This window comes from Caloenas nicobarica, chromosome 2 (genome assembly GCF_036013445.1).
Source record: "Caloenas nicobarica isolate bCalNic1 chromosome 2, bCalNic1.hap1, whole genome shotgun sequence".
In the NCBI taxonomy this organism is placed as follows: Eukaryota; Metazoa; Chordata; class Aves; order Columbiformes; family Columbidae; genus Caloenas; species Caloenas nicobarica.
Genome location: NC_088246.1, coordinates 119,527,671 through 119,785,108, shown reverse-complemented (window position 1 = coordinate 119,785,108; position 257,438 = coordinate 119,527,671). Strand labels below are relative to the sequence as shown.

The 257,438-nt window shown below is 41.6% G+C and overlaps 4 protein-coding genes across 9 annotated transcripts; 2 read left to right on the top strand and 2 right to left on the bottom strand.

Annotated features, from left to right (window-relative positions):
* The first annotated feature begins 31,157 nt into the window (after nt 1-31,157).
* Nucleotides 31,158-67,195, top strand: LOC135984751 (ras-related protein Rab-10-like). The gene is made up of 6 exons (XM_065627243.1): nt 31,158-31,370; nt 37,819-37,879; nt 38,967-39,105; nt 50,806-50,895; nt 56,534-56,635; nt 66,879-67,195. The coding sequence occupies exons 1-6, from the start codon at nt 31,211-31,213 to the stop codon at nt 66,951-66,953; spliced, it is 627 nt and encodes a 208-aa protein (XP_065483315.1). The 5' UTR covers nt 31,158-31,210; the 3' UTR covers nt 66,954-67,195.
* A 7,508-nt stretch (nt 67,196-74,703) lies between these two features.
* Nucleotides 74,704-179,226, top strand: GAREM1 (GRB2 associated regulator of MAPK1 subtype 1). Its single transcript, XM_065627241.1, has 6 exons — nt 74,704-75,178; nt 98,075-98,215; nt 151,887-152,017; nt 163,168-164,346; nt 169,428-169,594; nt 172,868-179,226. The coding sequence occupies exons 1-6, from the start codon at nt 75,058-75,060 to the stop codon at nt 173,778-173,780; spliced, it is 2,652 nt and encodes an 883-aa protein (XP_065483313.1). The 5' UTR covers nt 74,704-75,057; the 3' UTR covers nt 173,781-179,226.
* A 20,394-nt stretch (nt 179,227-199,620) lies between these two features.
* On the bottom strand, nt 199,621-223,063 carry MEP1B (meprin A subunit beta). Of its 2 annotated transcripts, XM_065627258.1 has the most exons (15): nt 223,017-223,063; nt 222,892-222,910; nt 222,656-222,706; nt 222,513-222,556; nt 221,441-221,519; nt 220,232-220,349; nt 215,801-215,979; nt 213,547-213,765; nt 210,297-210,449; nt 209,320-209,535; nt 206,316-206,783; nt 204,410-204,592; nt 203,688-203,952; nt 201,034-201,232; nt 199,621-200,019 (listed from the first exon to the last, which is right to left on the bottom strand). In XM_065627258.1, the coding sequence occupies exons 3-15, from the start codon at nt 222,684-222,686 to the stop codon at nt 200,002-200,004; spliced, it is 2,172 nt and encodes a 723-aa protein (XP_065483330.1). In that variant the 5' UTR covers nt 222,687-222,706; nt 222,892-222,910; nt 223,017-223,063; the 3' UTR covers nt 199,621-200,001. The 2 variants fall into 2 exon arrangements, with proteins under 2 accessions (XP_065483330.1, XP_065483331.1); XM_065627259.1 differs by lacking the exon at nt 209,320-209,535 and having other exon boundaries at nt 222,892-223,061.
* Nucleotides 223,064-235,921: 12,858 nt separating this feature from the next.
* Nucleotides 235,922-247,702, bottom strand: RNF138 (ring finger protein 138). Of its 5 annotated transcripts, none has more exons than XM_065630113.1 (7): nt 247,349-247,702; nt 246,223-246,388; nt 244,590-244,705; nt 241,698-241,766; nt 241,068-241,173; nt 240,119-240,226; nt 235,922-238,735 (listed from the first exon to the last, which is right to left on the bottom strand). In XM_065630113.1, exons 1-7 carry the CDS (start codon nt 247,471-247,473, stop codon nt 238,667-238,669), a joined length of 759 nt encoding a protein of 252 aa, XP_065486185.1. In that variant the 5' UTR covers nt 247,474-247,702; the 3' UTR covers nt 235,922-238,666. The 5 variants fall into 5 exon arrangements, with proteins under 5 accessions (XP_065486185.1, XP_065486187.1, XP_065486186.1 ...); XM_065630115.1 differs by having other exon boundaries at nt 241,068-241,170; XM_065630114.1 differs by having other exon boundaries at nt 241,698-241,763.
* Nucleotides 247,703-257,438: the final 9,736 nt, after the last annotated feature.

Genomic DNA, 257,438 nt, shown 5'->3' with positions numbered 1-257,438 from the left:
GGCTAAATTTTCAAATACAGCCTGAAGAGACAAGATCAGTATTGTGCATTGTATCTACCTGCATGTGATCTGTGTTGAAGTCATGGGGATGTCGTTTTCATGAATGCTTCAGAATTCAGATAGTGAAAAGCTCGCACTGCATTGCAGAATTATCTCCTCCTCTGTAATCCTAACCTACAGCTACTTCACATGCTCTGCAAGCAACACAGCATCAGAAGATTATAAAAGGTAAAGAAATATCATTCAGGTTTTGCACAGCTTGGCATCTAAAATGCTCTGCCTTCAAAGTCCCCATGTGTAAGTGCAGCAGAAAGCAGACTACAATGAACGCCATGCTTTACAGAGCACTTCTTGTAATAGCAGCTTAGGGATTAGGATCAAATTCTTCTAATCAGACTTGTGTAAAGTCAGAGTAATTTCACTGAAATCACATGGAATGACTGTTTTTACATCGGTATAACAGAAATTTGGTCCTACACCTGAAATTCTGGGTTCATAGAGTAAGTTATTGCTATGGCCACTTAAAAAAGCACAGGAACCCTTACTTATTTTTCACTAACCTGGTAGATAGGAGCATCCGTGCTAGTTGCTTCCAAAGACAAGAAGACTGCATTTAACTTTAATGTATTACTTTGGACTCTGAAATGATTATGCACAATTTTGGAGAGACGCTGGTAAGTCGTTAAAATAGTCCTGTGTGGTTCATCTTCAAAGGTACTCTGAAAGACTTTTACTATCCAAAGTAATATGAGGCTAGACTTTCCACTGCCTTATGACCTATGTAGTTATTTACACATTGCAAAGCAAGTTCAGAATGCTACCACATGGGACCAGTAGCATTTAGGACTCGCTTCATATGAGCTCATGGTTGCTTGCACAGATCAGGCTGTCCATGCTTTAAGCTTATGTCTTTCTGTCCTGGCTTTGCAAAAGCAGTAACAAAATCTGAGCCTGATTCTTCACCACCTTGCAGCTAACACAATCATCTACGCCTCAGCAAAGTATATGCATAATTCTTCCATTGCGGTTTACTGGTGCTGCATCCATTACTCTCAGGAGCATCTTCTTCTCTGGTATAAACTGACATTGCTCGGTTGAAGCCAATGGATGTACTTTTGTTTATGTCCGCTAAGAACCTGGCCTTTAATTTGCCCAGTTGTAACTGGCTGCACCAGATAAAAGGCAAAGCAGACTCAGATCCTGCATTTTCAAGCCTCAGCATTTCTTTCACGACTTAATGCTAGTGCATTAAGCAAGGAGCAGGCAACTACTGGAGGCTGGTTTCTGCTGCAGAGGCAATAGATGGGAGGAAGAATTCATTATTTGCTTTGCAAAATAGAAAGAGGGTGAGTGTACACAGAAATTACACTATATATTGATGCTTGAGAGCAATATAAATAATGGAGAGCAAATACCATGGGACTGTTTCTCTCTGGCATCAGTCCAGTTTTATTGCAGTGCAACTCCCTTGCTTGCAGCAGAATTACACAGTTGTAAAGCTGGAGTAATGCAGTAAAGACTGATATCATACAAATGCAATAACCCAGTGGATGAGGTAGCTGCACGCCTGGAAAAAAATTGTTTAAACAAAGTAATTATCTGAAGATGCTAATATTTGAATGTGCTGTCGGGGAGTTTTCCATTGAGCATCACTAAGGAACTCAAAAAAGTGGAGTGTATATCCTGAAATCTCAATCCATTTCTACTATATAGTGCAATCTTAGTTGGTTTTCTATTTATTTATACTGTTCAGATCCAAGGGATCCCTTGTAAAATATATTTGGTGCAATCATGACTTTTTTTTTCCTTTTCTGTTGAAAGTATATAAATATAAATATATATAAAAAGGAAACTGTTAAGATACTAAATGAGGAAACCTTGAATGACATTTAAGATCAGGATAAGGTCTGCCATTAAACACTGACTGTCACCTGTCACTACTAAAATGTACCATTTTTAAAGGATATTTGTTGTCCTTTTAAGTGGTCCTTTTTTTACCAAGATAATTTAAAGATTTATGAGGACTGTATGTAAATCTTTCTATCTTTCAGGAAGGCATGACCAAGGAAAGTGCTAACTGAATAAGTCATACAAAGAATGTAAATTTTGTACAGTACTAGACTGTGTAAATGAAGCTTGCTTGTAGGGGGAAACTTTAAATAAAACTTTATGTACTAATTCAACTGTCTGCCATATTCCTACTTACAAAGTGTATGTATAAATAATATCTACATTAAATTCTTTGGAACTTTTTTATCATGTAGATGTGTAAACTTCTTTTATTTTGTGGCCGCACATAACAGCCTCATTGTTCTCAGTGCTTGTAACCACAGCGACACAGTAAAATGTAGTGACTCAGGGTCTTCTCCTGAGCGCACATGCCTGGCCTGTGCTTCCAGCAGGGAAAGCCCCACCTGTGTGCTGGTGGGCAGGGCTGGACCTCAGAAGGTCACCGATGCCATCACACGCCTGTGAAATGCCTCTGCCTTGAGCTGCCCGTTCCTCCGCCCCATGGTAAGATAAGTGAAAAGGATGCCACCCACTTAAATGCCATCTTGCCTTGGGGAATTTAATGCTGGTTGTGGCGATTTCTTCCCTCTTCAAAATGTCCCTCCTGTGGTGATTGACTCTTCTAATGATGGGTATTTCTGTTCTTGGAGGGGAAGCGCTGGCACAGGTGAGCAGGAGAGGAGTTTGGGACAAGAGCTATTGCCAGGCTGAGAAGACAAGGTCAAGGCAGAGGTTTTACCAGGAAGCAGAATCATTGTCAATACCAGTTACTATACTACATGTATGATTTATTCGTGCCTACCAACCTTTGCATGGACCAGAACCTTCCTATGCAAACCACCAGCGGGTGCACTGAGCAAACAAAAAGCCAGGCCCTGATCCCCACGCCTATAGCAAGTGTGGGCTGTGCTGCGGGTGGCCAAGAGCGCAGTGGAAGAGTCTGGTCTAACAAGAGGGGATTGGTCCTCTTCGTATCTTTTATGAGAAAAGGGAAGGCAAGCCAGCAGCAACTATGGCAAGACAGCACAACGTATAGGACTGTTTGATTAATGAGTTTATTTGAGAAAGGGAGATTTATGTATATTTTTTAAAGTAATGCAGAAGAAAGAAGAGGAGAAGCTGGAAGCAGTATGCACAGATACGATTTGGAAAGGAAGGGGATGAAGCAAGAAAGAGGTAAGAATGAAAGGGAAAAAATAGAAAATGACAGCAAGAGGAGAAAGTGGGAAGCTCTTGTGGATCAAGGGCACAGAGAGAGTAAGGGCTGGAGTTATGAGGAAGGCAGAAGTGGTTTCTGAGAAGCACACATCAGAGCAAGCCTGGGAAGAAATGACCGGTGAGGCAATACAAAACGCAGAAGAGAAACACGAGAAAATGCAATAAAAGAGAACAGGAAATAAACATGAAACTAAATAAGCACTTGGTGATGGTACTGCTCCTGTTTTCTTCAGCTAATCATTTTTAGTGGTTTAGCTGTCAAGAAGGAGCAAGTCAGCAGAAAACTTAGGTGTTGCAGCATTCAAGCTTTCAATGCACAGACTTCAGTGCAACAGAAATCAGGACACAGGTGCCCAGTGGCGCATCTCTGGGGTGCCTGGGCTGCGGGAAGCACCCAGCTACAGTTGGCACTGGTGGTAAGGGAGGAAGAGCTGCCACCAGCGGTGAGAAGCAGAGGAGGAGCAGATGTGTCACAAGCCCAGGTGCCCACTGGGCTGGAGGGAAGCATCTTCTCCATTTCCAGTTCGCAGACTAGAGTCATCTGTGGGAGTCAGACATCCGGACTGTTCCTCTGTTCTTCTTCTCTGCTGTCCTTCTTGCCAGCATCATAGAATACCAGGTTGGAAGGGACAACAAGGATCACCTGGTCGAACCTTTCTTGGCAAAATCAAGGTCTAGACAAGATGCCACAGCACCCTGTCCAGCTGAATCTTAAAAGCATCTAATGTTGGGGAATCCACCACTTTCTTGGGGGTATTATCCCAATGGCTGACTGTTCTCATCATGAAAAATTGTCCTCTGACGTCTCATCAGAATCTCCCCAGCAGTAACTTGTACCCGTTACCCTTCATCTTTTCCGTGTGACTCCTGGTAAAAAGGGGGTCTCCATCTTTGTAGCCACCCTTTAAATACTGGAACATGGTGATAAGATCTCCCCTAAGCTATCTTCTCCTCTTTGTCCTCAGTGTGACAAACTTGCCGAGGTACCTTGTGGAGCTGGGCCTGGAAAACAACAGACTGGTGAATGGAGCTGTTTCCCTGTCCCTGAGCTGTGGTCCCATCCTCTGCCCACGAAATATGAGAAGGATGGCTTGCTGCTGACTTGCAGCCCATATGCGTGCCCTTAAGGAGGGCAAAGGTGGTGTTTCAGAAGTATGCTTTTCATTAATTATAGCACTGCCTTCAAAGGTACTGCGCACCCACCTCCCAAAAGCTGGCATTGCTTTCCTTTACAGGTTTGTCTCCCTTCCACTTTTAATACAATAATTTACTCAGCTAGCTACATCTGTGAGCCAATTTCTGAGAAGAATCCATGCCAAACCTCATTATACATACCAGTTTGTATTGTATTATAATTGCTCACCAATACAGTACTCTAGTTTTCTTGCTTTTAAGGGACAGACTGTGTTTTAATTTAAATGGAACTCTCAGGTCCAGACCAAGGAAACAGCGTTGGCAGCACTGGAGGTCAGAGTGGTCAGCGGGAAGGGAAAGTACACTAATGAATTCTGGAGGACTTGTAATGCCATAAAAGATTCAGTTAATCTGCAGCATAGATGTTGATCAGCGAAACTGAACGTAACTCTCTGGACCTTGTCAGATGTATTCTGTGCATGTCAGTGTTCCACACCAATTACAGATTTTAGAAGATGCTGTCATGCAAAACTATGTGCCCTAATATATAAGCCAGCTCAGATGTAACTAAAATTAAAATCTGACTGTGGCAAATCTCTGTGATCCTGATATATGAAAATCCAAATAAATGATTTGTTCCCAGAAATGAAAAATAACTTCAGCAGGAAATTTCAAAATTACTTATGCAGGATTAATCCAGTTCAATGAATGCATCTTGCGTTGATTAATAAAGCATTCCTGAATTGCAAAGTAAAATGAGAGGAGACTTCTGGTGCTGATACATTTGTGTATTTCTGAAGCTAGAGAGAAATGTGCACTTGCAAGAGATGTGGTCAACCAGTGTAAACAGAGATTGAATACAAATAGTGATTTTCTAATTGTCTGTTTTCTCCCTGCAGCAGAAAACTACCTTTGTGTCATTGATCCTTCCTTGAAGAACACAGGTACTATGTTACCTGCCACAATATTGAATGAGAACAGGGCATCTAACATGATTGTACAATGACTCCGGTTAGCATCCAGATGACATCTGCAGTCTCATCTAGCAAAGAAAAGCAAAACTTGAGCTACTTGCTGCTGATTTTCTTGCCACACACAGTAGAGATTTTGGTCAAGTAACATTAGCTTTTGTGATCTACCGCCCTTGAATTTAATTGGGCTTCGAGGTGAACAGGGAAACTATTTAGAAAGCAGAAATAAGGGAAGGAGATTTAAACAAATGCATCATTTTCCCAAATTTTTCTTCAGCATCCACACACACAAAGAAAAACAATTGAATTTATTTAAAGTGGTCACATTTGTTAATCTAAAAACCTATTCCTCAGTTTGGAGAACTACCTTCAATCATTGCAGTGTTTTCCAAAGCAATATTTATAAATGGTGGAGGTATTTTGCAAAATACCTTTAACATCCTTATGGTTTTATCCTCAAGAAACGGTTCTTCAAATCACCCTTGAACACCTCCCAGAAAACCACACTGGAAAGATCATATTTGTAAAGCTTGCTTAGGATCTTGGTATTTTGTGTGGTATTCAGTTCCTGATTCTTTGCAAACTTGTTTCCATTTTTGTTTGCATTTGTGCAAAACAGTTCAGTTTTCAAAAAACTTTGGCCGATCAAGAATAATTCATATGAATGGAGTAAGTGAACTTTAAACATACTTCACTGTGAATGGTGAATACCAAGACTGATGATCCATTGCATGAGCAGTAACAGAAAAATTGTTGCTTCCTGTGTATTTAAGGGTTTTGAGAAAGGTGTATGAATATACGTGTACATATTTGCACCCCAAAAATGTCAAGTTCAAAGGCCATAGCAAAGTCTGCCGTGCCAATGTTTTTGCTAAAACTGTAAACTTGGTAACAGCACTGCAACTTGGATCTTTTTCTTTAAAAACCACCTCTTTAACTGCGAAGATGCCATTAGTCACAGCGGGGAGCGTAACCAGAAGGAGGATGTCTGTAACTATAGCAAGAGAGCACATTAAACTGTAGGTCAAAATCACGACTGACTGATTACCTTCAGGGTGAAAGTAAATCTTCAGACTTGCCGGAGTGACAGGAAACAGGACTGACGGTGGCTCGCCGAGGTCATCCCCTGCCTCCTCCACGCCACGGTAGGGCTGGCGATGCCCAGCGCACTCCCAGCAGACGTTTGCTGACTCGCCTGACCTCTGTAGCGAAGTGTGACGGGATGTAGTCATCGTCATCGTTAGAAAATGCTTCCTAATATCTAGCGTAAACGTCTCATTAGTCTAAAGAGATGATTCCAGGAAGAACCTAAAAGAGAAAACAAATATTTTCCCAAAAATTAAGTCTGCAATTAAATAATCTGAAACTCTCACAAATGACACAACCTTCAGAACTGCTTTTCCTTCTGCTCTCAGTGGATGAGAAGTGCATAGTCCCACTCTTTTTGCAGCAGCGTTTTTTTTTTGCGAACCTGAAGACTACCAGTCTTCACTTTTCTTTAGCCCCGTGATTCAATCTCTTCTTTCTGACTATGAATCTTACATGTATCAGCAGTCTGATTTTTCCCTTTTTAGATGATCTCCAGCTGGCCCACCTCTTCAGCTGTGCATTGACCAGTGCAGAGAAGACCAGAAGGTTCCTAACATGCGGGAATGCAGTCCAGGGTTGCAAAGGACTGAAGCTGTGCAATGAGGTCTTTCCTTCATCAATAAGCCTCCTCCAGGCCAGAGCTGATCAGGCTGATATTTGAGAAATACTCAAGACAAAGCAGCCCCTTCTTAACAGCATTTCCACTGAAGATGACAATGAAAGTTATAATCTGGCTGTGCAGGATTCAGATATAGAGTCCAACATGCTAACTTTTAGTGAACGGTATTTACATACAGGACTGCGTAAAGATTAATTAACCTCCTGTAGGAAAGTGTGGCACTTTTACCAGTGGCTGGACACTCATTAAAAAATACCATTGCCTTTTAAGCTCTTGCTTCTTTTAGTGGAACAAAATGAAAGACATTTGTGAAGAATTCTGTCTGGTACATCACCACCTCTTGTTACTTATTCGCCAAGCATTCACTTTTGCCATGATACATTCCACCACTTTCAAGAGCTACTGAGCACTGCCAGTACCTGAAATGAAAAGATATGACATTTATCCAACAGTTATTTATTTTGACTAGCACAAGGGTGTCATTCTCTGCATTCCCTCCTCTGGTTTATAGATGGTGGCTTGAGGCAGAACAATTTTTGTGCCATGTTCACACTTCTGATCACAAAAACACCACCTCTCCTGTTTGTCCTGTGAAAAACATAACTGGACATCAATTTCGAGTGATCCCAGCACAGTTACTTATTTTGAGGTCGTTTACCATCTCTGTGTCCATCCTAGATTCATCTCATGAAATGTGAAATATTACCATTTGAAGGAAAGAGTGCCTGGTGTAAACAGAGCCTCCAGCACAGTCCCTGACGTTTTGTGTTGTTCTCCCTTTCCTTCCCAAGGTCCGGCACAGAAAGGCTGCCTGCCCCTGTCTGCACCCTGTCTTCTCCAGAGACACATGTGGCCGGGCTCTGTAGGGTGGGCTGGACCCACTTCACATCAAACCAGCTCCAGCTCAGCCCTGACTTCTCCCAGTCAACTACAGGCTGCAATACAAGCTGGGGCAGACCCACTGGTAGCTGCTGAGTTACTGTACTACCGAAAAATAGTTGCGTCTAACCAAAATGCTGAATCACACTTTTAATTGTATCTCATTCTGACTGAGGTTTTTTTGCCCATTTTCCCTCTCTTTTCCTCCTTTTTTTTAACACGGGTGAACCTCTCAGCCTGGAAGTAGCAAGATGAGATACCTCTGGCTAGTTGCATGTCTCATGTTGGCAAATGCCGTGCACTGCCGCTGTAGTTCAGAGTTTAATCAGAAAACCTTTTGTTGCAGTCCTTAGCAGTACTAGATGCTGTTACTGAGCCTTTGCCTGCAGTGTTGCAGTAACACCGCGTTCATCTTACAGTGGGAAAAAAATAAATGGTCGTAGACTTGGCCTGCAGGAGTAAATTATATATTAGACTCCAGGTCTAGTTCAGCCCAAAATGTTGGTGAGTGCAGCCTCAGACTGGCCTACACCCCAGTCACTGTAAACCTTGCATTTCTGTGCTAGCCCATCAGGCAGGCCACTGGCTGTGTGACTTCACTACCTCCTCTCTCCTCCATTCCCTGGAAATATGCAACAGCTCATCCAAACGCCCCCAGGTGATTCCCGCCCCCCCGCCCCGCAGCACAAGTCATTCCCAGCCCTTGCCTTCCCAAGGGCCCGTCACCCACAGCCGGGATGGTCACTGTGCCCTGGCACTGGCCTGTTTCAGATGAAGCAATGAAACTATGCTGTTTTAGGGAGTTAACCATGTAAACATTTTAGGACCCAACTGCAGAACAGAATCAGCACTCACATGCTTCACCAGAGGACACATTGATAGCTATGGAGAGGACTCACAAAATCATGTTTTAGACCTGCAACAACACTTAATAGATGAGAAAAAAGAATCTTCACTCTGTAGTCATTGGTTCCAATTAGAGGATGCACTGTCCTCTATTTTCCAAAGCATGTTTAATTTTGAATGGGTTTCTCATGGACTGTGGGCTACCATAGGCAAATCTCATTTTGACAAGTACTAATTATGGACAACGCAGTGGCAGACTGTAATCTCTGTCATGAGAGCTATCAACAGGGTTGCAGTGAAGGCTTTAACAGTGGGTGGCAGTACTCCGGGTCAAATTAATCACCACTGTAATGACAATGAAATCAGTAGAGCTTTGGGATGTTAAGGTTGATAAAAGAAGCCATTCTGTTCTCTGTCTGGCTATTTACATCGCAGCCTGGCCTCTGCCCGAGCTAATCCTTTGTCATGGTCTTCAGGGCTGGCTTTTTTTGGCACGGAGGAAAGAGAACAAAGAGCAGCCCCCCTTGCAGAAGCAATGTTTTCATGTCCAGATCTGAGCTGCTGCAAGTGGATTACCTAAGTGTGAAGGAAACAGCCCCAGATTTGCACAGGCTGCTGTTCTGAGGCACATGAAAGGATTCAAACTGTAAGTGGAATTTCTGGGGGATGCAACCTCGGAAGTGCTGATGTGCGTAAAGTCAGCTCTGTTTGGCCTTGGCTTTTGTCAAAGAGGTTCAGAAAGGCCTGTTCTGCCTCCTTTGCCACCTTTTGCCATGGCTACAGGGCTTGAGGTCTGAATGAATACCTGTTTGGAGTGTGATACAGGCAATGACCAGGCACGAAGAGATATGCAGTGACTGCAGATGCAGCTAAAAAAAAAAATACGTTTCTACGAATAACCAGGTGAGCAGATCCTGCATGTAATGATGCTACACTAAACTGTGTCAAATTTTAGCCCAAGCCAGCCTTGCCCTACAGCTATGGACTTGCTCACCGAGAGTGCTTCATACTGCTTTATTCTGCTTTAGACACACGTTTCATGCTCTGCTGCTAATGGCTGTTTCTGTAACACTGAGCTTTGGAACATTTCTCAGCACCTGTATCCATGTGTGCGCTCCCTCTGGGCCCCCAGAAAGGATTCGTGCAGGGGCCGGACAGGAGCTGCCACCCTCCCTCACAGCTCTTTGGGCTGTTATGGGGGTAGCAGGGCCCAGCGCATCATCCCACACATCCCAACACGTCCGTGTGGACACAGACACAGCGAAAGGCTTTGCAGCTTGTGTACTGCTGTGGCCTAAACATGAAGCACCTCCTCGTTTTGCCACGCAAGTCTCCTCCATCCACTCCCCCGCCCCACTCGGGGTTATCTCCCCACGTCCTCTGACAAATTATCAAATGCTGCTTCAATGAGGGTGATGTAATCAAGCTTTTTGTCTGGGGCTACAATGGCGAATTTTCATTCCTGCATCTACACTCCCATATAATAGGAAGAATCAAATGTAAAACAATGTCTTTCCATTCACCTGTTTAGTACCAGACTGGTCACAAAAATATATAACTACCCTAAAATCCAAATAAACTGCCAACCATCTGTTTTGGATCCATTTCGTAACAATGCAGAATAATCTGTTCTTTTGTTAGAGCGGTTAAAGGAGATTTAGAGGGAGGAAAGAGCATGGTGACTTCCAAGGGAAGAGTGAGTGATTCAGTGCAAAAAGGGTAAATTTCATCTGCACATTCTTAACTGCGAGGACATTCTGCACATCTCAGGAGTGCACTAAGTGGTGCAGTAAACCAGTAAATTAGAAGAATGTAAATTCTTTAGTAGGAATTGCACGCAAGGGAAAAATGCTTCCTCATGCTCATATTTGTTTTCATGAAAATAATGTACACTCTTCCTAAAATCATACTGGTACAGAGCTGAGTAAGACATCAAAACCAGTAATAGATATTACACTGGACTAAGAAATGGCAATGACACGATTATCTTCTGTGTTTCTGATCATCACTGTGATAAAACGAGGAGGTGGCATATTTAGAGCCTTGCACCGAGCAGGGAGTCTTGTAGTTCCCTTCCCCTCTCATTCTGTCTGTCTTATTTATCTCTCATTAAACTAAATTGTATTCTTGTTGGCTGACTGACCTCTGATATTGTTATTAATTGATTTATATAGTGCCTTCTGCAAGCCTCAAGGCACCTCAGAGAATTGCAAATACATATAGGGATCACTTCACCAACCACCTAAGCGTAGCCACCTTTGGGGTCGAAACTGGTGGCCATTGCAGTGGCACTGGAAATAGTTTGGGTTAGAAAAGAAGGCAGATAAATGGAGTCCAGTAGTCCTACTGCCCAGGAGCTGCCTTGAAATCAGACGGGAGGGTCAAAAAGCTTTAAGAAGAATGACCAGATCCGGTAAATGATGAGTCAACAGAGCATGTTCAAAAAGAAGTGTGAGGCAGAATATTTTTGTGGTGAATTCAGTCATGGTAAGGGCATTTATACAGGATTTCAGACCAGAGACTGGTGCCACCCACCTCTCTGAGCCATCTTTAGCTCAGGACCCAAAGTATCACAGTTTGCAATGCCAGCTTAGCACTATTTTTGTGTTTCCCTGATGCTTACACCGGCATGAACCATGAAGACAAAAAGGTTACAATAAGCTAACACAAAAATAGTCAGTGGCCACCAAGAAAGGAAGGGGTCGCACACACTGAAAAATGGCACAGGTCTTCTCCGCAGAAGGGCACACCGTCCTCCCTTCCTTACCCTCAGCAGTGACCCCCAGCACCACAGCAGGACCACATCTGTGGTCCCTGTGAGCATCAATGCCTCAAATGTGAGGAGACTGTAGTTTTTCAGTGTAAGAGGTTGAGCACTCACAATAAACATTTTTAATACTTTCCCATCAATTATAGATGAGAGGGCTTTGTGTTTTTTCAGAATATTATAGTTTTGTCTTCATTTGAAACATCTGAATGCCTCTAATTAAAAAAAAAAAAAAGTCTTTCCAAAGGTGCAAATGTAGCAGGGAATATCAGAAATATCTTTGTTATGTTGGGTCATTAAAGCTGCTTAAACCTGAGTGAAATGCATCGTATAGATCTGAAGGTTTTGAACCTTTCCCCATTAAAATGAACCCTGAATATGAAAAAGTGCACCCCTTTCCAAAGCAGAATTAATTTCACTGCCTCCATTAACAAGCAGGACTGCTCTCATCTTATCTTTCAAGAATTCTATGCCTGATTGCATTTATGTTCTCATTTAGCATCTCAAAATGGGCACTTTCTTTCAAGAAGGGTTAGTGCATGACTCACCCGCTTAGTTAATCTGACTAATTAGCATACTGTCACCCATTAACAGCATTAGAACAACAACTGTAGCTCTCACTACCTTGGTGTGTGGAAAACAGACCTCTTCTAGTTTGCAAGGACATTGGTTGCTCTCCATCTTTTGGTAACCATGGGGTTATTTATCACACCAGCACAGGATTTGCAGATAGCTCTGGAAGGGGCGATATAATTCTTAATATCCTGCAAAAACCCTCAGCCCATAATCTTGCCTGGTGACTTATTAGAAATTATTCTAAAATTAAGTCTTTAACTCTGCAAAAAACCTCTCTGGCATCCGAGCTGCTCTCGTGCACTTCTTCCAACTTCATTCAAAGAAACTGGTGGTGGAAATTAAAGAAATTTTTCTTACGTATGATAAGTCACAATAAGTGTATCGATATTAAAATCTTTCATACTTTAACCAGCCATGGTGGCCTTGGACTTATTTCCCACAGCTATTCTAGGTGTATCAAGCCGCGCTCAAGCAGAACTAAGGTCTGTGGGTCCTTAGAAGAGTAATTTTCCGGGAAGCACGCCTTGCAAACCAGGAATGTTTTTATTCATGGAGGTGATGCTGGGAACAGCAGGTTAAAAGACAGAACTAGGGAGGCCAAGCCAGCGACTGCCACAGCTCCTCAGGCAGCTGCAGAGTGCCCAAGGTGCTCAAAGAGATTTACACACCTAGTTTCAGCCTGCCCCAAATAGGCTGAAAAGCTGTAAGGCCCAGATAGAGGTGAATTTCCATTCTTTATCTCAAAGGACTGTTCATGGGAAGCCTAATTATGGCCACTTAAGTTCCAGGACAGTTAATCATTTCGCTGCTGCTCACCATATCAGAAACGCCTATATCTAACAGGCTTCCTCTGTGCTGGTGCCACACACACCTTCACAGCACACTCCCCGGGAAAAAATCTGCAGCCTGCAGAGGCCGGTGCTGCCTGCATGGCCCTCGGGCTCTCCTCAAAGTGTGCTGGGGTGTATTTCACCTCCCTTGCTCTTAGCACAGAGCTGTTGGACGCTGGTGTTTGGCTGGGTTATTCAAGCGATTCTGGCTGCCTTGGGTGCCTCAGAGCCCTTCAGGGTGTGCCCAGAGGTTTTGTAAGTAGGGCTCCTCAGCCAGCAGTGAGAATCAGCAGGCATAATAGTTGAAAACACGGGTTTTCAACATAATATTGCAAGCTTTAGAAATCTGAAATGTTTCGTGGCCCTGCAGGTTTTACCTGATGGGAATGTTACTGTTTGACGACAGCAAGTCCATTGGCTAGGGAGGCTCATGTTGGACGTTGCCAGAGCTCATGCTAAGTGGTTTCTGTCTGCTTGGGGTGAAAGCTGAGCAGCAGATCCCCTGGCCAAAAATCCCTCGCAGAGCGCAGGAGGTGAGGCTGCTCACACCCCTCTCCCGCTGCACAGTGTCGTGACCGCCACCCGTGCTGACCGTCCCCGCTGCAGCCGAGGCTGAAAAGCGAGAGATCCTAGCACCGATGGAACAAGACCAACACGTCTCGGGAATCTGAGTCTTGGTTTCAAAGTGCCCCTGGTGGTACTGAAAATGATTTTGTCCAACCAACTCATATTAGCAGCTAAACTAGTTTCAGGACCAGTGGAGGGCAATATTGCTTTGGCTTCCTGAATAAGAGGACCCAGGCACCAGCAAGGGTGCTGAGGCTGTGTGTGCAAGGCAAAGCCATTTCTCTGGGCACAGGATGACTCCTTTTGCTCCACAAAATCAGTCCCCAGGGTGTCCAGCTGCTGGAGCGCCAGCACCACCTTGTGAATTGCCTCACTCCCCAGACACCAGTTTGCTGGAGAAATCGATGGTTCCGTACAGGCACCGTGACCCCAGACCAGCACACAGGGAAAGACAGAGGTGGAAGCAGCTACAGGGTGAAACAGAGTCTCTGTATCCACCAGCTGCATTGTCGCCCATACAGCCACACCACAAAAGAGCAGTTCTACATCCTCTTTAACATTTACCCCCAGCCTTTACCATAAGTGGTTTTATTGCAAAGGAACTACAGAAAGGACTCTTCCTCTTGCAACTTCTGTTATTTTCCCCATTACAAGCTTGACTCAGCATTTAAAAATCTTGCAGCTCTACATTTAGCAAGTCCAAATAAATGTATAAAGGAGGTCAAAAAAGGGGGTACTAAGTCCATATTTTGAGGAAATACAATCTAGTTAATGCAGAACCTGAAGCACTTCTGGACTTGAGCAAACTGTTCAGAAGGTGACGTCACCAAGCCTGCAAAAGTAGCAGGTGATTTAAAACCTTTGTCCTTTTTAAAAATAGTCCCTAGACTCCTTTTGTAATATTTAATCCCTTATTTTAACATGAAGAAGGAATGTCCATGTTTTGTGTTGCCTCTCTTAGCGCTTTTGAACTGACCTTGCAGTGACATGATTTATTCTGCTATAATTTCTTTCTCCTGTTTGAGACTTTGATTCATTAAGCATTTCCCTGGAAAGAAGAGCTCTGAACTTGTGCTCAGTGAGGAGCTGTGGCGTTTCTCCTTTTTCATCTTTGGCATCTGTGGCAAATGATGGCTGTGGAGCAGGTGGCTGCTGGCCGGGCTTGCCAGGAAGATGGAAGAAGAGCAGTGGGACTGGTCAGATGGAGATGCTGCCCGAAATAGAGGCAAAGCTAGGGTGTCTAAGGGCTGAAATTAACACATGATGGAGGTTGCAGGGTAAAGGTGGGCTTTTGGGGGGCAAACGGTGAGGTTTTTCCCTTCCTTGCCCCGTTCACCTCTTGCTGCCGCATCCCTGTCTTGTCCCCCTTCCACCGTGTCTGGGGGGACCGCAGTCCCCACGGAGGCTCCCAGAGCAGCAACGGCACAGCCCTGGCACACACCACCAGCAAGCACTGATGAGTTCTGCCATCCAGGCTGCAGTGGGGCAAATCTGTCAGGAGGCAGGATATCTTTGGTTAGACCCACTGATTTAGCTGTGAAAACACAAACAAGCTTTCTAGCTGTTTCTATCTGAAGAGAAGTTTGTGCCTGAAAGCTTGTCTATTTTTCCAGCTATACTAGTTCCTCCAAGAAAAAAAAAAGGTATCATTTCTTCCTGCAGTCTGTGTGTCTGCAATAACTGTAGACCACCACAGCTACAACATGATTAGGAATTTAGAGCATGCCATTCAGCGTGAGCTGCAGATCTTTGCCTGCTGAAATGCTGTCCAAGAGCCAGAAGTGTGCACCTCAGACCATTTTTGAATTGTGACCCGTATGTTTTCAACCTTGCCTTTATAGTGAGCAGAATTTATTTACACATGAGAGAAAGTGGCAGAAGATTGGAACTGAAGCCTGGAGAGCCTTAACATGCTATTGGGGTTCCTTTTTTCATGAGAGAAGCATCTATATTATTCATATATAATTATTAATGATAGACTAGCAGCAAAAATAAGTGACTCAGTGGAAGCTAAGCAATTTCTCAAAAGCCATGGATTGACGTAAAATATCTCCACTTCATCTTTAACATGTGACTACAAAGAACAGGTTGGCAATGCAAAAATCAATCCTTTTATTGATCCATTTTACATCCATCTTTCTGAGAGAGTTTTGATGTTAGAAATATTATTGAAAGCTTTAGTGAAGACCTGAAATCCTTAATCACCAAATAGGTCCTTCAAAAACCTGAAATGAATTTGGGTTTTGAACCTTTTGCCTTTTGATTCTACCAGGGGTCTAGTGGAACCACGAAGGTTCAGCTGCTTTTTTATCCTTTGCTGTGATACTTCTGTCCCAAGGAGTCCAATATTACTGCATTACATGTACCACGTTCCTGGCTCCAAAAGACAGGAGGGAAATCTGTTGAAAAACCTCCACTTTTAATGACAAGAGGTGCTGAATGCTCAGGGATCCTAGACTTCAGGAAAGAAGTTTCCAGTACTTAACAAAGACTTGCACCTCTGCATGTCCGCAGCTCTGATCCGAATGGGGGAATGCAAAGAGTCTATATGGCTATATGACTGTTGGCACATCACATGGCACAAGAATGTGTTGGTTTTACTGTACTGATACCAGCTAGTGCCTCTTGTAAATCCATGCCTTCTGCTTAAATTCATATGCTTGCCAACAGCCCTGCTCAAGTCAGGCTCAGCATGCAGGCAGGAGTTTGCAGGGTTAGTCTAACTCAGCTGGGAAAAGCTGAGAAAGAAGACATTCTCTTCTATTACATTTAGTGTTACGTTACCAAAAATATTGAATTAGAACTTTATTTAGATAGAATTATCAATTGTCACACGGGTCTTTAGCTCATTATATCAGTGCATCCAATGCACACTCCTTGTTGCTTGTTGGCAGATTATTGTTGTCCTCTTTGAGGTTATTCCTGCCTTCTTTGTCATTTATGTTTTTCAAGATGGTTAATCTGACTGCTTTAGTTTCTCTCTTCCTTATTTCCTTTAATCTTGCCAAAGAGTTTAGAGGAAAATAAACAAAATGGCTGTATACGCCTTCTTCACCTGCATCTTTCTTTAAGTGCTCAAAGTGTTCAAAACTGGACACAGTTCTCCAGCTGAACACCACACCTGCACTGAGCAGAGGAAGAAAACTTCATACATGTTGTAGACAAAGTGCCTATTTATACAGCCCAGTACAATGTTTACCTTGTTGCCATATCATTAACTCATATTCATTATAACTTCCAGATCTTTTCCATTACTTTTATGCTGTTTCAGCTATTCCCAGTTTTGTGGGATTTGGTGTGCAGATTTTCCTTGCTGAATGGAGGGTTTTTCCTTATGAATTTGCACAATATTTTTTTCTCATCGCCTTCTCCAACATACAGGGTATAGTCTGGATCCTAATTCTGCCTTTCAAAGTGTTTGCCACAGTCCCAGCTTGGTGTCTTCTGCAAATGTAACAAATACACTCTTTGTTTCCTCAGCAATGTTGTTACTGAAATTGACTCTGAATGAATATTCAACACTCAGTATTACCAGGTCTGTGACAGACCTCTGGGACATTCCCCCTCGCAGCATGCTCCAGTGTGACAGCAATCTACTAATTATTCCCTTTATTTTTCAAAATGGTTTTGGACTGACTTACTCAGACTGTATTTGCCTTACTTGCTCATGGGGATTCCACAGGCAACCATGACAAAAAAATTCCCTGAATTCATGATTTATGGACTCTATTCCTTCTTCCCTAAGCCATAAGGCCTGCTATCCTGTCACAGAAGGAAATTAGGCTGGTTTAGTACGATTTGTACTTCACGAATCCAATTTGTCCTTGCAGCTCATTTGATTATTTGTTCCATAAGTCTTCAGCTCTTCCTTTCCCTGCTTTCTCAAGATAAGCATTAGGTTTATCATTTTCCAGGCTTGTCCCATGTACCTTATCTGCCACACATTTCATTACTTCTTTTGATCTCTAGCTTTTTCTGAAGGTGAGATTGGGTCAACTTCACCAGGCATCAAGCAGCACTCTTTTAAGCTGACACACTCTTACGTGCTTTGCAGTGTGCATGATCAATAGCTCCAGAAGAGCTTTGGCGCACTCCCTCAGTGCTAACTATCCTTGTGCTAACTATCCTTATTTCAGAGAAACTATCGATGCTCACGCTTGTGGATAAACTACAGCCACCGTTGCCTCAGTCTCCACAACCACAGCACCGCTGTCAACTTGTCAGCCCCGCTTTGGTTAGCCAAAGCCTGCAGTGATTCTGTTCCTCAATCTCAACAACCACAAACTCCAAATTTCAAACAAAGCCATCTCTGAGTCAAGTCACTTCTTGGATTTTGATTTAATTTAAGAAAAGTCATGCGCCCAGTATAGCACAAATGTTTGTAGTCTGTAAAGGACAGAAGAGTCGAGTTTCAGAGTCTGCTTCAATTTTCTCTCTAACAACTCACCAGCCCCTGTGTCCCCCATCCTGGCTTCTCTCACCTCTTTGGTCCTCCCAATACACCAGCTCCTACCTGCACCTCATGAAGCACAATGCTGGAGAGATATGCAAGGTGGAAACCCCAGAAAGGGTGTGGGAGATGATGGATGTGGCTGCCGTGAAAACACGGTCAGTAGAGTTGTACAGAGCAGCACGCAGGGAAAAGAGGAGCTGTGTGTGTGCCCGGGCAGCCCATCAGCTCCCTCAGCCATACTCCTTTAAAAAGTCCTAGCAGTGACTCCAAAATTTCTGGTGTACAAATAACCAGAGCAGGTTAACAAAAATAACATTGAGCAGAATGATGTTCCCTGAGAAAGCGCCAGTTTCATACCGTTGGATTATTCTGTGGCAATATTAAAAGTTTCCAGGCAAAATATGAATAGACACATTTAGATATGTGAAATTGATTGTTTGCTTTCTGTTGGAAGGAGAAGTGAGTTTGTCACGCAGGTGTACAACCCGTCTGTCCTACTGCAGGAGTCTATTTTGCTAAACAAGGCACGTGGCCCTTTCTCAACATTTTTTCACCGTCTCTCCAAATGCCATTCAATTGCTTGATCAATATTTGAAATGATGTGCCAACTCGCTCTTTCACCTCCATGTATGTGTCTGGACATGGATGGAAGTTTGATTTGTTTTAACTGTAAATCACAGAAAATGTTCCTGATTTAAAACAGAACTTTTGCTTAAGGGACGCATGACTTCAAGAGCATTTGGTTGAGTTAGAACTGAACATTGTTTGTTTCGTATCTTTGTGGCACAACTGAATCTTCTCTTACGTGTCTCTTCAAGAGGTACTAAACATTCATATTCATATCACTTCCTTCCTCTCCACACCTCCCCCAGGACTTTTTAATTTTTTTTTTTTTTAGAGGGCAAGAAACCATCCATGTTGCTTAGGAATCTGTAGACTATTTATTTATTCTTGCTTGTTCTACAGTTGCTGTTCTAATAGCTCATCAGAGGGTGTGAGCTACTTAATTACATTTCACCTTCACAAACTGTTTTATTTCAAAGCACAGTGTGAGAATATTAATCCTCAAAGTAAGGCCAACTAGCTTGTGAATCAATGATGTCACCAAGAAAACAAAACATGGGATAAACCATTTAATATTCTCAGGTATCTTCCACCTTTGAATATTCTTAGGTATCTTCCACCCTAAAGGCACATTTCAGGCACATTTCAGGCACTCTCACTCCAGATTCCCAAGGAGCGGTAACCAAACTGATGTCAAGTATAAGATGCTTGGTGTCAATGGGCTGGCTGCTAGCACCGATGGCCAGGGCTCGGCTGTGCTCCCCCCTCCAGCATCCAGACCACTCACACAAGCTCCTCTAGCTCACGCTAAACATCTTAACCTGTATCCAAATTATCGTGGAAAAATGATCAAAAAGAAAATGGTTTTTTGTGGACGCACATGTGCAAAATTATTTTCTTTCACCAGGGCAATGTGGAAGCCGTTTACCACCATCTAACCTAAAACTGTACAAGTGGCAGCAAGCAGAAAAGGTGCCGTGGCCACATCAACCCTCTCAGCCCTTACTGGAACACCTTACGGGCTCAGCAGCCTATGACTGGATTCGGCCCCCAAGGCCTTTGATCCTGACAGAAATTCCAAAAGCAAGGAAACCTTTGACACTTGTGTTGCTCACCTGAGGCAATACATCCCTGTCCAAGATAGAGAGAGTTACATTAAATTTTTTTAAACTCTCGGCATATCTAAATCACTTTTAAAAACTTGTAACATCAATCTATTTCATAAATTAAAAAAGAAAAAAAATCTAAGGTCATACCTTAACATTTTGAAATCATTATTAAACATTTTATGATTTTGAAAACCTTGAATACTGTGATGTAGTGAATAGTTTTATTTGCTTTCAAAGGTTGCCTTAAATAAAAGCTACATAAGAACTGAATAATAATTTCAAAATCAATAACGCCTCCCTGACAAAACTTATGCCTCAAAGTTGTTTCAGTGGAAATATTATCATAGAAGAAATAAATAGGTTGCATTTGCTCATACTAACAAGACATTTTCTCAGAAATACTAGTTGTCGAAGTGATGCAGGCAGTGATAATAGGAAAAAGAGGACATCCAACAGTCAGCCTAAGCCAAGGGAAACTAGGAAGGGAGACAATAGTGAAATAGAGAAAGAGATGAGGAATGGAACGTATCCCACAAAGTCAGTGTTTCAAGGGCGGAGGTTCTCACATCTAGAATATCTGCTTCAGACCAGTGAGGAACAACTGAAGGATATAACAAGGTGGTTTCCAGAAGAGTTCATTTCTGTCTTCCTAGCAGATTATAATTTCATTTTTACAGAACTGTCAGGTTCTTCAGCTTCTTCTGTGTTGACAAAATATATTTCTGTTCAGCTGAATCATGCAGTACAATCCCAATATGTCTTCCTTCCTTAGGGCTGCCTTCTGCAGCCAGTGCTTTTATGGGACTTAGATGAGTTTTTGGTGATTCATAGTACTTAAACTACTCAAGAGCACTTTTTCAATTGGAAAATTCACTTGAAGTAAATGCATCATCAGCATGATTGTCCATGCATGAAAGAACTACAAGCAAAACAATGAGGACCATTTTTTAAAACCTACACTTAAGCCAAGAAAAACAGTTATCATAAACTATTAAAAGACATTATTTTTCAGTTTCCATGAATCTCTCATGGAAAACATGGGTTATTCTTGTCTCTGCATCTCTTATTCTGAGAATCACAAATTGCAAATGAAAACAATATAATGTGCACATTGTTTTAGAGTCGTTAAAGTGATACATAGCAACATAAATTATATTATCTACAAGAGATTAAGCTACTACTGATTTGGCCTTATTCTTGTAGCAGCCTTTTCTAGGAAGAAGCCTATAAGATCTAGTCATTGAGTACTCTTATTATTCTCTTTTGTGTGTTCAGAATGCTAAATATAAATAAAATGCTATTTAAATCTTTTAAGGATTAATGGAAGATGCTCTGATATCTGCCAAGCACACTGTGGATTTGAAGAATATGTCAGGTACTTAAATGAAAATGGATGTCTGCTTTTTTGAAATTTATCTGAAGGAAAAAAATCTTTCTCTGGGTTACGTGTGTGCATGTGCCTATATGACATTTTCACAGATGATTTGATTGTGGGACTTCCAAAATATTTCTACTCGTAATAGCATCAATGCAATCTTTCACTCTTGCTCCATTGTGGTGCTATTTATTTATTTATCCACTTAAATAGATTTATATGATACATAAAAAAGGTCTATCCACAACTCTGCATTCTTTTGATATATAGGAAAATACAGTCAGACTGGTGAAAACAAATATAAAACCAGCAACCTCCATTAAATCAGAAAACAGTCACTCAAAAATAAATTAAAACTATTCCCTGCTCTGGACAGTCATTCAGATAACCTGTACTAACCAAGACCATGAGGGCAATTTGAGAAGGTGACTTTAAATTGTAGGAGTCTTTGTAACAGCGGACCCACCAAGCCCCTAGCTCTGAGTGTACCCAGCCCTGTCCCAGCTCTTCACGCTGTGGCCGATGGGGACTGGAGATGGGTCCAGCAGATCCGAAGGCCAGAGGAACCAAGAGATTTCACAGTAGAGCAGGACAGTCCGAATGTGAAGGCTCTTCAATGGGACCTCCATGCCAGCTGCACTTGTTCCTGATGAAAAACAAGAGGATGGGTGCTCATGTAGCACTTTGGGTTGGGTTTGGGGGCAGCTGGGTGCTCTTTAGTGTGGAAGAAGTTCCATGCCCTGGAAAGCTGACCTTTCTGCGGAGCTGCCGTACAGTTTGCTGATTGAGGGTGAAATGCCACCACCACCACACACCAGCATCTCTCCAAAAATGATGTTCCACTGCAGGCAGCATGGCTGTGGCCTCAACTCTGCCCGTGATGGGTTGATAACCACCTGGGGACTGGAGATGCAAGTCCAGCTGAGGAAGAGGAGCATCCAGCATGGGAGCTAGTGGGACTGGCTGCATCAGGACACATGGAGATGGGAGCAAGCTGGTGAGTTTGGTTTCACTCCTGCCAAAATCCAAGTTAGCAGAGGTGAGCTAGTACCTACACCGTAGACGGAGCATCTTTGCTGGTTTACTCCTCCAGCAGCTTTGGTTGGTGAACTTGAACTGAAATATGGGCATTTCTGCTAAAGGCAATACATATGAAGTCTGTGTGTTCTCAGGCTTGTCTATAAGCATATTTCTTGTATGGTTTCTTCTTTTGTTTCCATTACTAGATAAAAAGTAGCGTGAACAGTACATAAAAGCTTCCCAATCAAAGCTCTCTGTCATGGCCACTTGGCCTTTGGTATGTGACTTCTCTAAGCCACACGCTCCATTTTGATCTTCTAAAAGTGCTGGAGGAAATCTTTCCCATAAACTGTGCCTACAGGCCCCTGCGAGGATTAATTCAGTCCTTCACCTCTTCATCTGCTCTAATTTTCTACTCCTTGTCCCCCTGATTTGGAGATCAATCAGGCCCCTCAGTCTACATGGCTCCTGACACTACAGGTGCTAAAGAAAATCAGAATAAGCACATGTACTTAGCATCCCTCTCATAGTTCTTATATCTAGATAATAACAATATACCTTTCCACCTTCTCTTCCTATTCCTGTGGTTCTTTTTGTGATTTTAAGATGTTTGCCTTTTTTTTTTTCAAATATCGCAGGTTACTGTGGCAAAGTCTCTTGCAGACCTGTATTCCACAAGAACAGAGTGGGCGATTAGATGATTGCTGTTTCCAGGTGCATAAGTAAGGGCACTCTCAGATTTTGCTTCCCATGGGACATGCCAGGACACTTGACATTTGGCTAAGAAAATGGGGAGCGGACCAGAAAATAGGCAGGGATGCTGTTTACCAGGATGCTTGCACTTCAGGAGATATGGGAGGCAAACATAGGAGGTAACTTGCAATGTGCAAAACAAAATAAAGCATAATTTTATGCCTAAATTATCTTTCATAATATACACACATCAGCATAAACTCTATCGGAAAATAAATTGAGTTCTGCCATAGCTGTCCGAGGGCTTCCCATGGCTACAGATGGCTCATCCTGTACCTTAAGCTAACTTTGCACTTTGAACTGTCCATGAAGCCCAACTAGAGCAATCTGAGGTTATAAAAACCTCACTACAGAGATGAACTTCTTGATGAGTATAACAAATATATAAACCTTGTCTTTTTTTTCCCATGTGTCTGCTGACCCTACAAATGTAATACCTTTTTAACTCCTTTTTAACTATGATGTAGTACCATTACCAGGGCAGAAGAATCCAAGGCAGGCAAAGAAGGAAAGCAGGAAAGAGGAGAGCGATGGAGGAATGAAGAAGATCAGGAAGCCACTGAAAAGGTGAGGTTGTGCAAACACTGAGTGCTTTTTGCTTCTGTACATTGTTCATATTATCCATATAACCTGAGAAATAAGCAAATGCTATGTCTTTCTCTGTAACATATCAGAATCAATCCTTCCCAATTGTCTTTCTAACTAAAATATTTCTCTGCCTCAATCATCTCTCACTCTGGTTACAGAAATCCTCTTATCTTTCACTTATTCATCTTGCTTTTCTTCAATAAGCTGAAATTACCTGTTACTGTGACCATCATGCTGCCTCTTTTGAACATACTGATAACTTGTTTTCCCTGGTTCATCAGCCTCGATTTCTGGACTTTGTCACAGCAGAACTGGCTGGAGTCTCTCACCTGCCTCATTCTCGCAACCCTTCCCTCTGCACTGCCAGCAGCACTTTCTGCATAAAATATTCTCCCTTCTCCAGCTGATTAAGCCCCTGACCTACCAAATCTCTCCTAAAATAAGCTTTCACTGTGGCCAAAGAGACGTGTTAATAGCACATGGATTTTTTAACGACACTCGCTGGTCTCCCTGCACTAACCCTGGGTAAACAGCCCTTGCTGCCTCCAGCTCCTCCAAACTCTCCTCTCCCCGCATCCTGGGAGATACTCCTACACACCATGGCCCCTTCCTTGTCTCTGGCTCTCAGTCCATCAACTACCTAAATCCCCAGAAGTGTTTATTTATTTTCTCTTGTCCAGCCGAGCATATTTTCAGCACAAAGGAAATAATACCAATGTGCACTTCATGCCTTTTGCAGAGCCAGCTTGAATTCTCTGCACTGGACTGTTTTATCTACTCAGATTCATTTGCCTTCGAAATAAATTCTGTTTCGTAAAGTTTTGCAGCAGTGCTAGGAATATAGTGCCTGACCTTTCCCGAGTTTTGAGCCAATATCATTTATTTAACCATCCAATAAAATCAGCATAATGGAATCAAGAATATGATACTCCCATTCGTGTTCTGTTGAAACCTTAATCCCTTTTTTATCAATTTATCATGGTGATGTAGTTTTATCAATGTTAATGAACTAATTGTCTTTCAGTTTTTTCTTATAGTAGTTTCCTTATTTGAATAATAATTTTCAAGACTAATATAATCTTGGAAATACACAAAAAACCCTGCATAAAAAGAAAACACTTTAGAATTTTCCTCTGAAAATACATTTTCTCCCACCAAACTAACACCCATGTAATTTTTAAGGTCTGGTTGTTTCAGATAAAGCCTATTCTTATTGCAAAGTGTTTCAACTTTTGTTGTAGAGTTGCAAAATTCTTATTCAGTAATTCATAACAGAACACTTAATTTTTACTAAATTTAGAGAAGAGGCTGCAGGCCATAGAAGGGACAAGCTGAAAAACTCTCTGGAAGCCTAGGAAAAGCAGAAGCTGCTAACTCACATCCCGCAGGTGGGCAAATCATAGAGCGAAAAAAAGGCTAAGAGTGAAAATGCAGAATTATAGACAAGTGGCCTGATATCAATGCCTAAAAAGACTGGCATAAATATTATTTTAGTAAACACAGAGAGGCGAAAATCCAGTCTTGATGACTCATATCAAACCTAATTTTTTTTTCTTCCAGAGTAACTGTCTGCTTAGACAGGAAGTATCTTAGACTAAGCTCTTGCCATTTGTTTTTTTTTACGTGCATTCTGATGGCTTCTGGGTGGCAAAAAATGCAAATATTATATAAACAAGAGGTACACGTAGTGCTTGAGACACCTGGGCTGCACAGCATCTGCTGCAGGAGTTCAGTCCTCGTGGTCAGCAACCGCCTGCCCAAAGACCTTATCTCGGTGCTCCCCTCTGCAGAGGTAACTATTGGCAACCTGGTACATAGAGTATTTCAAACATTTCTGTCTGATGAAAACACATTGGAGTAATCCTCATGAAATATCTGGAGGGTAAATGTATCTTTTAAAGAATTAGCTTCTAATATCTTATTTTCTAAAGCTGTACGTAGGCAACAAAATTAATTACAAAATTTCTGAAGGGTCTAGCAGTTTACATTTAGCATTCGTGCAGCTGGGTAACTTCTTAAGTTCCTGTATATTAATTTAGAAATGTAACACTGAATAATGATTTTGAAAATCTTGAGCAGATAATTAAGCAGTGACCCAAAGAAAGCACAGTTTCGAGTAACGGGGGAGTCAAAGCGACTCTGGGAGGAGTGTGTGTATTTAAAGCTTGTACTTCTCAGGCTGCTCAGTGAGCAAAGCTGACAGTGAGTGACTGACTGACAGTGGTAGATAACTCAGATACTAGAACTGGTCAAAAGTTTGTTTTTTCAGAAATTTCAGTTTTCATTTACAGTGCACTGGCATTTCAGTAATAGAGATGAGGCAGGCTCAAGCTAAGGGAAAAATAACATTTGTGACCCTGCCATAAACCTGCATTTTTCTAAGCAAACTACACGTATAATCAGGATTTTATTAACTATATGGATGGCAGTCAGTATGGTCTCTTAAAACAGCTATTCCTTCTGCTGCTCCAGATTCAGAAAAAAAAAATCATACTCTGCAAAAGAAGCTGCAGAAGAAATATCACTTTTACTGATATGGGAACTCCAATATGTTTGATTTATAAAAAAAGTGTTCTTAAAGTTGCTCAGTGGCAATTTTACTAGCAAATTACTAAATATTCATAGCTAAAAACTTCTGTAGGTCCAAGAGCAACGAAGTTGAGGAAGGGCTGAGGGCAACTCTTGCATGGTCTCCTTGTTGGTCTCAATTCTAAGTTTTTTGAAGGGGTCAGGACCCCTGATGTAAGGTTTGGATTACTTCAGATTGTTCTGCTAATATCTGTCTTCCTTATCATTAGGTCGGAAGTGTGACTTTGCATCTGGAGGTACCAAGGGATACTCCAATTGAAGATAATAAGTTAATCCAGTAAGTAATGATGACTTCTGTTACTAAGTAAAATAAAATTAAAAGCCCCTACAACTGTGAACCAGGCCATGAGCATCTACAAACAACACATACTTCATTGCAATCATTTTTCAACAGTTTTCATCAGTAACCCCACATTTGAGTCATTCTGACGTGAAGAGGTTCCCTGTTCTCTGGTGACATCTTAAAAATTATATTCTAGTTTAACAGTGAAACCTGTCTCTTAAATAGCTAAAATACTTTACAGTTGGCCAAGAAATTTAATTTAACGATTAGTGAACCCTGTTTTGCCTATCATAAGTAATTTACCTCACTTTTGTCCACTCAGACGTGGTTTTATCTTAATACTAATGAAAGCAAAGAGTTTCACTTTGGTCACTTTGCAGAATCTACTCAGTGAGTTATCTTGACACGAGCAGTGACTTAGTACTGAGGATTTAAAACCCAAATTAAACATTGCTCTTTCTTCTCATTACCATTTTTAGCTTATACCTGCCGCTCAGTAAAACTTGCATGAATATGCTGCTAACATTTGTAATTGCATTAATATTCTGATATTCATCAAAATAATTCAAATGGAAATACATTGAACCTCTTTGCAATATTTTGTAAGCTTTATTTCATTAAGGAGCCTGTGGCATCTGTAATGGTACAATTATGTTTCAGAAACAGGGCCGTACTTGAATGCTGCTGTTTCTTCATCCCTGGTTAGTAGTTACATTAGTCTCATTAGTAGTTTTGTTTGTTTGTTCATTTGGGGTTTGTTTTGGTGGTGGTGGTTGTTGTTGTTGTTTAAATAATGTTTGCTTGCAAGAATGTCCAAAGCAGGCTTAGTGACAAGATTATGCTGGATGTTTTGCACTAAATATGTTGCTGAAGAATCTAGCTGTTTCCTTCCTGCATTCTGAGTAATTTACAGCAGCTTCTGTAACTGCAGTGAAGAGTTAGCCTAACTTTTGCAGGGGTTTGGCTATATGAAAAATCAGCTGCTATAAAAATTCACTGACTCATCAGGAGAGACTGGAGTAATACACCACACTAAAGCAAACTTGGAGGTGAATCCCAAACTTGTGTGAGCATTCTCAGAATTAAAAAAATATGGCATTGCCTTCTTTGCCCAAAGTCCTCTGGTACTCTGAGAGTAAACTGAGCAGTTAGTCCTAAACTGAACATTTCTGATAAGAAGCAAAAATGTATCATATCTATAAAAGTAACACTAGACATTTACAAGCATTCAATGAAAATGAATGTGATGTTGTAATAACCAAACATTTTATAAAATTAAATTCTAATAGTTCTAGTCATTTTTCTGTCTGAAAATGAAAAGATCTCTCACTAAAATGCTATTAAAAATTATGTCATTATTATTACTATTTATCACATTTTTTAAAGATAGAGTCAAAGAAATGGAAGCGAGTAATCAAAAAAGCTGAATGAGAGGCAAAGACATTTTTTCCAGGGATATCTCAATGAACATCATGGAAACTTTGTTTTGTGCTTTGCACTAATTGTCTTGTATCTGCACAGTCATAATTTTAAAGTCATTAGCTTCGTCAAACTACTTATTATTAGCTCTATAAGGACAGTAACATCATACAGTTTACAGAGATCCAGAACATTTTCATTAAAGCGTGATACATGGATTTTAAAGAAAAATCGAATTTCATTCATTGAATGGTAGCTTTTCAAGGAGCTAAGTTTTAAATGGTTTTAGTCAGTGGTAAGAGATGGAAAGACTGTCCCCTTGTGGATAGGATTATGAGGAAAGTGATACTGTATGTAACTCACCGATAGCAGCGGGAGCCCTGGGCATTTTGAGTTTCATTAGGAGATTAGCTAGAATCCTGCCTTGTGCACTGTTCATAAATCAACACTCAAATGTACAAAATACTGTGGAGAGCCTTTTAATGTAATTTGGTTGGCCTGACAGACAACAGAAGGTAAAGACTGAGCTAATGTAGCGTCATCGCTAACACCATCAGTCCAGCCTGTCACCTAAATCTAACTGCTGTAGGCAGCTGCAGTGCTGCCCTCATTTGAAGAAAGCTATTTTGTGAAGAACAGCTTTGGAGTAGAGAATGGGAGCAGGCTCCACAATAAAGACAAAGTCTTATGGTATACCTATAAACTGATGTGCTGCCCACATGCATTCACCTGCCAAACCCATCCTAGAGCACCAATCTACAGGGTGGAGCACCAGCCTCGTCCTTGCTCCTGCAGCCACACTGACAGAGGGACTGGAGCAAGACTGAAGGACAGCTGGCTGGAGACACCCGTCCCTTGCTGCTAACATTAGATTATCCGTAAGGGTTACAGATTCCACGCACACATTGTCACCTCTGACCCATGAGAACTACCAGAAGAGGCTTGATCTATGAGAACTACCAGAAGCTGCTGGCACCCTGTTATCGCTCAGTTTTGGGGTAATCAATGGTGGCTTCAAACTTCTGCATGAGGAAGCAGAACTTCACGGGGCTGCTGAGATAGCAGGGGATGTTTCTCATAGGAAGTGTTCTGGTTTATGAAGTCCAGTTCTTCCCTACTGCAGGCGGCTACAGTCTCCCTAACAAATTCACCTTGTTCTGCCTTTATTAAGTTTTTTCTCCTGATTACCTCAATTGCGAGAATTTTCTGAAATATCATTAGAACCCTCACAATTTTTAGCTTGGCCATATTCGCTCTATTATCCCTTTCTTTAAGCAGCTTTTTTCACCTCCTTATTGTTTAATTCCTGCTAGACAGTCATCATATTTCATCCTAGCCATTGTTAAAATAAGCAAGCCACATGCATGCAGGTTTATTGTACAGGAAGGGCTCCCCAAATGCTTTCATAACATACTTGTGTCAACTGAAAGTGTCCTGTGGGGTCAACTTTTTCCACCAACCAGCATTCAGGAATGCGTTCAGTCTTATCAATACGCAGCATTTCTCTGTCTCCAGTGGAAACAGTTTGATGCCTTCTTTGGCAGTATTGGCTTTTTTACACAGTCACATCTCAGAGATCAGTCCTAAAAACTCTAAACAGTCTAACTCAGCAGTTGATTTTATCACCCATTTCTTACTGATTATTTCCCAACCAGTAGAAGAAATTCTCATTCTTCCAGCAATGAAGGAAACTGCACTGATCAACCAACAAGCTGCTGCCACCCTTCCACAATCTCCTACCACAAAGCCTGAGAGTGGCAAGTTGAGGTGCAGGTTGGTGTGTGGTTCAGAGTGAGGTGGTGGTGAACTAAGCCTGAAATAACACTTGGCCTTTGATAAGAGAACACCCCGAATTGTGCTGGGTGGAACTGAGTCACCAGTTGTCCTCCACAAAATGCGAGGATGTTACATCAGCTGCTCTGTGAGCAATCAATTGATCGAGGAATTGCTTGAGCTGTTGAAGTTGAAAATGTTAAAATCTGTGGGGAGTCATCACAGACCTAGATAGTCATAAATATTTGTAAATGTCTGTTAGCATTTTTAATTCAAAGTATATCCCATTCCTAAATTCCTTACACTGGGCAAGTTCAGTGTGCAGATCAGTAAATGGTCAAGGGCCTCATCATTTGGACAATAAGGGATTCTGGTAAAAACATCCACACATACATGCAGTAGGTTTACACTGTAGGTACACTTTTTTTTTTAATATTACAAGTCATTTTGACTGTCAGATGAGAACAAACCAAAAGTGAATAAGAGGAAATTCTTAAAACCTCTTTCCTCTGTCTCTTGTCTTTAACGTTAGGAAGTCATGAGAGACAAGACTGGCTATTTCTGTACTTCATGGGGGAAGTGTTACAGGGGTTATGAAAGTTCCCTCTTTCCTCCCCGTTGACAAAACTTCATGAAAAAAAAAAGGCACATATTTGCATAATTTCACAATCCCCAGTTCCGGGCAGTAGTGGAAGCTCAGCCTGTGGGGTCCCGCACAGGCCCTGTAAGAGGTGTGCACAGCGCAGCGTGGCGATGGGCTGCCATGTGCGGTGCCCGTCATCTTAACTGCAGTCGCAGAATCACAGAACGTCAGGGATTGGAAGGGACCTCGAAAGATCATCTAGTCCAATCCCCCCGCCGGAGCAGGAACACCCAGATGAGGTTACACAGGAAGGCGTCCAGGCGGGTTTGAATGTCTCCAGAGAAGGAGACTCCACAACCTCCCTGGGCAGCCTGTTCCAGTGTTCCGTCACCCTCACTGAGAAGAAGTTTCTTCTCAAATTTAAATGGAACCTCCTGTGTTCCAGTTTATACCCATTGCCCCTTGTCCTATCATTGGTTGTCACCGAGAAGAGCCTGGCTCCATCCTCCTGACACTCACCCTTTATATATTTATAAACATCGATGAGGTCACCCCTCAGTCTCTTCTCCGAGCTAAAGAGCCTCAGCTCCCTCAGCCTTTCCTCACAAGGGGGATGCTCCACTCCCTTCATCATCTTCGTGGCCCTGCGCTGGTCTCTCTCCAGCGGTCGCTCAACCTGGCCAGGCTGGGCCAGCACAGTGCGGGTGGTGACAGCTCTGGGGCTGCTGCAGGCCGCGGCAGCGCCTGACAGCCCGGCATCTCCTCGCATCAACCATTTTGGTCCCAGTTTTTATCTTTTTAGCAATCCTGGAATTAAATAATCTAGAGCTTGACCGGTTTCATATTTTCTAGAACGCACACAGATTTTTTTTCCTGGCGTGACGACCGCAACAGTCAGATTGCATAAAAAAAAAAAAAAAAGGCAGATAGACGCTTTACGCTTCAAAACCGGTTTGAAGAGCCGGGTTGCCATCCCGCACACCGCCTCACCCACGGCAGCATCCGGCCCCCCTGCGGCCCGACCCACCTGTCCGGGCGGGAGACGGCGGCCCCGGCCCAGCCGCCCCCCCACACACACACGGCGGGCGGGGCGGCGCCCGCTCCCTCGCAGCGTGACGGCCCGCGGCGCTGCGGCCCCCGCCCCGCCCCGGCCTGGCTGGGCCCGGCCCGGCCCGGCCGGCACTCGGCGCCCGCCATGGCGGGGCTGTGGCAGGGCGATGTGGAGAAGCCGCCGCTGCTGGTGAAAATCGTGATGGCCGGGGAGTCCTGCGTGGGGAAGACTTCCATCGTGCGGAGGTACACGGAGCCCGGCTCGCCGCCCGCCGGGGCTCCCACCTCCTACCTGGCCACGATCGGTGAGTGACCGCGGGCCCTCTCCCGCAGCCCCGGCCCGGCACCTGCCCCCGGCCTGCCGCCCCTCAGCGCCCCGCGGCCCTCGGTGCCCCTCAGCCCGCCTCACGGCCGCGGCGAGCCGCCGGCGCCCGCAGCCCGCCGCCAGGCTGGGCCCCGCCGGCGGGCAAGTCCGCGCCCGCCCCACTGCCCGAGGGACTGGCGGGTGTCCAGTGAACGGCGGAGTGCGGGCGGCCGCTTCCCTCCCGCTCCTCATCCTTTCCCTGCCCGGGAGCGCCTGACGGGCGCAGGCCGCGGGTGCGCGTTTCGAACACGACCTTCCCGGCGTGGCAGCTCGGCTGTTCCTGCCTCGGAGATCTCAGATCTCCCTCTCCTAAGCTGTTGCGTGTCTGCGGCCGCGTCTGGCAACGTAAACCTTTGCAGGGCTTTGGCAGGGTGTCAGGGAACGTGTCACCCTGGCTCCAAAAACTCCTTGTGCCGGCTGTTGTGCAGTGTCCTTGCTCTTTGTCTGGGGCATTCAGAACCTACTTTTTTCTTAAAAAAACCTTATGAACACAACTTGTTTCCTACTCTTTCTTATTTCCCACAACTCCAGACAGATGCCTGGTTGCTCTACACTGGTGTGGCCACAGAGGAAGCCGCATCTACCTCGAAGAGTTGTCAGGCATCAGTAAAATTCCCAGTGCCTTCGTCTTTCGTGCTACAAAGGGATTTAACTTTGTGCTAATACTTTTGATTGTATAAAGTCAAGGTGTCTTCTACTGTAGGTAGCCACGTGTTATTATTAAGGCAGAGCCACTGCTGTGGTGAAAGTAATTCTCCCTGCCAGACCACGGTGGTTTTGTGCTGCAATACCACGCTGCCTTCCCCGGCACCTCCGCAGATGGGGGGCTAAGGGGAGCTCCCCAGTGCCGTGGGACACCAGCCCCACGCTGCTACAGGGAACGGCAGGTTGACTGTCCACATGCTGAAAACGGGGTCATCAGCATGAAAACGTTGTCATGTGGGTGCAGTAGTTTGATTTGCTGTGGAGATTTTCCCAATTTCTGATTGGGAAATTTTAGGTTTTGAAAGTTTGCATGTGTGTAAGAATTTTTTTTATTTTTTTCATTTTCTGTGCCCTTGAAGAGGAAGTTAAAGTGCGCACAAGAAATTGCGTGTTCCTGCATTTGGAATATGCATGGCTCTTGTATATATTTTTCAGTGTGGAAGGAGTTGGCTTAACTGAATAAATAACAGGTGGTAGCTGTGGCAGCCGTTGGTCCAGAGAATATTTAATGTACAGGAGGTGAATTGACCTGCCCACATGAGAACAGCTGAACTTGAACCACTTTTTATTTTCTTGCCCACTCTTGCAAAGCAACATTTGAAACCAACACGAACAAAAAGGGAGGAAGGTAGCTAGCAGTAAAGTTGTGACACCGATCCTTATAACAGGCAACTTGTTACCAGGCTTAGCAAGGAGTCCCAAAGAATGGCTGTGAAAATAAACATCAGCTTTGTTAATGGGTTTTATATAGGAACATAGGTTCCTGACCGTGAGGCTATTATTTTGAGACAGAATTTCTTTTAATTCGTTCCACTGCAGAGTTAAGAACTCTTGTATGGTGATGATGTTAAGAATATATTTTCCAAGTGATGGGTTGTAGTCAAGGTAAAATAGTTTTGTCACTGCTATGGACTGAGATTAACATTATTAGTTTTATTACTGTTCCTGAAACCTATTCTTGAGACATTTAAAAACTTTTAAAACAAGTGTTTATCTGAAATGTAAATGAATCATCCAAATGTCGTATTTGTTACTTGAATGTGATTTTTAAAGCTCTTTCTGAAATACCATGTTCCATTTAATTCCATTTTAGGAGGAATTTTAGAGCTTAGACTTCTAGAACAAATGAGATTGTGAGTGATGGCTTCCAAAAGAGTAATGTTGGAAGCAGAAGTTTCTTTTTCATTAAGACAGCTACAACTGAGAGCATGGCCTATAGGTTGTGGCCCATAAGGGTGTAAAGGAAAAAGACACAAGGGTTTTTCTGTTTGTGATGTCTTCTCCCTCTTTGTTGGCACCATCAGAACAAATAACTGCTTTCATCCAGATGCCTGTTTCATATAAGCTCAAATGATTTCTGTCATGCAGCCTCTTGAATGCTCAGCTGTTAATTGATTTTTCACCCTACCTGTCCAGCTGAAATAGTGAACTGAGTAGAGGTAAGATTATCCAGGCTGTACAGTCTCTCAGCCATCCAAGTTCCCTGACAAAATCATGTGCCACCTCCTTCCCTAGTGGCAGAGGGTTGTAGGCACAGAAGTTAAAAGGTTGTTGAAAGTCTCATTTCTGTGTCATCATGAATCACAGCTCTGTGTTACTAGAAAAAATCCTAGTGTTTTTGCAGGGGAAAAACAAACAAACAAACAGAAAAACCCAAACATTTTGTACTAGGTTCTAGTGGTAGTCAACATCTCTAAAATTTTGTATTTTATGAAAAAAAAAAGCATCCACAGTAAATTTTCATTGACAGCTTCTTATGCAGCATTTAAACACTCAAGGCTGGGTACCCTTCCTCCTCTTCAATTACACAGTTCGAGTAAATTATAAGCAGTTATAGCTTTCTAATTAAACTTATATGCATCATAAGGCAGATGCACTGTATTATGAATAGACTATAAAGAAGAAATGTTTTTGTTTAAACAATGGCATTGCATATAAAGCCATAGAGAAAGTTTATGAACAAAAAACCCCCTTGTATACAAGTGAACAGGATTGTCATCTTGCACAATGTGAAGTTGTTATTTTGCTGTATTAATGGTGGCTATGGTCCTGCAGCACACGTGTTTTCTGTGAGAAACATTTCCGTAGAGGTGTGAGTCCTCCCAGATCAGTCATAGTTGAAAGTGGTGCAACTCTCACTTCAGGATTTAAAAAGAAAAAAAGATAATTTTATTTTGACTTTTCCTCAAAAGAAAAAATTTACTTTTTAATGCCTGTATTAAAAAAAAATTACTTATTAAGAGTGAAGTTGCAAATTCAAGTGATTTACACTTTTGTTTCTAATGTGCGGTGAATAAGAGAACCAGCTCTGAAGTCTCTGTAGATTTCCTGATGCTCACATCAGAAGAAAATAGAGTTAATCGGCAAAAATGAACTATATTGAAGGTAAACATGTCCTGTGCATCCACCACCCTCTGTCTGTGCTGTCAATATTGCATCCTGCTAAGCTGCTCACGCTTGCATTTTCACTGGATAGACTTTTTTTTTTTTGAGCGTTTTATATCAGGAACTTGCTGGCTGTATTGGGTTGAAAAGTGTGTTTTGATTTTCTAGAGCTCTTTGAAGAGGACTTTTGCAGATGGACTGACTATTTTATAGATATTGAAGGAGGAGATGGGCAATTCAAATTTGAATTCCCCTGTGGATGATGATTTCGTAGAATCATAGAATCATTGCAGTTGGAAGAGACCCTCAGGATCATTGAGTCCAAACATAACCTAACCTAACTCTAGCACTAAACCATGCCCCTAAGGACCTTGTCTAAACACCTTTTAAACCCCTCCAGGGATGGTGACTCCACCACTTCCCTGGGCAGCCTGTTCCAATGCCTGACAACCCTTTCCAGGAAGAATTTTTTCCTAATATCCAGTCTAAACCTCCCCTGGCACAACTTGAGGCCAATTCCTCTTGTTCTATCACTTGTTACCTGGGAGAAGAGACCAACCCCCTCCACGCTACAACCTCCTTTCAGGCAGTTGCAGACAGCGATCAGGTCTCCCCTCAGCCTCCTTTTCTCCAGGCTGAACAGTCCCAGTTCCCTCAGCCGCTCCTCATCACACTTGTGCTCCAGGCCCCGCACCAGCTTCGTTGCCCTCCTCTGCACTCTCTCTAGTACCTCAATGTTCTTCTTATGATGAGGGGCCCAAAACTGAACACGGGATTCAAGGTGCGGCCTCACCAGTGCTGAGTACAGTGGCACAATCACTTCTCTAGTCCTGCTGGCCACACTATTTCTGATACAAGCCGGGATCCTTTGGCCTTCCCGTCCACCTGGGCACACTGCTGGCTCATGTTCACTCGGCTGTCAATCAACACCCCCAGATCCTTTTCCATCAGGCAGATTTTGGTGCTTTTTAGACGTAATCGTCTTTAAGGGACTTCAATCCTAGTATGGGCATATTTATTATTTGGAATATAAAGAAAAGAAATTAATCTCATGACTATAGACCTTGAAAATAACAACTAGAATTTGAACTTGTAGCCAGCATACCCCTTCTTGGTTTTATTTGACAGCTAAAAAGAAGCAGGTACAAGCTGTTGCATTCAAATAACATTTATCTCAAGAGTGGTAATCAATGCTCTCTTTGTTATGTTGATCGTGTTGTATAATACATGGACCTAAAAGCATCTGAAATCTGTGAGCTGTCTTTGGCATTGTATTTCTCATTTTTCTTCTGTGTCTTTCCAATTTGCTAAGTTTGCTGGAAATTTCATATAAATACATGAACAATTCATGCATGCAGAACATATTGACTTCTGTTTTTCACTAACATTCATTGACCTTTTAGGTCAATACATTTTGAAGTTGACTTAAGAAGTCAATAAGCCTTATTTTAATTTAGATTAAGTTTTAGTCTGATTCAGCACTCTGCTTCCCCTTTTATAAATTAAGAAAAAAAAAAGCTTATAACAATTTATTATTAAAATGTATGTCAAATAAGAAATGTTTCCTATAGGTTTGGGAATCCCTGGCTGGATTATATGTTTTTGCTGTATTCCCAACGCACCATTTGTAAGTGACATTCCAGCCTCCTGCTGCGTACTCTGTCCTTCTCAACTGCTCTAACATCAGTTGTAGGAACTGATACAGATAATTAAACAAAACCATGTGAATTTCGGGAGCAAATGTTTTCCATCACATTGGAATTTCACCTTACATGAGCAAATTTGACTGAAATTACATTTCCAGCTGACATTATTAATTCCATCAAGGAAGCTTCGCGTAATATTAATTACAGATATGAATTATATTATTTCATCTTTCCATTGGAGCTTCAATAAAAAATTATCAAGTGAAGGACATGATTATCATAATAATTTTAAAAATCCTCCTGAACTCTTTTACCACATACACACAAAAATGTGAATAGCAATGGAATCATGCATGTGAGAGCGTACATGTCAAAGTTATGTGCACAATACCTCCATCAGTGAAAAGGAGTGGAGCATTTCCTATACTGTATTTTTGGTTTACTGCCATGGATGCTTTCCTTTGATAAAGCAATTGGCAGACAGGTTCTTACAGAAATCAGTGCAGTTGTATTAACTTAATTTTTTTTTTCTTTTTTGATCTGTTTAGTTCTTTCAGATGGCATTACTACTGGTGAAAAGCCACTCTGAAGTCATGTTGTTTAGCCGTATTTTGACCTTATGGAATTTTGACCATGCAGTATGGCCAGCTGTCGTAATGTCACCTTCACTTAATGTAATTGACAAAAATAGCCTTATTGTTTTTCAGTGGGGATAAAAAAATGAGCAGATAAATCAAGTGGTATTTCAAATTTCAGCAATAAAGTAATTGGGGAAAAAAATGGTTAACTGTGAGGAAATGTCTCACTCTAAGATAGCAGCTGATAGCCGGCAGACTCTGATATTAAAGATTTGAGCTTCAACAACCCATAAATCCAGGTATCATCTATCGCATTTGGAATACTCATTTGATAATATAATAAAGGAAAACACTATAATTTATAAGGAAAGTATCTTTGAGGAAAGATCTGTAGTGTATGTAGAGACAACGTTCTGCAGTGATTTCAAGTGCTAGTGCTTGATTTTAGCATTAGCACTCTGGATGTGAGATACACGGTGATTAAGGCTGCAGAGACAATTCTCTTCGTTTTGCATCAAATCCAGTGTATGTTTATCTTTGCTTTTAACTAGTACAGCTAATTCCTGTTCATGTAACTCTAGATATTTATTTTTTTTTTTAGGGATTTGGAAGTGAGGACAGAAAAATGGTGTTGCATGTGCAACAGCTTTGTAAGCATTTCTACCTGCCCGCTCATAACTGCGATGCTGTTGTGATGAAACTGGGAACAACTGAAATCAATTTATTTGCCAAGTATTACTGTGCACAGGCCATGAAACTGCTGTCATGTCACTTGCCAATTCGTGGAAATATCTACATGTAGTTTCAGAGTATCTACACCTTTGTTTTGACCTGCCCCTCCATTGCTTTGTATTGTAATTGTGTGATGTACTGGCACATACTTGTTTTCACCATTGAATAATTTCCTTTTACAACTTTCGTCTTGAATGTGTATGATTGGCTAGTTGCTCTTTGTTTGATATAGTTCCTTTTCACTTTCTGTTCAAAGTTGCACGATAACTAGAGCTCAGAAACAATCTTCAAAGGGAATCCATGTTATTATGAGAAATGTTACAGATTTTCTTCTTTCTTCTAGGCATTGATTTTAAAGTAAAGCCAGTAACATTTAATGGTACAAGAGTGAAACTTCAAATATGGTAAGTTTTAATTTATACCACAAATGAGAGCCAACCAAATTACGTTACAGCATGAAAAATCTCATCTGCTTTGAATTGTGTGTCTTCCTAAAGTGCAGTTGTTCCTAATAGGTCATTTTAAAATTTGAATTTGGCCTAGGGGGGCATATTTTTTGCAGCAACTAATGTAAGTCAAAAAGAGGGTTGTCTCTAGGTTGCTTTAACAATAAAACTTGCAGCATACAAACATTGCAGATCTATGATCTGTATCAAGTATATTTAATTGTATAGAAACATTGAGGGAAGTGACAAAGCAAGAAAATTTTACATTTCATTACCATCAAATGCATGGTCAAAAGGCTCACTGAGAGAAAGCTAGTAAGATGAATCTTCAGAAACCTATGCTCTATTTTTTGTTTTTGAAGTCTTTCTAAAAGGTGTATGGGGTTACTGACAGACATCTCTCCAGGTATCCAGTATGAAGGTTGTTCAAATTTACCAATATTTTACTTCTCAAGGAGTAACTCTGTACATGAATTATCTTACCAATATTAATTCTGCTGTTACTCCATCTCAGGTTTTAATACAGAAGTCTTAGAGGATTGTTGACAGCTTTCTTAAGGCATAATTATGTGTAGGAATCTCTGCATCCCTGTATTTTATGGCTTTTTCCCAAAGCCTAACTTTTGTCTACACCAGCTTACTATCTGTGTCACAGTTTACAAAGGGCTTGTCAGAATATGGGATGTCATCTGATTTCTGCAATGCTTGTACTCCAGATTTTATTAATCACCAGAGGTGTACTGATCTTAATGATTATGTATATGAAGAAGCAACAGTGGACTTGAAGTTACACTCGGACTTCAACCACTGATTTAGCTTCCCTGGTATGGCTGTATTGTTCAGAATAAATTTCCAGTGTATTTCTTTCACTGCTGTATCTGGCACCCTGATTTTTTCATCCTTATCTTGCCTTGTTCCTTTCATGCTAGGGTACACCACTGAAAATTTGGACAATGCTCCTTAAAGTGTTTTTTCTTGGGAGTTCTGCAGTTTGACATCTTTTTTTTTTGTTCGCGTGTGTGTGATTTCTTACAATTTCTTTCAGGGATACTGCTGGCCAGGAACGATTCCATACACTCAGTACTAGCTATTTTCGTGGCGCACAAGGCTTTGTTCTTGTATATGACATCACAAATCTGGACAGTTTTCAAAGTGTAACAAGCTGGATGAGAGACATACATGAGGTAAATATATCTAACAGTGATTGAGCTCTTAATGAAAGTAGTTAATGAGTTACTGCAGTTAATGTTTTAAATGACTGCATGTGATTTATTCTTGTTCCTTGAGCTTTATGTTTCTAAACAGAATTCCTTACGTTTAGCACAGACACAGTATGATAGCAGGGTTACTGTTATCTGAAACTGGAATACAGTGTAGATTATCCAGGACGAGCCCATGATGATGCAGAAGTGTTTTCTGAAGTACTTTTAAAACACAGCTTCCAGTCCGGTTTTGCGCATGCCTAGTTGTGGTGCTGTTGTCACTGGTGTGGCTGCGCACAAGCCAGTCTCCGTGAGCTCATCCCAGGATTTTAATTGGCTTCCATGTTGAAGTTGTGTGATTTCCCTTTCCTAATTGCATTACTTTAGTGTTGTTACCTCATCCCAAGAATCAAAAGAAACAAATCCAATTAAACATCCTCTTTGTCCTCGCTGGATATTCCCGTTGAGAGAGTGTTTTCAAGAGAGAGGAACTGGGACGGGAAAGGGAGAATCCCTTTGTGGTGGCAGAGAGTTGTTTGGTTCGCTCAGCTGCTTGTGGTACTGCAGCCAGAAGCATGTGCTGTCGTGCAACAGAAGAAGTGATTCAACAGCCCATGGCTGCCAGACGGGGAGTATTCCCACCTCCCTTCCTGCTCCTGAACGTTGGCTCCCACTGTACTGCTTCTGGAGCTTGTCAGGGCCCTCTGGGGTTCACTCTGACTTTCTGACGTGGTAGAAAACTAATACGGCAAAACCAGTTGGATGGTTTTCTGCTCCATCAGTGAGTTTAAGAGGTTCATGGGAAGGTCTGACAGTTACTGGGGTTGGAGCAAGGTAAACAGGTAGGAGTAGGAAGGAGAAGAACATGTGAGGACACTGTGAGGGAGGAATGAGGGAGGCAGCAGTGGGTGAGTCCTTAGACATCTGGTCTTTCAGCTGCTTGTAACCCTGTACCCCAAGTCTTTATTGCTAGGTCTCTCTTGATGTGTTCTCTGTTAGGTAGAGACAAGTCAGTTTTAGAACAGAACGGTTCAGCTAGAAGGGACCTACAATGATCATCTAGTCCAGCTGCCTCACCACTCCAGGGCTGACCAAAAGTTAAAGCGTGTTGTTAAGGGCTTTGTCCAAATGCCTCTTAAACACGGACAGGCTTGGGGCATTGACAACCTCTCTAGGAAGCCTGTTCCAGTGTTTGACCACCCTCTTGGTAAAGAAATGCTTCCTAATATCCAGTCTGAACCTCCCATAGTGCAGCTTTGAGCCATTCCCACGTGTTGTATCGCTGGGTACCAGGGAGAGGAGCTCAGCACCTCCCTCCCCACTTCCATCCTCAGGAAGCTGCAGAGAGCAGTGAGATTGCCCTAAGCAGCAGCATGGTGTGTAGTTAGCACACTTGTGTAAGTTAGTATGCTTGTGTAAGAATCCAAGCGATTTGGTGCTCTTTGTTGATTAAAATCAAGTAAACATACAGGCAGTTTTTGTAATACTCTGTGAATTGGTAGGAATATTATATGATGGATGGAAGAATTCATCTTGGGAAAGCAGACTTGAAATAAAACCATTGAATGCATCCTTTTCTCTCTTCACAGCTACTGCGTATGGATGAATTAATGAACTACACATGGTCATATATCCAATAATATATATATAAGATACCTTATACTCTTGGTAAAACATTACATTTACATTACTTCAGTATTAAGAACATTACTATGGTGACCTAGTATATAATTGTCCTTGATCTTAGAGCCATCTTAAAAGTTTTAGTGACAGCAGAGCCTAACTTCACTAATGTGTCACAAAGGAGATTTGATGATACAATATTCTTACTGGCTTGTCTGCACACACTTCTGACTAACACACGTGTTTTATTACTCCATTAACGAAAGTGTGTGCCCTTCTCCTGTTAGGCAAACCAACAGAAGTCACAGAATCACAGAAGCTCAGAATGGTTGGAGTTGGAAGGGACCTTTGGAGATCACCTAGTCCAACCCACCTGCTAAAGCAGGTTCACCCAGAGTAGATTGCACAGGAATGTGTCCAGGCGGGGTTTGAATGTCTCCAGAGAAGGAGACTCCACAGCCTCTCTGGGCAGCCTGTTCCAGTGCTCTGGCACCCTCAAAGTAAAGAAGTTTCTCCTCATATTCAGATGGAACCTCCTATGCTTCAGTCTTTGCCTGTTGTCCCGCATTCTATCTTTGGGCACCACTAAAAGGAGTCTGATCCCATCCTCTTGACACCCACCCTTGAGATATTTATAAACAGCCTTCTCAGCCGTCTCTTCTCCAGGCTGAACAGACCCAGCTCTCTCAGTCTCTCTTCATGAGAAAGGTGTCCTAGGCCCCTAATCATCTCTGTAGCCTGCTGCTGGACTCCCTCCAGTAATTCCTTATCCTTCGTAGACTGGGGAGCCCAGAATTGGATGCAAATGTGACCTCACCAGGGTAGTCACAGCTAGATACACCGCTGGTCGTACAGCTTCATGGTTAGCTGAGATTTAACTCAGCATACGATAGGACAGTAGGTTTACTGTTATCTGAAGCTGAAAATGTAGATTATCCATATATATGGATAGGAGATTATGATCGGTCAGGAGATTATGATCTGGTGGCAATTACAGAGACATGGTGGGACAGCTCACATGACTGGAATGTGGTCATGGATGGCTATGCCCTTTTCAGGAAAGACAGGCCAGCCAAGCGTGGTGGTGGAGTTGCTCTTTATGTGAGAGAGCAACTGCAATGTATAGAGTACTGTCCAGGTGCGGTTGAGGAGCGAGTTGAGAGTCTGTGGGTGAGAATTAAGGGGCAGGCTGGCAGGGGTGACACTGTTGTGGGAGTCTATTACAGGCCACCAGATCAGGGTGAGGAAGTTGATGAGGCCTTCTATGGGCAGCTGAGCGTGGCCTCACAGTCACAGGCTCTGGTTGTTATGGGGGATTTTAACTACCCTGATGTTTGCTGGAAGGACTACTCAGCCAGCCAGCCTCAGTCTAGGAGGTTCCTCCAGTGCATTGACGATAACTTTCTCATGCAAATGGTGGAGGAGCCGACTAGAAGAGGTGCGCTGCTGGATCTCGTCCTCGCTAACAAGGAGGGTCTGGTTGAATCAGTAAAGGTGGGGGGCTGCCTTGGTTGCAGTGACCATGAGATGGTGGAGTTCAGAATCTCCTGTGGTGGGAGCAGAATACCGAGCAGAATTGCAACCCTGGACTTCAGCAGGGCCGACTTTGGCCTTTTCAAACAGTTGCTGGAGGGAATCCCGTGGGCAAGGCTGCTTGAAGGTAAAGGCGCCCAAGATAGTTGGTTAACTTTCAGGGACTGCTTCTACCAAGCTCAAGATCAGTGCATCCCGACGCGCAGGAAGTCAAGGAAGGGAGCCAGGAGACCTGCGTGGTTAAACAGGGAACTGCTGGGCAAACTCAAGTGGAAGAGGAGGGTTTACAAATCATGGAAGGAGGGGCTGGCCACTTGGGAAGAATATAAGGCTGTTGTCAGAGGATGTAGGGAGGCAACTAGGAAAGCTAAGGCCTCCTTAGAGTTAAACCTGGCGAGAGGGGTCAAGGACAACAGGAAGAGGTTCTTCAAATACATGGCAGATAAAACTAACACCAGAGGCAATGTAGGCCCACTGATGAACGGGGTGGGTGCCCTGGTGACAGAAGATACAGAGAAGGCAGAATTACTGAATGCCTTCTTTGTCTCTGTCTACTCTGCCGGAGGCTGTCCTGAGGAGCCCCGTACCCCTGAGGCCCCAGAGGAAGGCAGGGCAATGGAGGAGTCTGCCTCAGTTGATGAGGACTGGGTTAGGGAGCAATTAAGCAATCTGGACATCCATAAATCCATGGGTCCAGATGGGATGCACCCGCGGGTGCTGAGGGAGCTGGCTGAAGTCATTGCTGGACCGCTCTCCATCATCTTTGCCAAGTCTTGGGAAACGGGAGAGGTGCCTGAGGACTGGAGGAAAGCAAATGTCACTCCGGTCTTCAAAAAGGGCAAGAAGGAGGACCCAGGCAACTATAGACCGGTCAGCCTCACCTCCATCCCTGGGAAAGTGATGGAACACCTTATCCTTGGTGCCATCTTAAGACATATCAAGGATAAGAGGGTCATCAGGGACAGTCAACATGGCTTCACCAAGGGGAAGTCGTGTTTGACCAACCTCATAGCCTTTTATGAAGACGTAACAAGGTGGATTGACGATGGCAGAGCAGTGGATGTGGTCTACCTTGACTTCAGCAAAGCATTTGACACCGTCTCCCACAGCATCCTCACGGCAAAACTGAGGAAGTGTGGACTGGACGATCGGGTAGTGAGGTGGACTGCAAACTGGCTGAAGGAGAGAAGCCAGAGAGTTGTGATCAATGGGGCGGAGTCTGGTTGGAGGCCTGTATCTAGTGGAGTGCCTCAAGGGTCAGTTCTGGGACCAATACTGTTCAATATATTCATCAATGACTTGGATGAGGGAATTGAGTGTACTATCAGCAAGTTTGCTGATGACACCAAGCTGGGAGGAGTGGCTGACACGCCAGAAGGCTGTGCTGCCATCCAGCGAGATCTGGACAGGCTAGAGAGTTGGGCGGGGAAAAATTTAATGAAATATAACAAGGGGAAATGTAGAGTCTTGCATCTGGGCAGGAACAACCCCAGGTTCCAGTACAGGTTGGGGAATGACCTATTAGAGAGCAGTGTAGGGGAAAGAGACCTGGGGGTCCTGGTGGACAGCAGGATGACCATGAGCCAGCACTGTGCCCTTGTGGCCAAGAAGGCCAATGGCATCCTGGGGTGTATTAGAAGGGGGGTGGTTAGTAGGTCCAGAGAGGTTCTCCTTCCCCTCTACTCTGCCCTGGTGAGACCTCATCTGGAATATTGTGTCCAGTTCTGGGCCCCTCAGTTCAAGAAGGACAGGGAACTGCTGGAGAGAGTCCAGCGCAGGGCCACAAAGATGATTAAGGGAGTGGAGCATCTCCCTTATGAGGAAAGGCTGAGGGAGCTGGGTCTCTTTAGCTTGCAAAAGAGGAGACTGAGGGGTGACCTCATTAATGTTTATAAATATATAAAGGGCGGGTGTCACGAGGATGGAGCTAGGCTCTTCTCAGTGACAACCAACAGTAAGACAAGGGGTAATGGGTTCAAGCTGGAACACAAGAGGTTCCACTTAAATGTGAGAAGAAACTTCTTCTCAGTGAGGGTGACAGAGCACTGGAACAGGCTGCCCAGGGAGGTTGTGGATTCTCCTTCTCTGGAGACATTCAAAACCCGCCTGGACGCCTTCCTGTGTAACCTCACCTAAGTTTTCCTGCTCTGGCAGGGGGATTGGACTAGATGATCTTTTGAGGTCCCTTCCAATCCCTAACATTCTGTGATTCTGTGATTCTGTGATATCCATTTGTATATATATATGCAGATAGCTATCTATCTGTGTGTATAGATTTATATATAAAATACGGATCTGTCTCCACACTGCTTCCAAAGGGGTCATTTTGTCCTGTCATCTTTAATTAGATCAACAGGATGGTTGATTCAGTGGGCTACAATGGAGAACCATAAACACAATGAAAGTATCAGGACCGTATGGCTAGGCGGAAGGGAGGGATGTGACCAGCTCTAACAGCCATCATGCAGGCTTAGATCTGCTCAAATCAATCAGGAAATTACACCTATGCAAGCCTGTTTTCTGTTTGTGACACTTCAAAGCTTTCGTGTAAACATACTCAAGCTGTTAATATTTAGGCTGTTTAATTTTAACCCCTGAAGGTATTTTGTCAGTTTGAAGTGTAAAAAATGGAAAAATACTCAATTTAAAAGAATTTCTGGGAATGTAAATTGCATGATTGATTGTACTAATCTCAAAACTAGCAATTAGTGAGTGTTGTAATAGAGCTAGATAATAATAAAAAATTTAATTTGATCCTAGTGGGATATCAATTTCTGAAGTGTCTTGGTGAAAATATATGGGGCCATTTATTGCAAAAGAATTGTTTTTAAGCAATAGCTGTTAAAACACAGGACATTTCATGAAAATTAATTACTTACTGGAGGTTGGTGACGTTCTCTGCATTTGCTTTGGTCTGTGAATGCAAACCAGTATTTAATTGCCCACCAATGCCCAGTATCAAAGTGGCTGTTGCCACAGCACCCTTTAAAATATGCAAGTGTAGAAAAATTAAATAAAATTAAAAAGAGAAACAGATACAGGTTTCATTAAACACCAGACTAATAGGTAACGTAGAGTTCGTGCCTGAACCAAACAGGATTTTTTGAGACAATTCAGTTATTAAATTATGCTCTTGTTTTTAATTCTTTGTACATAGAGATTTTAAACAGAAAGTTTTAAAAAAAATCTATTCAGTGTACTACACTATTTTTACAACAATTAAAATAACAATCTAAGCGATTTAGCATTCCTAAAAACTCCATTGATTTTTATAAAACCCGGCCAGTCAGTGCTATTACAATCAGATTACCAGTAATGTTCTCATTGTATTTCAATTACTTTAAGTGTGTAATACAGCAACTTTCCTATTAAAAATGAATTATTGTTCAAGCAAGTTCAAGACACAAATATGCTGCCATATCTGTATTGTTGTAAAATTTGTATTCAGAACTGGAGGATACTAAGTAACATGACTGTACTTAAAAAGCTTACTAGAAAAATATGCTTGCAGATTAATATCTCAGGATATTATTGGCAAATCCAGTACAGGTATATTGGATTTGTAATGCACTCATTAGGAGCATGATAATTGCAGGAAAATTACTTTAGAACCTGAAACCATTCTTTATTTGTAGGGCTGTGGTCATGTCTAATATATTAAGGTGTTGCTCCTGTCTGCTGACATGGCTTTTAGCTATTGTGTGCAGCTGTTCTGAAATGCTGACTTTGTTTGGCCTTTAAAAATTAAATGCAAGTAACTATGTACCAAATCCGTTTGCAGAAACTGTTCTTTCCAGGGTATTTTGAACAAGATTCCAACTAACATATTGGTAAAAAGTTCCTTACCGTAGAGAGGTCAGATGCTCAAAGAGGTGCCCAGAAAGGATCTGGAGATACTTAAAACTTGATTCAACAGGGCCTTGAGCAACAGGACCCGACTTTGAAGTTGGCACATCTTCAAGCAGGGGGTTAGACCAGATACTTCCAGAAGTCCTTGCCAACCTAAATCACTCAATGATTCACGCGTGGCATCTGGGTCTCCAAAAACTTTTGACAATGATGGTAGGTACTAGTTTTCTTTTAAATACATCAGACTGGTTTTCATTGTGCTAGTCGCCTGGTGTGGCCATGAACCATAGCCAGTTCCTAACAATTATCTCTGTGCTGGCAATTCCCTGCTAGCACAGAATTTTCTGCATGGAGAAGATAATTTCATTTTCTCATGCAATAGAAAGTCTTGGTGACATAATTTAGTGTTCTTGGTGTACATTAACTTTCTCTTTGTACTACCTGAAGAAGTGATCCCACAGCCAGGGTATGAAATGTATGTGGGTGTGTTGGGTTACTGCTGTTTTTGCAGTGTGCCTTTTTCCGATTCTGTTCATCTGATGCATCTGAGAGTTGGGATACTGGACTGTCTTTTGGTGGTTCTGCATCATACTTAAATAAAAGCAGCACAGCAAACTGCTTTACAAATATAAGTTAGTTTGATTTCACGCTCTTCTGAGCTTTTCTTCCTCAGATGGGAAAGCTGGATCTAATTGTTCCAGTTCATAGATGGGTTTGTTGTTATGGCTTTGATTAGAACTGAAAATTCTTGTTCTTGTCACTTTACTAAATTGGTTTATCTCTAATTCCAGATTGGTTTCAGGATAAATTGCTTTATATCTAGTCATGTCTAAGTTTGCTAATAGGCAAACAAATTCTATCATTCATTTATTTCCACTGAAATCCTGGAAACTAGGCACTTGTGGCTGAGGTCATAAGGTGACGCTTAAAATCTATCTGGAAAGAGTCATGTATGGGAATCATAATATGAACAGTGCCCATGCGATGCTGTCAGAGACTGAGGACAATGTATTCCCAACAAATTACTCTTCATTAATGTTATACAAAGGGTAAGTTTCTAGTGTCATTGCCTAGTGAGTAGGAAGAAGAAACTTCCCAGCATTATGGCCTTTCCCAGGTCTGCCTTCATCCTGCTGCATGACCATGTGTATCCTCTTCAGATCTGAAAAATTATGTTAATGCTACATTTCTTTGTCAAAAACTAACTAATTAAGTGTTACCATAGTGTATTTGTCAGGTGTGGGCTCTCAATTTCACTGTTTGGACCTCCAAACAAACTTCTGTTCCCTCTTCAAACCATAATCAATGAGCATCAAAATCATGCAGCCCTGCACAGCTGCACCCTGGAAATGTGGTGGAGGGACAAGTCGGTGATTCTGTAAGATCTCCCACTGGATAGATGGCTTTATGCAACAAGAAGTCTGGATGAGCTGGTCATCACAGTCAGTTTGCTGCAGGGGAGGCTGAGGACAGCCGTGCATGGTAGGGTCTGTGCTCACCGTTTAAAAAGTGAAGGGATAGTTTTTTCCAATAACCTGTAGGTACAAATGTGACGTTGTTCTCTTTTAATAAAGGTGTCCATGCTGCTTTTGATACTTGCATGAATTTACATCACTTCTGTGAAATAGTTTCCTGGCAAAATGAGAACACCTGCAGAAAAACAGACCTAACACTTAGAAGAAAAAAAAAATACATACAATAGAGATGAGCAAGATATTTTTCCTTTTTGCATTTTTGATTTCTGTATTGATAGCCACATAGTTAAGCAGTGAGGCGGGTGTTTATTTCCCTGGCTAGGTGCACAGGCTGGGTGAAAGCTGAGCAGCCGGGTAAGTAGTGAAGGGCAGGGATGGGCGGCTCCTGTCAGTGGGCTGCTGCAGCACACCGTGCTGCTGTGGTGGGACACGCCAGTGTTCTGCTCCTGTCAGTGGCATCGCTGCATTTGGGGCTCTGCGGCTGCCCCCTCCTGTGGCCTCTGGTCTCGGCAGCTGGGTTCCTGCCACTGCTGATCCAGCTGCTGGGGAATCCAGTGGAGGTAAAAAACCTTTTTGCTGAAACCTGGTGACTCCAAGCTCTGCCAAACGCTTCAAAAAACTTGGTCAGTCTCAATAAATCTCTCGACTCCAATTTTTTGAGAGAAATATAGTGTTGATATTTCCTTTTTGGATTTTTTTTTTAAAAATAGGCTAGGTTTTCTCCAAGTTCAGATTATTTTTATTTTAAGTTTTAGTAAAATGTGAACTTTGAAATGTTAAAACCAGAAGAAAAACTGAGGAGAGTGAACAAAAAATCCGGACATATTTTTGAGATACCAAAGCAAAACACTTTTTTTTTTTTACTTTGCAAAAAAATGTTTTTTGTTTTTCATTTTTTGCCTTGATGAAATTTGTAATAGTATTTTTCCATGACATAGGAAAAAAAAAAGTTTCCTGACTCTATTAGCTTAGTCAGTGCTAACTTGCATAATAGCATCTTAACAACTGTAAAATAACCATCCGCTTTTTAGCTATAGATTTTGCATTTGGAAAGCTTATTCCTGAGCTATAAATAAAAGAGGATGGAAATACACAGTGAGTTTTTGGAAGCACTGAAGAGCCGTATTTTTGGCCAATTGAAATCACTGTACCTCTGCAGTTTTTATGCCAGCTGAGCACATGGTCAAACTTCTGCCTAGTCATATTGACTTAGTTTTTTAAGACTTCATAATCAGTTTTCAGAATTTAAAACAGACATCATTTTGGTGTATAGTCTTTAGTTTTCTAATAGCAAGAAGCTCCAAGATATCTTTAAAAAGGAAGCACTTTCAGTGCTTTGGTAGAGGGTCCAGTCAAATTTCAAATACATTATTACATTATATGGATGCAGAAATAATAGTTATTTGCCAAAGTAAATATTAGTGATTGGTAATACTGATAAATGCTGAAAGACCTTGTACCTCTAGCCTTCTTTAAATTTTGTTGTTATTTGAAGCTGTTTAGAAAGAACTTTCCTATTGCAAAAATGGGTGCTGTTTGTACAGAAATGAAGTTACAGAATGAATGTCATGGTTTTGTACGTACAGTGTGCAAGTATTTCCCTTTGACCTTTTACTTCAGAGCAAAATCAAATGTCACTTGTAAAACCTTCAGCTGCATACAGTCTTCTTCCAAATAAAAAGCTGACTATGTGATGAGATTAAATAGTCTATTTACCCTATTTTAGAGGCTGATGTATGTGAGTTTATGTAGGAGAGCCATTGACCTTAATGAGTAAAGCCGCAACACGTTCTGAAACAGCCAACATTTTGGTCTATTAATCCAGATTAAATTGATTCATTTGTACTCTTATGTTGAGCTTACTTCATTTTAATACTACATTATCTTGAACATCAGCTGTGGGTATGAAATGAGATTAGCTGACTCTAAAATGAGAGTGGATTAAAAAAAATGAAATAGTGTTCCTTAATAATAAATTGTGCCTACTGCTGTACTATTCAATTGAGACAACTTAGTTGTAAAAGTGCAAATAAACTGAAAATAATTATTCTCTCATCCTTTAATGAATAGAGGTTTTTTCTTTGCATTTCTCTGAAAGGAGGGGTGTGTGTCCATGTGCATGTGTGTGAGCTCCAGGGAAGAGGATCGTGCTTGATTTTTGTCTATGATAAAGTTATAAAATTAAGACTTTGACAGAGCTCAGAGATTTCATCAGTGTCCCTGCAGAGAGAGCTGCAGCCTGAGACCAGGGTTTTTTTGAGTCATCAGAGAAGCTGTGTGAACATGTATAATACTTTCAGAATATAAGCCATGAGATAGATCATGTTAGCTTTAATTGTCTCTAGATTGACACCCTCAGGTTCCTCCATTTAATCATCAACAGTAGTTTTAAATATTGTTTTCACAACAAATGTCAGTTTTCAAATTCCACATGCTGTTACAGAACTGTTCCCTTTCCTTGTCATTATTCCAGACATGTATAGTTACAATGGTTTATCTTAAAATAACACTGATATAAAGCACCCAGTGAATTTCAGTCATCATGTACATAACTGGATTAGTGGAACGAAGGATGGAGACAAGGTCAAAAAGCTAGATTTTTCTTCCTTTTGAAATCAATGAGCTTTTAAAATTTTATTTCATTAAAAATCTATTGCCTTCTTCCAAGTGTCTTGGAATAATCGAACTTTTATGTTGAGTTTGAACACTTTGAATCTAATTTTACTGTCTGTGTGCAGAAGTGAAGCACAAAGAGGTGCTCTTTCAGGTGCAGCAAATTCCTTCCTTTTTGCTTGTGAGTGCTGGATGTAGACCAGACTAATATGCTAATCCACAAACCCATTACTTTAGGGAGGGCAGTGCCTGTGAATTTCGGGGCATTTCCAGTCACTTTAAAGCCTGAAGATGAAGCATTCATCAGAAGATGGTGCCCATGCACCATATACTTTATATCTTATGAAAGGGGTTGCAAATCATGCCCTGCACTCGTAGGCATCTTTTTTTTTCTACTCTTTGCAATCTTGCTGTTTTCCAATCCCAGCAACTGATGGAAAATACTTCCACAGATGAAAAGGTCGGGACAGAATTCAGCCTTTACTTTCAAGGAAATAGTGTTGAAGGTTAGTGTGAGCTGAAGGTGAAGGGCTTTTGTTATTTGCTTTTCTTCTTACTTGATACTTTATTAATGCTGGTTCTTTTTTAGAAAGCAGGCGATGAAGTGGACGTTATACTGTTGGGCAACAAGTGTGATAAGGAGCCAGAACGTGTAGTTCCAAAACAGAAAGGAGAAAAGGTATCATTGGTACTTTCTCTGGGTTCTCCTAAGTTCCTTGGTATGTGACTGTAAGAATTTAAAAAAATTCTATTAGGAATTGCTTCAGAAGAAAGGTAGTGGAGTTCTGGAGTGTAGTGGGGGTTTTTGTTTGGTTGGTTTGTTTTGGTGGTTTCTTTGTTTGTTTGGTTGTGGGTGGTTTTTTTTGTTTGTTTGTTTGGTTTGGTTTGTGTTTTGGGTTTTTTGGGGTGGTGGTGGTTGTTTTTTGGGTGTCTTTGTTTTGTGTTTTGGTTTTTGGTTTGTTTGTTTGTTTCATTTTTTTTTTTAACATGTGAGCAGAAATACATTAAGTAACTCCTAGCTGATCTCCTTAGAATACTGATTTTTATTTTAAAGGTTTAAATGTATTTTAAAAGTTTTAGGTGTTATGATAGAAATCTTATATTTTGAATTAAAACTAAAAATATTTTAGAATCTGTATTTTCAGAGTACTGTTTTATTGTGAAATACTACAATGTAATACATAATACATTCTGCCTAATTTTTCTGGTACCACCCATCAATGATTTTTTTGCAACAGCCTGACTATAAAGGACTGTTCTGGCAGCCTGTGCACAGTGATCTGTGTTGTCTGTGAACAGCCCTAAATAATACTGGACAGATACATTTAGGATACATCCAGCTCCCCTAGATCTAACTGTGTATGTGTCATGCAGCTGTTTTAAAGACTATGGCAAATTGCATTCGCTGGGAACCAATGAGGAAATCCAGGAGCCATCATGCTATGGCAGAAGAAATTGTGATAATGACTAAATGTCGCAGGAGAGCGTGTCCTATATACCAGTAAATTTTGCAGGTGGAAACTGTGTGCATCTGTTGTCTGGAACTTGAAATGAGCCCTTCTATTACGCTTTCGGGCATGGAGAGTCAGGCAGGATGTCTTGTGTTTTACGAAAAGAACACTGATAGTTTCTTGCTAATTATCTAACCTCAGATTAGGGAACTTTAAAAAATAACATCGCCTTTTCAACAGCATTACAAATGGAATCTTTTGAAAGTTCATTGTTCATATGCAAGACACTTTCAATGTTAATGTGCTATATCTGTGTACAAGGAATAAGGTGCTGAAAAATAGCGTATACTCTCACTCAAAGAATGCACTGTCAGAAATCTAGAGAGTCACTGGATGCATGTGCACAAGAGGGCAGTAGCAGGGTTTTGCATATGGTATTAACTGTGACATTTTCTGACTTCTATGTACTTACCCATGCAATCGAAATTTGTCTAAGGCAGTATTTTTTTTCAGAAACAAATCATTACATCCACACCAATGAGTCTGCTTTCTAGATTTCTCCTGTATTTTGAGGCAAGGCAACTCTTCAGTTATACTATTTATTTTTCTTAATGTGATTTACAAATGCTAAAGAATCTGATGGAACCAGCTGGAGAAAGATGCCATTATCAGAGAGCTAAGAGAGGAAAATAGTTTGATACTAACTCTGCCACATTGTAATTCATACTTACGTATTTCATATTAATTACCCTGTGAGTATGAGCTGTAAGTGGTGTTCTGTTCAGAGTCTTGCAGGAAAAGCCCCTAGACTCCCTGGGAATCTCATCATCTATGTTGGCATTTTTGTAACAGTCTGTCGTAAATAAGTGGCCATTTTATGCCACTTTATAGACTAATTTAGTGCTGGAAAAATTGGTTTGTAATTATATAATTTTGATCACTCAGAAATGGATATATTTAATTTTACTACTATGAAGTATTTTCTTGTATTAATAGTTTTTCATTCACTTTGAGAAAAGTTTGAACTCAACCTTCTTGAGCTCCTCCTTTCCCCTCCACCAAAAACATTATTTTTTTCTCTGAAAAATAAACTGTTGGAGATTATATGACTTGGTAGAATGTGGCCGTTTTTCTCCTATCAAATCTTTCTAAAAGAGAGGGCCAAGCAGAATATTTTTCCTTTTTTTTTGGTTGTGCTATCTTCGCTTGCCTGACTTCAAAGCTGATTTTACAGGTACAATACAAATGAAAAAAATGTTCTGCACAGTTGTAGGAATATTTCAGATACATCTATCTGATACAACACTAAGAAACTGTAGCAGCACATTGCTAGCAAGTAGTATATTTTGAGTCAAATGAATGATTGGAATTAAATTTCACCTTGGAAGAGGTGTGGCATTACTTATTTTGTTATTTTAAGTAAGATGTGAGCTTATTTCACATAAGATGTCCAAATTGTTCTCAAGGATAATATAAAACGTTTCCCAGTAGCATAATTCCCATAGATTTGTAAATGTATTTAGGTATTTTATTTATGGATCTATTCAAGATGCTCCCAAAGGCAAAAAAAAGTAATTATTTTAATGTGCCGTTCTAGTTTCTTTATGAAGGTAAGTAGCCGAAGCCATGTGCATACTTCTAATTGTGCTTTAACACTGGACTGTTGTGGGCTTTTTTTTTCCTCCATCTAGCTACATTTTTAGAGGACTTGCTTGTCACATTACTTACTAGTATGCAAGGTGAATTGGAATAATATATACATTAATCTTCTTTAACTAATATTGCGCACATACAGAGAAAATTGGGATGCATTGATAGGTGTAGTAGGCAATGTAGTAACATGATACAGAGAAGTCTGAAGGACTCAAGGTTTATTTTATTATTTTTATTTTATGTATTTATTTTATTGTTTTTATTTTTATTTTGCATTAATCTTCACAGATGGAGCTCACTCCCAGACCGCTGCATGTACTGGCATGGTCTGGGAAGGAGCAGGTCAGGCAGCAGTGGGAAAGCATTGGATTAGAAAGTGCTTAGGGAAGTTGGATGCATCCATAGACATGAGGAAGTTCACCCAAGTGTGTTGAAATAGCTGGGCACAGTGACTGGGGCCACTGTCAGTCAACTCTGAATAATCGTGGTGGTTGGGAGAGATCCTTGTTGACTAGAAGGTGCCAGCATGACACCTGTCCTTAACAAAGGCAGGGAAGAGGGTTTGAGGAGCTATAGTCAGTCACCCATGCTTCAGTCAGTGGAAGGATCATGGGGCATGTTGTCATGAAATCCATTTCCAAGGACGTAGAGGACACAAAGATAATCTGGAATAGTCAAGAGGGCAAATTGTGCTTCACCACCCTAGTTGCATTCTGCAATGCCAGGAAGTGACTCAAGGGAATAGTGATGTTTGTGATGTATCTTGATTTTAACAAGGCTTTTGTCACCCTCTCCTATGGCATCCTCACCTGGAAGCTAGGAAGTGTGGGCTGGACAAGTGGACCATTAGATGCACTGAAAATTGACTGGACTGCCAGAGGCAAAGGGTAGTGATTGAAGGCTGTGTGTCTGGTTTTTGGGTAGTAATGAGCAGAGGACATCATGGGTGTCAAGTGGGGCTCATGTTGTTCAACATCTTCATCAGTGATCTGGCTGATGATACAAGGAGACTAGCATGTGACATGAGGTGGAGGGATGTGACTGGCACACCAAATGGGAGAACACTGATTCTGTGGGACCTTGATAAACTTGAGGAGTGGGCCAACGGAAACACCGTGAAATTCAGTAAGAAGTGCAAAGATTTACACCTGGGATGGAGTTATCCCTGGCATGGGTCACTGTCCTGCTGCACAGGACCAGTGGATTACAATGGACACCAGCTTGAATACGAGTCAACGGTGTTCTCTCATTGCTTAAGAGCATGCTGGGCTGCATTAGAAGGATAATGGACTGTAGATGTGGGAGATTATTACCCCCCTACTTAGTGCTGGCAAATCCATATGGAATATTGTGTCCAGCTTTGGCTTTCCCATTGCAAGAAGGGTGTTGAGAAACTGCAGAGTGTCCAGCAGACAGCTGCAAAGATGACTGGGGTCTAGTACTGGTAATCCATGAGGAGAACTGGGGGAACTGAGTGGAGGGAAGGCTGAGGAGCAGTTATTGGTCTAGAGCAATTGAAGTGTCTCTTCTCTGTAGAGACAAATCATAAAGCAAGGGGCAGCAGACAAGTCCTGGCTTGGGAGGTTCAGCCATGACAGAGGATCCCATAAAGGTTATAGAATCTCCATCATTGGCGGGTTTCAAGACTCGGGTAGGCAAAGTCATGGCTGACCCCATATTGTCTGGACAGTAGTTCCATTTCAAGAGGGGTTATATTTCCAAATGTTTTCTGTGATTCCATGATTAAAACGATTTGTTTTCATCAGATTTTGTACATAGGTAGCCTCTAGGAATCTGTTACATGACACAAGGAAGAAAAAAGTATTTATTAGTAAATTCTGTGTACATTACAAGCTGCCAACCAGTCTTCTCCACTTTATTAGCCCAGTATTTTTTATTACCTGTATTTTTCTTTATGAACCATTATGCATCATTGTTTTGCACTGGCACTTGCCAATAGTCCAATGATCTTAACTTTCCATAACAAGTTGCTGCAGTACCGAAAACAGGTCATAGCAGTCAGCTGGAGTTTTAGAATCTCTTATGAAGGTGTCTGCTTTAAGAAACAGTCCAGATCTCATCTTGATTTTTGAAATTGCATTTTCTTTCAGCATTTTGGAAAAGAAACCATTGTGCTTACTTTCAATCTACCTTTAATATAATCTTTATTATATTTTGACCAAAACTTTGAAGTCCAGTTCTTGTACCTTCATGCCTGATTTTGGAATTTTGTTATTTCTAGAGCTCATTGAAAGCAAACATAACTGCCGACATTAGACTTTTTATCCTAATGGAGAGCCTTCCAAATAAGTCATTAAGTGGTCAGTAATTACAGGATTTTCTGTACAATATAAGCAGTATTTTCTTTGCCTGGGATTGTCTTCTCCAGATGTGTACTGAGAAGGAATCCATTGCAAAGGGAATAAATAGACTCTTCTGCTATGTTCTTCTGTCAGATACTATTCCCACGTTGGCCCCCTACCTTGGGAGGCAATGATGCAACTGGTTTTCTCCATATATTTTACTGTATAAATTAGAAAAAGTTTAGGGCCTTAAAAAGCTATGATTTTTTTTTCTCATGCCAATATATCTCCAAGCTGTCTGTAATAGAAATTCACTGGAAATAAGAGAACATGAATAAATAAAATAAAATCAACCAATGTAAAGTGTATGCTGCCCTTTTCTTCCAAGTATTTTCTCTCTTCTCCTGCTACCAAAATATGTTTTCACATATGTATCTGTTATTTGCTTGCCTATTATCATTGTGCTTCTCTCTCTCTGGTAAAAAGGAGCATCTCTTTTTTTTTATGTTTCATCACGCCTCTCTTTCTACAGTTTTTGTCATATTTTTATCTATTATTTTCTGCAGGCACTCCATTAGTTTTCTCTGAATAATTGCCTAGGAGACAGTTAATTTTCCAAATAAAACATTGAGAACAGACCCACTAGAGTTTATTCTTCTTATTTGCAAGTAAAGATAGATTAAAAAAGCCGTTTTGAAAATGCAAAAAATTAAGAAGAATGTTGTAAGAGTTACCTCAATTTTATAAACTGAGGATAAATATAGAGTACTTTACTGAGCTGACATTTACTAAATCAGTGTTTATATAGCATGTTAGAAGCTGTCCACCTTCATCTCTCTTGCTATTAGTATTAGGAAGTGGGTTTTTTTCCTGAAGACTGTTCATCCCATTGCCTACGTTTGTTTTTCAGCTTGCTTGGGAACATGGAATACCCTTTTTTGAAACCAGTGCTAGAGATAATGTGAACATTGAGGATGCATTCACAATCTTGACTAAGGAAATACTGGAAAAGGTAGGCTCCTTTTCTGAGTAGAAAGAAAATGAGAGATTTTTCTTGGCAGATTGGGTAGACGAGGTTGTAAATACAGAAGAGGTTTAGCAAAGCACAGGCAATGTTGGTTTTGCATCATGTAGTTAATGTTTTGAGGACATCCTGTAGCTGTAGACATAGAGGAGGAACGCGGGAGAGAAGAATTGTGGGAGAAGAGAACAACAGAATTGGGGAGCAGGTAAAATACAGTTCAGAGAGAAGGTGAAAATTCAGGAAAATTGCATTTGTGACTTTCCTTCCCATGCTTTTCTTCAAGGGACAGGTTAGCAACTCTAGAGGTGTTCCACTTCTGTGCCAGAAATTCCCTTTTACGTAGGTTTCTGCAGAGCATGCACACTGTGAAGATGCTACATGCTGGTGGAACGAGTGGACCTTTTATGTTCAGCAGTCAAATGCTTTATCCAAAGTTCATAGTTGTTTGTTTGGATGATTTACACTAGTACTTTTGAAGTTATTGGGACCTAAAAATTTGAGTTAATTAGTGGTAGAATCACTATTGTAGCTGTCAGAGCCAGTATCTCTAACTACCTCAAGTGTGTTGGCGTAAAGGTCCTTACTCCTCAGAGTTGCAATACTTTTGTAGGACTGAATTATTGTTAATTAGCTCTGAAAATGTTTTGCATCGCAATTTATTTTTGGACAGTAGAATATTATTTTAGACATTAATGGATGTTCTTCATGCACTGCATTATCATTGCCATTCATCACCGATATTAGTTATACAAAACTAACCTTCCATTCCGAATACTCTTGGAGTCATAATAAAGATAAATGAGCAAAATTACTGACAAAGTCACACGTTGCAGTGTTTTGTAAGTAGCCATAGGGGATGGTCAGAATAATTGCTCAGGGTTGGACTGCTTCTAAATCAAGGTCCTGTTGTATTATACAATAACGCAAGCTATAGTTGGCTATTTTGGGGCTGGGAGGGGGAAGCTTTTGATTCCTTTAGCATGAAAATGAAGCTCAGCAGCTCAACAGTCAAATGTCGTTTAGAACAGGAGGGTAGTGGCAGGTCCTTGAATAGCTGGCAGAAAGTCTCAAATAAGATAACTCTGATTTCTTGTAAATGAAAAAGACATTGTCTACTGCAAATAGAGAATGTATTTGTTAGTATGAAGCCTGAAAACTACAAAACAGTAACTATGATTATAACTGCTGCAAAGACAAATATGTGTGAAGTGTGCATTTCTGCACAGTGTGTTTGAGTAATATCCGAGAGAATCCTCTCCAGCGTGCAGAAATGATGTTTGGGTATTTCTCACATTAAGATTGCCTGCATTCATTTTACTGTAAGTAGAACTTCAGTATTCCTACTCATCTTCATGAAAATTCATGGGTTTCGTAGTGTGGACATGCAAACAAATTCAGACCGTGTTGAAAATATTACACTGCTGCATGGCTTGAACTAGAACTGCTTGAGAATGCAGTTGTACACTCTGTGTGCATGTATGTGTGTTTGAAAAGTATGTCCATGAGAATTTTTCAAGTTTGTCTGTAGTAACATTTCACCTTGTCTAGAAATGGTTACAGTCCATGATGGGGCATCAAGTACCATTACTTTGATGTATAATTTGCCATTTTTAGTGAAATGTATTTGTCGATTTAAACAAGGACTCCTTTAGCCAATTGGTTTTGCCAATAGCCTGATAAGAAAGAGCTCACAGTAAAAAAAATGAGTCTACAGTTTCATCATGGTTTTCAGGTTTGACAAAATAATTTGCTTGTTCACAAAACTGAAATCTGCATGTAGCACTTGAATTTAACTTCCTCTAACTGATGAAATTTTGGAGAAGGGAAGATGCAGTAGGACGTGTGACCGGTAGCTATGAAAAATGACATGATAGATGCCAGTCTCAGATTACTTCAGTCAAACATCCAATATGTAGTGGTAAAATATGCACTTGATGATTGGAAAAAGGAGATTCAGCTTTGCATAGTGTTTTGGCCTGAGACACCTGTGTCTGAGGTAGCAGGATATCAAGGACTCCCTTACTTCTGCAATAGGACCACCTGCCCCAGACTGATGAGATGCTTCAGTGGAAGCATGTCATTGCTTTGCCAGTCCCACATAGGAAACTCATTTAAAGCAACGCCCTGGAAAAGTGTATTATGGCCATGCTTTGGGGAAGTATGTGGAGGTCATTCAGAAGTAAGATAGCTAGGCAGGGGAGGCTGGCAGGCAGTAGACCATTTTCAGATGCATTAGTCTGAGGAAATTAGGATTTTTTTTGTACACGCTCTTGTTCGCCATCTGCTACGGGCATTTCTTTATTAACTAAATCTACCTAAAATACTACTGTAGATGGGGAAGATCAGTGTCCAGACTTACAGAGCTCGTACAGAAGTAATCAGCTTCTTGATTCTCTTGAAATTTGGAACAAGTCATGGTTCAGTGGAAGACTGGGAAAAAACACATTAAAATGTGTCAGACATAAAAACCAAAACTAAACAAACAACCCCAGTTTGCATTGTCATTATTTTGTACTGCATTTTCCTGTCTCTTGTGGTTTTACTTGTAGTGGGCCTAAGGGAGAGAGAAGACTTCTGTATCCCAGCGATTCAGATAACTAAAGCACTGCTTGACCTTTCAGATGTTATCTCGGCCGTTCTATGCTGGGTCTCAGTCCTACAGCTCTAATTTATGTGGATAGTCTCATTAAAACAGTCGGATTTTATTAGACAGTTTACGCTGGTAACAGCTAAGGAGGTTTGCTTAGACATGTTGACAAATAACAACAGTATTTTATTTATTCACAATTCTTGTGAATCTCAGATACGCTTAAACCTGTTCATTAATAGATGGCAGCTGTTCCTTAACAATGCTTTTGGTTGCCAGTGAACTATTTGTACTTCTGAGTCAGTCCTCAAAAAACAACCAAAACAAAAAAAAATACCACCCAGAATGCAGTTAGTATTTGCATTTTTGTGTTGTTTGGTTTCATGGCTGATGAGCAGTATTCTTCTCAACTAGCTTTATAAAAAAACGTGACAAGCCTTTATGTTTCTGTTTTTGTGGGTGTGGTGGTTGGTATTTTTCTAAACTAGGACCATAAGGAGGGAAACTCTATTCAACAAACACAAACAAACAAACAAACAAACCCAACAAGTTTTTGCCCTTCTCTGAATGCTGCTATAAAATTAACCGAAACTTATGTTCTGCCTACCTCTCAAGAGAGATTGACTACTAAGATAATTTTAATATAACATTAAATAAACATATATCTGCTGAGCAGAGAACAGCCAAAATCCATTTAAGAACTTTCCCTGTGCTGTTGAGAGTAACATTTAATGTTTAACAGCTGGATGTCATTTGAGATGAACATTCAGGCATCAATTCTGTCCTTCTTTGATCTCTTTACCTTCTCCTGTGGGAACAAGATTTTTGAGATTACACTGCGTGTCTAGTTCCTTTGCTCCTAAAGTACCTTTGGAACTCACTAGCTGATTTTAAACAAATTTGACAGGTCAAACTAAAAGATAACTAAGCTCCCGAGGAGTTCCTTGAAAATAAGGTGTTGAGTGGAGGAGAGGCAGAGCACTCTGCACAAGGAAAGTCTCCAGCCGTAGTTCATACAGCGTTAGACAGAGACAACTACACAGGCTGAAAAATGCTTCGACCAGCCACTCCAGCTGGAGCTTGCATCGTGGATATCCAATGTAATTCACTGCAAGACCCAAATCCATAGGAAATCGGATTTCATTATTGCCAGGGTTCATGGAATTATTAGTTTGTCCAAAAGATCCCTGTGTCTCCAGCAGTGCACATTCAGTGCTTATTATCCTCAGTCACACATGGAGCCCCAGGCTTTATTTGCCCTTTGTTTATCTTGTACTGACCACAGCATATTAATTTCTTTGTGAGGTTTTTCATTATGCTCATAATGCTGTATTTCAGATCTATTTTAGATTTTTATCTTCATAACATTCTTAGTAACATTAGGTAGCATATTCAGCATTGGACACATGGGAACCAAGGTACAGAGATTAAAGCAAAGAGGATAAATGGTACCGACTCACTTAGTGCTGGTGCAATGTAGGGCATAATTTTACTACACTATCTTGTTTAATTAAAAAAAAACGTCTCTCCGGACATCGCATGAGCCAGATGTTCTTCTGGAAGCAGTAGCATATAATTAGGTAATATAAATCAAAACTTAATCATAATGTTTGAATATAGAGGATGAGATTCATCTTAGCATACAATCTTACCCAGCTGAAATTTACATGACTGGGCTGGTGTGGTTGTCTGGAATCATCGCTATTCAGTGAAAAGAGATGTATCTTTTTAGGATAAAATTGTGTTCCGGAGGTGTCTTCCTCTTTCCATTGATTATAGAAGACTCCATATCTCAGCCTATATGGTTTCATATGATTAAAGTTAAATAAATTAAACTGTGGGAAACCAAAGCAATGTTACACGTGACTGACTTGGGGCATTTGCTGCTTCTGCAAGATCTTGACTTTGAAGCCGGATTGCTCTCTTAATTGGGGTTTTTGAGGTGCGACTATATTAATCCTTACATAGATGATCTGCTGGGTTGAGGAACCTTGGAGTAACAGCACAGTGGTCTTCTCAAGTTTGTGAAATAACTAATGACAGTACAACGTTGTTACAGTCTACCATGGTATTAACAGAAGAGGGAGATAGAGACCCGCACTCTGCCACCAGGTCAGATGTTGTAGTGTGGAACAGCAGGCTTTGGGAGCAAGGACTTCATCCCCACTTCTTGAGGAAGGTGTTCTGCAGCAATTAGATCCCGCTGTGCCTGACCGCCTGTCCTCTCCTGCTCCTGTCCCTGTCTCTATCTCCCCAGCGATCACTTTCTCTCCTAAGATATCGCTGACTCTTGCTTGATACTGCTTGTGCCCTGTCCTGCCCATTCCTGTTGCAAAAGGACTGTCTTGCATTGTGAACAAGTAATCTGAATTACAGAATAGAAGGAAAACACATCAAGAAAATGGCAGGACCGATCTTACTAACTGAGCGCTCTCTGCTGGCAGTTCAGGCACAGAAATCACATGGACTGGGTTGCATGAAGTTCTCTGCCATGCTTTGCCAGTCTTGCTCAACTATCACTGTTACATATAAACAAAATTATTGCGGTCATTAAGTATGTCCATTTTGTCATTAGAGAGGATAAAAATCCCTGGAATTTCAAGAAGTTGTAAATAATAGTAACTTCAGTTACAGTCCCTCCTGCTCATTTCTCTAAAGCCTGTGGTTTTCCAAAGGCACTCCAGGTCTGCCTTTCTTGAGGGCATTGGAATGTATAGAGTAAAATTCTTTCAAACCCATAATGAACTACCTCCAAATAACTGAACCAGTATCAAAATACCAAGAAATAGTACCAGAGTAGGTGAATCCAACTGGGTATGACACTGTTAATTTGAGCAGTTTTCCAGCAAGGAATGGGCAGCTGATCTTAACTAAGATTTCTAAATTTACTCCATTAGAAGCCATTCAAAGAGCTTCTCTTATTTTTTTGATGCTATTTCCCTTTGTATACTAGCTTAGCTTTCTTTCCCTCATTAAAAAAAAAAAAGGCAAAAAACATGTGGTGTCTCCGTCATTTCATCACAATTCCTGTGTCTAGAAGTTAGGTATCTATTGCACACCAGTGATACAAACCCTGCTTACAGCTGCGGAGGAGAGACAGCCGGCTGTAGAGAGCAGTTCATCCTATCTGATTTTCTGCACTGATTCAGCAGAGAGCTTAAAACCAGCTTAAACAGATACGTGCCTGTTAGGTGAGACATGTCTGCTGTGCTGTTTAGCAGGAAAAACTAGTATTTGGTGGCAGGAGGCTTCGGTGTCGTCTTCAGGGCTTCTTCTCCAAAAAAGGTGGCTCAATAGCCCACCTGATCACATCTACATGGACACATGCAGCATGGACAACAGGAGGAGCTGGAAGCCATTGTGCAGCAAAAAACTATGATAGACTTGCCATTATGGAAACATGGTGAGATGATTCACACAACCAGAGTGCTGCAATGAATTTCTGTTAAACTCTTCAGAAGGGATAGGCAAGGGAGGAGAGGTGGTGGGGTAGCCCTGTATGTTAGGGAGTGTTTTGGCTGGGCCCAAAGAGTCGTGGTGACTGGAGTTAAATCCAGTTGGCAGCTGGTCACAAGTGTGTTCCCCAGGGCTCAGTACTGGAGCCAGTTCTGTTACACTTCTTAAGCAGTGATCTGGATGAGAGGATTGAGTGCACCCTCAGTAAATTTGCAGATGACACCAAACTGGGTGGGAGTTGGTGATCTGCTGGAGGGTAGGACGGCTCTACAGAGGGATCTGGATCGATGGGCTGAGGCCAATTGTATGAGGTTCAACAAGGCCAAGTGTCGGGTCCTGCCCCTGGGTCACAACAACCCCAGGCAGCGCTACAGGCTCGGGGAAGAGTGGCTGGAAACTGCCTGGGGGAAAAGGGCCTGGGGGTGTTGATTGATAGCCGGCTGAACATGAGCCAGCAGTGTGTCCGGGTGGCTGAAAAGGCCAACAGCATCTTGGCTCGTATCAGGAATAGTAAACATTGTGGCCAGCAGAACTAGGGAAGTGGTTGTCCCGCTGTACTTGGCACTGCTGAGGCCCTACCTTGAATCCTGTGTTCAGTTTTGGGCCCCTCACTACAGCAGAGACATTGAGGAGCTGGAGAGAGTTCAGAGAAGGGCAACAAAGTTGGTGAGGGGTCTGGAGCACAAGTCTGATGAGGAGCGGCTGAGGGAGCTGGGGCTGTTCAGCCTGGAGAAAAGGAGGCTGAGGGGAGACCTGATCGCTGTCTGCAACTGCCTGAAAGGAGGTTGTAGCATGGAGGGGGTTGGTCTGTTCTCCCAGGTAACAAGTGATAGAACAAGAGGAAATGGCCTCAAGTTGTGCCAGAAGAGGTTTAGATTGGATATTAGGAAAAAATTCTTCACAGAAAGGGTTGTCAGGCATTGCAACAGGCTGCCCAGGGAAGTGGTGGAGTCACCATCCCTGGAGGTGTTTAAAGGACATGTAGATGTGGCTGTTAGGGACATGTTTTAGCAGTGGACTTGGCAATGCTAGGTTAATGGTTGGACTTGATGATCTTAAAGGTGTTGTCCAATCTAACCGAGTCTGTGATTCCAAAATCACTGCAGAGTAGAGCAGCATCTGTGTCTGTGGCAGTATTTTCAAAACTCCACTTTGCCCAAGGTGATAAAGTAGAGATCTGAGCTTCTTGCTACCATTTTGGTTCTTCTCACCTTTTCACAGCTGATTGTCGGCTGGCTTGTTGGGGAGTGCGTTAAAATAAGCTGTGCTGAAATGTGAGCTGGAAGTGTAAATGTTCAGGGAGGCCTGAAGAAGGAATGCTGCCCGCCTTGCTCTCACAGGTGGGAGAGATTTGCATGCCTGCCTGCTGTAATTTCAGGAGAGGAGGGTGCCCCACCTCTTCCAGGGCTGGACTGAAGTTGAGCACTATGTGGGATTGTCTACTTGTTGCTTCAGCACTTTATGCAGGACTCGTAGTATCTCTCCAGGTTATGAATGTGCACTTTTAAAATGTGTGTATAGCACTTTTGCTTAAATGAATCCCAGGCCCTTATTTGCTTGATGAAGGTCCTGTATGGAATAGTCCTATGAAATTGAAGTGATTCTCAACATTCAAATCAAACTATTACCTCCTCTTATTTGTGGAGAGATGGTTCTTGTCTTTCTGTTCTGACTAATTTGTTGATGAACTACTATCAAATAATGATTTTACAGCTTATATGAACCATTACATTGTCAAATAAGTTTCACCATTCTTAATTACCTACAGTACTAAGGATCCTTGCACTACTTACACATTAACAATTTACCACCGAAAAGTACTATTAAGTAGTAAAATATTCGCAAATAGGCATCTTCAGTGTTTAAGGAACATGCGTCTCCCCTTTAACTGAAAGCATTAAGTTAAATATAACCTGCAACACTGTAAAATTATCTGTTTCCTCTCAAGTTAAGTGAAACCTGAATTCTGAAGTTGTTCAAACAGGAATTTTTCTAGACCTCTTTTACTACTTCAACTGATTTTTTTTTCTTTTGAAGGAAAAGCAGAGGTGAAACAAAGTCTGCTTAATGTCCACAATAATCAATCCTCAGTGTTATTTCTTGGCCTCAATAGAGTGAATTTAAATTTCTTATTGTACCATTATTTGCCAAAGCTTTTTTGTTTTGTTTTTCTCCTCAGAATCTTATCTGTAAACCAGAGTGGTGTCTTGTTCCTCGAGATGACAAGGTCATGGTTGTGTACTTTTGATTCTGCCTTGCTCTCTCTTTTAAAAAGGTCTTCATACTTTACATTTAATTGTCTACACTTCAAAACTATCAGATACTGTCTCCACCTAGCACAAATCACAGTGGCTACTCAAGCACCTTACGCAACTCTGTAAAAAATTAAAACAAAACAGAAGTTACGAAGCTGCATGTTGGAATTTGTGTGAACCCTCAAGGGTAATAAAAATGTTATGTCTGTTGGTACTTGTCGCTCAAACAAAAAAACAAGTCCAAGTGCACATGCCGTATTCCTTCATACATGATTTATATGTGACTAATGACAAGTAATTCCTAAAATCAGTACGTCACAGTCTTCCAGTGCCCTAGAGTTGGAATATTGTGTTAATAATTTTATTGATGACACCTTGAGCATCCATCGTGAGGTTTAGCCACTACGATGCTTTTCCTGCCATCTGCTCCTGCCTCTCTCTGCCACTTCTGATCCCTTCCCAGGTGTTTCATTTTGTCCCCCAGCAGCTGCACTGCGGAAGCCCCCAGGGAGGAATGAGCTCAGCCCCCTCCTGGTGAGGATGGCCCTGGCAGGGGCAGCCAGAGGAGCTAAAACTATGGCTACAGCAGGAAAACGGAAACATATTTCATGCTTTTTCTCCAGAATTCTAGGAAGGGTTAAATATTCTCAGCAAAAGGGGCATAAGGCTTATTGTAACATGCAGGAACCTTTTATTTTCCCCTGCTTTTGATTCAGCTGAGTGATTTTAGGTGGACCTTTCCGGATGTAGTCAATATTCAGCTACCCTGTGACATCGCAGGTGTAAGTTCTCAGTTCTGAAGCATGGTTAGCATTGTACTACATGATGCCTTTTTTCCCCTCTTCTTTTTTCATGTGCTTTGAATTTGGTGGATTCCAGCTTAGGTAGCTGTCCTCTCTGGAAGCTTCTCTTTATTGTCAGAAATGGTGATTTATGGCTGTTGGGTTTGGGGTGAGAGAGGAATGTGGTGAATCCAGTGGTTGCACTTACTTCTCTGTGTATCATTATGTACTTGGCAAACCTGCCAAGAAATAAGCAGGAGAATGGCAAGTAGAGAAGTTAGGAGGCATGTGACAATATTCTCTATGTCTTTCTGCCTGAGTTCAGGGTTCAGTGTTTGTAGTTTTAGAGTACAAGATTGCAACATGTGCTTGTACTGTATTGCACAACTGAGTTTGATTGTTTCTGTGGTCAGCACTAATTATCTAGTTGAGTTTATTGCTGAAAGGAAGAGTCCTGGTTTTCTGATTTTTTTTTTTTTTAATCTGCTTTTACAGTCAGTACATAGATGTCTTACAAGGGTGGAGTGCTATTTTGATAGTTCATCTTGATAAAGATTGAGTTGTTTCCATTTGGGGCTATTCCTGGTAATTAAATAGAGGCAAGAAAATAGAGAATTTTAGTGAATTTCACAAAACAAGTTAACGTCCTTTATAACAATGAATAGCCTGTGCTTTTTTAAATGGGTACTGATGTTCTATATTTCCCTGTTCCTTTCAGCTGGATTTTTGCATGCCATGCTCAATACTTCAAAGATTAGTATGCTTAACTGTAGATCAGTGAAAATTGGTGTAGTCTGCAGAAGAAGCTGTACAACTAGAACAATTCCTGTGACTAAAGATTTACAGGATCGATTTGTATAGTTTGTAGTGTCTCCTCCAAAGACACTTTTTATCATCTGTCACCTTCAGAGTTAGGAGAGATGTTTGAGGCAGCTAAATAATGTAAAGATAGCAAGCCGAGACTTGTATGGGCATGAGTCTCTGTCTAATTTATTAGAAAATGGCAATCTTTTAATTATATATTCCAAGGAAAAATACATCTCGTGACCCCACCAAATCTTTTACATATTAAAATATGTGAAAATTCAAGCTTTTCAGCTGTTGAGTTCTAGTTGTCTTAAGTGTTTGCCTTTTTTTTTTTTTTTTTACAGAAAACCTGTGTATTATATGACTTAGATGTTGTGACTCTTGATGAAAGTAAGAAGAGAACCTGCTGTGCATTTTGAAATACTGTTTCTTATTCAATTTTCTCTTCACAAAATATTAACTATTGCAAAGGAACATACAAGATTTTAAAAGTGAGCCTGTAATTCCAAAACATGGTATTCAGGCATCCTTTGTATTACCCAAACTTTGTTGCCAAATGTTTTGATATGTTTATATTATATATTTTCATATTGTTAATGTGAAGTTAATTATCTGACTTTGGAATTATTAGATGCATCACAGGATGAATGCATTTGCATACAAATGTTTGCAGAAATTAAATCTAAGTGTACTAATTTTTTCTTATTAAAAAAAATTACCTCAACTTTTTTTCTTGTGTTGTTTATACTAGATTTGTAATGCAATGAACTTTGACATCATCACACAGGCAACCTTCTGATATAAGAAATCACTTATGGTATTCCCCAGATAACATCTCTTTAAGTAATTTTTTCTGGGAACTTTTGGCATTGTTTCTATTATATCCATTTCAGTAACATGTTACTTGAATAGCCTTGAACATGGAGGCTGCAAAGGTGAGAGCTGAGAGAAAAGAATAAGCCATATACAAGATCAGTATGTTGCCAAATGTTCCTTAGAAGGCAGAAGACATGGAACAACAGAATGCATCCAGTAATAAGTATCTTGTTAATATAAACTTTTATCATTCTATAAAGTAATTCAAGCAGGTGTTAGCAGCATACCTGCATTTTCAAATGTCCCTTTTGTTGTAAATGATCACAATATTAAAAGAGTATGCAGTGCTTCTTTGATATTGTGAGATATTTATATTATTTTCATAAGTATAAATATGTCAGGTATCTGATTCTGCTCATTTGGATCCGTTTTATACTGGTATGTAATATCTTTAATTTCAGTGGAGGATATCAGATTTTCTTTAAATTTAAATGAGGGCAGAATCAGGATGCCAGTTTCTTTTTCTTTAATCAAGGAAAACACAAACCTGCAGGACATGCACAAAGCAAACACGAGTTGGGAAATCTGAAGAATTGTTGCGATTATATTGTCTTTTTTTTTTTCCTGGGAGATGTGGTTCTTTCTGATCATTAAATTTAATTGTTTTATCACCATTTGTGAATGAATAATACTACTATGCAAAATTGTGTTGTGAGCTATCCCAGCACATGCAGAATAACAAACTCCACTGCCTTATTATTCTAGAATGTCACTACCCTTCTGAAATATGCCTGCTGCTTTTTTGAGGGCTGTTTGCAGATTGTCATAATATCAAATTATTAATTCAGTTTTATATTGAGACAGCAAGCTCAACTGGAAGGTGCTTTTCTGAAGCACGTGAGACCTCGTGTGGCTGAGCACCCTGCCAGGCTGCTCTGCCACTGGGCAATGTGCTGTGCTTGCAGGAGGGGTGCAAAAGGACGGGAAGGGGTATGTATTTACATCTGCTCCCCAGGCTACTCATCGTAGCCAGTCACTTCAGCTAGCTTTTAGAGCAAAATCCGAGAACAAGAAACAAAGGATAATTGCACTGCCAGCCAGGCGAGGGAGGTGATGGTCCCGCTCTGCTCTGCACTGGTGCGGCCTCACCTGGAGCACTGGGTGCAGTTCTGGGTGCCACAGCATAAAAATGATATAAAGCTACTGGAGAGTGTCCAGAAGGGGGCTACAAAGTTGGTGAAGGGTTTGGAGAGGAAGCCATACAAGGAGTGGCTAAAGTCACTTGGTTTGTTCATCCTGGAGAAGAGGAGACTAAGAGGAGACCTCATCCCGGCTGCAGCTTCCTCACAACGGGAGGAGGAGGGGCAGGCGCTGAGCTCTTCTCTTTAGCGACCAATGACAGAACCCGAGGGAATGGCAGGAAGATGTGCCAGGGGAGGTTTAGGTTGGACATTAGGAAAAGGTTCTTCCCCCAGAGGGTGGTGGAGCACTGGAACAGGCTCCCCTGGGAGGTGTCACGGCCCCAAGCCTGACAGTGTTCAAGAAGAGACTGGACAAGGCCCTCAGACACATGGTGTGAGCTGTGGGGTTGTCCTGTGCAGGGACAGGAGCTGGACTCGATCCTTTTGGGTCCCTTCCAACTCAGGACATTCTATGATTCTATGATCCCTGCCTTAGGTACAGCCATAGCAGAGGAAGAAAATGGTGTTGGAAGGAGTTTTGAGAGGCTGTCCTTTCCTTATCTCAGCCTCAGATCAGCTGTCCTTGCTTGCATTGCAGGAAGATGTTTGGAGACCCGCAGTGATGGGGATTTCTCAGTGTCTCCAAGTGATATACAGTCCTTACTTAACTGGTTTGGCAAGCAGGAGGTTTCCTGATACCTAACCTAACTGGTACACATGGAAAGCAGGTTCTCACTTAACCTGTGTCATTGAACATCTCTGCCTGCCCTCTGTCTTCTCTTTAGGCCAGAGAACTCCCATCCCTTCTACCTTTCCTTGTAGTTTGGGTTTTCTGAATTCCTTTGCCATTTTTGTCTCTCTCCTCTTTATATTTTTAGTTGATTCTCAACTATCCTGGAGCGTAGACCTGAAAACTAAGCAGACTATTCTAGTTTAAATAATAACGGATGGATAGATTAAAATGATTTTTTTTATCTTACTTATGATACTCCTATTTATGCATTCCAGCATCAGCATAATGCAAGACAGCCGAGCACTGCTCGTGATCCTTGATCTCTCTTTTCTGAAGAACTGCTTTTTTTATCCTGGTACATACTTGGGCAGTTGACTATTCCTTTGTATGTGCAGAATCTTCTGTTTCTCCTTACGCAGTGGCATTTCAGTTTCCCCAAGCTGCCAAGATCCTTCTGAACCATAATGCTGTGCTCCAGCGTAGCCGGAGCCTCTTCCTGTAGGTATGGTCTCCAAATATGAGTAAGTGTACTTCGTTTAGTCATCAAAATGTTGATGAAAGTACTGAATAGTTCTGAATCCAAGACAGATCTCGGTGAAATCCCGTTCAGTGTAGCCTTTCAGCTTGGGAGTACTAAAAGTTTCCAAATAATTTTGCACTCATTTTACATAGTTGTCTAGACAGTATTTTTTTTTAGTTAAGAGCATGTTATATGAAACCCTATGATCCTTACTCTTTCTACCCTGTCCATGAAGCCTTTCAGCATCTGACAGAAGTAGATGAGATTGATCTGGTATTATTTGTTACTGAAAAACCCATGCTGTTACTACTTATATCTTTACTTTCTAGATTCTTGCAAATGGTTGGATTACCTGTTTATTTTTTTTTTTTAGTAGAAATTCAGCTAACCAGTTTGTAGAATTCTTTTCTTCCATGCTTTGAGACAGATTCAATCATTTTTGAGTTTTCTGGAACTCAGTCATTCTCTGTTGATTCTTGGAGACAATCTTTAGCAGCTCTAACATTGCTTGAACCCTAAGGGAGTTTCGTCAGAACCAGTCTATCAAAAAATCTTTAACTTATCTAAATATTTTCCAGTCTATTTCTTCATTTTTCTAGTCTAAGCTCTTAGACTTTTGTCAGTGGTGCTAACAGTGAAATCACATCTGCCTTTTTAAATTGAAGACTGAGGTTAAAAAAGACATTAAGGATACTGGTGTCTCAGCATCACCAGTCATTAGATGATGATTAAATATATTTCCCCCTCTATGGAATAACAGACCGATTTTTTTTCTTGGTCTTCGCACTATTCATCTTTCCAACATCCTTGATATCTTTTAAATCAATTTTTCTAACATTTTGGGACCTTATCTTTCTGGTTTTGTCCATACATAGTCTATACATTTATTAATAATTTAGTAATTTGACCTACTTTCTGCTTTCTTTCAAGTCATTGAAGATCTTATGATTCAGCCAAATTAGTCTTTACTTCGCTTCCTCTCCTTCCTGTGTGTAGATCAAGTTCTGCAGTTTTGCCTTCAGCAGCAGATCTCAGATTAACTTAAGCTGTCCTGAACTTGCAGAAGTTTAGACACTAGTGCTCGGAGTTTAAGTCTCTTTTTAGTTCCTCCTCTTCTTCCTAACAGTGAAAATAGATAAAAGAGGGTCTGATTGATTCGCAGTTTTAATTTCTTCTCTGTATAGCTAATCAGAGTCTCAAATATAGGAATTTCTTCTATACATTTTTTCCTTTTCACAGTGTTTTCTACTACTTGTGGCTTAGGTATGATCCAGTCACTGGCCCACCTTAGGGAGATGCAAATATTTAGGTTCCCATGCAATGTTTGCAGGATGCCTCTCCCCTGCTAGCTGATGCAGCGTGCTTCACCTAACGCTCCAGGTAGTGTGAGCGCTGTCCTCTTTGCATCTGTTGCTCTCCTGGAGCAAAAAACCTGCCTTTTTCTAAGCATATGCATTGTGGGCTACATTGACAGCAGCGTGCTGCTGGGGAAGAAACACCACTCTCACTAGAAAGGACCAAAAAACCTCCCACCAAACTGGAACATTCTGTATTTGGAGGTGTTTTCCCAAGTTGAATAGAGGATGTAAGTTGAGAGCATTATCTTCATTTAGTTCTCTCCAAAACTCATTGGCTTATAGTGTTGCACAAATTCTCACAGATGGAATTTTTACAATAAATAAAGGTTAAATAAGGGATTTGACTGGAAAAAAGGACACCTGATAAATTGAAATGGAAGAGAAAACGTGAATGTTCACACCAGCCCTCAGATCTCTTTAGAATATCTTGCATGAGCAAACATTGTCTGGATTTTGCCAGTGAGACAGGAATAACGTTCTCTTTCAAAACACAAGATGCACAGACATCAAGGACACCAAATGCATTGTTCTCCTTCCCCTTCCCCCTTGCCTCAAAGAAAGGTAGGTATTTAGGATCTGATAATGAAATGATCACTGCATCTGTGGCTTCCCATTGGACTTGTAAATCTTTATTATGAAAATCAGGCCTTTGATATAAAGGCAAATCATGTAGGAAGAAGGAATGCAAATTCATGGTGGGTTTTAAAGAAATATTATGATGGCTTCACATGAAACTTACTGTATAAGGCTCAGAGTTTTATTTGGCATATGCATACTAACTACAGTGTAAAGCATGTTACCAGATTCATACAAAAATCAGTTTGTTATTAACAGCTCCACTTGAAATGTTAGTGTAGATAGGAACTGATGATGATCCAAAATATTTAAAAATCATTTTATTGGCAATAAATACATCCTAGGGATTTTTACAGCCTGCTGCATAAACATGTTGTGAAATCAACATGAAAGTCAGTCAATTCAAAATGCATTTAAGAATAATTTCAGGAATTATTCAGAGTCCCCCTGCCACTGCTTAATGGTTTTATGGTGACAATTGGCTCTTGATACATAAAGACTGTCTCTGAACGATGCCTGAAAGGCACATATGCAAAAACTAAAATGTTGTGTAACTGAGGCCCTGGTCCTGAGGCGGGTCTGCTCCCGGGGATTCCTCTTGAGGTCCGATGGCTTTGTTAGTGTTCTGCACCTGCAAGAGACTGTGATAAGACATCACCTAAGGGACTAAGGCATTGCTAGACATCAGAGAAATTATTATCTCTAAAGTATTAATTATACACAAGGTGCAGTTAAAAGAAGACATTATTGGAGATTCATATATGCTGGCAACTTGAATATTGTATATGTTATATTAGAATATATTACATATATTGTACATATTCAACAAGGAGGTTGAGCTATAGTACAGTTAGGACACATTAACAAAGTCACTCTGAGAGCTCCAGTGAGACATTTAAATACTAATAAGCTTTATGATGTCTCTTTGTGTGGAAATAACTGAATGAAATTTAGATAGTATCTACAAGGTATATATTTTTAAAAATGCATCCTGTTCTAGTAGGATGGGTAAGAGTGGGTTGGGTTTCCACTGGTTGGAGAGAACACAAACGTGGCTGTATGAAGACTGACTTACAGCACATCTAAAACTGTCTGAAGAATGAAAAAAATCTTTAAAGAAAAATTAGCAGTAACTATTTCTGTGTGAAAGATTAATTTCTTCTCAGACAGCAGAAGTGCATATCGTCTGAGAGAAGCATACGCTGCGAGACAGTATTTATCCTGGAATTAATGCTAAGTATGATTGTATTTAGAAGCAGTTCTTGACAGACAAGTGTCTCAAGTCCTGGTGAATCCCAGTCTGACCTGATCTGCTGTGCCTTATACACTGCACCCAATAACCTCATCAAACTCGAATGAGTTAAAGCCACACTTTTGCTTTCCATATTTCTACAATAATGCTCTTAGTGAGCATATTACTTTGCACTTCAATAGCTTAGTTCACTTAAGTTGTTCAAAGCATTTCGTGAAGTTTGTAAAAGGGAAGACACTTTTGAAAAAAAATGCAGTGTCTTATTTTTAAAGCTAATTATTCTGGTAGGAGGGATCTACCAGCGGCATGACTGAGTGTAGAGAACGAAGGTTTGCCATAGCGCTGGGAAATCCCAGTGCCAGACTGCATAGCCAAAGCAATGGACCCACCTCAGGACGAGGTTCAAACCAACCCAGATCCATTTGAAGCAAGACAACTTGGGTTTTCTGTAATCCTCTGCGCCGACCGGCTTTCCAGAGCCTTTGTTTCCTCTTGGAGAGCATGGCTGAAGTCCCAGTCTCTGTTTGCAGCGGAGCAGAACAAGAGCGCGTCTGTCTCGGCTGTCCCCGTCCTGGCGGTGCTGCTGGCACCAGCCGTTCCAAGTCACGCAGCGCAGAACGGCCCTTCACCAGGCGGGTGAGGAAGGGTGAGCGGGGCAGGAGAGCTCCTCGTACCCCGGCTCTGCCATCCCCAGCCGGCGCAAGGAGAGATACCGGGGAAGATGGCGCCTGGAGGGAGATGCTGGCTGTGGATGTTTTCAGTCGTTTCACAAATCACGGAAAGGCAATTTTATGTTTCTAGTCAACACTACAGCCTAAAATGCAGCCAAGTTTACTGCAATAAAATAAACGGTTTTGACGGAGAAGTGAACAAAATAAACTTGGGCACGGTACAATGCAACCACCCCGGAGTAGGATTTTCTGTTTTAATTTCCGGGAGTTTCTGCAATCTAGCAATCTGGAGATAAAAAAATGCATTAAAAATGATAACATCAATTAAAACGTCTTATAAAGATCATATGAGACTTCATCACTTTGAAAAGAGAACTAGTAGTTGATTATAAATTTTCCCATGGTCTGACGACCCTTGAATTGGCAATATATGTAGTACTTGCATGTGCAGTAAAAATGATACAAGTCAAAGATTTTCCTCTAACTTGTACACACTACTCTTCGTACTTTAAATACCCATTTGTAGTTCACCAGTGAAAACTAAACAATACGTAATCAAAGTTGCCACGTAATTGGATTTTTTTCTTACTGTAGGATAGTTTCTACAGTTTCCACTTTTTTCTTATTGTGGGGTAGTTATTGTAGCATAGTTTCTCTGCTAAATAAAAATAGTGAGAAAATGCAGTGCAACCCACTTGCTCAAAACTGCCTTGATAATGAAGCGAGCCATTTTTGTCTACCAACTCTAAGTGTAAACGCGCACGCAGACGGATCTCTGCCCCCTTTCGCACGCGAATCCCGGCGCTCCCAGAGACGCCAGAGCCGCCAACCTGCGCGCCGACCCGCGGGCCACCTCGCACCCGCCTCCCCGGCTGCGCTGCGGGGCTGTCCCCGCGCCGCCCCGGCCCCGGCCCCGGCCCCGGCGGAGCGGACACGCACACACCTGCGGGGCCGCCCCCGGCGGGCCCTGCGCGGCGGCGGGCAGGCTGCACGGCGGGCGAGCGGTCGGAGGGTGGAGTGAGAGGGACAGGCTCGGCGGCGGCGCTCCCCGCCGGGCGGGCGGGCGGGCAGCCCGGCACTTTCCTTTTCGGCGCGGGGAGGAGCGGCAGCTGCGCAGGCGTTGCTCGCACCCTGTTGATTAGTCAGTGCTGGGATGGCGCTTCCTGGGCCAGGCACGGCGGCGGGCGGCCCCAGCCGGTCCCGGGGGGCGGCGGGAGCAGCAGCAGCAGCCGCCCGGCGGGTCTCCCGTTCTGCCTAGCCCGGCATGTCCCGGGGCGGCCGGCGCTGAGTGAGGCGGGCTCCTTCCTTCTTTCCCTCCTTCCCTCCCTTCCTCCCTCCGTCCCCCTCCCCGCTGGCTGCAGCCCCGCCGGCGCTGCCTGTCTGGCTCCCCTGCCTCCCCCTCCCCGGGCCGGGAAGATGGACCCAGGCCCGCCGCTGGGCTGCAGCCTCAAGGACGTGAAGTGGAGCGCGGTGGCCGTTCCCCTGGACCTGCTCGTCAGCACCTACCGGCTCCCCCAGATCGCCCGGCTGGACAGCGGTGCGTGGGGCGGCGGGCGGCCGGCTCTGCCCGGCGGCTGGCGGGGAGCGGGGCCGGGCGGGCTGCGGGCCGGGCGGGGAGCGGCGGGGCCGCTCCTGGGGCGGGTTGTCAGACCCCCGGGTGCAGCCGCTTTCCTCCCGCGGCTGGAGGGAGCCGGAGAGCTCCGCGGCTCCCCGCGGTACTTTCCGTGCGGTCCCTACGCCGGCATCTGCCGTTACCGGGTGTCGGTGCGGGGCTTGGACTCGACGCGGAGTCCGTGCGTTGCTTCGCATCGAAATATCTGGGTGATGCCCCCTCCCTCCCTTCGCCCTTACCGTGTGTGTCAAGGGGAGCTTGGTGAAGCTTGTTCGCTGTCAGCTGTCTGGCCCTGGGAAAGGATCTCTCAGTCTCAAGTTAAAACGCAGAGGGACAGTCTTCTGTACTGGAGACCAAATATTGTGATGAAGTGATGCTACACCGAGGCCAAGTAAGAAGGGATATTAAATAGCCGAGTAGGATAAATCCCAAATGTTACACTTTACTAAAAAAGCCACAGACCTGTAAAAAGAGGAGTAATGTGAGAAGCCTTTACAGTCTCCAGATAACTTTTTATTACTGTTCACTTGGGTGCTCACCTGTGGTTTCCAAGCCTGCAGCGTTCTGTTTACTCCAGGAAACAAGAAACAGGCCTGACAGAATAGCTATGATAGCAGCATTTTACCTTTCCTAGATACGTGTCTTAGAAAGTAATGTGTCAGCACAGAGAAATATGGGGAATTTTTTATAAAGGCTGAGGCAGCTGCTTTGTAATAGTGTGTGTGTGCATTGCATGGTAGCTCCATGAAAACCGTCCAACTCTCCTGTCTCTAAGGGAATGCAGAAGATAACTCACAAATCAGGAAAAAATTCCAGGGTTTTAATTCATTAGCTTATGAAATCGCCTTCTACGTACACAATGTAATAGAGCAGTCCTTTTATAAAGTTTTGTATTGATTTGAAAAGTTAAAAATGAGCACAGGCATTGTCCTCTCTTACTCTCCACTGTGCAGGTCAAGACCGGGATTGGTTTATTACTTAACTGCAGTTCCCATGATCCAGTGATGATTCAAGCTTGGGCTTTTTTGACTTTGTCCCTTGATTATACAGTACTTTTCCTATCCCTTGTAGTGCTTCCTCAGAGCTGGTGCTCAGGAGCAGGTTAAAGAAAAGCTGCTTTGCCTTTTTAACTGCAGCTGTCTGGTTTTCATGCTGCTGAATGTATATTGTCCTGTGAGACTGGCAAAGCTGGTATGTTAAGGAGTTCCTGGTGGTAATACCTTCTGCCACTAGAAGCAGCTAAGATGGCCTCCAGTCACTGCACTTAAGGCTGTCAATTTGCTTGAGATTCCTGGCAGTGATTCAGGCTTTAACAAGATACATGTATTGGTGATTTACTGATTCCTCTCTCTGTGTGTTATACTTCCCAGTCTCCCCGCTCCTCTTTCTTGCTTTGTTTGAAGGAACCTGAAAGAGCTTGGTGGGTAGAGAAAGTTTATGGGTTTTGAGGCAAGTAATTTTGGTTTTGGTCTTATGTCAGACCTGGTGATGAGAATATTCTATAATTGTTAGGGAGATGAAGATGTGGATTTTGTACAAAGGCTTTTTTTGTCCCACATGTCACACTTAAAGCATATCCACCAGCAAGTGGATGTAAACAGACCTGAGCTCTTTTGCCCGTGCCCTGAGATGGCCAGACATGAGGCAGCTGTTGGTGTAGGTGTCCTGTGAGTAGTGGTTCAACCCCACGCTAAACCCTGCTAAGAGACAGGCTCCGGCACTGTGCTGAGGTCTGCCCAGTTCAGAGTGTGGGCAGATGCTCTTCAGTCTGCTTTTACCTACTCATACGGACGTACCTTTTAACTGCTGGGACTACAGATGGCAGACAAATCAATATTTCATAAAGAACACAGACGCCATGGTCTCAGTGGTATGAAGAGAACACTTTTGCTACTTCCAAAGGATGTCATCTTGCAGTAGGTGAAAGCAACCATGAATCAGTGCGTAGCCTCCTGAAGGAGGAAAGCTGGGAACGTGCAGCGTTTGTGGAAATGGCTGGAGCACCTGCTGTCCTGGGGTGGTTTCTCTGTACCTCTGGCCTTGTCTTGCAAAGCTGACAAGCTCTGTCAGAGAATTTCTTGGTGTAATACTGAAGAAAATAAATACCAAGCCCAATCCAAGCGTGCGTCATCCAGTGCTCAGGAAGCTTAAGGCTACTTCTTTTAACAAAGTAGCATCTTGTGCCAGTTTTGAGGATACAGCTCATGTCTCCTCCACACCGCTGCAGATACCAGTCAGGGTTCTGTTGCACAGAAACGGCCTCGTCTCTTCTTTAGGTGCTGAATTCCACTCCAGATCAGTGAAAGCTGCATGTGTTTCATGCTGTTGGAAATCAAACCACCTGTAGATGTCTGTCTTCAGTCACCTTTTCATTTCGTGGTTGGCTTCTCTGTCTGTAGCAGCAGGTTGTTTCAGTCATCATGAGGTTTTGTGAAAGCCAGAATTTGTTTCTTTTGGAGGACCAGGATGTAGAAGAGGATTGAAAAGCTGGAGATGTATTTTCTTCAGAAGACACCAGCCTTACTGTGGTGTTTCTACATTTCTTAACAGAGTTTAGCATTCAGCTGATAATGTTCTTGGATGATACCCACAGAAGATTTCAGTTTTTTGCTGTTGCTTCACCTTCAGGCCTTTCAGTTTGAAGGCAGAGAATGGGTATGATGAATGCAGTTTTGTTCTTCGAGTTGGGATGTGCAGCTCCTGGAAGAATGCCCTTAAGTATTTCAGTTTGATTTCTTGACAAGATGAAGTTATGAAATATTTATGCACACTAAATTTGGTCCTCTGCGAAGAAGGGAGGGGTTTTCTTGATGGTATGGATAAAGGAGGAATGGGAGGAAGTAGTCTGTCATTACATCAAGATATAGTTGGAAGTAGTTAGGCAACAGTGCCTACCTTATCCATCTAGAAATGACAAATATGTCAGCTTCTGTTTTTTCAGATGAAATTTTGAGACTGTTCAGTTGTGTTTCAGGTTATGCTTTTGGATACTGTTAAGTCATTAGTCAAGTTTTGTTTGTTTTAATGTGTTCAGTTGTTTTAATATTCTGCTGGTGAAGATTGTTATATTAATTGGACAAATATACCAAGGGGAGAAAAAAATAAGTAAATGTTTTTTCTATGGTATTTTTTTTCCAACATATAGAATGGCTTAAATATTTCTTGAGGATAACTCAAGTACATAACTGCTAGAAGAGTGCTAAACTAAACACCATACCAAAGAAAATGAATGGACTTTATCTCACGCTGTGGAATTCACTGAGTGAACTGTTCCAGATGAAAAGAAGCAAGACCTGAAGAGCAGGAGAAGAGCGAGCTTTGTGCTGTTTTTCCTGTCCTCACCCATTTACCATCCTGATCTGCATTTTCGCAGCTGAATCCCACCCTGGTGACATCGAGAGGCTTTTGTGGGTGGGTGCAGTGGGGAAAAGATTTCACTCTGGGAACCAGCAGCAGCAAGAGATCTTATCGGAGTGTGGTTGTCGCAACAGGGCAAAAGGTGAGCGGCGCTGCTCTTGGAGAAGACACGGCTGGGCGTGAGGCTTGGGCTGGCTGTCTTCAGATCATCGGCAGAAAGGGCTAACAGCAAAGTCGTGGCTGTATCTTGTTCCTAATGCTGAAACGACGTTGTGCGTGATTATCTCGGGGCTTTAAATTTCTGGAAATTATTTTTTCTAAGGATCATTTTGGAGGGTAAAAGAGAAACGTTGTCAAGGTTAAGATCTGGAAAATATTACTTTGCATAGAGCTGATCTTCAAACTGAGCTTTTCTTCATAAGCTTGCTTCTCCGTTTGGACTCCAAGAGTTTGTTATTTTTTCTTAGCAAAACTCCCTTTCACCCAGTCGCTGTTGCTGTGTGCCCACAAGTAAAGAGCAGCCTTTGCTAGTAGGTAGTTTTCATCCACAGATTGGGTATAAGCTGGAAGAGTTCACAGAAATTCTCACCTTGTATATAAAGACCGAAGTTTCTGGGATTAAGAGGGTGTGTGGTCCTCTGATTTTATTTATTTATTTTTCACAAAGGATAAACATATTTATGCACATTCTAAACAACAACAACAACAAGTTGTGGAAACTGGTCCTCTTGGGATCAAAGACGGTGGCACTTCTCATCTCATAGTGAAGTGGTTCCGTGCTGGTGACACCACGCTGAACTTTTCTGGAAGGGAGACAATGGATCCCAGTGAGCCACTGAGACTCCAAAGGAAATTCTTCTCTATGCATTCTAAATGTGTGGTTGCTGTAAGATGAAATGACATGATTAGTGGCTATAAATAAAGAAAAATCTATAAAATAGGTAACAAATGTACTTTTTAAGAGTTTTTTCTTTTTTTCCTCCCCTTGCCTGAACTCCTGTGAATATCAGCAATGGGTGAATGGTGAGTTTGTGCTGCTGTTTCTCCTGGGGATAGAGAGATTTTATTTACTGCACGTATTCAGGTTCACTTTTTCTTTCCCATTTCAAAACTTTTCATGGTGATGTTCATCTACCCCAGTCATGTTCTGGGGACCATTTTTCCCTGACACACATTACTGTAGGGCTTATTCCAGTTCAGAATATCTGGAAACTGAGCACCCTTGCAGCTTATCAAAGAACATCATACTCAATAGAACAGCGTGGCCGTGTACATAATGAAAATTTCATATTGCGTCACTCTACAGTTGCGGGTTATCTGTGCAGCCAAATGGTACTTTGAAACTACAAAGAGACTTATTCTTTTAACGTCTGAGTGCTGCTATCCGTGCTTTAATTGTCTCGAATGACCTCCTTTTGAGAAGCTAGTGCAGGGTGTCTCAGCAGTCTGCTATTGAATAAATAAAAGGAATCATGTTGGGGGGTAGGGCAAAGCTTTCGAGTAGACTGAGAAAGAGGTCTCAGATATGCTCAGACCCTGGGCAGTGGCTGTGATCTGATTTCCCGCTCTAGGTGTGGCTGTCTGCTGCATACTGTGGCGGTAGGTGACAGCTCTCAGACGCTGTGCAGACAGACGAAGGCAGAAATCCTCAGGATGTGCTGCATCCACACAGCTTGATTTCTTCCTTACATGCTGAGCAGCTTTGAAACTCCAACTGCTTGCACTGTGTGTTCTGCTATTAGAGTATAATCTCAGAAGCATCTCTTCCTTCTTTTCTTCTTTCCTCCTTTACCTTGTGGTCTGCTGTTTCCATCAACACAATTGAATGAAAAAACAGTTGACAGGTTGCCACTAACCGCTGCTCCTGGCCTTTTGTTTTGGTTGGCTTTTTTTTTTTTTTCTTTTGGCTTTTGCTCTGCTGGCAGAGGTGTGCTCCAGGAACATTTTAGTGAAAAAGCTTTTAATTCATTTAAAATCTGCAGCTACCGACTGGTGTCTGTGAAGGTTATAGTGCCCTCCTGGAGATGGAGGCCAGTAACTTGGCAACACCTATTCCCAGGGGTAGCACAGGCTTCCAGCGAGACAGATAAAGAGTTCAGCAGCGTACCTGTTTTACACTTTAAAATCCATTATTTCTTTGAGCTGCTTTCATGTTTGGCAATAATTTTAACGTACAATAGTGGGTACTATATGTTCTTTAATCAGTATGCTATTTGCGCTATGCTGGAGTATCTTGGTAGTGTGGCAGGGCTGCTAAGATGCAAAATAGGTGCCTTGCTCTTGTTTCTTACGCGCTTAATAAATGTTCATATTCTTTTCTGCCATACAAGGTGTGGAGCTCTTTGCTTCAATTTCTAAACTTTTGGCTCTGTTAGGTGAAGCCTTTGTGTACATACCTGGACAAACTCTTCCTGGATAATTCTCTAGTTCAGGTTTTGGAAGGTGAAACACCATTCATCTTTTCTTATCTGAAATTCAAGTGCTATAACTTTAAATCCATGGATAAAGTCCTAGAGGAAGCTTATTGTCTTAGCTTTTTTTTTTTCTCCATTTAAATTACATATAGCTTTCAGATAAGGCACAAGATATACATAAAATCAAAGGAATTAAGGTGTCTCAAACAGTTAGTAAAACCCTTAATCTTAAAACAAATGTGGTGTGATGAATCATACGCTGCTGTTGCAAGATACATTAGTAAGGAATGGTACAAGTGTAGCGTAGGAAAGAAGGGTTTTGTTGTTTTATGCTTTGTCTGCAAGTGTTGTCCTGGGACTAGGTGTTCCTGGCTTCGGTGATTATGTGAATTGGCACTCCCTGTAATAGCCCAGCAAAGGCAACTCCAGGGAGTATGCCAAGACGAAACGCTGGAGGGTATTGGACAATGTGGTCTGGTGCTCCAGGCTTCGATGGAAGTTGTGGGAAGAGCTACAGCGTGTTCCAGTCATTCCAGTGGCGGTTTGTCAGCAGTGAAGGGCATGGGTGTTGCTGTGTTTCCTTTTGGCATTAGGAGTAACAAGTTGGTTGGATTAGGGAAGCTTAAGTCTCTCCACTATAGGAAAATATTCATCATCTTAATGTGGATTGCATATGACTCAAAGCCAACCTTCATAAAACCCAGTGAGCCAATATTTCAAGTCTGAAATTTTTGCTTTTAATGGTGCTTCCCTTTGGAACGAGTTTTGCGTAGCACTTGTGGTCTGCGATTTTCATACCATTTATAGTATAAAAAGCTTGCAGAGCTAACTTCACTGCACCTCCACCTGCGAGCCAAATCTGCTAATTGAAGGCCTAGCGCAGAAATGTAAAACTGAGGTGCGTAAGCAGATTGAAGAGTGTGTCTTTGCTGAGGATCGGGGCCACGTCTGCTTTGCAATCTCTGTGGTGCTGTGCACGTCAGCATAAAACTGCTAATATCGGGGCTTTGCCAGAGCACCTGCACACTTGGCTGAGGCATCGCATCAGCAAGAAGAGCTGCTCAGTCTCGATAGCTCCTATACGGCTGCTGCATGGTGTATCACCCCGTCACATTTGCAGACCAAGTCTGTTGTGAGGAGGGAGATGCTCCTGGGCCTGCGAAACACACAGCAAGTGTCTGGATCGAGCCACGATGCACACCCGAAGTGACCAGTGGTCGCTGCTGGAACTGGGGGTTCAGGGGACCTGGGGAGCCCTGTGCCAGGGGCTGTAGCATATGCATACCCAGGCAAGAGCTGGTCCGCTCTTATCAGAGGAGTGGAAGGCAATTTTACGAGGAAGAATGGTAGGGAAGGTACTGTGATGCTAGTGTGGGGTCACTTGGACCTTCCTGGAATTGCAAACCTTCAGGAAACGTAAAATTGTTTGCTTGCTTGCTTTTTGTTTGCTTGCTTTTTCTTTTCCAGTGCAAGCTGTCATCCCAGAAAACTTGGATTAGTCCATGTTTCCTTGGCGTGTGAGAATGTCACTGGGCTCCTGAAGAGAACCAAGGATAAAGATTTAAATACTGTCTCGGAGGCTGGAGGGTGCCTGAGAGCTTAATTTGATTAAGTTGATACTGGAATTACCTCATGCCAGGGCTGAACTGTAGTGATTCAGATGTAAATAACACAACATGCTGCAACAGTATTTGTGAAACGAGCAAGGGAAACTTTACTGGCAAAGCTGTGGCAGTGAGGAAGTTGGGGGGTTTCTCCTTACAGTCAGAGCCGGGGGAGTGGGACGAAAAACTGAGTAAGGGACTGAAAGCCCTTTGGACTGGCTGATGTGCATCGCACACTGCTTTGGTTGCTGTTTCTGAGCCTCTGTGGCAAAAGGTGTACCTGGCATGGGTGAGGATGTAGCTCGGTGGGTGGCAAGTCTCTAGAAAAAGGCTGGGGGGCTGCAGATGCCGGTGGTGGGAGCAGCAGCTGGGGTGCAGTACAGGGGTGCGCATCCTCTGGAGATGAGGTGTTGGGCACGGGGTTGTGGTTTCCATCACAAGAAGGGTACGGGCTGGTTGGAGGGAGTCTGGGAATAAACTGCCCTAAACTGCTTATTCAGTCTGTCCTGAAGGGCGAGACTGTGTGCTCGAGACCCACCTGAGGGTGTGAGCGAGGAAGGGTCCCTGTGCATACCCTAATTCACACCTGTGCCCTCTGCCCTTGTCCAGGCGTCCCCCCTCATCCCACTGCTGAGCGCTGAAGCGACCTGGGCTGCGACAGGGCGAGCTGGGCCTGTGGGAGTCATGCAGTCTAAACGCTCAGTTACTAAATTACTTCCAGGAACTATTTCAAAGTAATCCACAAATGCTCGGATACCCTCTCCCATGTGTTTGTTTTTCTTTTTGTAGCTTTTTAATTTTTTTTTTTTGTTCCAACTGGCAATTTTACTTACTTGCCCACTAAAAGCAAGCATTGACTATTCTTGTTACTTCCTGGCATCTCACCACTTTGGAGATGAGAGAAGGAAAATTGAGGAGGGGAAGATGAAGGAAACTTTTTATTTAGAGAGGGGGAATAAAAAGGCAGATGTGCATAGATCATCTTGTTGTCCAGCTTTCCCGTTGCCTATTTCAGTGCATCCCTTTGGGGCATGGTTGGATTCAAGGAGCCCTTAGCTCCAGTCTGTGCCATTCAGTCCATCCTCCAGGCTACTGACCTGCACTTGTGGGCTTCCAGTAGATGTTGCAACATTATCTGCAGTTGTTTTGAAGGTCACTGGGAGGTAAAACACCCAGAATGGAGCAGTGCAAGTAGCTTCTTCCATTTTTCTGTTATCCTTTCTTGCCTTTAAATAGGATAGTCCTTCTTTCACCTCTTCCAGCACTACTGGCATGTTGCTGTTGTGTTCCTGTCCTTCAACTTCTTACAGCTCCTGTGCAAACTCTGCTTCTCCATCCCTCCCTACTGTTCTCTTTTATCTCCGTGCCCTCTTCTTTTCCCTTAACTTGGAAGAAATTGGGGTGTTTCTGGGACCAGACAGCAGCATTATGTTTGGCTGTGCGTGTACTCGGAGTGATCACTGTGTATGTGCTATCCGAGGTGAGAAAACAAGCAGGGAAAGTTATTTCAGATGCTTCTAGAGACTTGAAAGTTTCTGGTTGCCGAGACCAGAAATTGGAACTGCAACTCGTTGTTGGAAAGAGAGAGGTGTTTTGGGCTTCACTGCAGAGGAATGGTTTATATTGGTGCAGATGACACAGGATCTCCCCCTGTGGAGTCTCACACTTTGCTGTTCATGTGCTATTTGGTTTAACTTCAATAAAGGGAGTTTTGCTGGCAGGACTCAAATGTGAATTGGTAGGCTTTGCATGTAATGCTTCCTTTTGCCAGACAGCACTGACTACTTGCTTGACTTACAGAAAGTGAGTGGAGATGCTATTTGTAAGAATAATAGTAATCCTTGTCCATTTATTATGTGACTAGAGAGAAGGAGGGCCTTACGTGTGTATTGTTGTTGGAAAGACTGGTTTCCAAAGTATTATATTATTCCTGCGTCTGTCTTAACAGTTTTGTTCAGGCTTCTGTTTATTAAAATGTCAAAATGCCACTTTTCCACTTTGAAGGGGGCCATAACCACACACATTGGGTAATATCTAAGATCTTATCTGAGTTGCATTTATATATAATAATTTCATTATGGTCATTCTTTCTTTCTGTGTCTCCAAATGTGAAGCTACATTATACTCGTAGCAGGAAGATATAGAGAGTGTCGATGCGTATGTGTCTTGGAGTGGCGATATGGTTCCATAGGGTTCCATGCAAAAATACAAAATATGACTAGTTACACGTGTGTTATTAGAGTCACCAAACCCAGGATGTGGCTGTAGACAAGCAGCAAAGCTGCAGCACTACCACAGCTGAATGTAGGGCAAGCTGGAGAAAAAGATCACTTCTGTTGCATGTTTTATGGGTTGCATTGTCAAATATCATTTGGGTTCCTGTCAATATATAACCAAGTATCTTGAGACCAAATGGACTGTGGGCAAAGATAAATGTGCCCTCAAGGGGAAAGTGAGGCATGATGGGCTTTACTTCACTCTCCATTCTGCATGCTGCTCATCGGAAGGAGAAGCTTTCCCCTTCACAGGAGGGTTTTATTTTTTTTTTTGTGCCTTCTTCAGATGATAAAAATATTATCAACAGGATGTTATTCACTTATCCCTTGCGTATTATTAAAAACAAAGCCATTCTTTTTCTACCTTATGGTTTAAGTGTAGATTTTTCTGAAACAATGGAAATAAATTGCATTCAGGATTAGGGCTGTTCTTGATCAGAAGAGAATTAGGTGCGGCTTGGATTGCATTCCTCTTGTTAGTATTCTCACATTGCTCAGATACTCTTACTGTACCGGGATGTAGCCAAACCAGAGATGCCTAATCACAGTCGAACGTCCAAAATTTCTGTGCGGGTATGCGGTCAGCCCGCATTTGAAGAGGCATCACCTTCTTAGTAGTGAGATTTGAATTTTTCCAGCTGGAGCAGAAGGGGTAGGATGGACACAGCTAAAATGCAAAGGCAGCAGCAGCCCCGACGAGCGGTTGCCATGTCTGTGCGATCAATCAGTGCCTGCGGGGTCTCCGAGGGCACAGGGAAAGGAAATGGGCCAGGCCACTGGGCAAGCAGCCAGGTGGCAACCCCACTTCAGAGCAGAGCTGAACTTTCGCTCACTTCCAGCTGTTTTTATTCCATCCTTACCCAGGCTGGGGGAAAAAAACAAAACCAAAACCGAAAAACACCCAAAAAACCAGAGGCAAATTAAAGTGTAATGATGAGTTCTTTCAAAGCCAAAGAAAACTATGCTTGAGCTGCTCCTGCATTTTGGCTACTTTATTTTTAATTGGGAGCCTGTTCAAGATGCCCTAAGTTCAAACAGGGATCACTGGTGTGCAACACAAAGCAGCATAGTGTCTCTTTAGGACTTGGGGTATATAATGAGAGGATGGAGCATGTTTACTTGAATACTATTTTAAAATATCATCTAATTATAAATAACTGACAATGAGAGCTCCCCAGCTCTCATGCTGTGCCCAGGAAAAGTCTGAATGAATCAGCTGCTTTTCTGTCTGCCAAGGCGATATAGAATTTGGTTCTAGGTCCTAAATTCATGAGGTTGATAGGGTTAAATTTTCTTCATTGCCATCCTGAATCTGGGGAGCTTTAGCCAAGACTTCCCTGACCAGACTCCCAGCCAACTTACACAGGGAGAGATGATTTCTGCAGCAGCTAAGGTGCGCAGCTGCCTTCAGTTTTATCAATTAAAGTGACCATTCTGTAGCTGTGCTTGGAAATAAATAGAAGCCAGTAAAAGCACGTAGTGCAATGCTAAATGCCGACCTCTCGCCTCTTAGGTATTAAACTTTCCCAACTAGGCACCTGATGCTAAACAGACACTTGGAAGTGTATCCTCTGGTGGACCTCACAATATTTATAGATGCATCTGAGCAGGAGCTTTTCTAGCATGAGGAGTGCTTGCCTCTAATGAAAGAAAACCTCGGCTGTCTTAATGAAGCATTTAAAGGAGCTGATTTGGATGGCAGCAGGCTGCTCAGAAGCCTCATTACTGCCGTGTTTTTCTTTTTGTCAGGTAGTGCTGTCATTCTCTTTATCTAGACTCATCAGACTGCTTATGAAAGCTACGCTTTGGGTTCCTCATTTCCAAACCTGCTGCCTTGATTGCAAAGGACAAATATTTTAAATATTTTTTTTTTTTTCTCCTCTGACTTTGGCAATTGGAATTCAAAATGGAAAACAAACTAAACATAAAATTCCTTCCTCTCCCTCTCTATGGTAACACTAAACTAGGCTGGAACCTCTATGGCATGCAATGAAAAGCTATTTAGCTTTCTCCTCATTATTTCTAACCTGTGACCACTTTAACTGTAGTTAAACTTCATGTTCTTTGCTCTTATTCTTAATGCTTCAGATATGGGATCTTAGGTGACTTCAAAACCAGAAAACTTTCTTCCATAAGAATCTCAGTTTTCAATTAATTGATTCTATTTTTTTCCCTTCAAATATAAGATAGCATGATAAATAGTTGGCACTATTCAACATGTTGCATGGTGTTAGATTAGTTTAAAGAATTGATGAGACTTTCTAGGGTGGTTTGTAAGTAACCATGGTGATTGACTGTTCTGTTGGATCAATCTTACAGCTAAATCTGTTGTGAGCATACAGCAAATCTGGAGTTACAGCTGATGATGCTCAGCATTAATAAGAAGAGTAATTACGATAGCAGCAGAAAGTTACTGTGTTTTGGAATGCAAATGTTAGGATGTTGTTGTACTTGGTGTGGGTTTTTTTTCCCCTATGTGGGGGTGGAGAGCAGTCTGTGTTGAAAGATGTGTTTTGGCTTGTTTGGTTTGAGTTCATAAAAAGTAAGGTTTCTCATTCCAGGATGTTTGTTCTGAAGGCTTGAAACAAACACAAACAAAGCTCAATGAAATCTGTGTTGTTACTCTCTTTCTTTTTTTCTTTTCCCCCCACTATTTTTCTTATGAACACAAAGAAAGCAAGATGCCAAAGTTTAAACTGCGAGATTGCTGAAGTCAGCAGAGCATTTACCATCAGTGGCAGTGGCACCAGAATTGCACTTAGTATTTATTTAAAATATTTGTGCTGCTCTTCCCTGCAGTAGGTCAAACAGGTTTTTTTGAAGACTCACTGAGATGCTGTCTCTGTGTATTTGCAGCTAGAGAAAAGCTCGTCTTGGAACAAACTGGATTTTTCAGTGGATTAATCTGTCCCATATCCTTGTAACAAGATTATGGTTTATGCTGATTTGTTGCAACAGTACTGGTATATCCAGTCATTCCAAAAGCAAAATGCTAATCCTAAAGAAATAAATCTGTCTTCTTGCTGGCAAGCGTAAAACGAATAGGGGGATGGGAGTCTCTGCTCTCTCATTTGGTATTAGTGGGTGATAGCTTGAGTTCAGCATCAGTTGGATTGAAACAATTTGATTGTATCAGGCTTTTGCAGAGGGACTGGAAATTGCAGAAGTAAAGCTTCATCTCCTTTTACTTGACTGTGAAATATTGAGTGGTCACCCAAAGTTCTGATCACAGTCCCGCGAGGCTGAAGGATTACATCAATGAGCAAAGCACCGCGAGTAGCGATGTCGGGCAGTCTGAGGGCGATGCCGTCCTCGCCCCTTCCCCGCTAAGCAGGCAGGGTCAGGGAAGCAAACTGGACACCCTCTTGTTCAGACATGACTCACAGTTGTTGCAGCGTGGCCAACCGTAGCCAACAACAGTTGTGTTTCATCCAAGGAAAAAGGTGTGCAGTGGGGAGAGGCTGAATCTCGGACAAACTATTTCTTGGGTAGCTGCATCTTGCTCAGCTCTTCCTGAAGCTGTGAGACGATGCAGTGTCTCTCCCTCCACCGTCCATGGCTGAGACGAAGTGTAGTTGCTGGTGATGGACCTTGCTGCAGACAAGCAGTTTTGGGCAGCCAAGTGTCTCCATCTGGGCTGGACGGAGCGGCATGAGTCTTCTGGGCGTTTCCTACACAGCCTCCGCAGCAAAGAACCGAAGAGGCGGTCTGGAGCTCTTGGTCAGTTTGTGGGGCACAACCTGAGGTGGCTTCGATGCCTGGGCTCTCCTGTGGCTCAAATAAAATATTTTTGGGGGAAAAAAAAAGAAAAAAGCACTTTTTAAAAAATTCCTTTGTAAAGTATAAAGCAACTCTGAAGATCAACTGGTTGAATGTTAATTTGAGAGACAGCACACAAGATTTTCAACTAATTTTGCCTAGTGTTCCCAGCTTTAGTTTCAAGTTTTTCCTTTTTTTTTTGCTTTTGGCAAAGGAAGGAGGAATGTAAGTTTTATTAAAATCAGAATGAGTATGAATCCTTTTGCTGTCGGGGGAAGCCTTTCATCCACTGAAAGATGTGTAGTCCGTGCAGTTGATGGAAGGTCAGGTCAATATTACTTTGGATTTCTTTAGAGAGAGGGGTGTTTGATTGCAGTTTGAATCATGACAGAAATACTGGTTGATCCAGATAACAGGAACCAACCCAAACAGATGTGTGCAGGATGGAAGCACATATTTAAACCTGCTCGGGAAATTGTTTTAGAAGGAAGATGGGAAACTGAAAAGCGAGGTTGATTATCAACAGTCCTGGACAGAACTGCAATTTTTATTCCAGATCTTCGTGTCTTCGTGTTGTAAGCTCAAAAGGTTGTGCAGCTGGGGACAGTGCCCTCTGCTTTCATCTATTTCTATATGTTCCGACACAGACAGTCAGATGAGACCACTGTCAGGCTTTCCTAATGAATCCGCCCCCTTCAAATTAAAAATTTAGTACACTACATTTTATAGCCCTGAGGTATTTTAAATTTTAACATGGGTTGGGTTTTTTTTTCCCTCTTTTTCCTCTTCCTCATCTCACTCCTAGAAACTACAATATTTCCTCCTAGAAATTACAATATTTACCCTTTTAACTCACTGGCAGTCTGTATTTAGACTTTGCATGATACGCTCCCATGCAAGTTGTTTTGCTTTTCTGTAAACAAAGAAGTTTGTCTGATCAGCTAGATAATTTTTTTCATCAACTTTTTTTTTTTTGTGTCAGCATGGAATGACAGTGACACTGATAACATGGAGAGGCTTTCAAAGCAGGTTTTTCTTTGGTAGTAGCAGTGTTTTCTACAATTACATATTCTTTTTACTTCTCTCCCATTAGGTGTGTTATGCAAGAGTAACACTTCCAAGCATCTGATCAGTCATAGTGACAAAAAAAGTCCATAAAATTCTCAGTCCTTATAGATCCAATGTTTATTAGTGTTGCCACAAGTGGGTTTCTTCATGTAATAAAACATTTCTGGGGTTTTCTGGCAACATTACAAGGATGTGCATTTTTTCCATATAAATTACTGTTGCTACTTCAAACTGGAAAAATCTGGTGTTTTTCTCCTAATCAACTTTTTCCTCTGACCCATGTCATAGACCAGTGCAAGTTTTATTTTTGCAGATGCAATGGCACTGGTGGGCTGAACAGCTTGCTGAGATTTGACTGAAAAACCAAGTACGGTGCCAAAGCTTAAGCAAGCAAACCACCCTAATTTAATATTTGTCTTTGATATTCATTGAGGTATGTCTCCAAAGATATATACCCAACAGATACTCTGAAGTATGATGCAGCATGCAGAAAACAAAAGGTTTGATTTCTTCCCCGCCACCCTCCCTCAGAGTTCAGATAGAAGTTATTCGTCATGAGGAGTAGTAAGCTGCTTAGCAGGTTGCACGACCTGCTGATAATTAAAAAAAAAATGAAATTAATTGTCCTAATGTGACTATTCTGATCTAACAAGAACTTTGTGTTTCTTCCTCCAAAACATAAATTCCAAGCTCAGAATTTAGAAGAAGAAAGCTTTAAGCATTAGTGAAATGATCTGTAGGAGAAGAGGCACCTGTTCTGCCAGTGTTGCTGCAGTGATATGACAATGCTGGAGGTGAAGGACCGTAGGTTGAAAGCACTGTGGTTGGTGGGATGTCGGATGGAAGCTCTCCTGTGCACTGTTGCAGTTTCACTCTGCCTGAAATATCGAAACTATTCAATGACTCTAGATGAAATCCATGCTTCTAAGGGAAGAAGGGCATTTGCTCACTTGTCATCAAGGGGAGCAAAAAAACAACTGCTGTCAGATGGTCATGTATGACAGCACTACAAGTATTTGATTAACAAATAGAATATAGTAGGTGGTTCTTCTACTGAGTTGTCACATACTCATTTCTTTTGTTTCTCCTCTGTTGCAGGTATTAAAACCAGGAAGGTTATTTAGGAGCAGTCTTGTCCCCTAAGTGAAAGAATTCGTGCTGCTCTTTGAATTCAGACTCCAGTAAAAATAGATGCTAAGCCTCAAAGATACTGGAAAATTGACTACTCGGAGTTCTCTTCCAGTAGCATATTGCCCATGCTAACAGTTTGGGGTTTTTTTGATTGTGTTTCTCAAATAACTTGTCTTACTTACATAAAAGCAATATATTCAGTGCTGTGCTTCTAGAACGCTATTGATGTTTCCATGTGTCCCTGCATCAAATGAGACCAGACTGAACAGTGAAAAATCTTTGCAATGCAGCCTGACAAACACCTTGATCTTTTTTGACTTACTTGTCTTGTGTGGAACAAGGAGTTGCTGCCTGCTGGTTTTTATGGATGGTTACGCCTTGGTTTTTGTTGTCTTGTGTTTCAAGAGATCAGAAGCCCAAACTACCAACTGGCTGAACAAGAAGCAAAGTGTTGGGAGGTGTTTGAAGATTGTGTAAAGGAAAGGAAACACATATTCCCAGCTGAGAATGGCCATAAGTTATGACAGATTTAAAAAAAAAAAAAAAAGGTGAAAGGATGCTGTGGTACTCAGCCTGATTTTAACACCTGGCGATACCACTAAGCCTACCTTGGACAGGCTGAGGGTGCCTTTGGTGCTTACAGACCCTCATTCCCGAGGCGGCTGAGGTCGGTGTGCGCGGTGCCCACAGATGTTGGGTGCTGGCTGTGCCCAGCCGGGTGTTTCTGACAGTCCGCCCTCTCTTCAGGTGTGCTGTCTCCTCACTGCTGGGCTCCCCACTTTGAGAATGGGGACCCCTGAGCTTTTGTGCTGAGAGGAGGCCTTGGCTTCTGTTTTACCTGCTGTGAATCTTCCAATAAGACAAAAAGAAATCAAATTTGACTAAAGGTGTTAATCCGTGTGTGAGCTATGTGACTAGCAAATGTTTATCGAAACACAGGTTGGCTTTTCCAAAAACAAGACAGCTTTTATTAGTCGACTGGTGTACAGCACTGTAGATTCCTTATTTTGGAGTGGAAAAGCAGTTCTGGCATTTATATTTGTGCTAGCAGTGTGACCTTCCTCTGACCTGAAACATCTCTTTGCACAAAGCCATGAAGTTCATGGTACCATCTCTTTTTTTTTTTTTTTTTTCGTTTTCTTTTAAACCATAGATTATAACTTCATTTCGTACTGGCTGGGGCTGTGCTTTGTTTTTCATGATGCTGTAGGATAACGCTAAGGTGTATCTTAATGCGTGGCTTGCTTGGTTCTCAGCCAGGGCAAGTTCAGTGAAGCTTCACATCCAGTGAAGCAGATACTGTGTAAGGCTCCTCAGTGTGATGATAGCATGATAAATAAGTAAGAACCTCACTTCTTTCTTTTTTTTTTTTTTTTTTCCCCGGCTTCTAATCATTCTGCTTTCTCTTAGCTTCTAGTTGTTGCAAAATAACCCTTGGTTGCTAGTCTCCCCTGGTAACACTAGCCACATGCTGACAGTTCATCCTAGTTATTTCACAGCAGACATGTTGACCTGACCAGACAGCCACTTGTTTTTGCTGTTCCACAAATTCACCCTTCATTCCTAGCAAATGTTAGTGCAAGCTCAAGTGGGGATAAAGTTGAAGTTACTCATTTATGTGGTTTTGTAGGTAGCTCGCTGCACGCCCACTGAAATTATTTTTAATGGTGCTGAGATTTTCCTATATAATGATACGTTCTGTGATTGTGGAACATTAGATGGAATAATTAAACTTACTACCTATTTAACTGACCAAAACAGGGTGGGTGATACACTTAATTGTATGGCATCTGATACCTTGCATGCAGATGATGTTCAGGCTTAATGAAAACGCATGGCCCAAAGTCTTGATGAGTTTTCCCTGGGGTTTCACAGGCAACTTCTTCACCAGCTATTTCACAAAAGGCATCTGAAGTTTCTTCTGAGCTCCTAGCTATTTTCTGTAAGCCTTTTTGTTCCAGGAAGAGTAAATTCTGCATGCTTGAACTGATGTGCAAGGGGCAGCATTAAGCTCACTTTACAGTCCTCTGTGATGAATGAGATGAGAGGAATGCCTTCGTAACCATCTTCCTGGCAGGAGGAGATGGTGCCTAGTTCATCTGGCGTACATAAATGGTATCTGTTACGTTGCTGGAACCTCGCGTGCGACTTCTTCTCTTTATCCAAATTGCTTGTTACCTACTATTTTAATGTCTCCAGATGCAAAGCTTATGCTTTAAGGCAGTGATGCAAACTCTTAGCCAAGATGACAAAGCGTGTGGCATTATAAAGCGTTTATATTCCTGTAGATCACTGCTTATTTTTAGCAGTGTAGTTTCTGTGAGTGAATGAGTCATGTTGGCCTGCACATTTTGCAGTGCCTTGAATGTTAGTTTCTCAATGCTAGGAAGAGAACCTTAACTTTTTTTTTTCATTTGTTTTAGAATTTTTCTTTAGTGGTTGGTGTTGAGAAGTCACTGTTGTCTTTGGCAAACCACAATATATGGAACCTACATGAATTTTCTTTTATGGATTGTTAATGAGACAAGCTTTCTTTAATTATTGATCCAGAGGGAGGTGAAGAGGAGGTGGGAGTGCTTAGACCCTTCAAAACCAGAGGGGTCTTCAGTTCTTCTCCCGAGGCTTTACTCCAAACATTTGGAAACTGTGAAATGCTAAACTAAATAAAAGTGTGTGTCTTTAGACAGTAAGTGGTGGCAACAACGTGCGGGGGAGGTCAGAGCTTGCTTCAAAAGAAACTAACTGCCCTCTGTGCCACAGCATTGCTATACATAAACTTGGTCCCTGCCTATAGCCACGCTCTGTTTTCTCACCTTGTTCCTAAAAACTGCAAGTGAGAACAGAAATTCATCTTTGAACTTGTAGATCGAGGTATCCTGCTCCCAGTCTTGCTCCAGTTGCTAACTGTTAATTTGAGATTGGAGTGTTTACAATCACAGAGCCAAGATTTGGCAAATGTGGATGATCCGGTTTTGGAACTGGAAAGAATTATTAAAGACGCATTGGCGTTTAATGTAGGTGGTATTTAATAAGCATGGGAATCTTGATTAAGCAATTATATCATTTTTAACTGTATCAACATGTGAACAATTTTATTTTCATGGTTGGCGTTCACTCTGCAATTGACCTTCAACAAGGGTGGGCTTTGCAATATTTGTAGTTTTTAGGAATTGTATGGAAATGGATTATGTAATTAAAAAACTGGTAATACATCTTATTTGCAATGAACACATGAATAGCTATTGCGGTGCTGCTTCGGTGATGCAAGATAAAGTAGCCCAAATACTGGCTGTGGTCAGGATGCTTATAGGAGGACAGCTTGTGCAGGAACATACTGGCTGACTTCAGCGTGGAGGTGTGAGGCTTTTATTGTCAGGCAAGGGTGGGTGCGGATGCTTTATTTGGGGTTTAGGTGCTGTTAGAGAATCATGGGTTTCATAGTATCAGGCATTATTATGAATAAACTTGACTCATATTTTAGAAAGAGGTAAGCAACTTGGGGAGGGGTAGGGAATTGCATGTGATAATTCATTGCTTCTGTGGTATTTATTTGGGGGCAAGAAAAACAACTCAAGTACTTACCTGTAGGTTATTTGTTGTGGTTTAATTATATTGCAGGCTTATGGGGTGGGGAGGAGAGGGTGAGAAGATAGAGCTAATCCATATTTGATCGTAAGAGACAAAACTGTTACTAAAGATGAGTGGCCTGTGTTCCCTGTTTTCTCATGGCATCTGATTTTTTTTTTGTGTAAGCAGCAGTGTAGGAGTATGTTGAATAGGTGAGAACTGAGTTGCACAGTTGGTGGATGTGAGGACTGCCTAGTTCTATCCCACGTAGTTAAAATGTGATTAATGAAAGGCTTGCATAACTTGTGTTACCGAGACGAGGAAACAAATAAGATCGGATGCACGTGGCTGTTTTGCAAGGTACGGTTGGCTGAGAAAAGCGTAAAGGGGTAAGTCTGGGCTGTGCTTGGGCTGGGAGCTGAGACATGTAGCTGGGGTCCAAGGTGTCTCCTGCCTGCAAGGTCCTCCTGTCCAGGAGACAGAGAGCAAGTCTTGCAGTGGAGAGACAGACTAGAGGAAAACGGAAGAAAGAAGAAAGCATGTATGGCCATGTTTTGTTGTCTTCAGTCACGTTTGACTCTTCATTGTATTTTTCCCCTATAGCATGGAGGCCATCGTTAGCCAGGTGTTTTTTCAAGTCCATTCATTCCTTTGGTGACAAGTGGCCTCTTCCCGTAAAGCAACCCCAGGAATCTGGCTTAGCCTATGGTTAGAAAAGATCAAGGTTTGGTAGGGATAGACCTGCCTGCGGGAGCCGGAGGGACTGTGATCTGCCTGTTGCATCTGCTCCACCTCCTCTCTTCGGCTTAAACTCCCGTGGCAGAGCATGAAATTCGTTTCCGATGTAATCAGTTGGAATAAATAATTGGTGCAACAAAAATTGTGGTTTCCAAGGTTCTGTTTAAAAAATACAGCTACTTCCAGCTGCGGACTTAATTACGTAGTCATTCTTGGGCCTGCCTTAGTAATCTCTTTTTACGCTCACCTGTCCCACCCAGTTTTAGTGGAGTAACCACTTAAACAGACTGTGGCATGTGAACCATGACTGGAAGCACCTTTTCATAATGGGTGTCTTTATTTTCCTGAGAATATCTTTCCCAGATTCTTTGAGGATGACCCACACTGTAATTATTTCCCTGGAATCCTGGATGTAGAATCCAGCCTTCCTTTAGGTAACATTCTGAAATTTTGCCTATAGATTGTAAGGCAAAGAAAAAGAATATCAGAGGTGCTGTTTTCTTCAAAATTTGTTTATCACTGTCAGTGAAACTGGTAAAATACTAGTTCTTCCCTTAGGTGTCATTGGTTTTATTTTGTTGTGGGATGGAATAATTACTTGCTGCCATGGATTATAGAAGGCATAAGTGTAACTCTCTGAACTGAAACATGAGTCTCAGAAAACACCATATATTATTATTATTGTGTTTTCCCACCAAATTGTAACCCTCTTCTGCAGCAAGCTGAAGATAATTTTTATACATATTAAGAGTTGCCCTGTGAGCAGAGAACAGGAGATGTTCAAGGTCAGATGATTTGGTAAGATTTAGCAGGTGCATGACTCCTCTAGCAAATATATCTGAATTTCCCTCAAGATGTGGAAAGGACCGAAGAGTTCTCCTTTTCCTGCACAGCAGTTTTGCTGCTCTTCCCTTGGCTTCCCGAGGTCCTGTCTCCCAGCGCAGGGTGGGTGGAGAGCTGGTGCTTCCCAGGTAGCAGGACCTGGTGTGGAGCAGCTTGTCTGTCTGTCTGGGCTGCCAAGGACCGTGGTCCCAGGGGCACTTGGAAACCAGTTCCTGAAGTGTCCTGCTTACCTGGAAGCTGCTTTCTGTGCTGCGGAAAAGAAGGAAACCTGCAAATGGTACCTTCATGGGAGCAAGAATCACTGGTACTGATGGGCTCTGTACGCCTTTGGGTTTTTTTTGTTCCCCCATAACAGCAGCTTAACCACGCTTGTAAGTTAAAGCCCCAAATGTGCAAAATGGAAACTTTTTTTTAAGGTTCAACAGGCTGTGGGACAGCAGACCCAGGGAAGTCCATCTCTTGGACTCTGCAGGCAGGTTATGAGGGACTTCTCCCTTGTTTAGCCAAACCCGTGCTTCTGGAGGAAAGGAGCAGAATCCTGTGCCCAGAGAGTGTCGGAGCAGATGGTTGTAATGGTTTCTTCTGATTTAAAATCTAACAGTTCTCACACACGCCAGTTGCTGTGTTTTGAATCGTGTAGGAGGGCACTTTCTGATAGAATGGGAGCATGAAATCAGGCAGGAATGGGGTGTGTAGTAGCTGTTGCCTATGGTGAAAAAGATCGCCTGGTGTGGTTAAAAAAAAAAAAAAAAATCAAAAAGAAGCTCAATGGGAAGCATCTCTCCTCTGCAGAGACTGAACAGGGGAAATGTCTGCTGCTCCAGGCTGAGGGAAGTCTCATTATTCCACTGACCCCACGGTATCAGAGGACAGTGAAGAGAAAGTGCAGTTTGTTTTAGTAGCTGAAGGGGATGGGTTTTGTCCAAACTTGATCCTAGGGCTAAACTACTTGCTTTACTTTTGACTGTGACTGCAGAGGGCTGGTGGGACAGAGGGAAAATGAAATCGAAAGCTTCGTTATTCATGGCCCTTGTTTAGTGCCTGCTAAGTGTTCCCGAAAGTTCCCATGGCTGCTTTAAAGGCACCTGGAGAAAGGCTGTTTTCTGTGTGTTTGACACACAAGCGTACTGAGCAGGACTGCGGGTATGTAAGAGCAATTTGCCTGCTCTATGAAACTTCGTTCGTGTATCATGCTTGGGATGCGTAGCTGGCACTCTGAGCAGTGTGTCTTGATGTGGTTCTTGCAATTGCTGCAAACCCAAGCAAAGCACTCCGGTCCTGATCAGGTGCTTGGTGGAAATGCAGAGGACTTGGCACGGATGGGGGAAGAAAGGAGAACTGGATCTCTGGCAGGGTTTGGGAGGGATTTGGCAGACACCACAGTACAACAGAGGGCATTGCAAAGATGGCTCTTGGGAGACTTCTGGTTGTATTTATTTCTGAGAGAAGACTTTGGTGTGTGTTAACATTTTTTTTTCTCTTTATTTTCAAGTGGCAGGATTAAATTTACAGATATAGGAATGGCTAATTAAGCAGTAACTTGCAGAGGGATAGAATGACGAAGCTGAAATTGCTGTATCTGCAACTGTGATACCCAGTTACTCCATAGTGACAAACAAGATTTGGCGTCAGGTGGCTGTAGGGTAGTGTGACGATCTTTCAACATACGGAAATGTATTTTTTCCCTTAAAAATTGAAACAGCTCTGAATTATTTGTAGTTAATGAGATAGGCAGACATAGAGATACGAAAAGTCTGTTTATGCAGAAAGATGAAAAAGGAGCCCCAGAACCACTGCTGAGTAATCTGAATTGCATCTCTGTGGTATTGTATTTATGCACTGAGTTGTTTTGCTTTGTGTTTGTTTTCTGTAAGGTAAAGTGCTTACATTGCAAAAGTGAATACTGCGTAGAATTGAAACTTACTTAATTGGATTTTTAAATATCAAAAGGTCTGAAAAAATAAGCAGCAATAAGAATAAAATGTTTGTTGTGAAGTTTTCCAAATTCTTCATGCAGTAAGTGTGATCGATTGATTTTATTAAAGACCTACATCTGTTTTGCAGGAGAAGCTGTAGAAGGCCTTCGAGAGACCGATTATCTTCTGATTCATTCATGTCGACAGTGGACAACAATTACAGCTCACAGTCTGGAGGAGGGTCACTACGTCATAGGGCCAAAGATAGAAATCCCTGTACATTATGCAGGTAAAGCTATTGTTGACCTGAAATACAAATTCAAAGAGAATGAATTGTCTACCACTTACAGTGATCACTTTATTTGACAGAGTGAAACTAAGGCTCTGGTGGCGGTGACTGTGACTTAATTTTTAATAATGTTACAGAGCGCAAGAGAATACTGACTTACTCCCAGGGCTGCTAAATAGATGTATTTCATTGGGAAGCACATTGACATAACGTGTAGCTACATAGAAGAATTGGTTTCAATTTGAGTTTAATGAATTGCCAGCATTTCTCATCTGTGAACGTGGTGACAAATGTGTGAAAGTTTGAAAATGCCTTGAAATGTTCAGTCAAAGATGGAATGGGTTTTACACTTCATTGCATACTCAAGCTGGAGGGGATTTTTTTAATATTTCCATGTTAAAAGCCAGGGACCCTTAATAATACTGCAGTTTTACACTAATCCTCTGTGGTAGTTCCTTGTCACTGTCTGCCTTTTTGGATGATGCAGTAATGCTGTTTTTCCAAGTAAATATGATGCAACTAATCCATATTTATTTTATGTTTTCAAATTATTTTTACTTTCCTAGGAAATTGTTTTTAATACTGTTTCCTACTGCTTAATGTCCTTATTTACAAGCTGAATAGAACAATACTATATGAGTGGGAAGTGCTTATCTTACTGCAGTAGATACAAAAATTTCAAAAGCTGGAAAGTGTGAACTGGAAGAGCCATGGCTACAAAGCAGATACAGGGGCTTAATGTTTTACTCGGTTGTATGTATAGCCAGTTATCAATTGAGTAATTTACTCAGCTCTCTTAACAGCCTTCTTTAAAATGCTGGTGCAACGAGGGTGTGCTGAGTTGTACAAGAGCTGACTGAAATGCTTTGTTTCAATCTCACCAGTGCTGCAGCTGAAGCGATGCACCCTGTTTCAGTGATGAAACTTATTCCAGTTGCCTTCTTACATACTCTTTCTCCTTGGAGTTCACTTCTGTAAGGTTATTTTTTCTAAGACATATTTAAAAGATTTGGTATGATGGCATATAGTGTCGTAATATATGTGGCTTTAAAATTCTCTGAATTCAAACTTTCTAAGTATAAACAGGTTCTAGTGCTTGTGCTTAGTAACACTGTGGGTTGTTGGGGTTTTTTTCTCTTTTTTTCTGTTTGTTAGTTTGTGGTGGTTGTTTTTGGTTTTGTTTGTTTGTTTTTTGTTTGGTTTGGTTTGTTTGGGGGTTTTTTTTTTATACCTCTGGGCTGCATAAGCTTCAGTGCCGTGACCAGATAAGTACTTGGCTCTCTTCAAACTGAATGGTGCACTTTAAAATCCTCACTGTGGTTCCTGGAAGAAGGAGAAGAAAAAATAAACTGCTTATTGACATGAAAGAAGATTGGATCTTAAGAAGTTTACTAAAGCTCGGTTCTTAATTTTATAAGAAATTAACAAAGATCTGCTAAGCAGGGTTTCCTTACTTATCATACATAGCTTAAGTTTACATAGATACCAGCAAAATCGAAATCTGTCCCCTGAGATATTGCAAAAGTATCAATGTGTTTTTCTTCCTGGCTTGTGTTAGTGCAGGAAGAGAGTGTGTGTTCATTCAGCAGAACATGTTTTGCTATCAAACATTCTCCAGTAAGTTCCCTGCCATAAACCCCTTGTTAAGGAGATGAAAATACACAAAAGTTCAGGAACCACCATGTAGTGAGGGCACACACTGAATATGTGATGAGCTCTGATGCTGCCAAAGGAACTTTGGAACAAAAACAGTCAGTGCTCACTTGCAGTACCAGAGCATGTCTGATGAGCTTGCCTACAAGAAAGGAGAGATGTGTCTAAGCACGTGCAGGTTTAGTTAGAAAGCACTCCGGAATCATAATATTTCTGAGGAGAACATGCTGCTTCCGAAAGGTAGAACTGTCAGGCAGCAATTGCAGGAGAGAACTTCCCATCTTTGCCCAAAGCACAAGTAGAATAGTTAATGGAATGTTTACATGGGGCACAGCCATTGGGTTTTGGTTTTAAAGAGGGGCTTTTACGTCCTCATAGGCAAATATTTGTGAACTGTACAGCTGTATAAATTTTGGATTCTAGAACTGACTTTTTGCATGCTTTAACTTTTAAACTTCGGTCAGGTAAAACGTGTATTATGAACACACAGTTGACATTAGTGCTTTACTGCCTACCAAAATGACCCTTAGACATTGAATAAAAGAATTCATTTTAAATTACTTTCCAGGTTTGTTTCTGCTTTAATGGAGTAACTTTTTTCTTTTTTCTTTTTTTTATTCTTTTTCTCCCTGGCAGAATTTTAACGTAGCAAATTGCAGCATGATTTTGGTTGCAATGGTTGAGCAGGAAGGGAAGTTGAAACTGATGTTATTCTTCTGAGATTATGGGCTTAAGTACCACAAAGTCATCACTCATATATATGAGTATGAAGTAAATCTTATCTTGCTACTTGCTAAATCAGGTTTTGATACACTTATTAAATGTAAATACAATAAAGCCTTATTAAAGAAGGAAAATATTGTATTTTACATTTAAGTGAAATCTCATTAACAGAACCTGAGTTCTGCAGTCCCGCCGATGGTCCTTTCCCTACTGGAAAACTGCTACCCTGGTTGTTTCTGTTAAGAATGGCCGACATGGTTAATTTTTGCTGTTGCTGTCAAAGAACAGTCATATATGACAGCTGTTAGTCTAACAATTCCCTCTTGAATACTCTTTCCAGTCTGCTTCTCTTTAGAGTAAAAGCTGAAGTTAATGTAGCATCGAGTTCAATGTGTTTCTGGCTTCTAAAACAAAAGAGGTCTTCACATGCATATGGAATGGAGAGTGGATCAAAATTACTGTCCTGATAGTGCCCTGTCTTGACGTGAGAGAGCAGACTTCACAAGAGCGCAAGGTAAACCATCGTAACGTATGGACATTGCTTTTGCTCTCCTCAGGTACCCATAATTCACACTTGATACTTAACAACAAGGTCTTACCAGCTTTCTGTCTGAACTAGTTTTATGTTGTTCCTGATGCTATGATATCCTTAATACTAAATTTCTACTCTAAAAGTGAGTGTGTATCATCCTTACCCCCCTGCTGGTGTCAAATGTTACCACTAGTTTTGCCTTAGGCAGTTCTGTAATCTTTACCTTGATAAATGTCTCCCTTAGTAGCCTCTGGAAAATACCATTTTATGATCTGATTTGGAAGATACAGGGCATGCTGGCAACTTGCAGAACTAGACTTCAGTGTGCTGCTGCTCATCAAGAGGAAAGCCTCTTATTCCCCTGTGCAGAGGTAGCTGCATGGGAAGATTTGTCCCAGGGGTGTTGATGGCCATGTCTCAAACATATTCTGTGATAACTGAAAGCAACTGAAGTCATAGTCTGGGACTTGAACACTGTGGTCCTCAGATGTTGCCTGACCCTTCTTGTGTTACCTTCCAGGGCTATATAGCTCAAAATTATCAGAAGAGTTTTGGAGGATTCATGAGCTCTAGCTGCAGAGGTCTTCTGCTCTGACTCTAAACAGCCCGGTTCAGTCCTGCAGACACCCATCCTACAGTTCCTTATGTGTGCAGACTACCGATTTAAAAGTTGATGGAGTTCGATGTCGTTGCTTAAAACTTGCTGTATGGACAAAGCAGCACGGAGGGCTGCAGGATGACCCACGTGTGTGTGTGTGTGTGTACTACACAGTGTAGTCTTTTCTTTCAAAGACGGTGCTAGCATTGGTGAGTGTATGCAACAAAAGATAAAGTACTTGGGGATCGGTTGGCAGCATCTAGATTATTTTGCCCCAAATACTCACTACCATGTTTAATCAAATCATAACATGACCTTTACTGTTTTTTGTTAGGGCCTTATCTCTCCTGTTGCAACTGATGGTTCATTTGTCTGTTTGAGGGTTTTTCCCTCCTAATAGTAAAACTGATCCATTGAAATTATGTTTAAAAAAAAAAAATCCAAACCCCTACCATTTTTTTTTGTTTAAGCTTCTACTCAGCTTTGTCCAAGGTTTGGAGGGAATACCTCTTGCATCAGTGCTGCCATCTGTGTGCTCATAGGAGGCAGCTAATAAAGAAAATACTTTTATTAAGGTATTAGAAAGTAACACCCTGTTCCAGGGTGTGCCATGCTGTAACACATCCGGAGTGTTGGAAATGCTCTTCTTGTGAACTCACACCTCCTCGCCTCACAGTGAAGGTGTGCAATTGCTAATGCAGAGTAATCGCTGGTGCCCTGTCCAGTTGCTTACCTAAGTGTGCTGATAGCTTAATTAATGTCTTTTAAATGAGGAAATATAAAACTTTGTCATGTGAACCTTCTCAGGTGGGGCAGCGGGTGGGAATGAGTCAGAAGTCCCTTCTCTGGTATTAGAACCGGTGTACGATGAATGTCCTACTGAAACCTGTTTCTACTAGTTTGATTTGTTAATCATGGAGCGGTGCCTGATGGGCCTGCTGCTCATTCTGTCCTGGTAACACAGAGGAAGATGCTCTCTGCAGGTCTTCTCAAGAGTGAACTTGCCTTTGCCACCTTAGAGCAGGAGAGCTTCCAGAGATTTCGCAACGTGCAGCTGCAGAAGTGTCTCTCTCCTGTCCAAAGGCATCCCTGCCTCTGAGACACAATTTTGTGGTCTCACCAAGCCTACTGCTGCCCACTCTGGGATAGTCAGACATCGGATGCTGAGGGAGGAGAGTGCTGAAGTATGGTGTGAGTTAGGCATCTCCGAGTTGTCTTGAGATGGTGACAGCAGCTGCTCTTGCTCAGTGCCCACCCTGAACCAGTTTTACCCGAGATCTGGAAGAGCTTGGATTTTGACTTTCATGATACTGAGCACTCTTAGATGCTTATAGTATGTTAGGTCTTCTGTAAGTATACTGTACGGCTCTCTTCTGGAGAGACAAGCAAACATTAGACCTTTGCTTGATGACTTTATGGTATCTGCTACCAACTTGTACTACTCTGGAGACAGAGGAGTGCTTCCCTGTCTTACATCCAGTTTAGCCTCTTCACTCCATCAAGTGCAATTTAATAGTGTCTGCTGGTCAAGGAAGGTGATGTTGGACAAAAAGCCCTTTGTCTGGGGCTTTGCCTGCCTGGGAACAGCGGGTGGTGCCAGGGAGAGCTCAGCCTGTTCTGTGTAAGTGGAGCAGTACAGCTCTGATGGGGTAACTTTTAAGTTCAAAGAGGTGGGTGAGATCTAAGACAGGGAGGGACACTGCTCTGGAGCAGAGAACTTAAGTGATTCCAGCCAACAGGTACACCACTCCTTGATATGAAGTAATGTTTTGCATTTTAATTTGTGTTCTGCTTTGAACTTAACCCGGCACTCAGCTGTCACGTTCTCCTGGGGCTTTTGTGCTGTAGAACTGAATATAACTTGTAGAGAACAGGACCCAAATGTGGTGCTTCTGAGAGAGGCAGGCTGCCACGTGTCTGTAGGCTGGTAAGCGATGAGTGAATGTATGTCCTCGGAAGAAAACAGAACAAAATGCTTAACATCATGGTACCGAAGTTTTGTTTTGTTTTTTTCTTGAAAAAGGTTGTGTCATCTGAAAAGCAGTTACAGGTTTGAAAGCTTTTCGTTGCAGGTACTGCCAATAAATGCACTGCCACCAGCATATAGTCTTCACACTTCTTAAAAAGCAATATGACTTTTGTAGCTCCGAATACTTGACTGTGTGAAGTTTCCTGAGAATCGCAACTCTTTTCTCCCTGTAAACCAATAGAAGAAAGTCTGTTCGGTATAGAGTAGTGCCTGGGTATTGCAGAGCGAGAGGGCACTTGTTTTCATGAGCAGTGTGTGCCTCTTCAGCTGTATGTCTGAGATCAGTAATGTCTGAAACAGTTGTAATTGCCCTTATAGCATCTTCCATGCTTTTTCTGCCAGGGAAATGATTAGGCTTTAAAATATATTTATCTCCTTGCTTTTAGTTTAAATGGTCTGTCCATTTTCCCTACCAAAGGCTGAGTTTTGCTCTTGTAGGCAATCACACCTTTGTAGTCTGGAAACTGTCTTCATATTCCTGAATTTTTCAAACCTGTACCTCTGAAATAATGGATGAACTGTTCTTCCATATGTGAGCAAATATCTATATTCTTCATTTTTTATTTTTTTTTTTTCCCCCACAGAGTTACCTCCAACAAGTTTAGTTGTGGTCAGATTTCTCTGTGATCCTATCTATTTATTATTCCACATTTCTGTGCCTATTTAAATTCTGGCAAATGCCTCTCAATTGATGTACAGTGCAGTATCAAATCACAGGATCAAAATGCAGGCACTGAAGTTGCTGGCAAAAATTACTTACTTCTTTTGCACCTGTGTGTGCAGATATTCTTCCTGTTCCCTCATCTCCCCCCATTATCCAGTCTGGTGAAGCAGCAGCTTTTTCCTTAAATTTCATGAAATATTCCCTTTTTGTCTGACCACCTGTATTGAAGAATCTCTTCTACTTTACATTTTGTTTTATAACTATTAGGAATATATACATATGTCTTCCCATATTTTTTTGTTTGCTTGCTCCTTTACTTAATTTTTGATTAAGCAGTTTGTCCTGAGCCCAAGGAGCACTGAATATATACGGTAGTTGCTTTCTAGTATCATGCACCGGCAGCTTCCCAGAATGCAAGCTATGGATGAGAAATACCTTTTCAGTGTAGGGAGATGGTTCAAATTTAGCTTCTAGTGAAACAGCAGTATGCAATTCTTCATCAGGTTGCACTGCTGACAATTTTCACTCTCAACTTCATCTCTCTCTCTCGAGTCAGCCAGACTTTTTTGCAGTGTCTAATTTACTTAAAGTTATCATCCTCATAAATTAAAATCAGAGGACTGTGAGACTGCTTCTGTCTTTCTGTGTATACAACCCTGATGTCTATGAGAGATTTCGGGAGTCACGTACAGAATTTGTAGAATTTGCTTGAAGTTCAGTTTGGCTGGATGTATCAAAGTTTGTGTTCAGCCTTCTGGTGAAACCAAATCCAACTCTGTTTTAGTTCCCATCCACTTTCCAGTTTTGCTGAATGTCTGAAATGGCTGTAGTGTCTGCAGCTCTCAAAGGCTTCTGCTCTTTGATGTAATGAGAACAGTAGAGTTAGTCCACAGGGTAGTAGTATTCCAAGTAATGGAGGAAGAGTCTGATAATGTGCCAGAACTTCATGGTAAGTAAATACCTGCATTTTCTCTCTTGCTTTGCAACCTGGAATAAGAGTTTATGGTGTGCGGACACCAGTTTGTACTATAAAATTTGTTGTGTTTCATGGGATTTGCTTAGTTCCTTAAAGGGAAACAAAAATTTGTGATGATAGTCATATTTTTCAATACTATCTCAGTGAGATACAAGGTGGAAAGAGGTGTATACTTTTAGATACATCAGTCTTGCTCTTCTCTACTTTGACTTGAGCATGAGTATAATCTTACCCTTGTTTAAAAAAATCTAAGATTTGCCTAAGCATTGAACTTTCTACATTTTATTTGTGAGAAGGGAGAGGGAGTGGGAGGAGAGAGGGAAAACCTGCAGTACAACTGATGATTTGAAGTATCACACGTTCCTCTCAGACTTTCACAGTTTTTGGCTGTTACTTTAAGTCTGCAGACTTGCAACTTGCTGAAATTCAGCTGTGACCTTATAAGCATCCACTGTAAGGTGTGGTGTTGTGTGTTTGTTTGTTTTATTTGCTTGTTTCTGATCTCTGTGGGCAGCAAAGAAGCTCATCCGGGTTGCATCAATTAGGGAAAAAACCTCTAGAGGCTTGTACAAAAGAAATTAACTGGGGAGGGTGACTTTTTGAGAGATTGCAGTTGAGAGTAGGGTAGAATAGCAGCCAGGAAACTGGTTCCCAGAAGACTGGGAGGTGGGCTAAATCGCAGCTGATTTGCTTGGAATTGCTTGATTTACTTTGCCTTATATCTCCGCTGGTACAGTGGAGCACCAGGCTCATTTGTCTGACGCTAGAAAGACTTAAGTGCTTGGGAGAAAGGTCTTAAAAGCTGCCTAACTTAACCACTGGGAGGCTGAGAGGGAAAGGCTGATCCCCAACTGGGAATTTGAGGTGTATTTAGGGCTGCACTCGAGGTTCCGCTCTGGTCCCACGTCGCTGACCACTTGAAGCTGCACTAAGTACTGACTACAAGGAAACTGGGAGTGTGGCTCCTGAGTTCCCACGAGGAAGCTGTTCTCCTCTTTGACAAGATATAACTTAATCCTTTAAAAGGAAGGAGGTGCATGAATGACACAGCATAACCAGCTGCTAATCTTCTGCCAGCGAGGCTGGGGTAGGGACGAGCTGCCTGTTTCCAGGTGCTGAACAAGGCATGAATTAAGTATGAAGCTGCTTCACCCTTTCCTACCCTGGAGTAGATATTCAGGCACTGAGAAAACCGTACAGTTAAAAAACTTTAAGGGTAGTTAGGAGCTCAAAGAGGGTCTGTTACTCTGTGGTCTGTAGTCTGGAACTTCACAGCTGTTTTCCTAAAGTAGGAATTTTACAGATTTAATGCCTCTTGTCTGGCTTCAAAGTTGACCCTTGATAGGAGAAGAGAATAAAGAGAAGGCAGTTGTGAAGGCCAGGGTCACTGTTTAATCAGTAAAAAAAAAAAAAAAAAAAAAAGTGCTTTCCCTTCTGTGCAAACCTTGAGGAAGAATTTCTATGAAATCTGTTTGAGCTGAAAAGTGGTATGTTTTGAGTTGATAGTCCATATGGAGAATGATGCCTTTTGTTAATCTCTTAAGTCTAGAGCATGAAACTGGGGTTTGTGTTTTCATATGAACAGAATAGCAGGTGTAGAAGAAAGGGAGCACATGTCACTGTGTCACTGCTATGAAACCCGTGCAAAGAATGACACAGTCACCAATGTGACTATCCTATGAGCCTTATTCTTCTCTGGATTGTAGTGCATGCTAGTAGCACATAAAGAGTTTTGCTGAGAAGTACAATTTTTAATGCTTAGGGAATCTGAATATGGTTTACTGCATACTTTATTTTTTAACTTCATTGGCTGCCTGTTCTGCCTTTGGTTTCAGTTTATCTTGCGTTTATCCCCCGTTTTTGCTTTACCGATATTCTGACTTGTTACGTGGTCTAAGTCTGCATGGGAATTTGGGAGGCAAGAAATTGCCACGAGCTTCCTATGATTAGTCTAAGAAATCTCTTTTAGACTGACTGTCCCTTTCGCTTCTTAGGGCTGGAGGGGAAACTGTTACAACGGAGCTAACAAGCAGGGCAAAAATTATGTCTTTCCCTTCTGTAAATACACAACCCAGCTGGCAGGAATGTAGAGCAGGGTTTTTGGTAGGTTGTGTGTGTTTGGGAGAGGGAGCTACAGGGAAATCTGTTGCACAGGATGATGTAATCTTGTGAATTTTTGGATGCCCAGACTTTTCCCACCCCTGTCCCCCCACCATGGAGCCAGTATTTGCTGCTCAAAGCAACCGATAGGAAGTGCGGTAGGAATTCTTCGGTCAGCATCCTCCCCATGGAAACCAACACACTTCACGTCTGGGAAGGAGAGCTGGTCACGTCAGTGCTGCCTATTAAAGCAACTGACATCACAGATGTCTTAAGCTTCAACTGAACTACTGTACCGATTGGTGCCAATAGGAAAATAAAACCGTGGTATTTAAGCCATGTAGAACTCTGTTTATATGGAGAATGTAATTTGTGTGTTTAATTTAGCCTGTGATCCAAGGCAGTAATTCTGCTGTGTCAGGGAAGGGCACTTTTGTGAGCTTTGAAACTTCGAGGAGTGGAAAAACTGGCTTTTTGCTCTGTCGGGAGCTGTTATGCAGAGGTTTTCTGTTCTCAGTTGGCAGAGGCTAACTTATTTCGAGGGTGGTGGGGAGAGCTGTTAACACTAATAGCAAAGGTGACCATTTTTAACTGGATGGGAGAAACATGAACATTTAACTTCTCATTCTGAAGGACGTAAGCATGAGAGGGAGACTGAAGCCTGTACTTATTTCCCTCACAGCTTTTATGTATAGATGTGAAACTCAACTTCTGCTCTTTGCCTTTACTGCAGATGAGACTCGACTCTTCTTTTGAACCAGAGCGTGCAGTTTGATCCCAAAGGCAGGCAGAGCAGGGGCAAAGAAGGAAATACAATGTACATGTGTATACTCTGCAGGGGCTTTCATGAGTGTTCTCAGACTAGGAACACCTGGCTGGTGAGCCACCTGTCACAAAATCTATGACACTGACAGATGCCACTGTCATCTTGGATGGTCGATAGCCTATATGGAATAAGACGGACCTTTTAAATCTAAAGGCTAAGATTATGTTTTTCGGGGAAGTCACCTTCACAGCACGCTCTTTAAATATTTGTCAGTGGTTCAACCTTTTCCAGTTCATCTCACATGAATTCTGTATTGCAGCAAACTGGGAATAGCCAGCCAAGGCTGGCTGGCTGTGTTTGGGAGACTGAAATAGTTCAAGCTGGCTGCGTCTGTTCCTTGTTGCTTTATTTCATGGTGGTCACCTGATCCCCCTTTTGGTGTATGTGTGGACCAACTCATCATGTGAAAGGTCCAGTTTTCGTAATGATGGTTGCACACGTGCATGAAAAATAGAGAGGCACATGTGATTAGGATGTACAATCACATCTGAAGGTTTCTGAAGATCTTCATCAAAATGATGGGAAGTGTGTTTGTTGTCTTCTGCCAAAAGAATGGGTGGGGTTTTTTTGTTGTTGGTTTGTAGGATTTTTTTTTTTTTTTTTACCATTAATAACCTTTCAAACATAGTCAAGTATGAGATATGTATCTATGGAGGAGTAAAAGAGTCTTCAGCAAGAAGTATTTATTGGGGAAAGCAGTCTGTCATAAAATGCTGCATGGGCCTCTGTGTTTCCAAGCTCAAAAAATAAAGGTTATGTAGGCTGAGTGGAACTCGTATGAAGGTTGATGGGAAAAGTGAAACCTTGGTGAGATGGATGGGCAGGGTGTCTTCCATAATCCAGTTCTTTAGCTACTGTGTCCCTGTTAAATTAATTGCTAGGGTTCGAAGTCTTTGGGGAGAATTATGACATTTATTACACAAATGGCATTGCCAAAAAAAAAAAAAAGAAAAACAAAGTAGTGCTGTGTCTAAGATGCGTGGGTCTGAGTTGAGAGATTCTTGGGAGTGTGACTTGGAAACCCACAACTACCTGCTGGGAAGGATGCGTCTCTCAGAGTTGTTATAAGGGAAGGGCTACAGCATATCTGAAGGTGTGAGATGAGCAATACTCTGAGTAGGAAGGAGAGTTGCAGTGTGATAGTAAATCAGCTTTAGCCTTCTCTAGGCGTTGTTGGGCTGTTAGGTGGGGAAAATGGTCATTACTTGTAATGGTTCATGGTATCGTTTTTTTTCCTGTGAAGCGCTTTCGGATCCTCCAGGAGGACAGTTGCTATAGAAACATAACATGTTAATTTAGACAAACTTTCTAGCTAAAATTAATGGAGAACCTGAGTTTGACTTCAGACTGGTAGAGTGTTAAAACAGTATGTAAATAGAAGAGAGATTGACATTTACAGCAAGATTTCGTATGCATATGTTTCTATCTGAAAAACTGCTTTATCTGGTTCTAAGGGGCTGAGAGATGCACATGAAATCCTGGGGGGTTGTTGGTTGGTTGGTTGTTTTCCTTTTTGTCAATTGGATTCCTGCTGACTGACCACTGTTCCATTGCAGGAAGCCTAATAGATGGATGCCTGGGGGTTACCACCCCAGGAGACAAACACAGGTGGCATCCACACTGCTAAAGGTACATTGCATGGACCCAAAGCTCTGCAAGAGCTGTTCTAGATGGAAGGCTGGGAGATGATGTGCTTGTGCTGCCTTCCCAATCTGGGAGCACAGGACACAGGCTTCTCGATGGCAGACAAGCTTGTCAGCTTACACTCCTGTAGTCATGGTGCTGGGTGTGGGAATGAGCGGTCGCAATGTTAGGGAGGTGGTAAGGAGGGAGAGGAACGAGAGGGAGATGGTGGTGGAGCGGGGGAAGCAGGAGACAATAGCAGTGGCAGCCTGGGTGGCGGTGGAGAGCGGGAGTAGGTAGAGGTGGTGGGACTGGGGCTCCCTGCAGGAGTTTGGGAGATCCAAGGATGAGGTGCTCTGCCAGTCCCATTTTGGGATCTGGGCTCTCGTTTCTCGCTCTGAGCACCAAGTGGTTCTCAATATTCTCATGCTTAGGAAAATTTCTGGTACGGTTTTAACAAAAAGTTGCTCTGCTAATCTGCATTTCTGGTTAAAACTCTAATGACTAGAATTAGTCTGTCTAGAAGAAAGAGACATATGGCAAACAAATGGCCCTTTTTAATGAGCTTCCCACTCAGCAGTTGGCTGCTCATCCGGTTTGTGTGTGGCACAGTCTTATAGCAGCATCTTATTGCCAGAGAAAAAAAAAATCCTGCAACCTTTTGGTGGGTTTTCTCTCAGGGAAAGGGAGAACAGATCATAATGAAAGTGTTAGTGAAAGACAAAGCCTTACGTTACCTTCCTCAACAATTTGTTACCAAAATTTAAGAAAATGTTTCCAGAACCTAGTTTTAGAGAGCTGGAAGACACCCAGTTCCTTATGTCTCAGTCGTGGTTGAGTGCCATATGTACCTTTTTGCAGCATGTGGGGTTTTCTAATGATAAATAAGTAACATAATGCCTGACTTCTGAAAGTCACAGTAGTCCAAAAGGCCACAGTAAGTGATTGCAGCTGGTCTTTAAAATCCTGTTAAAATTAATTTCATTAAATAATTGATGGAAAATACTGTGGTAGCTAGTAGTAAGTCTGGAGGATTGATGGGAACATTGTTCATAAACTGTAGGTGCCACCAGTATGCAGGCATAAAATTTGTGATAACGGGTCTCTGCTGTTAGTAACAACTGCGTGACTGATCTAAGAGAAGTCCATTGCCGAGGTGTAGCTGTTTAAGGAGTCATGCAACTAAAAACTTATTTATGCCCAGCTTCGTCATTTAGCCTTAAGATTTCCCATGAACTCGTAGCAAGGTCAGGCTGTCCTTCACTTCACTTTGTCTGCTGAAGAATATTCTGCGCTATGGCAATGACTTTTAATATTGGATCTGACATTGATGTTTGCTCTCATATTGGAGTTACTTTGAGTATAGCAAACAGAGCAAACCTTGCTCTCCATCATCCTGCTACTGATCCCCTCTGAAGCTCTGCTTCATCTGATGTGCAGTAGTGCCACTTCTTCCAGCTGTGATTTCTAACACTTCTTTTTGCTGCTCAGTGATGGCTTTGAAAGTCCAAAGTACTTTGCCCCCCTCTGCTTGCAGCTGGGACTACCCAGCCCACAGCTAAAGAGAGAGGGCTGCTTGTGCAGGCTTCGGCTTTGAGCATTGCCACCACATGGTGGTTTAGTTGGATCCACTGTCACTGTTATAAAGAGGCTGGTTAAGTATTTCTGCAAGAAAGAGAGGTGTGGTTTGGACCTCTTTCAGCCGAACTGTCTGCAAGAAGAGTGGGGGGTACTGGAGGTCACTGGGGTGGTTGCAGCAGCAGAGTCCAACTAACCCTTCACCTGGCACTATTTACACTGTAGTTGCCATGAATAAAATTCTTGTTGCTCTTTCAGAAAAGGAAACTATTAGCAGCCACGATTGTGCGCATCTAGCTCTTTTGATAAGATATGAACTAGCCATTGCAATTTAAAATAACTTCTCCCGGTCCATCTTGTTAGCCGTGCACTTGTTATCTAAGCAGCCCGCAAAACAGGGCTGTTCCGCTGGCCTTGGACACGACCAGCTCTGGTGTCTGACAGACTGGTTTGCAATCTGGGAACGGGCTTTTCAGCTGGCCAACACAGTCTGGAGGGGATTTTTGCAGACAGTTAATCTGCAGTCTCGCAGGCTTTCTTCCAACTGTGCGCGTCTCGCAACGACTCTTGTGAAGTTCTCCCTGCCCAGACCTCGTGTGGACGCGCGCCAGCTCAGCGCGTACGTACAAACCTTCTCTGTGTCAAATTGCTGGTGACCAATTATAGCCGTACAATATGGAAGGGAGGAGGGGGAACGCATTCGAATCTCTGTATTTGCCAAGTCATATTATCATAGCAAGGTGTGAGTAATAGCCACCATATATATATATATATATATATACACACACACAAATGCCAGATCTCACTTTGATTTGGTTTCCAAGGTATCTGTATGCCAGAAGCCAGACTACTTGCAGATACTTCTTTGTGTGCGAGCAGTAAAAACTATTCAGTGTGAGTGGGTTGAACTTTTTTGGGGGAAAAATGTAAATATATTTGAAGGAAGTTATGCTCTGGTGGGCAGAATTGTCTACCTAATTTTATAATGTGGCTGAGTAAACTTTGTTCTTTGCTGTTGGGGTGCATGTAGGGGGATTTTTTAATTATTTATTTTATTTTTTAAAAATCTAGTTTTTCCATTGTAAACCATAAAGGGACTGTACAGTTTTATAGCATGGTGAATTAAATAGGATCGATCAGGATTTGGTAGGTCCTGCCGACTGTACAGTGAGTGGTAGAAAGTTTTTGCAGTGACCGATCCTTTCCTATCTGGGATTAAACTACTAAGGTATCTAGTTTATTTTCACTGTCTTGAATTCGTCTGAAAAAGGATAGAGTAAGCTTAATGCAACACAAAAGCAGAATTTTGAATTTTCCCTATCTCTGGCTACTCAAATAACCAAAAGAATTCTCTTTCGTATGCAGTTTTCAACAAAGCTACGGTGCTTTACACACTTCAAGGTGAATGAAATACTGAAATATATTAATGTCACAAATTTTAAGAACATAGAATAAAGTTAACTAGTGTGCTTAAGGGAGATGGGGAAAGAAGTCTGGGATGCTGTGAAATTCCTGTATGACAAATTGCCGCAGCTTGTACACACCTGAGTGGGAGTGCAAGGAAGCCCATGTTTCCATTAGAAAGTTTCTGCAAAAGTAGGTTGCAGTGGGTCCTTTCTATTTTGAAAAACTTCTAAAGGGAGCGGGGAAGGGGGTTGAGTCTTACAGTTAGAAACCTGGTGTTTAAGGCCTAGGGAAATCAAATTTATCTTCCTCAAGTCTTAAACACAAAACCACTGCATGAATGCTTCTGAGAGGATTGCTCTGCAATCAGTATCAGCTGCCTTGTTTAGTACAAGGCTACTTTCTCAGGGTAAGATCGTTTTTAGCTTTAAACGCTTGTTGTGCCCACAAGCTGCTATGATGGATAGGAGCTGTACTGCCTATAAATAGAGACCCTCACTTTGAAGGGCCTACATCATAGGAACCATGCATGTGCTTTATGTGCGTATTTCTAATGTTTGCTGTTGTGTGTGGTGATGATGGGTATTGATTACTTTTCATAGTGCGTAGTTACTGGTCCAGTCACAGTGATCTTTAGATGCATTTATAAAATAAAGTGGAGGAGAAAATAAGCATTACCTCCTGGGGCCCCACCTTGAGCAACAGTAAGTCTTGCTCTTCTCAGTCTGAATCAGATTTCAGCTGTTGCATTTTGAAAGGCAGCACTTGAGTAATTCTTGACTGTGCTCATAGTTTAGTTGGAGCAGTTTAAAACAAGCTCTCTTTTTAAGGGCTGATTTAGTTGTTTGTAAAGCTCAAAACCTTGCGTGGATAGCTATTTGGAAAAATAAAATGCAGGACCTGGTTGGTTAGCATTTGCCCTAGGCTTCAGTATCATTGACTTCAAAAGAAATCAACAACAGGCACAACTTGGGCTGGTTTTGGCAGAGGAGGCTTTTTGTTTCTTGCTTTCCTCAGTTGGAGGGATCATCTTGGGAACAGAGGCAAAATACTTTGACTAGCATGGCTATAAATGTTAGTCTCCCCTCCAGGAATTCTCTGTACTAAACAAATAAACAATAAAAAAACTGTTTAAAAAATTTGTCCTTTTATGTGAGGAGCCATTAGAACAAAGACAAACACACCCTCTTACCTATGTCCTCAGACCATTTCTCTGAAATGGATTTTAAAATAACCTCGTGTGCTTATTTCTTACGGCTGGGGTCTGTTTGTGGGATGCAGCCACAACTCCATATTGCTGCACGCCAGAACATGTTATATTGGGGCTTCTTAGACCAGGTGAGTTTCACAAGTCAGTTATGCTTAAAATTAACAAATTATTTAACTCAGAAATTTGTCTTGAATGATTGTAGTTCCAAGGCTCAGTAACCCTCATCAGGTAATTCTTTACATCTGAAAAGCTCATCAGTCTTTCATCTTGATAATTCCTTACTGGAGGAGAAAATTCTTCTTTCTCTGCTGTAGGAGTGTGGTTATGGCACATGGGTGATATCAGAACTTTTGGGTAATGTTTGGAGTAAGTGAAAACACAAGCAGCATCAAGGAGGGATTAGGTGAAGCTTTTCTTAACTGACCTCTTAGGTCAGAGGAAAACTCTGTTATAAGTAATATTGCAGAGGTATGTAACATTTCCTGAGTTGAGCCATGGATTTTTTTTTTTTTTTCCAAAAGAGTAATAAAAGTCCCCCTAATATCAATGGGAGCAGAGCTAGAGTACTGAGAAGGGCTCTTAGGAACAGCCTGCTTCTACGTATTTGAAAACACTTGTATTCTCTGGTGTTCTGCTGATACTACCATAGTTTAAAAAGCGAAAAATACAAGGAAGCAATGTGGGTGACTTCTAGCTATTTGAACACAATGCCCTGGGTCTAGGGGCTCACTTCCATGAGAGGAGGCAGAGACTACAAATAGCAAGGTTTCAAATCTTATTTAGAAACAACTGAGATCAAAAAGCATGATGCCTTAAACTTTGAAGCTTAATCTAATGGCTATAAAGGAATGTCCATCTATATCTGTATAGAAAGAAATTATAGCAAAATCAGTTTAATGCTCAAGGGTGGATGTGAAGATGCTTATATTTGTTTAGCTGAGTCCATATTAAATGTAGTTTGGTTGTAATAGCAGCAACAACAACGTGTACTTATAAATTCAGAGTCTGAAAGTACAATTATTAATTTTAAACACACTGAATTAGGCACTCCCAGCCACCCACAGCAAGGGATTTATGGGTGTTGCATCTTGGAGCATCAAATCTAGGTTCCTTACTCTTAGCTGCTATGGCTCAGAAACATCATAGGAGTGAGAAACTGTATAAATGTGATTTCCACTGCAAAGAGCAGGTGTGAGAGCATATACGAAGGACTTGTATTATTTTAGAAGAGTACCTATTCTTGTAAGAGTTGGGCTGCAGACTGTTTGAACCATATCCAATCAAATATTTGGAAACAGATGCACTCAACTGTTGTTTCTCCTCTCTTCCTTTTGAGTAGATACAATTGCACATATTAAAACTAGCTGATCAAGATTAATTTTGTATACTAACTTTTTAGTTGGAAAAAACCCGACAAAACCAAAAAAAACCCACACCACCCAAACTGCTGGTTTTCATAAGTAGTCAAATACTTGTTTTCATGGCCCTGTAAATTTATAGAATTTTTCATTGTCAATGAAACATATATGGTGCAGAAGTCAATAAAACAGTAAATGTAAAATAACACAGTACTGTTTCCATGGATGTCTTCCAGTCTGTTAGTGGATGTTTTGGTGGAGGTTTTGGTCTTATCTTTTCAATTTCTTGTACAAACTTTTCTACATAGGAGTTATCACTTATGATTTGTGGAGACCTAATAACTACAACATTTGACTATTCCAGAACAGTCAACAAATAGAGATGACAAAATTTTGTCTGCAAACAGTTACAGATGTGAGAGTTTAGACCAACATGGAAATCAAACTTTGGGTGTCGACACCAGTATTCTTTTAAATAGTGTAAACAACCAGACAGATTATTCTTAGCAATGATTTACAAACCCACTAGAGATTTGATTGCATCCAGATTATAATGCAACATTTCCCTCTGAGCTGCAAAGTCAGAGTTATTTTGTCAGTAGAGGTTGTTAGATTGCCACTATTTTTTGCTGTCATTTTGAGCTCTGTGTGGTATCACCTTAGTTTTTCTAACTGCTCAACAATCTCATGTTAACTAACACAAAATTAAACAGGTGAAGAACAGCTGAGTGATTCCTAAACTCCTGTAGAGATTTGTTAAATTCCCCCAAAAGAAAGAAAGGAAGAAAGCATTTCTTTTGTGCTTGGCAAATACTTTTATTGGAATTTTTCCCTGTTATGCTATGAGACTGATTTATCTATTTATTTACTTATTATTTACCCTGCAGATGTATTGGCTTCAGGCATTGGCGACTGACCCGAGTTATATTTGTGGAGTTGATGTCTGTATTGTATTGATTGTGCTATTCCTAAATATAGCAAAGTCACTTTTAGACTTGTTCTCTCCCTCTCGTTTTGCAGTTGTTCAGAGATGCATGTTCTTCTGTGAGCTATTAAGCACCACTATCCTGCAGGCTCAATACCTTAGTGTTTAGGTTTTGAGTAAAAGTAGTAGTTTAAAAATATTTTTATGCTGTAGTTGAATAGCAGAATTTTTTTTAATAATCTTTTTGAATAGCTCTTAACTGTGGGCATAGTTTTTAGGCCATTTTAAAAAACTTACCACTTCTCTTTCATTTTGCCATTAACTAGACCTATACAGTAGTTGGCAAAGGTCATTATTACTTTTCTAAAAAGTTATGGGTAGATGGTCTTAAAAGTTGTTTTGTGTTACAATAAATCTTTCTTGAGCCCAAAATGTTGTCAATAGGTTTTCTATGGTTTGTTCAGTTCTGTAAAGCTTTCCAGTAAGAGACTACTTGTTGTTAGTCTTGCAGGATAAAACAGTGGGTCATCCTGGTTGTTCTTTGCAAGATGACTTTCTTTCCTGACTATGAATGTGCTGTTGGAGGTTTTCTTCTGGATGCATCTCAACTATTTGGCCCAGCCAGGAGAAAACAGGAGAACTTCGCAGGTGAAGCAGGAAGGTGGATGAGACTGAAGGTCCCCAGGCTGGACATGTAGCAAGAATTATAACCCGTGGCTGGATAAGCAGCTTCTTTAAGATGAGACACGCTATGTTTTTGTAGACCAGATGGTGCAGCCTGAGACAGTGTAAGATGAGGAATTTCTGACTTTGGGCTGAAGGACTCATGTGGCCTTGTCCTACAGAGGCCCCAAATTAGGGATAGTAACTAAGCTAGCCTGATTGCGAACAGAGACCAGGTTTAAAAGTACTTGGTATCTGGCTAGAGAGGAGTATTTGTGAGAACAGTTGTAAATTGGTACTGAGTAGCAATGTATTCTTGGGCACAGATCCAAAACTAGAAGAGCATCATGTAGTTGCAATGGAAAATGTCTGTCCAACCACTAGCATCTCAAAAGCAGCAGCAGCAGCTTTTGGTTACATAGCACCGGAATCTGAATTTAAGTTCTGTTCATGTGCCCCAGCTGTGCCTCGACTCCGTAGTTGTCCTGTGGGCTGGACCACTGGCCCTGTGGAGGTGACCCATGGCTGGCACATGGCCACTGATGGCCCAGTGGGACGCTGCTGCTGCTGCAGAGCAAAGTGGGACACCTGCTATGAGCTTGCATGCTACTTCTCTTTGGTAAACAGAATGTAAAGCACTAGAGGAAGTAGTAAAGACAATAATTTATAATCTTAAATCCATGATGTAATCAGGACGCTTACAAGAGGGGATTTTGTAACCATCTTTGCTGGTTTATTAGTATTATCTTGTATTGCAAAACTCTTCCTATTACTGGATCTGTTTGTAGGTGTGTTTATTCTTAGGGGTTGGGACTTTTCCTTTATCCACAAACTGAACTGTTCATGTCTGGTGTATTTACGTTACACCCATTTTGCCATTTTTGCGTCATTGAAAGATTCCAGTCTGCAGTTCAATATTCTTCTGCTGACCATATAGTATTACAACTGATTTGAGTCTGATTTATGACCACCTTCTTTCAAAAAACCAACCAACCTGGGTAGTCCATTTCTGCTAAAAATTCTTAATTCCATACCTTTTCCAGTCTTTTCTTTATCCTGCTGAAGCTAACTGGTAAAAATCCTTTTATTTTGTTTGCATGTTGACTGCTTTCACATAGATGTGGATTTGACGAAGCAATTAGTTGCAGCCTGCTTTGTGTCTAACAAATTGACAAAGGTTTTAAGCAGGACTGAAATCTAGCTGAGAAGGGCTTAGATCATACAGGTAAAGGATATGGATATGAATGAAAATGAAAATTTGTCAAGTGTTGCAGCCATAATATCTAAATGGTCATTAAAAACAAAAACCGTTGCTGATTTGTTGCCAAGTTTTTCTTCTGAAGTTTTTTTATTATTATTTATTTCTTTAACAGAGGTGGGAAAGATGCTTGGGCTGGATTTTTTTTTTCCCCTCATCTTGGAACCTAATACACCCAGAAGTACAAAAGTGTAATTCTAGCAACTTGTCTTCAAAAATGTAGTGATCAAAAAAATTCTAACCTTATGCTGCAAAACATTATAGACAACCAGGAAAAAATGCTTGTGTAAGTTCAGAAACCTTTTACCTGAATGAAACTGTGACTGGTCTTAAGCTGTGCTTAGTGGCTACTTCCAAATTAAAATAATACTTGAAGAAGCTGAGCAGAACATGGAGCTGTGGAACCATTTTTTATTACACGCCTAGTTTACGTACAGCTGACACCATTTCAAGAAACATGGTTTCATGTGTTTGTATGTATGTATATGCACGCAGTGATATCTGTGATGAATCGGCAGACGACAGCTCATTTTTTTACGTCTAATTCTTTTAAAGAAAAGTGAGTAGCTGTATCACATGGTTGATTTCAAACTTGGTTTAACTAATTAGAAAGCTTGACAATCCTTTTTTGTCTTCATAGAGCAGCAATAGTATCTTAAGCACCATTCAAATACACAGGCAAATTTTCTTTGCAGTAGGAGATTCTCATCCTACTAAAGGTGAGTGACAAAGGAGAGTGGAAGAGGAGATGGGAACCTGCTATATACATTTAGGGTTCTCTTTAGAGTTGCAGAGTTGGGGTTTTTTTTGTTGTTTAAGCTGGCAACCTCTTCCGCGAGTGAGCGATGCTTCCTGCCTCCCTTTCTTGGTAGGGAGCCCGCGTGTTCTGCCAGAAAGCAGCTGTCACTTGACACAATCTGTTCCCTACTTCGGCGTAGGCTGGCTGCTCAAAGGGGAGCTCTGTTGATTCTTACACATTAGGAGATTAGAGAGTGACTTCAACCTCCCTTGGTTATTAGGGCTTAAAGACCAGCTGCGGAATGAAATGTTTGGAGCCTGTATCACTAGCTTTCTTCAGCGAAGTGGGTCAGGGTTATGTGTTGAAGGAGGGAGGGGTATGCTGTTCTGACATCTACAGATGCTCTATCGTGGTAGATGCGGAGAGGGCAGAATTTAGGACTTTGGGGGTTTTTTTTAAGAGTTTATGAAGTGGTATTTTTTGTTTTGTTTCTTTGCAAGGATTGAAAGGTAAGGTCCATGTTTTTAGAATTGATATATTTATTATATGTGTATATGCCTGTGCATAAATAAAGTGTGCGTGCATGTATACACACACATATCTCTCTCTATATACGTATTTTTATATATATATAAAAAACTATGATTACTAATTACTGCCACCTCTTTTAGTGACCCTTAGCAATTCAGAGTTGTACAATGTTGCTGCTGAAGGCCAATTTCTTCTTACGGAACAATAACAGGGTAGTAATACAAGCTTCCTTAACAATAACAAATGAAGAAAAAAGTATTTCTGCAGAACTATTAAGTCTGTTTGGGTGGTAATGAGCACCAGAACCACATGCCAAGGCCTAGTTGCAAGGGGTTTCTGAGTTACGAGAGGCACTTGTATGGGAGTTTAATTCTCTAAAATAAGCCTCAATTAATAAAGGGTAGTACAGTGAATTTTTGCCATCTACTAAGTTGTCTGAGAGTCCTGTTTAAAGTGTTTCCTCAGGGCAACTTTGGGAGAGCCAGTAGTGCTTACCCCAATTGTATGTAACTATTGTACTTAAAGGTGAGTGCTCTGTTTTAGTGATTACCCTACAGACTTTCCAGTCTGATAAGAAAGTAACACTTGTGTTCTCCTGTGATCTTATAGGAAAGGTTGACTATATAAAATTCGATCCATTTGTTCTGTTAGAAAAGCTATTACAGACAACGTGTGAATGACTCCTGTCTTGGAAAAAGATGGAAATTTTCCAAAGAATGCAAATGGTTTAACAAACACCAAGTTGTCTGTTTCATTACAGCCTCATGCTGTAGTGACAAGTTGTGGTACTTTCTTAGTTTCTTAAAGAAGTGGTCTTCCTCTCCTTCAAGTTGTGAAGTTGAAGTTTGTCACAATAATTCAGGAAATTCATGAGTTCCACAGACATTGTCCATGAAAGTTTCAGCTGTTCAACTTTTTTAGAGAGCATGAGATCAAATCATTCTCGCCTCTCTCGCACCCCCTTCCCTTTCTTCTGTCTGTAAAGACTGTTTTGTTTGTATAGTTTCTTGGAACAAAATCCACTGACAGCAGTCTGTGCAGTAGATTTATTAAGCAAATACAGTAGCTCCTTCTGTAGCTTCCTTTCCTGTATCTCGCCTGTGACCCTTGGAGTTTTTCCAAGATAATGTCAGTCTTATGCATGATAGTTGGATACATTAATTATGCTTATGTGGAACAGAGCCCCTTAGACTTCCTTCATTCATTGCTACTCTTCACAAATCTTGCTGAGTTAACCAGTTCCTAGAGGTGTTAAGTTCGAAAGCAGAAGGTTTTTTAAGTTATTGCCTGTGGGACCGGCTACTAGTTGGTCTTTGGAGAACTAGCAGGGTGGTGACACTGTGCTGCTTCTTGTTTCCAACTTTTACCTAACAGCTGAAAATTAAAAATCAGGAGTGCCCTGGAGGCTGTCTCAGCACAGCAAACGTGTTATGTTGGTGGACAGACTTGTGGTGTTGAAAACAGTCATTGTTACTTCACTGGAGGGGGTGGACCATTCACCTGCTGTTGAAGTTGTATAGAGTTCTGCTTTTAATGTTATGTCTTTGAGCCATCTGAAGATGTTTTTTTCAGTGAAGATCCTGATACTTCTATGGCCAGTGTAAGTCTAATAACAACAACAAAAAAAAGCTTTTCACAATTGTATTAAATGTATTAAGATGGACCATTAAAAGTCACTACTGCAGAGGGAACAAACTTGGAAATCTTTTTCCCTCAAACTCTGTCATTTACTGAACTGTGAATACTCTTAACATAACTTCCGTAAGCCTCTGTAGGAAAATACAAGACAATTGGTAGAAAATGACAGGTGAAGAAATTAAGGGTCACACCTCACTGATTAAACATACTTGAAACAAGTACTCTAAGTAATATGATGATCACCAACCCATCCTCAAGCCAATTTAAAGATAAAGGTGTGGTTCTTCTCACCCTGTTCTGCTGTTGTAGGTGCGAGCTGCTTGGTGCTAGACAGCCCTGAAAATCTTCCCTGAAGGTGTCCATTGGGTACATTTTCACTTAGGTGCTGTATAAAAGCAAGAACTTAAGTGAAAATAGAGTTGAAATAGTGATAGAGATGGAGCAAACGTGGCAATCCTCAATGTTGACATCTTTCTTGTGACAGTGAGAATAGGAAGCATGGCAGCGTAGGAGGACAGAACTGGGGTTTGGTTACTAAATATGCTGATTGCTGTCAGTTCTCTACTAGTCTGATTCTTCCCTTGTGAACAGGATGTGCAGGGTTTGTGCTTCTTTAGGTTATTTTACATATTAAAACTGTAGCTGCTGTGCAGGCTGAAGTGTTTTTACATCAAGCAAAGGACCATGCTGGTCTAACTTAGATGATGAAACTTCTGTTTATGAGGATGCTTGATTGCGTATTGACTCAGTTATGCCTAGTTGATTGAGACGACACTGTACCAAATTAAAATTCATTAATTTGCATATTACTTCTGGACTAATCAAGAATAGCTATAATGACCAAGTACTTGATTTTATCATGTCATTACTCTGAAGCATAAACTTTCTGTAGTGTGTGTGTTACCTTTTGCTTAACAAGAATGGAGAAGGCTACATTTCCTAGCTCAGTTTTTCTGGAAACTTGACTTGAGTGGAGTTTTTGCTGAAGGTGGTATTTGAGGCTAGTGGATTGGCCTCATGATTTTAAAAGTAGTAGATGACAAATCAGAGTCTGTGGTGGATGTTGATTGCTACCAGTAAAAGGAATTGTTGGGGGTCTGCCAAAACACTCAGTTACATTGCTTTTTCCAGGTGTGTTTTTGTTTGTGAATTCTCCTGCTTTACTAAATGCATCCTAAGGGCTTTCCTGGAGATTCAGATACTGTTTGTAATCTTATAAATCAGTTTATAAACACATTTAATTAAAATCTGTATAAGGACCTATGGTGTGTAGGTAGTTATGACTGTCCTGCAGCCAATGAGAAAGATGCCTGACAACATCACACAGGTGGATAAATGTAAGTAGACTTGTTAAAGCATTGTCGTGGTTTGATTGCGGGGTGACAATAAAACCGTGGCAGCTGTATTGTTAACCCTCTCTCCCCTTCCCCCTTCAGCCCCTCCCTCTCCCCCCTTCCCACTAAGGACAGGCGATTGGGAGGGAAAGATGGACAGAGAGAAGAGAGTTGGAAAAATTTAAAATGTTTTACTAATGCTACCAATAAAAATAGAGAAAATAATGCAAAATACACAAAACCAATCTGTAAAGTCCCGGCAGCTGCTCCGGCAGATGTGGGGCCGGCACCCGAAGTCCTGGACTGGACTCTGCAGCCAACCGGAGCTGGATTCAGTCTGTCACCAGGCCTCAGTTCGCAGGGACAACTCACAAGGTCCTCCCCCAATGTTGGCCATAAGGAAAAGAAGGGTGAGATCCTCGTGATCCCCCCCTTTTATATGAAGTATGACGTGAATGCGATGGAACATTTAGTTGGTCAGTTTTCAGTTCACCTCCTGCTTGCACATCTCGCGAGATGCATCATTATCAATGACCTTGCATTCCATTGCTATGTCTACCAAAACATGTACCTAACTTTCAGGAAAACTGCAGTTATTTAGAAGGCTTTAGCTGACAGGGAAATTCACTAAAAAGAGAAACTTGTTTTTAACAAAACCAGGACAAGCATCCAAAAGAAGCTTAAACACACTGCTTGTCCTCTCTCTGAATTGAAACTAGAAGCTCATGGCTTACATGTGTTGCATCAGTTTGCCTTCTGAGGCTGCACAGATGAGCCAAACTGAGGAATATGTCCTATGGGACATATGGCATGTATTGACAGGAAAACTAGCTTTTGATGGGTGGCCAGTACCTCCTTGGGTGAGATGAAACATTTTTGGCCACCTGTGATCCTAGCAGAACCGCTAGCCCTTGGACAAGGGCCGAGGCTTCCAGATGAAAGCCAAAGAAGCAGTTCAGGATGAAGAATCATCTTGGAGTGAACCTTGCCTGGTAGCAATGGCAGAGACCCTACTCAGAGCTACAGCTGCCTGACTGCCTCTTCGAAGGGCGATACAGAGTTTGTGCTGGCGAGGGGTCAGCGTGGCCGGGTGTGAAGCCAGCCTGGCTCTGCAGGGAGGCTGCTCTCCTCCCTGGGAAGTGGAAGGATTGTTTGGGAAAAGATGGAGGCCTAGGCTCTTAAAATCTGGGTGCATAAACCTGAGCCACCTCCCTGCTGAGGCTGTGGAGAGCTACATCCTCTGGCTGTGTCTAGGGAAGAGAGAGGTTGGTAATGCTTTCCAATTAATGCTTTCCTTTTGTAGAAGAATCACTTTGCTTTTTTCTATAAACTATAGGGTAGTCCTCCTTTGCTGGTCACAGAGGGGCCAAGGCAAAATCTTGTGGTGCCTGTGTCCCAAATGAGACAATGGGTGTTGGTTATCCTGGAAATCTTGTTATCCTGGAAATATTGGTGGACTGCAGAGCTGTTACTGTGACGGTCTGTGGTTGCTCAAAACTCAGAACTTAATGGCCCAGGTGACTCTTTCCAGTCCCGTGTTTCTGTGGATGCTACACCTGGCTGGTGCCAACATGCCAGGTAACATTTGAGGTATCAGAGGGCAGAAATCATTTGGCTAGCACTCGGAGCAGTTTCAGTCCTTTCTCTGTAAATCAAATAAATGACAGCTTTTTAGGCAGCAGTCTGAGCCCTGACTTTAAATCTTAGCTCAGGATTTAAAACCTGGATACCCTGGGATGGCTTATTTCTTCTTCCTCTGTGGAAAAAGTGAGGAAGAAGGGAAAATGCAGGCAGAGAGGGATGGTAGCTGTAGTGTTGGTATGTATGTTGTTTCTCTGCAAGGAGAAGTTATATAGGGAGACATAATATTTTCGTTAGACCAGCTGGAATTTCATGAGATGCAGTTGGAAAAGACAGGCAGACTTTTGGGCACATGGTCCTTAGGGAGGATCAGCTATTTTTGCACTGCACGGGAGGGATGAGACACATGGAGTCCTTGGCAGGACGAAAAAAAATGGAGGATATGAGTGTTGGAGTAGGAGGGCAAAACACAGTTTGACGTACAGCAGTACATGATCTCAGCCTCTGATCTCAGCCTTACAGAGTGAGACTTTACCCTTGGTTTTCTGCCTGACTGGGCACTGTTGTCACTCATTGGATAGCAGCATGGAAAGCCCAGTTTATTGCGCTGTGGGCACCACGTTGTTGTTGGAATGGCGCGTTCAGCTGAGACCTCTTCTGATTCTTGGTGCTTCAGCACCTGGGAAATTTGTCTTCTGTGTGAAGGAGCATGTGAGGGGAGGAGACTGGCTTGTTATGTGGGGTGAGGGGAGAAAAAGCCATGTTAGAGACCTTCTTACAGAGTAGCCAGCAGTGCTCACCTGAACACAAGTCATCTCCACTTCAGTCCTTTGTATCCGGACTGGAAAGCTGGACCTCTTGTGTTGCAGGTGAGCCTGCTGACTGCCTGGGTCTTGAGGCATGGAAGAGAGATGCTGCCTGTTGTCCCAAACTGAAGAAGTCAGCTATGAGGAAGAATGTTGTAGGATCTGAAATCCAGTGATGATTTCTTAGAAATAACCATTATTTTTTTGGTTTATACAGTTAAAACAGTGTGGGGTTTTCTTTGTGTTGTTGTTGGTTTGCGTTGTTTTTTTTTTTTTCCCCAATGGATTCTAATAGTATTTTAAAACAACAACAACAATAACAACAAAACACAAACGACAACAAAAAACACAAACAAAAAACAAAACCACAAAACCACTTATGTATCTCCATACTGTAATATTTCACTGTCTAATTGGATATGCCTTCCTAAGCTCTAATCTCAACCAGTTCTCCTTTAGAAAAATGAAGGTGATCGTTTGCTATTAATTTTACATTTGCCTGATTGAGGATGGGTTCAAGGGGACTTTTGTTGTGCAAGTCTCTTCTCAAAAGCGTTAATTTACTAGCTACCAATAGTGGAAGGGTTCAGAGAGCAAGCTAGGTACATGGTCTTACACTGCATGCGTTCACCATCTGTGATTAATCTGGTTTAAAGAGGCCACGCATGTAAGAACTTAATTTAAGCACTTTAACCTTCTGAAAGACTCTATTGGTGTCTTCTAATAGAGCTGAAGTCAAAGATATTATATGAAAAAATTGATTCTCTAAATAACGTCCTAGCACTGTTTTACTTCTGATGTCATTCAGATCCTAAATGTTATAGTCACTATAAGCAGCAGGTGGGCAGCAATAAAGGTAAATGTGATATACTAGGCATGTAAGAGAAGATCAGTGTGTAAAGATGCCTTGCACACGTATTGAGTTGCTTAATACGTCTACATAGTGAAAAAGTACAGCAATATATCTATGTAAGAGAGCAAGCAATTCTAGATTTCTTTCATTAGTCTTTATTGGGAGTAGTAGGTTTAGTAGTATTTAAGCCTAGGCAGCATCCTGAAAAATCAGGTAAGCCAAGAGGTTCTTAAATATGCTGCTTGTTATCAATCATTAGGGAGTAGAGAGGGCTAATCACTTGATTTAAAAGAATATTGGCTGGTCATCTAGAAATCTTTCTAGAACTCAGAACGCTTTCATATTCTGTTACTAGACAAGACTGTTCTTGAAATTTATATAGTGTTTATCTTGGTATACTTAGTAAAATAACATTGCTTCCATGAAAAACTTTGAAATCTTGGCTAAAGTTAGGTCACTTTGATCCTACAGCTGAGAATGCAAGCACACCAGGCAAACTGGAAAAATTATGTTTGTAGCACAAAACACTGCTTAGTAAAATGTGGAAAAATATATTTGAAGGAAAGGATGAAGTATGTTCATTGACAGAAAATGCAATTTATGACTATTGGTCTCATGTAACACAGGAGCATCTTTCATTATGAATGAGGGTGGTTTTAATGGTATTTACTGCAGTTTAAAAATACTTGTCTCCCCTGTCAGATTTGAGTGTTGCTATAAAATGCTATATTTGAAGATATTCAATAAAATCTACCTTAATGATTCAGAAATCAGCCAGGCAGAACTCTTTACTAAATGATGTCTCTTTCTAGAATCCAGAGGACTAGCCCAGTGTAACTGCTAATACTTGAAAGAAGTTTTCAAGATTCAAGCTGGTTTAAGGACAGCCTCTGCACTCAATGTACAAAGTACAGGAATTGGCTCACTTAAGCTCCTTCATGGTTTATGGCTTTTAAAAGAGAAATCCAGGGATTTTTATTTCTTTCCGGAAAGAAGAGTCTAGCCTGGCATATAGCAGCTTCCAAAATTTGTGCAGATATATGAGGTAAGGAAAATATTAATCATTACTTAGGAGGCATCACTGAGATGTCACATTTTGTAGTTCTTAACTTTATGGCTCATTTCTGCCTTTTATGGTATTATTTCACTGTTTATTTCTGTAAACTCTTACGTATTCGTAATGCTTCTTCTGACTTCTTTCCTTAGGAGGGGGGAAAAAAGTATGTTTGCCTGACACCTTTCAGAAGAAGGATATTCAACAGAAACTTCTTTGTTTTCTTGGTTTCTTGGGCTAATTTACTTTGAGGAATTCAAAGCCTGTGTCAGAACTTTCAAGCGTATCTTAGGAAGTGACGTGTAAAGACATAAATTTAATTGCTTCAAGCAACAGATTGTTTCATTCACTACCAGTCTGTGTGTCCAACAGCATTTAGAAAAAATAGGAATCTTTTTTATTAAAATGAAGACTTCTACAGTTGTTTCATAGAGTTTGTTCATCTCTGTTCATTAGGAACTATTGGGACTTAGTTGCAATTATATATGCATAGTATCACTTCTACCCATTATTTCACGTATTTAAAATGCTGCTTTTGATGGTTCCTCAGCTCACTGCCCATCTTGCACAGCCCTCCCTGCTCTTGCACATCAGCATCCCGTTTGGGAAACTATTGTAGTGATATTCAATACAAACATCATCTGTTCTATCAAATGTTCTAACTCAGTACGGTTTTGGAGTGCATATTATTTACAAGCATTTCTTAAACACGGGGAGTATATGTGTGATGAAAACAGCTGGCTTTATATGTAAGGAATAGAAACTGTCTAAACTCAGGAATGTTTTAGAGGGCTGTAGCCTGAGTGCTCCCTTGCTGGGTTTTTATAGTCTTTCTGTATTGCTACAAACACAGAAATATCCGTGAGCAACTGAACACTTCGCTCGTTTGTCTTAGTGATCATTGCAGGTGCCTCTTTTTCCTAATTGTGGTCCAGTTCTCTAAGACGTTCTACTTCACTGAAACTCTGAAGAACAGAGCAAATGAAGAACGTTTCTTTTCCTGTTGCGTGTGACACTCGAGTTTGTTTTTAAAATATTGTATTTGCCATCAGTAGCTCTTTTTCCCTGTGTTTTTGTTTTGTTTTGTTTTGTTTTTTAATGATAGATTTTTTTTTTTCCTGAAGAAATAGCAAAGATATCATCCATGCTGAGTTGGTACGCTGGAGAATGGTTGGGGGTAACCAAAATGAAAGCGTGTTCTTTCCACCCGCACAGAGAATTGGGATTCAAGCAAGTAGTATTTATGGTCTTTATCTGCCACTGCGTTGCGCTTTTATTTATTTATTAAGAAAGTGGCCTTCTGATGTGTCTGAAAATCAACCATCCAACCTACTGACGGTTGCAGTTTGAAAACTGTCGACAGTTGAAAGGGAATCCACTTCAGAATGAGAGCACGAAAAAAGGTTAGAAGGCAGGCGTCAAGCACATTGCTGGCAACAGACATCAAAGACCTTATTTTCAGCTGGATATTTAGATATGGAAAACAAATTCAGTAATAGTTTACTTCTGTTTATAAATCTGAACATGAGTCAACGGAGTCATGATGTTGCCTCAAGGAAAGGGGAGTGGTGAAGTGTCTGAGATGAAACTTTCAGTTTGTGGGATGATACGATTCTGCTCTTGGCTGTTGGTAAAGCATCAGCTGAGCAGCATGTTCCCATTCGGCACTGTACTTCAAGAAAAATGCAGACAAACTGAAAATCCGGATTACAGCAGCAAGAATAACCAAGATCTAGAAAACAGCAACCTCTGAAGGAAACTATTCTAGCAAGGCAAATTTAAATTAGTTATTTCAAGTACCCCAAAAAACTTCTCCAAATGTGAGATTGCTATGTATTGGCATGAATTGCCTAGGCAGTTTGAGAAATCTCTCATGTTGGAAGTTCATAAGAACAGGTCAGATATTTGCCAGAATTGGTTTAGGGACAATAAATTCTTCACTGGAAGCAAGCGAAGGAAGGGAAGAGGGAACCTTTGAATGTCTGCTTTTATTTTCTGTGAATTAGGAACCGAGATTGTGTAAAGCTGCGTTCACATCCATTCTTATATGTATGGTTTTTTTAGTATTTTTATTCATGAATTAAAGGGCTGGGATACAAGTTTGGACATAAGTAGTATAATAAATGAAGCCAGATTACATATTGATCTACATTAAAAGTTATTATTTCAGTACAGACAGATACAAAAATTATATATGCAGGAGCAAAGGAACAGAAGTTACATGTACAGGATAATGGAACACTATTTTAAGAAGCATACATTTTGAAAAGGACTTGGTTGTCTGCTGTGAGTTTGGGGTGTTTTTTTTGTCGGATTTCTGTGGTAAATGGGCCTAATGTAATCAATGGGTATGTAAAACAGAGGTGTACACAAATCTCCTTCTCTCTTTGGGACTCATGTGGCTGCAGCTGGGATGCAACTTACGGCTGATTTTTCACAGTGGAAGAGATACTGGGAGTATGATAGGCTGGAAAATAATATTGCTTGCAAACTCTGGGGGTTTGGAAGGGAAATTAGTTTTATTCGGCTGTAGTCTCCAAGAGCTTTCCCTTATCAAAGTGGTGAAATTAAGCTACGCAATGTTAAAGCTGAAAGAGCCTGCCAGGCCAAGTCACAGCAGAACTGCAATAAAAACTGAACAAAATGGTAGCAATGAGCATGAGGAAAAACTATGAATTTGAGGGTAGAACTTCCTTCTCTGGGAACATTTCAATCAAGCAAAAACCTGTCAGCCATAACCCAAAAGAAATAATTCATTACAATCCTCTGGCTTGTGCTATCAAAGAGATAAGACTTAGCTGATTACATTGGCTCCTTCTGGCTTCATAATTTATTTTGCAAAATGGCGGAGGGGTTAAATGAGAGATTAGCAGCTCTCATGGGAGTGGAAGGAGGGTTTTCCCATGACTGGTGTTTTGTAATCGGTCTCTGAAAGTGTCTTATTCAGTCTCTGTGCCTGATCTTTTTAGGTCAGTAATATTTCTATCAATTTTGATGTCAGAAGAGCATCTTTTAGATTCTTTTCTTCTCATAGCAGGGAGGGGACTGTTAAGTTACCATCAAGGGAATTCCTCTCAAGTCTTGATTTTAATTTTTTTACTTCAGTAACTGCTTCATTTGTTGTTCTGTCTAACATCACAGTTTCTGGAGTCACATAATTACTGACACAAGTTTCTTTCATTCTTAGTAAAGAAAAGCTAGAAAATACTATACAGATGTATCCTGAAGGCTGCAAAAAATGAGGAAAATGTGGAAGCAAGCAGTTGGTGCTGTGGATATTTTTCATATTAAATATATCATGTATTTATTTTGGAGTAGAGGAGGCTTGGCTTACATTTCCAGTATTTTGTTAACTCTTTATAGATATTAAGAGTTATGAAACTATACACTTCATGTTGAGGGAAATGGCAACAACATATAAAGGGAAGTAGGTGATGTCAAAGAAAGATGATCGCTGACTTCAAAATTATCTTGTTGGCAAGCTAATTTAGTCATTAAGAGCGCTCTGCAAATTTTAGTGTATCTGGAATTGGGTAGCAACAGCAAAAAGTCACTGGGATAGTTGGAGGCGGTAGCATAGGGTATATGAGGAAACCTGGAGGAAGTTTGGCTTGTTCGGCCTAGAGAGGAAACATGGGGGTGGCCAGTTTTCCACCAGCCAGAGCAGGTCAGACTCTTCTTGAAGGTACACAGTGGAAGGGTAACGTACACAATGTCCAACAGGGAAAAGTCCACTTGAATGTAAGGAAAAGCTTTGTCACGATTGTGGTTAGCCTTGGAAGGGATTGCCTAGAAGTGCCGTGGAGTCTCCATCCTTGGACACCTTCAAACCCTGATGGAATGGGGTGCCAGGATCCACCTTTCAGCTCAGTCTGGCTTTGAGCAGGAGATTGGACTTCATGACCTCCAGAGGTCCCTTTCGAATTAAATTGTATGATTCGTTAAGGACATTACAGATTTGTCCTGTAAGGGTAGAAATCCCTTCCCTTCATTTCCTGCTTATTACTAAAAGCTGGATCTGTAGTGCTGAAACGTTAGTTTAAAATGGGCAGTTTTATTCTGACATTTATCTTGTTTTATGAGATGCTGTTAAGTGCTGGGCAGCAAGACAAGGAAAGGACTGAACCTGTCTTTATTACCTATAGTACACCGGTGATTTTTTTTTTTTCCCTCGGACAGGGAGCTCTATGGTGTACTACAAGGTGTAGTGGTAAGGCTTACAACCATCAAGTTTCTCATGTTTATCTGGTTCTCTGCCTTCTGAATTACAGTATGAAATTTGGACCTGATGTTCAGATTAACTTTTTTTTCTTCCTTTCTGCTAGGAGCTGGGGATGTGTGTGGGAGGATTTTTTTTTTTTTTTCCTCCTCCCTTTTCTTCCTTGTATCCCTCCAAAATAGTTCTTTCTAAACTTTACGAATACTGCCAGGAGAAAATTTGGCATATGCATACAATTTAACTGTTCACTTGTTCCTAATCAATGAGAGTATGACTTCAAAAATACTAAGAATGTTGTCATTTTGCAGTTTGTGTTAAGATTTGTTTTGTATCTAATTTGTGACTAATTGGTTATAGCATATGGTAACACTATTTTGAAATAAGACGCCTCGATTTATTTTTTTTTTTTCGTTTTTGTTAATTTAAAGGAATTTTTTTGTTTAGCTTTTGGTATGTTTTCTGGACACTTCTATTAATTTTTAAGCCTAGTAAGGGCAGGTCTTGAGTTCATAGCTGAGGTTCACTTAACAGATGGCCTTCGTTGGCTAACTTACTTGTTCTCCTCCCCCTCTCTTCCCTTCTCTTGAGAGAGGAGGTCTCAGTGCTCGTGGCTGCTAACTTGTGAAAACTGGATCCTACTGGTTTAAGTCCTTATGCATCCAAGTTGGGAACATTCATGCTCATCTGAGCAGTTGTGCTGATGCACGTAGTTTTATTTTTTCAACTTCCTTGTTTTCTTTCTGTCAGGAAGCTTTCCTCACCTTTCCAGGTTGCCGCTTAGGCTAGTCAAACATCCACACAATTTTTTCAAGATGTGATCGGGTAGGAGAAGAAACCACGTGCCGCATCCTGGGAGTTTTTAAGAATAAATAGCCTTTTGCCCATATTTTTAAAATTATCTGCCCTCAAAATATCTGTGCACTTGAACATTCTTGTAGCAACCCTGATATAATCCACAAAAGTCAGGTTAGTTGTACGTTCTCTTTGGGGCGAGTCCATGAATTGCCAAAGCTGTGCTTGGACAAATCCGGGTTCAGAAACCTAAAGCTGACAAGTACCGCTTTAAGTTGACAAACTCCTTAAAGGATACTTCAGCGTTCTGGAGGAGTTCGCAGGACGTGCTTGCTTTAGCATGCACAGACAACTCCTTGCTGCCTCACACCTGCTTCTCCCACCAACGTCCAGCTTTGCAGCAAGCGGCAAAAATCTGACATCCTGAGCTTTCTTATTGAGCAATAAATTCCATCCTGTTTAGTGAAGTATGAACAGAGATCTGCTGATCATGGTTTTCTTTACTTGAAAATAAGGAGGCTTTTCTGTTTCTTGTACGATACTTGAAGCGGTGTTTAGTGAGCAAACAATCTAACTACTAAATCCTTTACCAGACTGAAGTGCTCTGAACTATTTAATATTAACCAAACCATTTTATGAAAAGTGCTATCTCAAAACAAACTCAAATACAGCTTTACCCAAGAAAGCTATGGACACCCATTTATTTTTTTTCTTCTTCAGCTGGAAACAAATGTTCTGTTCTCATACCATGTGAAACTGGAATAGATTCAGGTCAGGCAATGCATTGAGACTCCTTGACAGTTTTAACTACAGTCACTTCCCTCTCCAGCCCACTCCTTTCACTTCTAACTATGAGAATGGGAATTCCTTTGTCTTTCGGGAATTGCGCTTGCATGTCTCTGAGCTTTGGTGGATAAAAATCTGTTAAAACTTTGCCTAAGTGGAGCACATTTAGTATGTGAATTGTATTCTTGGGTCTTGCGATATAAAAAATATCAGCATTCACCAAAAATGGCTTTTGGTGGGGATTTTTTTTTCCTGGGTTATTGTGGGCACTTTTAGACTCTTTTTCTATATTACTAAATTTGTTACGGGAAATATCAATCTGGGTGAGTCATGGTAGATCAACAAGCCTTCCTTGGGTATGATCTAAAATGTCACTGATAAAGCCTAAAACCTTTTCCCTAGTCAAATGCAGCTATTCACTAGTCTGCAGGGGCTGCTAGTTAGGCAAGCAGACACATAATGCCTTCCTCTCTGACCTTCACCAAACATCTGATTGGAAATATGTTCAGTACATTAGCAACTGTCTCTTTTCCTGGAAAGCCAAGAAATACCCATAGGGTCTGTTTATATAAACTACCAGGTGTGGAAAATATTACATAAAAGTTTTTAGTAGCCCTTAAGTCGGGATGTGGCATTACACCCAAAGGAGATTAAAATCAGTTATTTGCTTTATTCATTTCAAAAGTGTCCTCCTCTCGCCTGTGTACGATTTGAGGGTTCAAGTGGCAGCGTAAGAGTTGAGAAGGCCGTATTGTACTGCACAAAATGAGGGCTGTTCTCCAAAACCCTGTTCCCTGCTACACAGGGTCCATCTATACTGAAGGAAAAAGAATAAGTAACAACAGATTAGTTGTGCAGGGAAGCACAAAATACATTGCCTGTATGGAAGATTTAGGCCTCTTCTCAACATTGAATTCATCTGCTGCTGAAAAGGTCTCCCCTTCCCCGCAGTGTCGAATCAACACCTTCTCCCCCCCACCCCCCTAAATAATGTCTGTTACAGAGGTTTAATGTGCTGGAGGTGGTTGAATATTTTTCTTATTAAAATGTATGTTTTGAATAGTTACTAGGTCAGCAAACTGGCTAAATAAAAAGGAGGTGGTTTTAGCAGAGTCCAAGCCAGCCATTTACAAATAAATCACTTGGGGTCTCTAATCACCAGTGAATATAGCCATCACTTGGATTCGAAGGGAGATTAAGGAATATGAATATTTTATAAATGTATTTTTAACATCAGTACCGTTATATGAAAGTGAAGGATTCGGTGATACTTTTTCACCCTTCCTTACCTCCTGCAGCAATCTGGAATGATTTATTTGGATAGACTGAAAAACATTAAGTGTTTCTACTCCGTCCATACCCAGTGCATGAAAGAGCTGTCAGCGGTGTGGCCAGTAATGCATTGGTACAGAAGTACAGGAATTTTGGTATCACAAAATGGGGCTGTGGAAAGAAAGGGTTTGCCTGGTAAACTTTTAATTCATGCAAATCATGAGTGAATATTTTCAACTCGCTTGTCTCTTTGTCTTAAAACAAGTCTGAGTACTTGCGCCCTGATTCCCACTGAGGAGAGATCGGTCTCCACGGGATGCTGCAAGTCCTGGACACGTCACTCCTGGCTTGCTCTTGTGTCTGGTAGGGAAACGTCCCTTGCTGTGGTTTGTCATCAAACTTCACAGGGATTTCAAATGCGAGGGTTGAGTCTGTGTAGGAAGAATTAAGTGTCTGGATACAAGGTGATGATGGACCTGCCTTCTCCTACTGTACATGTGTTTTTGCCTTTTCCAAACTTCTTCGTAGCCTGTTCCTGGCAGTGAGTAACTTGGCAGGAACTCTGTGAAACTCTGTCACAGAAAAGCCCTGTGGGAGCACAAGCAGCATCCTTTAGTTCCACAGTGCATTACACCTTTTCCTCCATTCCCCCCTTTGCCATTGGCACCAGTTGCTTGAACTGTTTTGCTCTGCCAGGTAAATTTAATTCAGCCACAAAGCAATGGCAGGGGAAAAAGGGAGGGGAGGTGGAGAAGATGGATGACTCCCATTTCTCCAATACAAAATGTTAGAAATATTAAAAATAAAATCCCCCAAAAATATGTAAATGTTAATGAAATTTAGCTGGGCTAAAGGCGTTGAGGTTTGCCCACAAATGCCATCTGGATATCTGTCAGCACAATGTTTGTTCTTTGTATTATTCTTTCGATCTTCTGTAAACAATTTCAATGGCTTCTGGACTTCCCCTTGATATACAAATAAATCTTCAGTGCTGATCTTCCCTTTGATTCTCTGTTATCAGTTCTGATGCCAAATGAAAACAAAACTCCCTTCTGTGTAATAGCTTAACTGCATCTCTGCTCCCGTGGGACTAGTCCTGACAGGGTAGGAAACGCAGCCGCAGCCTCCCTCTGCCACCAGCCTTCGGGAGAGTTTGTTGTCAAGTCAGAAGAGAGCAGAAAGTCAAGGCAGAGACCTGATCCTTGAAAACTGTCTCCAATGCATCAGCTATGGCACCCCCAGCAAGGAGAAAAAGCAGGGCAGAGGATGAACTGCAGCTCTGCCCCTTCCACCGCTTTGTGTGGAGCCTTTGAACCCTTGCCCTAAGGGGAGCCGGGGTGCCCCTGCAAGGCAAGGGGCTCCTAACAATGCACCCCTTGTGCTGGCTGCTTTCTCCCAGTGCTGCTGCAGCGTCCGGGCTTGTCCTGTTAATTGCCTGGTGAGAAGGAACCCCCTTCTGGTGTAAGAATGATTTCCCACTCTTGGTGATGGGTGAAGCTGGAATAAAGCAGTTTAATTTTTAGAAAACCGTCGACCCTGAAAGGATCGAGCTATTATTTTAATTACTGTAATGAGCAAACACTACTTGGCAATCATTAAAAGAACGTATATACACAGCTCCAGATCCTGCTGGCTGATGTGTATTGATGAAACTTTTCTTGAACCGGAGGGATGCAGGTTAATTTTTTTTTCTGCTAAATTGATGGCAGCGTGGGCAAGACATTTTGCTGTTGCTTTGTATTGCGTTTCTGTCACCAGGAAATTTGTAATCGAATACAGGCTATTAGTAGAAGCGTGGGTCAACATTGTGAGTGAACATTCATAATGATCTCTTCATAGCAGTTTGAGATCAGAGTTGGCAGAATTAATTTTCAGCTATACCATTTTCCTTGGGAATGTTGACCTGTTGAAACTACTGCAGGACCATGTTGAGTTTAATCTGAAGGGTTTTGTTTGTTTGTTTTGAACTTGAAGGCTTTTCAGATTCACAATGGAAATAGAAAAGAAAATGATACCATTCAGTAACTGACGATTTAAAACCTCAGGCTGTAACATAAGATGTGTATGTTCATGCATTTTTGGGGTTAAATCCTTACTCAGATTGTTCTCCTTAGTATGGATGTCATTCAGCTGACAGGAGCTGGAGCACTGTGCATTGCCCAGATCCTCATGGTGGGCAGGTTTCTAAAGCTCATCATGCTTCACGTTGCTCAGTGACAGCAGGTGGCAGATGATGAAGATGGCAGATGAGCTCATCCAGCAGCAGCATCGTGTCATTTCTTTGTCTGTACATTGCACACGTGGAGTTTTCTCAAGGAGACAGCCAACTCTAGTGAGAGAGCACTACAGCGTCAGAGGAATTATTTAATGAGGAATGAGACCCTAACACATTGTGGACCTGGAGAAAGAAACTGAAAAAAAAATTAGGAAATATTTTGGGGGGAAGGAAATTCTTGTTATTCTTGCATTGCCCTATTGCCTTCACCTGCGAAGAAAGAGCTGTCGTATTCTATCATTTTTACTGTTTACAGGTTGAACTCTTCTATAAGGCTCAGTCAGATGACCCAACACTTGTTTTTTTTCTCCCTCACCTCTTTCCATCCACATTGCTTGAGTTTGGCCATGGAGGTGGAATCAAATTTCATAAGGGAACTAAAAATCTCATTTTCAGACAGATGTTGCACATCAAAAGCAGAAACATGTTAGAAAGCTTGATCTGATGAACTGTACATATGGCTTAATTTTTCAGTAGAAAGTGTAATTAAATTGCCTGGCTTTCCTGTATTAGCCCATAGTGCTTCATGCTATAATCTTGCACTGAGATCTTAAGGGTGTGGTTTTAATATTTCTGGTATATGTAAGCTGCTAATATTGTGTCTTTTCTGTTGTAAAGGACTGGTATCTCTGAATTTATTGACTAATTTTTCTTTTTTGCTGATCATTAGAGTCCTGTGCTAAATGGTCACAGAGAAGCTCATCCTCTATTATTACTATATGAAGAATGCTTTTTAACTTTCATTTCTCTCAATATTAATGCTATATGTAAAGCTTTTTTTCAATGTTAGAAGAAAAAACTCATTTTGAGTAGCATAGATTTCTTTGCTGTGCATTTCATTCATTTACTATGAAATTTGGGTCGGAGTGATTCACAGCTCTTCTTCCTAGAGGTGAGTCACAGGAGATATTTTTAACATACTCCTTTGCTTGCTTTTCCTTTCTTTAGAGGGAAATAATTCTGAGCGAGGGAGACAGGGAGCAGGGAGGAACTGGCACACATGACATTTGCCAGACAAGAAGTAAGTAAAATATAAAGGGCCGTGCTAAACTTTCAGCTCTGCACAAAGATGTGCACAGGCTTCGCAGACCAGCTGCCTGACATGGCCTTAGACTTTCCCTTAGGAACCCTGGAAGGTAGGGTCTGTACACACAGCACCATGGACATGTAAGATCACAGCGTGTCCTGTTGGCTGAGTTTACTGGTGGCAAAGATCCTTGCATTCAGTGGCAGGGTTTTGGTGGGACAGACACTCGGTCCCCTTAAGGCAACTCAGCATGGTAGAACGAGGTGACAGACTGAAGGGATGAGAGAAGTGTTGGGGTGTTTCCTTGGAGCAGGTGACCCTTCTGCAAGTGACCTTGGGCAGCAAGACAATGGCTGTGCCACTGTATGTCTGTGGAGGCTGGTGTGTGGGAGGCCACCTGTGATACTGGGTTTTGCTCTTGCTGGGAATGCAGTAACGCGGTTGAAAAAGGAAGCAAAGGACTTTTTCAGGAAACTACTGCTTCAAGGAGTGCAATTCATGTCATTTCAAAGGTGAGGTTTCTTAGATGTGTCTTTGCCTTTCTGCTGCCTATGTTCAGAAATCTCAGCTGAAATAGTCATTTATCTGAAAGGAACATTAAGCTGTTGGAAAAACTTTTTCAATGCTTTGTGATAACTCCAGCGAAGACCGATCTTTTGATGATTTTTGGATTTGAGTTGCTTTTAGCTTGGGATGTCCCAGTTTTTCTGGTCTCTAAGCATCATCTGTCTTTTTTTCTTAAATATCTACAGTGATCTAGATTCTAAATATCTACAGTTCTAAGTGTCTGAAACCCTAGTATCGGTTTTTTCCATCCACGGCATCTTCACAGCTTCAAATTTGTGTGCTAACACGAAGTGCCCAGTATTGATTTAGTTTCATTTTTCAAGGAATAATTTATTTCTTTTGAACCAAAAATATTAATAGTATTTCTCTGGAACATTTGCAGCAGCTAATGTTAGCTTATACACTTAGAAATCAGTATGTAATAACATCTCATGATAATCTTGCAGCCGGGGAAGTCCATGCACATTCAGAGACAAATAGGTGGCCAGCCACTCTGATAATTACCACTTCACAGCCCTTTCTGTGAAAGGCTACAAAATGGAATTGGTGCAAAAATGGCTTTCAACCGGAGGTTCCCTAAACCAATATTAGCAAGAAGGTTTCACTAGAAACACATATAGGATAAAATATTCAATAGCATTTTCAAAAGCATTAGCAAGCCGTAGTACAACTCTTTAAATCATGAATTACCATTTACATGGAGAAAACAAAATCCCCTAAGTGGTCTTCTAAAAACACTTTTGAAATTAAACCTCCCCATGTGTAGTCTGTAGCATTTATTTTCTGTCAAGCCCTTTTAAGCTGGGCTGCCTCTACTAACTGGTTTCATTTGGCTCTCAGCAAGCTGGCAGACATCTTATGAGAGGGAAAAATTGGCTGGGAATTCTTTTTCTTTATACCTTTTGGATTCAGCTATGATAATTTGAACTGCCAGAGAGGGGTTTAGATGGTACTCACCTTATTTAAGGTAATGAAACAAAATATGTGTGAGGGAATGCGTTTAAGAGAACTGAGGCAGGTGCGTATCTTGCTTAGATCTGAATTTTAGATTTATCATCTTTGTTTCCTTCCTGAGTAGCAGTGAAAATTAAATTAAGTGGCAGTGCTGAAGCAGTGTACTCTTACCCAGCATCGCTATTCACACACCTTTTCAGCTCATCTCTTTTCTTTTTTTTTTTTTTTTTGTTTTTGTTTTGGTGACACTTTTAGCACATGCTGCGAACGTATGCCAAAATGCTCATTCTTAAAAGCTGCCTTCATTCATCTCGAGCCGTTATCGAGAGCTCTGTCTGCCTCGTAGATAAATCACACAACATTGAATCAATGTCCTCCTGTACTGGGAACCAGACAAACGATTCTGACAGAAACTCTATGTCGCATTCATACAGAGTAAGTGAAGAGCTGGCTCACCTCGTGCAGAATACGGGTAGCAAAACATCTTCTGCTTCTCAACTCAGAAATATAAACGTGGCTGTTGATCCTAAACCAAAAAAATTAGAAATTTTTGCTTGCTGCAAGTTACTTTACATGCTTGAGAGATATTCCAGTGTTATGGATGACAATTTTTGGATCATGTATTTCAATAAGGTGATTTTTCAAATTGTGTTGTTTGGGGTTTTTTTGTCTTTACACTTGTTTTAATTATCTTTAATATAGTTTTAGCTGTAGCATAAATGTACTTAACACTGAATACTCTCCTTAACGGGAGACTTCAGCTGAATAAACCAGATCTATTGTGTAATTAAGGAGTTTCTTTGGAAATTGGCTTCATTTCAGTTTTAAATATGTTGTCTAATTTGTTCCAGAAGTAAAGTGAACTTGTTTTTTCAGAACTTGCTCATGATTGCTGGTGGTCAGAGCTATAATAAATTGAGTTCCTTCCTAATTTAAACACTTTGTAAATATGTAAGCTAAGCTACAGTCTGCACTGGGCATTGACAATACGAAGTGATGGTACTGTTCCAAAGAAAATTGTCCTTTTTAATCACGTAGAGGAACAGGAACGCCTCCCTTCCAGTGCTTATACACAAATGTTGGGAACTATTTGAGCAACAGGTTTTCCAGTAATCTGAGTGCAATACTTCAGTAGACTTAAGCTGAGCGAGAGAGGGGGAGGAAAAAAATACAGACTCTGCTAGAGATTGTAAACCACATGTATATTCAGCAAGCAAATGAGCTACGAGCTTTGAAACAATAAGCTGCTCTATAATGCACAGACGTTCTTTCAGGCTACCAAGCCCAAGCTCTGAAGTCTCTCTGCACATTGATAAAAATGTCTAACTCTGAATGAAATATGTTTTTTCAGTGTCGTGTAAAGCCCTGTAAGCTACTGAGAACTGACTGAGCTGCTGACTCAGCCATTGTTCCTGGTTTTTACAACTCCTCCCATTCAGTTAATTAAAAAACCTGTTCCTGAACAGGAAACAAAAGCACTTTTTATACAGAATTGATCTATGTACATTTTCAAGATTTCTGCTCTGTGAATGCACTTTTTCTTCAGCTTTGTTTCTTGCAGCACAAGTGCCTGCCAGAGGCAGTACTGTGGACACAACTGTCCTTCTCAGCTGGAATATTTTACTACACACCGTCCTACACTCGTGCCACGGTCCATTGAGCATGGGACGAGGTCAGAACCTGAAAAGCACAAAAGGCTGCTCAGCGAGCAAGAAAGCGATGGGTGAAGCTAAAGTCAGGTCATAGAAATGGAGATACTCACGTGGGAGTAGCAGAAGGAAAAAGACATCTCAGCAAAAGAGCAGAAAGCATAAAATGTGTTGGGTTTGCGACTGAAGAAACTGTCTTTGCACTGTGGCAGAAGCACTAAGAGCTTGAGTTTTGGTGAGTGTTGACTTTGAAGCTTTTGCAAAGTAAATAAATAAAAGCTGCTACTCAGGCAAAGTTAACAATTAAGCTCAGCAGTTGCTGCTGTTATTTTAGCAAAAGCTTCAACTTGGCAAGAAATAGAAGAATTTGCATGAAGTTGTTTGGAAAAGCCACTTTCATTCTGTCAAATTTAATTTTTGAGAGATGGCTACCAAATTCAAAAAGTTGTCTGGTGTAAATCCACAAGTCACTCATGGTTAGAATCTCTGAAATTCATGTTATGACCAAAAATATGTTTCTACACATCTTAACTTCCTCCCTGTAATTGCAACTCTCCAATTTTTTAATCAACAAAGTGAAGTAATGCAATTCAGAGCACGCCTGACACAGAGGTTGGGACCTGGTAGTTTCTAAATTGCAGGAATTTACTTTCTTCGCAGTTGAATTTCGCTCTCCTAAAATGATTAACCTCTTTCCAAACTCAGTTGCTCCTCTGAGAATTAAGCTTCTTTAATCTGCCAGTGTAAGATTTCCGTGTTGCCACTGGTGGATGGGATTTCTTTTTTGAATGCTGTCTGTTTTTTATCTTAACCTCAAATAAATGTCATCATTCACTTGTGTCCACTGGTGATGAGGAGGTACACTGAACTACTCTCTCTAAGTACAGTCTGTGTTTAAAATGCTTTTTATCAGAGCAAAAATCCTCTTTACCTTTTTGAACAAATTTAGTCAATGAAAGTCTGTTCAACTAGAGCTGCACTAACATAAGTCCTGGAACATTTCTGCCCTTAGAAAATATTCCAGTTTCTTTCATTGACACTTCAGTTGCACAAGAAACTAAAGTTCACTATTTAGCAGCCAAAATTAGGAGAGTGAAAGGGAAGAAAGGTTTCTTCCCGTGTGGATCTCCTGTGAGAAGGTGTCCACTGAAGGGGAGGCTGGAGTTGGGTTTCTGTATTCATTCGCTTCTTGGAATCGGGCAGATTATGAACTACAGCTGCACCACTGCTGGCAGGGGCATCAGCCCAAGCAGAACAAATTTGTGTTAACTGTGTTTTCTTAACATAAGTCTTGTTTACTAATGATCAGAAATTTTGTTTTGATAAAAGATACGATTTTGCTCTTTCTTCATTAAAGAGGAAATCTTACAGATTTATAATTTCTACTGAAATCAGTGTTAATGAGGTGAAGGAATCCGTGGTGTGAAGGCAGAATTTTTTGATGCAACTGTGATATAAAATCCCAGCACACTTGGTTAGCCTTTAACAGGTATTCTAATATGACGTGTTTGAGCCTGCTTGAAACTAGTAATATTAATTTCAAATGTTGACTAGGAGTTTATTCTGTTACTCTCATCTCAACTTTATTCTGTGCTTTAATTAAATATTAATCTATTGTAGACAACCCTGTTCTTCTAATGAATAACTTGGGACGAGTGTATACTGATGGTTTGGGAGGAGATCACCTGGTTAAGAGTAGGCCCAAAGGCAGATTAAGTCTGTGCTGCCTCTTAATTTTAGATGTACATAATGTCTTTCACTGAAATGGGGAAATCTACTTGGGCAGAACAATGTAAGATGCTGTTAAGGGACTTGTCTGCCATCCAGGGCAGGGTTTGATTTTTGACTTGCATTGACATATCTAAGCTGAGTCTCCACACCTTAGGATAGCTTTTTAGCCCTGAATCAGTATTAAAGTATAAATTAAAGCAATGTATCTGCTTAGTAAGACAAGTGTCTCGAAGTACAGTAAGAACTGTAACCATGTACTTTTTCACCTTTGATTCTATGTCATTTTCCAGCTGTTCATGAAGAGGACAGCAGTTCTTGATAGAGGTTTCTGTTAAGTCAGAGATAACTTGGTTTTACCTTCTTATGAAATCTTCCTCTCTTGTGGCAGACTGTCCCACCAAATGTTCTCATAAGGATCCTGGATGCTGCTGTAGGAGACCAGAGCCGTAAGCTTTTAGTGACTCTTACCATTTTCATAACTGAGGTCTAAGTGGGCCTCTACTCCAGTGCCAAGGGCACAGTGCTAGTAGTCACGTAAGAAAAGCTTTTGTCATTGGGCAGCTGCTGTTAAACATAGTCGTCTCAGCACTGTTTCATGAAAGCCCTGGGCTGGTTTAGTTGGGCTTTCTGTAACTTTTATCTTTTATTTATTTATTTATTTCATTTTTTAAATATTTTTTTTTTATTTCCTGCAATCTGGGAAAACTCTGTTACTCACCGGGAGAGCATGCCATCCTCATCTGCATGTCTTTATACTCTTACTGTTCAACAGAAAACTAGCAACAGCTTTTGTTAATAGTAATTAGCATAGTCAAATGGTACAGTAGTCATCAGACTCCTCTGCATGGTCACTTGAGCATGTGAACTAACACACTGCCTATGGAATATTCTTGGTGTCTGTTGGCAGTGCATGGGAAAGGAATAAATGATGTTCATTACAAATTAGATTGATGATAACCCAGTGAATAAGTTAAATCTAGTTAACTTACAGTCCAGACACTCAAACATGTGACCCCGTAAAATGAAACGTTTCATTGTGGCAATCTGGTTATTTGTGATGATAATAACTTATGAAACAAAGGTTAGAGGTTAGGCTTGTTTTCCCTGTCTGTCTTTGTACATCATCTGCAACCTAAAATTCCCTCTTATGCAAAATCTTTGCGTTAAATCTACTTTAGGCTATCATCAGTCACCATTTGAACTGATTTTTCTTTGTTATGCTGCCAATAGAATCAGATATTTTTGTTATGCTACTTAAGAGTCATGAAGGTAAGATAAGAGAAAACAGGCTGTACCATCCCCTTTGCTTTGCCAGGGCAGGATTAGAGGTTTTGATTAGCAAGCATTGCGTTGCTGTGTGGGAAACATGGTTGGGTTCCTTTCCTTGATCCCTGGAACGGTGTCTGTGGGTCTGCGCAGGTGATGGCTGCGTCAGCGTGCTGATGCTGTGCTTCGACATGTCTCACCAGCCTGTCATGCCTGACTCATTCTTCCTTGGTTGAATGGGTATCTGTGCCACAGACATAACACAGAGAGGAATAAAGGCGTTGGAGGCTTTCAAATCTTCATAATACTTCTGAGAAGTAAAGCTATTCATTCTGGAGGGCTCCTTCCCCATGAAATGTTGCACAATCGCTGCTGACTGAATGTGCCTTTGTGCCGTGCCCTCTGCTTTGCAGTGCCATAAGTTTAGCTCCAGTACACTTGATGAATTCTAATTGTATTATGTTTACTTAGATATGTCTCTAGTTCATGTTTCATCTGGGGTTTTTTTTTAATACATTTCTAAAATTTCCGTAAGATTGGGTACAGATGGGGACACAGGAGGTCCTCTTCTTCATCCCTTTCCCACCCCTCAAGAAAAAGTACTGACAGGCAGCTCTTAAAAAACAAAGGCAGTATTTCAAAGTCTGTTTAATAGCTATTTCATGGTGATTATAATACAAGAATCGATCATAGTTTTTCTAGTTTGTGGCTCAGTCATTTTCCTTCGGAAGCTGTATACCAGAGACCCTTGTTTTGTGTTTTCCCTGCTATATTCCCCACCCTGTCATAGTCTCCTGTATGCTTTCAGCAGGCTAAAATACACAAATAAACAAATTCTTAAAACTCAGAAAAAGTTCCTTTTTCCCTGCCCTCCCAAACCTTTTTTATTTATAGCTCACAGATGCCATCAGCATGACAGATAAGGATGAGCCTGAACTGTTGGTGTCTTACTGTCTTTGACTGAGGGGATGAACTTACCATAGCGTTGCACCCATGTTAGTTTGCAGCCAGGTCCCAACTTGAGGTGAAGGTGGTAGCTCCTTCAATAGGGAACCCAGAAGTGATGGAGCAGGTGATCAACTTTCCTCTCCTCTCCATCAGCACGAGGGCTGTGAGCTGTTTGTGGACTGTCTGCTCCCACTATTGAAAACAGCGTTCTGTAATACCATTTACACTTGCAGTTTCTTTCTGTGATGCATCTTCTCTCCCTGCACTGTCCTCCCTACAGCGGGGACCTGGCAGCTCTGCAGGACCTGGGCATGGGAGCACTTTTCTCTCCTTGGAGAGCTATGAACAAATCCTAGGTTTCAAGCCAGCTGGAAGATGACATAAGCAAAGCAAGGCATTTATTTCCCACTCGTTCTTACTTCTGAGTATATGCTAAACCTTTTCACAGTTACCTGGTGATTAGTCCTCGAAAGAGCTGCAATATTGGCAATATACCTTTGTTCCGGTTAGTCACATAATAGCAGTATCAGAGAATTGTGATGGATTCTTTTTTGTTCTCCTTTTTCTCAGGTCTAGACAACTACTACCACTGTCATGACAACACTTCTTGCAACAACCAAATGCCACATGTAGGTTCTATGCAGACATTTTGGCAAATGTCAATTTAAATAAAATCCCGATTTTAAAAAAAAAAAAAAATATACATGTAGGCTGGAGTGACAGAAGTGTTAGGATTATGTCTTAATGTATTATTTCAGAGTCTGGTTTGCTATGCTCACTCTTGACTGGCTGCTTTGTCTAAGGATTAGGTAAGGAAGAAATAGCTTTACCATATGATCTAGTTGATGGGGTGACAAGTGAGACCATAAACTGAGATTTCCTTCCATTGTCCCCCACTGAGACAAACTTATTTCTGCATCAGGCATTGAGGACAGTTGTGTACACTGCCAGTGGAACACTGTACAGGTCCATGTAAGAACCAGGCATGCTGAAGTGTACTTTCCAAGTCATGCAACTGCATTCTCCCTGGTATCTAGCAAGCCATCTCTCTGTGCCCTTTGTTATTACATCTTATTTATCCTTTAGGCTTATGCTCTTCAACTCTGCTCACTCGTATCAAGGATCATCTTTTATGGGGAGGAAAACAAAGTTACTTCCTATCAGCTGTGACAGGAATGCTGAAAAATGTAGACAAGAATTGTCTTTTTTCCAAAATGGTGGTGTTCTGGCAGGTAGAGAGCCTTTTCTTTTTGAGACAGCTCTGCTGTTCTTTGAAATACTGAAAAACAGTCAGCAGTCAACAAATAATATGAAACATAAACCTCTGCAGTACTTTTGCTACCCTGCTGAGCTGTCTGCGCATTCTTGAGAAGCGCTGGGCTTTGCATACAGTCTCACATAGAGAGATGTGAGACTTACTAAATAATCAAAGCTGCTGAAAGACAATGCAACTCCTGCCTCCTTGGAGAAACATTTAACAGCTAACGCAATTGAGCAGATGTTTCACTGACCTTCCATGTTTCCTACCGATAACATGCAGCTACTTTTTTCTTTTTTTTTATTTTTTTTTTCTTCCCAGAATTTCTTTTTTTCATATTTTCTTTTTGGTATATGAGCATATACATGCTCTCATCCTTTTATATCCATGAAAACCTGACTTTTTGCTCAGTCTGTGAACCCTTGCAGTAGATAAAGGCTCCCTTGGTCTAGGCACAGTACAGACACAGTACAAAATGCATGTTTCTCTCTTGGAAGCATTCTGAACTCTTAGAAACGGCTAGACCATTTGGAGGTGAGGGGTGAGTGGCTGCAAAAACCAGGGGATCTTATATTACAGAAATAACCTCTATGAGCTGGGTTAGAGTTGTGAACATGTGTAAGCCTGGAAGAGCCTGAGCAGAGGCAAAAGCAGAAGCAGCCTGAAGTCTGGGACAGAAAGGGCTGGTTAAAGCCGCTGCTCGCAGATACTGTAGGGCCAACTTCTGGTGAGAAGGAAGATGGACTGATCTTCCTGCTCCTACTGTGTTTTAATAAATGCCTCCAAAAACTGGAGGATAAGCCCTGGTTTAGGTCTTTTCCCTGCCTTTTTATCTTTCTGGACTCATTTCTGGCAGTAGTGGATTTACTGTCTTTGCTGCAAGTACCTTCACAGGGAAATAAGAATTCATAATCTGCAGAGATAATATATACTAGAATGAAACTGTTCCAATACTGTGCCTGCCAGAAGCCAGACTGGAAGATAAAGAGATATAAAGCTTGCAGTAGTCATTCATTACTCCCTTGCATTTGGCTGCAAAACCACACCTGCTCAGTGGACCATGTAGGTATTACAGATCTTTGATCTTTCTGAACCTGCACTGATTTACTAGAGAAACATCTCATTATTCTTTTTGTGCTTGTAAGAGAGGTGGGGCTGCTTCTATTACAGTATAGTTTTAGCTTTAGATTTTCTTAAAATTTTCTGTTAAATTCCTAATTAACACGCAGTTAAATTGTGTTGTGATTTGTTTAAGATTGCTGTCAATTTTGTAGTCTCCCAATGAAATTTTGCCTCTTGTGCAGTGTAATAAAATTCCACTTTAACTTGCAGTCAAGCCAGACTTATGTCCATTTAACTTGTATTTCAGCCGTGCTGTCTTTTTTTATGGCAGCTTGAGTAGAGACCAGGGAGAAACATAATAAGAAATTGTCTCCTTCCTCTCTGTTAGTTAGTTACTTGACATCTGGCTCAAATGTGTATTGCGGGCCCCTCTTCAGCCCTTCTTTCTCTCCTTCCAATAAAAAAGTCTGCCTTTTTCAATTAGGAAGTAAATTTCAAAAAAACCGTCTATAGAAAATCTCGAGTTATAAGCCATCTCTTCCAGAAGAGAGGCATTTTAACATCCAGCCCTGACAGCTTCCATGCACAGCATACTTCTTGATTTCGTAACAGGAGGAGATTAATGCTGCCCTTCTATTATATGCTTTGGGATCTGTGTGTACTCCTCTGTAGTCAGCCCCCTCGTGAACTGCTGCTTATTAGCAGCGGAGGCACAGACGGCTTTGTGTTTGCGTGGCTGAGCTGAAGGAAGGGGAGGATGGCACAGAGAGAGACATGGACGGTTCTGAGCATCTCTTTGTGCTGAAGCAAAGCTCCAGCAGATTTTTCACTTTTTTCAGAAACATCTGTAAGTCAACAATAGATAGCAGACCCTGCTCGCAGTTGCACACAGCCTAAAGCATTTTTTTCTGTGCTGAGGAATTTGGGACTTTTTTGTGGAAGTTTGGATTGTAATGAGTAACTGGCCTTTTCTTGCCACCAGACTATCTGTTGTTAAGTACATAACAGTCACAGTAAAATAATATTATTATGCTTCCAAACAGAGTAACTAGAGGACCTATAATTCAAGACCACTGTCTCATTCAAAGTCTTGTTCATATAAGTTTTATTATTCAATGTGTTGTTTTGCTTCCTTGTTCATGTGAATTCATGCTTTGTTACTGTGCCCAACTCGATTCCCACTCTGAAGTGAGAGTTCTCAAATTCTTTCTGAACTAGCAAACTTCTATCACTGCACTATTTCACAGTTTCAAACAACTATGTAGCTTCCACGCAGTATCGGTATTCGACTCCATTCTGTACATAAGGGGGGAGTGTTAAATCAGAAGTAACCCTACTGATTTTAGATCTGCGGTTACTCAAACTTGCTGTGGTTTTGCTGGGGTTTTGGGGGCGGAGGGGGCTGTGGTATTTCTTTGGGGGGAAACTTAACATATGAAATGCCATTATAAACTGCAATCACAGCTTGCCTTGGATAGTAACCACTAGCTGGGAATCCTGCAAATCAGAGCCCTGGATCCCAAACTGGGCAATCAGGATGGCATCCAGGTGGCTGTGTCAGTAGTCGCAGAGGACAGCAATGGTCCCTGAGGAGCAATTCAGAAGTAAGCAGGAGAGAGTATCAGTCTCAGGTCAGCCCGTGGAGAAGGAACACTGTGTGATGACGTCATCCTTGGTGACTATCTGTGAAATGCAGTCATTATGCTCTAGAGTGGTAATTTTTCTGTACTGTCAGGTGCTCTCTGATGCAACTCATAGTCCCTGCTGCTACGTGATGTTGTTGCACGTCCTGACTCCATGTAGGAGGAGGAGGAGGTCTGACTTTGCTCCCTCCCATTCCTGACTTTCCTTGGCAGGAAAGCAGGGTGCCTGCAGGGGGAAGGACCTGCGGGGCTGGAGAACAAATCTTCTTGGTTAGGCTGTGGCTGAGAGGGAAATCCTGCAACTAGGACTTACATGACCTGTATGGCAGACTGGGGATTAAAAAGCAAAGTTCTTTCTTCATCTCTTCCTGTCTGGGCATCAGTCACAACATGCTTTCCAGCTTTGGTTAACTGAGCACCTCCCTGTTTACTGTCCAGACTCCCTGAGCCCAGAGGTGCTGGCTGCCTGGTCCTTCTATTGCTTTGCACCAAAAGGTCCTTGGAGTGGATAGGCTGAGGATGCTGGCATATTTCTGTTGAGTGTGTCAAGTGTTTTTCCAAATGCTTGTCCACTGTCAGGTTTCCTCTGGCTACCTGTAGTGTGTGCCAGACAGAGCTTTGTCACTCCTAAAACTTCTGCTTTCAATCCTGGACGCAGTGGAAAGCCTGTGGAAGAAGAGGTGACCAGAATTTTTCAAGATAGAGAGTACTTCTATATTGAAAGATTAGATACTGTCAGTAAGAAATTAAACAAATGTACAGAGGAGAAAACACCTGGAGCTACTAAGCTCAAAGGTACTTCTTCCTTGCTCTGGGCATCCTTGAGCTGCGAGTTCCTCTTGGAGGCATGGAGGAGAGTCTGAGTGGCATTGCTAATTGTGCTTAAAGTCCTCCTTACACAGCTATTGTTGACTCCTGTCTGAGACAGAATGCTGCACGAGTCAGACCTTTGGTCTGACCCAGAGAAGCCATTCTTGTAGTTTCCCTGAAAATAAAACAGGGTCTTTATATTAATTTTTGCTCCAAAACTAATTACTTTTTTATATGTATAGCTGCCTGGACACTATTTAATTTGACTTCTTTTATGAACTGTAACTAGGACTTATTTTCGGAGTAGGGCTTATATTTCAAGCATCCTCAAAAATACTGAAAAATCATGTTAGGGCCTATTTTGGGGGTAGGTCTTATTTTTGGGGAAACAGGGTATGTTGCTGTAATATACTACAGGAATGGCTTCAGCAGGTCAGACCAAAGGTCCTGCTGCATCTACCCCAGTGTTGGTCTTCAAAGCACTTGAATTGTCTTGGCCGAACTTCAAATCCTAGTGTGTCCTGAAGCAGACACAGAGTTGGGAAAACTCCAAGGCAACTGATTTTTGAGGTGTGGTGAATTTTTTTTAACAGTTGCAAAATACAGTCACATGGTGGGAAGTACTAGCATCTTTTCTTACCCTGCTGGTAGTACTTCAAAGTTACTGTGGTCACTTCAGAAAATGTGTGGCAGGCAATAAAAGGAAGTCTTCTGCCTTCTAATTTGATGTTTAGGCTTATAACCACAGTACTTGAGCACACTGACTAGAAGAGTGTGCATCTGTCAGTGGGGTGCTGGGCTTGGGTGATGGAGCTGAGCCTCTTGGTCTCCCACCTCTCTTGGTGTGCGTGTGTGTGTGCACATACATGCACCTGGCAGGGTGCTGGGACGGGTCGAGAGAGGTTCTCCTCCCCCTCTACTCTGCCCTGATGAGACCGCATCTGGAATATTGTGTCCGGTTCTGGGCCCCTCAGTTCAAGAAGGACAGGGAACTGCTGGAGAGAGTCCAGCGCAGGGCAACAAAGATGATGAAGGGAGTGGAGCATCTCCCTTATGAGGAAAGGCTGAGGGAGCTGGGTCTCTTTAGCTTGGGGGAGACTGAGGTGTGACCTCATTAACGTTTATAAATATATAAAGGGTGAGTGTCATGAGGATGGAGCCAGGCTCTTCTCGGTGACAACCAACAGTAAGACAAGGGGTAATGGGTTCAAGCTGGAACACAAGAGGTTCCACTTAAATTTGAGAAGAAACTTCTTCTCAGTGAGGGTGACGGAACACTGGAACAGGCTGCCCAGGGAGGTTGTGGAGTCTCCTTCTCTGGAGACATTCAAACCCCGCCTGGACGCCTTCCTGTGTAACCTCATCTGGGTGTTCCTGCTCCGGCGGGGGGATTGGACTAGATGATCTTTCGAGGTCCCTTCCAATCTCTGACACTCTGTGATTCTGTGATTTCTCATGGAGCGTCAGGACTTGCTGAGCTTGCATTCGTTTCCTCCTCTGCTCCTAGGTGGCCTGAAAGAGTTTAGTGTGGGTGAATTCTCTGAACATGTCACAGATGTCTCAAGTCTGAGGGGATCTATAGGAGCAGCAGGGTGTTGTGCACAAAAATGCTGAAGGAGTGAGAAAGTATTTCTGTAGGTGGCTTGACATCCTGATGTATTGGATGAATTTTAATGAAGTTGAGCACTCTCGGGGAACAATAATCCACTGGCTGCGTGCATTGCTAGTTTTAAAATATGATTTACAGCAAATGCACTAACCATTGGTTTTACTCAGCCTTTTTTTCTTGAGTTGTTTCTTACCTCAAGTCCTGCTGTGATATTCTCTTGCTGAGTTCAGCCTTTAACTTAGTAGTAGTTAACGTTTCTAAATTTGAGAAGATCCCTCCACTGATTTGAAGTCACACCAGCAGCAAATGTGTCCTTCTAAGCTTTCATTATCTCCCTGTTTGTTAAAGAAAGCTTTTAATCTTTGTGTTTGCAGTGCACAGAGGTGGTTGATGTACCTGGCTGTCCCTGGGAGGTCTGCCCGGGGCAGCTGCCTACGTGTTGATTCTTGCCTTTTACAACACTTAGCATTAAAACCTTGACTATATTCTGCAGAGAGGTAAAGTCGGCAAGAAACACTTCTTTCTAGTGCTCTTCTAAAGGCGACCACCTTCAAAAGGATTTTAAATGTGTATGGCTTAATTTCTGATGTTAACTATAGGTCTCAAAGTTTATGTTTAGTTTATGATTAAGGAAAGTTAGGTGCTGTTCTGCTCTTAGGGAAGCCTAGAGGGGAAAGGGTTTTAGCCTAGTATTTTTAAATAGCTATTTGATGATGCTAAAAACAAAACTCTTATGTTTATTGTTTTGGGCTTTTCTAGTAGTAGGTGTGTTTTCTTTGTCTAAAACTTTTAATATTAAGGGCCAAAAAATGCTATCTGTACAGATACTATTACACCGAATTAAGTACACAAACACAAATGCCTCCATAGTTATTTACTATTTCTAGACAGCATGTGATAAAAGGATCTTTTTAAATTTAATTTTGGCTCCCACACGTTCTTTTCATTCCAACCTGGTGAAACTGAGTGTCTTTCATGGCAGGTTCTCTCTGCAGACTCTCTGCGATCTCCTGTCTTCTTGTTTGGCTGCTAATAACCGGAAAAATTGACCGAGCAAAATGGTGAAGAAGTTGAGCCAGCAGTTGCCACAGTGACAGTTGTCCAATATAAATATCTTACAACTCTTCTGTTTATCATCTGTTTTCAGGGCAGTTTAAGCTGCTGGAACAAGACCGAGATATTAAGGAGCCAGTGCAGTATTTTAACAGTGTGGAGGAGGTGGCTAAAGCATTTCCTGAACGAGTTTACGTCATGGAGGAAATAACATTCAACGTTAAGGTAGTCCCTGAATAAATATTTATCCCTGTATAAGTGATTAACTGTTACAACCTTTATATACATGGCAAGTGAAGTAACAGTGCTCTGTGGGAAGTGTGATTTTTTTTTTTTTTTTTTTTTTTTTTTTTTTTTTTTTTTTTTTTTTTTTTTTTTTTTTTTTTGAGACAAACAAGCCTTTAGTGTCCTGCATTCAGTGATGGTGCTCTTCGGGATCATTTTTGCAGTTTTAAATCAACATGTCCTCTAAAGGCTCTCCCATCGTATGGCACTTCAGGGAGCAGTCCTGATAACCCATCCAATAATTCATCTAATTAGGAGGCTCCTGCCAGATTTTAAACAAGTGTTGTTTGTTGCCCCCTTTCTCCTCCCCCTCCTGCAGTATGAAATTTATTCTCTGCTAAGCAGCAGCTGCTCAAATCCCTGTCCAGAAAGCCTTATTCTCAGAGAGCATGCAGGGTGAAATGATGGGGTTGCTTGTCTCAAAATCACTGCAGCTAAATAGCATTGTGAATAAAACAAAAAACAAACAAAACACACACGGTAGAAAAGACACACTTGTTCTTTGTGTGCGCGTGTGTTTGTTTGCATGTGCCTGCCTCTTGGGCTCATGGAAGGGTCAGCAAACCCATGAGCGTAAGAGGATTTGCTGTCGCCAAACACATTGCTGGGCAGTGGCATGAAATGATGAAGACAGAACTTGTTCTTCCTTGTCCTACCTGTATGTGTGACACTACACAAGGTAGATCAGCTCTGCTAATGGAGCAGAGTGGCCTCTGGGCTCCTCTGATTTGCTTCAGTTGATTCACCACTTAAGTCTGGTGGAAGAGCATCCCAGAGCTGGGAGGCAGCAGCACAGATACCCATCTTGTACCCTACAGGGGGAACTGGTTGATACTGGTACAAAACCAGTATAGAGTTTCCTGGTCGCATGTAATAGTGATGTGGGTTTTTTATAACAACCTCTTAATGACTTTTTCTCTTTCTTGCACTGTAAAGTTGGGGGACACCAGCTAGTCTCCAATTATAGCTATGAAACAAGATTACTGAAGACTGCTCTAAGTGTGAGAGCTCATCAGTTAATTCATTTAGCGACACAGACTCATGCCTTTCAAGGCAGTAGGTTGTTTTCATTTGTGCCCTCCATTAAGCTGAACCCATAAAACAGAGCCTTTCATGAATGAAGGCTACATGAGAAAGCCGGAACGCTTTTTTATGTTTAGGATGTAGTTGGGCAAATCAAGGCAACGAGAAAATTTCATTTCTACCCAGGCAAATCAGCCTTATTTTGAGACTGCTAGCCTTATCCAGCGCTGTGCCATTATTTCTCAGTTGATCAATGACGAAATCAAGAGAGTAGCACAGTAAAATGTACAGCTTTAGTTTTATAGAGAGAAAAGTATTAGTCCGCAGGCTTGATTCAGTGTAAAACGTCATGTCTTGAGTTTCATATGAGTGTTCTCAAAATTCTTTGTCTTATTTAGCAAACTGACAATTTAGCATAGCTTACTGTTAGATATCAAATCAATTTTTAAAAGATATTATAGTTATACTCTTTAATGTAAATAACAGTAATAATAATCCAGGTTTAACCCAGTTACACAGTTATCTTGGCAGTATTTCTCTTGGCAGTTTTTCCAGTTTCATAGAAGTCTATTCCAAGGTTATAATCTTCCAAAAAATAAATGAACTTAACAGGATTTATTAAAGTGTTTAATAACAATTTACATGCAAGAGAAATATGTACAATAAAATTTTAATATAGAGGAGATCCTGTGAAACTGATTAGAGCAAAGGGAGGTGTACTAAGTACAGTTTATTTCTGTCCAATGCGGCGTGCCTCTTTAAATTCAGAAGAGAGTACCAGAAGGTAGCTAATCTGCTATAAAAATTTAAAAAAAAAATGCCTAAAATATCTCATGAATCATTTAAAATGAGGAGGAGCTCTGAAGTCTGGGAATTCTTTCTTGTTCCAAATACTCAAATCTTCCATGGATAATTTTTGAAGAAAAAGCCTATAGAGTCACAGGGTGCCACCAGAGAGTCACTGCATGGTTTTGTCTGTGCTTGTTGAAGTCTGCTGCATTTGTCGATATGCCACGGCTACGATTCAGCCCGGGGTTACTTTATTTTTACTTCATGTATTAGTTGTTGAAAGGAAAAATAAGCCCCCTTACCCCGGGAGAGGCAGGGGAGATATATCTCCCTTCCTTCCTGGGGGTTTTGCAGCTAGGCAGGATTTCTGGGCAGTGCACTGAGGCTGGAGGTTTGGGACCTGCCCGATATTTGAAGGAGCGCTGTAACACATGCCAGCAAGCCGAGCGGGGAGTGGAACGTGGAGAATAGCAAACAAAAACTTTTGTAATGACTAAAACTACTTCCAGTGATTTCTTTGGAGGTACATACGTATCAATACTGCGCTTGTGTACCCAGTCAGTTGCCTCAGGTACCCAGTGGCCAGCAGCGTCTACAGGCACCGCAACTTGGTGTGTTCTGGGGCTGACCTAATGTCACTCAGCCAATAGGTCAATCTGGTCTGACTCTCTGCAGCTACCTGAAAGGAGGTTGTACTGACGAGAGTGTTGGTCTCTTCTCCCAGTAACAAGTGACAGGACAAGAGGAAGTGGCCTCAAGTTGCTCCAGGGGAGGTTTGGATTGGATATTCGGAAAAAATTCTTCACTGAAAGGGTTGTCAGGCATTGGAACAGGCTGCCCAGGGAAGTGGTGGAGTCACCATCCCTGGAGGGGTTTAAAAGACACATAGATGAGGTACTTAGGGACATGGTTTAGAGGTGGACTTGACAGTGCTAGTTTAATGGTTGGACTCAATGATCTTAAAGGTCTTGTCCAACCAAAATGATTCTATGATTCTATTATTCGCTGACCAGATAGGTGATAACCTTTTTTGTGTTAATATTCCGCGCATAATTGCAGAGAATTTTGCTTATGTAACAACGTTACACTACAAAGATAAGGATTTTTTTGGTTCTCTCTGCTAGGAAGAAAAATATTAAGGAAATTGTGCTACCCCAGGGCTCTAGCTTTTGCTGAGCCAACAGCAGTAGGTTTCTGCAGTTGGCTGCTCTGGTCCCATGCAGATGGCAGTCTGTACAAACACCCAGGAAGCTATTTGCATTAAGACTTAAAATACCAAACCAGGAACAGAAACCTCACATCATACTGAGGGCAATTCACAAAAAAGCTCTCTTAAAAAAGCAGCAATATTTCCTGATAGGTTGGACATCGGACAAGCCATGAATTCCTGCACTCTGAAAACCAGCCTACTTAGTGTTGCGGGCCCCTTCAAACCTTCCAGGATATTGGTTTTGTCCTGAAGATACCACTCAGTCTCCCAGGAGAGGCTGTGAAGCTGTTTGCAGAGCCTTTCCACGATGGAGAAATGGATTAGTTCATTAGCCCTATAATGATTCTTTTCTTTCCTGTCAAAGATATTGCTTGGCTGGTGTGGACTTTTGATACCTGATTTGGTCAATTTTTTTAATGTAATCCTCTTTTCACAATGGTTTAACTGTGTTGGCTCATACAATGTGCGTTTTGGCAGAAATAAATCTATAGTGAAAACTTTACTTTTTTTTTTTTTGACAAATATGAATGCAGTACAGTGAAGCAAAATTGACCTCCTGATTTGATTGCAGTTCTGTTGGCTCTGATAAACTTGCCCTGAGTGTCCAAAAAGCACATATAGAGAAGCTCGTAACCTACACTGGCATTTTTATAGACTACAATAGCAACTTTCTTGAAATCAGTCCACGTGTAGGTTTTAGCTCCAAATTTGCAAGCGATTCATAGTGCATCACCATGAGAATTAGTGCTTTAGTCCCCTCATCGCCGCGTGGCTTGATGCCAGCTTGATGGGACTGCAAGCCTTGTCTCCAGGCTGGTTTTTCTTCTTCTCTTCCCCCAGCGTCCGCAGCACGTGCCGACTGCGGCACCTCGGTGTTTTGCGTTGGCCATGCAATACTGTGGCGGCCTCTTCCCTCCAGCATCTGGTGCAGGGCTCGAGCGAGAGAGAAGCAGACCTGCTGCTTTGTGTCTACCTTCGTGTGCCTGGCAGACATTGAGGTGCTGGAGAGAGTGCAGAGAAGGGCAACGAAGCTGGTGAGGGGCCTGGAGCACAAGTGTGATGAGGAGCAGCTGAGGGAGCTGGGGTTGTTCAGCCTGGAGAAAAGGAGGCTGAGGGGAGACCTGATCGCTGTCTGCAACTGCCTGAAAGGAGGTTGTAGCGTGGAGGGGGTTGGTCTCTTCTCCCAGGTAGCAAGTGATAGGACAAGAGGAAATGGCTTCAAGTCATGTCAGGGAAGGTTCAGATTGGATATTAGGAAAAATTTCTTTACAGAAATGGTTGTCAGGCATTGGAACAGGCTGCCCAGGGAAGTGGTGGAGTCACCATCCCTGGAGGGGTTTAAAAGGCGTTTAGATGACGTTCTTAGGGACATGGTTTAGTGCTAGAGTTAGGTTAGGTTATGGTTGGACTCAATGATCCTGAGGGTCTCTTCCAACCAAAATGATTCTATGATTCTGTGCTATTACCTGTCATGTTTTGGGTCATTTTTGGAACACTTTGAGACATCCTTAAGCATCACTGAAGATAGCTTTTAATGCAGCAATCAGGGCAAAGTCCCTCTCAGCTGAGAGGGAAATGCCCATATACTAACACGCAGAATTGTACTTGCTGATCCTCCGTCTTGGGAGACAGATGTTTATAGAAGAAAATTGGGATACTGTCTCAATGAATTTAGTCAACTTCCTTGAAGGAGTTTGCTTATTTTTTCTGCTAATACCTCTTCTGAAGACTCTTCTTTTTCCATTTTAAAAATCTTAATCCATTTTTTGTGACCTGTGAAAATATATATATATATATATTTTTAGTATATATGATATGTATTTTTATGTAAATACATTGCTGTGATTGGTCCCTTGGCTTTAATAGTAAAAACAGTAAGCAGCAACTACGAATCAGAGACCTCACAGTTGAAAAGAACTCTACCAAAACAAAAAATCCTGTGTATTTTTAAAGTGAATGCAATGCTTGCATTGATCTAATAAAATCTAGCAGGTATAATGAGCAATGTGAAGCCACAAAACCTTTTTATAAGTAGTTCATATATGTCCAAGTGATTAAAGACTTCTACTTCAAACTATAACAAATTAGAACAATTGGAGTCTAAGACAGGATATTGACTCAGGTGTTATCAAAATCTATTTTTCAGAGTTAACCTTTCCTTAAGCAAAAAGAAACAATATACTTGAGCTTTCCCGAAAGAACACCTTTCCTAAATAATCATTCATCACTTTCCTGGTGCCTATATTCTGCAGGAGATGTAACTGGCTTCTGAATTGCTATAGAGCTGCGGGAGTCTTCAAATTTAAAACATTATAGTGACCTAACTGACTTGTGTTTTGCAATGCGTTTGATAAGATGTCCATAAGCCAGTAACCTTCCTGGGCAACTTCCCGGCACCAATACTGAACTGTTAGAATGCATCGACACTCACAGCAGGGAGGTGGAGGGTAAGCACAGCATGGAATACGTTCTGGTTCTGTGGGTCCTTTGCATTAGGAGTCGTTCAATTTGAACATCTCCTAGTGATTTCTAGATGGCTTTGGAATGTAATGTGACAAGCACTGCCTCTTCCACAGAGCTGGGAGCACTGCTTGTTCTCACCTATTAGCAGAAAGTGAAAATTGGCTGGGAAGGGCAAAAGAGGGGCAAGGGGCAAACAAAACTGCAGGAGTCATTGTTATAATGTGTAAAGTATGAGAAAATATGGGTATATATTTCAACTCACATTTTTCTGGGGTAAAAAAAAGTTACAATAATACTTATTTTTTTGAAGTTAATATCCCCCACTAGTAGTTTGATATGGAGATATGAAAGCCAAATCAGCATAGCACAAATTCTGTATTTTATTGAGCCACAGGTTGCTTTTACACTGAAGACTTAACTTTTCGGCTAAAGTCACTGGGTTCGTTCAGCCTGGAGAAGAGGAGACTGAGGGTAGACCTCATCATGTCCTAGAGCTTCCTTACAAGGGGATGAGGAGGGGCAGGCGCTGATGTCTTCTCTCTGGAGACCAATGACAGAACCTGAGGAAATGGCAGGAAGATGTGCCAGGGGAGGTTTAGGTTGGACATTAGGAAAAGGTTCTTCCCCCAGAGGGTGGTGGACACTGGAACAGGCTCCCCAGGGAGGTGTCACGGCCCCAAGCCTGACAGTGTTCAAGAAGAGACTGGACAAGGCCCTCAGACACATGGTGTGAGCTGTGGGGTCGTCCTGTGCAGGGACAGGAGTTGGACTCCATGATCCTTGTGGGTTTCTTCCAACTCAGAACATTCTATGATTCTATAAAGCATTGTTGTGATAATGCGTAAAACAGAGAGAGCAACCATGAAGATAAAAGTGTTTGGGAAGGGAATTATTTCAGGATGCTCCCAAGCCAGGAGACAACGTATTTATTAGGTAATGACAGCAACTGGAGATGTGATGGTTACTGCTGCATGTTGTCGCACTAAAATTGTCCACTGAAGAATTCCTGGTTTAGAGGATGTGAGGAGGGGGCACACACAAAAAATTAAAACGTGAGGGCACAGTCCCACTATGGAGATATTCGAGGAAAATGTATTGTCCTACTTTTCTTCCCCCCATTCCTTCTGCTGGTCTCAGCTTCCTGCCAGTTGCAAGGTCTTCACACCTGAAGGTTCAAAACCAAACCTGGCAGAGAAGTCCCAAAGGAGGCAGGAGCATCGCTCGAGTGTGGGCAAAGCAGGAGGGAGTTGAGTGAGCTATAAGTGTGGGGCACAGTGGAGCCCCACTGGGACTGGAGCTGGACTTCCCAGATATGTAGTAGCAGCTGAATGAAGGCTTCTCAGGTGCTTTCTGCCTCCTGTAGCATTACCTGTTTTCCAGAATTATGAGGAGATTTGCCGCAAAATTATATTATTATTTCTGCACCAGTCTGTGTTCTGGACTACCTTAACTCTGCCACTCTGAGATAGTGCACTGGTCTGTTCTGTCCATCATATATCAGCGATACGTCGTGTCACGTGCATGGCCTGGGACGTGCGGCTGGCAGCTCCAAGTGTCTGAAATAGCGTAGGGCTATTATTATTATTAATAGCTACACCCCACCCATGATTTCGGAGCAGAAACCAGAGGGTGCACGGAGGATCCTCTCAGCGGGGGTGTAAAGGGGTGTAGGGGTGCTTGAAGGTACAAATGGTGGTGGGTCAGTGCTAGAAGCTCAGAGGCCAAAGGAAGCTGAGTCTGGTGAGGTGTTACCCATTCTGCCTTTGAGGAATAATTTATGAAATGCACTTTCTCCCAGATCCCGTTGTCTTTAAGCGGATTATTTGGCATGAATCAGATCTGTTCTGAGCAGCTGGTGTGCTTGGCTGGTTCCTGGGCTGATGGGGGCCCTGGGAAGTTCACCAAAGGCAAGTGCAAAGCCCAGCACCTGGGATACCATAAGCCCTGTGACAGACTGATGGGTAGAAAGTGGCTCTGTGGAAAAAGTCTGAGGGGTACCTGGTAGACAGTAATAGTGTGTGGCAAAGACAGACAAAAGCATATGGGGCTGTATAAGCAAAGACCCTAGCCAGCAAGTCGAGAATGGTGATTATTCCCCATTATTCAGCACTTGTAATGCTACAGCTGGAGTATTGCTTCCAGTTTTGGAAACAGCTTTTTTCCAATAATTCATTATACCAAGGTGGTCAGGGGACTGTAGCAAACTACATATTAGGAGAGGCAGGGAGAACTGGGGTTGTTCAGCCTTGAGGGAGCTGAGGAGAGATCCCTCTGCTGTGCATACCTGCCTAATGGGAGGGTATAAAGAAGACAGATTCACTCATCTGATGTGCCCAGTGGAACGACAACAGGCACAAGTTGGAACATGAGAATTCTGCTCCCATATAAGAAAAAAGTAACTTTTAACGTGAGGGTGGTTGAACAAATAAAGAGGCTGCCCAGAGAAAATGTGGATTGTCCATCTTTGGAGAAACTGAAAATTTAACTGAGCAGCCTGCCATAGCTACACCTGATTTGAGGAGCAGGTTGGACAAGATGACTCTGGGGGTCCTGCCCAAGCTGGAGGATGCTACAGGTGTCACCTGATGTCCTGTGCTACAGTCCATGGCCCTATTTCTTGATATTTTTGTAAGTTTCGTGGCCACTGATAAAGTGAAATGTCTGAGTGAACAAGACAGAGCAAGTTTGATTTTCATAGGTCATCGCTACAAGGACAAAATAAATATTTAGCTATGTAATCTGAGAAATAAAACTTAGAGATATCTGTGCATGAGTTTCTAGATTATTTTAGTGATTATTATGTATGGTATGATATGTGTTTATATCTATGCATACATATATGTGATATGGTATATATTTGTTGCTAATGTCCTGGAACACATATTTGCCTACTATGTACGTTTTACACATGTTAACTACCGTGTGGTAATGAATGAATTAGCCTAACACAAGACGAGAGGAGTTAGCTTTCTTGACTTGCAGAACTTACATTTTTAAACATACTCAACCTGGTGAGGTGTTCAACAGCCTTAGCATCACCATAGTAAGGGTCTAGTTTAGTTTAGTTGTGCAGTCTTACAGTTTTCATTTCACTTTTTCAGTTTTTTATTACAATTTTGGACAGTTGCTGATACTTAATATTTTTGTTCAGAAGGAAGAGTGCAGAACAGTATTTTTCTCAGAGTGCTAAACTAGAACCGTGGTGTGATTTTTCTTTTGTTCCAGTACAGTAAAACTCAACTTTATTTCACCTGTTATCCTGTGACAATATATATTAAAAAAATCCAGATTTTTCCATTAAGAATAATTTTGACTTTAAACATACCTGTTGAATCTAAAAATCCATTTGCTATTTGGCTGGTTCAAATAGATGCCATTAATAAGCAGCTGCTTCATGAGACCTTTGCTGTGAAGCTCGGCCAGTTCGTTACCTCTGTGGTTTCACATCTGACCCACCGTTTCCTTCTACAGAGGCTTGTTTGTTTGTGAATCACCAGGGAGCTGTGAGTTGGCGAAGCAGCAGCTCCCACAGCCGTAGGTGGTGACACCTCCCTCGCTCCAGCCGGTGTCCTGCAGGAAGCAAGAAAAAGCTGTAACCAACCGTATTGTCTCCAGTTAAAGTTTCTGGCAGCATAGCTCCCACTGTCCAAAGACAGTTTTTTGTGGGAACTTGTCGATACTGAGAGAGCTGGGTCTGTTCAGCCTGGAGAAGAAAAGGCTGAGAGGGGATCTTATCAATGTTTATAAATATCTCAAGGGTGGGTGTCAAGAGGATGGGACCAGACTCCTTTCAGTGGTGCCCAGCAACAGGATATAGGGCAACGGGCACAGGCTGAAGCACAGGAGGTTCCATTTGAATATGGGGAGAAACTTCTTTACCTTGAGGGTGCCAGAGCACTGGAACAGGCTGCCCAGAGAGGCTGCGGAGTCTCCTTCTCTGGAGACATTTAAACCCCACCTGGACACATTCCAGTGCGATCTGCTCTGGGTGAACCTGCTTTAGCAGGTGGGTTGGACTAGATGATCTCCAGAGGTCTCTTCCAACCCCAACCATTCTGTGATTCTGTGATTGAACAGTACATTCACAGAGCCTCATGTTTCCTCAACGCTATCAGCTCCACCAAAGGCAGGGCTACATGGCCACAGCTCAAAAGCAACACTCTGGCGGTTTTGAGGAGAAACCAGCAATGAATGTCAAACTGGTGCTACCAGCAAAAAACCCTGAGTGCTTTCCTTTCATGTTGTGGTGTTTCAAAATACCACCTGGCCAGCGGTGTGAACTGTGAATGAGTATTGCGTACCATAAAATCCCAGCAGTTTCCTCGATTAGACCGAATAGTGTTTGTTTAGATAATTCAGGGCTTGAACGACTTCCTCTCCGGAAGCGCCGAGACAGAAGTGCTGAGGCGGCACACCTCGGCTGAGCTGCCTCTGCCTGGGCTCTGACGGGCTCGCAGGAGATAATCACGTCTTTACAAACACGGGTGAGACGCAGATCACATTTTACAGGAGGAAGCATCTTTCACAGCACTCCTCAGTTATTAACTGGTTGGAATTACAGCCTTGACTTCATGCAGTGGCTATTCTGTGGTGATACCCGAGTTTAAAGCCTGGAATATGAACTTCACATGGCTGCATGAAGTCTCTAGGGGTTGCAGAGGTGAGGAAGGGTTATGCAATTTTACCATATGTTTTCATTGGCTTTTTTTTTTTTATGTTCCATATTTCTGAATAAAATGGTCTATAATGGGCCAGTAGCATTTATCTAATGCACCTTTCTTTATAAGTAGGTATCCGCTGCTGCTGAGAAAGAGCTGGGTGGGTTCTATTAGGTCCCTGAAAAGGCCCTTTGCATTAAGCCGCTCAAATACAAAGCAAAGCAATCTTGTCTATAAAGAGTTCTCTCAGTCTTAAGGAAATAACTTCAGGAACAAATCAGCCTTGGACATCTGTTTTGCCTTTTTTTTTTTTCTTTCTAGTACAATTTCTATAGTGGAAAAGGACACACATGGCTGTGCATGTGTTGTTTAATCTCTTAAATTGCAATTATGATTAAAAAATGAGGAAGGAAGTCTATGACTAGGAGAGCAACGCAGAGGGGGGAGTTAAGCATATGGGATAAACTGATATTCTTGACCTCTCCTTCAGGGAGTAGATGTCATCTGTGATTCCTCCTAGCCCAGAGGAGATTATAATAAAGGGATATGCTTTACCTTTTCTGCTCCTCAGGGAGCTGAAGTTGGTGGAAGAAGAAAGTTTGCTTCCCTCAAAGAGCCTGACAAATAAGTTCTAGCAAACAGCAAAAACAAGAGGTGAGAAAAAGATACCCAAGGGAATCCAGACATGCTCTGTCATAGCTGTATGACACAAGTGACTATTTAAATTGCTGGAATATGTGGATGCAGGAATGTGCAGGACCATAAAAAAGGTTACTTGGCCGAGCTTCAGGTTAAACACCTTGCACTTGACTACTCAGCTGTTCAAATAAAGTTAGTTTAATTTCTCCCAGTATATAGTCTTTTAAGTTCAGTCTTGATAGATTTGATATTATTTGAAATCTTATCTTCAGTGGGGCAAAACCAAATTTTTTATTATTATTTTGCAGGTGGCTTCAGGTGAATGCAATGAAGACACTGAAGTTTACAACATTACCCTTTGTACTGGGGATGAGCTCACTTTAATGGGGCAAGCAGAAATCCTGTATGCAAAATCTTCTAAGGAGAAGTCACGACTCAACACCATCTTCAAAAAAATTGGGAAACTTAATTCGATTAGTAAGCTAGGCAGAGGCAAAATGCCCTGCCTCATCTGCATGAACCACAGGACCAATGAAAGCATCAGTCTCCCTTTCCAGTGTAAGGGCAAGTTTAGCACCCGCAGCCCATTGGAGGTGCAGATGCAAGAAGGTGAGCATACGATTCGCAATATAGTAGAAAAAACCAGGCTGCCTGTTAATGTGACTGTGCCGAGTCCTACACCAAGAAACCCTTATGACCTGCATTTTATCCGTGAAGGGCACAGGTACAAGTTTGTCAACATTCAAACCAAGACTGTGGTGGTTTGTTGCGTGCTTCGTGGCAACAAAATTATTCCCATGCATTTTCCCTTGCACTTAACGCTTCCGAAATTTATTCTGCCTGACAGTCTAGTGAAGGGGGAGCTGTGGCATGAATCCCTCATACAGCATTGGTTTAATATATGCCAGGAACAGTTTGACATAGACGAGTATTCCCGTGCGGTGCGAGATGTGAAGACTGACTGGAGCGAAGACTGCAAGAGCCCGAAGAAGAGCCGATGCCCGGGGCACAGCCACGTGCCCAACTCCCTCAGCTACGCACGGGACGAGCTCACCCAATCCTTCCACCGGCTTTCTGTGTGCGTCTATGGAAACAATCTGCACGGGAATAGCGAAGTGAACCTCCACGGCTGCAGGGACTTGTGTAACGAATGGGCCCTCTTCTCTCACGATGCTCTCCAGTACCAGGAGTCTGGTGACAGTGGCAGCGATTACCTTTTTCCTGAAGTTAGCGAAGAATCGATGTTTCTGCCTACAAAACCAGAGCTTCCTTACGAAGAGCTGTGGTTGGACCAAGGGTCTGGAAAGGCTGGTGACCAGCCTCTCACTCGCTCGCTAAGTGAGAAGAACAAATGTGACAGCTACAGGGGGTCTTTCCGATCAAAGTGTGGTACCGCATCCCTTCCTGTGCCTGCGACCGTCGGAGTAACCGCAAAGTCTTCAGATGTTTCCCTACCTCCACCTCCAGTGCCTCCCAAATCAGAAGCAGTAAGTCAGGGTTATTTATGTCGATTCATTTCTTTTTTTCAGCTGGTTAAGAGTTTGCTTGGGATTTTTTTTTTTTAGGGAAGACTTGGAGGGGGGCACTTGGAGGGCAAGGGAATGGTGACACATTGTAAGATGTGCAACTTCAAGTAGTTTCCTACCAAGTGTAAGTCATATTCTAAAAATTACTGGAGCATATTTAGTAAAACTGAAGTAGTAGCTTAATCTTGATACTTTCAGGTGATATTTATTGGGGTTTTTTGCTCACACAAACAAGATCTAAGAATCGTGTGGTCACTTTCTTACCTTGCTTTCACATCATCTCTCCACATGGCCTCCATGTTTTCTGTTTTCTCATATTTTCTGTGGCTGAAGTGTGTGGGGCATGACCCCACTTTGAACTGCCTCAAATCACCTTAGTGTGTGCGTCTTCAATTAACAAGTCCTGCTAATGAGGACAGCTAGAATTTTTATGGATTTGAAGTATTTGTTAAGGACAGATTGTCTTCTGTGTTACAAGTCTATTGCAGATTTTGAAGAATATTAAGTGTCATCAACCTCAGGGAAACTTTATCAAACTAGACCTGAACTAATCACTCTGTACTGCTTATTGAAATAAAACATGTGTAAATAGGAACACTGCAGAGCTGATAAATGAGCTTTCTACGGGACGCAAATTTAAATAGAGCATGTTTCCTATCTTAGGGTTTCTAATCAAAACTCATGGGAGAAATCACTTCTCCAAACCTGAAATGGAGACTTCAGAGACAAAAATACAAATATGTTTTATCAACAGGAGCTTATGTGGACTGGGTGGAAAATCCAACCATTATGTGGTCTCTTGACATAGTCCTAAACATTATTTTTTAAAAACACAAAGGGAAAATAGAAAACTTCCCCCCAGGAAAGAGTGTCTAGGAATATTTAGCAAAATTTAATACTCATGTCACATGAATCTTGACAGATATAATAACGTAACAAATTAGTTTTGCAGGGTTTGTGCTGGAATTTAAATAAACATTGTTCCATTTGCAAGTCCAATGATATTTTCAAGAGCGTGGCTGCACAGTAAGCTGAGACTAACCTAAGACCAAACTGCAGCAAACCATGGTGAGCCCATCCCTTTCCTATTCCCATCTTGCTGTCCAGCAGTGTTGGCCGTAGCCTTTCAATCATGAGCCAGGCCACAACCTGGTGGAAAGCTCAGTGGTATTTTTTTTGTGCTGGGTTAGCCTGCAGAGGATGGCCATGGGCATCCTCCTGGCCAGGCTGTGCAGCTGCTGGAGTGAGGAGAGGAGAACGCCAGCGTAGGGATGAAGTGTACAACTGCAGCCTTTTGACCATGCTGCCAAAACTTCCCCAAAAAGCAGCTGCAGCAGCTTCAGGAAAGTCAAGACATTACGTCGTCTTAGCAAAGAGTGTTTATGTGTAATGTCTTAAGTGCGGGAACCCGAGAGCACTTCCTTGCCGCGGAGGTCAGGTATGCACTGACGCTTTGTCCAGACTTTTGGACAAGTGCCCAGCAGCACCGTATCGGGATGAGGTTCCCTGGCAGCCTGCGCTGATGTAAACCCGCACGGGTCTGGTCCCACCCTCCTCCTCCTTCTCCTTTCCCAGCCACATGGTCCTGGCTCCTGTGTTGTGCTGGCTCTGGCACTCCTGCGCCTGGGCAGGCAGCCAGGTCTGGATCTGGAAAATGATTAGTTTCCTGCTGATTCCTGCAAGCTGAACTGTTTCAGCACGGGGTCAAAGGAGCTCTGGAGCCTGCGCTGGGAAGCGGGTGGGAGGGTGAGGAGGAGGGAGGTTGCCCCCACGGCGGGGTGAGGACAGCCCTCCTGACAGGGGATGACCCCCCTGGGTCATACCTGAGACATGGATGTCTCATGTGACACCTGAGGCGTGGGTAATGGGATGCTGGGAGGGCTGTGGAGCACCTGCATAGCATCGGCGTGGACCCTCAAATGCTTGGGGAAGCCTCGTGGCTTAGCAGCTCCCTTCTGGGGGCAGCCGGGTGGCGTTTGGGGTACCTGCATATGTTGCTTTTTAAAGTCACTTGGAAAAGTGCGTGCGACTTTGTCATGTGCGTCTTACATTAGTGAGGTAATGTGAGTGCTGTCAGCAATTTTGGTATTGCTTTCTAGCCATGCAGGAGAAGTAATTTCTGGTAAAGATATTATCTTGCTTTTAGAGGTGGGCAGGGGGTGTAACACCGTAAGAAATAAAACAAAATTTTTAAAAGACTGCATCTCCATAGGTGATGATAATTTAGGCTTGGTTTTGTGGCTTCCTGGAACAGCTTTGGAATTGAGTATCGGTGGCCTACCAAATTCATCAGTGGGCTGGGGCCGAGGAGATGTTTGCATGGTTTCCATGTAGGGTATTTATAGAATAAGGTCATCTCAGGAGCCGCTGATGAACATGGGGTTTAGTCATCACTCCTAGAATGATATTCCATAGTGTTTCTGTATAAAGCTTGGCTGGCAATTGTATTTTTGCATGCACTAAATTTAAAATCAGTGTACAGGAGAGCTGTTTGTAGGAGAGAGAAAAGGACATTCAAGTGTTTCAGAGGCTGTTCTCCTTTTCTTTTCTTCTCGCCAGCAGGATGGAGCATTCTGATATATAATGTTTATTTTCTAAATACCTTTCAAAAAATCCAAGTAGCATGAAAGCAGAAGCAGGGGATGGGGGGGAAATGACCTCTGAATGAAGGCCTGTAAATTAGAAATTGCTTCAGCCTTCAAGCACTAATTTGCATAAAAACAGAGGCTGTTTTCCTGATTGATTTAAAGCAAATCCCTGATGGAGTGTGCTGGAAGTTCAGACTCCTGGCAACAAGGAGTGTTGAACAGCTTTCATTACATTCCTGATCATGCCAGTGACAGGGTGAGTTTTATCCAGGTGGCCTCAGAAGTGATCACTGCCATGGGCACCGGTGATGCCCAGGTTCGGGAGTGACACCCCAGGGCCCTGGGGTGCTGGCGGGGCTTGGGCTGACACCAGGGCAGAGGAGCAGAGGTCTTAAAATCCATCTCATGCCATCAGAAAGCGGTCCCCATCCCCGGGTCATGGGAAGGAGTGTTGGAGCATAGAAGGGTTCAGAAAGTGACGAATAGAAGTCCTGGGACATACAGTGCAAATGCACTTTGTCGGTATCTGGCAGCTGCACAGCATCTAGTGCTTCTGGGCAAAACAGCAACATCCATCAAGGTGATTGGCATGTGGCACCACAGCTGTTCCCCTCCTCTCCCACATTTTTTTTTCATCTATGTTCACTTGGACCTAGTATGAGGGTAGCTTACCTCTGAAGTTTCCCCTTGCTCTTGTCAGTTTAATCTGCAAAATCTCTCCTTTTTATTCCCCTGCTGGGTTTCCTGAGGGCTGTGTCTGGCAGCTGTAGTTGCAGTCTTGTGACAGGGACCAACTGGGACTGCAAACCGGTATTATTTACGGCCTCGTTCTGGTCTGCAATCTAGGTCAGCAAAGGAGCTTGGCATAGTTTGTTATGCCAGCACCTTTGAATGCCGGCAGTCTTCCCAGGAAAGAATCCCTTTAACCCTTGGACCATCTGCTGTGCTCCAAGAGCTCCTCTGAATGGTCTCTCAAACCCCATGGGTATATATTCAATAGCATGCAGCATTAGCTTTGCCTAGTCCGACTTGAGAGAAAAAAAAAAAAAGTCCTTAGACATCCTTGGGGCACAGCACTAAAATGGTTGAAGAGTTTTATGCCTGAATTCAATAACAAACATGAATAAAATTGACTCTTTTTTTTTTTTCTTGAAAGAGCAAATAGGAACCCTTAGAGCAAGATTTATTTCAGTGCTTTATGCTGTTGGGCATTTCCTGTAATTTTGACTTGTTTTGAATTAGGAAAAAAATGTACTACAGTGTCCCAGTCCCCAATTTTCCATTTCACAAAAGTACTAAATGGGTTGTTGCATTTTGAAAGCACTGAAGTGGATTGCAAAAGGTTCCACATTTATTTTGTTTTTAAATAAATTAAATCACTTTAATTGCTAATTATGTGTTGCAGAACTGCTAAGATAACTTTTAGTTCTGCAGTGTTGTTAAATTTTAAAATAAACTATAACTTTCAAACACAAAGAGAATTTCCCTTTTCGGGTGCATCTGAGACTGTTTCAAACAAGGAGAACAGAAAGGTCTCCGCCTGCCAGGGGCAGGTGGTGAGTCCTGAAAAATCTTGCCTGGCAGCCTAATTCTCAGTAGCCTTGCTCACCTTTTAGCCCTAAAGATGCTCTCCCCAGTATGTCGTGATGAAATTAAGGTCTTAATTCCATCATTTTTTCTGTGGGGATGCATCCTAGTATTTTGTTCCTACCGAGGCAGACCAAACTACATTTCAGATAAGCACTGCTGCTGTCATTTGGTTTAAGCTGCAAAGTTGGCTGGCTGCAAAAAGTGGACCTATTGGCTGGGTGTGTTACTTGAACAGGCTCTTCTGCCCACACCTTTCAACTTGTATGTTTTGTAGTTAACCTCATCCGGGACTGCTTGGGGTAGCTACAGAGGGACTGAAGCTCCAGGTTTTAATTCCAGCATCTGGTAAATATGAGATGTATGTACTATTCTTGGGGGAGGAATGCTGGATGGCTGAGTATGAAATAAGTCAGGAAACATTGAAGTCTGTTGAGATCTTTTCATTACGTAAGCTGGGTTCATTATATCTAAATAAACAACACTAATGAAGTTTAAGCCTAATGAATTGCTCCTTACAAAATGTAAAATATCTGGAACTGTCTGTCTGATATTCTATGGTACTGGAAGATTCTTTTACATCGTTTCACTACTGCTACTTTTTAAATGAGTGGATATCAAAGTACTGAAAAGCATCCTAAAAAAGAATACTAGTAGCTCTACTGGCAGTAAAGCATTCTTTTGGACTTCTTTATGACAGCCACATACTGTTGCAAATGTATATACTTAGCATAATTTTTCTCTTCTCCTCCCTTTTTAATTATTTCCTTTCAAAGAATAAGGCACAACCAGATGTGTTTCATCTGGTTGAGAGTGCTGTTGCCCAGATTTTCTTGCTGCTTGCTTACATGTTCTTCTTTCGTACAGGTAAAAGAGGAATGCAGGCTCCTGAACGCTCCCCCCGTCCCACCGCGGAGTTCAAAGCCGTCCTCCACCAGTCCTTCCATCCCTCCCCGCACCGTCAAACCTGCGCGACAGCAGACCCGCTCTCCTAGCCCGACTCTGTCCTACTACTCGTCAGGACTGCACAACATGTATGTGTCTGAGCTGTGAGAGCCCCATGCTAGCACTTTTTGAGAAAGTTAAATGAAACAGTGCTCTTTTTGAAGGCACTTGTTTGTAAAAGCGTGGTACTGGGTCAGAGTTGCTGACTTTTTGTGAAATGGGCTAACCTGCACACAGTATTTTTAAAGATTCAAGCAAAGCTTGAGGGTTTTTAAAGATTCAAAGCAAAGCTCCAGCAGAAACTATGTTTTACTAGATAGGATGTAGCAATTTATATTAAATACCAGCACATATTGCTGTAGGTAATGTCACCATAAGGTGACACAGGCTGTCTAAATGGAAAATCCCGCACAGTTCTGTATAATTCTTGAAAGTCTTGAATCTTCAAACTTGAACATCTTCAAGCTAGTTTCGAGACGAGATTTCAGTGCTACATGTGTGCAGCGCAGCCAGCTCTGATAAGCGGGGGCACAAAAGGGACGTGGTAATCCAACAATGCGTTGTGCCAACTATATGGGAACCTGTGGGGTGGGTGTGATGGAGAACAGGGAGGCCAGCAGACACCACTGAGTGCAAAGTGAGGTGCAGCAGAAGAGGGCCAGACAGCTTCCAGGTCAAACACACTTCAGCACAAGCCTAGCCCACAAACTAGAAAATCGACTCAGGCTAGCCAAAATTGACAGTAGATTTTGAATTAGGTGGCTGCATACCTTTGCCTAGCAATGCAGCGTTCTTCCTTTGGCTTTAGAAAGTGTATACACCTTCTGGAGTCTTACCTCCTTTTTGACTTGAATGTCTTGTTGCCATTATTTCTGGTATCTCTTCAATGACGAGATACTACCTGTCTGGATATTACAGACTGATCTGAAATGCCACTGAAATGACTTCAGCCTAGATGCAGTTAGAATAATAACTTATGCTGCAATTGCCTTTCTAAGCCATACTGCACATTTGCAGCTTAGTGTTGTGTATCTGGCAATGATCACTCTAGATCAGGGCTGCTCATTTGTTTTTATGAAAGCCTGTTGGGTAGTTCTGTCAAGGACTACACCACAGGAGGCACAAGACCTCCCAGCATTTGGGGCCCACCAAATGCTGCTTTCTCTCTTTGTAGCCAAGAATACATCTGCCTCCCAAGAAATGAGGAAAACAGTGAGAAGTGAAGTTTCTCAGGAATGCAGGTGGTATTATTTGCCTCGAACTTCACAATATTTGCGTGAAATTAATCTCCAGCTTGGGTCCAGACCAGATATCTCCATTTTGGTAGAACTGACCTAGTGCTGCTAAAAAATTGGCTATATGTGGAGTAACCAAATTGCTGGTGAAGTTCCTTTTCAAGTCTTGCTATATTTATCCATGGTCTTATTTTCTGGATCATGAATGGTTGCAAGACAATATTTTAAACACAAACAAAACCAGTATGATTTGTCCTTATCTGTCTACAAAAATGCCCGATGCCTGACTTCAGCTGTGTTTCAGGTTTCTCTTGCATCCTTTGACACTGAGTCCCAGTGAGTTAATTTTGGTGGAGGACGAATAAGGAAGCACTTTGAAAACGTTACTTTATCAGTTTTCAGTAATTCCATTAATCTTTTAAATCATTAAATGTTCCCATTTCTAATGTTGAATTAGAGAACAGAAACAGGATCTATGCATTTAATTCCTCTGTATTGTCTGTTGTTTATGACACCTCACTGACTGTCTTCTCGGAATTGAACAGCCCGATGGCTAGATTTGTGAAAAATGCTTTGTGCTGAGTACATTAAACCAGTTGGCCTTTAAGCAGCCAGAAATGACCAGTTGACAGTGTATCGTTGTTGAGGAAGAAGAAAAACAAACAAACAAACAAACACGAAAAACTCTGCTATTGTAAACATCCAGCTGCTTTAACTTGCAGACTTGTATTCGTGACATAAACAGGAAAAACGTTTGGAGGGCATGGAGTGGAGAGCAAGGGATGGGTAGTTAGGGGGAAACTTTGTCTGTTGAGGCTGAGTTTACTAACTAATTTTGCAGTGATATGGATTAGAGCTGCTTTTGCGTATCTGTACTTTGTGTCCAGGTTGGCTTCCTCTCTGACTCACTGTAAGTTTGTGGAGGGCTATTTTTTATGTCAATCCATTCAAAACTGTGCTGGTTTTTTGAAAGCTGCTGTGCCCTCCTCAAGCAGTTTTCACTGAGCTGTCACAAAATGACTATAGAGTTTCTTTCTTGAGTAGTTAGTTTGCAGGAGAGAGAGGTGAGTAATTAAAACCATTATGTCAACTGTTAGTTTCCCTCTGTTGTGTTAAGTAAGGATTTTATAAATCTCCTAATTGTTTTTTCAGCGTTCTGGCTTAATTGGCCAGAATTCCAAATGTCAAGCCAATCATTCAGACTTTCTTTTAGAAAGTGGTGTAAAAGCAGCAAACATTTGCTTTTGATAACAGGTTGCATGCTATTGTTGATATCCCTGTCTTTCAGGAACACCTGGATATAAAACCGTAAGTTCTCTCTAACAGGCTGAACTTAGTTTACTACCTGAAAGTAGATCAGGGTTTACTTTCTTAAGGTGCCTTTGAAAAGCAAGTGTTTCTCCTCATAGATTTTAAGGATATGAGTGCATAAACAAGTTACTGTGGGGTAAGCGTAAAGCCTGATACTTCAACATATACAGCTGGGTCTGCTTACCCTTCTAGGTAAAACTCTTCCTTTGGCTGTAAGCATTAAATTATTCTGTGTTTTTGCACTGGTGACCAGTGGGGAAGGATCTTGTGCACATGCAAGTGCCATAAGAAATGAAAATGTTGGCTCCAAAAGAGCTTGTGGTCATCTCTTACGTCAGTCAAGCTTGGATCTAGTGCAATGGTGACCTGCCTCTGTTACAAGCGCGTGCATATCATGACATATCTGTGGTGTGTCAATAAAAAATACAGGATTAGAACGTCTTCAGTATGTGTAAGGCTGTTCCTTTTCCATGGTGATATCCCTCAGGAATTCGACAGTGGAAAAACCTGAGTGTTTGGGAGATGACACAGAACTGAATTGGGACATCTATTTTTTTATGAGCTTGAAAAACCAAGATGTAAGTCTTCCTCATGAGGCTTTTGGGTGTATCAGCATCTTGTCAGGCTTGTAGAAAAAGGGAAAGAGCTGTCAGTGCATTATTCAAATGTATTGTTAATTCAATTCTGAAGAGTCCTGCCAGAGGAAAGAAGATTCTTTCCTTGTGACAGCCACCCTCTGACTCAGATGATTTATGAATTTGTTCACATGCCACATTTTTTTGTACTAACTACATCCTTTCTGCTTTGTTCCTTAAGCAATGTCACAGAGAGTGACAACACCAACCCAACTGAGAGCACACCTGTCTCCTGCTACCCTTGTAATGCGATGAAAAACGAATCCAAAGAGCCTGAGAGCACGATACCTTTGGGAAGCCCCTCACCTGAAGCTCTGCCTTCCAGGTTATCTTGGCCAAACCATTTTTCAGGAACAGCTGACGGCCTGAACAGGAGTGACTTCCTGCTCGATCCAGGCAGGAGCTACAGTTATCCCAGACAGAAGACTCCAGGCACGCCAAAGAGAAACTGTCCAGCACCTTTGACTTTTGACTTCGATGGGTGTGAGCTCCCGGCGGGGTACTCCCCGCTGACCCCAGCAGAGTTCACCAGCACCATCTCCAGCTGTCCAAAGTCGGCAAGTTACTCTCTAGACTGCACTGATGAGAAAACTCTGGGAGACAGCGATGCAAAGCAGAGCCATTCGTGTCCTGCCTTACCTCCTCGGGCACCAAAGTCAAGCGAAGATAAACCAGTTACAGACATGTGTCCCTTGCCGCTGAAAATAGATGGTGCTGAGGAGGAGTTGAAAACTGGTTCTCCAGACCTTTTGGAAGATCAGTATCTCATTAAAAAGGGCATGCAAGATACATTCTCTATGTCTTATCCCTTCTCGTCTCCCCTCCACCTCCAGTTAGCACCAAGGTCTTGTGGGGATGGGTCTCCTTGGCAGCCACCCACGGACCTCTCTGGACTCTCGATAGAGGAAGTGTCTAAATCGCTGAGGTTTATTGGTCTGTCAGAAGACGTCATATCGTTTTTTGTTACAGAGAAGATTGATGGCAATTTACTGGTTCAGCTTACAGAAGAAATCCTGTCAGAAGACTTTAAGCTAAGCAAATTGCAGGTTAAGAAAATACTACAGTTCATTAATGGCTGGCGGCCCAAGATGTGATGCCAGCTAGTTATTAGTGAAACTATACGAGATGTGCTTGATGCACTTCAGCTAATACATCACTTCCTGTTTTTTGCACTAAAAGTCCTTCCTGTAAATAGTAGTAGAAAAATTCTTACTATGCAGATAAAAGTTTTTGGGTGGTGAGTGGATATTTTTTTTTAATGTCAATAATAAATGTAGAGAATCTGCAGAGGTGTGCCTTGTGCATCCCTGAACATTCAACAGCTGCTAAAAACTGGACACTAAGGGAGCTTTTACTCCATAGTCTGTTAAGGCTTAGTCGTATTTATTACTGAACAATTTGATGCTGAAAGACACACACCAATCCAGTTTACAGTTTTGTGTTAACTGTAAAAAAAGTGTATTTCTTACGGGATTATTTCTGTTCAAATAATATTTGGTAACATGCTGTGACTTTCTTCCGTTTCTGTTAACGAGAAGCATGTTCAGATATATGAAAACATGGTTTTGACACTACATCTGAAAATGTTAAGATTATGCTGTGAAGTGCCACTAATACACTATTCTTGCAGCGTATTTTTATTAACAATATCTTCCTGACTACCTGTAACATGGATACATTTTCCGTGTTACTTTGAGCAAAAAGAGTTAAATGTAAAGCAAGAGTCTTGCTTAGCTCATTGCCCAGAGGGGAGGGAGGAGGGGGATTTTCCTACTGAGCCACTCTGCCCTGGCCAATTAAAAGTTTATGACCTGTAGATTTCAAAAGTTGCTTTTGTAGTGGGATGGCTGGAGTAAGGAGCACGACTTCTGGCCGTGCAGCTTTCTCATGGGAAAGACAGTTCCATGCACAGACTCTTCCCTCGGCAGATCCTGCTCGTTGCAGTAGCCTTGCTCTGGTGAAGGGCAACTGCTGATGTTTCCTCTGCTCCTGTTACGATCATCTGAAACTGCGCTCAATGGGCTGTCCTAATTCTGCGGTCGGATCTGTGTGGGAAGGTGGTAGTACCCCTCTAGGATGCCTCTGAAATAAAGCATTAGTGAGGTGGGACGGAGCAGGAACAGGAACAGCACATGGCACGCTGATGAGAAGGGGCCAAGTGAGGGTTTGGGCCTTGTGTTGTTTAAGGTCACCGGTACTGTTTGCAGTGGGCTGGGGGGATGTGGGTGTCAAAGTGGGAGAGAGTGTGGTGTCATAAGATGTGCTCTTTCACTTGCCCAGCTGCAAAAACTCACTGCTAGAGATGTCATGCAGGAGTAGCCATCAAAAGGGAGCACAGAGATGGGAAGGGGGCATTAGGCTGCCCCTGGAGACCTTTCAAACGTAACTGCACAGAAGGCTAGAAGTAGAATTAGTTTTTGATAGGCCATTGTAGATTTCCTGTGCTTGGCAAAGCTCTCCAAAATATGTTTAAATAACCCCAGCATCCCCTCCCTTTGTAGTACTGAATGCAGGATTTGTGGAGGTCCCGTCTGTGGTGTCCATCCTCGGCAGCTGTGCGTGCCCAGGATCTTCAAGTGGTCAGAGACAGGAATGCTGGAGTAGGTTCAGCTGCACCTTCTGCAGAGCAAAGCCCTGGGCCAGGTGACACCATCACCTGCATTTTTACCTTTTTCAAGTTCAAAAAAAATCTCTCTTCATTGTAGGGCACATAGTGGGAACACAAAGAGGAAATACAGAAGAGGGACAAAAAGGAGAGGCTGATTTTGCCTTTTTTCCTGAACATAACTGACTCATTAAAAGGAACTTTTTGCAAACGGGATGGAATCATAGAATCATTTTGGTTGGAAGAGACCCTCAAGATTGTTGAGTTCAGCCATTAACCTAACTCTGGCACTAAACCATGTCCCTAAGAACCTCGTCTAAATTACTTTTAAACCCCTCCAGGAATGGTGACTCCACCACTTCCCCGGGCAGCCTGTTCCAATGCCTGACAGCCGCTTCCATGAAGAAATTTTTCCTAATACCCGATCTGAACCTTCCCTGGTGCCACTTGAGGCCATTTCCTCTCATCCTATCGCTTGTTACTTGGGAGAAGAGACCAACCCCCTCTGTGCTACAACCTCCTTTCAGGCAGTTGTAGAGAGCCTGTTGCCCAGGCAAATTTCCTGTCATGTCTTCATGTCAAAGCCAAGATGCATCATTTGTCTTGCAATAATGCAAACCACCAGTTCCCAACCAGAGAGCAGAGCCCAATTGACGTGGGTACTAGAAAGCAGTGAGCCAAAAAATATCCCAATAGAAAAACCCCAAGAGTTCGTAGTTGTCCTCCTTTTCTTACTGTATTGACTTTTAGCAACAAATCAATAGCTTTCTCTGGATGCTTTTTAATTAGCATCCTAAAATATTTTAGCTGCGAGTAGGACTAATTCAGCTGTGTATGCATGTGGGTAGGCATGTGCAAGTTGAAGTCAATTGCATTTTAACTCTCACTATGTCAAAGTAGCATTCAAATTTGAAAGGGCCAAATTTTAAATGTCAGATACTTCCCTTTGTTCTGCTTGGCTTGTTAATTCCAGGTAAAAAAAAAAATAAAGTATCTCAAAAAAAAGAAAAAGAGGAGATTGCATTCTTGGTAATATTAACATTAAATATTTGTAATGCTCCTAGGATGTTAACATTGCTGAGAAAATAGTGGGTTTTGAGTACGGATGGACACCTATACCGTTTATCTCTGCTTACTTGCTTGGAATGTTTTTTTCTTGCAAGCAGCCTGGTGGAATTTGCATTCAGGAGTGTGCTGCGTCGACATCACATATGCATAGGCTGAAATACAACTGGTCTGTTGAAAGGCCCAGAAATGTGCAATGATTTCAGCAGCAAATCCTGTGTGCAAAAGTACCAGCTAAAACCTCTAATTGCAAACTTACTATTCATGTCCTTTCACTTGTCTTGTTCTGGCTTGGTACTGCTTACTTATTTTTATGTGTATGTTAGCATTTGACCATTTCTTTTGCCCTTAGCAGCTCATCACCTTAATTTTCCAAGCCTTTTTTAGTGATTTAAGTGTTCTAACCTTTGTGTTGTGTGACTTATATGACCGTGGTGGCGAGCCACCTGCTGCTATGCCCAAGCTGGACTGAAGCGTCTGCTCCGTTGAAATTGGGAGAGGGATGAGCAAACGGGCCAGCTGGAGTACAGTGGTTCGTCCTCTCCACCGCTGCCTGGGTAGCCAGGCTGTGGCAGCACTGATGCCATGGAATCTAATTTATTTGCTTTCCTCTTGAGCTTCGTTGCCGTGGTGTTAGGGGGTCAGGACTGTCTTTTGCGCAGTAGAAGGCAGTGTGAACAGGGCAGACGCGTTCACAGCGATCTCACGGGAAGACCCTGGCAGTAAAGGGATGGTAGCACCTTTGAAATGAGGTGGGAGCAGAGAAGTCCTTGAGGCCTTAGCAGAGAACCATGCAGTCTCTTGAGAAGGATGGGATGTAAAACCTGGAGACTTAAATCTGTAAAAGGTTACAAAATGCTGCACTGCTTATTGTACTTCGAGATGGAGGGTTACTTCAGTGTTCCCACTGTGGTTTGGAAGTGTCTGAAAGCTCTGGGGAATATCCCTGTGATACGAGCTGTTTACCAGCTGATGTGAATAGGAGGAGACAGCACTCAGCCTTCAGTAGGACCTGCAAACTGTCCTGGCACACCGAGCAGCACCAGGGGACGGGCAGTGTCTCATGGGAGTCGGTTCTGCTGAACTCTCGGGGTGGCCTCTTGCGTGGTTCGGTGCAGCCCAACCAGCCTGTGCTGGTTGTGATCCCAGACGGCTCCCAGGCACCGCTCGGAGGTGAGCGGTGCGGGAAACCAGCCTGGGTGTGGAGAGCAATGGAGTTCAGCCGTGTCGATGTGAGCTGTGTTGGTTGTCCTTGGGGCCTGAGGGCAGGCCCTGGCCCGTTTTTGACCCTAGCAGAGGTGTAGCCGTTGAGCTCAGGCAACACGTCATGCCACAGCGGACTTAAAATCTTTATTACTTTTTGAAGGCAGTCTGCTAAAATAGGCCAACCCTAACCTCAGACTTCTTTCCTCACGTTAAATAAAGCCTCTGGTGCTTATTTAGGTATCAGTGTCTGGAGTCATGCGTTATCCTCGTGGCTTTTGTTTGTCCGGGGGTTTTGGTAGCAAAAACTCTGGCCTGTCATTCTGTATGGAGCTGTCTCTTTGTCCTGCACCGGGACACACGTTCTTTCTATGCAACAGTCACACGGCAGCACAAGGACTGATGTGGCCTTCAGCAGCGAAAGCTGAATTCTGGCTTGGGGGCTTTTCTGGAGGTGGACACAGAGGTGGCCAAGGGAGGGATGGGGAAGAAACTTGAGAGGGAAATGCTGGTTTCCTTTAAACTCTCATTGTGCCTAGGATTAAGATTCTTTGTATTGCTGCCTGACTGGCTAACCAAAGCCGTATTGAAATCAACTCAAAGTGCATATTCGCATTCTTGTTCTTGCAGTATTGTAAAAATTGCCTATGGCTAGAAACTTAGAGACAGAAAACATTTGGTCCATCCAAAATTAGAAGGAAAATGTATTTCGAAGCATTCTTTGCAGCTAGAAACAAGGGTTTGAAATAACTGTGTGTTACACAGGGTATTTTCCAATACAACAGTTTTACTTGCCACTTTAATTGACTTGATTCCACAACAGCAGCTTCAAGAGAAACAGCATAAATAGCAACGCTGTCTCAAAAAACCCACCATGTTTCAAACCTGTCTATAAATATTCGAACTGTTTTCTCCTATGTTTTCTTCTCGAATCAACTCCTCCGTTGTCTCCCCGCAAAATAAAGCATCCTGGCACCAGTTACTTGGTCAGCAAAGTCCTGCCCGCGGGCCGGGCAGGGGTTACGTCGTGCCACTTAAAACCCGAACACCAGCCATATGTAAAAGGACCAGGGCTTAGCCCAGCTCTCCTGGCTCCTCTTTTTGATGCTCTGAAGTTGCGGTGTTCCCGTGCACAAGCTTGAAGGTACGAATGAAATTGTAATCAAAGTGAGGGATTGTCCATTTTATTCGCAGTATTAGGGATGGCAGGGCAGTAGGGAAATGCAGGCCCCTTGTTGAGACCTAGCAATAAATGACTCTTCATTTGTCGTGTCTTAAACTCCTAATAGTCCGGGAGTTGTTCAGACATTACTGTTTCTGTGTGTAATAACCAAAATTTTCAGCGTGAAAATCTGCAGAGTGATTCTCTTGACTTGGACAATCTTCTGGATTATATTAAAAATATTTGTTAGTTCTTAGCTCTTTAGATTCACTTTGGGTAGGTCAAAAAGGTAACACTTGGGAAAAAAAAGAGAAAGCCCCAAATCTTTGGCTTAGTACATTTCCGTTATAAAACGAAGCATGGTTTTTGTGGAATTCTGTGCTGTTTTGGGCTTTTATGTAAAAGGCTGAAGGCAGTTTATTATTTAAACCAGGTGCAAATAAATATCCCTGTAATGTATATGAACAAATTTAAACCACGTATTGTAAGTGTATAAACTGTATATTAAAGACACTATTTTCATGATATTTCAAATGTGTACAGAATTTGTTGTACTAAATTGGTTGGGTTGCACGTATTGTATAAAATGATTGATTTTCATTTAGTAATTTCAATGACTTATCCTCTTGCTCATCTCAGTATAATTTGGAAATAAGCGCCTCTCAAATAGTGAATTCACAAAGTAAGATTGGGATAATTGAGAGGAGCAATCAGGCTTTTGCTTTTAACCTCTCAAGACACATTACTTTTCTCTGTCTTGCAATTTCCCTTGATCCCCTTCAGCAAGAGTATCGAGCTGTGTGTTCCCCAAAGAATTTGTTACCAGACTGCTTTCCTGTCTCCAGCAGACATTTGCCTAAAACATTATTTTCCCAAGCTCTCGGCCTATTATCTTTGTTTTAGAGAAATGTGTTCAATTATAATTTGGATATGCTTTCAAGCACAAGACCATGCACAGGTATTTCAGATTTGCAAGAAGTCTCTGAAGTATTTATTGGGTGAGGAGAAAATTAGAGACAAAACGACGTTGTGCTCTAGGTTGCCCCTTCGTGTTTCCTCCACTATTGGCAGTAGGGGGAAATGTCAGCTCTACAACCACCCAAATGTCATGCAGATAAGTTGCTGTTGTGCCAAATTCTCCTTGGGCTGATGCATCATTTGCTGACACTGGGCCAAAAGATAGTGTACTCCAGCACAACAGTAGTTGTGGAGGGACTCGTTAATATATGTTTATAAGAAATAAAGCAGGGCAGAATCTGCCACAGGGATTGCCATTAGATTTGAGACAGAAGGGGTTTACTTGCCTCCAAACCTCACATGGGAAAGGGGGGAAGTGTGTCTGGAGGCAGGATGTGTATCATGTGGGAAAGGGGAACAGAAAGAAGCAGAATTGCTTTCTCAAGTTAAGAAAAATCTCCTTTACCATGAGCAGATCTGTCCAGGCCACATCTCTGCTCCCCTCTCCAAAGAGGGGAAAGGAAAATATTTAGTTTTCTGCATGCGCCCATCAGCTGGCTTCAGACTGAGTGAAAGGGTCTGCAGGAAAGCATTCAATGCATGGAAGGGAAGTGAAGGGAAGGGCTATAGTACAACTCAAAATGTGGCCATCTCCCTGTCAGGAAAGCGCTGTTCTAAGGAAGATGTTTGCTGTTTATGTGTGTTACAGCAGTCATCGAGCCTGACACAAATCTCCTGCCTAACTCTAGTCACCGTGGCTACCTATAAATATGAATAAGGAATACAGGCAGCAGAAGGACCTGAAAATGCAGCTCTCATCTCTTTGGGAAGTGCAAGCTTAACCTTTATGGATGTGCTGCTCCTCTTGGTGTGATACATACACCAATTGGAGCTCCCCTAGACCTGTTAGGTGGGTATTTACCCCGTTCTCCCTCTGCTGGGGCTCCTGCCCTTGAGTTGCTATGGGATTCGGGACGTTGAAAGCGCCTGACGTCCTGTCTTGTGACACTGGTGACTAATTGCTGCTGAATTCCTTAGTTGCTGTAGGCTGTACTCAGGTCGGCACTAGCTTGGGGCACTCTACACCACGCTCTGTTGCCCAGGTATAAACATGCTTTATGTCACCAGATGCACAAATCATCTGCAACCACTTTCTCCTATGCACGGGGTGGCCAAGAGCTGCAAACCTGGGTGAAGTTCTCCTGGTCTCGTTTTATTGCATGCCGTGGGCAGATGATGGGATTTGCCACTGCAGAATGAACAGAAAATCTGGGCTGCTCAGGCAGTTGCTCTGGGTTGTTTTGCCCAGGCCCTTGGTGCTGCTGAACCATCTCCCTAGCAGCCTTGCTCCCATGGCAGCATGATTTTTAGGGGTTCCCTTGGCGGCCCTTACTAACCCCTGGCTCTGCTCCTATGGGTGGCTATTGTAATGGCAGCTCTGATGGTTGCACAAAACCTCAAGATGAATTGTATTCCGTACACAGATTTTGTTTTTCTTCTCTTGCCCATGGTTGTCATGCCTAGTGAAGATCAATTTTTGTTGAAAGGTGACAGTGTTTATATTTTTATTCAGTTGCCCGGATCCAGCATCTCTCCAAGGATAAAGCATAGCTATTCATTTTCACTCAGCATAATGAAGAGCTGACATTGAGAGCGGCTTTGAGAAGGAGGCGTCTACTCCCTGTTCTCACCATCAGATTCCAAAGGTGGAAAGCTCAAGATGAGTAAACAAGCTGCCACAATGTGAGCATGGAAATACAACCCAAATCTTCATTTATTGCTCAACAAGACCTCAAAATGCCCTTGACTTCTGGGTAGGACAAAAGGAATCTGGTGCCAAACACACTTGGATTAAATGAAAACCATTCCTCACAGGGAGTCTGGGGTAGGAGGAAGAAGAATGAAAGGAAACAAAATAGGGAGGAAGGATAGAACATATTTAAGGGGATAGAACATATTTAAGGTGCCAAGTCTAAGGAGCTGGCAATGAAGCGGAGGGACATGTCCTCTTGCTTTGTGTGGCGGTGGCTGCTGTAGTGCTTGTTTTTGCCACACAGTGTCGGACTGGCACACAGCCGCAGGAGACAAACTGCTGTAGGGGTTGCAGAGGGTGATAGATGGGCTCAGGGATCTCATTAGGACCTTCTGCCAATCCCATAAAAGCTCTGCCACGAGGGGAGCTGTTTTAATTGTGCTGTTGCTATTCCATTACACAGTATCGACAATTATTCTTAATGAATATGGGGGTCAGTGAGGCAGGTCTCCAGAGCTGGGTTTCCAGTGGATTAGTGCAAACAGAAAGCAGGAAGAAACTCTAATGGGTTGACGCTGTAAGATTTGGCAGAAGGTCTGGCAGAGCCCTGAAGAGCTGCATATATCTTGGCTAATCTTATTTATTTAATGGCAGCTCTGCAAGTGGGAGAAATGTATGACAGCTAGAAACTATCCTAAATGCTTGTCCTAGATAGCCTTTGCTCCTGAAGGATAAAGCGCAGGCCATCCTGGCAACTGGTCCTTCAGTTTCCTCCTGAAGACAAAGAGTACTTTTATCCTTCAAAAAGACTAAAAAAATCATACCCAAATAGTATTTCATAGAACCATACAATGGTTTGGGTGAGAACGAACCTTTAAAGATCATCCAGTTCCAACCCTCCTGCCGTGGGCAGGGACACCTTCCACCAGACCAGGTTGCTCAAAGCCCCATCCAGCCTGGCCTGGAACACTCCCAGGGATGGGGCATCCACAGCTTCTCTGGGCAGCCTGTTCCAGTGCCTCACCACCCTTACAGTCAAAAATGTCTTTTTTATATCCAATACAAATCTGCTCTCTTTCAGTTTAAAACCATTGCCCTTTGTCCTGGCGCTACACACCTTGGTAAAAAGCCTCTCTCCATTTTTCTTAAAAGTCTTGAAAGCATGCAAGAAGGTCTCTCTGGGGCCTTCTCCAAGCTGAACAACCCCAACTCTCTCAGCCTTTCTTCACAGGAGAGGTGGTGTGGCCCTCTGGCCGTTTTCATGGCCTTGAAATTTCTCCCTTTACTAACAAATCCGTGAAACTGCAGTAAAGATGGGCACAGCCCACTGTCTACATCTGTCCCACATTGGTCTGCAGTTCCTCTTGCCTTACTATTGATTTCTCAAGCATTTTTGTCTTCTGCTTCCTATAATGAAAGGCAGTGATAGTTAAACAGTTTTCTGTTACCTATCTAGTAAGCTTTCCAATAACCCTTCCTTCCTGACTTAAAAAAAAAAAAAAAAAAGTAAGGACACACGTCGTTTCTTCTTTTGATTCTTCTCTGCTACAGCTGGTTTACTGAAAAAAAAGTGTCATTTAACAGTGATTCCAGTGCTTCTTTTTTGCCTTATAGAATTCAATCTGAGTTTCTTGCGCAATGCGAAACACTAGGACTTGGAAACTGAGCCTCGAGCGGGAGTGCAGTGGGCCAAGGATAAAAAGCTGAGTAATTAAAAAAGCAACAAATAGTCCAAATCCAGGTTTTCCAGCTTGACCTACAAACCCAACCCAGCACAGCCTTTCATTTTGTCGCCCTCTTCTGCTACTCTTTGGCCTCCACAGACCAACTGGGTTCCTCCTGCCGGGGAGTGATGGGGTGGTTGCAGGGGGTGGGCGGCTGCCTCTGGTCCCACACAGAGCCCTACAGGTACGTCCAGGGGAACCAGCCCACCCTTTTCTTGCCCTGCTCCTGCTGTCTGTACCCCTCTTCCTCTGAGAGCTTTAACCTCTGAGCTTCCTTTGCAGATAACCTTGGTCTTGGCTTCCACCATGCCTGCAAACCCTGAAGGACTCAGGTAGAGTGATATCCACATATAAAAGTGCATAACTAATGTTTATAAAATATCCCACTGCTGTTGAGCAGTGAGAACTGTTTTGAGAACCGCAGAGCTTTCAGTTGATGGAGTTTCTTTCATTCTTCTTCCCTGGTTCTTCATGTGTGAAATGAACCCACTCCCAAGCCAAACATATGTCACGATATTTCTGCTCCTACCACCCTGAAAGTGGTTTGGTTATTTCCCCACTCTGGGGATTACTGAGACAACTTCAGCTACTGCCTAGTTGTACAGAGTTCAGTTTCCTAAGCATGTATAACATCATTTATATTTGATTGCCAGAAGCTAGAATCTGATTTTTGTAGCTTATCCAAATGGCTTGTGTTCATAATTCCTTAACTCAGTGTTTTTACAAGAAAATTGAAATATCTACCTAAAGTAAAACTATATAGATGATCCATGAAAATTAGTATCATCTTATTCCTATTGATGGCTTTAAACAGCAAAAACAGAGAAGGGCAGAACACAAGTAAAATGAGTTATATTTAGGCTGAACATTCTTGCTCTTAAGCTTGAAATCTCAAGGCTGATCATGAACCTGCCTGGAGCCATGAATTTCCATACACAAGATGAAGCTTTGAAATCTTTTTCAAAGTCTTACGTTTGAACTGCAGAAGGCCGGAGATGAGAGACAGTTTCTAAAGGAGAGAGGAGAGGCCTCTCTGTCGCACCGTGCCTTTCATCTCGGAACACAAAGGACCAACGTACAGAAGAAGAGCCAGCATAGGCTGAGCCACAGCGGCTCAACCCAAGGTTGCAGCCTGGTGTCACCTCCCTTGCAGCATCCTCAAGTGAAGAACATGCCAAGGAAATGGGACCAGGATACACCCGGATATTTCTTGGGACCGCTTTCCCCACCTCCAGTGATTTATATCTCAGGGGCTTTCAGAGACAGAAGTGGTATTTTGTATTTAAAAGTCCCTGTCCTCAATAATGGATTTCAAAGTTTCAAAGTTTCATGCTAAAATGCAAATTTCTATCTGCAACTTACGTTTTGCTAAGCAAAAATCAAGATTTTTAGGAACAGATGCATTTAAAGACCCCAGTGCCACCACTAAAACAGTATCAGCACATTTTGTTTGTAAACTATACATGACTCTGTTTCTAAAACTTTTGTTCTTGCATGCTTTTTCAAGGTGTTAGATCTTCCTCTTGGTACCCATAGAGCTTGAGATTCATGCAATAACCTGTGGGGCACCTTGAATTAAGGGGATACTTGTTTCTGATGGGGTAAAATGAAAACCTTCCCGGTTCTCAAGGGATGCAGTTTGCACCCACTCATTCATGTGGATCTAAAGGAAATGTGCCCAAACACCAAGGAATAAAGTGGATGTTGTCTTGGACCTCAAATCTCAGCATTTGTCCACTTCTGTGTGAAACTAACCTAACTGCATGGGTTTCTGCGTTTATTTCTTACACAAAATTGGCCCTGAAATGAAATAGGATGTTTCTGAAGCCAGAGAGGATTCCAGCCAAAACACTAAGATAATGTTCATCAGCAAATTTGACCCAAGGCATTACCGAGCTTCCTAAGCCTGTGTTATATATCAGAAAAATTCTTCCCAGAGAGCCATTCTCCATAACAGCCGCTGCTTATTGCTCTGCATTTTGCTGTAAGCCAAGCTCATAAATGCATTTTTAATTGATGTAATGGTAGACTTGGAATTTTCAGGGAAAAACAGGACTATAATTCCTTCAATTATGCTGAAATACTTTTGAGATAATTTTAAATAGGTGCCTTCTAGAAGGCTTCTATTTCTTCATTTGTGATACTTACCATCAGCTATTTCAGTTGGGAGCTCTTTAAAAGCCAGAGCATCGATAAAAGGTTGTTAAAAGAGGGCTGGTCTCTGGTTAGCTCAGTTTTTTGCTAAAGCTGTGTTATGTCGCTGAATGCAGGTGTGTCTATGCACCTGTGTGTCTGTGTATATATGCATGTAACTAACAAAAAATGCATGAATAAAAAATCATCTCCTACTTGTCTGCTGCTTACTGTACAGCTTAATTGCTTCTGTAATACCAAAACCATGCGTTTTTCTAGCATGTGAGAACAAGCGAGTCAACTTGCCTGACAGATAGGAAGCAAAATCTTCTTCATGAAGACAGGCTGACAGTTCAAGTGCAGGGAAATGGGAAAAGGGTAATCCAGGCTCCCTTTTAACTTTGCTCAATAATAAGGTTTTCTTCTCTTCTGAGAAAATCAAAGATTACATTCACACAGGTGAAGGGCTTTTTAATGTGATTGTTTTAACTGAGCTTCTTTATGCAATTTTCCATTCAATTTAATTATATTTAGTATGATAAATGCTGCTTAATCTGAAATTCCTTTTTTTTTTCATGTATGAAAAACAGAGATGAAAGACTAGGTTCTAGTGACCTGCATCAAAATATAATTTGGCTGGAAATGAAACAGATTTGGATTTAGCTGTATCTCCTTGATAGTTTTGCTGCAGCAACAAATCTTCATAAAGTTAAGCTCCCTCTGCTCAAGGAGTGGAAGAGGTGTGTTCAGCTGAGCTGTGAGAAGCTCCCGCGGTCTCTGCCCTGCCTGTGTGTGTCTGACTGGAGTCAATGCCATCAGATCCTCAAAATGTAAAGGAATTTAGGATTTTAACGTAAGATTACTGCAGCGGCTTTTCATGGTTTAATTATTTTATATTGGAGGCTGCTGAATGATGCGTTTGGTGAGCTGATTGCTTTTCAGAGAGCATTAAAAGATTTAGTCGCTCCATGTTTCGAACATTCGGAAATCTTCACACTGGGATTGAAGGAAGCTGTGGAGCAAATCGTGTCTCTCCCCAGGCGCTGGCGGCTCGCTTCCTTGGTAGCCTGGGTTGTGTGGATGGAATTGTAACAAAATGTAATTATTTTGGATTCAAGCTTTGTTGTAACTTGGTCTGTGTTTTGTCTCTCAGCTGTATAAAAGGCAATATGCACTGGTTGTTGGGTTTTCTTAATCGGTTAGTGTTAATGGCAAGTATTAACACAGCGTTTGCCCCCTGCTCTGCTGGTGGCACCGGTCCCACTGGCTGCATGCCCCCTGGTCTGGGCACATGGCTGTGATGGGGACCCAGGTGGGCATCTCCTCAAAATCCAGGCATCTTAATCTACCTCGGGGCATCCGCAGCAGCTCAGGGTGACACAGGCACCGAAACAGCAATGCAGGCAACTTACCTGCCATCCCGTGCTCCCTTCCTCGCTGCACCATTGTGCTGGAGTTGCCATCCGCCCTACTCCTCAGTGAGGAAATACCCAAATATCGCGTATCCCAAGAGCGTACGGTTCTGCTTACAATATTACAAAGATAACATGAAACATATTGACAGAAAAGATGTATTTCTTTTGGATAGTGATTTGGATTTGATTGAATTTTGGATAGTGCCCAGGAGGAATAAGCAGTCATAAAAACCTCCTTGCATCAAGGTACCTCTGACTGACACCCATCTGCAAGTGGCTGCCAGCTGGCCTTGCACTTGGGCATGGCAGCAAAGGAGACTGGCTGTCAGGACAGGCTCGAGATGGACTTGGTATCAAACAGAGGGATTGGTGTTTACTGAACAGCTAAAAAATTCAAGTGATATTAATTCTATTGTAATTTTCTTCTGCACTGATTACAAAAAAAAAAAAAAAAAAAAAAATCTTGGCAGCTCTTTCCTAAGGACCCACTCAGAAACACCTCGTTTTTTTAGAGCCAGAAATAGGTCTTGGCTGTGGCTGCTTCCACCTGCCGCTCCCTGTGCCACGTGGGGACCTCTGCCATGCTGCTGCTGGAGCTAGAACAACCATTTCCACCTATCTTGCTCTCCTCTTTGCCAAATTTCCTCCTGTTAGCTGGCCCCAGACCCCCCCCAGTGACAGCTGAACACCCCCTGAGATGTCGCCGTGCTCTTCCACGCGCCGTCCCCGCGGGCGCCTGTGGTGGAACCACAGCTCGGTGCTTGCCCGGGCAGGGACAACGTGGCAGCCAGGGGAGCTCTGCCTGACCGCCATGGCTGAGACAGGCCCAGCAAACACGGACGTCTGTCAGGAGCCTCTGGAGCAACGCCGAGCCATTCAAAAAGGATTTGGATTCGTTTTTTATTTATTTTCTGTTCACGTCCTCTGTATCGGGAAACAAACTGGTGCCCTGGAGGGGGGATGATGTTCCCACGCAGATCTTGGAGACACTTGATATCAATCGCACTCTCCCCTCCCCAAAGCATTTTCTCGTGGCCCTTCTGAAGCATCAGCTGTCCCACCTGCACTTCCCTACAAAGCCTGTGAACTAACAAATGTTTGATAGTTTCACAAAGTAGAAGTGAAGGTGGTGTTTCCCCGCTTTCTGCTTTAGAAGTTAGGCTTCTGAGATGATAGCTTTTTCTCACCCTGTGGGGTTTGAAGACATGTCTGATCAACATGTAGAAGCCCAAGTCCCTGACAAGCCTTTTGAAAACAAAACAAAAACTGAGTTGTCCTCTCTCTTTTCTTCAAAGGTAGCCCTCGTGACAGAGTACATTATTTGATAAGACATCTCCTGCTCCACTCCATACAGATATCCCACCCGCTCGTATTGCAGGGCAAGGGAGAAATGAAATCCCCAGCACTATAAAGCTCCACAACGTAGTTGTAGTTCTTTTGAATCCTCACGGTGGAACTTCATTAAATCCTCTTTTAGTGTGGATTTTCCTCACTAAGCCATAATAAAATGGATAACTCTAATAATTTCTCTGAATTTGATTCCACTCGCACTTTCTCTTTCCTAAGCAGCTTTTTGTGTCATGAATAATTAATAGTTCATCTATTTAATAGTTAATCTCATGACATTTCGCTACATCTGGAGGAAAATACCCAGGACAATAATGCTGGCTAATAATATTAAACTGATGAGCAAAGAAACAGCACCTACATTCTCAGCTCATGATGTGGCAAAGATCAAGAAATTCTGCAAAGCTCAAACTAAAGTAAGATATAAATTGCACTAATACTGACTAATGGATAATGAGATTCCATTCTAATGCTGGTAATGTGCAATGTAAGTGCTTGCTGTTTCTTGAATAGGAAATCTTTGACCATTTAAGCAAGTCTTTAGCACCAAACGTTCATGGCCATGACTATATTAAAAAAGCCATTTTGTGTATGCTACTGCGGGGTAATGAGAAAGTTCTCAACAATGGGACACGCATTAAAGGAGACATCAATATCTTATTATTAGGTAAGAGCATGTAGAGTTAATAGTGCATTGATAAGTTATTTTATTGTCCCCCCTCCTATCATGCCAGTGTAGTTCTGTTATGCAATATTAGCAAGAAAATAAAAGCCAACCCAGTACAAAGACTCATTTCGTCTTATATAAGAATGTTTGTTAGTGTCTTAGGATCAATTTATTTTATCCTTGGGCACATTTTTACAATTATTTCTGTTTTGTCCCACACTTCCCTATTTACTTGACATCTGTTCTATGTTTCTGAGTAGTGCCGGCACAATGCGCAATCGAGTCTAATCCTGCACTGCTCATTCGGGCGAGACACCCACTGATTTCATGAATGGGCTTCATTTTATCGCTCGAGCTGATGGAACTATTCTACTTCTGTCACTTGTAGGCATGGTGGCTGTTCAGTTGTGACTTCATTTCTAAATGCTTTGTTTTCAGCACCCGTAATTAAGTTACATTAGCCTGACAACACTAACCTGCTGCATAACAGCTCCTGGCAGAGGCGTCAGCTTCTTTGCATGAATGAAGCTCTTTGTTTCTCTACAGTGTCAATCAAATATTTGATTACTTTCTTTAAAAATAGATTAACCTAAAACAATAATCCTTTCCAAACCTTTCTATTTGAGTATGTCCTTTCTATACTGACGAGGGAAGCTTGTACGCTAACTTATTGGCAGTACTGAAACAACTCTTCATCCACACCGCAACACTGGCATTTTAACCATGTCAGTACAGGTGGGATGAGTTATCCAACAACCCTTATTAAAAGCACCTGCCCAGCACCTGAATTAGCTTGCTGTGTATCCAAGTATAGCATATGTGGAGCCACGAAAATTCAAAGCAGTTGTATAATGGCACTCAATGACATGCTAATGGATCTGCTGGGCTTTGCAATCCCAAGAACTGTCTATTCAAGCTTTAATAAACCCAAAAGCTGGTCCCTTAATAACATGCAAAGCTAGGCTGGACACAGCCATACTTCTTTGAAATTTGGAATGAGATCTTAAATTTAAAAAAAATTATATTTATTCTGGGAGGATTCTGAAGCAAGAACTCTAATAAGGAAAGTATGGTTTGAGCAATTATATCTGATTTATTGAAACAGCAGGATTTCTGAGGATGTCTGTAGTACCTACCTATGTTGCAGTAATGTCTGGAGGGGTGTTAGGTATGTGGTTGCTTTATATATATTTTTGTATATAAATACAAATTGATATTTATAAAAGTTTGCACTCCTGAGCTTAGAAATGCCAGTTTCTCTTTCTTTTCTTTTCAGTTTGAGGCTGAAATGAGAAACTGTAATTCTTCTTATACACCAGTATTTTTGGTGTAACTTTACAACTGTCTAAAGCAATTTAGAAGCTAATCAGTGGTGCAAGATTTTCAAGTTTGCTAAGACGAGAGCATTCTAGAGGGGAAATGCTGGGAAAAAGAAAAGGAAAACAAAAGAAAACAAAACAAAAACCAAACAAACCAAAACCAAAACAAACCACAAAAAACACACACACACACACACACACACAAACCAATCAACAAACCAAACAAACACACATGCACCAAAAAAAAAAGAAAAAAAAGGAAAAAAACCCCACACAAACAAAAAAGCCCCATATCCTAAAATGTAATGCTTTGTCTTCTTTCAGTCACTTCAAACCATGGCAGCCTCCTGTACCTGGAATAACAAAAGGTTTTGATTTGATTTGCCCGCAATTTTCTCCTGTTAAACTGAAGCTGAATATTACACCTCATGACATTTATATGGAAGCTGTGTTTTTTAATAACATATAAAAGGTTGCTATCTTAGAAAAAAAAGTACTGATAATGTTTCAAGGCATTCATAAAGTTTAAGTGAATGTTTAATACTTTGAAAGTTTTCATCTTCGTTATTTGAAAAGAGGAAAAACTTTTCCATTTCTCAATATCCATCTCAACATACTCACAACATACTTGCAACACTCTCAGAGGCATCTTCTTCTTTCTACAGGAAAGGAGCTTAGAAACACTGAATAAAAAACACTTATTAGGAAGATCAAGCGGCAGCTTATAAAAGCTGGCTGCAAACGCCCTTTGGCTGCCTGGCAAACTGCATTTCTTGAGGCCATGGCCCCAGGTTCCCCTAGAGTTGGCAAAATCAGGTTTAGCATCCTCTGGCCCATCAGCAGGGACTCCTGGCTCTCCTGCTTCTGCCACCTTCATCCAGCTGCTGAGGTCTGTCCGCCCACAGCAACGAAGCTGATGGCTGTTGGGTTTTGGGGCCTAAGGGGGAAGAAGTGTCTTGGTGACCATTGCGGCCGTGGTGGAGCAGTGCTGCCGGAGGTCCTGGGTTTGCTCCCACTGAGTGCCGTGTCCCTGCTCGTGACTGCTGGACTAAACGGCAGCAAAACATCAGGCCAGCAAACAGGTACTGGTGGGTCACCTTTTCTCAATCTGGTGTGACAGCTATTTACTCCGTGCTCTTACTTAACCCTCCTAATAGTCCTGATTTAACTGTCTTCCCAACAAATTGAGGAAATTTGTTTCCCATTTCCCAGGGGTATTTGGGCAATTAATTGTAAAAATACTTTGTAAGTTAGAGAACATTTATCTCATTCAAGCTCTTTCCTGCCAGAGCCTGAAAGTACCGAGATTCAAATTCACCGGAGCAATCAGCCCCTGACATCATCGGCAAGTATTTAATGACTATCCCTGATGCCCAGCTCCACGGTCAGGTCCTGCATCCTACAGTTGCTGGATCTGAAGGGGGTGACCGTGATGCTCCTCCTGCCATCGTTTCTTTTGCACATCCATGGAGAAGAGTCAGGGCTCTTGCTGCTAGGACCCACAGTGTTTCCCCTTCCATAAAAGTTTTGTGCTGCACATTCGTGTATTGGTATAGGGTTGTTGTATTGCTAAACATAACTGAAGTTTGAGGTTTAATGACAAATAAGCTCTGCTGCAGTTGGGAAAAGACCTTTGGCAAGGGTAATCCTGCTAATGCGTGGCTCCATCTGAGATGATCCAGACCCTCACAAGTGCATGGCTACATCTTAAGTGACTTTTGAGAGGGATGCGCAAAAAAAATTCTGACTTCACCAGTAGCTACTTAAAGTTCAAATAATTTCAGCACCCTTTGTGACAAAAGCCAAAAGTGATGTGGAAGGAGAGGATATTTACTGCATTCTTCTTTAATAAACTAAGGGAAGTAATGCACCCACAGATACTGTACATGTTATTCAGCACAAATTAATCATTCACATAGATGCTGAATAAAATGTTAGAAAAGAAAGGTCAGGATTTCTCTACTGCTTATTAGGCTATTTAATTTTTTCCAGCGCACTAAAACCAGCGTGCAAAAGGCTTTGGCCCTGCAGCTCGAAGATTGCAAAGTGCTCTGCTTTCCCCTTTAAGAGATGCCCTTTGTATTGCAAAATATTCCCTAAACAGTTTCCACCATCAGCAGGGGATCACCAGGGAGGCAGTTGACAGCAACTGTAACTGCTGATTAAGAAACTCATGCTCAGCCTTGCGTTTCCAAAGATACCTAAATTTCCGTCTTCTGAGCTCTAAAACCCTTCTGTCGTGCAACAGGCGCCGCACGCCCGGCTGCTCACCCGTGGGCACATCAGCAAGCTCCTGCACCCAAGCCTTGGGTTTTTTTGTTGTTGTTAAAAAAAGCCTTGAAATGATCTTGATACCACCTAATAAGAAATGGGAAAGTGTTTTATAGCTGAAGAATATTTGCGGCAGGGGAAAAAAAAAACCCTCTGTGCCTGTGCGTCTCTGTCTGCGTCTGTATGCGTGATTCTCATCACCACAATTTTTGGCCCACCCAGTCCTCTTCCACCAGCTGTGGGAAAAATGACAGAGAGTAGATATGGAAGTAAAACCCCAGCCACAGCCACCTGAGAGTGATCTGACTCGCCTGAGAAGTGGTTTGTGCAATATGGGTAAAAATCAAAGCAAGTGGAAGCCAAGATAACTTGCTCCTATGAAAACAAGTGGTACCACCTAATTTAAGTGCTCAGGTGTGATTATGACATAAATGAAAGCATTTCTATGACTTTGCTAGCACAAAGGGCAGAGCAGCTGGCTCATTCAAACCCCAGGGGAAAAAAGGTAAAGAAACCTCTGTTCTTCCTTTCCCCACATTTCATTTCAGCAATACCTTTAAGGTTGCTGGGACCTCATTCCAAATGGATGCGTCTGTTGCTATTTGTATTTCTCAGAAATTCAAATTTGTTCCAAGATTCACTCCTGGGGGTAAGGTGGTTGCCAGCCAGTGCTCTGCAGGTCTTTCATGGGCAGGGGTGCAGCCAGGTGGGGAGGTTTGATGTCAGCCAAATTGCTACGCAGTCACTCCCACCGTGTGACCACACAGGGACCTGGCCAGGAATGCCAGTGGGGGGCAGAGCATGGGGACAGGACAGCCTTGGCTTTTTCTGGCAAGGGGGAATTGGGTGCAGGATGGGGACTTCCCTCCCAAGGGAGGAGGGCAAACATTTAGATCTGGTTTCCAGCGACCCTGTGATACAGAGCGTTGGTCTCCACCAGTTCCTCCAGCAAATCCTCCAAGGCAAGAACCATTCTTATTTATTGTTCCCGGCAGCAGCCTGTGCAGAGATGAGCTCTCCATGGGAACAACAGAGCCGGCACCGCAGGGCACCACCACTGGCTTGGTCTCTGGCAGGGTCCATGGAAGAGGCTACACTTCCACGTTCTTCTCACGTCTTCCAGTGACAAAGTAGGTTTTGTGTGATCCTTGTGCTGGCGCAGCCTTCATATCACCCTGGCTGCCAGTTTCCCAGACCTCCCCGAGAGAAAGAGCTCCCCAAGAGGCTCAGCAGCATTGTGGTCGGGGGCAGCAAGAGGTCTCATGGCACTTGTAAGTGTGAGAGGTGCCCAAAGGACACAAGTAGTGGGGATCGATCTTGCTGTGAGGTGGGAACCTATGAAAAGCAGAGCAAATGAGTGGGCTGCTGAGCAGGAGGAATTGTTCAAGCTTCATGTTGCAAAGGAGCATCTACCTGCTTGGGAGACATGGCCTGTAGACTATCACGCAGCAGCCCATAGCGGTTATTTGGGTGTTCGCTATCTCAATTTAATTTTCTTTCTTTTTTTTTCCTTAGAGTTTTTTTTCCCTTAAGGAAATCTATGTATTCTTATCCCAGCAGCTTTTCTTTTTCCATTCCTCCCAATCACACACACTAAGGCTTAAGGACAATCATTATTCTTTTGGCCAAGGCAAACCTGCAGTTGTCCTGAGTACCTGCAGAGGTTGTTCCTTAACCAACTGAGATGATGGATACTTTCATTTTCCATTTCTCTCCTTACCTTCAGCTTACTTGGACAAATCTTTTCTGGTGACAAAGGCATGACAGCAGCAGCCAGAATGAAACCCGACTCTTCTAAGTGGCAACAGAAACTCCTACCACAGTTAATAAACTAAAGTTTATTAGACAACTTAATAACCACTAAACTTAATAAACTAACAGCTGCCTTAACAAACTAAACTGAAGTTGCAATTTTATTTTATGTAATTCATAACACTCTGTTCTGAACAAGTGAAGATCATTTACATGAGTGAAAGCTGCCTCCAAACCCAAGTGTTCACAACATGATGAGAAGTATGAAAAAAAAAAAAAAAAAAAAGGCCATCACAGATGACGAGGGAGATGTGCAGCTGACAAGATTTGATCCGGCTTTTTGTAGCATAGACCACACAGATCCAGATGGTGTTAAAAAAAATAAAATCAAGGGCAAATGCACAAACACAGAGCTCTAGCAGAACAAGATGGCTGGTTCTAGTTACATATTAGTAACCACTGGGCAGAAATGCTGTCATTAAGAAGTTAAGCGATATGTTCCATCAAATTGTTTAGAGACAAGATTCAAACCTGATAAAGAGTACACGATCTTTTTTTCTCACTGGAAGAGTAATCATGTTTATGTATAGTATAATTATATGCTGCAGCCTTGGGAAACAATGAAGTTTGGTTTTGTTCTTTTAAGTTTCAGACATCAAAGCTAAACTTCTTTGACGCTATTTTGTTTTCACAGTAAGTGAAGTAAAAAGCAGAGATCAAGTATGGACTGTTTCATCTTAACTGGAAGGAGTTTAGGAATTTGTGAGCAAATGAAGCTGAAAATGGGAATGGAGACCTGTCTGCAAGCTTCTTGATATTAGTTATAGTGTACATGTTGTAATAATGAGCTCTGAATGGAGGAAGGGGGAAGAGAAAAAGTATTAAAAAAAAAAAGTAGAAAAAGGTGGCAACGGTGATGATTTTGAATAAGTTTAATACAAAGGAGCCCAATCCACATGCACTCAAGAAAATTATTAATTTGGGAGTAGGAGGGGTGATCAGTCTGAATTGCTTTGGTCTTTTTTTTTTCTCAGCTCATTTTGTTCATGCTCAGAAAGGGGAGAAGACAAGGAGAGCAGACACGTGGAATCTGCGTGCCGCAAAAAATTCATAATCTTCTTGCACAGAATGCACTATAAAACCTTGACTTTAGAGTTGTCTTTTGTAATAAACTAGAATATATGAAAGAAGTGGAAAAATAAGATAACTGTATACTTAATTTGTTTGTAATTTCATGGTATAATCTGACCAAAATGCAGATATTTTGCCATTACTGGATCAAATACTACAAAAGGTTCTAAGCAACAACTCCAGATTTAAGAAACAGCTATTGACTGCATGACTGTTCAGAAAATGGAGTTTATTTGGTGGTTATCTTCTCCTTTTGAGACATGAATCTCTGTACTATCAGTACTTAAAGATAGCTTGAAAATGCAGCCCAAGTAGACAGGAGAATTAAGATCCCATTTATGAGAATCAAAGGTACTTTAACTGACATGTGGCAGCTGTGTCTTAGCAAAAGCCCCTGAGCTCTAATAACAGTGGAAAAGGAGAGCTGTGGGGAAAGGAAAAAAAAAAAAAAAAAAAAAAAGAGAAATACCACTTCTCTGTTCTGCACCTAGAAGATGACAATTCATGATTCCTGCCCTGAACCCTGGAACTGTGTCTGCCTGGTGTGGGTGGTACAGGACACCCGACATGCTCAGCTGAAATAAGAGAGCTAGTCCAAGTCTAGGATCCACCCCTCTTTTGCATTTAGACAATGCAGTGCCAGCCAGACTATTAGACATTATGATTCAGTTATTTGCTACTTGTGCAAAAGCTAGACTGAGTGAGCTGATCCGTGTGATGCAAATAGCAATGAAATTGCTCTAGTTTGCCTATGTCAGGAATATGAGGCTGTATATACTATCTAACATAGATATTAGGTGGCATGCCTAAAAGATTTTCTGCAATGCTGAGATTCTTGAAGACAGATATCTAGCTAGAATGAAAACCTAACTTTTTGTTTTGTTTTTTGTTTTAGCTCCAAAGATGAGCCACTGATTTGAACACTGCGGTTATTTTATTTTATTTTATTTTATTTTTAAGCCCATGCTGTGACTCCCAATAGACTCAGCAGTGGGGAATGAGTCACACACACAGCTCGAAATACGATGTGCACACAGTCTGCTTGGTACAGCTAGTCCAGAGCCCAGAAAAGGAGGAACAGAGAAGACAACACTCATATCTGGGTCTTTGCTGGGGCTGGGCAGCCGCCAGGTACCAGCAGAGACCCACACTTAAATGAAAGACAGGAACGGGGCAACTGACCTGAGGAATCAACGTCCACAGCTCAAGCCCTTGGTCTGCATGTTGTGGGAACTCAATAATAGGCTTTTTACACTAATCCTGATCTGTAGAGAGTGGAGTGTGCCTGACCTGCGGGGCTCCAGGGATGCAGACAGAGCAAATCCTTGTTGCGACTTTTAACCTGGATCACCACAAGGTGAGAAAGACCAGAAAGAGAAGTGGAACTTTGTGTGGGTTTCACACTGGTGGGTTTTACTAACATATTACTATCTCGGTGATTTTATATGAAGAAACTTACATCAAAGATTTTTAGTAAAACTTTCTGGGAATAAATCTGCATTAGGAAAGTAAACACCCAGGCTTTCTTTACCCCACGTACAGGTCTCCAACTGATCAGCACCGTGTCTCATCTGTGATGAATATCCATGTTATCTGTAAATGCGTCAAATGTATGTCTCCAAAATTAAGCTGCTTCATTAAAAATAACACATGCAGTGCTAGTAACCACACAGGAAAATCTATGTAAAGCAGGGAAGTCAGCTCCAGGTGAAAGCCACAGGACCTGGGCTGGTGAATCTTCATTGCTGTTTTTACAAGAGGTCTATCGTTACCAAGACATTGCAACTTCAATCTGTTAAATTACAAATCCAAATAAAGCATCTGCTCATAAAGAAGAAAACTCCATCTGAAATGCTTCATTTCCTAAGCCACATATCTATTTTTAATCTCTCACCTTTCTTCACAGAAAAATACCATCACTGTAAGTCAGTTTTAAGAAAAATGTATTTGTTCAGAAACTTGGCTAGTAGTACAAATTTTGTGATATACAACAAAGTGCAATATTGAATCTGATGTTGGATTTCCTAAGTAATTTTTCTGCATTTAAAATTGAAAAATAGCATTTTCTTCTTGAGTGTTTTTAGGTCAGTTAATGACATTAATAAAACCTCAATCTCTTCTGACTCTGTGGAACCTGCACACCACTGAAAAGTGAGTAATTCTTACTCACTGACTAGGAGATGCAGTTTTAAATTGTGCTCCTCACTGATACCTGTTTGAAATGAATAAGCAGAATCTTAAAGGGTTTTCCCCATGGAAGTTTACCATTTCGGTACATACCCTATGGAATTTGTATCTTGCACAATGTATTGTAATATATTGCTCTACATATTAAGCTTTCTTCTAGTGAAAGGACAAGAGGATTTACAATTCAGGTAATATTGAAGCCATTTCATGCAATCTGGATTTCAAAAATATACATGATCTCTGCAGTCACAAATCCAGTAGTTCACATTTGAAATTACGAAATACTGTTTAAAATGTTGAGTATTTTAGCCAGGGTTGAATTTATGAACAGTCTCATTTGTGTCTTAACTCCATGTAAATCTATGTGCATATCTTAATTGGAGGCGCATTTGGAGGATTATTTGCATGAAAACTGCTGATGAAGACATTTCAAAATAGGAAAGTTATTTTAAGACAGCTATAGTGGGGTATCTTCCTATCCAGGATGTTTGTTAGCTCTGACAAATCTTTGTTAATTTTGTCTGTCTGTTTCCATGAATCTTTGGGTTCCAACAAAAGCTAATAAAACCAGCTATGAATGCTTTAAATATAACTACATTTCAGAGAATATTAATCAAGAGAGGACTACATATGTAATGTCAGCACAGAAGCATACACATTTGTTGCTTTGTGCCATGTGGTAGCATTAAGAGTTCCCTCATCAAGTTTCCATACATTTGAACTGCTCTTGCCCAGTGTTCGAGTAAATTGCACGACAAATGCTATGATCATCAACATCCTTTCCAGGGAATCAAAGTAGCTGCTGACCTTTAAATGTGAACATATTCACATACCAGTCTACCAACCATCTGGTATGACCTGACATTTCTATTACTGGCAGTCCTGTCTCTTGCAGCCCCCTTCCAAAACACTGCAAATGTGATGACGTGTGCCCACGGTGACTGCAATCTTCCTCTGCAAAGCTTCCTCAGGGAAGTACACTTTGCTGCCTGTGGCTCTTCTCCTATTTCCATGCCTACTCTGTTCTCCAAATCCCACTGATTTGTAGCCCTACTTATCGAGGGTGTTCAAGGAGCCACTAAATCCAGCAGATCCAGGATGCCTCCTCCCCAGGCGATGTGCCCAGCCAGGAACCGTCCCAGGTGATTTCTCCATCCCAGTCCCTGGGATGCAGCTGCTGCTCTTCCTGCTTCCAGGTCTGGCCTGTAGCAAGGCTGAGTGTGTAGAACAAGAGACGCACACACACACATAGAGGTTCCGAATGCGGCCCCTGCACAGGCTGCTGCACACACAAAGAGCAGCATGGGTAGCAGTTTGCCCAATATCCATGCCTGGACCCTGGGCTCCCTTACCCCAACCACTGGCTCAGACTGAGTCCTCCAGATGTGGAAATGTTTCCTCCAGCTCACCAGCTAGTCCAGCTTAACGTCTGCTAGTGCATTATACAGTACACACACAGAGGATTAAATTCACTGAGGAAATACAAACACACCCAGGTCTCTGCAGTTGATGCCACCCAGACCTACAGCCCTGGCACCCACAGCCTCTTCTCCAGTCATTGGCACTTGGACCTTTCAACACACATACAACACACAGCGCCAAGTCCCACCAGTCATTGGTGTTTCGACCTACAAGACCCGCAGCCCTCAGTCCCTCCAGTTACTGGCACACAGACTCTTACATGCCAGTCCCTTACATGTGCTCATACCTAGACCCACAAGCCCCAAGACCTGTGGTCTCCTCTGGTCATTGGCACACAAATGTCCTTTTCATGCTGGTCTCTCCAGTTGCTAGCACCATTTTCACACAGTAGTTCCTCTCTGATCCACCGTGATTCTTTCACTTTCCTTTGAATCCTTCGGCCCTTCCTCTAAACATCCCATAATCATTTTTACGTAAGTCCACAAGCCTCTATCCCAAGCAGCCTCAAGTATCCCATAATATTAATTTTCATCATGTTTCTCCCTTCCTATCAGTTAAAAATTGTTGATCAGGTTGACATTCTTGAAGTCTCTGCCTGAGTAGTTCCTTTAATGGACTATCCATCAGTGGTGGAAGCATTCTGGGTCCTCATTATTGTCTCTGTTGTGACTTCCTCATTAATGTTTGTGTGTCTGCGTGGTTAATTTATCACTTTCCTCATTACTTGTTATTTCTTTTATAGTGAGTAGATCACAAACAAATAAGCTAATGAAACAGACACTCCCACACCTCACACTACTAACTGACAAATGATGCAAGACTCAGAACAGTTGGGTACCCCATAGTTAGAGGGTACGGCTCCCTTTTATTATAGACACCTGTATTGTGATAAGATAGCAATCCTGGACTTCACTGCGTTGATTGAAAGTCAGGATGCCATTTTACATGTTTTCTTCATGTTCAGGTAGACTTAAAGGACAGAGCAGACATGTCGTTCCATCTTTCTGCATTGCATGGCGATACACAACACTGTCAGACACTTTACTGTCTTAAACACAATGTTTTATCCACATGAATTATTTTCCAGACTTTACAAACCTTTATTGTGATGGTTGAGATAAAAGTAATAGAAAGAATGATGACGTAGTTGCGGTTTTCCAGTGATGTTCATCTTGTGTCTTTGATGCTTATTTGCATTATCTTCAGAAGGATGTTTTATACTAGATGGGGAAAAAAAAATCATAATAATTAAAAAAACACCAACATAAAACCCACACACACACCATGTATCAAAAGCATGTAGGGAAGGGAAATATGTGTATAATGTGAGAGCATTACTATCAAAGAAACCAAAATAATTTATTGGAAGGTCATAAAGTAACAGTGTCAAGTATCTAGCATGGCACAGAGGTACTGCACCTCAACAGGATATCAAATAAAGAATATTGGGACAAAACTCAAAATGGAAGTCTGCTGTCTGGAAGGCCATTCCTCTTCAGTTTGTTTACCAAATTTCTCCTGTGCCTTGTGAGTCCCTCTCACCTATATCATTCTTGTTATTTCCAGGTCTAAACCTCTGTTTAAACCATGAGTCCAGATGCCTGGGACTTTATGAAACTTCCTATCAAAACCTGCCCAAATGTCTCAGCTATTGACTACATGGCCTTTCTGACCCACTCATTCAGATGGTTTTTAACCTGTTGTCTTCTTCTAATTCTCCCTAAGTCAGAATTTCCATGGCTACTTTGTTCCTTGCATAAAAATTAGCCATTGAATAGGGAAACTGATTTTTAGGTTTGCTTTTTGTTTTGAGATTTTGGGATGGGTTTTTTTAGCACCATACCCAGGTGTTTTAAGGGGATATCTTTAGTAGAAAATGCAGTAATAGATGAAATACAAGTCCACTAAGCAGAAGATGCAGTTTAGTTAAGAACCGAAAAGGAGCCCCATTTTTCATACTCTCCCACTCCATGTACACTGCTGTCAAGGCAGTAAGGGTGGTGGGGGTGGAGGAGGAGCACAGGTTTTGAATAAAGTGGGTTTTGGTGTTTGATAAATTAGTAGCACTTACTGGAGCTCTTTAATTTCTAAGCTGGAGTCTTCAAACTTCAAAAATGTGACATCTTCCAAGTTACTTCTTACTGAATTGGATTGCTTACTTTTTAGTGAATATAGAGAGATATGTATGTGTGTGTGTATATATATGTATTTGTTGAAAGAGGCAAAACACTTACTTCTAGCTTCAGATTCTCCCCATTTTCCTTTCCTTGACTGTATTTCTTTTTAAGGCACACCGCAGTTGTGACAGTGACAATAAGCATTACAACAAATACAGCCATGGTTGAAGAAACAGCTATTACAGTATTTTCTTGAGTTGAGCCTTTCCTTTCACACTTTTCTCCCATGTACCACCAATTGTCACCTGCTGGACATCTAGAAGTAAAAGAAAAGAGGTGTGGTATCACGTAGAGAATAAAGGCATGAAAAGGGCTACTTTAAAAAAGTCGTATCTCTGATGCATTGTTTCTATATCTCAAAGCATAATGAAGTTATCTTAAAGTGGACTTCTATTTTAAAGTTGTCGTGAGTGGCCTACTATCCCTACACATCTGGATGTGCTTCTTTCAGCTTCCTGCTGTTTTACAGGTCACATCTTCAGAGGGAGTCTTTGCCAGAAAACCCAAGCACCATTCTAATTCTTTTGACTGCCTAAGGCTTGGCTGCAGCTGATCTGTAGAGCTGCTGCTACAGAATGGTTGTCTTTTGCTACCAAGAGAGAGGCCCTCTGGATCACTCAGTTCACTTATCTGCTGCTTTTTCCCTGAAACTTATAGCACTTCTGTTGATAGAAAACTCAATTTCTGCTCCATGAAACTGATACCTGTCACTAGAATCAATGTCATGTAATATTTGCGTCCACTGTTACTAATTAGCCTCATAGCCTGATGCAGTTCTGCCTTTTTCAATGCTCAGCTTTTACACGAAGCCGTTCTACCTTCTTCACGCAGTCAATTTTTAAAAAGCCTTTATAGGAAGGAGCTGAATAAGCTCCTAGGGCAAGTGGTCCAGAAGCTTTACACTGCTGGTTTTATCCTATCAAGCCATGTTTACCATCCTCTAGAAAACCTAAGCCTCCTATTTCCTCACGTGTTCTTTATCTTTTTATTTCTCAGCTCACCTTATGCAGCAATTTGAACCCATGAGATAAATGGGGTGGAGACCACAGGCCGGACTCTCAAGGCACCGCTGACCAGCGAGCAGCTGAACCAAAACTTGGGTGCATGAATTCCCCAGTTCTAGGACTGAGCGAGCCAAAAATGTTCCCAACACATTCACCTTTCCCCGTTTAGTGCTTCTCCACTTGCAGATGTGGTACATTCCCAATCAGACCATCTCATTACCAGAAGGAGCTTATTTTCAAATTTAAAGAACATGTAGGAGCTGCCTCTGCCCTCCCCCAAGAACAAAGTAAAAAGGAATTAACATCCTAGCGGTTGTCTGGTTATAGGACTAAAAACCACCTCCAAGCCTTGATTCCTTCACCTTATCCAGCACTAATATCAGCTCTGAAACATTTTATAGTGAGCACATGAGGGCCCCAATGACCTAACTGGAAAAAAAAAAATTATATATATATATATATATATATATATGTGCAGTACTGCTGAATGCACACCTGCTCCTATCTTTCTAACTCTGGTTGTTCCTTTTGTTATTGTTTTTCTAGTTCCTGTCTAAGCCATTTATTCAGAACTATATGCTCCACCCCGAAAATCAGTCCTTTCACAGTGCACTGCAGCGATACGGACTGTTGGGGGACATATGTGATCCACCTTAAACTGAAACTTAAATGTGCCACATTCTCCATAATTTCCTAATAGAAAACAGGAGCCAAAACCGACTGCTGGTCACACACTTCTTTAGGATGGAAAGTAGGTCACATAGGCACTAGAGCTTCAAACGGTCCGCAGATGTCAGAGAATAAATGATTTCTTTCCATAATTTCGAAATCAGGCATAACATTCAGCATAACTTTTTTTTTTTTTTTGGTCTTCTTGGAAAAGCTCCTTGACATTTACTCATATTTGTGACCTGTTTCTGATGGGTTGCACAAGAATTGTTTTTTAAAAGGTTTCTAAATGGAGAGACAGAGCACTCAATGAGTCATCCTGACTCTTGGTGCCCTTGGCCTTTAGAGGTTTGCCTCACAGCACTCTCCAGCCTACCTGCCCTGGCACAGCATCACATAAGGTTGCTATCTTCAGCCTTGAGAGCTGGAACAAAGCTGATCAGCCAGGTGTGTTACGTAAATGTACCCACAGAGAATTAAATAAAAGTTGATATTAATTTTCTTGCAGGGTAAACAATCTTTTTAGCCCTCAGCCTTCATTGCTGGTTTCGAAGGCAAGCAACTACGCTTTGGTAATTCATGGTCATAACTCGTGCTGCACGATATTTCTGAATCAAATTCTAAAATAATGTCTCTGATGCATCCTGCCTGAGAAGTATTAAACATCTTTCTACCAATATAAATGCATTTTTGTTTCAACTCCACTTATATTTAACTCTTCTAAATTTTGCTATAGGGGCCTCTAAGGAGTTGCACAGTCCGTTTTATAACATTGGACTAATACAGTATTAAAAAGGATAAACACATTTAATATATCATTTACAAGGAAGTCAAGCAGAGTACTTCAAAATGGTCAATGCTGAGGTTAGGAGCTTTTTGCCCAAAGTGGTCATAAGTTTAGTCTCACAGTAGAAGTTGGAAATATTTGCCTTAATCAGCTATAGTGTCTGTCCTTTCATTAAGAACAAAGATTTATTCTACCAGAAGCTTTCATTACTCATCCTAAAATTGCAACTTAGAGTGAATAAAAGCAGTTACCTGCACACTGGCGCTCTATCTACAATAACGCAGACACCATCATTTTCACAATGGTAGTCTGGACAAGAATTTGGAACCTCTGGCTCTGGCTCTTCGGTCAGGGTGACAGAGGTTGTTGTGGTGGGTGTTGTGGTGGAGGTAGACGTAGTGGAAGGCCTGGTGGTGGCAGTGGTGGTAGAGGTAGGTTTGATGGTATTGGCACTGGATGTATTCATAGCAAAGGTGGGTGAAACACTTGGCTGAGTTGATAGTAGATGTGATATATCTGCACGATAAAACCACAAGAAATGAGGTCTTTACTTCATGTTATTTTTCTGCTTATTCTAATGATAAGTTCTAAGAGTAAAGAGCAAAGAGCCTGTCCACAGGTATAATGGATAAATAGTTTTTTTACCTTTCAGGAGCATGATGTATTTTGGAAATGTTCTCTAGATTTTTTCAGAAACAGACGATTTTATTCGAAGTACTGCATTCAAAATAATTTGTACAGGATTTGCATCATTTTATAAACCTTCACATGAGATAAAGGAGTCATACAGTGCACGTACCTATCCACAAATGTATTCAGACATATGATTTGACTTCAGATACATGCGTTGTTCCAAAACTGCTCATTTGCAAAGTACATCATGTGTATTTATATCTACAGTAATAGTGACTTGGTAAGTATGTGACATTCCATGTTTACTGTATCATAAAGAATACCAGTTATGTTTACATACCTTCCATTGTTAAAAGAATATAAACACCATCTTCTTTAATAAAGTTGCGGCTTCTAAGTCTCTGATGAGTTAAAAATGCACTCGTTCCCATTCCTGGACCTCTCATGAATGTAGTTCCATTGGGAAAAGATGCCACGGATCCCACTTTATCTGGCCTATCCCAAAAATAAGATGATGAGGAATCTGGAAAAAAATAATTAACTGAATGTGAGTGCAGGACCACTCTGGACTTCTTTCTCAATAGGGTCTCTTCCTTCTCAGATAATCTCTGCTGAAAAGTAGTACTGAGGGCTCTCTCAACAACAAAGGCAGACTGCATCCCGCTTTGCCTGCTTCTGCTTAGCTGCTCATAGATATCATGAATTCGGAGAGGACAATAAGTTGCCTGAAACTCAAGGAGTAGAAGCAATGCTGAATCTGCCTAAAATATTTGCAGATTTTTTTTCCTGAGATTCCACACTGATGTGATGCACAAGACAATGGAGATCTTCAAGGCTTGGCTTAGCCTGAAGTATTGAGAAAAGAGCCTGCTGGAGATGAGGCTATTTGAGACCTAGTTGAAAACCTGTTATCTTTGCTTTTTAGTCCTTTTAAAGTGCAGTGGGCAAGAAGATGAGTAGCACATGAATCACCTGTAAAATTAATTTATTCATTGTTTTTCAAAAAAGAGCATTGCTTGATGTGGATGTAGGGTGGGGGGTACTTGAACAACTTGAATAGTCACAGGCAGCTGCTGACTCCTCCATCAAACCCTGTTCTAAATCTCAAAGCTGAGCCTGATTGTCTATGAAAGTATCTGACAGAGGGAGAAGAAACTGCCTGCTGCAACACCTCTGCTGGTTAGAGAAAGGACTGGAGTTACAGGGCTTCTCTTGGGAGCCTGGGGCTATTAGCGACATATGAATAAACTAGGGAGGAGGAGCAGAGTGCAAACAGACCACATGTCCGTAGGGCCAGGGAAGGAAAAGGGCTGAGCTCTCTGGCCGTAACAGCAGAAAATGTCAATCATCTATGGTGGACCTAGTGTGATGCATCTTTCATTTACAGGGGAGAACATTTAGTCTTTCTAGATTACATCAATTGTTTTCACATAGGGACAGTGTCATAGAAACATAAATGTAAATCATAAGTTTTTAAAAATAATAGTGTGAATTAGACATTTTTGTGCCTGCCTTACTTCCTTCACTAACGTTACGGTCTGAAAGCCCAGGAAGCTAATTCAGTAGGGGAGGTGGTTTCTTTTGGCAAAACTCTTATACAGATGCAGAAAGTCATTTTGGCTTAAATCCAATCTTTCTCCAATTATGAATATGGGGTTTTTCTTTAATATCTCTCTTTATAGAGATTCCTACCATTTCTCAGACTTGCATCTTTACCTCAACTGCCTCCTTTCCAGGTTATTGTGGATCACTGCTCCTTATCTTCTCATACCTTGAACAAGTACAGATTATGTCATATGAATCAGTACTTTGTCTATCTGGAGATCTGCTCTGACACCACTGTACCTTTTATGAGGAGGGAGGGGATTTGTTTAATAGCTGCACTTTTACCTAGTATGAACTGTGTGTATTGTTAAATCAGTTTTTTTCTTTTCAAGCCTTCTGGAAAACTTGCATTCTCATAAAGCAGGTATAAATGCATCTTCAAAAAGCATATGAAAGAATTTTTAGGAGTGGATCATTCACCTGTTTCTTGTGCAAATCAACGTCAAAATCCAATGACCCAGCTTAACCTACTTGTATGATGATTTTTTCTTGTCTGTGGATCAGTTATATTATTGCTATAAGCAAATAAAACATTTAAGAAACTGAAAAAACTGAACTAATTTACAAGAAGAGAAAATTTAACTCCTTGTCTTCTGGCTGTGTTTTAAACATACTAGATAGCATGTCTAATTTTAACTAACCTGATAATTCCAGGGGGTTGGTTGTTATACTTCTTTGGTTTGACATCCGTTGACGTATATCAGGATGCTGGTCAAGCAGAATCACGGTACCTTGTTGCCACGGACAGGGCCATTGTAAATGATCATCATTTGCTCCAGAAATCAAGTGAAAGTACATTGCTACATTAAATGGGTTGTCGGTGCTACCATTTAAATACAAGCTGACCTGAAAAGCATATCCTTTACTGGAATAAAAAGGTGGACTGTATATTCGTCCTGCTGTCCCTGCTGGACTTGTGTTGAGGAGATGTGTGAAATTTCTGATATGCCAGACGTGGTGCGGACACTGAGTTTCTGACAAGTTGATATCATCAATAGAGAGGCCTCCATTTGATAAGCCACCTCCTCTCACACCTTGAAACACAACCCGGAATTTACTTGTGACATTCAAAGAAACGTGATGGAGCTGCCAGTAACTCACAGGTGAACCTGAAAAACAAGGGTGGTGATTTCTGAGTAAACAGTGCAGTCAAACACTACACAGATCTACAGACCTGTACCAACGCTGTGTATGAATTCCTCAGTTCCACCGGCATCGACGTGATGGGATATTTCTCCTGCAGATGTTACTCTTTCCATGCAAGATCATATTTTCTCGGTTCAGTTTTTCAACAGATGTAACATGCATAGCAGCTCTTTAATTTGAGTGAAAGCAGTGTTAATAGTTTTTAAGACCGGGTTTTCTTGTAAATTTTTAAAGAAAATTCCATTAAATTAATCCAAATGTTGCAATAATTACATGCACAAAGATGGCTGTCACCTGTATTATTAATAAGAAAAAAATTCAGAGCAACGTATATTCAAATAACTGAATATGTCTCAATGAAAAATTCTACAGAGGATTCTGGGAGCCTAGAACTACAAGCTTGGTTCATGCAATTGTTTTTTTATACGTAAATGGCTTGTCAGAAGTCTGCCTAAGCAGGACTATTCACCCATCAAATGATTAATGGCACTAAGTTCAAATTAAAGCCAGTCATTTGCATAACCTACTTCATGTGGTAAAACCTCACTGTGAGTTTGATGCTGTATCTAGAAGTGCCTGAACTAACAAATTCCACTTGACTCCAAGAGCAGTGTATGCAAAAGCAAAGACCTCTGCACAGGGGCCATGTAAGGCAGGGGAAAGTAGGACATCCTTCATTAAAATAATAGTATGTGCACCGAAACAGTTTATTTTGCTGTCTGGTTTATGTTCACCTGCACAGAAGACCAGACTTTCAGCTGCATTTATGAAATAAGCAGTGCCAGTCCCAGGTACAGAACTCATGCTTCGCTCTCCTAACAAATTTAGACACAACACAATGGATCTCAGATATGAGTCTTAATTTCTCGCCATTTTTCATTACCATTATAATTAGGAGGGGAAAAAAATAAACCCAGAAACAAGAACAAAAGCACCCCACTGTTTTCCATTAAATTGCCTTTTGTGTAAACAAAAGGTTTTTTGAACTGCACAGATTGATTGCAAGACTGGGGTTTCCGAGTCACGTTCAAAGAGCAGATCAGCTACTGTGCTGTGGAATGTCCCACAGCCCCCCCTGCTCCTTGCTGAATGCAGCCACAGCTGCCACAGACCAGCAGAAAGGGTTCAAGGCTTGTCCTTCAGCCCCTCGAGCGTGGTGGGTCAGTGCAAACCCACCAGCAGCTCAGCCAGGATGTCGGATCATGGCTGGGAAGGGCTGGAGCGTCCCTATTTCTTCAAGTTTGTTGACTGCGTTGGTGAGGATAACTTCTCACATGAGAGAAGTGAAACAGCTTGAGGGGGAAAATGATCTTAATCCATTCCTGAAAGTTTTACTGGTGATTGTCAAAGTAGGGTGCTCATTTGGACGCATGTAAGAGATCAGAGGCTTAAAAGGAAATTATGGACTTGAGAAAGCAGGAACGGGAGATGGGACCTCATATACATGAAAGAGTACTTGTGAAGAAGGCTGAAGTGAGGAGAAATTAATTTTGGCTTCAAAGCAGAGTTTGAAAGAGCTTGGAAGGCTCAGACTAATCTGAAATTTACACCTGCCTTAGCAGTCCTGACACTTACATTCACTTATGTGATTCCTGATGGCACACGGGGATGATGAAAGCACCAGGGTGAAGAAAAGAGTGAGGAAAAAAAAAGGCAATCAGCCATAAGAAGTAGCTGAGGGACAAAAAGAGGCAGAAAAAGTGGATTTGACACCTATTTAGTAAAACAACTTCCTCAGAACTTTGTGTAACAAGAAGACTGATCTATCTGTAGCTGTAATGGAGACCAAGTAGTAGTTAAATATTTGAGAAAGTAATTTAATCATACAGTGACCTTGGCAATTCTATCTTAAAGAGCTTTTGTCCATTAGTTGACCTCAGTTGCTCATTCTGTAGGCCACAGGCTCCTGAAACCACAAGAACTTAATTTTCTTCAAACTACAACTCAAATCATTGGGGGATTGGACTAGATGATCTTTTGAGGTCCCTTCCAATCCCTAACATTCTGTGATTCTGTGATCATTATCTGTTGCCCATAGACTTCAGTTGAGTTATTTCAAACATTGTTTTAAAAGTAAGATAAATTTTATTTATCTTTTTTAAACTAGTACGTTAGGTATTCCCAGGCACTTACACTTTCTGTTTCTTTATTACTACTTTCCTATTCATTGTAATTTACTCTAACTACCAGCTTCATCTGTTGCTATTGATAGCAGCAATTCTAGAACAGTTTAAATAATGGAATTTTAGCTATTTTGGTGAGAAAACTGTCTTGATAACTCAAGAGTTTGTAATTTGTGGTAATTTATTATATTATAGGGAAATGGCTGACTGAGGATCCATCAAGTATAATTTCAACAGCAGAGAATCAATTACATAGTTAGAGAAGAAGCCAAAGAATAACGCTAGGAGATGAGTCACTTTGCTACAATATTTTCCCCTAGCACTTTGAAAAGGACATTGAGTATAGATTAAACCCTAATACAATTTTATTCCATACCTTTTATCTCTCCCATGAGTCTCAAAGTACCATTCGGATGGGCTGAAGTATACTCCCTGACCCAGATATACAGATGGTCGCTTTCGTGACCGCTGTTATAGAAATAGAATTGTAAGCACTGAAAGCCCCTTTTGGGATACAGAATTCGGCTCTCCAGGATAGCTGTGCTTCCCTCTGCTCCAGCACTGGTGTCGAAATGCATGAAGTAGCCAGAATCTGTCAAAAGTCAATGAGAAATGAACAGTAGAGGAGAGAGAAAACAAAATTTTCCTGGTGCATGGGTATTCTTAACACTGTATTGTAATAAAGCTAGAAGACATGGTCAGGTCAGGGTAAGGTAGACCTTGTCCAAATCCTCAGACTGAGGACTGTTCCCTGTTCTCATTCTCCAGAGGCAGAACTGTTCTTCTTGCAATGTTCTTCCTCATTAGGCTTTCTTGAGCAATTTGTCCTCAAAAGCACGGGTTTTTACTCTTTACCCAGTGCCAGTAATTCACAGTTGACTCTCTCTCTGGAGGATTGGTTTAAGCTCCTGAACTCACAAAGTTTTGTCTGACAGGTTCAGAAACAAGTGGTTATATTCTCAATTAATTGTTCGTGTGAGCCCTGATAATATATGCAATTTCTAAATCCCAATTTTTTTTCAAAGACTTACTGAGCAATTATTCAGAAAAGCAGCTGTCTTTCTGGTGTGCCTGTACCATAGGTTAGAACATTTTATACAGTTCTTGTGTCAGGATGTGACACTAAGACTAGAAAACAGATCAAAAGAGGTAAGAACATTCAATCTTCTCAAACAAGCAGAAAATCAAATGTCTCACATGATGCCCCGAGGTATGTAGATTTATGTTACTTGGTTAAAAAATAAACTGTAATTTGTCAACAAATATTCAGAGAACAAGGCAAAGATCAAAGTCAACTCGCATGCCTCTGCAGAAAATACTTTGCAGAGAGATAAGAAGAGCCTTTTCTCATACCTTCACATTCTCCCATATTAGTGTGATCAGTATTTGGCCCAGCAGGAACCTGAGACAAACGCTGCCAATCGCTGTTATCATCTGAACTTTGAATCAAGCCACATATATTTTCAAGTTCAAAACTGCATGTGTCCATGAAACTTAGGGAGGAAGCTATAACATTAAAAAAAAAAAAGTTGTGAATGTTTGTTACACAACATACATTTTAATTCTCAATGTCCAAAGACAAGACCAGAGGAAAACTAAGAAATGCAAACACAAAACAATCAGTGGCTTCAAATACCAGGTACAATCTTTGGGAACTTGGAGCATTTGGTGATTAACACTGATATTAATAAGACATCGTCAGGACCACTCTGGGCACTTAGCAAGTACAAAAGGGTGCCAACTAATCATCAGGCCACATATTTTATTTATATAAGGAACACTAATATCAGCCCCAACCTGCACACAGCCAAAAGGTCTGAGGATTTCACATTCATTCCTCTGCTTTCCCTCAGCCAGTCGACATATGGCCACAGATTTTGATAAAGTTTCACTAATTTGTCAGCTGAACTGCTTATTTTGAAATATAGTAGAGCAGAAGTTACTTCACTGCAACGGACAAACCTTGATTTTCAAAATACTGACTTGAAAAAAAAACATTTGGCAAAAATATGTTTGGGACAGAGGATATCTCAACTCATGCAAATTTTTAAGACGTCTTGCATATAACAAGTGAAAAATTAAGTGAAGGAAGAATTTGCAGTTGAGTAGGAAAGGGAAAACACTGTATGAAATGTTTTCTCTGTCCAAAGCAAACCCTGGATGGGTGAGGGAAGACACAGTCCAGGTTTATCCCTATTCTTAGATTTGTTTCTCACTGTATCATGTTTGAGCTCTGTGTAACACCAGCCATGATTTGAAAACAACTAAGTTAATAAAAAGCTTTGTGATTACTGCTTTTCAAACAATATATAAAATATTGTGGCCAAGTTTAAAGGTTTCATTGCACCACAAAAAGGGCAAGGAGTATGGCAAAAATCACCTTCGATGGCACACCACTTAGGCTGTAGCTCAGGGAAACACTTAAGGTATGAACTGCTGCCGAATCAGTTGTATTGCTGAGATATTTTGTACTGTCCTCATAGAGAGCTAACAAATCTCTAGAGGTTGCAAGTCTATCAGAAGTGATGACTGATACCTTTTAAGATACACTATTGGTATGATATTGTAAAAACCCAGAAAATATTTTCACAGCAAATGTTATATATTGACTGCTGAAGAAAGCAAAAAAAAAAGGCCCATTCAGCTGTCAGCAAGAAGGTAACAAAAATGTAGAATTATTAGATGAAAGAACTCTTTGAAATCAAAATACAAAACAAAATTTGCCCAAACAGGAAAGCAGTAGCCCAACTACCTTAATTAGAAAGTGCCAGCTGGCGTGGAGTGGTGACCTGAACAACATTAGGAGAGTAAAGCTAGACCTAACAGCTTACCATGTATTTCTTAGATTAATTCATGAAACAGGGGAATGGAATGCTGCTTGAGGCAGGTGTTTATCTCCATCTGCACCAAGAGCCAGATACTTTCTTGGTACGTAGTGAAAGGCTGGACTTGGAAGAAAATACATGGGTGATGAGTGCCGAGTCCTGACTTCCAGTGGCTCAGGGAAACCTCATGGTCAGCTCTGTTAAGTAATATGCTAGAAGGGGAAAACAGACTAAAATCTATTGTTTTCATATGGCCTGAAAGGCAGCCCTGAGGAAGAGATCAAAATAGCACTGAAGTATCTCTCAGGATTTCTTATGCTGTGGGTTGTTTTGGTTTTTTTTCAATTTAAGAATGAAGTTTCCCATTTTTAATGCAATTTGCTAACCACACAGGCCCTGAGCAGAAATTCAGCTTAAACTTTTCCTTAAATCATGTTAATGGAAATAATCTTCTGATTCCTCTGGGAGGAGATCTGCCACGCAAACCATGCTTGGCGTTCTCAGTCTACCCTCTAGCCTGAAAGGATCGTTCTAGCAGCTGGGTGGGCAAGGGCTGCGACCTGAGAAGAAGCCATCCTCCCTGGCACAGGGGCCACTTTGGTAAATGATGGGTGATCTGAAGACCACTAACAGCTCTGCGAATATCATATGCACTATACAAAGCCAAGGGACAGACTCGGGAGCCAAACAGATCCTGATTGCACTGAGGGAGGTTGCAGTTTTGTCACTAATTTCAATGTGACTGGGGCTTATTTCCCTTGGGGAATGAGCCTGTGAGTTAAGAATAAACTGAAAATGTCATGAAGTATTTATATAATGAACAAGAATGATGGAAACTATATAAGATTAACGAAGAGGAAGAAGGACCCCTTCCACTGTTAAAGACATCCTTAGCTGTAAGCACTTCTATAAGATCCGACTGAATGTTTGCCAAGTGCTGGAAGCTAAGGAACAGAATTATTTTCATCAGAATTGTATGCTCCAAAAAAAATGCACTGTTGTAATAAAACAGTTTGATAATTATTTAAGTAATCTGTAGAATGAGGCTTAAAATATAACTGTAAACCAGTATTCACTCCTTAAGATACTGAGGCAGGGAAGAAAAGTTTTCATCTGAGTGACAGGGCACATTTGATGCAGTCGCAATTACAGAATTCTGTTCCAGTTTGGTAACAGAATTATCCATATTTCTCTGTCTCTAACTCAACTTTTCTAAAATAAATCCCACATGAGCAAAATAAGTGTTTTGACCACTTTTGTAAGGGACTGGGTTTGAAACTAGAAATAAAGGTTTTAAAAGCTCACATTTTCTTAACAGAAGTATCTGTACCCTATTTGCATGGACCCGCACTCTATCTCACAAATTGCATGAGAGTGGAGTAGGTATGATAGCCACAGCAAAGATATTCATTTTTGTGCAGTGTCTGAGTAACAGCTGTGGAATAATGGGGGGAAAAAACGAAAAATATTTGTGCAGAAGCATACATTTTAAACAGTCACCCAAGGGATGAACAAAAATCAGCTGCTGAGTGAAGCTGGTTTTTAACTAAAGGTCAGATAAAATTGCACAGAAAACACTGCTATGCAGCAGTGTTTCTGCAGGATGACTATGTTATTTCTAGCTGTACCATTATTTCTGGTGTTTTTAACACAATTCACTTCTCCAAATACGTTAGCATCTCTTTCACTTGGGCCTGGATGAGTCCAGCATGTGTGTATCATCTTCATTTCTTTCTAATACCAGATGCAAAAACTTTAAAATAAATGGAGACACTTACTGCAATTGTAGAGCCGGTTCAGTTTCTGGAGATCATAATCACTGAAATCCATTCGCTGTCCTATAACATCCATGAAGTCTGGTATGTTAGTGATGATGGTGGGTTCAGTTCCATTTCTGAATGCGTTTTTGCTGTAGTGCATCACAGAAGTGTAGTCATAAGGAACATTCAGGGAGTCTGAAGTTTTATCATCGTATTTGTTGAAATTATGACTTGTACCTAACGGGAAAAATAAAAGGAAAGATTGTTTGTTGGCCAACAGGACCAAGTTTAGACATGCAGACTTAAAGTGACAGATAATCCGTCAGATCCCCAAGTATTTTTTGTAGTCGTTTACTTGTTTTACTCTGTAAAACTATCTTATTTATAGTCTAGAGTTATTTGATTTCCTCTTTCAGCCACTGGAACATAATGTGATGACTTCTACTGGATGAAGGAAAGCTTTTTGCTAACAGAAATATTTTTCCTATGAAACTACTCATTAACTTGGATGGGCTTGTAACACCCAAAAGTGGAGATAATGTTTCAGTACTCAAATTAGTGCAATTTGCAACTGTAATGCCTGCCTGTTTCTAATCTATATTCTCTGATGGTAAATTGCTGGTCATTTTGGCTCACAATAAACAAGTTAGAGTTGTCATCAGAGAAGCTTCCAGAATTTAACTTTACAGATGTTTTCTGCAGTATGAGAAAAAAAAAAACCACAACAAAAAAACCCCAACATTACCAACTATCCAATGGAAGGTAAAGTTTTAAATATTTTAAATTAGTCAAAATACAGTAATTATATTCTGGTCAGTGTAAAAAAAGCTGCAGCCGTTTCAAATGGCTAACAATAGAGCAACTTGTCTTTAAAGAGTCAGCAAAATATAATGGAAATCAAATAACAGAGTCTAAGTCATTTTCTGTAATATATACTCGCATATGCACCTCGCTGTTGATCATGACTAAATAAGAATGCATTAGATTTAATCATTATCTGCTTTTTTTTTTTTTACAGTCTTCCGTGTGTACCTGTGTTAGGAAAGCATCCAGCCTCTGTATACAGCTTTGTTTTTGAACTGCCTGAAAGTCACAGGGGACAACGGCAAGCTGAAGAGGCAGAGACCCAGCAGAGTCCCAGGGAACCATGTGCCAGCTCTCAGGCTTCTGCCAAAGACATCAACACTTAACACTCACGAGCTGCATTGCTCAGGTAACTGCTCGTGAGACGAGGACCCTGAAAGGGGTCTCTCCTCTCTGCACACCCTCTCTGCATCCTCTGCCATCTCAGCTCTGCTGGGTGTAGCAGCTGGGGAGAAAGAGGATGAACAATGTTGTCATTAGAGGTTTTCTACTGGCTTTGATTGCACTGGGATTTTCAGAGTGGGATTTTTTTTTTCTGTCACTTTTGTTTTGTTAAAGGCTCCCAGAATAGTACTGCTCTTAGGGTATTAATTCAAACAAAATTAATTATTCTCTTCCGTCGCTCTGCTGTACAACAGGTAGCATGACCTCAAATACTGTGTTCAGTTTTGGGCCCCTCACTACAGGAAAGACATTGAGGTGCTGGAGAGAGTTCAGAGAAGGGCAACAAAGCTGGTGCGGGGCCTGGAGCACAAGTCTGATGAGGAGCGGCTGAGGGAGCTGGGGCTGTTCAGCCTGGAGAAAAGGAGGCTGAGGGGAGACCTGATCGCTGTCTGCAACCACCTGAAAGGAGGTTGGAGTGTGGAGGGGGTTGGTCTCTTCTCCCAGGTTGAAAGTGATAGGGTGAGAGGAAATGGCCTCAAGTTGTGCCAGGGAAGGTTTAGACTGGATATTAGGAGAAACTTCCTCACGGATAGGGTTGTCAGGCATTGGAACAGGCTGCCCGGGGATGTGGTGGAGTCACCATCCCTGGAGGGGTTTAAAAGACGTGTAGATGAGGTTCTTAGGGACAGGGTTTAGTGGTGGAATTCACAGTATTAATGGTTTATCTCAATGGTCTTGAAAGTCTTTTCCAACGAAAATGACACTATGATTCTGTAACAGGACTCAGATCTCTAGTGAGGCCTCTGGGAACTGCTGTGGCACAAGGAATAACCACGGCAACAACAAACGAGGCTTTCTGTCCCAAATACATGTCACTTGATGTTTAATTTATTGATAAACTGGCTTTGAAAACTAAGTCCAGGTAAGAGAATAGGGCAGCCACCAAAGGATGGCTGTAAGGCGTGTTCCACCACTAAACCCCCTAACACCGGAGTCTGAGAAAAAAAGCCGGGGAGTGACTGACCATCCTGAATCCTCTCCCAGATGATGGACACGTAGTCGTCACGGTCGGAGCGCGACTGCTCATGCCAGAATCCCAGGGCATGCAGGAACTCGTGCTCGATGGTCCCGATCCTGTCACAGCTGGCTCCGATGGAGAGCTGCTGCAACCCTACTTGGCGGTTTCCCACTGAGGACCAGCAGCTGGCGTTGACATGAAATGAGAGCGAGCTCTGTGAGGCACACACCAACCCCTGCCCACACGAACTCCAGAATCGCTCTGTTCAACAGGTACATTTTTAGCTTGATCATTGAAATTACATTTTGCTACGGAGAGTACTTTTTCATTGATCTGTTGCTTACCGTATCCTTTCCTGTCACATTTAGCTCTGTTTTGATGAACTGGCAGTTCCCCCACTCTGGCTCTATTGTTTTTAATGCATTTGCTTTAGCAGAAAAATGTCGAGCTATTTGTGACAGAAGAAAACTGATGAGGATTTCATTCGTACTCTGGTAAACATCAAAGACTATGGATACGTGGTTTAGAGAAATTAATTTACTGCAAATTAACATTTTTTAACTGGACCACAGTAAGTGACTGTGAGTGCACTTTGAGTCTGTCCCAACCATAAGGAACACCAGGTTCACGCACATTCTCTTCTCTGTGATTGCAGCTGCTTCTCTCTTTATTGTTTTGCCCTTTTGCTTTGTGAGTGACTGTGGCTGCCAGGCCAGATACGCTTCTGCACGACTGTGTTTACCTTTTGAAAGGTTGGTGGATTTGATGGGGGTTTTCATAAACTCTTTTCTTTCTATTACAGCTATTTGTGAGCTGCTGTGCTACAGCACTTGCTGCTGACACAAGCTCACAAGGAACAGCAAAACCACAGCTGTGCTGGAAATTTTTGTTAAAGAATAAAAAAATTCAATGAGCTATCTGCACAAGCCAATAAAGTGGCACCCCATGTCCACAAACTAGCAAGCACAGAAAGTTACATTTAAATTGATATTTTATGCAGCAAATAAATCAACACTTACCCAATAAAGTCCATAAAATTAATCGGGCACAAAATATGCCACAGGATTTGCAGTCCTATCACCCCAGAAATTTAAAAACACAAACACACCATGGGTTTTCAAACCCTGTAACTTATTAGTGCAATACATTCCCCAGTATTTCTGTTTCCACAAAAGAGCACAGGCCTTGGCTATTGATTACTCATTAAAATCACAGCATGAGACCTGGGAAGGAGCACATGTGGCATCCATAATTTCATGGTCTTCCCTTGAACAAGGCCTCCTATGGATTATGCAGCTTTTTCTGGTTCTGCACAAGTCTAAGAAGTCCATCACAGTTCTGGGTCCACCTTACACCAGAGTATCTGCCTCTGGCTTCACATCTGCTGTGCAGAGCACAACAGGCTACAGGAACATCCAGAACACTCAGCAAAATGACCATCCAAGCACCAGGGGATGCAGCTTCCCCTTGTCTTCAGTCTGCCAAACGCCTACAAGACCATCAGTCTGCAGCCACAGAGGGAGCAAATACTTGCTCTGTGTTGCCCAGCACTAAGAATAAAACCAGATGAGTGGGATGGGGCACTCTAGAGAAATGGGCACCTGGAACCCCATGTTAGCGCTGTCTTTGGGAGGAGAGAAAATGGAGGAAAAGTCCTAGCTTCCCCAAGCATGTGAGAGCTGTATCTCCTCTGATTCCATGTTTTTGGCATTGCTAGTTTCTCTGTCAGAGGTTAGAGGAACAGGGAAGTACGTGCTCTGACTAATCCCATCAGCCTTCTTTTTGCAAGAAGGGCTGTAAGTAGGTACACGCCACTAGTGATGATACCATCTCAAAATCCTATTCTCTAACAGCCAGCACTGATTTCAGGCACATTTTTATACTAATTTCCTGCTAGCAAATAACTTCCCATAGTATCACAGATCGCCAGGATTGCAACACAGACACTTTGACTTACCAGCACCAAGCTGGTAAGTCAGGCATCTGTATCAGTCCACTTCTGCACGGGTTGCCTTTGCCATGGGCCACAGCTGCAAAGGGCTGAGGTGAACTCCTGGGAGATCTCCATGAAAACCTAACTTCCCATGTGGAAATACTAGAGACAGGGTTGATCCTCCATGGTCTGCAAAACATTTGACTGTACCACACCATGCTAGCCTTCCTGCTGAATGAGTCCTGCTCTTCATGAGAAGAGTAAGGAGAAACGGCACATCCATGGCAGGTTCCCAGACTGTTCTGTGAGCTCTGCAGGCACCTGCCAGACCTGATGTTCTCGCATTTCTGTAATTCACGAGCATTCCTCATGTATTTTGCTCAGCACACAGGTTGGAGTCAAGAAAAGGTCTTTAAATAGAGCCAAAGTCCAACCTCTGCAGCAGATGCATAGGCCTGAAGGGCAGGTGAGGTGAGAAGTTGTGTTCTAGAAAACTTTACATGTACCTCTACTCACTTCGCTTTATAAATATATACCTGTTAAAACAATACAGGCAGTAGCCAAGGCTTGGCAACTAGTAGATAAAGAATGTAGACAGGGCGGGAGCTCTTTGTATGGGGGTTGATGACACTGTGTCGTATGTTAGAGACTACAAATGTATTTTTATACAGGGCAGTCAACACGGCAAAATGGCAGCTGCCTTCTTTTGTGGCTGACTTCATCTGAATTCAAAAGGATAATCCAGGCGAGGACTTTATGGCTTACTACAAATCCTTTTGACACAAAGTTCCCCCACCTCCCTCTGTTTTATAGATGCAAGCCAAGGTCAGAAAGGCAAAGATGATCTATTAACTTTTTCTTAGCGCAAAAAAACTTTATGAATCTGGCTGGTGTTGCCAGGAACTTTGTGCTCCTGTCTGTACTGCACCCTCTGGACTGAGGTCTTTAGTTTAAAGTTAGAGTAGTCCTAGCTGATTTTTAAAAAAAAAAAAAAAAAGAATGGCAGAGGAGAGACGGGTTGGTTTACCCACCTTTTACTTTGTCCCATTATACCAGAAGGAGGGAATGGAATGAAATGAAAGGTAGTTAATGCAGGGTCGGTCCTGATAATTTATTTGTACAGCTACCTTGCTGAAATTGGACAGCTGTTTTCAGGAGACTGCACCGTTTAGCTCCAATCTTTTAAAAAGTGCTGCTGAGCATTAATTCTTTTACAGATGGGTCGGCTGAGATAATAGAAACATTTCAGGGCAAGCAACACACCAGGCAGCGAGGGCAAGATACGTTATCCAACTAGAGGGACTTGTCTTCTTCATCACCATGTCTCATCCATTTTTAATAGACATATAAATGAAATACTGTGCACAGGCCTCTTATTTGCCATAGGCTAAACATTGTGGTTCTTTCTGGGGTACAATTATAAGCAAATTCAACGCATACTTTGTGTGATGAAGGACTAAAAAATTTAGCTACATGACTTTTCCATTTGGCTCAAAAAGCTGGAGAGTTATTAGGACAGGAAAATGCATGGCTCCGTAAGTCTCCACTGATACACCTTTTAGGATTGAGTTTCAGTGTCATGTGCACAGCATGAAGAGTGGAAAATATAAAGAGCCAGAGACCGAAGAAATTTTGAAACAATTATCTGCTACAAATATCTCAGAATAAACCAAAGGGAAACATTTCTATTATCAGAAAATCTTTTCCCATTTACAAATACATTCTCGTACCAGGAAATGATTTTCTGAAAGTAAATTTCCTCACCAGGCTATCAAGCTTTTCTTGATCTCCTTTTCTAACGGAAAAATGATTCAGCATAGAGTGGAGAATTTATTTGTTCTTGTTGCACTGTTTTGACAGAGACTGTCTTAGAAAGGGAAGCAGCTGGGGCAATTTTGACTTCTTTACTGGAGTCTTATTTTGCAAAATTTAAGGTGGACTAGCACAATTATACATCAAAAAAGGTAAGCAAACTGAAACCTCTGTAAAATATTTCAGTGCTGTGCAGCATTTAAAAATATCACTGTTATATATGAATGCTGGTGTGACATTGTTTAAATGCAATTCCATTTGTTATAGTCAAACAAATTAATTGTCACACAGTTAAAACTATCATGTTTCTGCTGGAATTATTTTTTTTCCCCTCAAAACCAAGGCATACTAAGGATGACCATTTGAAAGTGACACTCCGTGTATCCAAAGATCAGCCAAGAAAATTATTGGTTTGTTTCTGTTATCTTTTACCATGCCCAGATAATTACCACTTAAAGAACTTGATTACCTCTCATATTTAAAAATAAATATCAGCAAGAAATTGTTCATTACTACCAAGGTAATACCTGTTTTGGAAAATACTACCATTTCCAGTTAAAAGAAGACTGGAGAAACAGGTACAACAAAACCACAAAATTATAATCAGATATATGAATTTTAGAGTGAATGCTGGCCATTAAAAGAGCCTGTAGACATACAGGATGAGAGTTATTTTACATCACTCCTCTTACCCACTTCCTTTGAAGACAGATATGTAGTTCTGCTCCCCTTCCCAAGGTTTGAAGTCGATACAGGTTTTCAGTCGATACTGTTCAAATGCCTTGAGGATGAGTCCCTTAGCATTCATTTCTGCAACGCAAACAGTTTTCTTGTCAATACTGAGCCAATAGGTTTGTACTATTATCCATATGGAGTAAGTCCTAAGGGTGGGTCTTGCTCCAGCAATCTTTCATTAAAATAAGCAGGCTTTTTGTTGGATTAAGACTGGAGTAGCGACCTAAAAACCATAAATCAGGCAGTTGTGATATTTTATCATCCTCTTATTTTGTTTCCATGTAATTTTTCTTTTGTACTTGTGTACAAAATACGGCATGATGAGTATACAGTACATGCTAGTGCGTGGCTCTTAATTTTGTAAATTTATTCATTTACTCTGCTGACGTTTATGTGAGCAAATATTAAGTAAACAGAGAACAAAGACATTGTATTTCACCTAGTGCAGACTGCAGGTTACAGATCTCTCACAGATTGTCTCCAGGACTTGAACTGCTAACATTATACCCGGATTATCTCCTCTAAGAAACTTTTATAGTTTCAACCAGTTTAGATCCGAATCTAAACTGGGGTTGGGTGATTTTTTTTTCCTGCCATGTACCAGAAAGTTGACCCCGCGTTGTCTGGTGAGGGCACAATCTCACTATGTGGTACACAGTAAGAATTCAAATTCCACCTCACCACTTGCCAATGCCATGCAGAGCCACAGGTGGGTGGATTTGAAGGGATGGAGACAAGCTCTGATGTGTCCTTGGCCCCACAACAGGGGACTCAGTGATGTGCCACTGCAAACTGCCAGAATGCCAACTTGCCATCACTGCTGTAGATGATGTAAATAGCCACATAAGTTTTCTTGCTTTAAAAAGATCTTCAGTGCCCTGTTTTTTTTCTTCTGCTTAGTAGAGCTTCATGTCTCAAACATATGTTTTTAAAATCAAATCAATCTCCTGGGCCATAGCAATGGCAGGATGAGAACCATCCAAGAAAGGAGGTGAGACCCAGCACCAACACCAAGATGATCTACTCTGCTTGTGCATACGCAGGCCCAACCGCTGTGGGAAATGTCCTGCTCTAGACTTACAAGATGAAAGGATGCCACAGTATATTTATCAGCCTGTATTTAACACTTCAATCAACACGACACACACACGTTGCAAATACTGTACCCAGGCTATCATCAAGGACATAGGGGATAACGTGGGGCCACCGATAGTTGTCACCAATGATGGAGTTTCGTTCCCGCATCTGGGAAAGAAAATGAATACGCAGTCCTCAGTAAAAAGTTATTTAGGATCAGGGACTACAATAGTGCTAAAGCAAAGTTTGTATCCTACAAGCCCATATAAGACATAGAAGAAATCAAACAGCTCAAAAATGTTGACAGAGTCAGAGGTCTAAGGCTTGGGTTTAAAATCCCTTCGCCTGGTGTCTCCAACTTCCGTAGCATTTTCTCCATGCAAATTACCTGAGATTTTGATCCATGTGTGAGGAGAGCTTCAGCTCCCATGCAAAGCATTAAGATCTAAAGTCCTGAAAAGTGCACAGACATTAACAATTCTGTAATTGTTTCATAATCCAAGGGTTTGTTCCTGTGCCTTTCGCAAGTGCTTTCCTTGCTTCCACTGACACGCTCAGGCCAAAGTAGTTCACCAAAAGGGACAGTAAAAAACTATTGATTTTCAGGGGTAGAAGACACTTTTGGAGTTTCTACTAGGTCTCTTTGAAATGCAACTTGCTATGCATTTTTTTTAATTGATCAGACACAGATACTGCACAGATGCTTTAAAATGTGGTATTATAGATTTAATTTTCCATTGATTTTAGTGAATCTACTTACATGGTGAAGGTTTTGCAGAACTGTTCCGTAAATTAAATTGGCTCATAATAAAACTTAGGCAGATAAATTACGAATCTTTTATATAAGCCTGTCTGGATGTGATCAGTGCTTCTGAATCTCTTAAAAGTACAATTATAAAAGCCACAGTAAAAGAAACTAGAAGCTAATAATATTGATCTGATGGCTAATCTGGCCTTATTCTGGATAATGTTTCTGCAAATGCACCCGACTCCATTGTCTATCACATTTTGTAGAAATCCATCCCCAAACATTTTCAGTTTATTGTTATATAAACAACATTTATTGTTAGTAGGAGCATCAATGATTTCCACACCAGCAATACTTTACATTGCATAAGTCAATTACACATTTCTGGTTTTATATTTTACATTTGAACTCACCCCATCAAGTTTGATGTCTCCCTCAAAAAGGTCTAGTCCTAAAGCTAAAGGGAAGACGAGATATTCAGTTATTGTATTGATCTGTGGCTACCATAACGAAAATCATTAAAAAAAAATTAAACGATAAACTGAATTTTAAAAACCTTCATTGATGTCAAAGATGTCTTGATCCATTCCTCCATCTACATCTATTTCTGAAAAATAAAAAGACAAGTGAGGTAGGACATCAGCCCTTGCTGTTATCTTTATGAAGTGTGAAAATTAATGCAATAACAATAACAGTAATTATAAATCTGTGTCTGTCCTGGCGATGTTTATGAGCAGCTCGTTTTGTTGACTGCCTCCCGCGCATACAAATAGATCTCTAAACAGAACTCACCAGTTGTCTCCGGAGCAGGCTGGGGAGGGGGAAGAAAAAAAGATATTATTAGAAAGGGACATAATGAAATGCAGCTCGCGTTACTCTCTCAACAGTATTAGAGACGAGATTCAAGCTCAACTGACAGCACTTAGCGCATGGCTTTGTATCGGATTGACTGGACCCACTGCCTCCTCATTTGACTGGAAATGTTTATTTGCTTATGTGTCAGCTTTGTGTCCTTCCCACTTTAGGCTGCCCAACACGTAAGTGGCCCAGTCCTGCCTCTGTGAAGCTTTCGCAAGTGGTGTTCTCTCACAACTCAGGCACTGCTGAATGGTCCTTCACAAACAGGGAAAAAAAGAGCCTATTATTTCTATGAAATCGAGTATTGCTACTAGTTGGGAGCTGTACAGAACCTATGGAAGTTTTGCTTAATTTTCCATCGTAAAGCTGAAGATGAGGGAATAGAATGAGTGGTTTGGTGTCACACAGCAAGCCTTTGAAGGACTAGGTGCAGAGTCCAGGTCACCTCAGCCCCAGCTCCATGCACCTCAGCAATACCAACTCAAACGCTGTTTCTGCAACATTTCAAATCCACAGGCCATAATGAGATATACATAATGGACTTTTCCTTGTCCTAATGTGCCTATAGAATACGATCTATATTCTTTTATTGGACTAGATGCTTCATGTTGGACCAGCTTGGGCATACTTGACATAATACTATGCAACTATTTCTCATGCAGTGAGCAAAATCGTAAAGAGCCTTTCTAAGCAATTGTTGCTGGGTGGGTTTTACTGTTTCTCACCAGAAGTCTCGTATTCATAATTTGAAAAGAAGTTCACAAACTGAACGTAAAAACACCCTTAAATTCTGAGCTCTGACAATATCGATATAGCAAATGGTAAGATACTACATCAACGCTGCAAAGCAGGGTGGGATTTTTACTTTTATTTTTACTATAGTTCCTCTCCCTCACAACTGTTTTCCCTTCTCCACGCAAATAATTAGTTATCTTTCATACATGCAGTTTTGCATGTAGGACTCATTTTTCTAATGTGATAAGCTTCTGAAACCTCCATTAGAAGCGGTGAATAGTGCAAGATCAGAACGTTGAAAAATGGCAAAAATCAACTCCATGCAGTCCACAAGAATATTGCTTTTGGTAATTTCTACCATCTGTATGACAAATAAGAAAATAGTATGGCCAGAATATTCAAGGGAGATTCAAATGCACGTATTTTTCTAGGCCTGACTTTTGGCACATAATGATGGGAACTTTGAGGGCAAACATAACTGTGGGCTCTAGAACTGATGGCATTCATATAAAAACTTTAACCAAATAAGGAAGAAAGAAAAAAGTCTTCATTTGGAAAAGGTTCAGAAACAAAGCTTTGAAATTGTCAGAATGTCCTGTTTTAGCTTTTAAATGAAAGATTCATTTTCCATTTGAAATGACTGTCTTGTGAAAACTTCAGCAAATGGCAGAAAAATATATTGTAAATACAAAAGCGCAGCAGCTCATTTTCTCATTTTGATTGCCCTGAACTAAAATGAATTCAAACTGTTGCTTCACAGTTTTCACCAGACTTTGATAATTTATTTTGATTGCCTAAGAGGGGAAAAAATTTTTTTTGCCTAACCAAGTAGAGGCTATAAGTTATAGGCTTAAGAAAGATAATGCCTAATTGGTATGAGCTGGCATAATCAAATGCTTGATATCTAAATGTTACATAAAGAGGCAAAGTTTTTAATCAACTGCTTTTTAATTTTCTTAATGAAAACTACCACCCACATATGTCCTTGCCCAGTCTAAAGGCAGGATTTTGACCTTGAAGTGTCAATTACAGAAACCATGGAGTAGAATCTGTTTCTTGACCCAATTTCTCCTCCAATAGCCCTGTTTCAGCACTTCACAGTTCTTGTTTTTTTCAAAATTTGGTAGATTTTCAGATACTCAACTCTTAAAAACTCAGTGTCACTGTAGAAAAGCAACCAAGTCCATTGAAAAACTGTTTCCAGAGTTGGGCAGATGCAAATGCTGAAGAATTGACTTTGATCTCACATTTCACTGAGTTATTCAGGTTTACATTGATACATGAGAAATAAGGATGGGGACTTCAGAAAAAAAGAATAAGCATATAGCTGTAAACAGATACAGTTTAAAAACCCAAATATCTTTTCCAGACAAATCACCCATAAATTTGAAATAAGACAGTATCCACGTATTCAAGTTTTAAAAAGAAAGTGCAACTTGTAAAACAAGCTGAAAATAGATGCTCAATGTGTGTTACACGCAGTTTGAAGACTTCATTTGCTTTTAAACTCTCACACAGATTTCTAGATAATGTGGAAGAACAAAATGACAAGTAACGCTTACAGTATTCAAAAATTAAAATCACGTTATCGTCTTTTCTGTTAAAGATTGTTGATGGAGGAAAAGAATCATTCCCATATATCTTGAATCTCCTTATAAACATTAATGGAGAGAAAAATTTGTCTACAGTTTCAATAACTGTAAAATATAACGTACCCATATCTGCTAATGAGAAAGCATAACTGTGCTAAAGGCAAAAGCTGGCTAGATCATGGAAAAGCTCCTCTATCGGCAGCAAAAGCTCGCAAACTGGAACCAATGTAGCTAAGTCTAGCATCACTTTCAGTGCAGAAACCAAAATGTGAGTCCACAACTGAAGAAGAGCAAATTCAGCAATTGACTGAAATCCAGGCTGGTCCCCGGTGTATGAAAACTGTCGCTGAAAGTGGTTTCAAAAGGAGTATCTCTGTGTACAACTGTTACTTGTTTGAGCAGCAACAGCTTCGATCTCCATACCAGCCTGACAACTGAGACCTATATGATGCATTTCCAGTCTCTGAAAGTTTTGTAAATAAACAAAACAACAGATCCGCAGTTCACAGTCACATATAGAGGAAGGTTATATTACCCGAGATGTACCACAGACAAAGCTAATGTAGTCTAACCAATGCTACTTCTAAATGTACACATACAAAAAAAAATCTGAACATTTATAATATTAGTCCCTAACTTGGGTAAACACCATGATTTATGTGAATTAAGTTACATTAAAAACTCGTCAAACCATGGCTTGTGAGCACATTTAACTGGCAAATAATTCAAGTGCATCTTGAACAGGTGGAAAACATCTCACCTCTTTTAGTCAAGTAAAAAATAGGTAAGTAGACTCACTCAGTAATCAGTGGAGGAACAAATGAGTATTTGCATACATAATTCATCTGTCCCTAAAATAGGTATGGCACCACCATGATGATGCCCTGGCATCTTCAGATGATGATCCACCTCACCGAGCTTGGACAGCTATTCAAGGATGTGATAAGTCACCCGATGAAAATTTCCCTGCCTCACCATGGATTTCAGATGGAGCACAGCCAACCAGTTTAGATGAGACTCGCTAACTTATCAGTGTTTTCTCCAGACTATATAACTTTCCATACTGGCATCCAGAAATATGAAAGAAGCTCTTCCTGGTTGCAAGGCACATGGAAAAGAAACAATTAACCCTGGTGATCCGAAGCTCCTCTCTCACACAGGAGCTGGTTATTACAAGCCACTTTGGTGTGTGATAATTTGTAGATGTTAGTAGCAGCATGTGTCACCTACCATGTGCTTTACCAAAGAGAAATCTAAAGAAGCCTGAGTCTTGAGTTTCCAAAACGCTGGGAATAGAAGAACAGGTACCCGTGATGGGCAGCATAAATATGAGGGAAGTGTGAGGCTGGGGTAGAGGGAGATACAGGAGGACTATGGAAAAGTTGGGAACAAGAGGTTGAGCTCTTGACTTAGGGAGATGTATGAGCGTGTGTTAGTGGAGAGGAAGAGGATACAACTGCCACAGTGAGATACTGGAGCTGGATTCACGGAATCCAATAGTTGAGTTGCATAATGTAAAACAGATAATGTTATTTCACTTAAGCAATGTCACAATAAGTAATACCTAGCTCTGTAGATTGCCCTGAAGCTATGAACAGCTGAAATGAATTTTCAACAACCTACTGTTTTTTGTTCTCCAAACTAATTATATTGTATATCACCAAAATTCCTGGCCTCTGAATAAATTATCACAAGATGAGCAAAATGCTACATTTCACTATAAAAGACAGGAAATAAAAAATCTCAGCTTTACTTTTTTGGCATTAAATAGCTCAGCTGGGCTAAAGGAACAGAGAACTGTCATTTATAAGTATATCCAGTGGCTAAAAGGGCATCTATTTCAATATCAAATATATTGTGTTAAAGGAAAAAAAATCATATTTCTATTAAAATATGAAGTGGCAAAATAAATTTTAACATTTATCTTGGTTCTAACCTGACTTGCTATTCTGGTAATGTTACTTTGAATACTGGAGGACATTTTGCTTATGTGGGGAATGCAAGACAAGCTCTTCCCATGTGTAGCCAGGCCTGTTAAGAACAGGAGCAATTAAGACCCCAAGGAAACAGAAATCTTTCTCTCTCTTCCAGGCAGATGACAACAGAATTCTTATTTTGCAAAAGCCATATACTAAAGTCTTTTCCTCTCAAACTCATCTTAAGCTGCATTGCTTACTTGATCATATAAAGAACATGCATTCTCTGTTTTCTTACCTGACTCCAGACCACCTGAAGAAGCAGCCAAGTGAGGAGCACAGGCACAGAAAACCAGCCCATGTTGTTATCCCGCCAGCAGCTGCATGGACAACATTTCAGACCAACTTGGTATTTAAGAGAGTAAATGTCATAAATCAAAACCTTTGTCCTTTCATCAGTGATAAACTTACATACCTTTTTCTTGTCCAAAAAGCAAAGTCCATCACTACTATATTATGATAACTAACACATACTTTAACTATTTTTATGCATTGCTGTGAGAAAAAAGTATTGGACACAAATTGACGTACAGGATGAAATGGAGACAAGAAAATCAAAATAAAGAGGAAATGGACACCTTGAAATACAGGAAATTCCATTTAAACATAAGAAAACTTTTAAAATTCTAAGTTTTTAAGCACTGGAACAAGTTACCCAGAGAAGTTGTGAAGTCTCCATCCTTGGAGACAGTCAAAACCCAACCAGACACAGCCCTGAGCAACCTGCTGCAGGTGACCCTGCTGCAAGCAGGGGGGGTTGACTAGGTGATCTCCAGAGGTGTCTTCCCACCTCAAGCATCGTGTGATTCAGTGAATAAAACTGGCATTAGAAGCTTTTGAACAACAGAAAGCTACCAAGACTCTCAGCAAGTAAGATATTAATAAATATATATTTTTGACAGAAAGTGAAAATAGAAAATGTGTGCATCTAAGAAAAAACTGTCAGTAACAAAATTTCAGTATCTTGCTTTTAGAAAAGGCAATGTCATTTCTGTTTTTGATGAAAGTGAAACACTGTATTTGCCAGTAAATCATGTTCTTCTGGACTGTTTAAAAATTCCACAAAAAATAATTTTTTAAATGTCAGTACTTTTTACTATCACCCCTGTCTGTTACCCTTCGGACTTTTAGTTTCTTCCAACTTCAGTCATCCCTTCTAGCTACCAGCTGCCAGGGAGTGCTGAACTTACCACAGTTTCTTCTTATACTTAAACTGAAGGTACTTGTGGTAATTGTATGATCAGACTTGGCTAACATTAGACTTTCCCAGACCAATGTCATAAAAAGCTAAAAATGGCATTTAGATTTTGTATTGTAAATACAGACTCCCAAATGATTATATCAAAGTTAATAACATTTCTCATACTATTTCAAGTATCAGAGCTGATAAGAAAGAAAGGGTTGATTGTACATAATGAGGACACCTGAATGATTTCTAGCTGCTTAGATCCACACTTATTTCACTGCTGATCCATTGAGAAGTAGCAGTTGTGGGTATTGTTGTTCTTACAATATTAGTGTTTTCAAGAAAAGTAACGATAAGTATTGTAATCCTCAGCACACCAATAACAATGATGTCAATTGTTCTCAACTCAGTGACTGGAAGGTTGAAAAGCTCTTTTGTCAAGATTTCTTCTGCAAGTTTGGCAGCCCTTGAATTCTGCATGCTGTCATTTTCAGCTGCTGGGAAATGATGTTAGTCCCCCTTTTGGAAGTGTGATGGATGCACTCTACACCCTTCACCAGACTGGTGGTGGTTTGGTGCAGGGTCCAGAGGGGGCGAAGGCCTCTGCCATAGCTAGGCCAAGAACTCCTCCAGCTTACCCACACTGATCTCCCCTTGAGCTTGGATATCTCTCAAGGTTGCTCCTTGAGGCAGAGAGACCTTTTACCAACAGCAGATCTTTGATACGCAACAGATATCGCATATAACTTTGTAGTACAGTAACTTTGATTTTGCCTTGGTGACTCTGATTGCATGCTGAATTGATACCAATGAAACATTATTCAACCGAAGGGTTTTCCTTACCCTTTGCATCTCCGATCCCTATGTAAATCATTCTAACTCAAGGCTACCTCAGTTTTCCTCTGTATATTTCCACCATGAAGTAATTAACAAGGTGAACCTTGCCATTGAACTTGTTGCACCTTTTCAAACCACTGTTAACTTCATTAAATTCTATCAAATTCATTGAACCATGTCAGGTATTGGCATCTAAGCCGTACACATCTCAAAGGGTTTTGCTTCAGTCTGGCTCTGATTTGATACCAAGGACTGGACATCAGTGGTGGCAATTGGACTGCATTTGGCAGGGATCTGAAGAACATATTCTGGTTTAGTTTCAAACCAAAGGAATTCAGTTTGGACACTCCAAAACTGCTCTGTGATGTGAACTGAAGCATGGTAAGTGAGAATGATGATGATATTTGCTCAAAAAAACATATGCTTCTGATGAAAACTAAATGACTAGTGTAGCTGCACCCATTATTCCTTGATTACAGTACCTTACAAGTGTTTTCTTGAGATGGTAGAATATAGTGAACTCAAAAGAAAGATCACTTTTTTTTTGGTCTTACTACTTGGTTTTGGGAAAAAGCCTAAAAGCCTGTTTTTCTACTTCTTTGGTCCTTTTTACATGCAAATAATCAAGACAATCTGCTTTCTGTTCCCACATCCCCACTTCTAAGATGCATCAACCAGCACTGAGACCTCACACCAACCTCTTCACAATAGCTGACAGGAGGATGACTTTCCTGTCACAAAGAAGGGCTGTATGAACCTCTGTGTCACGAGCATTGTGGCTCTCAGAACTGGCTAAAAAGTTAGGTACCCAAAGAAAACACTAGAAGGTGTTGGAATTGGCATATAGTGACATCAAAGAGAGAAGGCATCAAAGTTACATGCTAACCCTGCATTGTAAAATACGGTCCCTATGCACATTTTTCCTCTAATTCACACTGCTTTTTAATTAATTAAACTCAAGAGTTTTGAGACCTCAACCAGTATAATAAGACACAACAGAAAGTTAAACAATATATGAACAATAGAATGCCAGGACTTCTAAGATGGTTCTTGGCATAAATTTCAGTGTCACCCATGAAGTAGCTAAATAGTTTTTAATACATGTTGAGGAGAAAGTAATATATAGATAGGTGGTCTTAAGGAAGCTTTTTTCTATCTAATCATGAAAGATCTTTTCTACAGAGCTTATGTGACCACATTCTATGCAATGACAAATATCTTGCTTTATCACTGACTTACTGTCTAGGTTCAGGCAACATACCTACCCCTTATTTTCCTTAGGGGTTTTGCTACATGACTCCGTGCATTTTTCTTGGAAGATGAAAAGCACTACAACCATATCATACTTTTAAGACCAAGGCCCAAAGTAAGAAATAACTGAGCATTACTGGAGATTAATTAATTAAGGATAGTGCAACTTATTTGAATAGAGGGTGTGCATTTTCAGATGTACAAAAAGAATGGCAGTCTTAGATCTTGTCTATTCTACAGTTACTCGGCATATGACAGCCAAAAGTAATGCACATCCTTTCTTGATACAGTCAGAGACTTGTGGAATTCAAGGATGTTATTTCCATTACCATTTTGATCTGCAGGTTGAGTCCATCGGTGTCCTGACTACAAGCTTTCTGTTTGAGGAAAAGTGAAAATATTAAACACAAAGCAGGAGAAGCAGGTCTGTTAGCTGGTTGATTGCTTTTTCCTTTCTTGCAATTCTTTGCCATGAACACAGTTCACAACTTTTATGGGTGCTAAGCTATCTAATGAGTCCTGAGTAACTATAAGAGACACCTGCAAAATCTGAGCTTCTACCAGTCAGTTACATTTCTTTCCCCATAGACCCACATGCTCCCACGCTGCCAGTAGAAGCAATGAAAAGGAAAGACATCAGAACCTGATGTGGAGCTTGCTGCAGATCTATTGCAGTGACCGCTTGGATCTCCTGCTGAGTTCACCAGACACATGGGGAAGCACCACGAGCAGACAATATTTTCCCTTGGACAAGTACCATTGCTAGTGGGCACAACTGCAGCACAGGAAATAATAACAATACTGCAGTGCTTATCATCCTGCTGCCTTGTTGCACAAAGAACATTCATCAGGTGTTGTCCAATATAGATGGGAAGCACCTGCTTTAATCTTCTTTGTAAAGCCACATCTGCAGATAATAATCTGAGAAGAGACAATAATGGGGGCAGAGAAATTGGAAAAAGTGAGTGAAGTATAGAAGAGCAAGATCACTCTTGTTTAAATCCAAAGGAACTTAATTTCAAAGTACAATGTCATCTAACTACAGAGAACCATAAAAACAATTAAAAATAGCTCTACCTGTACAGACGTTTTCTAGAATTTTTAGGAGTTTCATGTTCAAATAGTTTTGTTGATCCTCTGTATTTCAGCACAGATACTTTCACAACATTGTGATTGGTTTACTGCTCAGTGAACAACCATGATTCATGGTTGCTTGTTTTCATTTGAGTGGAATCTGACCGATCAAGAGTTTCAATGTCAACTGCAAGCCGTATGAATTCATTAAACAATCTTGAAAAGTGCTGGCTTGTAGAGCATTATGTATCTCACTTAGCAGTGCTTATAGACCAACTGTTAATGAGTAGGAGGATATTCAAGTGGTGTATTATTCTCAGCAGATTGTTCCTTGCCCTGCCTCAAACTTAATGCATTATCTTGCACAAATTACTTTCACTTTTTCAGTTAATCTCCCAAAAGGGGATAACACTGAAATAGTATCTCCTTGGCTGATGAGGCAGAGGCACCAATGAAAGATAAGGGCTGTCAGATAAACCTGCAAGATAAGAGACTCAATCAAATCCAAAATATTTTGAGTTGAACACCGAAGTGTTTCAAGTAAGGAAACTCCAATGTTTACAAACCTAGCAGATGTCATATGGAATATAATGGAAGAAAGTGAAAACTACAACATATATCAAATACAGGTGTTCAGGTTTTTTGCAGAGGAGCAAACAAAGCATGTTTGCTTTGATTAAGAGCTATCAAGAAAATGAAATAGACCTTCAGTTCCCTCTCACTGCTTAGCTACAGGTAAATTAAAAAGGAAACAGCAGAAGTTGGGTGGATAACATCGCACCCCTTACTGCCCACTGCCACTTCAGACATGTGCTTTTGTGTGAGAAAACTATTTTTCACAAATTAAATAATGACAGGGTTATACCTCTCCCCCTTTCACTGGAATCTGAGTCAGGTCCAACATTTTTACACAAGTATATTTTATGATTAATATGAACCAGACTACAGTGTGAAAAGTGACTGCTATGCAGCTACCGAAGTGGTGGTAGCTGGCCTCCAAGTACCACTACAGGGCCATACTCCAGGGTTACTTATTTCTCTCTCAGATGACGGAGCATGAGGCTCAGCTGGGAGAATTTCTCTCTTCATTCCAGAGGCCTGTAGCAACCCCAAACTACTGCATGCGCTGCCAGAGAGCAACTTAAAAGACTTCAGTAGAACGAAAGGATTTTGAAGCACACCTGTAGTTGGCACCAGGCAGACCTCCCCACCGCAGCAGCTGGGAAATGTCATTAGTGAGGTCGCCGACATGCGTGCAGCCTCAGAAAGCAAGAAGTCAAAAATCAGCAATGACCCCATTGCTGATTATCACAGAATGCAGCAGTCCTCAGATGCCCCCGTGTGATTCCTACGCGCACTACAGGGCTCTAGTTTTAAAGATGACCTCTAAAGAACGTGTTTTGGGAAAGAAGGGACTTGCAAGTAAACGGAGTCTGCACGACCATGTTTCATTTTATGTTCACTCGTGGATTGGGGTGACTCAGTTCTTCCCAGAGGGGAGCCCTGCAGGAGCACAGCTTACTTGTCACATGATAAAGCACACAAGTAAACCTGTAAATTTGAGGTTTTAAAGTAAATTAGAAATCTTTTCTGTAGATTGGAATGACCCCAGTCAGTCTCTTAACCACTAAAACGTATAAAAGGTTTGTTGAATTTTATGAAACATCTGGATAGAAATCCCATATCTAAAAAGATCTGAGCGCAACTACTTAGTGAATTAGGATCCTTAAATACTGTACTTAGAGACAACCCAAAAATATTCAGTGCCCTCTTGTGGTCTGAATTATGAAAGAAGAAAAAAACCCACCATATGAGAAACTACTGAGGTTTGAACAGTCTCACAACTGAGGTGGCACATAAATCACACCTTCTGTGACACTACTGCCACAGCCATTACCCTGGAGAACAAAAGCCACCATCTTCCTACTGTCTTATGTTCATACCTGCAAAAACAGAGAACCTAATGCAAGGTCCGCATGAGATGTTTTTGATTTTAAACACCATTCTGGTCTCTCCAATCAAAAAAAAAAATACCCTCGCTTCAAAGAAAACAAAGTAAATGCTTCTAGCATTCAAAAAACCAAACCAAACCTGACTCGTAAATGTTCAGATTCTTTCAAAGTCCAAACACATTCTGAGAAATATAAACTCCTTCAGCCATAGAAGTAAACATGGCAAGTGAACTCTGAAAGTTATTGATGCTAAGTTTCTTACTCTATTTACCTGAGGCCCACATCAGCCCCAAGATGTTGAGGGCATAGCCAAAGGAGCTTATAAAACATACAGAATGAGACAATACTTAGTAGCTAAGTAATATAATCTTAGCTATCTAATTGCTGATTACTTTAAAAGACAGAAAAGGGAGGAGGAGGGAAACAGGTTAAATTTATGAAAATTGCTGTAGGGAAATACAGAGGAAAAAACAGACACAGAAACACGAGAGTAGATAAAGACTGAAAAGTCACAGTGAGGAGCACTTTTCTCAGTGACTAAACATCCTGATAAGCTTAGGCAAATTCTTAAAGACAGTATTCTGTCACTAAACCCTGGGAAATTACCTGCAGCTTCACGGAGCTGAGGAATGCATCCTCGATGTATAAAAAGAATTTAAGGCAAAGATCTAAAATGCAATTAGGTGCTTTCCACAAAATGCATTTGGTAGTCATGACCTCTCCCCTCAGTTTTCCAACAGCTTGGGTGGGGCAATAAACATAAAATATAATTTTCTAGCTCTTTCCTCATCATGGATCATGTCCACAAAAATACGTATGTTATTTGGGGGGGAAGAAAAAAAAAAAGTGCTATGGCTAGAATAGGCTGGTTAGAGCTGGAAAATGAAGAGGTGAAAACTGCTCCTTCCCAAAGTAGACCTACAACTTGAGAATAAGAAACAGTAAAGACTTACTTTATTCATAAGGAAACAAACAAACAACCAACCACCACCCACAAAAAAAACCCCAAACAAACTAAATACACCACAAAATAAAACAGAAAAAAAAACAACCATGCTTTGACCCTGGGAAGTGGCAATTTGAACATTATTGAACAGCCTTTTCATAGTAGAGGCCCTGAATTCTGTCTCCTACATGTTTTTCAAACATACCTGCAACAGGACACAAAAGAAACTTGATATCTAGAGCAAGTTTAAGTGCACACTGTTCTAAGAACAGACAGTGTAGTGTTTGTGCCCTTTCATTGCTGGTTTCTCCAAATCTAAAAGAACCCCAAAGATGTTTTTGTCAGATATTCTTGTAGCTTTGCTCGAGTGCAATAAAACCACCTTGGCTGCCAGGTTCTGCACTCATTTCACAAATGGCACAATGTTGACAAGACATTGCAAAGCGCACATCTCTTAAGAGCATCTATGAATTAGTGTCTTTGTTTCAGCATAAAACAAAGGATATAAAAAAAAATACACCAGTCATACTCTTTTATAGCAGAGTCCTCACAGACACTTGTGTTCAAATCTCACAGAGCCACATCTAAGAAGGAGGACCCTGGAATTCTTCCCTAATCGAGAAAACCTTCTAGTCCTGACTACCTGTCAGAGGATGACCTGGGTGCACAAAAGTCACCTTCTCTCCCTGGTAACGGAGCCCTGGCTTAAGACTGGAGCAAGAGAAGTTCTGCAGAGCTCACATATGCAGTGCTCAGAAAATAAAATTTCAAGGGTAAAGAACAATAAGCTAATAAAAAGTAGAAATATAACAAAAATATGTACGTTTACTATTCAAAATAAAACATTAACTCAATTTCATAACTGTATTATCAACTGTATGTCCTTAGAATATAAAACCACAAAAAATAACCACAGGGTTTTTCAGCTCAGGGCAGAAGGATAAATAATCCAGATGCCACGTGGCTGGTCCAATAACACAGTCATCCCAAACTTATTGACAATTCTTTCCTTAGAAAAACACTACCTCTTCCTAGTAAATCCACCTTTAAATAACAAGATTCTGCTGTTGGCTTTAAGTATTACATACATCTTTCTCTCTCCTTTTAGGAGGTTCTTTATTAACATCGCATATGACAGCAATATATGAACGTGGGAGGCAGAAAAGAAGCATGAATGAGTTTTGTCCAACCTATCATCTTTTCTACTCCTGGAAAGATCTTAGGACGTCATATACGGTAACTTGCGAGCTCATGAATGGATCATGAGCCAAACTCAATCCTAGCAGCATGAATGCCACTCTAATCGAAGTGTGAAGGCACACAAGTGACCATGTACTTCAGTTTAGAAAGCATCTAGAAAGGAAGAGGTAGCATCGAGTGGACTGATTATCTTTATTATGCAACAAAGAGCCAAACAGAAAATAAAATACTTTAATAGAAGAAAAAATAGAAGGTACAATCCAAACATAATATACCATATTGAACCCATACGCAACGCAACGTGAACATGAAAACATTGTTAAACAGCAATCTTCTAGTAAAGATTGCATGTTTCAGATACAAACATCACTCATCACGAATACACAGTGTTTTGTGTATGTCTGAGTTTCAGTGAGAAAGATCATGACCAGCAGCAGCATATTTAAATAGATTGTTTCACTTTCATTAAACGTTTACGTAGTTAATGTATTGGATGCAATCTCTTCATATTAAAAGTATAAAATCCAAGCAAAGCAGCACCTGCCAATACAGATTTTAACATACGCAAATAAAGAGGATAAACATTTTGCAAGGGTTTTTTATATTGCATTTATAAACATTTGTTGCTTTAAATTGTGCATTCAAGTCTCCCAACATTTAAACATGACTAAAATGCTCAGCAACTGCACATTAAGTGACAATTAATTATTGCTATAGAGAACTTTGTTTCCCAGAGTTGTAAAACAGATGTAATTTCATTTGCAGTTCTCACTATATGTTCAAGTAATACAAATAACTAGTTCCAGTGTCCATGAGGCATTCTGAATCTGTATTGGCTTGCAGGCATTTATTGCCACAGCATATAAATATTTTATTGAATCTAAAAAAGTTAACTAAACTTACACGTAACTATTAAATTCCTTAGGAAATGTATGCAGTAATAAAATCACCACAGTACGTATTTTTATTTTAAAAAGCTAAAACTTTAGCATCAGGCTACCTTGAAATTCCTTTCTGTCTAAGGGCACTATTTCATAGTTGGCTTTATAGAGGAAAAGAGAAAGTGAAAAATCCAAACCACCTTTTCAGCTGGATCAGTGAACCACTCCAAATCAGTGTGTGGTCACACAAGCACTAGAGCTGACACGGGTGAGAATATGCAGACAAGAGTATGGGGGGCAAATAGGGAAGTTGGAGTACAAGATGAAAATGTGGCCTGCAGCCAAAATATCCTATTAAGCCAGTAACAAAATGCAAGACCTGTTGTTATAAAAAGGAAATAACCTTTAACATTCCTGAAACAGCCAGCTTTCTCTGTATTTAAGCCAGCTATGCCTTCAGTAATATTTTACACTCTTAAAATATATATATATATATACAGAAATGTCAAGTGTATAGTGTTTTATTTCCAACACTCTATGTACTAGAACTAGGATTCAGTTCTGGAACCCATGACATGGCAGAATGAGGCATTTCAACCTCGTCAGTTTTGGAATATGAAATGTTCCAGTATCTAAAGAATAATCAAATCCTTTACTTGGAGAGCAAATGGGAGCCAGGGCACACGAAGCAGATTGTACTTCAGCTGCACAACTGGTATTATTAGACATAAATCACCAACTAGACTAGAAAAGTTACTGGGCATGTTCTCCAACACGTATACTATACCCATTAAGAACAGTAGTTTGACAATGCGTGATGACACAAGATGAAGAGTCAGTCCTTAAAAGATACACATTCAGAATAGTCTCTATTTAAACCTCCAAAATATCAGTTGTGCAACTTTCTTTCCCCTGCTCCCCATTAGTATTAAAGACCTTTAAGTTACTTTAAAAATGGATTTTCCATTTAAATTCAAAATTGCATTATTGCTCTGGTTTTAAATGACAGTATTGCTGGGAATGTGGAAATCTAGAACAAGAACTCTTAAAATATGTTGGTAACTATTTTAGAGCAAATTTTTCTTCTCAGCTGTTTTTTCAAGCCTTTGGATATGTCCAAGTTTTAAACAGTCTTACCCAAATAAAAAACTCCATTTCAGAGTGTTGGTAGGTCTGTAGCCAATTAGTTCTCTAGTTACAGAGCCTTCCATGAAAGACAGAACAGACCAAAAGTTAAATTCCTAATGCAACAACAGATGTCCTTGAAAAGCTCCAACTAAATGAAAAACTAGCTGGTCACAGGCATATACCAAAAAAGTATATATTTTGCATGTCATCTTGAATTGCTCAGAAGTATGTCAGGGGGATCATCTTCCTCAGTACAGGGAAAACTCACCCAACCATTTAGTAAGTAAGCATCCTATTTCTGTTACCTCCAAAAGGGGAAAAAATAGATGTAATTATTCCTAGGCAATGGCATCATTCTTTCTCAATGAAAGATGGGAAAAAGCTGATCTCTATTTTTGATCTACAGAAAACAAGTATTTGTATTTCTTAAGTTGGCATTGTTTTAATTTACCTAGTAATGGTGTTAAAAAAAAAAAAAACACCACACCACCAAATGAAACTTTGTCTTCCAGCAAGTAAAAAAAAAAAATTAAAAAAAAAAATCATCTCATAGACATCTTAACAGACAACAGCTGAACTTAAAGAAACTCAATAGTGCAAAAGAGCATCTTTGTATGCCTTTCTAAAGATACTACTTTCAAAGTTGTTTTTGGTGAATTAAAATATCTGACATTAATTTAAAAGTGTGTAATTAACAGAGTAGTAAGAGAAAATCATGACAGTGACAGTTTCCAAAAAGGCCCCTAATTCCACAGGGACAGATCTCAGTAAAGATGTCAAGTTTGAGTTTCAGCAAAATCATCTGTGAAAAGTCATTATGAACATAGAAAAAAGTTAAGCCTTAAAAGTCATTACTGAATACCATTTTTTATTAATATACACTTCAGATCACCAACAGAATTGATGACATTTTGCTCTCAGATAATCAGTAAGATGAAGGGGGGCTATACTTTAAAAGTTCACATGGCAGGATTCTTGAACTGCATTTTGGTACTGGGCTTCTTCATCAAGCTGAAGATTCTAAACAAAATGAAAACATCATCAAAACAGACAAATACACAAGATGTACTATAGTCCTTAGTTTATTCATTCATTTTCTACTTTTTTTTACACAGGAATAGGCACCTAGATGAAGACTCACCATCTTTATGTGTACTAGATGCTTGTTTATGTTGCACAGTGTCTTTTATTTAACCAAGACATACAAGAGACAGGAGAAGAAACAAGGCTCATTAAGCAGAAGGGCCCACCTTCTCTCCCTGGCTCAATTACATTACAGAATAGCCAGCTTGGGAAAGCTGACTACATCACACAATTCTTACAACAGGGCTTCCAACCAGCCATTACATCCTCCATTAGCAAAAACAAAATGTGATCCCCAGTCAACAGTAATCATAGTTTGTTGAGAATATCCTGCTTAAAATGAGAAAGCAAACACATGTCACAAAAGACGGGTGGTTAACCCTGCTACTTGCAAGGAGCTATCTTCCAAGTTGTTAATATGCCAGAGTAACACACCTTCTTAGTGCACTCTGGCAGCTTCCCCAAATCAGAATTCCAATCACCAGTTCTACATCCTCAAACATGCAAGTTGCACTCATGCCGAAGAGCCCAATCCCCTGTATAAATCGCCTCTTCATGCCTTTGTCAGAGTTCACTCAACACAAAGAACGACATGCATCATCTTTGCTGTCTTTCACTGGTGAGGCTGCCTATGCCTCAAATACTGTGCTTGCCCCACACAAAGCTCAAGCTCTGTACCCCAAAGCCTGTCAAACTCTGCAGAAACTACAACACAAACTCTCCAGCTCTCTGATTCCATATGCAGAACTCAACTGGTTGGCTTGACTTATGTTCCACCCGGTGACTACATGTACTCCAAGGTCATTTACTCAAAGTCAGCCTGAAAGAAGGCAACCAGAACAATGATTGAATGACACATCTTTTTTTCACATTGCAGCCCCTCTCCCATCATACTGGAAGAGAAGCTGTAGTACCAACACCAGCTAGTCAAGCTGCACTTTGAGTCCTGAGAATTACAATTTAGTCATTTCTGCCATAAAAGGTCAAAAATGTCAATAAAACAGAGTAGCATCTCTTATTTCCCTCAGAGGCAGCAGTAATAAAGTGTTCTGGAAGAACAAATAGTTCAGATTGAGAAAACTAAGCTAAAGTCTTAAGCCATCAGTTTGGAGCAGAGCTTAACTGTTGACAATATCTAGCACTTGGTATTGATAACAGAAAGTTTAGCACAGACTGGCCTGCTTCTGAGTTCTGCACAGAGCAGGGACACGGCATGTCCAGAGCACAAACAAGTTGGGTACAAATTTTTTATGTGGCATTTTTATTTATAGAAAATAGTTATTATTTATTCCCCTACCCATCAAAGAACAAAAAGCTTACCACAAATTCTCCGTAGTCAAACCGGTGTCTTAGATTTAGATGGCTAACAAGATTTCTGGTAACTTGGTTAGTATCTGCCCAAGGAAGAGATACACAAATAGGACAGATCTGAATTGGGAGGGGAAGGGGAAAGAGAGAGAATTAAAGAAAGTTATTGGTAACATAAAATGCATTTAAGACATGTTCTACAGGAATAACTAGTCTATTACTCATTCGCTACCAAAATACAGTAAACATATTCACATAGAATCATAGCGCTAAGTGTTCTTTTCCTCAATAGTGTAACATTCAAAAATTACTTTTCAACTTGTCGAATTTCTTAAGTGCTTCTCTTAGGAGTGGGGGATTATCACAGCTGTCTGGCACTCTTTGTCAATTTCTGTTGTTTACAATTTAGAAGACAAGGTGATTACTGCATCCTACTTATTGTTTGGGATGATTTTCATACAATTGAGATGATCAAGTAAGCCAAAATAAAAATTAAAAAAAAATTTAAAAAAATAAAACCACCACACAACCAAAACACTATACAGATGAAAAGAACAGAAAACCAAACAGATTTTTCTCTTTCACTCCCTTTGATTACCTTAGATTACTTTTCAAGTTACTGTAGGTTTCACATGAAGCAATAATTACATTACAAATGGGATTCAACAGAAACAGTTCTGAACTACTAAATGAAGAAGAGTTAAGTGTCGGGCTCAAAAACTGAGCTTGTTTCACTTCAAGATAAATGTGACGGCTAAGTCAGAACTGACAAGAAGCTGGACAAGAAACATTTTCAAATGAAAGTCACTCCTCAAGTTAAATAATGCACTGCATTAAGTATATTGTCTTTCTCAGACCACAGTGATCTTTACAGATATAGAGTAGCTACTGCACATTTTAAATTGGTCACATAATTAGAATGAAAGTAGCTTAAGCAGCATACATAAGCAACTCTACTTACTACAGGAACTATCTGATAAAGATGTCTATTATTGCAGTGATCCAGCAAACGTTGTCTGGTAAAATTGGCTTCCTGACATAGGGGACATTTGAAGGTTTGATGTCTACTGTAAACAGAAATACAGAGTATTAAACAGAGAGTTTCAGAAGCAGTGTTACAGAAAGCTTAATTCATCTGTTATCTTGTCATTATTTTCCTTTATTTCAATAACAAAAAAAACACCCACCTCACTGACACAGCAGTGGATCTAATGGAGTTCCACTGCTACTTCCAAATTGCAATTTTAAAGCACATTTATGATTTGTACACCTAAATGCATTCTTCAGAGACTTGAACTTTAGAAAATTCTTTTGTTCCAATTCCAACTGGACCCTGTTCTTCCTTACTGGTAATACCTTTTAGTTCAAATCCTTCAGGAAAGAACTGAAAAACACCCAAATTCTAATGTATACATGCAAATGTAGAAGAAACTAAAGAGCTTTTTAATACAATTTGTGGTAGATCTTTGTGTTCGTTTTTTGTTTGTGTTTTGTTGTTCTTGTTTTGTTTGTTTTTTCAAGTTAGTAAAAGCTTGCATTATGATTGTCTGGACCTATTTTAATAGTAACTATAGACAAATAAACAGCCTACCTTGTTTCTCCTTGAAGTATTTGATTATTAGCCATCTCGCTATTATCAGACATTTCGTCACTCCTGCTACTTTAAATGAAGAAAAAGAAAGAAAAAGACAATGAAAATCAAGATTATTTTAGTGCAGTATGAATATTTTTAGAAGTTTAACAGTAAACAGGAAAAAAAAATATATACATATCCATTAAGTCCCATGAATTTCAAGGCAAAACATATGAAGGCACATATTTTAACTTTCACAACTTTCCTTTAGATCAAGTTATGTCTCAGTATTTAGTTACTAAGGTGACCACTGGTGGAATACTACACAACTTCATAGGAAAGTGCTATATAAGACAACATTTAGTCAACAACAATGGTAATGGAGACAACAGTCAAGTAGCTCAAAAGGCATTATGAACTATGTGAATGTAAGACAAGCAGCACTTTCTAAGTGGTTTTGACTTAGGACTATGTAAACAGGCATTTAACTGGCATGTGTTTACACAAATAATTTACAACTTTTAACTACAGCAAGATAAATTTTCTTTTGCTGTGTACAAAATAAACTATTTCCTAAAGTAAGAGTGTCAGACAAACATTTTGGAAAGTAAATTTGACCATACATGCGCGACCAGCTAAGCCAGAAGAAACTGCTTAGATACGCTGATCATCCTAAGAACATGAGCATTTACAATCACAAATCTGGTCACCATACATGTTTTTTTTTTTTACTTCTGTAATACTATAAGCACAGGTATTTTACTGTGGCACAGTCAATAAATAGTGATATAACAATATCCAGACGCTTTGGTGAAACATAGAGGAGAAAAGAGAAAATAAACTATTTCAGTTGGCAGGGACAAACAATGATCATCTCATCCAACTGACTGACGAGTTCAGGGCCAACTGAAAATTAAAGCCTGTTGTTAAGGGCTTTGTCCAAATGCCTCTTAAACATTGATAGGCTTGGGGCATCGACCACCTCTCCAGGAAGACTGTTCCAGTGTTTGACCACCCTCTTGGTAAAGAAATGCTTCCTGATAGCCAGTCTGAGCCTTCCATAGTGCAGCTTTGAGCCATTCCCACATGTCCTGTCATGGGATCCCAGGGAGAAGAGCTCAGCACCTCCCACCTCACTTCCCCCAGGAAGCTGCAGAGAGCAAGGAGGTCACCCCTCAGCCTCCTTTTCTCCAGACTAGAGAAACACAGAGTCCTTAGCCACTCCCCAGAGGACATGTCTTCCAGCCCTGTCACCAGCTTTGTTGCCCTCCTCTGGACACATTCAAGGACCTTAACATCCTTCTTAAGTTGTGGGCACAGAACTGCACACAGCACTCAAGGTGAGGCTGCACCAACGCTGAATACAGGAGGACAATCAACTCTTTTGACCAGCTGGTCATGCTGTGTTTGATGCACCCTGGGATGGGATTTTCACTCTTGGCTGCCAGAGCAAAAACTGCTGACTTGTAGTGAGCTGCTGTCAACCAGCACACCCAGATCCCTTTCTGCAGGGCTGCTCTCCAGACAATCCTCTCCCAATTTATATTTGTGCCTGGCTTTACTCCATCCTAGGTGCAGAATCTGGCATTTCGACTTGTTAAATTTCATCCCATTAATCACAGCCCAATGCTCCAATCTATATGGATCCCTCTGCAAGGCCTCTTGTCCCTCACGAAAGTCAACAGCACCTCCCAGTTTGGTATCACCAGCAAACTTGCTAACGGTGCATTTAACTCCTGGATTCAGATTGTTGATAAACATATTGAACAGAACTGGCCCTAGACCTGAGGCCTGAGGAACACCACTGGTGACTGGTCACAAGCCAGATGTAGCCCCATTCACTAGAATCCTTTGAGTTCTGCCCTTCACTCATTCTTCACCCAGCGCACCATGAACCCGCTCATCCCACAGGTGGACAACGAGGACGCTGCGAGGGACGGTATCAAAAGCCTTACTAAAATCCTGAAAAACTACAGCCATTGCCTTCCCTTCACCCACCAGGCAGGTGACCTTATCATAGAAGCATATCAAATTAGTAAACAAGACTTTCCCTTTGTAAACCCATGCTGGCTGTGCCTGATGACGGCATTACTCTTTAAATGCCCTTCAGCTGTACTCAGTATAATCTTCTCTGTAATTTTTCCGGGAACACTGCTGCAACTAGTTCTGGTAACGGCTTCAAGTTCTGCTTTCAATATACTGATGGGTTGAAAACCAAACAGAGAGAGGTTTACACTGCTGAAAACAGATGTCAAAATAAAGTAAATAAAGGACAGGCTATATAAAATAAAGCTCTATGAAATTAATATGTAAAAAAAGTCTTCAAAAATAAGCAAAAATCCTCAGTCAAACCAAATACATCAGTGAGAAGGTAGGCAAAAGAAAATTCTTTAGCTCTACTGTCTGAAAAACAAATGGTAAGTGGCACTTGTATTTTATGGTGTATAACTTACTGGAGTTCCTCATACATTTGATAAGAGATCAGTTCAAAACAAACTCAATCAGAAAGCAAAAGCTTGCACAGTAATGTTTTGAAACAGGATACCCACTAAAACAGATTTAGGAAAGAGGGGCAGGGAATAAAAAGTAAACTTGCCTGGGGCTAAATATTATGAAATCTGTTACAAAGCAAGCTGCTCAAATGCTGTCGAGGCAATGAAAGCAAGCTACAAATGCTATAGACTTTTCAGGAGAGTCCCTAGAAGACATTCCGAACCGTCATGTAGAAAGGTTTTCTTCTGAACGCTAAGAGTAAAGAAAAGGACCTGGGAAAACTGTCATTTTCTGAAGCACAAAAATGTGGACAATAATTATTGCAAAAAGAAGGCATGCCCTGGAAAAAAAAATATGCTTCCCTTGGGGAGCGGGGGAGCAGAAGACGCATTGTTGTGGATAAAACACCCTCATTACCTGTTCCCTGTTGAATCCTGGGAAATCTGCAAGTTTGGAATAATAGAAGAAACACCATATTCATCCTGATACTTCTTACACGTTTTATAATGCTGTCTCATCCATGAAAATCTAACCTGTAAATGAAATGCCAAATTATTGAAATTATACTAAACAATCCAGGGACAGAAGGAAGAGACAATTCTGCTAACAGAAAGCAATGCATGCAGGAATTATTCAGACATCATACGCAGCAGAAACTAGAACTCTCAGCACAAACACTTTCTTCCCCAACAGGAGATCTTCGATTCCTTTTTCCATAGAGCCTCTGTCACTCTGTGAGACTGGAGAACATTCCCACTCCCCAAACCCCCAACAGCCAGGCAACTGAGAGAGCTCTCTGAGGGGTGAAAGATGAGAGTAAACTCCATTTAACTGAAACAAAGTCACAGGAACTACATCTCCCACATCCAAGATCAGTAACTGATGAGCTATGACAAAGAGGGGCCATGAGGATGGGGTAAGCACCACTGCTCCTTCAGTCTTCTCTGGCCCGCTGTTACCTTGTGCAAAGCAAAATTTTTTTGCATTACCTGTGTTCTGAGAATACGTAACTTTTCTCTTTAAGAAAAAAAAAAAAGAAAAAAAAAAAGGTGAATGGACAGCAACTTAAGGCTGCCTATCCAGCTTAAATGCAAGACAAGAAAATGAGTTGCTTAGATTTGTCAGAAGACCGTTGTGCTGGACATGCCCTAAATCAGAATTTCAGGTCTGCCAGCACTATCAGAAAGTGCTTACAGGTTTAGAGGCTTAACAAGATCACATCTCACATGCCTGTGCCCAAAATTCCATTAAACCTCTTCTGGGGATCCGTTTGGTTCTTCCTTCCAATTTAGCAACTTGTTATTGTTTCTTTCTCCCAGCTTTTCATCCTAATGAATCATGTGGAACAAAGCAAGCAGCTCAACTTTCCACTAGCACTAATCTGCACACTGGCAGAACCGAGCCCCAAGTGAAACAAACAAACATGAACACAACTACCTGGATGTGATGCAATTCGATGTAAACAAAATGTGTGGCTGAAATCTGGTATCTGTTTACATCAGAAGAGAGATTATTTTTTATTTCAGTGGGGGTCAAGATTTCTCCCAATGTTCTGAAAAGAATGACCCCTTTACAAGCAGAATGAAGAAAACGTAAACAGACTGACGGGGCAGGGAGAAATTACCCTCAGTGCACATACAATCGGATGTAATCAACCCATATTTTTTTATTTTAAATTAAATTTTACCATGGCTTTATGCACTTTATTTCCATAGTGAAAGTTTCCAAGGTTTTCCACATATCTGCAACTTTCATTTTCAGTTGTCTTACTCTCCTTTTGCTAGTTTTATAGCTATTTTCGCATTGTTTTGGGGAAAAACTGGGACTCCACTTAAAAAGTCCTTATAGACAATACAAGACATTCTTTCAGTTTATGTCTGTTAGGCACGCCTAGCAGGAACTGCATGCCTAGTATAGGCACGGGCCACACAAAGCTAAGTTCAAACTCCTATAGGCTCTTTAGCTCCAAGACAAGAATGACACACACTGAAAGTGTGTCTGATGAAAGACAAGAACAATTCATCCAACTTTACAAAGAGTTTTACTCTACCTGCTTCTCACAGCATCTACAGCCCCCAGAAGCTTTCTTCATACTGTTTTCAACATCTAGAGCCCTTTTGGGATATGTTCTTTCTTTTTTAGTCACGCTCCCCCGGCAGAGAGGACAATGTGTTCCACTTTCTCTGATAGCTGTCAAGAAGCACTTCCTGCAAAACCTAAATTGAAAAGTTACCACAAACACAGGTTAGCAAAGAGAAGAGAGCTGGGTACTTTGTCCTCGAAGAGAGCTGGGCGACTATTAGGAAAAAAATATATATCAGAGTAATAGTCTACTGAATACAAATCTTTATAAATATAAGCAAAATAAAATAATGGCGCTTACAAAGAAGTATGCGGAAATCAGGGGAACTTGGCAATGCAAATTACGTAAAGATCTTACTATTTACTGTCTAGTCTTCCTAAGCTGTACACCAGATTGATCATTAATGAAATATTAAATGGTGCAGCAGGCACGTGATATTGGAGAAATCTTATCAGAGTAACTCCTGTTTATTGTCCTCAAGCAGAGCCAAAAATCCTGCAAAGCTTCATTTCGCGTCTGTTTCCACAGATTTCAGTTCACCAGCTTTTGCAGTTCTCCTCTCGCTTTCTTTTCCTCACGTTTCCACTGCCAAAGCTATTTTGCTTTTCTAGAAAATAGTACTTCGCAATTAAGCGTTCCCCTGAAAAACGCCGATTAGGTGGACTGAAAAGGCAGAAAAGCTAAGCTGTGGTCCTTGCTTGAGAACGAACAGGAAGCTACGAAGTTAAAAAACCCCGCGAGTTAGGTTAGATGCGCACGGTGTTTTCACCGGCAGTAAAACTCGGCCACCACCGACCAGACAGGCGGGGGCTCGCTCCCAGAGCTGCCCTGCCCAGCTGACCGCTCCTCGCTCCCACAGGGGAGAGCGGCGAGGGCAGGCCGGGGCAGCACCCGAGCCTTGGCGCCAGCTCTCGGCGGGGGCGCCTCGGCCCCCGGGGCGGCCACGGGGGAGGGAACAAGTCCCGCCGCGGCTCCTGAGGGTCTGTGCGCTGGGGGAGCGGGGGACAGAGGAGGAACAGGCAGGGAGCCGGAGGGGGCGAGGAGAAGGCGTGTGGGGAGGGGAGGGGGCTTGGGGGCAGGGAGGAATACCCACACGTGCTGGCAGTTCGCGGTCCTCACGGGCGTTTTGAACACCTCCTGGCAGACGGGACAGTAAAAATCATCCTCGCTGAAGCACGCTGCTGCTGCCGCCGCCGCCTCGGCGGCTCCCTCGGCCATGACAACACGGCAGGGCCTCTCCGTGCGGATGGGGAACGAGGAACAAGCCCCGCCCTGCCGAGCCGAGCCGAGCCGAGCTCCCCTCCCGCGGGGCGCCGCCAGGCAGCCCCGGGACACGGCGCGGGGGCGGAGGGCGCCGGGGGTCCGGGAGAAGATGGCGGGTGGGCACCGGGCACCAGGTGGGAGGCCGGGCCGCGGTGGAGGCGGGCGGGGGAGCGGGCCCGGCCTGCGCGCCGCACGCCCCGCCCTCCCCGCCCCGGGAAGCGCCCCCGCGCCGCGCTCTACCTGCCGCTGCCCGGGCACGGAGCCGCCGCGGCGGGTGCCGCCTCCCCGCCGCAGCTCCGACCGGGCTCCCAGCGGCACCCACAGCCCGCCGCCGCCGCCGCTCTCCCAGGGGTGGGCAGGGGCGGGACCGGGGCCTGGGTTTCCATGGCGATCGCCTGCCGGCCCGCCGAGGCTGCTATGACACGGCGGGGCGGCCTCCCCTCCGTCCGCCCCGCCCCGGCCCGCCCTGCCCGGGAGGCTTCCCCGCTCCGCCTGCCGCGCTGCGCCGGCCCTGCCGCCCCCCGGGGCCCGCGGGTGCCGGCGCCCCGCACCTCCCCTTCCGTAGGCGCCTGAGGGCCCGGCGTTGGCGGAGTGTCGCTGTGGCGGCGGCGGGTCCCACCCCGCGGCGGGGCGCTCGCTAGCGGGGGCCCGCGGAGCCCTCCGGGGTCGGTGAGCACCGGCCCCAGGCTCCGGGCCCGACACCGGAGGAAAGCGCTTAGGACCGACTCGTGCACAAATAAGTCGATAGTGAAACTGTTTCTGCCCTGTTTCTTGTTTACTTATAGATTGGCTGACGCTAGTGGTGATTTTCTGCAGTCGTTTCAGTGGTACTGGTAATATTTGGGGCAGGATTTCTGCCTCTGAGTGTAAAAAAATCAGCAGTATAACTGCACTGTTCATCCAGAATAAAGAATTACAAGAACATAGCAAAATAGTAATAACAACGAATTTCTCCAGGTAGAGAAGACTTTGGACATGTTAAGCACATCTAGCACTGACCTCCTTTGAGCAAAACTCTTGGCAGACAAACAACAAAACAGGATGGTGGTTAATACTTTAAAAATAAATGGATTAATAGAGGGGGTTTTTCTAGAATATCTTAATCTGCGAAGATTCTATGAGTTCATGACAAAACTAAGATTCGGGCTCAGCCTGGTCTCTCACCACGTATCAAAGATGTGGCAAAAGGGCGAGGAGAAATGGATCCTTCACCTTCTTTTTCCATATGTCCTCGAGACCACAGCTGTCTATATCATAGCAAGATGTTCAGAGGAGATCACGAGGTGGGGAGATTTCCCAGTTTCTAGCCTGAGGTTTGATTTTTGGGGGAGAGCGTAAAACACTAAGAGCTGTGGTTCACATATGTCTTCAACTTTCAACATTTCACAACTATTTAGGCTTCAGATGTCCATCAGAGCTGCTGCTTGTATCTGCCAGTGATCAGCCGCAAGAGGCAATGCCCATGCTGCCATCCAAGTCCATGGTTTGGAGGGGAAAGGAGGAGCTGCCAGAAACGAAGCTGAAGCTCAGGTTTCCCTTCAGTTGAGGATGAGGGACAAACCATCCTGTGAAGGCTGCTGGCTTGCTTTTCTTGTTCGGGATCTATCTTAATTACTATTAGCTAAAAACACTAGTGTCTTTCTAAGCAAAAGCAGAGACAGCGGAGCAAAAGCCAATGGCTGCCCTAAATGGTTTTTTTTTGATCACATGGAGGCAGAGTTTGAATGCGTCTAAGTACCAAGAGATCTGAAGCGCTGAAGGGAAGCTTGTCCTAATTGATGGACACAATGTAAGAGTTAAGTTGCCTGGGCTGGTTTATTTACTGCTCATGCTTCAGGTCAGGAGAAAATCCAGTGGAAAAGGCAGAACTCCCTGGGCAGGGATTTCTCAGGAGAGGACAGACCTGGGATCTGAGATGCTGTGGTAAGATGTCCTCTGGTAACTGGGGCTGTGCTAGCTCAGGTTGTTGCTGCTCCCCTGTGCTCATCACTGCTCTATTTGAAGCTGTTATGGGTGAGCTGAGTTGTTTATGGCCTGGCAAAAAAACCCCGACTGTTTAAAGCGTTTAATTGATTATCTTCTTCCCTGAAATGAAGTAGGAAGCCAGACCGGTAGATCGGAGTAGGCACAACGGGCATTGAGTGGCACTTGGTGGCAATAACCTCTTCAACAGTACAAGCAGAGCCAGAAGAAGACACAGAACTACACCTTATGTGGTAACAGCCTGCGGAACACTTGTGTGGTTTTGTGTCAGTTCAGGCTATGCCACAGCTGCATAGCCAGCTCAAGTGTGCCCTATCCATTCTGTGACAGTACATTAAAAGGAAGAATTACAGAAGCCTCAGTTCAGGTGCTACACAACCATTTTGTGCTACTCTTTGGGAGCGTGGCCTTCAGCCGCAGCACGTGAGAGGCTGGCAGAGGTGGGATTCCAGATCTCTTCAGTTTTCCTGTATGACTTCAGCAAAGCATGTCCTCATGCCTCAATTTCTCAGTCTGTAAAAGGGGAGCAGTTTTTAATCGCCAAATAAGGCTGCTGTGAAGTTAAATTAATTGCTGCAGGTAAAGAGAGCTATGTCCTCTGAAGGCAGGTGCTAAACAAAACCTAAGATTTATGGCTAAAGGAACATGATCAGTCCATTGGAACTTTGTTCAGGAGACCGCAGTATTTATTGATTAGTAGCTTTTGGCAGGGGGAGAAATTGCACAGGTGACCTCAGGGAAGTAAACTACAGGAAGGTGTGTGTGAAGGCATTCATGCTCTTGCTAACATTATTGTAAATCTTGATCCTTTAATAAAGCTGTGACCTTGGAGCTGACAACCAGTATGCCATGGAGCAATATATAGCATGGCACCAGCCTTGTAAATCTTATGCAGTTTTTGCCATTGACATAGACAACATGTAAAGAGAAATCAGGCAGCTGAAGTTTATGAAACACATTTATTTGAAGAAAAGCATTTTAAATCTGACTTTTGAGATGAAATGAAACCAATGGCCCTGCCAACATTTTATTCCTTGTGATAAAATGTGTTTGTGAAATGAAATCTCAATGCTGAAAACTTGTAGAAGCGCTCATAAAATTTTGCCTTTTGCAGGGGCAACGGCCACCGTAGAGGTACATTTTAGATCACCTTTGCACAACTATTGTACAACTGTACAACTAATATTTTGGTTGTTTTCTTGATAATACTGCTGCTGCTGAGAGAACAGCACATCTCCTGGCCAATCTGTGGGAGCAGAAAAGATGGATGCAAGCAGAAGGGGAAGGAGAGAAAGCTGATTAACTACAGGGGGATCAGAAGGTGCCACGTGCAAGGCAAAGGACATCCTTTGCTCTTCCCAGGTGTACCTGTGTCACTACTGACAACACTTGCAGCCACAGACAAAACTAAGGACAACACTCCTACAGTGGTAGCGTATTTCATACATATTAAAAGTTCTCTGTACTTTTGTTAGATGGGCAAGAAGCCATAAATCAAATAAATTCTTCCCTATATTTTTGGCTACTTTGCTCTGGCAGACCAGGTGGGGTTTTCTTGATTGCTTAAATGTTCCCACCAATTCCACCCTTTGGAGCAGCACTGTCCATCTTTCTGACTGAGTAGTTTTCATTCTCAAGGACAATTCTCAAAGAGGAAGGAAAGCAACATTCCCAGGCATGCGAGGCATTGAATCTTTCTCTTTCCCAAAAGAAGACACTTTCTGATTCCAAGAAAAAATAGTAAAAACCTAAAAATCTATCAGGAGTTTCCTTGTCAACATGTTACCATGTGATTAAAGCTAATTTAATTGCTGTACATGCTTCTATGCATGAACATGAATTTTCATTTCTTATAGATCATACGCATCTTTGAAAGTTACTATGTTATACTGTACATACTTTTAAAACTTGTATTAGTAAGAATACAGGATATTTATAAGACATTGTCAATCTCTTGAACAGGTTTCTGTATTTTTATTATAAACATACTATTCACTTCTTGCTATCCTTTCAAACGGCTTTCACTTACCAACTTTTCTGATTTTGAGTCTCGTCTTGCACTGTAAATGGAAACTTCTATATAGTCTTATGGGCCAGTAACACTGTCCTTGACAGTAGGTAGGATGCTTGATACTGTTTTGAGGGAAGTTTGTTCCAGTTTGTTTGGTCCTGTAATGTTTGAAAAGCTGTTGTTTGTCATCTGCCTCCAGTATGGCACTGTCATCATCAATGTACAGAAGACTGGCCTGCTCCGGGAATGGAGCTGCAAACAAATGGGAGAGGCTGCTGACAAAGGTAGGTATCTGTATACTGGACAAGCAGCGAGTTCAGGACCACTGTATTTTGGGCAGAGAAACTGATAGTATTTTCTTTTATCCTTAAAAAACAAACCAACCAACCAAACACCACACATTTAAAAAATGAAACTGAAGTTTAATTTAAAAAAATTAATTTAAAAGCAGAACAATACTTAAGAGAAAAGAAACATACAACATTTTTATGTCGACACAGGTTACTAACAGTCCATTAACTGCAAAAGGCTAAATTCTAATGACAGTATTTATCTACAGAACATGTTCTCTCACTATTTTGCAGTAGTCCTTACTGTTTGGATGAGTCACATGCACATATTCTGTGAATGACCTATCCAGAACTCTTTCAACAAGAACTTCTCCAACGGTGTTTATGTCCTGGAAAAAAAAAAAAAAAAGTTGAATTATTTTGTTGAATATCAAGATAGTAATTAATATGTTAATAGATGTAACTTTGACTGCTTGAGTTACCAATTAACAAAATACTGGTTTCAGTGGGTTTACATCCATGTTTGAAGTTTACAGCCTAACTTTCTGCTCCTTAGTGGTAAACACTAAAAGGTAAAGCAAGAGAAGTAGTTATGAAACTTGACATAATTGAGGTGGTCAAATGCAGAAACAGATTAATTCAGTGATTATGCAAAACCCAACAATGCTAATGCTATTTATTAAAAGTCTAATTAGGGGATGCGTGTTACCTTACTGTGTATAGAAAAAAACACTCGAGTCTTAGCTGTCATACATACAACTGGTTTCACCATGTGCATGAATTAGAGGTTCAAATTATTAAGATGGTTCTTCACTCTTGCCCTCCATTTGGACATCTGTAACATTCTCGTTCCATTTGAAAAAAAATAATGTTTTGTATCTTTCTTTAAGATTTTGTCTGGATGAGTGTCAAATGTAAATATAGGAAAGCACTAACTATTAATAATACTCTTGAGAAATTCTAACAGCATGTTAATGCTTGTGCTGCCTTTCCTATTTTACAGCCCACTCAGACAGCAAACAGCTGCAGCACTGAAGTACAGCTGTGTCAGCTTAGGTTCTTACAGAATAAAATGGGTTGTTGAAATAACTTTCATATAAAGTGTGTAGGTTTCCATTTGAGGATCTCCAAGTATTTTACAAACATGAACCAGACTCATAATACCTGTTAAGAAATGAGATAACCGAGTACCTTTCCCTTGTCCCACTCTTAGCAACAGAACTGAGGACAGAATCCATAAGTTGGCACCTCTGAGTACCAGACTATGCTGTTTCTGTACACATCTGCCACGCTTCGTGACTTCACGGTGCAGTTAGAATCATAGAATCATAGAATGGTTTGGGTTGGAAGGGACCTTCAAAGCTCATCTAGTCCAACCCCCCTGCAATGAGCAGGGACATCTTCAACTAGATCAGGTTGCTCAGAGCCCCGTCCAGCCTGGCCTGGAATGTCTCCAGGGATGGGGCATCTCCCACCTCTCTGTGCAACATGTTACAAAGTGTTTCACTACCCTCAAATCTGCTCAGTTCTTTTCATGGCTTCTTGATTGTAAAGTGTGTTGAAAAAGATACACATAAATCAAGTCCAGGAGTTTGCAAATACCATTACTTACTATGTAGTCTTCGTAATGGAGTGTGAGTTGGAGATCCCTTATAAAATTTCTGCTGACATAGCCTGGATCTCTCCCAGGTGTTAAACAACAAATAGGACAACACTATAAAAAATTGAAGGAGGTAATTATTCAGTTTTCATCTTGGAGTTCTTACAAAATATTATCAGTGTTTAAAACAAACAGAAATATGAAATAACTGGATGTGTTATGGCCAAATGGCATTCTCTGAGCAAGATGAACACTGCTAGGCAGAGTGCATTGTCAGATCAGCTGTCAATTATGCTAATCCCTGCTGCGTAATTTGTGTCTGCAGACATCCCAAGGATTGCCAGCCTCTATAGATCTGATGGTTAATATATTCCCTCCTACTAACTAACAATAGTCATGCAAAAGCATTTGGTTTATCCAAAATAAAATTTGTTTTTCATCCAAACTATTTATGTATCCGTTTGTTTGTCATCCAAATAATAAAATAAGAACAAATAATCCATTTGTTTGTCATCTAAGCCACTCTTTGCATGATGAAGTGCTACAAGAAACATACAGGATTTCTCTTGTCATCAATAACAGGTTAATTCATCTGTGTGGTTACAACAGAAGTGCCTAAAACACCCCATCAAAAGAAAAGCCGAATTACTTCCTGTGGGTTCTCTGTAATATAGAAACTGTAGTTGTTGCAACATGTATTTCTTCAAGCGATATCATGAGAACTCTGCATATGCTAAAACGATGATTATAATGGAATATCCTGTGTGTGAATGCATATTGTGTGCATATGCTATTTGTATACTAAGCACAGCTTTACGACATGTTATGGTAATGAACATTATGATACAACACACCAAAAAAATCCTATGCCTTTCTTAGAACTAAAACTCTGATGTGTTTATTCTAAGTTTGAAATAAAAATGTTGAAATAATAGCTGTGCTGAATCACTTTTTCAGGTACTCCTGAAATTCTGACACAGTCTCCAAAGAGATTTCAGAAATAACAGGAAGGGTCACTGTGTCAATAGCAAAGAAAGAAGTGCACCTCTCAGCATGTTCCCTCTCTTCGCTTTGTATCAATGATGTGTCTACGCTTTATAAACCAACTTAATGCCGATATAGCTAAAGTTGTTATGAAACCCATATGCCTTAACAGATCACATTTTCATTTCCCTGCTTCTATTTTTAACTTTATTTGGAAGCAAACATGGTTCTGAATATTAGATTTTACATAAGATTTCAAAGAGGTACACAACAGAAAGAGTGTAACACTGTATAATGCATATTACTCGCGAGACTCTCAGGATCAGCTTGTATATGTAACTCTGGATTTAGTAAGAAATTTAATATTTTTCTATGTTTTAAAGCTTATTTCTGCCCCACAGCTACACAATACAGCTATTTATGAATTTGCCCTAAGTGAAAAAATCAGAGCATATAGACTGATAGATGTAATAAAAATTATTGACAATTATTTCAGTTGACCGAAATAAATACAGAGTCTAACCAGAAAAACATGATTTGCAAAATGCTATACATTAAAGCATAACACTGATAAAGGTGAACACCGTATACACTCGTGAGTGAATGCTTCCTTTAATTTACTCAGAACTGTGGTTCCAGGCTAACTTACTTCATATGATCATGGTTAAAGTGATGAAAACTAACCTGCAACATAATGGGAATGGAGCGGGTTTCCCTCATCCCACCTGCTGTGGGAAACAGTAACATTGGTTGATTTGTCTACATGTTCTTCAGTCTGTAACCTCTCTAAAATACTTCTTCAGCGAGACATGAAAATCGGAGTCTAAAATGCCTCAGCAAATAGCGGTCGGGGAAGTAAATTAAGCTTGTCAAGATCACAGAATCACAGAAAGTTAGGGATTGGAAGGGACCTCAAAAGATCATCTAGTCCAATCTCCCTGCCAGAGCAGGAACACCTAGGTGAGGTTACACAGGAAGGCGTCCAGGTGGGGTTTGAATGTCTCCAGAGAAGGAGACTCCACAACCTCCCTGGGCAGCCTGTTCCAGTGTTCTGTCACCCTCAGAGAAGAAGTTTCTTCTCAAATTTAAGTGGAACCTCTTGTGTTCCAGCTTGAACCCATTACCCCTTGTCTTACTGTTGGTTGTCACCAAGAAGAGCCTGGCTCCATCCTTGTGACACCCACCCTTTATATATTTATAAACATTAATGAGGTCACCCCTCAGTCTCCTCCCAGCTAAAGAGACCCAGCTCCCTCAGCCTTTCCTCATAAGGGAGATGCTCCACTCCCTTAATCATCTTTGTTGCCCTGCGCTGGACTCTCTCCAGCAGTTCCCTGTCCTTCTTGAACTGAGGGGCCCAGAACCGGACACAACATTCCAGATGAGGTCTCACCAGGGCAGAGTAGAGGGGAAGGAGAACCTCTCTCGACCTGCTAACCACCCCCCTTCTAATACACCCCAGGATGCCATTGGCCTTCTTGGCCACAAGGGCACAGTGCTGGCTCATGGTCATCCTGCTGTCCACCAGGATCCCCAGGTCCCTTTCCCCTACACTGCTCTCTAATAGGTCATTCCCCAACCTATACTGGAACCTGGGGTTGTTCCTGCCCAAATGTAAGACTCTACATTTTCCCTTATTATATTTCATCAAATTTTTCCCCGCTCAACTCTCCAGCCTGTCCAGATCTCGCTGGATGGCAGCACAGCCCTCTGGTGTGTCAGCCACTCCTCCCAGCTTGGTGTCATCAGCAAACTTGCTGATAGTACACTCAATTCCCTCATCCATGTCGTTGATGAATATATTGAATAATACTGGTCTCAGTACCGACCCTTGAGGGACTCCACTTAGATACAGGCCTCCAACCAGACTCCGCCCCATTGACCACAACCCTCTGGCTTCTTTCGTTCAGCCAGTTTGCAGTCCACCTCACTACCCAATTGTCCAGTCCACACTTCCTCAGTTTTGCCGTGAGGATGCTGTGAGAGACGGTGTCAAATGCTTTACTGAAGTCAAGGTAGACCACATCCACCGCTCTGCCTTCATCAATCCACCTTGTTATGTCTTCATAAAAGGCTATGAGGTTGGTCAAGCATGACTTCCCCTTGGTGAAGCCATGTTGACTGCCCCTGATGACCCTCTTATCCTTGATATGTCTTAAGACGGCACCAAGGATAAGGTGTTCCATCACTTTCCCAGGGATGGAGGTGAGGCTGACTGGTCTATAGCTGCCCGGGTCCTCCTTCTTGCCCTTTTTGAACACCGGAGTGACATTTGCTTTCCCCCAGTCCTCAGGCACCTCTCCCGTTTCCCAAGACTTGGCAAAGATGATGGAGAGTGGCCTAGCAATGGCTTCAGCCAGCTCCCTCAGCACCTGTGGGTGCATCCCATCTGGACCCATGGATTTATGGATGTCCAGATTGCTTAATTGCTCCCTAACCCAGTCCTCATCAACTAAGGCAAACTCCTCCATTGCCCTGCCTTCCTCTGGGGCCTCAGGGGTACGGGGCTCCTCAGGACAGCCTCAGGCAGAGTACACAGAGACAAAGAAGGCATTCAGTAACTCTGCCTTCTCTGTATCTTCTGTCACCAGGACACCCACCCCATTCATCAGTGGGCCTACCTTGCCTCTGGTGTTAGTTTTATCTGCCATGTATTTGAAGAAGCTCTTCCTGTTGTCCTTGACCCCTCTTGCCAGGTTTAACTCTAAGGAGGCCTTAGCTTTCCTAGTTGCCTCCCTACATCCTTTAACAACAGCCTTATATTCTTCCCAAGTGGCCAGCCCCTCCTTCCATGATTTGTAAACCCTCCTCTTCCACTTGAGTTTGCCCAGCAGTTCCCTGTTTAACCACGCAGGTCTCCTGGCTCCCCTCCTTGACTTCCTGCGTGTCGGGATGCTCTGATCTTGAGCTTGGTAGAAGCAGTCCCTGAAAGTTAACCAACTATCTTGGGCCCCTTTACCTTCAAGCAGCCTTGCCCACGGGATTTCCCCCAGCAATTGTTTGAACAGGCCAAAGTTGGCCCTGCTGAGGTCCAGGGTTGCAATTCTGCTTG

Excerpts from the sequence above, each read along its gene's own strand:
- LOC135984751 (XM_065627243.1), top strand. The coding sequence starts at position 31,211 with ATGGCGGGGCTGTGGCAGGGCGATGTGGAGAAGCCGCCGCTGCTGGTG. Across the intron at positions 39,106-50,805 it reads GGATGAGAGACATACATGAG|AAAGCAGGCGATGAAGTGGA; the intron begins GTAAATATATCT and ends GTTCTTTTTTAG. Across the intron at positions 56,636-66,878 it reads CTAAGGAAATACTGGAAAAG|AAAACCTGTGTATTATATGA; the intron begins GTAGGCTCCTTT and ends TTTTTTTTACAG.
- GAREM1 (XM_065627241.1), top strand. The coding sequence starts at position 75,058 with ATGGACCCAGGCCCGCCGCTGGGCTGCAGCCTCAAGGACGTGAAGTGG. Across the intron at positions 75,179-98,074 it reads GATCGCCCGGCTGGACAGCG|GAGAAGCTGTAGAAGGCCTT; the intron begins GTGCGTGGGGCG and ends TCTGTTTTGCAG. Across the intron at positions 164,347-169,427 it reads TGCCTCCCAAATCAGAAGCA|GTAAAAGAGGAATGCAGGCT; the intron begins GTAAGTCAGGGT and ends TCTTTCGTACAG.
- MEP1B (XM_065627258.1), bottom strand. The coding sequence starts at position 222,686 with ATGGATCAAGACATCTTTGACATCAATGAAG. Across the intron at positions 215,980-220,231 it reads TCTGTCTTCAAAGGAAGTGG|CTGCTGGTCCTCAGTGGGAA; the intron begins GTAAGAGGAGTG and ends TGTCAACGCCAG. Across the intron at positions 201,233-203,687 it reads GATAGAGCGCCAGTGTGCAG|ATGTCCAGCAGGTGACAATT; the intron begins GTAACTGCTTTT and ends TTTTACTTCTAG.
- RNF138 (XM_065630113.1), bottom strand. The coding sequence starts at position 247,473 with ATGGCCGAGGGAGCCGCCGAGGCGGCGGCGGCAGCAGCAGCGTGCTTC. Across the intron at positions 244,706-246,222 it reads GTAGATGCTGTGAGAAGCAG|GTTAGATTTTCATGGATGAG; the intron begins GTAGAGTAAAAC and ends TTTCATTTACAG. Across the intron at positions 241,767-244,589 it reads CAGGATTCAACAGGGAACAG|TAGCAGGAGTGACGAAATGT; the intron begins GTAATGAGGGTG and ends CTTCATTTAAAG.